Raw genomic sequence first — 288,136 nt, forward strand, 5'->3', positions numbered from 1 at the left:
ATCAGCTGCTTGGGGTGCAAGACAGCCAAAGGTGTGGCTGTGACTGTGTGGGCAGCTTGTAAATAGAAAGGCCAGTAATTTTTTTGCAAAGGAAAGGAGAATGTGTGTTTTCCATCCTGAAACTGCCTGACAGTGTTATTAGAGCAGAGTATGGATATGAAGAGCAGTGCATCATTCTGGTGGGGATTCAGTCTGTTGTTGTAATTCCCACAGTGTATTGTGCTGCCTCTGACATGCAGTTCCCTCTCTGTCAATAAAAATAAATATCTGCCTAAAGTTTGTTGCCAATAGAGATTTTTTAAAATTTGAATTTCTTATGAGTTTACCATAGCTGTGCTCATTTCTGTTTTGCTCTTTACTGAATTTTCTAAAAGACCTCGTTGACTCTCCACGAGTGTTTTCTGAGTGGCTTTTCCAGTTCAAGGTCGCTGTCAGGGGACTCTCAGAGAGATGTTCTGGCACTGGAATAGCAAACTCTTATCATGTCAGATGCATAAGAATTAGAATTACTTAAGTTGTTTTCTAATGGCAGATTTTCCATCAAGAAATATCATTTTGAAAACTAGATATCCTATGGGAATATGTCAATTTACACAAAATGCCAAGGTCTTTTTCAGTCTGAGAGAAAATCAAAATGAAGTATTTTGGCCTTACTATGATAAAGCAGTGCTATAATTTACTTCATTTGCAACTATACTATGGTATATTTTACTGTAAAGTTGACATGAAACACTTTAATTTTAATTCCTTTACACAGAAGCATTTGCTCCCCAGCTGTTTTCCTATATAAGATTTAATTTCAAGGAAACTTCAGATTTATTCTTGTTCATTCCAACACATGCATTGGAAACAAAAAGAAATCATGCAATTTCCTGCAAAGCAGAAATTCATAATATTGTTCAGATGCAGCACCTATTCTGTACCACAGTCATTTGAAAGACCAACTGATGCATGACTGGAGTACCACACAAAGCAAACAAGCAGAAAACCCCAAGGGCTGAAATCTGTTCCCAGTAAATATTTGAGTAATTTTGAAGTATTCATCAGCTGCATTCTGCCCATGAACTATTTGCAAACAGCCAACAAGTGCCAGATTTCACAAGCAATTTCTTCACTGCAAAGGGTTTGCCTCTTCACTGTGACAGAGTTGTGTGTTACTAAGAAGCCAACTTGTGCTTCTTATAAAAGCACAATTTTTAACCACAGCCATAGTAAAAGGACAATATTTTAACCACAGCCATAGTAAAAGCTGTATGTGTGAGAAGCAGGACAGTAGAGTTTTAGGGAAATCATATTTTGAAAACCTTGCTTAAATGTTTCTTCATAAAATTATTTACTACCTTTTATTCAAAGATTTCTAAACCTAGTGAGCATCATTACTTCCATTTTAGTAGCAGAATAAAAAGGCAAAAGGAGAAACTACAAAATTTATCTTAGATCCCATTGCAGATAAGATGAGGTGGGGATGGAATTAGCTCTTCAGATCCAGTTCACAAAACAGTGTATATGAGATGATAAACTGGCCTTTATTTATAATGGGTGTTAGTGTGTTGTTCATCAGAGAAGGTGTTCATCATTGTATAATTCAAATAAATCCATTTTAGCAGTTTCCATAGCAGATGTACAATAAAGCACATACTCTTTCTTTCCTAGATGTGGAAAACAAGGCATAGATTACAAATTGCTTTGCAGCATTTGGGGCTGGCAGTGGAAAAGTAGCGGGAGGATCACAGTGCTGCCTCAGCCTTTTCAGGCCTCATGTCTCTTAATTTGTCTCTCTTATCATCATCTCCAAATTCACCTTTAGAGCAACTGCCAAAACTACTTTGATTTCAAGACGTGCCCATGGATAAAACATTCCACACTTAGAGACTAAAAAAACCCCCAGAAACCAGCAAACCCCATCATGGAAGCAGCTCATGAAGGCAGCTGGTGATGATTCCTCCTTGATTATTGCTTAAGGACCACTATTTGCAAGCGCCTCATCCCAGGAGATTTTCTTGGGGGAAAGTCATGGGAGGAAGACTTCCCGAAGAAGTGTCATCTGTCAAGACAAGTTGCCTGTCCTGATGACCCTGGTGCTGAGATCGCATTATGATGACTGATGAGGCCGTCTGCAGCAGTTAACTCAGCCATCTGTAATCATTTCTCTTACAGGCCTTTTGGTAATCACTTTGGGAAATTCTTATTTGAACAACGCAGGTTCTGGGGGGAAGAAAAGCAAAGCTATTTCTCCTGTCGCAGGGAAGGATTTAGACAGACATAAACTTGAGGAGAAATGAATACCAGGATATCCACATGAAGTATCTGCCTGTCCTTCTAGATATTTCTACACCACTATTTTGTTTTATTTTTAGTCTGCCCCATCCACAGACTTGCTCTGTTCCAAATGCTCAGAATTCCCCTTTCACAAGATAGGATAAAGTCATTGGACAGAGACAAGGCTGGACCACCAGAAGCAGGGTCTTCTGGGAAGAAGGAAGCAGAAGAAGTTGTTTTCTTTTCTAAACTTTACTACTACTTTGCAGTGTGAATTTGAGCAGGTCATTTAATCCCACGGTTTCTTACTATCCTTACACATTAGAGGATATCCATTTTTTTCTGTGTAGTTCATGTCTTCTAATTTTTTTACAGCTCCTTATGGGCCAGCTTTTTAGCCCAGCCCACCTCACCAGTTTTTCTCCAAAAGGAAAGCTGTAGCAGGAATATGTAAGAGAGACACCAGAAAGCTCCTCCTCTGTGTGACAGGCAGATGATGTAATCTACCTCTTCCTACTTACCTTAGATTGTGTCTTGTTGGGTATTTGAACAGTTGTCTTTATACCAGACACCAAGTGAAAGCCTGAGTAAAACTTCACAGCAGCATAATTTGCATCAGCAGACAGAACCTGGGCCATCCTGCCCCATAAACAGGGTGGGTACCTTGAGCTGGAGCTCCTTCTCTTATGTCACATAATGGAGCTGCTCTGGTGCCATCCAGCAGGGGATAGCAGTGGCTGGTGACATCAGCTGCTTTACATCACTCACCTCTCCTTCGGGCATGCTGAGGATCAGTGAACAGTTAAGGTCTCTGGAAAGCAGCTACACAGAGCAAAATTGTGCCAAGGAACTCAAAACATCCTACAGAACTCGGGGTATCTTCAAAGATACTTATTTTAATTCAGCACCTGAAAAACAGAATGACAAGCAATTTCCCTTTTACAATCTTTACTCACAGTCAATTTAGGGATGTCTGTGTGAGTGAAGACAGGAGTTTCTGATGTCTCGCTCAGGTGCTTTATGGCCTTCATTTTGGCAGCACTTACAGAACTTCCTTGAGCAGTGCTTTCACATCTAAATACCCCACAGTTGTAGTCAGAGATGCTGTCCTTTACCTTAAGCAAAATTAAATGCTGCAGTGAAAATAGACAATATAAGCACATTGGCATTCTTCCCAGTAAAGGGAATATGAAATAGTTTTTATTGTTCCTGCCAAGACAGCTATGGTTTAGATTGAAATAGTCATCACACCCTTTTTCTATTTCTAGAAATAATGCAGCTTCCCTACCAATAACAAATGTCTTGTATTTTCTCTGGTACCAAAACGCCTTGCACTTTTGTTGCAACTCTGCAACACTATAGCTTAACAGAAGTGCCTAATGCAGCAAATAAATGGGTTTGGCCACGTAAATGACAGGAAATTCATAACTATCAAATCTTCAGAGTTTGTGTCTGTTGTGTACATGTAGGGCTTCATCTGATTCCTCTGAGCATTCATTTTATGTTTTGACATGGCAGGCATAATTTAAAAATTTCTGCTGTTAAAATGCCTTCTCTGGGTTCAAAGATTTCAGAACTCTTCCATGTACCAAAGCAGACAAGGCCTTTGCAGCTGTAGTGACCTTTCTACAGGTGTTCCCTCTGTCTTCATGATACAGCTGAGGCAAAGTTTCTATGAGAAACATCACTTCATGATTTCTGCCTCTATTGTACAGGAGATCTCCAGGTTTTAACTGAAGTTACTGCATTTTATTTTCTTTGTTTGTGGCCTATTTTAAATGTGAAAGGGTGGGGATATCTGATTTAAAAAAAAAAAAAAAAAAAAGCCCCAGATTTGTATTTCTATATGAAAAGCCATTATTGAGCCTTTTGCCAACATTAACTTGCACATGTACTTGTACATTAAGCATAGAATTCCCCTCCTTTCACAGAAGCAATAATAGTAATAATGATAATAACAAGGAAAAGTAAGGCTGACTTATGGCACTGCTATTGCTTTCTTCCAAATAACCAGTATTTACTGGCTGCCTTTTGCAGCTGGCATTATTGAATGGTTCCAGGCAGCAAAACACAGCCAGCTTGCACCTAAGGTGGGTTTATACCAGAGACTGTTCTGGACATAATCCCATGCTCTTTGAGGAAGAAGGATGGTGCACACCTTCAAAAAGCTGCCTTTTTTTTTTTTCCTTCTTTTTTTTTTTTTCCCCACAAAGAGGCATATGGAGCAGTATTATGGGCTACAGGGAATGAGGGTTCCCAGGCAAATCCAGACAAATCAGGTGGAGCAAAGTAAAGACACTTCCCAAATTAACTTGGGCTGAACTTGGACCTTCAAACTGCAATGAATAAAAGTTTGGGTTTCCCTTAATATGCAATAGATTTGTGAAACTGAACTGTGGTTCCTCTCTCCCTGCTCTCCAAGCTCAATGCTGCAGTGCAGTCAAAGAGAGGGTTGTAAATGCTCAGGTCATATGTGGCTGTGGATGGCTTTGATAGAGAATGGAGGCATTTAGATGCTGCATATGAAAGGAAAAATAAATGTTCCCTAAACTTTGTTATGAGTGTCTCCAGAGCCAGAGGCACTGACATGGTATGAAAGTGTGGGAGGAGAAGTGAATTATTACCTTTTTCATCCTGATCAAAGAAGGCTTTAAAAGGTGATGCAGGCTGTCTGCTCTGAGGGTGAAAGCTTTCTTGCAGACCAATGATTCAGATCTGCAGAACCTTCTTATACTCATTTCCCCAGCATTTAAGTGTTTGAGAAATTTTTTGCACGTGTTTTTTGTCCACTGACAAGAAATATAGAGATGAAAATAAGTGAGCACTGAATGCCACATGCATGAGACACAGATTCAAAATGCAGATGTTGAGAAAAATATGAGCTTGTATTAAAATTTGCAAGGGCTGTGAGCCACTGAATATCTAAGTATCTGCAGTTGTGTTAAAGCAATAACTGTTTAGTGGTGTAAGTTTGTGTGTGTTTTCTGATTTAGAATGCAGTCAGTGTAGCACAAAAAAAGGCTTTACATGTATAAAGAGCAGGGAGTTGTTTCTGAGTTTGTTTCTTACTATTTTTTAATCCCACTATTTAAAATTATATAGGAAGTGTGATGAGATTCCAACTGGGTGTCTGTGTACCTTTGCAGGAACCCACAGTGTAGGCACTAAATGGTTTGAAGTCAATGTGTGTAATGAATTATTAAAACACTGTCAAAACAACTATTTCTTTTGCTTGAAAGTCTGGCCACTGAGGTTTGAGAGGTTATGTTAGCTGGGTACAGAGTAGGGAAACGTACAGAGTGCAGAGGGGTAATACAAGACATGCAAAGAGATGAACATTGGCAATATGTGGGACCAGGACCCCAGGTCTGAAAAATGAGAACCATACTGGTATGGCAGATATAGCAGCATAGTGATCATTTTGGTATGGTCTGGTGTGTGTGTATAAATATATATATATAGATAGATAGATAATAGTCATACTGATGAGCAACTGCTCAAAAATCCTTTGGATGAAGAACACTTAAAGGAGGGGTCCACTGCAGCAGCCTCCCAACGACCATGAATGGAGCAACTCTCTAATGCTGGCACATGTACCAAATATTAATTCTGCCTCTCAGTTGTTCCTTTGGAAGTTTTTCTAAGCTACAGCACAGAAATACCCCAGACTACAGGGTTACTTTATTTCCACATGTACAGAAAAAATTCAGATATCTGCAACTTGAAGTACTTTAGTGTGGCTGAGTAGAAAGATTACCAATTCTGCAGATTTCTACCTTGCATTTTCCTACTGTTTGCAGGGTTTGGAGGTCTGTCTGTGCAGCAGGAAACAGCTAAACAGGATACCTTTATCACTCCATATCTGGTCAGTAATTCAGATGCATTTGTTATCAATCCAAAGACAAGGATTAGTATCACCCTGTGTTGAACCACAGCCCTACCAAATCACAACCCCAATACTCCTTTTTCAGTTGTGACCCTAAAATGTCTAAAAGCTGATACAAAGAACAAGCATCCAAAATGCAGAGGATGTTTTTGCACACGGATCTTTGCTGCTGCAGGGCTTTCCCCTCTCCTCTGTTTAGCTAAGCTGCAGGCTAGGGAAGCCAGAGAAGCCCATCCCTTGATGCAGTCCTACCAGCAGCCTCAGCTCTTGAAGCTCTGAACCAGAGTTAAGAGCAGTTCAATTACTAACACTCAGTCCTTTGTTTTCTCTGTTGCCCACAGAGGTGCTTAATTGTGCTGTAAAAGATTATTACAGCAAAACTCAGTCTGCAGTTGGATTTTTAAAGGTTTCTTGTGAGCACACAGATGAGTAACAAAGTTAAGCCATTCCTAGCCTGGCCTGTAATTGAGGCCCTGAGCTCTTTATCAGTGAATCATGGCTGTTTTGGGGTGTCTTACTGGACAGGTCTTCAGCAGCTGCAGAGCACCTGAGATCCAGGACTATGCTCTAGATGGCAGTACATTTTTAACCTGTACTAGTTACTAGCTTGGTCATCTTAATTGGTTTATTTTAATGCTCTTTGTATGGAAAATGTGGATTATTTATTTTCCTGTAGTGAGCAGCAGCACATTATACCTAGTTAATATTTCCCTATTGCAGTGTCTTGATCAAATTGCAATTTGGGTGTTTCATGTTCCTCTTCCTCCAGATCCAAGGTCCACTGATCAGGCCACATCTCCCAGACTAAGCACAGACTCTCCTTCCATCCATAAATGTTTATGGGTCGTGTTTGGCAAAGGAACTGCCTAGTCAGTAGAAAAAGAATGGAGCTGTGAAGTACCTACTTGCTGATTAATCAGTTATGATGCATTTGGGTTTTTTCAATAAAAAGTTAATATTACAGTTGAAAAGGAGATGGTAAAAAGTACATGGCTAACAGAAAGAGTTTAAAAGAACATTTTAAACAAGGCTTACAAAGGAAAAAAGAAAGTAGTCAGGGTCAGAAGGATAACCCAGTGATGGAGTTAAAACAGTTTTGTTAGAGACACATGCTTTATGTACAGGAAGTGTATGCTATTCCCAATTTTACTCATCAAGCACCTGCCAGTCAGCATTGTTGATCACTCCTGTGCCTCATGCAGACTGAATTCACTATCCAAAGGTCTGCTACAGCCCACTAAATGCAAATTCCCTCTCTGTAGCAATCCAGCACAGTTTCTGTGACACACACACAGTATACTTTATTTGCACTCATCAGGCTTTCAATATGACATAAAATCATTGCAACATAATGCATTATTGAATATATTTTCCAGCTGAAAAAGATAAACTTGACAGACTGTCAGTGAACATTTTCATACTGTAGAAAAGGTTAGTGAAAAAAAACCCCTGGAGTACATTCACCTATTAATGTAAAAAAGGCTCAGCAACTACTCAGAGTAAGAAACTGTATGCAAAGAGCTTGCCCTCTGCCTTGTTCTTCATCAGGACCATAAACAGAATTTGAATTTTACTGCTAAATTTCATTTAGACAATGATTTGCATAAGCATGGTTGAGTATATGGATTATTCACAAAGCATCTGTTTATTTGGTTTGGTGTTGCTTGGTCACCTCAATATAATGTGTTTTTTGCACTTTCATGGGTGACTGAGTATGTTTGTATATGGGAAAAGGGGAAAAAAGAAAGCTTCTAAGTCGTGTGAGTACTGTTAGTGTGATTGTGAGGATCAGTTGTGAATTTGAGAGGGAATCCTCAGGAGATCTTTTCTAGTCAGGGATGGAAGGATATCCTCCAAAAAACAGAAGCCAAAAACTTTTGTGGAGCTAGGAGCTCAGCAGTCCTTTATCAAGACCTCTGGAGTTTACACTTCCAGCTGAACAGAGGCAAGCCCAAATATCTGCTGGTCACAGCCAGCCAAGGCTTCCTAAAGGCAGCGTCCTGAGAGCTCTTTTGCAAGATCACAATGTTTGGCTTCAGGATCCTGCAGTGTTGGATCTGCCTCTTCCCAAGGATGCCTTTGGCCTGCCTCTGGTTCATAGGAGAAGTGTGCAGAGGTTTCCTTACCTGGGCCAGTCAGTTCCCTGTAAGATTTTTTATTTTAATTAAGTGAAGTTGCCTTGGTTTCGAGTAGTTTAATCCTTCTTTTTCTTAATAGTGGAAAGATAACTGCATATTATCCTTTCTGTGGAAAATTGCTACCTTTTGCTTAGAACCTGAATAACCTTTTCTGAAATGTCAGGCTTTCCCAGAGACTGGAAAATCCAGATTTTAATGTTGTAATATCCTTTCTGTGGAAAATCGCTACCTTTTTCTTGGAACTAGAATAACCTTTTCTGAAATGTCAGGCTTTCCCAGAGACTGGAAAGTCCAGATCATAATGGTGGCTGTTTCTAAATAAGTTATTGTAATAATTACTAGGAACTACTCTATTTATGGCTGTTACAAATTAGTGCAACAAATGCTACTAATGTTGACTTTTGATTTCCACACAAACAAACATGAGGGATTTTGAGATATTTTTTAGATGTAGCTGAAAGTACATGTTGATCTCAGTTATTATCTTACACATCTGTTGCCACCCTGAAATCTAGAAGACAGGTACATGCTGGTCTGTCACCTCAGATTTACCACTGAGAAACTGCAAATAATTCAAGTCAGCACAGTGAGAGAGCTGAGTAATCAAGCAATATCCAAGGGAAGCAAAAAGCAATATTTGCTTACATGGTTAAAAAAACCTTGAGTATTTTGGTGAAAATTCATTTACATTTCTCCACTAAATGAACCTTTAGAAAATTACATATATTAATTGCTGGAGTTATTCCTTCTTCCAGAGAAGACAAAAAAGGGAGGAAATCCTATTTGTTTTAAAATGAGCCACACAGAAAGCTTTTCTTGTTGTTCCATTTCTATGTGAACATGAAAGGTTGCTCTATTAAAGAGGTATTTTTAAATTAAAATAATACATAAATATTGCATTTAATGAATTTGTAGCCTTAAGGCTTGACTTCAGCACACATGAGCATTTTAAAAATTTTTTTCTCCTGAAACTCCTGGTAATCTGCCTGAATTTCACATCCCCTAAGGAGATACCTTTGCACAAGTTTAAAAAACAGAAATGTCAAATGTTCTCTTCAGGTACATGTTTCTTGCTGTGATGGTGCACCTAGGGCCAGGATTTGGTCCTGGATATGTCTCCAGGCAGGAATATCAAAGAAACCTCCCTTGTAACTCACCATACATCTGGATACAGAAATAGAGTTGTCAGCTTCCAGCTGTCAAGCCATTAATTTTTTTTAAAGGTTAGGGTTACTTTTGACAAGTGACAGAGTACCCTGATACAAACAACTGGAATTGGAGGTTACCATATCTAAAAACAAGTAGACAAATTTTCTCGGTGCCTTTTGGCTTAAATTGAATTATTTTGGTGAGGGAAAAAACCCTTTATTTCGTAAAAGGGCCAGAGTGTGGTCTACATCTGCATTACCCTTGCTGCACAAGAAGCTTTTATTTAGCTGAAATGGTCTCCTATTTTATCTCTCTCAGTGTAAAACACCCTGAAGGTGGAAGAGGAAAAGTCTCTCCTTTTCCTAGCCTAAAGCTGATGCTTAAATCAAATAATTTCTCACTGTGAAGAGTGGCCTCTTGGCTATACAAAAACCTTTTACCCAGCATCTTTCACAGAAGATAACTTAATTGGGAAAGATTCATAACTTCTGATACAATCTTCTTGTCTTCAAGTTCAGACCAATAGCCCAAGCAAATCATTTGAGATGAAGTTCCAAAATTAACCCCAAAGAATATGGGATAAAACAGTTCTAAGTTTTAAATGAATTGAACTGAATCCATTCAATTCTTTAAAAATAGAGGAAAAACTTTCAATTTTTTGTATTATCTCTTGTTGACCCCTTGCTCGTGAGGCGAGGTTGAGGTGCCTGGACTGCCTTGTCTTCTCTGCTCAGACATTCAACCTTATTTCTTATCTCACTGTGCTTCACTGTGTCTACTGGTTCCAGAGGGAACATTTCAACTTAGCTGAGGCTGAAGGTAGGCAGGATTTCCGAAGAATGCAATACGGAGAGGCATTTTTTGGAATGTGAGGAGTACCAGGGAATTTGGAGTACTGCAGCTGATTGCTGTGGTGCTGATTCCTGTGGCAGTGATTCCCAGGTAAAGCTGGTCAGGGTAGTTGAAGAGATTTAATTTTAAGTTCTGTGACTGAAGCATTAGGGAGAGAAATGCACTTCAGTGACTCTCTCTCAGATCATTTTGCCATGGGAATACAGGTGGGAAGCAGGTCAGTTTTTAAGGTTTTTGTGAAGTTTTCAAAGGATTGCAGCACAAGGTCTTGGCTCTCTGGTAGCACTAAATGAGTGACGTCTGCATGCAATTGGGTCGGTTTGGGGTAAAGGAACCCCAGAGTTCCTGTCTGGGGGAGAGCTATGATCTGGGATCAGGATATTAAATCATTCCCTCTTTTGGAGAGTCACTGGGTACAGATGTTATATAAGGGGGACATTGATATATGGTCAGACATCTCACATCAGGCAAAACACACATGGCTTTGAAAACCAGCATATTTAAGGGGCTCATTTTTTATTAATACTCTTCTTTTATTTTTTATTTTATAGTAGCATCAAAGTGAAGCACATTTGTAGGGAAAAAATATGCTTTGAGCAGCTATTATGACAGTTGTAATGAAACCTGACATTATTTTCCACAATCAGCTTTATCAGGGGCGACTGGAAGATGTGACTTGATGTTAGGGAGGAAAAGCCAATATAAAGATTATTCCATGGTTACCTATCACTTCATCAATGACAGCTGCAGGGAGGACACGAGGTTTGCTACCTCCCTTCACAAATCTCTGGTCCAATCTTCTGTGTAGCCACATTCTAGACAGCAATATGGGGTATTTAGTTACGGCACTTCAACTTAGCAGAGAGACCAGGCTGAATTGAGCCATTAGGAATATTCATTTTTTGCCACTCAAGAATGTCTTACAATAAAGTGTGAAGTCTTTTTATCTTAAAGATGATTGCTCTAAGCAAGGAATAAGAGTTACAGCTCTTACACAAGAGTAGTTATTTTTCTCTTGGTTGTGCTAGAGTTTTACTCAGTTACAAGAGTATGCTAAAAATGAGATAGCACTGAGAACGAGATAGGGCACAACTAACACCTGGTGTTTAAGGTTCTGACAAGTCCCTCTGAAATTTTCCAGTTTTTCTTTGGTGGAAGTGGGAAGTAGAATTTTTTACAAAATCAAAGCAGTGTTTTCCCCAAGACTTCCGACATTTACTTTGTTTACTATTATTCTCTTAAATGTGTCCTTTTTTATGACTTCTGTAGAGAAATTAGAAATCCAGAGGTTGGATTTTTTTCCCATCAAGCAAATCTCCCAAACACAAGATTTTCCTGTCTGTATTTCTACACATTTAAATCCTACCTTTCTTCTGAGGATCTCAAAAAATGAGAGCAAGATGCTGATATCTTCAGAATACCTAACTTAAAGATTCACAGGGAAAATTTGTACTTTAAAAGCTTGCAGAACTCCACTTTTCTCATTGATCTGGTGTGTTATTTCAGACGCTGTTCCTTTTTGCATCTCTAACATCATGGTCCTGCAGAGTTAGTGCAGGTTGGTACAGAACTCGCCTGTTCTGGGTAGCTGTGGTGTTGGGATCATGAAAAGCATCATTGAGATGCATTGGGTTGCTGAACACAAGTTAGGTACATGTTTGCCTGTTCCATGTACACAATCTTCTTATCTTAGCAGGACTTAATAAAACAAACAATTTGGGGGACTGAAAGGCCAAAGAGAGCTTAGTGTGAGATGAAACCTGACAAATTTTCCACATGGTTTTGCACGGTAAAGCAAAAACTCTCTTGTGTCCCTGTGCATGCACGTATCAGGAAAGAACCAACCAAGGAGTAGTTGGTGCTTATCACATATGTGTCAGTCAAGCTCTTCAAGTTCTTTGCACTTGATGTATAGCATGCAAACAGTTTCATCATACCTAATCGGCTTTTCTTTCTTGGCTTCCTTTTTTTTATGAAAGGTCTGAGCCCTTCGGATCACACAGCAAGGAGCCCTTCTCTTCCTCATGGTCACTATGCTTGGAACTTGACCTGGGTCATGAGAGATACATCTCCTTTCTTCTCTCACAGAGGACGACACAGTGAGTAGCATGAATATGTTATCCTCAAGAGGCTGCAACTCCCTGCCTAAGGTTTTGGTGTGATACTGGAGTAAAGCAACACAAGTCAAGTGTTTGATGGTAAAATATCTGTACCAGCAGCACCTGAGGGCACCAGTGAGCCTTAGTGCCCCTTACCAGCTGCCCCTGGGGCTTCCTCCACCATGCCCAAGGGCCCAGAAGTCCCATTTCAGGTCTTTGCCATCTCTGTGGAGGTGCCTGCTGACCTGGGCTGCCCCAGCCTGTCCTGCTCACTCCAAAACAAGGGCCCAGACTGTAATATTTGAGAGGTATGTTGAAATTCACCAGTATTACAAAGAGAGGAGCTGTGTGCTGAACTTTTTGCTTTCTATATCTTTTTCTAACACCCATCCCTTCCAAAATCTGGTAATGTGTTTTCATCTGTTCTCTGGTGTGACCTACCCATGGCCATTCCACTGTGAAGTACGATGGCCACAGTTAGGAGTGGACTGCACAAGGCAACAGCTAACGTGCAATCCAGAAAGTGACTGCAGTAGAATATATCTACTATATATCTACTACCAGTCTCTACACAGGGAGATAAGGTGCTGAGAGGCTAATAAGATTTACTCACCCCAAGCCTGTAATTATCTGCTTGAGGGAAAAGTTTGACCTACCTATATGAAGGAGCCCCATATTTCTTCAAATTTATGTTGCAGCCTTTTATGTGTGCAATATATATTCTTTCCACTGGCATACAATATCTGCTCCTAGCTGTTGTATCTGCTTGAGTGATGAGGACACACCAATTTCATTTTGGGAGCAACAGTAGTACAATCTTTTTTCCCTTACTTGGTTTTCTCAGAAGTTGCAAGAATGATTTTTAATTTATCCTTTATTACTTCTTTCTAAACTCTTTCAGTTTCTCAGTAATACTATTCTAAGGGAAGGCTTTGTTCTTAAAACATAAGAGCACTGATTCCATCTGACAGCATCACATAGAGATAAATGTACTGCATCTCAGCAGAAATGATTTATGATGATTTTAGCTGATTGCACAAGACCAAATCTTACCATATTCCAACCATCTGTTTTGCAAGGAAAGGCAGGAATTTGATGAGGTGTTACACAAAATACAATATTCACTCAGGACAAATCTAAAGTGTTTTCTCCCTCAGTAAGTGTAATTTAGGACATGCACCTTGAAATTTCTGGAGAATCTTGAGGAGAGCCAGGAATAATTTGCTTTTTCTAGCTTTGCAATTCAACATTTACAAAAATTTATATTAAAGGGTAATAGCCTTTCATTAAATTAAATTTAATTTAATTAAAGGGTAGTAGCCCTGGAAAACACACATTTCACCTGGAACATCCCATAGCATCACTGTGCAGACACTTCCTGCCACTTGAGATTTGCAGCCCACAGAGGACTGATGTGTGTATGTGCAGCAGAGCCTATAGGCATAGCCCAAGACTAAGAGGACACTTCTTAAAAACTTCTATTCCTCTACATAGCTTCAGCTTATATCCACTGGCATGTTTATTAGTAAACTTCTCAAGGAGCTGGATTTCTGTTCAGAGCTGCTCGGTCCATGACAGGGTGTATATAGCTCCTTTCAGTGGCTAACAACTGGCCCTGGCTCTGCATGGCTCTATGAAGGTCATGCAGGGACTCAGCAGAGTGAGGAAGAAGACAAAGTTAGACCATCCAAGCCCTAGGCGAGTATTTTGGTCCCAGGACCCAGCCTTCTGGTTAATATCACACAATAAATCATAAGCAGAAATAAAACTCAGCAGCCTTTTTCTAGAGTGATTTCTTCTTCTTTCAGCTTTCCTTACTGCTCCCAGCATGACTGATTATGGAGGGCTCAATAAAACTTCTATCAAAACTTTGTTTGCCTAATCATCTAATGGGACCTATCTAATTAACTGGTTGACATTTCTGGAGTGGGGCAATATTAGTTGTCTTAATTACACTTTCTCTGTGTTCTGCTGTTGGAGAAATTTCTGATTGAAAGAGTCAGTAAATTGATACATGGTGTCCTTCTTCCTCTGCCAAGCTAAGTCCTCTTCTCTTTTGCTCAGAATTAAAAATTCTGACAAACTCTCTCTGGTAGTTCTGGCAGAAACAGTGCCTGATGATATCTTTGAAACCATATGCAGCAATCCTGAAAGGTAATTGCTGGCACAAGAAGATACTCGAATGGTGCATTCACAAGATTTTCTTTCTGTTTTGTGTCAAGATATTTTTAGATTTGTCTCAATCCAAACATTGATTAATCATCAGTCATCTCAGAGATGCAAAATCCACCTGCCTTTCAGAAAATAAAGAGTAAAGTCACATGTGAAGTCAAAATTATCTGGGAATTCAACCTGTGAGGCAGGAAGAGACTTGAAATCTCCAAATTTTTTATATCCTGTTCTCATGAGGTACACTCAGACTGTTTCCTGTGGCTAGAACAAATTTTAATGCATTCTGCATATGTGGACTTATGGTAGCATATTAATCTCCCATTTGCAGATCTGATGGATCTCTGTCCTGAGGCTTACATGATTAACTGCACCCAGCCACATATTTCATTCCTTGTCCTGGCTGGTTGAATGTTAATTTTCTCTACAGGTATTCTATAAGAAATCAATTGTCCACTACATAAAATCTTATCAGCTTGTGTAATAGGGGTTCCAGATGACAGCTGCCCCTCCGGACCTTCATGAAGTTAACACAGCCCTCTCTACCCCATTCTCTCCATGTCCCTGGGCCAGCCAACAACCCTGCACCTGAAGCATGATCCTGACAGGCTGTGGTGGCAACTGTGCAAAGTGCTATTGATTGGAGCAAAAATCAAATGCAATTCAACCCACCTAAACTCTGCTTTGAAAGAAGAACACATTTCATGTGAATAATAGGCCTAAGGTTGCCATGCTGGACCATTAAAGTTGGCTTTTTCTTTTTAACTATTTTAACTGTTTTTATATTACTGTGCTGGCTTTGCGTCTCTTTGCCACATTGTCCAGTAGCATCTGAACTCCTTGGCTGCTTTGAACCAGCACTGGGCAAAGTACTGAAGTACCTCTCTCAGGTTATATAGTTCACACATTTTTTATTTTTTTTTCCTCCCAAAAGTTCAGGAAATAGTGGTGTTTAGATGGCAAAGCCAACTGGGACTAAAACTTGAGAGCAAATTTGGCTACCTAGTCACTATTGTGCTTAAAAACATCTAGAAGAGGTGAGTTCAGCAGAGGAGGAACACACCTACAAGAATGCATAATTATTCACAGCTTTGATTTAATAGGTACTAAAAGCCTAATCCACAGGATGGCCTCTATTAACAACTTATTAATAATTTCAATCAGCTCTATGTCTTCAGAAAGCTAATTTGACAGGGTTGTTGAGGTTTTTTTAACACTTTCTAATGGAATGTCGTCTGTGATGAGTTCCTAATTTCCTGAATTTGGTCTGCCTACTAAAAAAATAAAAATACGTTGGACTAATTTTACTGTGGGGTAATTTGGGGTCATTCTTGCTGCATATTTGATACTCAGTGGCATGACAGTTGCTCAGCAAGGTGTCAGATGATTAATTTTTTTCCCCTGGTAGGTCATATGCACCATTTCATTCATGTCAGCTGGGTACCAGATAGACACTGCTGCCACAAAACTCAGTGAGCCTGAACTTCAAAGGAAAGGGAAGATTGAGAGAAAGAGGGCACCAGCCAGATGAATTCATGTTACAGTTAGCATCCCATGACTACTTGTTTGATAATTCTGCTACAAATCAGACTACTACTGACATCTTCAGAATGATAAAGCTGTTGTGATTCTTGGCTCAGCGTGGCATTGTGAGATATATAGATACAAACTGGTTGTTACAGCAAGATCCTGTTCAGGGGTGAGATAAACTCAGGAGAGGAACAAGGAGAATGCTACTTCACTCCAGAGGAAAACTGAATCAATGCCTTGTTAGTAGAGATACTGGGAAAGTGATGCATCATCTTAATTCAAACACATCCTTTTTGCAATCTTACAAGTGTTCTAACATAGTTTGGAAATAGCATTATGAATGGAATAGGGCAAGGCTTCAATTAACAGCAGTTACTCACACTGCATTAATAGAATTGCTCCATATAAGATAGCAGATGCTATGACCCCATATACGTTTGCAGGAATTCTTGTTTAACGATTAGATGGTATTTTGGCTATGTGCAGGGGTGCTGAAATCCAAAAGGAGGAAAATCAGGTAGCACAGCATCTGCCTACCTAAACCAAAGCCTGTGTTAAGCAAGAAGGAAGAAAAAAATCTTATTAGGGGAAAAATTTTGCTTTCTTTCCTTATATCGTCTTTCATCTGCAGATAATATGTCTATGACAGCTCAACATTTTTCAATAACAAAATAACACACAGTAAGACAACAAATGTCTTTTCTCCCCATCTCTCATGTATTTATTTTCTCTAGAGATCTTTTGAAATTCATGCAAGAGGTTCCTTGTATAAATTGACAAAATATGACAGTTCATCCAACTACTGTTTTGTGCCAACTGGAGCATGTTTTCTAACAACTGCTGTTAGTCAGTACTTCATTTTTTTGCCAGAACTGGCAGTAGAAATGCACTTTCATGTATTGTTTTTTGCTACATGCATGGGAGACTTGGTGGACAAATATTTCTTGTGTGGAGAATGAGCTCTGACACTTCTTGGAGCAGGAGGAATGAAAACGAGGGCTGTTGCTAGTTGTTCTCCCAACACCCCTTCCTCACACCTCTCTCTGTAGCTGTCTTGAAAGACTGTGCTTATAATTGATTGATGAAGGAGTCCTGGCCCTTTCTTTGTAGTTTGATTTTCACTGAACAAAGCAGCTGTCAGAGATTTTGGTGATTCAGTCCCTGGTGCACGCTGAGGGGCTGGGTGGAAAGTAGAGGCTGTCATTTTTTACGATTCTCTTAACAAATAAATGAATAGCTGCATTATTGCTGTTTTCTCTAGGGAGTGGCCCATCCACCATGGCTCACTCCCCAGAGGATTAATTTAAATGCATCTGGCATGAGGAGAGTTCTGGGCTCCACAGGGAGGCAGGCAGTTTGCTCTGTGCTGGGCATCCAGGCCCGAGCATCCTTCCCAGGATGTTGCTGGGATATTCCCTGGGGTGTTGCTCCTCTAAAACTTTTTCTTCAGAATGCAGTCTAACCTTAAAGCCCCTTCCAAAGGAAACCTGAGTGATTTTCTTTAGAAGAAAGGAATACAGGTGACCTTGTCCCTCATAAGTAACAGCTGTGTTAGTTACCCAGTACAGCCTCACCCCAATGAGTCACAGCTGTAGCCAATAAAGGTAAGTGATAAAAGGGAGTGTGTTAGCTGTGGGGGGAGGATTCATGAAGGGTGAGGAACTTCAATGAAGAGGGAAGGAGAGGATAATGAAGAGGCAGACTCCTGGGGAGAGAGAATCGCTGCTGTGAGGGCAGTCTGGGTCTGCAGTTGGAGCCTGTTGTTGGAACCTGCAGTCACAGTCTAGCCAGGTAAAAGCCTGCATTTAAAGTCTGCAAACTAATATATGCAGTCATGGTTTAGCAGGAAGTAACCAGCAGTCAGGGGCTGCGAGGGAAACCTACAGTAGGAGCTTGCTGCAGCCAGAGTCAGTGAGTAGCTGCAGTTCAGGATGGCTGAGCTGTAATGAGGAATAAACCAGGACCCTTTTCATGCTGTGATAAACAAGGAGTCTGTGCCTTGCCTCATTTCTACCCTCTAACAACAGGGCTGCTGCAACAGTATTCCTTCAAGGTGGGCATTGAAGGGAGGAGCAGTGTTGGTGCTACCTGCCTTCTTTCTGCCCAACAGTCACCACTCCTCGGTGCTGGGGAGAAATTGGCCCCACTGAACTCTTTCTTGAAGGCAGCAAGCTCTGAGGAACCCTTGAAGCCCTGTGAGGGTACAGCAGCAGCCTTGTCAGTAATTTCAAGGTCAGAGTATTGTGATCAGAGACCTGCTGGTGCAGAGGAAGGATACAGAGAGTGATAAGCTAACTTGTGTTAAGCAGCTTGAAATTAAAAGGAGGTCCCTGGTGAGCACAGGCTGTGTCTCAGGGCAGGGAGAGGAGCTGGTGTGGTGTCCAGCTGATCTCACCGCTATGCTTGCGTGTGACTGAGGTTAATCAGATGGTAGGGACCCCAAATCTGTGCTGAACAGAGCAATGTTGGTGGGTTCCACAAGTGCCTTCTCAGGTCCCCACGTCCCCTTTCAGGCCATGCTGCTGCTCTCATGTTTGTCAGCTGCTGGAGCAGCAGGCAGTGATTGTTGGTGCAGGCATTTTACTAAGGGTAGTATGACCCAGGGTGCCTGGCAGGGATACATGTGACTTAAGCATCCCTTAAAATGTGAAGTCTGCCCTTTCTCAGGGCTAGGCAATGGAAGGAAATAGGTGAAATTGTCTCTTCAGACTTGCTTGCTCAGCAGGAACAAGGCAGTTAAACCCTGCAATTGTTTTTGATCCTGAATTTATGTGGCTGCCAACACCTTTTCCCTTTTCCTTTGGGCTTTTTTGCTCTGCCCTCCCATTTTAAATCACTGCCGTAACTCCAGTTACAAAGCTAAAATACAGCACCAGGAATTAGTTTGCAAGAAGTTTCACCTCTTCTTTGTGCCAGTAGGGCAGCGCTCACTTCCAGGAACCTGGCCCATATTTGGGTCCCCCTGGGTGTTCAGCAGGGGCATGAGCTGACAGCCGGAGAGCAGCACAGTGTCTCCTATTTGTGTTCTGTTTTCAGAGAGAAATACTTATTGCTGCAGGCTTCTTTGTGGCACCCCACATGTGCACCCTGGTTTGGTGAATAGAAATTCAGAAAGGCCTGATGAGGCAATTGAAAGCCTTAGATTGAGTGCCCTGTGCCCTTTTGTACTCAGAGGGAATGGGAAGGCTTTAGGAACTGGCTCTGTCACTAGGATTAATAACTGGAAAATCAATTTGTCATTTTCCTGTCATAAATTAAAAGCTTATAGGCCTTATAACATGAGTAAAATAGAGGTTAGTGGGTATTGATGGAGGTCTCAAAGCTCACTCAGCAGACCAGATCTCTACTACACAATTTAAATTATGTCTCCTCCACAAGGAATATCTGTCAATATTTGTATTGAAAAAAGACATCCTGTGCAAGCATATTTTATCTGTTTCTACACTGCTGCTGCGATTGTTGCTGCTGAAAGAGTTCTTGAGGGAGATTGTGGTCTTGACTTGATCGGTGTGAGTGACCTTTACATCGTGCATTTGTCTGTAGATGTAGTATAAATTAGTCATGTGCAAGCTGATGAGGTGCGAGCAAGGATGTACCTCACTAAGCTTGTCCTGCTGAGAACAGAAAACCTCTCTCTGCTCCCTTGGCTGTGGTAGTGCCGCAAGAAAGCAGCCACACCCTTCCAAAGGTGTGCCCAGCTGAGAGTAATTGAGTGGTTTGTAAGAGTCGTCAGACCAGGGCGGAAAAGGACTTTTTAAAGTCAGACATGTGTAGAACTAGAAAGGAGCAGTATAAGAGGAAACCACCTGCTGGTAAGATTTTTTGTGGTTGAAAGGAGAGGTGGTTTAGACCAAATAAACCTAATTTTAGTTGGGCACCTGAAGGAAGGATAATCAGAGCAGTTTCTTAACAAGAACAGTTTTTATCTAGCTCTCAATATTATTTTTTTTTTGTTCTAAATAAGTTATGTTTCTGTGATGTGTGGTTTCACAAATGATCCAAGATGACCCAAAAGTGAATGAGCCACAATTTGACCTGCTACGGTGTAAAAGAATACTTCCCACTGATTGCTGTGTTTTGGTGTATTACTTATGCTATTTTAAGACATTTATTTATTAGAAAACTCTAATCAGTTTAATTGAAACAGATGTGGTTGCCAGATACTTTAGTTATCTGTGTACAAATTGTTGTTGTTAGATACGTTGATAAAAAATAAATAAATTGAAACACTCACAAGATTCTAACATAATCAGACATACACAGATTCCAGTGTCTTATTAATTGAGGAGTAGCTTAATTGGCTTTTCAGTCTGTGGTTAATATTCTGTATCTTTTTGCATTCTGAAAGCTGAACTGATTTAGATCTACAGCCTTTTTAAAACAGGTTTTCTCTTATTTTGATTATAAGCATCACTTTTGTTTCTTCTTTAAAGGTGTAATGTGATGAAATAGACTTCTAATAAGTTATCTGTTCTGCCTCTTTCATGCCTAGCTGTTGCAGAAAAAAGATTGTTGGACAAAGAGTTTGTTTGTTCTGTTTTGGGGCTTTTTTTAATTGATTATTTAAGAAAAGACTTTGCTATTTTTTTCTATATGCGACAAGCTCCTATAGAGCATTTAAGAGCTGTAGTGTCAATATAGGTCTAACATAAATGCTTGTACTTGGTTTAAATCTCTGTGACATCTCTACTAGAAAATCATCAGAAATCACAAAAAATCACCCCACTTTACTGACTAGGCACAGTATTTAAGTCCAAAAGCTCTGTATCTAGTCAATTTATATTGATAGTGAGTTTAAAAATAACGACTAGATGTTGTGGTAATTTTAATTGCCTTTCCTGCAGTGTTAAGTTTTTCAGTTAAAAAAAGGTAGAATGGTCTTTATCCAGCTTCCAAGGGCACATGACTACTGTTTTCTGTGCTTAACTGGGCAAGAAAACAATAAACTTGGTATAGCCTTTAGATGTTAAGACAAAAGTGAAATAAGAAAGAGAAACACTATTTTTTTATGCAGAGGTCTAAAAAATGGCAGGTGATTTGTTGCAGCAATTCAAGTATTATGTGGGTTTTGTATTTGCAAGTGCAGCTTATATGGTCTTGTAATAGCTAACACACCAAGACCAGCTTCTTAGTGAAAAAAATGTATTGTATATAATTCTTTTTTTATGAGGTATATTACATTGTCGATAGTGAAGGACATTGTGAAAGAAGGAAAGCCTGAGGGTAGGTAGTTAATGTTGGCCTTGGAAGACTGGATGCTGTTTGCATAGATTTTTTTTCTGTGTTGCATCAGATATCATTTCTTTGTCATCATTTCTTTGTACTGAATAGGATAATAGCACTGAAATTTGTGTCTGACACAGGACTAATTTAAATAAGAGCTTATAAAAAGTACCAGTATTCTGGTGATGTGAGGCGACTATTGAATCACGTAAAAGTTGCAAGTGTGTTTCCACTGAGTCACAGACTGGGATGTGAGAGCCAAATAGTCTCCCTCTCCTCCAAGGAACAACCTGTTGTGAAGGACATTCAGTGTGCTTACAGCAGGCATGCTAGATCATGCCCACTCTCTATAGGCCATTCATTGCAAGGGAGGGAAGTGGCATTGCTGCTTGCCTTTTCTTTCTTTACTTTCCCTTCTTCAGACAGAGGCTTTAGCTGTGTGCAGGGGTCATAACACTGGGTATGATTAGTGACTGGTTTTTAATCACCAATTAAGTTGTACCAGTTGTAGGTCAGAGACCTGCTGTGTTAAGGGCTCCACAACTGATTGATGGCTCTTTTGAGATGGGGGTTCTGGAAAGTGAGACCCAAACGGGGAGCAGAGCTGGCTATTGAGTGCTTGTCACACCACAATCAGACAGTCAGGGGGACTGGAGGAGGAGAATGAGAGTGCCTTGTGGGTACCCATGAAGGGCTTCTCTGCTTGGGTCAAGAGGGTTAGAGAGCACAAAGGCTTCTGTTCCCAGCAGCTGGGCAGGAGAGATGGGGAAGTAAGCAGCAACTGCTGGAAAGCTGAAGAAAGTAAGAGATTGATTAGGAAGAGAAGTGCACAAAGAATGAAATAGTGGATTTGAAATGATTGTTCTTGCTGTGTGTGGTCCTTGGCATAGGCTTTCCCACTTGTCATCCAGTGAGTTCCATAAAAAAAAATCCTTCTATGAGCTGTGTTTCTCCCCTCCATATTTTTTTTGACAGAGCCTTAAAATACATACTGTTCAAGGTGTTCCTTGTGACTAGTAAAGGTAATATATGTTCTGTAACCTCTAGTTAAGTGTTTGGTTGCTCTGTTGTCCATCTGGGCTTAGGTATAAAGTTTAACAGACTCCTAACACTTCATAGAGTTTAAAGAAAATGTTTGGTTTTTTGCTTTTTGGGTTTGTTTTGGTTTTATTTTAAAGGCCATCCAAGGGACTACAACTATGTGGTTTGGATATGATATTGCAGTAGTAAACTGCATGGATATATCCACAGTTCCCCACTGCCTAAATTGAAGTGTGCTTCATGTATCATGAAATTTATATTGATAACTTAGAGGCTTGAAGAGAGATGGGGCTTGTGCATTTGGATTTAAGTAAATGTGTGTAATCCTTGTTGCTGCTGCTTGTGGTGTTAATGGACTCCTTATGTTATATGGTTTCCCGGGTGTTGTGAAGTATTTGAAATGCTGAGTGACTGATAAAGCATTTGATTAAGAAAATCAAATATAAACTGGAAAAAAGACTCTCTTCCTTCCAGCTTGCTATTAAAAAGGGAAATTAGCTGGGAAAAGTATAGCAAGAGGCCAGCAGTATTAACCTTCAGATTAGAAAATATTTTATCACCAGGAGAATAGGGTGAACTACATAAATCTGTGCTCACAAAGAAGAAATTAGATGTTTAACAGAGAATGTAATTGAAGCTTAAAAAATTCAGTTAATTTCACTAATGTCAGTTCAGATTATTTGTTTCACCTGGATAGTATGGCAAAACAGAAAGAAAGACGGTGCAGAATGCTCCAAGGAGGAGCTGTACTTTTTTCCTTGGGCTTTTTCAAATGATTATAGCTTGTTCAGAAACACTGAGTTAGTTCTAAACTAATTTTTCTTTTACTGAATATTGTGTTGGGTGCTCACTGTGGTGACAAAAGCAAATGTGTACTGGGCCTTCCAGAAACTTTAATGATCTTGGCAATTAAAAGTAAAGTCCTTGCAGGTTGTCACTGCATGTTGTGTCAAGCAACTTGAACTATGGTGCGATGGTTAACTAGAAACTGGAAAGTGAACCGTAGTTGTGCCAGCAGGGTAATGGGTTTCTCTAGAGAAACATCTCAGAGAGAGAAATCTCTGTTGGAGGTAGTTGCTGGCTGTGCTGCCTGGAGGCTGAAGTTCTGCAGCAGAAAGTCAGGTTTCTGCTGCTGCTGTTATCTCAGGAAGAAGTTTCAAACCCTGGGGTCAGAATGTCACCTCCTGAGATACAGTCCCTATGGCTTCCAGCACATTCCATATTTTGCCTAGGGATAAGTGACCCTCTTCGTAGGGATCTGTGCTCACTGAGGTGAAACGTGGGTGTGAATCATGTTAGGAGTCTTTGCACTCTCATGGTCCTGGTTGAATTTGAAGCAGCATCCCAGAAGAGACTGGCTTTCTGTCCCATTTCATCAATTGACTAAGCTATATTCCTTTCAATCCAGATGGTGCCTTTCCCCTCTTTAGCCTGAGCTGCCCTTTGACCTGTGCTGAAGGGGAATTACTGGCTCTTGGGAATCCCTTCTGGTTTGCTGCTGCCTCCCTAATGAACCTCCCTGTGCGGCCCATTTCAGACCCATTTTTGCCTATCTGTTTACAGAATCCCCTATTTCTTTTTACCTCATTATGGGGAAAAAAATTCAAGCCCTAACGTACTGAAGTATAAAATGAATGTGCATGCACATGTCTTCGAGCACAGAAGATACTGGATTTAATTAACATGGTGTATTTCATGTCCATTTTCTTTTTCCAGTATTTGACTGCAACTTTGAATCTCCTTGTGAGCTGGAATATTCCTTTACCTCAAAAGATCAAGAAACCTCCAAGAATGCCTGGGTCAGACTGAATGCAGAGGAAATCTCGCAGCTAAACCTCCCAGATGGGCCAGAGAGAGATCATTCTGAGAGCACACCCAAAGGTAAGATCAATACAGCTGTGTAATGCCGTCAGTAGTGGTTAGTTTTAAAACAAAACCACCCTTGCTTCCACCCCCTAAAATAACCATAACAGAAAACCCCAAACCCCTGCCCGAACAAACGTGTCATCCTGAAGTGCTAAAGACAGCTATAATCCCTTTGCTTCAGCTGACAATGAGTGACAACAAAGTGACAAACAAAAGGGGGTTGTTCTGCAAAGGAGAAATCCGTTTTCACCTAATCACAAGCTTCATCATGTATCTAGGAAGCAAAGTATTAAATACAATCTTATGTAAAATCTGAACTGGGCTGGCCCATGCCATACATGATATTTGGATGAAAACTGTACTGTGGTGCTGTGTTTAAGGTCATTCAGTGTTTAGAAGAGTCTGGCCTTATCTTTGCTCTAGGTCCTGTTAACCACTTGTGTGTTTGCAGTCCGTTTTCGGCAATATCTTTTTGCCCAGGGCTTAGGTTCTCTGTTTGGTAAGAAAACAAAGACGGGCTTTGTCCTTAATATAAGAAAAGAGATCCTGTCTCTAAAGAGCGCTGGGAGGTCTCAAAAGATGAGAGTGCAACAGACTTTTCTTTTCTAGGCAAAAAGTGTGGTTTGTTGGAATTACTTTTCCTGCTTATGATCATATCTGTGAACAGCAGCATATTTAATTAAGATTGTAAGTTCTGGAAAGATTTTTAGATATGTTTGTGCTCTTATAATCCTGGGAAAGCAGAATAATTCATAGCATCCCTTCAGCTGTTAGTGGCATCTGCTTGAAACTTCTTTCTGGAAGGTGATGTTGATGAGAATGCCCCTACAAAAATGAAAATGAGGGAGCTAGAGCTACAAACTTGTGAGAGGACAGAGATGGTGCTGAAGACAATCTTGCCCTTGCTATATTGCAGCTGTGCTAATTACCAAAGAGTGGGAACACCTTGCCCTCCCAGCCATGGGTGTGATAAAGAGTGAGTGAGCTGGTAGAGGGTCAGTTGGAGTCTGCTGGCCCTGCTGTGGGGAGGAAGGGACAGGAGGTTGTGTGAGGGACAGAAAGGGTGAGACGTTGTACAAGGGACAGACAGGGTTAGGTGGTTGTGCCAGGGACGGGAAGGAACAAGCTGGAACTGCAGAAGGAAGAGAGAAGGAGAGAAAGGGGCAGAGCTGTATGGAGCTGCCCTTTACATAGAAAAGGTATGAGAGACTTTTAGATAACAAGGTGCTGATACTTGAAGCCTTCTTCAGTGTTAGTCGTACCTCCTCCATCACAAACTTTAGCCAGGAAAACAAAGAGGTGTCAGGAAGGACAACAAAAATTTCAAGGGATATGGAACTGTTTCCATAGTAGGAAAAACTAACCAGACATTCTCTATTTAATCTCTAATGGGAGGTGTTAGAGGTCTTTAAAAAGCAAATTGAAGACCATTGGAAAGCAGCTGTGAAGCTGGTGGGTTATGGGTTTAGAAGAAGTAAGCTGAGACATTTTTCATGTAGTACCTGAATAAATGGTGCTAATAAAATACGTGAATTAATGTTTTGGGGCCAGAAGTGTGCATAAGTTTAAAGAAAGATCAGATGAATTCTTGCAGAATGCATTCATCACTGGATGTTTAATTCAATTGCCTGTTTAGAGTCAAGAAGCCTCTTACACAAAGGGCTGACAGTGAAAGGACTCTTTTCTTAGAAGCCAGCAGTGGAGGCAGAATTTGACTTTGCAGAGCTGCAGTCTGACAGCTTGTGACATTTCTTATATTCAGGCAAATATTGAGGAGATTTTCTGTGCTGCTTTCATTCATATTCTGTTTTCTCATCCATACCCATACTATAGTACTTTTCCCCAGATAGCCATTATAAATTAACTTTTAAGGCCCATTGATTCATCAGCAGACCAAGTCATTTTGGTGTGATCTGTGTCATGTGTAAAGCAGATGGACCCCATTTGTGCTGCATGCAAATATCTTCTAATTTCTGCATCAATGAGCATCCAGGCGCATACTGAATTTCTTCCTACAAAGGTACAGTTCAGGGAAAGTTTGAGGTAAATCAGAATTTGTTTTGGTCTTCTTTTTCTTAAATTCTAGTGCAAGATGTCTGCTCCTGAAACTTAGGAGTTAAAACCTTGTTTTGAATTGAGAAGAATAGCTGTCATTTCCCTGAAGTGGGGGAAAAATTGGGGAAAACCTATAAGGAGGTAAATGTATTGCTCCAGGTAAAGAGCCTGGCCAGGACCCTGTGGTGCTCTGTGTTGTCAATGTATGATTCTTTTGGAACCTTTTCCATGGAGTTACACCTTTGTCTAGCTCAGTTTTATTTATCTATCAAAGTGGAAGAAAGGGAGACAAAACCAAAGGTGGTACTGGTTGATGATTTCCAATTACCTATTGGGTTAAAATTCTATTTCTAAGCCCAGAGGTTGGGCATTCTCATCTGGAATATAGGCAATTTAGGCTGAAACTTGTGTTCTGCTGTTTCCTTCTATTCTGAGGGGCAGATAACTGGTGTCAAATTGATTGAGTGGATTTAGATTTGTAGAGTGTTAGGGTGGATTATTTTGTGTGGTTTACTTGCTTGTGTGTGTGTGTGTGCTTTTTTTTTTTAATTAGCAGGCGTGTTGGACATAGTGGTAATTTTTTCTCGGTAGAGCTGTAGGTCTGCAACTCATCGATGACTGTAACTCTTGCATGTATAAAGACTCATTTGGAAATCAACACTTGGAGCTAGCATCTCTCTATTTTAAATCACTTTAATTACAGCTGTTTGGCACAGATAGTTGTGTGGTCTGTTTCAATCTGAAATAATTAAGCACAGTAGTTCCAACCCCCACTGTTTCCTGCAAATTGTACTTGCAATTATCTCAATCTCATTTCATCTCCTTTGCAGACAGTAATGCACAGAGATAAACAGATAGCTTAACTAGATTTTGGGATGGTTTAGCTCATCCTTGTCACTTGGTTATCAAGTCATGGCAAGACATTGATAGAGACAAATGCCTCTGGTATGATTCATTAGGCTTCACATGAGTTTCTGTAAAACCTTCAGTAGAGAATCATAAGGAGATCTCCCGAAGAGACACATTGGAAGAATTTCTGTATTTTAGCTCCTGTCCCAGCAGCATGATACAGCTCAGTATCAAGAAATCAGAAGAAGTCAGCATGGAATAAGCCTCCTAGAGGAAGAGCTTACTCCTGGTGTCTCTGCATCTGGTTGCAGTCACAGCTGAGCAATCCACTCACTTGGCATGTTCAGCATGTAGTGTCACACAGATCATTGATCTTCTGGATAGGAATAGAAGGTGAGGTGGCAGAGTTTGATATTAAATTATTTAGAGTAAAAGATTGAAGGTCTGGTTTGTGAGGGATTGAAAAGGGATGCTTTACCAGCTAATAGTGGCAGGTGAAATTTAGTGCAGGTTATTTGACTTGAGATGGTGGGAGAGACAATCAGAGCTTGGCAAATATGCAGACAGATTTTGAGCTGGTTACTGTCACTTAAGCTGATTTAAGGGTAAGAATAGAGCTCTGAAAGCATCACCTCAGTAGCAGTCACAAAATAAATGTGATTTGGGGGCTTACTGGGAAGGGGGTAGAAAACAGGAACAGTACTCTATAGTATAAACGTGTGGGACAGCTGTATTTAGAACTCAGTCTTCTGTTCTAGATCCCATACATCAAAAATCTTTTTGTACAGCAGGGAAAGTTTTAAAATAATGGAAATAAGGATGATAAAGTATGTAATGGCTGTCTTCTAGGGACACTAAAATTGATTAGGGGTACCTCTCCTGCAAGAGGCATCTAAAGAAATCCATGCAGGGTTGTATAGAAATCAGATACTTAAAGTCTTTATAAAATATGTATAAAGGCTTATAAACTACCAAGGGTTTCTAAAGCACTGAAAGGATGAGTACAGAAGGAATATTTTATATTTCTTCTAATGCAGTATTAGACAGCATCAAGCAAAATTATTAGGTATCAGGTGAAACAAAAGGAAATCCCTCAGTATTTAACAAACTGTGAGACTTTCTTCCCAGAGTATTGTTGTTGCACACCAAACCTTCTCTGGGTGTGAAAACTGGCAGGGTAAGTGCAGGGAATAGAAACAGTTACAGCTACTAAATTCTCTGTAGAACCTTTTCTGGCTCAGAAGGTCCTTGTGTTGACTGGTCCCTGAAGGCCAGTGGTGGTGAGGGACAACTCTCCCTGTTGATACATTTTTTTTTTTTCATTTTCTATTTCCAGCTGTCTGTTCTCGGAGCTAAATGTTTAAAGTTAATGGATCTTTGGCCTGATAGGGCTGGTGTGGTGGTGTGTTCCTTGCTCACCTCCCAGGCCAGGCTTTGGTTCCTTTTGAAAAAGGATAGAAATGGATTAACACTTTTAGACTAATTTAGAGAGTCAGGGAAAAGTTGCTATTTAAACTTTTACTGTTATTTGCTCTGCTGTTAAAGCCTTGGGAATGCCATCAAACCATGCAAAAATATCGAGCATTTGGTAGGAAGAACTGCAGGACTGTTTGTCAATAGAAATGTAGATTAGGGAGGCTGTCAAGGTTTTGTGTTTTTTTTTTTTTTTAATTTGTGCTAAAATGGTTCACTCTCCTCTGTTCCCCCTCATCTTGTAAGCAGAGCAGTGAGTGAGAGATTCACTGGTGTATCTGCTAGGCCCCTGAAGATCTGCTGGACTTACTCACGTTTCCAATTCTAACTTATGTAACTTTCTGCAGGGTCAGAGATTTAAGGTTAAAGTTCCACTGATGTGCTAAAGACTGACAGGAAAACCTCCACTGTTGGGATCTGAATTGGGCCTGTACATGCTGTAATGAGTAGGCAATCCATTGTGTATTACTAGACTTCTTTTAATTCATGAATAAGCAAAGAGATGCTATAAAAAATTCAAGCATTCCTGCATCACTGACTGCATTTATTTATTTTGACAAGTGTGATTAATTTTTAATTATTTATGACCCTTCATAATATATTATACCAGCAAATGCATTGCAGTCCATTGCAATGAAACATGAGGAACTGGAGATCTTGCAACTATGGCAGTATTTCCTAGGGAGGCAGGTGAGACCATCCAGTGTGTGGTTAGAAGGAAGGAGCTTGTAGACCAAGGAAGCTGCACTTTGATCTGTGTGGATGTATATCTTTGTCATGCTCAAGGTAAAGAGAGTCATTTGCCTCTCTGAAAAACCTGAAATGGGTCAAACCAGCCATAAATTCTGTGCCTCTCAACTCTTGAGTCAAACCCAGGGGTTTTTGAGCTGTGGGGGTCTCTGGGATACAGCACTGAGTTTGATGTCCATCAGGGATGGTTTAAGAGCCATCAGCAAGTGCGACTTCTCAGAATTCAGCTCTCCTGCTACCTTATTGCAGTAATGGCATTTTCCTTCATTCAGAGAAACACTGGCTCAGCTTCCTGCAATGCTCTGCTGCCCAGGGATTTTGGCTGGCAGCATTTGTGGTCCCTGATCTGAGACAACAGCTGCGGCTTCATTCTGAGTCGAATTTACAAGGAAGAGAGAACCACTACCGCAAAGTTAATCCTTTGTATGTAGGGAGGCTGGACCCAAAACAACTGTGTGCACTGAGTCCAGGTCTTATCAAATGTCAGAGTGATCTGTTTCTGACCATAAATGCAGTTTTGAATGGGAAGGACTAGAGCCTTGACTGCTCCTGACTATGATTATGCAAGCAGGTTGCCTGCTCCTCTTTTAAATTTTGTGATTTTTAGTGCAAGTAAGTGAATTTCTGCTTCTGTGATTTGAAGATTTCAGCACCAGGAAAATATGCAGCTGCTTGATAAAAATTTCAGATGAAGAAAAAAGTTGTGGAGGTATGATCACCATTCCAAATAAAAATCAAAAAAGTAATAAGTCACCCTGGAAATGTGAACACCAGTTGAGACAACTTCTTAATGGAAAATGTAGATTAAACTTTCATGAAGGATGGCAGGGGAAGTAGGAGATGAATGAGGACAGTGCCCTAACCAGCCACTGATTAGTTGGAAAGCTCTTATGTAAGTTCTAAAACAAGAAGTATCTGCATATTGTGTTAATGTGGTTTTAATTTTTGTAATTATTACTAAAGAAATGGAGCAAGGCTAAGGCACTGAGCATATTAGCAAATGGGAGATAATGAACTGCAGGATTATAAAATGGCTGTTGACTTTAATTTATGATTCCTCAGACAAAGAAGAATGAGGTGGATAATAAAAGATAATAAATAATATTTTGTTCCAGATTATAATTTTATTAACAAAACAGAGTATAAACCACTGTGGACTTGCAAGAAATAAGTAGGTGATAAGTTGTTTTTCATGTAAAATGCAAGCAGAAAAAAAATACTTGTATGACTTAAAATTCCACCAAAAAAAAAACACAACTCTTAGCACAAGGTATCTACTTACCAGGGGAAAGAATAAAGAGTAAGGAGGGTAGTTGGTCTCACGATAGACAGACAGAAGTTTTCCCTTTACATTAATTCTTATATTGGTTTGAGGATATGTCTTGATCTCATAGAATTGATCCAGTTTGTGTCTTTTGAAAAAGGTATCAGAGGTATTTCTATTACATGGAGTTTGAGATCTTGACACCTTAGGCCTGGAGGAAGAAAACAACTCCTGGTTTGTTGTTTCTAAGGAGAATTTCTATTTAGAGAAAAAATGTTTTTGAACCTGTCACAAAAACTTGAAGGCCCAAATATTTATTGCACTCCTCTCTCTAATGCTGGAAGAGAATTTGGATCACCCTGGTTCAGTTCAGATGGCTGGATGTCCTTAAAAAGATGCTATGATAGGATGCCACCCCAGTCTTAATAATTATATGCCTTCAGATAAACTGCAGGTATCCCATGAAGATCTGTGAACTTTTGTACTTTCACTTAGTTCAAGTGGGATTCAGTTTCCTGTTAGTTATTTTACTCTTTAAGATTTAGACAGTGTCTCAGTGGAAATAGTTGCTGTGTGTGAATTGAAGGATCAGCTACATACCACAAGTGAAACAGTAGAAGAATTAAGTGAGGTCTGGAAGTAACACAGGCTGAAAATTATTCATCAATCCTACTGCAAATGAGAGATTTATGGATTTGTAGGGATGACTAGCAAGTTATTTGTATACAAAGAGGGGGTTTAGAATTAAAAATATTATTTACAGCGAATAGTTCTGGCTGTTGTAGATGAGATTTAGAGACTCAATTTGGCAACATAAATGTATCAAGTATTACAACACATACCCATAGGAATTTATGCAACATTAAGACACTAAATGCAAACCAAACTTGCTTCCAGAGTCCACTGGGCTGTGGAGAAGGAAAAATACAGCTTTTTCATAAGGATCAGATTCCAGTTCATGCTTTGTCAGTACAAGAAATGGGCCAGGTGTTCTAGCATTTTGTACCTTGCTCTTCTCATTAGGACTACACTTGTGCTTTGCCGTTGCAAAATTATTTCTCTTTAATGAGCCTGCTCTAAAGAGGCAAATTATTGTCTCACTGTAGGACAGTGTGTTTGTTTATAGAGTAGGTATGTATTTATACAGACTATGGAGAAGCACGTGGGCTTGTTGATTTTAGAAGTCTTGTTTGTTCATTCTTTAATTTAGTGAAGATTTGCATGCGACATCCAGCAGTCTATTTCCCAAGCTGAAGAAGAAAAATTAATTTCAGTGTGCATCAGCTGTTAGTATGCTCTAATGGCTTGCTGCATACCTGTGACTAATGTACTCCAACAAGTATATCCAGAAAAGGCAGAGACAATGAAGAATAAATGGGTTGTAAAACGGTCTCTTTCTCACTCCTAATGACAGTTTCTCCTTGGCAAGATGAGAGGCATATTAAAAGGACAGCTGGAGAGAAGTGTGTCCTGCTCTTGGCTGTGTTTGACCTTTTTATAGGAAAAGACTACTGGATTAACACACATATGTAAATTTTTTCCCTCTCTAGTGTAGGGACAGTGTCCTTTATCATGAAATGCTTGAGTATGTCCATGCAAATATTGTGTTCAGAGGGCTTTTTAAATTGAAGTTTTTAAGCATGGAATACTCAACATTTCCACAAAAAAATCTTCAATGGATTAGTAAGTTATTTGGTGGTTTTGATTTCTTTCTAGCCTACCTGCTGCTTCTATTTCATGTGCTTATTTTTTTTTTTTTTTTTTTTTTTTACTATGCCAATGGCAGCTCACACATATGGCTCTGTACACAAAAATACAATGTAAAGAAGTATTAGTAAGGCCCTGTGAGCCTGGCAGCCCCTTGGCTGCATCTTGGCTATCCTTACCAAGCATGGGCTAACTATATCTAGTCCCAAATATTACAATAACGTGCTGCTCCAGCATTTCACCTAGGAGATTCTGAGAATGCTGTACTAAATAAGGCACTTTGTACAGTTTTGAAGAGTTGGGAGAAGGGTTTTTCCTGTTGTCAGAGAGAAACTGAATCCCAGTGTGGTTAAATCAGTAGCCCAAGGTGAGTTGTGTTCCCTGCTGTGCCAAACTTGTGTCCCTTCCACCACAACCACTACTAACAATTGTTGGGGCCTGTTGGTCCCCAGTTTTTTCTTCATGAAGTTGTCTTGCTCCACTGGTAATGAATAGATGCTATCATGTGGGATTTTCTACACAACTCATGTGAGAGTATGTTAAAAACATTATCAAATTGACAAGAACTGAAGTATTTTTGCTTTTATTCTTCTCCTCAATGGTAGTCTGTTGTATTAGAGTACATCTCTTACACACCTATACTTGAGTTAATACATTAAAAGAGAGCCACAGAACTTAAAGAAAGAGGTTTTACTGCTGTGCCTCTTGCCAAGAACAATGTCCAGCTTGATGTCTTGATTTGGAAATCAGACATCATAAATTGTTAATTTCTAACTGTGGTAGAGAAAATATAATTCAGTCAGGATCTTGGCATGGATGAAGCTGAACTCAAGTACAGTTTAATCATTTTGGTAAACTTGGGTAAAGACAGGATTTTTTTTTTAAACATTTCTGTCCTTGATTTTCTGATTAATTTGAAATTGTTTAGATGTAATTCTGTAAGGGATGTGTTGATACCAATGCTTTTGTAATATCTTATTTTTCTCTCAATTACATGTACTAATTCAGAGGTGTATAAAGAAATATTCCCCTAGCTGTGCCTTCAGAAGTTAAATCTTACAGAAATTGTTAATATTAAGGTCCACCAAAGTAGTTTTGTTTACCTTTACCTTGAAGGGGGTGAGACTTCTGAACCTTGTTGTTTTCTAATATAGTAGCTTAAATTCAGCATGCTTATTTTATAGCACTCAAAATAACTAAAGAAGGTTGCAGAGTTAAAGACAAGATATTGAATGAGAATTCTGTTTCCTATCTTTAAAAAATAAATTTCATAATACCATGCAATGCCTGTTTTGGCAGCCCCAAGCAACTTGCCTAGATTCTAATGAATAATCATCCTTTCAATTATGAGCTAGAAGCTATCCCTGAAGTTTCATCTGTTTTCTTTGTTTGCTTATTTTGAGAGCACAGTGATTAAACAGATGGTATAATGCATGAAGATGAGAATGGCCATACTGGGAGAGCAGGAGAGGGAAGAACACTGATGACTGGACTTCCCCAGATGTTCTCTCACTCTTCACACAGGCTGTGCCAGAGATTGTGAGCTGAGGGGAGCACTATATAGAACATGGCCCCACTCCATGTTAAGCTGTAACTCTGCTGCAGAGCATACCACAGTATCTCCTTGTTGATTTGGGACCTCCAATCCTGGATCCTGTTCCTGATCCTGTGCAATAAATTAAATCATGTGTCCTGCTCGTGGTAAAGAAATTGCTTTCTCTAAGTCCCTGAGAGTCCCTTTAGTCTCAACAGCTCAGGCTTTCTCATCTATCATATGCAAGCAATTTGGAAATGTTTGGCTTTCATCTTTCACCTTCCCCAACTAAACAGGATTTTATGAAAGTTAAGTAAGAGTCACAGTCTTTTGTTAAAATGAAAAGATTGTGTTTTTAAAAAATCATTTATAATTTACATTAATGGTTCCTAATAGTGGTAAAGTCAAATGAAAGACAGCCTTGTTAGCTGAATGCTTCAGTGTCACAACAGATGAGAGAATGACCACTTACTTCTAAATGGCTTTTCCGTAAGAATTTAAGAAATATAATAGTGGGCTTTTAGTCATTGTTTTGGATTTTGTTTTTCCGTCCTATGGCTGTAAGCATATCTAACCACTCTTCTGGGAGAGATGTTTTTCTAAATTATCTCATGTAAACACAAGTAAAAAAGGTGGTGAGTAGATTTCTCCACATTTGAAAAGATGTTCAAACAGCAGAAGCAGAAGATTTGTTACTTGCCATTGCCTGTGTTAGAAGGATAAACCTGATGGAGGACTAAACTACAATAATTCACCTTGTGTGCTGCTTTCCTGTACTTCCAGTGGGGAAGTGGAAAGGTCAGGCACTGAAGGGAAGCATTTTGCTGTGTACCACAGATAGGCATCTCTGGCAGTAATTTAGAACTTTGTAAGGCACTTAAACAGCATAATGAAGGTTAGATCACAACTCCTTTTCACCTGTCGCAGTAGGTTTGTTTATCAGAGAAAAACCCAAGCTGCAGAGCTCCAGTATTGATTTTGAGCAGAAGGTTCAAGGATGTTCTGTTTTCAAGGTGTTTGTTCAGACCATGGAAGAAACAAGAAGCCCATGTTAAAGCAACATTAGGATGCAGGTTTAATTCCACTCTGTGTTTTACCTTAGTGTGGATGTATTGGAGGAGGAGAAAAAGGTTGTTTTATTTTTGACTGCTGTAAAAAATTACACCTCTTCAGACTACCAGATGTTGATAGGGCAGGCTCTTCTGCCTGAGTTGATCCTACATGTCAACAAAGTCACTTTATTAGAGGTGCAAGTTTGCTGTGACACACAGCTTGGAATTCCATGTACTGAGCTTTCTCAGACTGGGGGAGAAGAAATGATCTTATTGATGGCCTCAATGCCCCATAGGGCACAGGAGGGAAAGCTATTTTATTTCTGTAGTCATTAGTTTACCTAGCCAGTTGTCTCAGGCAATACATTCAGTGTTATCATGTTATTTGCAAATCAAGATTTCTGAGGAACTAATAGCTTGCATCATTAATCTTTGCTTTATCCTTAATTAAGGGTAAAAAGCAAGAACATGAGAAGGTATTACAAAACATGACTTAATTCAGAAGCTGTGTCTTACACCCATAATAACGACCTTCTCAATGACTAACCAAGGCAAAGCATATCTGTTAAGAAAGGACAGGTACTGAAATCAACTTCTTAAAGATGCCAGGCCATTTGCAATTGGTGGTAACAGCTGAATGAACAGCAACAATTAAAATTTTTAATAGCAAGTTTCTTTAAGGATGCTTATTTAAGTATGACTACCAGCGTAGCATATTTAGCTGGTTGTCTTATCTGTCAATGGAGAAAGGTGAATAAGATGTAAAAGGAGTTTTTATCTTTGAAGGATTTGAGAACCTAATTAGAAAACAGAAAATCTGGATCCCAGTTACACTGAAAAAAAAAATCCAGTGGTAATTGTAATGGCTTTGAAACAAGGGATGATTAAAATGTACTCCAGGCCTTTTCAGGGCTGGTGGTTGACTGGCTGCAGGCAGTTCTCTGTGGTCACTTTGCAGAATGGGTGGTTAATGGCAGATGTTTGCTGTCCAATAAGTGATTTTTTTGTTATATGTAAAGCTGAACTGAATATGGAGACTTCTGGAATATTTGGTGTGTTTGGATTCAACAGTGTTATTCCCAATTGCCTTAAAGAATACTCAAGAACTAGAAGTTAAAATGTTGACTATTTAGAAACTGAGTGTTGGCTTCCATTAGCACTATGCCTCCTGTTCTGTAGTACCATGGGCTTTTGGCAATAAGGGATGTTTTACTGCAGGTGAAATGCTGGGGATCAGTGTTCAGGTTTTCCTTGCAAAATCATGTAAGAGCTAATATGCTTTCAATAACATTGGTATTGTGCATTTGCTCATGCGCTTAGATGAATGTTTGTGTAATAGATGAGTGCTGTGTGAAGCTGAGCGCTTCCATTTCTTTCCACTGATTTACAGGGGAAGGTGTTTGTCTGGACAGGTAAGGGCAGCTGTAAGAATATGCTGGAGTAGGGTCAGTGTTTGAGTGATTGTTGAGCTGTATTGTCATTACAGAGTGAGTGACAAAGTGTAATTGAAATAACTGAGCTCCAAACAGCTGAGGGACCTCACCTGGGTGTAAAGCACTGCTTAGCTTGTGGGGAGAGCTTTCTGGCGTGGAGGAGTTTGGCTGAGATGTCTCTGAATTAAGAGACAGGAATTGTCTGTATGGAAACGAGGCGCGTTAGAGACAATGCCTTTAACCACTCTCTTCTATGTTTTGGAAGGTTTTATTTTGTCTGAATGAAAATATACATTTTAGAGTGCTTTGTGGGTGGGCAGGTGACATGTACTTCATGACAGCAACAAATTGGTTGCCCTCGGCCTCAGTCAATGTTATGTCCATTAACTCTTCCCGAGGGTGGGGCACCAAAACTGACCCTGAGTGCAAAGCTGGTAATGGGCATTGCATTGGGAATGACCTAAAAAACTGACAAAAATGTCCAGGTTTATTGTAAGTAGTACACTACTTACCAGCAAGCTAAACTTTCTAAAAGTGAGACTGAGATAGGGAACAATTCCTTGTTGGTAAAGCTATTGGTAATACAAACTGCAGAAACTTGAGTGAACTGCAGATTAGCCTCTTTCACTCCCAAATGTAATCAAAGCCCCTTGGTTTGTGTGTGTTGTGTTTTGCTGGGTGGTTTTTTTTTTCTGATCTTTTTTCTTAAAAACTATTTTCTAAAAGGCACCTTTCTGCTCTGTTCCCCTCCTCTGATTGTTATCAGGTATTGTCCTTTGAAACCATCATTGGGATTGCTGGATGAAGGGGTACAGACTTCACCAAGTGGCATTTTGCTGGCCCACGTTTTTAATAAGCCTGTTTGTGAAATTGCTGAAGATGTTCCCACTTTCTTGTTGTTGGGCTAAAGCCTGGGATGATTTTTAAAGCCTGACACTGTCACAAGGTGATACAAATGAACATTGTGTCACTGGAAGCCTTGCTGCAGGTATGAGAAAGCATAGCAGCAGCTGTTTCAGCTTGGTTTTTTATATTCTGCTGGGTTTTGCTGCAAAAAAAAAAAAATGCAAAGAACTTTTCTCTTTCTTATGACTGCCCAAATACTTAAAGAATTTGCTTCTAGTCTTGGTTAGATTGAAATGCAAGGCTTGTCTCTACAGGATTGGGTCTGTGTGGCCCCACTAAGGTAAAACACAGAGTGGAATTAAACCTGCATCCTAATGTTGTTTTAACATGGGCTTCTTGTTTCTTCCATGATCTGTTTCTTCCATTGGCTGTTTGTTCTTCTTTTCAGGAAAAGATAAGACTATAAGAATTTCTCTTCTGCACTAAATTTGTTCTACAAAGTGCTAGCACTGAGAAAAGGAGATAATTTATCACCTTTTCCATATTACCAGATGTCTCTTTAATTGATGGGAATCTTTTTACAACCACTTTAAAGAAAAATTGCTTTTGAGGAATTTTTCCCTCAATTGACAGCAACTTAATGAGGGGTTGTGACTTTGTAATCAATTTTAATTATTGTGTAGTTAATACTGCTAAAAATAACAACTTTAGCTTTGATACTGGATGATTGATTTGTGAAGCAACTTGTAAATAATTGATCTCTTGTTCCCTAATGGTTTTTCTGTTAAAGCTTTTTAAAGTAAAAAGGAAAGAAAATCAGGCAAACATTTCAGTAGCTAAAGCAGAGATAATGTAATGTCATAGTAACTAGTCCTACCATAACTGGAGTTATATATGCTGAGACCTGTGTGTTTTAATGGTTAAACCATGAAACAGAAAATTAGTATTTCTAGGTGTTTTTCCCATTCAATCACTGACTCCAGGAAAGTGATCACACACAGCAGCTATTTCATCTTCCAGTTTGCCAACTTTAAAATAGTGAGCAGACTCTGTCACACCTAATGCTAATTAGGATCAGTTCTGGTAAAATTATTCTACAAAAGACAGCAAAACCCTACATCATCCTGTTGTTTTCAGAATACACATGCTCAGTTTAGAGATGACAAGGTGGCTCTTTTTCTCCACTCGTAGCTGTCAATCCAAAAGACCAGTTTCTTTGGGGTTTTTCTGTGCTGTCAGCGCTAGAGGAACTCTGACTAGAACTTATGGCAGCCTTCTCTGTTACTATTGAGAATTTTAATATTGGAAGTGAAGGAGCACCATTCTTAATTTCCAGCAGTTTTCAGCCTTTTGGCATCGGAGATTTAACTGGCCTGTTAGAACAACCTGTTTGCATGCATGTATTTTAAATGAGGTGAGACACACCAGCCTATTTGGGTCCTTGTTTAGTCTAGGACTGTGTTCTGCATGTTTGCAAAGTACTCAGAGTTCCTTTAGAAAGAAGGTGCTATCAGTGAATATTGCTGTTCTGTGTGCGACCGTGGGCCATTGGCAGTAATGGGACAGTGAAAATGGATTATCATTAATGTCAGCAAATACAGTTTTAATCATGTTAAAACCATATCTTTGTGAAACTAAATGAGATTTCTCATAACACAGCTACTTATTTGTATTCACCATGCATTGCACAGACTACCTCACTATTCTTAAAGCAACTACCAATCACCACAAGGAGTCAAGCAGACGCTGCATTCTCCATAATTACAAGCAATTTTCCAATTGAATTATCCCATGATTTAATTCCTTACCTTGCATCTGGAGAGCATCAGCAATGTGCAGCTGTTTTGGCTTTGAGAATTAATTGTTGCTAAATGCATTAGGAGTGGTCTTGCTGCAATGATTTCAGAAAAGAGTTAAATTCAAACTTATTTCTGGATTAAAATTCTATTTCTTATTTCCTGTTCTCTTGACTCAAGATCATGATACAGGCCATGGGTTTACTAGCATTTGCCTTGGCAAGTTGTGAATCTTAATTCCAAATAAATATGTTTAGTCACTGAATTGAAATCATATTTCAATGAGACACAAAGTTTAATAGAACATGCCAGAGTCAGTAAAGACTGGAGGGCTGGGGATTAAAGATAAATTACGTTAGTGTATCTTGCTGGTAGGGCTTCTTAGCTACAGTGAGAAGAAGAGATGGTAACTTTGCAAAGTATGAAAATACCCTGTCAAATAGGTACGAGCTTTACATCTCAGGGTTTTTTTAGCCAGGCCAAGTGTTTCAAATATAGGAAGAGTGTCTTAATTATTTGTCCTTGAGAGAAAAATGGAAAGGTGTTTATAACTGGGAGTAGCATATGGTTTATTTCTGAAAGTAGAAAAAGAATTGGAAGAAATATTGAGTTTTGTGAGGTTGAGATTATGGTCAGGGATTTCCAGAGTCCATTAGATTCCACTAAGAATGGATTTTATTTTAATCTGGAGTATTTTTTTTTTTTTATTAACTACAAATACTGTAGCGAAGAGTCATAGGAATCTTAAAACACAGGTGTATTTTCATAACTCTTGCAGGTTAATGAGAATATTCTTCAACTTCGCCTAGTGAAATAATGATACAAAGATGCATTTACTGCTCAGCCGCCTTGTCTGCAGTGAAGTGTGTTATGTTGAATCCCACCTACAAAGAAATGGAGAGTCCAGGATTTTCTTTTGTGCCTTCCAATAGAAAAAGGGGGTGCTAAGCCCCCTCCTACAAACACTGTCCTTTTCAAACACCTTACAATGATGAGAACAAGTTGGTTCTGATTATATCTGAATGATATAAACATTATTGAGTTTGCCTAATGATTGTCTAGTTCATGATGACTCCTTCCAGTGAGAATCATATTGTGCAGGTTTCACATAACCAGGGCACTAAGGCAACAAGCAATTGAATTAGCTGCTTCTTGCAAAACTTCCCTCTGTTCTCACCCAGAAAGCAGCTCTTTTGAAGGGCTTGTCTGCTAAAGAACTTCACACTGTTATTTTTATTCCTTTAAGAAAAGTTTCGTTTAGGAACATAGGCAAGTAGCAAATTCCCTGGATTAGCTTCCTTCTCTTAAAAATGAGATTTTTATCGGTTCTGTTCTATGCCATGTTCTATGTCTTATCTTGTTCCTATACAAACAAATTATGGTTGCCTTTGGAAAGCTTGTGTGGGAAACTGAATTTCTCACAAGCTGAAGAGACAAACTCCTTAAGGAGGAGCAGTGAGAAAGGCATAGTTGGACCAACTGATACAAGAATTTGAGTCACTGCCTCTAGACAGTGGAGGAAAACACTGAAGCAGTGGAATAAATGTGATCACATGGGTTTGAAAGGCATTGCTAATATAATAGTGAAATAAAGTAAAGAAGAATGTGATGCCTTTAGGACTGGAATCCTGGAAGCAATAACCGTAGCAGAAAATGAAAAATCTTGTACTTGGAACAGAGTAAGAATTTGTGTTCCAAGCAGGGATTATTGGCTGTAAGTGGAAGCTGTAAGAGTTGAGAGTGTCTGTTAATTGCCACAGCAGTCAGTTACAAAGCTGGTGAAGATTTTTCTGGAAGAGAGAAGACTATTCTATTGCCATTGCATAAAACAGTAACAGTCTAATGCAGCGTGCTGCATACTAGTCTGTCTTGCTCTGTTTGTTAAAAAAGAAATGTAAAATGGTGTTGAAATGAGCCTCTAGAATGCATCTTGCCACAGCAGGTGAGATTATAAAATAGCCCTTTTCAGTCTACTGACTTGAGAAGTAGGTGCTGATGTTAATAAATATATTTGAAGAAAGAAAGGCGAGTGTTGGAAGCCTACCTGAAGAAGGGAGTGCTGACCAAGGAACAAATGAGCAGATAAATACAGGCCACAAATGCTTTTAGCATGGAAGAAAATGAACTCTCAGAGCTGTGGATTAGCCTTCCAGTGAAGGGGGCTGGTAATCTAGATAGTTTTGATGTAGTACTTTACATTGTCCATCAACAAATGGAAGAACTGGTGTTACTGTTATGTGTACCCCTTGCTGTAATGTACCAGCAGGGGTAACTTCTGAATTATCCATAACACAGATATTAGGGCAGGCTGATGCTGCACCCATCCATCTATAGTATGACATGCTGAAAATCTGTGCAGCTCAGACCATGCAGAACCTGTTCTGAGCTCCCAGCCTGCAGCAGCAGCCTGTGCCACACCACAGAGCTGTCAGTTTGGGCAGCAGTGCTGCCTCGTGCCAGTGTATGGGCTCTGACTTGCCATTGTTGACAGGATGCTGGGTTTCCTTTGCCTTTCAAAAGTCCTGGGTTTATGGTTTTATTTTCAAGTAGATTTGGATGTCCTGAAAGAGTGTCTTTGCTGAATTTGTTTTTACCCCTCGGAAGGGAAGGCCTCCCCACACCCCACAGGAGAACAGGGGCTCAGTAAGCCAGCTGTGCTGTTTGCTGTGCTCTGCTGTGAGGAAGGAAAAGCTGGCACTTGGCAGCTGCCTTGGCTCCCCCAAGTCCTCTGCCAGTCAAGCACTGTGAGCTGCACGGTTTACGTTTGGTAACTGAGCAATTAAGGATTTTGTATTCTAATTACCTGGCCAATTATGTGCAGTGCAAAATTCCCTGCTAGTACTGCTGTGATAGCCTGAACTGCAGACAGTCTTGTGATTAAACTGTCCCTCGATGATGAAGTCGATAATTAACAAGAAGGCATTTTGCTGAGTAGTGAACAAAGTCAAAGAGAGAACAAAATCGAGTTTTCAATGCTTTAATATGGTTTTAATGGTGCTCTTCTCAGGGACAAGAACTTCTCTGACCTCCCCTGAAGTTAGAAATGCATACCCACGTGCAAAAATGTAGACCTGATTTCTTTACAAAGAGTATAATATTGATGATTAAAGGGCTGGAGAACCTACAATATGAAGGAATACTGAAGAAGTTAGGTCTTTTCTCCCAGGAGATGAGAAGGTTCAGGGGAAACCTCAGTGCAGTATTCCAGTACTTACAGGCCAGCACACTCTCTTCACAAGGACCCACAGAAAAAGGGGCAGCAGGAACAAGTTGCCTTGGCAGAAGTTTCATAAAGATGCAAGCAAAATTATTTTTTTATGGTAGCAGTCATTGGCTAGAAGAACTTCTCCTCTGCTTGGTGTTTTCAAGGTGAGATAGGACAGGGGGTTAGATAATCTCCTGTAGGCTCGTGTTTCTGTGAAAAGTTGGACTAGATGATTTTCTGAGGCCTCTATCACTCTAGGCTGTTCTATGATTTGAATTTTAACTGGTTAAAGTACCTTAACAACATTTCTTCTGTGATACTTTCATCACAGCAAAAAACATGTACAGCCCATGACAGCTCTAATGGTGTTTGTAGTTGAGTGCCCTGTGTGGAGTTCTGCATTTTCAGCCCAGAAAGTTTGAGTGTCGTTTTCAAGTGACAACTGAAGATGTTTTTATTGTTCAGTCATCCTACAGTCCCAAAGTAATTAGGCATTTACTCCTCACAGTGTTAAGTGATGGATGAACATGCAGTAAACAGGACAGAAAGCCACATAGCTCATCAGTGTCAACCTAGCATGAGCTATGAGACAGACAGACAGAAAAAACTCTTCTATGTTATAGCATTTTACTTGAGCTGGTTTTTCTCTGAATGTCTGTCTGAGCAGAAACTCATTCAAATTCTCTTTGGAATGTATTAGCTTTTATTGAGGGCTATCCACTCAAAAAATTTAATCCCTGTGAAGATGTCAGCTGAGAAAAATTGAAATACTCTAGCAAATGTATTTTTGTCCCTTAAAAAAGTCAGAATGTTGACAGAAGTAATTATCCTGAGTGAACAAATCTTACAATTACAAGTTATCCCTAACATTGTGGGCATAATTAAATTATGGTAAGTGATTTATATGAAATAAACCTGGATTTTTTTATATTCTTCTTAAAAGTTGTATCCAGACAACTGAAAAATGTAAATGGGCTTGTATAAACATCCTTAGGTCTGATAAAACTAGTTTTGTACATAGAAGAAGATATTTTCCTTAACATAAGCTTCTGAAAAGGACCTTTTGAAGACAAGAACAAGTAAAATCAAGGGCTCTGCTCCTGGTAATATAGTTCATATACCCTGCAATCATCATTTGGTAAATTAGTTCCTGAAAATGAGTTGACAAACATAGGAACACCCACAGACCTCATGCAATTACTCCATTATGCTTTCCATGTCATACAGATTTTCAGCTAAATCAAATCTGAGTAGTTTTGTTTCGGTGGTGGTGGTTGGTTTTTTTTTTTAATTTTATGCTTAGATTCTCAAAGAGCTCCCCGTGGGTAATCATGGTACCATCTCCTGTAAAAGAGGAGTGTGTCTTCCTCTGGTGTGTTTTGAGCAATACGTCTCCTTAGAGCAAGTAGTTTGTGAGTTCTTGTGTGCAGAAGCTTCTACTTCGCAGGTCTTAATGGTGTAAAAGGTGCAGAAACTTGTGTGGGATCTCTCTAAGGCAAGTCTTACTATGTCATTTATCACCTTAACAAGATTAATGGAAATAGCAAAGCTAAAGAGAACTTCATCTGTTAATGCTGAAATACTGGCCAGCTCAATTTCCTGTTAACCAAAAGAAAATAGCAGCAGCTTCCTTTAAAATCTTTGGTGTTTGTTCATGTCAACCAACCATATTGTATGTGACATTGTAAATGAGCTGGACTTCCAAAAAGGAATACTCATCATTCAGTTTGCACTGTCAAAACTGACTGCAAGTCCTGAAGTGCGATAACATGGTCCTCTTAAATTTAATTTTCCTTTCCTGCCTTTAACTTAGGACAAGAACATGCAAATGTGAAATATATTAGCTCTATTTGATAGGATTTCATGCTTTTCTCTAGAAGTGTTAGGAAAATTTGGGGATCAGCACTTCTGAAATCATAGGAAATTTCTTTCATCTTTCAGAATTTCATTGACATGTGAAAAAATCTAAACTTGATTTTAGGTTTTGGTTGTTGTAATAATATGCTTAGGTATCTGATAGAGAAACTTTGTGAAATGAGTGAACTGCCCCTGTAAATTGTTAGGAATCAAACCAGAGTTCCCTACAGGTACTAATTTTTAAGAGGTTGTAGTTAATGATGACCTCCAGTGAACTAACCCTTGGGGAGGACCTAATTTGAGAATGGCAATGATAGAATTTCTAATTTTGTTTGAGACTGAAGGTGAGAGCTCCCATGTCATGAAAACAGAATTTCAGTGTGTCTGAGATGTTTTTGCAGACACTGGTACTGTATCATACCCTTGACTGGTGCAAGAGTACACTAATGTCTAGATATGGAATGAGCACCTAAACCTATTTCCAGCCTTGTCTGTGTTTATCTCTATAAAAAGATGCATCTTCCAGTTTTTACTTTTTTCTTTTTAATTGCCTTCAATACTTTATTGCAATGAGGGCTAGAAGCTAAGAGTGTGTTCTGTTAAACATTTAAATGGCTACCTTTCACTTCCTCCTAGTGTTAGTACTGATCAATTTAACATACAGAAAATTATCTTCTTGGTTTGAAAAAAAACCAAGAAGGAATACTGGATTTACTGAAGTATTTTTTCAGAATATTTCAAAACCTGTCTCTCCTTTATCTCCATGGGGTTGAGATACCTGGGCACTGTGACATACTTAACAGCCTGTAGAAAATCTGTCTATAGAAGATGTGTCCTATCTATTTATGGGATTTCTTTAAATTTCACCAGACTACAGTTAGAACGCTTGATACAAATAAAAATCTTTGATGCTTTTAATCTGGACAAGTCATTTTACTGATTTCATGGTCATCTTCCACAGTTTGCAAAATGATTTGTGCTTCCCTTTTGAATGAGACTTAGTGAATCTCCTAAAAGTTATTATGATAACTTAATGTGTAGGAATATACTTCAGATCTGTGGTTCTCAAGAAGCTTATTATTGAAGTAGTGTGGCTTCATGGGTAAAATTCACTTCCTGGGTAAAATACCATGGTACTCTTAGATCATCTTTATTCCCCAGGTTTCAAAGGATGCAGATAAAGACCATTAATTACTTTTTATCAACAATGTTGGTTTCACAGGTCATGCTGATTATGCAGCTGGTATATAATTTTATAATTGACTGTGTGTTTCTGACTGCTGCATGAAACTTGTTTGTAATTGGGAAAGATCAGAGACAAGTGTAAGAAGTTTTCAAGTTACAAAACTGCCTTGGGGAGCTGAGCTCTTAGAAAGTTAAACAAATGTCTTCCCATTATCCTGAACAAAATGCACTTGGAAGGCACTGACGAGGGGGGAGGGACAAGAAACTCTATGGCAAGGCTGCTGCTCCATAGCTGTAGACAGACTCCCACTGGTGCAGTAATTCTGGCTTCACAACTTGAGGGTTTCCTCCAAGGCTTTACAAAATAGGGAGATGGCAGGAAGGCTGACAAGATAAGTAATTATTTTGTTCTGATTATCTTATTTTCATCTTAGTGATTGGAAGATTATGCAAACATTCTGAGGGATATTCTAAAGCAGAAACCTATAGCTCTGGTGGCATCAAGGTAAAAGCAACTCCTGTACCCAGCACTTGGGGATATTCTTTTCAGAATGTCAGGACTCACAAAACTTGGCATTTGGTTGCTCTAATTTTACACTGGGACCACAGAGAGGAATGAATCAACAATGAGCCTTGTAAGTGACAAGTAACTAAGTTGCTGGGGAAACTGGGAATTGTTCCTAGTAATCTTGTTTACTAGTAAATGCTGTAGACTGTAAAAGCAGAAACGTTTTCCTCTGCCAATACAAATTCATTAGTTTGCAATTTACAGTCTAAGTTGATACAAAGCCAAATTCTACAGGAGCAAAGTTTTATCTGCAAAGAGACTGTGCTGTTGGTATAGTAGTCAATTGACTGGAAAATGTATTCTTGCTCTCCTTGAAATTTAGTTTAAAAGCATAAATGCGTGCTGATTTATCTAAATAAGTTTCATAAATGATAAAAACCAGAGAAGGTGGCAACAGATTTCTTCACTCTAATGTGAGACCAAGCTGTATTCCTCTAGAACTGCTCAAGGAAAGGAGGAAGCCTGGAGAGCCAGGGAGGGAGGCTGGCTGGAATCACCTGTGGACTGTTGTGTTTGCTGCTGCAGTGTGTAGCAACATTGTCAAGGGGCTGAGCAGCTATGGTGACAGGGAGATTTATTGCAGGGGAAATGGCCTTTAGCATAAGAGCTGTGGATTTGCAAAGGTCGGGGCAGTGAAAATGGAAAATGGGACAAGCCCTCTCCTTTCAGTGGCATAAAATGAGAGGAGTGACTGCAAATGAGCTCCTATCACAACTCTTTCTCGGGAACCTTCAGTGGTGTGCTTTAGGATATATACAAAGATGCACACAACCTTGGACCACTGTCCTTTTGTACTTAAAATGTCATAGAAAGTATGCTGTTTTTTCAATAAAACAATATGCCAGGGCTTGGAGTTAGGCTGAAGAGGTCCAGAAAACATTAGATTCTGAAATCTAAAGTAAAAAATGGCTGGATTTGAAGCATTGTCTTTTCAGAAAATCAGTATAAAAAGCAATTTGTATGAGTGATTGAAAGGGCTTAGAGTGTATACCTGGGACAGAAACTGTTCTGCTTGTTCTTACCTTATTCTGTCCTTAATTACCTCTTAAAGAAACCAGCATGTAACTTCTGCATGTAACTTCTAACATGGTGTATAAGCTTAAATGTTACAGCAAGAGAAGGTTTCTAAATTATTTTATATTAAATCAATATAAAATGTCAGAAACTTAACAAATTCTTTGTTGGAGATCAAAGAGAAGCTGTCAGTCACATTGAATTACTTTTGATGGTGATGAGACCGGTTTAGGCAGTGCAGTCTATATCCTGCAGACCAAATTGTTGGGGTTTTGTTTGCTTGTTGAATTCCACAAAGCATTCCTGTATTTTCCTTGTGGAAATATCGTTTAGGGGTTCACAGAAAAACCTTTTTCTCAGCATGGAGTTTCGAAGCAGTCACTGGTAGAAGTGCCATTGACTGGTACCTTTCACAGGGCTTAGATTGACTTGTAGTCTTTCTTCATTAAGGAGATGTGCGTGATTAAGCTATCCTAAAAGCAGATGGGGGGAAAAAACATTTCTTCCTTTTTTTTTGACTAGCAATCCCGTCCCTGGTAGAGAGGCCTTCTCAGTGAAACATTTGAGCATGGGAAGCATCCTGTTTTTCAGAAGATTGCATGTTTCTGTTGGCTTGAATAGTTTCATTGAAGGATCACTCCTACTTTGGACTGTTCTGGGGCATCGGGGGCACTTCCAAGCAGTCTCCTGCTCAGTCTGTGCAAATGGTTCTCTTTTTTCTGTAATGCATTCAACATTGTTCTTTTTTTGTGTTTATAATGGTAATTACCTCTTGAGTAGAACTGTATTTGCAACTGAATAAAAATTTACTGTAGTCTTCAATAGTTTAGATGACTGGATAGTTCCTGGAAGAAATTACATTAGAATACTTTAAAAACATCATTTTTCGAAAGGGAACTGGTCTTGGAGGATTCTGTATACTTTACTGAGGGAGTGCTATTAAAAGGAATGATCTGACACGTTTTTATTAATAATTCAGAAGGATACAATTCCACTTCTACTTGTAATCCTGCCAGTAAATCGTAGTGTCACACTTGTAACTCTGTATTTCAGCTCACTGTCCTCAGAGTAAGAATGTGTGTGTCCTGGCATGGTAGGGATATTACAAGACTAAACTTGGAAAAACAGCAAAATTATTTTCATCAGCATTGCTTTAAGAAGCAGAGAGCTCATGCAATATTAAATTTTAGGGGGAAAATAATTGTATTTTTCCTTAGTTTTTCTGTATTTTCTAATGGCTTCTTTTCTGTTTGGAAGTAGCACACTTCTCTGACTTGCATTCTTATAAATCTGGGCAGTATTGATTCAGTGTTCTTTTCCCAGATGTGGGGATTCTCTGGCAAGCTGCTGCCAGCCAGCACCCAGCCAGGCTTCATGGGGTTGGTGGGACTGTACAGAGCTTTAAATAAGTCTGAGCTGTGAGACTTCACTCCCATACTGTGCTGCTTACACATATGATCATGTAAAGAAATCAAGCCAGTGCTGTGGTTTAAAATCTTTTGGGATGATTGTTAGGGTTTTCTTAATGAGGAAGACGCTTGTCAAAGTTCCTTTTAGGAGTGAATGCTGTTTGTTGGGTTTCTGTGATGGTGAGTGTGTTGTTGGTTTTCTTTGGGGTTTTGTTTGTTAGTTTGTATTTCCTTTCCCACAGTACAGGTTTAACAATCACTTGCCTTAGTAGTCTCCCAGTCCTGCCTCCTTGGGATGGAAGGTCCATAAAGCCTGAGAGCTGAAGTAGCAGCCTTACTCATTGGTGGAGGAGCACTTTGCAGTGTGTTCAAGTCAGCCTCCAGAGAGATCGTGTTTGCAGGCTGTTGTTTTAAGCTTGGGAAAAGCCTTTGAGTGACATGATTATCTTGACATTTGATTTAGTGCATGAGGTTCTTAAAAATGCTACAAGTAAGTAAAGATGGTAAATAGGAGAAAACTAAACTGATCCCATCCTGTGCAGCAGCAGCAGTGCAGCACTTCCTCAATAAGGTGGCTTCCCCTGCCCTCTCCTTGTGTGTGGGGTGGTAGACTGAAGACTGTTTACCATGGAGTCATGTTTGGTCATCTGTGGAAAACAAATTAGTTAATGGATTTTAAGGCCAAAAGGAGATCATTAGATCATCTGACCTAGTAGTGGGTAGAAATTGATCTAGAAATCTTTGTATTGATTCCAGTAAGTTATTTATTAAAATACACCTTGATAAGAGATGGCTACCATTTGCTTTGCTTGCTGTGTTGGGTGGCAGTGTGTAAGACACACTAAACCTTTTCAAGATCTTTCATTGTTTCAATTGTTCGAAAAGAGAGGATGAAAAAATCAAGTTTCTGATAAAGACAATAGATTGCATTTGTGATTTATGTGGGACTCTCAAGAGACTGAAATATAGGAAAAGGATTTTGAGGGTAGAAAGGTCATGTACACTTTATCCTTTACACAGTAGTTATCCTGAAAATTAATTCATTACTTGACTAAAAATGTTTATTATTTACCATATGAAAGAACTGCTTTAAAAGATGCTAAGATTGAGGCTCTGTGTGAAAGGTCTACATGGTTGTAGTCAAACTTCTTTCAGGCTCTGTTCACAGCGTGACCCAAAGCCTCACTGGTCCTGAGAGCTGTAGCCAGGTGCCAGCTCCCTGAAATTTCTGCCTGTGCTGCAAGTCCAGTTCAGTTGTGGTGTCAGAGCAGCACAGGCTGGGCCTCCCACCACAGCTGCTGGCAGTGCCTGGTTCAGCTGACCATCTCGTGTTATGACTGCAGCCTTTTCCATGTCACTGCCAAAACAAGTGTCTTCACACAGCCACTATTGCCATAATTTTCTTCCTGCATGTCATTTGACACTGAGCTTTGTTTTGGTACAGATTGGTTATACTATCCTTTGTATTTATCAATGATTTGACCTTTTATTTATGGTCACCTTAACTTTGACAGCTGAAGTCTTTGTTGCCTACTGTATTCTTCTCAGTGTGTATTATATAGCAAAGCTCACTCTCCTCTTGCCTGTGAAATTATTTCTGTAGTATTCAGCTCCTCCCCATGTTGTAAGACCCATTTCTCAGTTCTGAAGCTATTTAACTTGTCCCATGTTGATTCTCTGGTGTTCAGAAAGTCAGGATCACCTCTTTAATCCTTTTAAAATATTGGTTTAATTCTGAGTTTCTCTTTGAAATTCTGTTATTCTAAGACTTATTAAACATAAAACTCCCAATACTTTAGATAATTCCTTTAGCCATGTCTTTCAGAATATGCTGGTGTTAGCCCAGAGGAGGTCAATTGTGTTCAAAAGAACACAAAAGGGACAAAAAAGGCATGTTCTGTGAACAGTGATGAGGTCCAAGATGTGCAAAGTCTCAAGTGTGGTCTGAATGTACAAATACAGTATCTATGGATAAGAAGTAGCCACTGGGGAAATGTTGAAACCAGTGCAAACAACTTTTTTTGTACCCCTTCCACCTGTTTTGTCCCCTTCAAAAACCCTGCTATTGTATAAGGAGTATATGTGCTTATGTCACGTCCAGCCCAATGGTGACATGATTGTAGTTGCTGCAGTTGTCTCCTGAATCAGCACTGAATATGTTGGTTTTCCAGTGGCTAAGAATCCAAAGGATGGGGTGTGTCTGAACAGGGCTTTTGGCCTGCCACCATTCCAGTCAGCTGAGCGCTGTCTTGGCAAGAGGCTTGCATTTTCAAAGTAGTCAAGACTATGATCAAGCAGCTCAGCTGCAACCAGGTAAAATGTGTTCTGAGCCTCTGACTGCTGTTTTGAATCAGAGAGCGCAGCTGCTCGTTTGAGTTAAATTTATTTTAATAATGTATTGTGCATTTAAAATGCATGACTGCAGTGGGTCAGTTTGAGCAGGAAAGGCATTTCTTCAGTGCTCAGCAGAACCTCGATTGCTCTCACACTGGAGTGTGTCTTCTGATAGCAGAAATTCAGTTTTGAGTGACTGTAGAATACTTGGATAGACATCAAGTGAGTGCGCTTTTTAATTTCAGTTTGAGAGTATGAATGATTTATAAACAATTTTAGAGTAAATTGTGAGCATGGAGTTTGGGTTTTTTTGGCCTGATGGGTTTTTTTAAACATATTGTGATTGTTTGTATGAGGTTTGTGTATTCTCCTAAAAGTAAATAACATTCGTTTAGACATCATTGAAGTTCTAAGAGCAGAATTTTAATATTTTCATTTACTTTATATCATTTCTGGCTTTAAGAAAACATCTGCTTCATAAAACATTAGTGTTAAATTCTTGTAATATTTGTCTAGGGGTTTTACACACCATACTCTAAAGGTATGTTGCTAAGCCAACAGATGTTCTTGTATTAATTATGATGCACTTCTTCCTTCTTGCTTTATTCTACTTCTTCCAGATCCATGGTGAAGGGTAGGATACTTCACTATTTCATCTGATGGAGTGAAATAAATGCTTCCTGAAAGCTTTCAGCATTTTAATTAAATATGCAGATAGCTGAGGAGCAGTATAGATTACATTTTTTTATTAAAAACATGGATAAGGTACAACGTTAATCAGTGAAAAAGATCTTGCCCTGGCTTTTCTTAATGGATTATATTAGTCATTAGATCATTAGAATGAGTTCAAAGCGCTCCCTCTTCGTCTCATACTGTCACTTTGCTAATACCACTCTCTTATGAGTCACCTTCCCTTTTAGGCAGTAATAAATTTTACCTCTCCTCCTCTCTTTGCTTCCCAGCACCCACTTATTTGATTTGATGTGCAACTTTCAAGGAAAGGCCATGTTACCTGGCTGAGGAGGTTGAGAAAGATGCAACTGAAATAAAACAGTGAGGCAGTGAATTAGCTCTGCTGGTTCATATTCTGCCTTGATTTATATGCTTTCAGACACTTTTGAAGCACAAACTATGTGCTGGTCTCTGGAAATGAACGCTTCATCTCCTTCCTCCCCTCCCCTCCAAGGCTGACACTAGCTACTTAGGCAAAATCCGATTTATGCCAAGGGCCAAGCATTCTGTTTGATGCCTCCATCACTTCCCAAGTGGGGAACTCGAAACCAAACGAAGTGCTTGGAGAAGTGCTCTTTGTCCCTCCTCCAGCACAGGTGTGCTTGGGAACAGCAGGCTGGTAGCTGAAGACAGACAGCATCTGTCTTCACAGCAACCAACAGTACCAGTAAGACAGGAGATCAGTGATGGGCTGCGGGACCTTTTCAGGATTGGCTCAAATTCAGCCAGTCACCAGGTGCTGGAAGTCATTGCTGTCTGCAGGGCACGAGATGGTCAGCAGGAATTGTGTTGGAGAACTGTCTTCCATCAAAGCACTGTCCACAGGAGCTGGTGCTAATTGGCTGCTCCCGTTGGTGGTTTCAGCTGCGAAACCAAAGATTGAGCTACCCTGTCAGGCAGTCCTTGGAGCAGATTCACACTGCCGTAGCAAGGTAATGTGTTGGGACACATTCTAAAATTTTGACCTATGTACTTGGTCCAAGAAAATCACTGATTTTTCATACTTCAAGCTGGGAAATTGGCAATGAATACTTGCGTTTATTCCAGTCTCTTCCCAAAAAATATAGGACAACAGTTTCCAAAAACTTTCTTCTCTTTGATGCGAGAGAAAAATGTGCAGACTCCCACCCACCCTGCTACCATGCCCAAGGAACTGTGAGAGTAACAAACTTGTAGCTCATAGCTGACTTGTGGGACCAAATCCATAAGCAGATCATGGAGAGCTTTGTAGGGCTGGTAAGGAGGATTTTTAAGGAAAGCCTGTTGTGCAGGATCAGGTAAGTGTTTTGCACCCTAACTCTGGTAAAGAAGAGGTCTCCAGTAATAAGATGGTCCATGATGTAATGAGAAGTGTCTTACCTGAAGAATGTAGATTTGAATGCTTTTACACTCACTTTATCTCTTAAGCATGTTGCTTGTTCATCCACATAGTTCTATTTGAAATAGCTTATTTGTATTATGGCTTAATTGTCTTCTGTTTGATGCTTCTTAGGAGTGAGCTGCATCTTTTATATCTCCTTGGTTAGCATAAAGTGCTGCAGTCAGTCCTAGGAAGGAGTGTTCTCTTATGAGTTAATGCTCATCCTGTCAGAGGGTATGTTTGCATTTCAGTGCAAACATAAAAGTTCAAACACTGGATTAAGAATGACTTCTCTAAAACACATACTTGGTAAGCAGTTGAAGAATGATCTATATTGCACACAAAGAACACTTCAAATAATTTCCAGGGGAAAAAAGTATTTGTAGAACTTTCCATCTGTTTGCAGATTATTCATGGTTAAATTAATAGATTATTCCTATGTTATTTGGTTATGGCAATGTGCACCTTAGAAATGCCTTGATAAGGTGTGCTACAAAGACCATCTGTATTTAAAATAGAACAGAATAGGACTTGTCTGATCTGGTGGTACATCAGAGAGCTATTTCATGATTCATATTATTTGTAGTGTAGTGGTTTCCTGGATCTGCATTTCTGGTAAAGGTAAGGTCGTTTGCAAAAACACTTCTATTGTAGAAGATTAAATGAAAAAGGTTATCTCAGAGTTTCCTGAAGTTAATGAGAAGACTACAAACACCATATGCTGAAATGGAAAATTTCAGTGCCTTTTGGATGAGCCCAAGTATGTATTTATTTTTATTACTGGATTGCATTTATTTATCAGGAAATACCTCTGATTGCCTTTCACTGTTTTCTTGTCTTATAAAGTTTTAAAAGAAAGCCTAGTTCTGATTTTTACAAATGAAATATGGGGGTGAAAAGAAAAATTTCACCAAAGACCACAAAGGGCTGGATGCATAGACCTGAGCTGTATGGTAGCTATACTTCCTCAAAGGTTGTGTGTGCTGCTGAGTCTTCTATGCTGGTAGCCAGATCTTGTTTGAGTTATAGCCTTGGTTTCTACACACTTTATTATGCTATTATGCACTTATTAGGCTTGTAGCATAGCTTAGTCCCAGAGGTAAGTTTGGGCAGTTATCTGATATTTCATGATGTTTTCTTCCCCCCCCCGCCCTCAGTTTCCCTGATTGCAAGCAATGTAACATGCAGCTGTGATAAATTTAATCTGATGACAAGGTGTATGTCCGGTATCTGATTCTTCTTTGATTTCATGGCTGAGCCCAAAAGAAGGGAGAGAGGGAGGAAATTGGGGCATCATGGTGGCAAGCAGGATTTAGGTGGCTGGTAGAGATGAGTATCAGCAAGACTTGCTCAAGCAGAGAAGTAGCTAAAGAGAAATCTTTAAGTAAGTAGCTAAAGTGTGCACAGGTGGAAAAATACTAAAACTGGAGACAAGAAAAATGCAAATTAAATATCAGTGATTTAAGAATGAGTGTGTAAGGCCATCAAGAAAGCTGCTGGGTGCTTGTCACTGGAGCAGAGACAGATACAGGAACTGACATTGATTGCAGGAATTCGCCCATCCAGTTCCATCAGCAAAGTTCATTCAGTCATCCCCTTTGCCTCTCCTAGACCACTTCACAGAATGCAGAGACCTTTGCTACTGCCACTGCTGAATGCAAAAAAAATAAGTTAATCCTCTAATAAAATTTAGGCATGAAATAAATAGGTCAATCCATTTATTCTCTAACGAGGGTTCAGAAGGATAATGAGGTTTGGCTGGAGGCAGCACAGTGCCCTAGAAGCATATTGCTGTTTAGCCTGCTAATGATTGTGGTATACTTAATCCTAATTCATTTCAAGGCATTCTTTTGTTTAGGCTTCTAAAAATTTAGCTTAACAAAACACTGAAAAACAATATTTTGAGAAACAAGCCCACCAACAAATGACTTCAATGTCTTGTGCTTCTGCTTAGAATAAATGCAGTTTTTTGTGATTTTGGTCCTGTCTTGTTCTGTAGGTACTTGTCTTGCATCCTCTCATTGCTGCTTTGCTGCCTCTGTAATTCAGCTGTGCAAAGTCCTCAGAGAGGTTACAGGTTCATGTCTGTGTGCCTGACACTGCCATGTCTGTTCAGCTGCTGGGTTGATTTTGCAGGTGGTTACATTTCTGAAGAACACCTCTGAGCAGTCCACAGTAGTGCTTTCTAAATGATCAGTGCAACAACATTTTATTTCATTTCCATCTTTCTCCCCAGAGCAAAATACGTCAGTCTGTAAACCAGGGCATGAGGTATTTGCCATAATGGGGGCATGATTCAATGAGCTGCAAGGGTATTCCCCCTTTCTGAGGATTTGTAGTCTAACTTTTATGAGAGTGCAAGAGAGTCTTGTTTCTTTTGCCTAAGCAGCAGACATATTCTGGTAAAAGATGGTTGTGGATACCAGCTGAGGTCTTGAAATGGGGCTATGTTCCTCTCTCTTTAGATGTGACTTGGTTGAATAAGAGCTGCTTCATTTCTTATCCTATTTCATATGGTTACCTGATACCATTAAAAGCTTGCTGGCTTTTTCTTAAAATGTGCTGCCTTTCTGGGCAAGTAAATTAAATCCCTATGTGAGATTTGCTTACGTGCGAATTAATCTGTTATGAATCACATTTTAAGGCTCAGATGAAAAGCGCTACAGAAATGCAAAATATTTGTTATGTCTTTTATGAACAATACTCCTGTCATGTATGCATATTCACTGCAAATTCATATTGGCATTTATTATCCAAGAATGTGCTGCCTTTTTTGCTGTTGTTGTTGTAGGATGGATTTCAGTACAGTCTAGTTTTCGAAAGGCTTTCTTTTTTGAACTGTAATATGCAAATCACAGCAGTAGCAGAATCTTCAACTTCTTTCCCCTTTAATTAAATTTAGCAATTACAGTGCCATGGCACCTATGTGAACCAGCATATGTTATTCATCTTTCTTATTGTTCTCAATTAGGGTGTTGTCTGGTATGGGGTTTTTTTTGTCTTCTGCAGTGATTAATATAATAGAGTTATAATCTCACTTATAATCAAACTTTCAGGAAAGGTTATTGGATTTGAGGTGACTTGTATGCAAGCAATTTCCCAACAGCCAAACTGAATGCTTGCAATTTATGGGTTGTCAAACCTTTATCATTTCATGGCCAGATTATTACTACATCTAATAGACAGGTTTCTGGGTTGTTGGGTTTTGTTTTTTTGGTTTTCTTCCCATTTGAGGGGCAGTATCTGTGCTTCATTAACTACAGTGTAATTTTATAGGAGGCTGTATTTTCAGATACTTTGTAATTGGCTTGTTATCAAGGCAGCGCAAAGCAGTCGCCTGTCACCATGAGTGCTCCATGCATGTAAGCAGAGCTGATTGGAAAATATTATTTTCTTTCATGAAAAAACACAGATTTCTTCTTTCAAACTACATATCCTCTTATGTATTAGGAAGATTAAATGTATAGATATATATTTAGAAACTACTTTTGCAAGAAACAGGAGAAGCACTCAGAACCAGTGCACACATGTTCTCTATGTGAGATTTTCTTGTTCTCTCCTTGCAGTAAGTGCCATGTGCATACAAGGAGTGATGTAGTCAGTAGGCCTGGTACTTTGTGAATGCTAAAACAGAGAGGAAGTGTGGAATAGTTCCTTTGCTTATAGAAGATAAAGATTGACTTTATTCATTGCTGAAGTAGGTAATTTTCTAGCCATATGAGAATAAATGTTAGGCTAGAAGTGTCTTTGTTTCCTCACTATATAAAGGCTTTAGTGTCTACTGGATCATCATACTAAGGAGCTGTGACAGACATTAGAGCATTTTCCCCAAAAAATGACAGTTCTTTTGTAATTGAGATCACCCTAAGTCTCAACTGATATGCTGAGTGCTAAGGCAGGACAGATCTTTCTAATCTATCTGAAATAATAACTGCAAAATTGAAGGAAGTGTCAGCACCCATGAGAGGGTACATCATTGACTAAATAGAAAGGCATATATGATTTGGTTGTGTGTGGGTTTTTTTTTTTTTTTCTTTTTAAGCAGCTGGCTAGGGAGGAATGGTACTACATTTAAAGTATCTGAATTAATGAAGGCAAACATTAAGCAGCTTTGAAGGTTTTGGGATGATCTTTGTGAAATAAATGGTAGCTGCAACTCTGTTTCTGACTGAGTGGGTATCCATGTGCCAGAAATCCTCTGTCATAAATTGATAGCCCTGCTGGAAGTCTAGAGGTTAAGGAACAAATTGCCACTATTATTTCTACAAAGCCAAGATTATTCTGTATGCTATAGTGTAGGTGGTGCTAGCTTTACCCAGTGCTTAACCCTCCTAGAAAATATAAAATATTTTGGTTCTTTTGAGTGCTGTTATATTTCAAAATTGTTTATGTTCCAATTGTTTATGAACCATAATTCTTGATCAACCTCCACCTACCCTACACAAAGTGTTAAAATCTGCAAATAGCAGGCTGTTATCAAACACTTGAACACTCTTTAATATTTCAAGAAATAGCATCAAGTTGTGTTTTCTGTATATTTTCAGTCTGCTCTTCTCAAGCATTGCAGACTGAACTGTATAGGACCATGGAGGTTGTTCTTTATGGCTTCATATATCATTTTTCACCATCCTATTTGGTGTGGTTTGGGTTTTGTACACTTCATTTACTACAAAGTAGATGCTTTTACCTTGATGTGAAGTGATATCTGATTTCCATCTAGCTGTACCGGGTTAGTATTTCCTCAAAAGAGCATTTTATTGGCTTTGCAAACTGTGCAGTTATATAAAATGGTTACCAAGCTCTAGTTGTCTGCTATTTCCAAATGAAGACCATCTTCCATTTAGAAGCATTCTGCAATTTGTATTTGAAACAGTCAGAAGTGGTAGAGCTTATACAGCATTTTAAAGGAGAAAAGTGCATGTACAGCATTATTCATTATTAGACTCTAGGAGATATTACAGTGGCCTCCCAGTCCTTAAAGGAGGCCTACAGAACAGATCGAGAGAGACTTTCTCAGGTAAGGTAGTGGTAGGATGAGTGGTTTGATAGAGGGCAGATGGAGATCATTTAGTAGGAAGAAATTGTTCCCTGTGAGGGCTACGAGGCACTGGCACAGGTTGCCCAGAGAAGCTGTGAATGCTTCATTCCTGGAGGTGTTCAAGTCCAGGTTGATTGGGATTTTGGGAACCCTGGTCTAAGATCTCTCCCATGGCAGGTGGATTTGAACTGGATGATCTTGAAGGTCCCTTCCAACCCAAACCATTCTGGTTCTATTAATTTGTTTCAGAATCACCCTTAAAGCATTTGTGCATTTGCATTAGTTTCTTTGCAAAATCAGTCAAATGTACCACATTTTTTCAAATAATGCCTCTTACACTCACTGGACAAGCAGTAATGAAAACTTTATCATCCACACTTGATATCAGCAACCATCCTTGGAGTATCCAGTGCACGTGAAAGCCTTTGCATTAGAAACAGTGGATATAGAAAGGGACCCCAGGTAAGGGTCACTGCAAAAAGAACTGGTAGGATTAGCAGGTCTTATTTAAACTTCTTAATTATGAGACCCAATGCTCATACTGACTTCAGTTCTATTTTCTATGCAAATTGAAAAATTATGTGCAAACACACTGACACGTTTGTAGGTATTCGTTTCGTAAGGGACCAGTGTACAGAGGATAGCAAAAGATGGTCACTTAGTCAGGCCTGTAATTTTTGGTTTTCATATCAGGGTATTTGGTTCCTGACAGAGGCTTGAACATCAAGTATCTCAAATCACAAAGGTTCAAAAATTCTAAATCTCGTTTGTGTGTGCGCTTGAATGCTGAATTATAGCTTTGGAGAGAGAATGCTAGTTTTGTGCACCTGACCAGCTTTCTTCTGTTCTCCATCTCCTGTCCAGAGTTCCAAATCAGTTAATTTTTCTACAAGAACACCGAAAGTTGAAAGTGGCTACTGTACTCCTCACAATGTGAGAGTCGTGTTGGTAGGTGTATGATTACATTAAATGGGAAAAACGGGATTCCTCTGAACAGTAAAATTCAGTAATTGTTCAGTGTTGAAGGCCACCAAAAGAATGCAGTTTTCCTGTTTCAGCAGTTTTGTTTGCTTCCTTTTATATGTTTCTCCTAAAGAAAAAAAAACTATCAACCATTGTCTAGAACGAGGGCTACAGCCATAGTGAGACTTAATTAAATCAAATACTCAGCTCATCTTCAAAGATGGAAATTGGTTTGAAAGATTTCTCAGTCTACAAGTCTCTGCCATGTTCCCTTCAGGATCAGTTCCATGTTTGTAATGAACAAAAAAGTCATGTTATTTTCCTTTTTTTTAACCCAACCAGTTTAATAGAAAAGCCATTAAAACCTTGCCAGTTGGGATGAAAAACGCTGCCTGCAGGAGTTGAGAGTCTGTGCTGTCAGATATGACATATATGCACAAACACCTATGGGCTTATTAAGAGCCTCCATAGTGACATGCTGTCAGCAGTGTATTTCTGTTGCATATGACCTTGCAATATTTATTTTTATGTAAAAGGCAAAGAGGGAGGGAGCATTATTCAGTGAAGCTTGGGTATCTCCTGTAACCTTTATGGAGTCTCTGCCAACCACTTCATAACAGTCAATAGCACATTCCTCTGTGTAGGACTTGGGTTATTGAAAAGCCATAGCGGTAAATCCTGTGTGGCTGGATGTCACTGGAAATAGAAGAATTCTCTGCTCTTCACTGTTGTATTACAGCTTACATGTCTGCTGCCTCCACTAGCTTATTCCCAGGGGAGTTTATTTCCTGCTCTTAAAAGAAGGCTGCCAGGCTGATTTAAGGCCAGAAGTGATGCTTTCAAAAAACATGGGTCTGTTGAACCTTGGATCATTTGACAGGTGGTCATAAGGTTCTGTTTAAAGTCAGAAAAGCTGAATCTTGTCTGGTTTTAAATAACATTCCTTGCCACAAGATCTGGCAGTCTTGTGCTAATGCCTCCAATTAGGAAAGGAAGGCAGCACAATCATGAAAAGAAAAGTGACCTGCAGGTGAAATGCAAAATGTAGGCAAATGACATGAGTGGTGTAAATGTAAAATAACAGGTAACATCTTGCCTCTTTATTAATATGGTCTTTCACAGTATGGGCTTTTAAAAGCAGCCTTATTAAAGCTGCCTAAGCATCTTTCCTTGCTGTCCTGTAGAACACCAGTGACCATTGTGAATTTATGGACAACGTGGGTAGTTTCCCCGAAGTACCCTAAATTCACTCAGCTTACTTTTGAATTCTATCTGTGCCACGTTGCATAAAATACTACACCAGTTATCATAATGCATCAGTGTGTGAAATCAAGGATTTCCACCAGTTTTTCACTAGCAGGAAAGTCATCTGTCACCTGAGTGGGAAGTGGAGCATGAGGATAGTTGTGTAAAGGCAAGCTGTCCCCACTCATATGCCAGATCTCTTTGGGCTCCTGTATCTCCTGCACATGCTGTCCAGAAGTAACATTCACTGAGGTTTTGTTCCACAGGGACAAACACTGAGGGGGCACTTGAGGCTTAGTGCAGATAGAATGAGACAGCACTGAGATAAAAATCCACTGTCTGCAGTACAGGAACCACAAAAGTTTCATTTACACTGGTTTACCACTGGGGTGTCTCACTATGGTACTGATAATGGTAATGTCTTTGTGGTAGGGACCCACTGAAACCATCAGCTGCAATCTGTTGGGCAGAGCCAGCTCCTTAACTCTTGGGTGTCATTCTGGGCTGTGTAAAAATCCATGTTTTGAGCTGCAATCCATTTCCAATTCATCCTGCCATCTACTCTTCGTTCAGTTATCTCCAGGATAAAACTAGAGTAGGGAGACATTCTTTTAATAAGACAATAGTTCCTTCGCTCTACAGCTAACAAAAACCAAATAAAATGGGATTTCTCATTTATGCTATATCTTATGGAAGTGAAAAGAGCATAGAATAATTGTAACCAAGATAAATACACAAGTCATAACATTTCTAGTATAACTATGCCTGTTTCTAGAAAATTAGAATGTCAATGAGCTAAAGGTAATTTGTTGGGGATGCCAACAGAATGATAAGTCTGGCTACTTGATTTTTTTTTATTTTTTTATTAGATAGTTTCAGTAAGGCTGAAAAGTACTACTGCTGAATGTAGTTGGTTGGAAGAGCTTTGTACATCTTTGCAGATACACCTCGACCTACCTTTCCCCTGACAATCTATATGGCAGTTTGTCTTTTGCGACAAATGCTTAGTTAGGGCTGTGGTGATATTTCAGAGATATATAAATATTCTTGTTGGAAGAAGAAAACTTGAATAATCTATCACGGTTAGTGCTGTTTAGTTGAATTTCATGTAACATTCCTCCATTATAGTTAGGCTTCGTCCTGTCAAAATTTGTTGTTTTTTAAGATAAATATTTCCCTCTTGAGATAAAGAATTGATTTGTAAGTCATGCTGAAGGTAGGATTGCAACATGTGAGATGATTGGCATGCCCTGTTCTGTGGGCATATCCCCTGTGGCTGTGCTTCTCATTTTTAGAGCAAAAGAGCTGTAGAGTCTTTCATCCATAATGTGCATTGAAGGCTTGAACTTCTACAATTTGTACTCATGTGAAACCCACATTGAAGCCCCATGGGTATTTGCTTGCATGAAGAGTGAGAGACTTTTCCCAGCTCTTTCACGGCTGGAAAAAGTAGTGTCCTTATTATTTCAGTCAGTTCACAGTATTCAGAGCCCGGAAGTGTGATAGACAGTTTGCAAAAAACAAGTTGAAGAAAAAAATGGCTGTTCCTCAGCAGAAATGTAATTTTCAACTGAATCACAATAAGAAAAGCTAACTGAAGAGGCAAGGCACAGAAATATGGCTTGGCATTGTAGGAAAAATATTTTGAGATACATGTGCTTTGGTCACTGTTGGCATGATTGAAGCTCCTCTTTGTTTCCGGCTGTGCTGCTGTCACTGCCTGTCTCTTTGTAGCTGCCAGCTGTCTTTTCCCTCATTCTCCTGGACTCTGGTCCAGGTGAATCTCTGAGGTACTCTCTGTAAAGAGGTCTGGCCCACAATGAGTCTCCTAGGCCCAGTGGGGAAATGAAGTGTTTTAAATAATCCATTCATCTTCCTTGGTACATGTTAAAGCAATTTTATCGACAGATGATACTGGGAACATGAACTTCAGTGAATGTCTTTACAGGCCAAGGCAATCCCCAGACCTCAGCATGTGACAGCCTGGGTTCAAGAAAAGGGCAGCAAGGATTGGGAGAATCAGAACTGGTAGTGCTCAGTATTCTCACTCATGACCTAGAAGATGAGAAACTGGTCAAACTTGTAGATGATCCCCAGCTGAAAGGAGAGGGGACTCTGCTGATGTTGTGATGGCAAAACTTTGCTCCAGAGGGGCCTTGGTAAACTTGAGGAATGGCTTAACAGGAGCCTTGTGGAGCCATCAGAAGTAATAAGCTCTGCTCTTGCACCAGGGTTTGCTGGTGCAGTATCCCATTCCCCAGGCTGAGAAGTGGTGACCTTGAGTAGTCTTGCTAAAGAGGACTTGTATGTTGTGGAGGACCCAACTCATAAAAAATAGGGCAGGCAGCCATCCAAACGAAGATAGGAGGAAGGCATCCAGGCCATGAGAAATTACTTATTCTGGACCAGTCAGTGGTGGTGAGGCCACACCTCGATTGCTGTGTCTGGCCTTGGTTTCCCTTTCCCAGGTCAGGGGGGATGTGGGGAAACTGGCAGGGCCCAGTGGGGCTGCTGTGTGTTCAGGAGGCTGCAGCATGTACCCTCTCAGAGAGCTGGGGGGAGCTGAGCTGGAGGTGGCCACAGCTGCCCAGCAGAGAGATAGAAAGAAGGCAAAGCCAAATACTTCTCCACCATAGCAGAGGATACAATGGGTGGTGGCAACAGCTTCTCATTTCCCAACAGCTTCCTGCAAGGTCTAGGTTGGATTTCAGATTGACCAGGAGCAGGGTGCAGTGCTGGAACAGGTTGCCCAGAGAGGCTGTCAAATGTCCATGCCTGGAGGCTTTTGAGACTTAGCTGAACAAAGTTGTGGCTTCCCTCATCTAGTGTTGGTGATGGTTCTCTCAGGGCAGGACATTGGATGGAGACTTATGGAAGGACCTTGCAGTTCCTGTGGTTCAGTGATCCCATTTTAAAATGGGGACAGCAGTGGACAGGCTGTTTGCATTTTTATGCTGGAAGGTCTTTGAGAGGCCAGAACTGAGAACAGACAGCTGGAGTCCAGTGAACTGAGATCTCATCCCACCAGGACATGTAGCCTTTATCTGAACCATAGTCCATCCTTCACCTGCACCACTGCCTCTACAATATAAAGGAGAATCTGTTTTATTTCACAGGAAAGGCAGATTAGGTAGAGCTGTAATTAAAGAGTTAACAGCAAGAAGCCGATGAAATTAGCTGTTTCAAATAAACGTTGCCATCATAAATCAGATTGTTGGCAATTGAGCAGTTTAGGCTACTAATTCTGATGCTTGATTTTTACCACATTGAGGCAAGCCCCTGACTTTCATATTGTTTTTTTCCAGTTTGGAAAATAGATTTTTAGCATCCTGAGGTTCAATCATTAAATGTTTCTGCAAGGTTTTGAATTTATAAAATGCTATCTAAGTGTGAAGGTTAACTGTGTTGTTGGGGAACACATAAGTAATCGAAGGCCTAGGGAACAGTAACTGTGTAAGTTGGTGGAATCCTCTCCTGTCATTGATTGCCTCAGCATTTTTCAGCATGTCTATCAACATACAGAGAAGCTCTCAGTGTCAGACCTAGGGGAAAGGGCATTGTCCCCTCACTTGGCTACTCATTGACAACTGGCATGTGAGTGAAGCTTGCTTTTTACTTACATGTGAATGTCAAGTGGGGCTTTTGAGTGAGCAGAAGGAAAACCAGCCAGGACAGCTTTCACAGTAGAGCAGAGCATCCTCAAAAGGTTTCTGCCATCTGCATTTCCTTCCATCCTCTGACTGGTGTGCCAAGGCACTTTCCTCCCTTTTCATCCTTGGAGTGATGACTTAGGAAAGCACAGAAAGTATGAGGAAGCTCTAGGGCTGACAGATGGGTGAGAAGGGGTCTGCCAAACAAAACTGACATGCAGAAGTGATACCTGAGTTACTGACAGCCAGGTGGATGGAAGTGGTATGGGCTAGAGATGGAGGAAGGATGGATCAACTTTAGGATGGGCAGGGATTTGGTGACAGATGCTTTATGCTATGAGGCGTTTAACAAGCTCTGGACAGGATCATCACATTTCCCACTACTTACAGTGACAGCTGGCCAGCTAATAGACTCCTGGCACTGTGTGCATGAATGTACATACATGTATGTGGAGAAGATGACAACAACAAATGGAAATGTATGAGACATTAAGATGCATCATCTGGTCTTGATTTGTCTTATTTATGTTATCTGTGTACAAATGTCATGGCTCTCCAATGTTCTGAGTTATGACTTTTGTGCACTTAGAAGCTGCCATTTTGCCAGCTTTGTGTGATGAGTTTAATCCCGACAGAGAATGCAAAAGGAGGAGTGCTACACTACAGAGATTTAATTAGGGGCTTTCTCCTGTGACTTTCTAGTTCTTCAGAGGACTAACTTGCAGTACTAACTACTTGTTTAACGTGGTCTGACATTACTGAAATGTGAGTGGCTGCAATTCTGTTCCAGGCACATTTCTATTCAGATACTTGTGCATCACAGTATTGTTGAACTTCTTAATTTTTAAGCTTCCAGCCTCCTGAGTGTAATCAAATAAGCACACTCGAGGGCAAAACAGCAACTAGAGGCACAGCACTAGGCTTCCTTTCACACCTTCCTGTTAACTACTGCACACACTGAGCTCCTGAACAGGCATTCTGCCTCTCTGTTTTTACTGACATGACCAGCTTCCTCGTAGCTTTGCCTTTAGGTCTGTCTTGCTCACAGTAACAGAAAATTCTCCCATCCTCTAGTCTCAGAACAGACATCTCAAAAGCAACTTGCCATTTGCCTCTGTCAGCAGCAAAAGAGAAGATGCATGTTGGTTAATCAGCTGTGCAAGGCTGAATTATTTAAAGACTCTTCTGTCATTCTGTAGGAAAGATTTTAATTTCAGCATTGAATTTTAAGTTTTTAATTAACTAACTACTTTTTTTCAGTTCAGTGCTTTTTAGCTCAGAGCAAACATTGCTGAGTCATTTAGGAATTGGGCTGTAGCAGCATCTGGCTCTAGCTCCTGTTACAGAAGGCAATACCTGGAGCTTTTAATTGTTTTCTTCTTCCATCTGACTTTGCTTTTAAAAAACTAGATCTAAACTGCTTTGTGAGAAAAACATCTTTTATTGTTGCCTATCTAAAGAGTACTGTGATGAGATCCAGCTTTTCCATATGACTATGCTAGGGATTATTGGAATTTAAACTGATAAATAGTAATAAATCTTGAAAGGGTGTTCATTTGGACTTCAGGGCATGCACTGCACCTGAGCATAGGGAAGTGACGGAAATCAGTGAAAGAATTGCATGAAGGTCACTGCTAGGAGACCCCTTCCTCTGTGTGTAAGGTTGCCTCCATGAGAATAGTTAAAATAATAGAGAAAATTTCTGGGACTGGAGTGTGAGAAAATGAATGACTCTTGTCTTTCCAAACTTCAAGCCACATTTCTGTAACACTGCTGCAGTTCCCAAGGGTGACAATGAACACTAGTTGTTTGAGGGACAAGGTTTTATATGAGTGAAGCCATTGAATTTAAGAGAAATCATATGGGGCAAATCAAATTTGCTTGATGCCTTAGTAACAGAACAAAATTTTACTTTATTTTGCTTTGATGGATTATTTGCCTTCCCTTTATAACTGGGAAATGAAAAATACTTGAAATAGAAGGTAATTTTTAGAGAGTCTTGACTTGCAGATCTCAGCTCCGATACCAATCTTGGCTGCATGCTGTTTGGAGTTGTTTAATGTCTGCCCTAACTTGTCCATTTGTAAAACGTATGACATGCCCACCAGAGTTAGCAAGAATTCATTAGTGCTTCTGAATTGCTCTTGCATCATCCAGAGAAACGTGCTTGCACTCCTGCTCAGTATTAGAAGTGAAATCCCTGTTCTATTTCAGCTGATGGCAGGAACTCTGATCGACTCCCGAAGAGGTAGGATATCATTCAATTACCATAATTAGATTGTTAAGAATTGTTCAGCTCCAAATTTTGTAATAATTCAAAGGCTGTTACCTTCATGAATTTTAAGTCAGATGCAAGTATAGCAGGTTGCAAATCTTCTGGTGCTTATGTAGTCACATTGCACTCAGCACTGGAGACCATTCACATTCCTCGCATTCAGCACATTTTGGAGTCTTGATGAGGCAATTAGAAAATCTGTATATATAAGCCCAGAAAAAGTATAACAGAATCTTTTCTTAAATGTTGTCACTCAGGTAGTGCCCAGTTCTTTCATGGCTTTTGCCAGCTATTGAGCTCCTGCGGCAAGAGTTTTGCTTGAATAGTTAATTTGAAAGTCAAGTGTGAAATGAAGAATGCAGAGACCAGCTCTGTGGGATGTTTTGCGATACTAGTGGAAATGTTCTCTAGTCAGCATCTCTAAAGACTATAAAACTTGATTTAAATAATTTTTCTCTACTGTACAGTCCCAACAGACGTTGACTGTTAATAGTTTTTACAGCTCTAATTTAATCTGGTAGAGTATTGAACTTGTACGTGAAAGGTAATAAAATCCTTTTAGTAGGAAGATGGAGTTTATGTTCAGAATAACAATCTATCAGTTTTGCGAAGATTGTTAAATTGCTGTTTTATAAGTGTGATCAGATTACGTCAGCCTAGCTGTATTTTGACTCTTCCTTTTCACGGAATCACAGAAATGTTAGGGTTGGAAGAGACCTCAGGAGAGCATACATTCCAACCCCCCTGCCAAGGCAGGATCACCTGGAGCAGGTAACACAGGAGCGTGTTCAGGTGGGGTCGGAATGTCACCAGGGAGGGACACTCCACAATGTCCCTGGGCAGCTGTGCCAGGGCTCCGCCACCCTCAATGTAAAATTCTTCCTTGTCCTGAGGTGGAACTCCTTGTGTTTTAGTTTAGACATTGCTCCTCAGCCTAACACTGGACACCACTGAGAAAAGTCTGGCACCATCCCCTTGGCACTTTGAGATATTTGCATGCATTGGTAAGATCCCTCTCAGTATTCTAGTCTCCACACTAAACAGGCCCGGATGCTGCAGTCTCTTCTTACAAGAGAGAGAAACCACTCATCATCTTTGTGGCCTCTGTTGGATCCTCTCCAGCAGCTCCATGTCTGTCTTGTGCCAAGGAGCCCAGAACTGGACACAGAACTCCAAATGTGGCCTTACCAGGGCCAAGTAGAGAGACAGGATCAGCTCCATTGCCCTGCTGGCCACACTCTTCCCCGTGTGTTCCAGGATGCTATTGTCCCTCCCTGCTGCAAGGGCACACTGCTGGCTCACAGCCAACTTGTCACCCATCAAGACTACCTGGTCCTTCTCAGAGCTGCTCTTTATTAAGTCAGCCCCATCATATGCTGGAAATCCTAGATCTCAGCTGCAAGCAGAGGAATTGCCTCAATGTATTTGTTGCAGAAGAGCGTTTGCTGTTTTCTGCAGTGGAAACTTTGCTGAGGATCCCTATTTCCCATTGTGACTTCTCAGGCTGCTGTCTTTTTGGGCTGCACCCATCTTTCCTGGGCTGCTGGCTCAGAAATGCCCAAGGATGCAGTGGGGTTGCACTGACCTCACTGAGCATCACAGGGTTGTTGAGCAGAAGAACCTGACCTAGCTCTGTCTGTGCTTTCCCCCTAGGACTGACCAGGAAGGATTTTGGATATGAGGTGTTAGCAGGGTGCATTCAAAGCTATTGGGTAGCTGTCAGATGACTAGCTTTTCAAAGGGCTTGCATAGGATTTCAAGTTTACCCAGTTCCAAGGGCCAAAGGAATAGCTCTGTGTTGAGAGCATGTCAGGGTTGCCTCAGCATTCACTGGCATGTGTTTCAGATGGTTTGTGCATCCACACTAGATAAGGATGTTGAGCCAGAGATGGTGGGAATGGGTTTTGTTGCTTATGTGGGTTTAAGTCCTAGGCTTACCAGTTTGTGTTTCTTCATTTGAAAACTTTTTTGGACAGGTGCTTTGTTCATGGTGTGTCTGTTCATGCATAGTACTTCAACATCAGTTTTCTTGTCTATAAATCATCTGTTAACTCATTAGTCCTGAGCAGTAGAACTTGAAGCTGTCTTCATCACCTCAAAAACATCTTGCTGCTAAGCTGATAAACCATCCTTTCCTTTGTGTGACATGAATGTTTAAATGTTGTAAACAAGGTTCCAAAGGATCAACAGCAATTTTTCATGCAGGATATATTAATTTGTTTTGTAATATTCCTTTTATGTCAACTGCAATAATCTACTGTGCTTAAAGCATAAATATCTTTTCATGTGTGTTTGTCTGAAGTGACAGCAAGTTGCCAGAGATGTTATCAGACACAACATATGAGGATGAGTAACACCATTGCCTTATGACTGCAGCTATTTAAAAGACAGGGAAAAATTATCATTAGAAGCTGAATATTATTGGTAGGTTTGTCACACAGTATGTGACTGTTTAGAGGGAATATGAAAAATAAAGTATTTGCATTTAGACCAGCACTTTCTGGAACACCACAGAGCAGTATCAGCTAGTAGGTTTTCTGTCATATAATGCAAACATTGGTGTGCTGGGGGCAAAATACTGGCTGCTGTTCCCTCTCCAAACCTTGAATTCTGTGTGGTGATGATGAATGAGCTCAGGAACCCAGAAGTGCTTAGTGCCCGGGTCTGTGGGTGTATATCTAGTTACCATTTCATTATTTTAACTCTGTCTCTTCAATATCAGCATTGCATTATGCAGCCAGGGTCCAAGTAAAAATCTGTAGCAAAAGACTCCTGCAATGACTCATTGGAGAAGATTTTTCCAGAGTCCAGAGGAGCAGAATGGGACACTGGCAGCATGAACCATGATGGAGCCTTTATCTCAGCTTATGCACCCTGGTACCTAAATAGGACAGAGGTTTGGTGGAAGCTACAGTGCTTTTTCTAGCTATTCACCCAGGGGGATCCCAAGAGTCTTATTAGAGCTGCAAACCAATAGGAGAAAATATGTGCAGAGAAGTTCCAGCTGGAACCTTAGAGTCTTACAGTCTACAGAATGATCTCAAAGCATGCCACGTGGATTCCGATTGTGAGGAAATACAGGTGAACATGTAGCTTCTGGTTTTGCTGAGAAAGTATTTTGCTGTGAAATAAAATATTCTTGTATCCCTTGGCATGGATGTGTAATGGATTTCCAGGTGATCCTTTAAGTAAGCAATCTCTAGGCTGATCCTGGAAATGGTGGTCATACTGATCCTGTGGGTGAGCATTGCAGGGAACAGTGTCAGGCAGTGTCTGAGAGATTGTGTTTATAAGAGAAGGGAGAAGCATAGGGATTTGTGTTCAAAATGTATGATTTCTCACATCAGATACATTAATTATTTCTTTGTGGGTGCCATGGCTTAATCCCAGAATCTTCACATTTGCTGTATAAGAAAATGTAGTGTTAAAGCAAGTACCCCCATTTCAACTTTGGAAACTGTTCCCATAACACCAGAGATAAATGATGCTCTGATAGTTCCTTGCTTGGCACTTACAAACTAAAAGACCAATAAGAGCAAAAAAGAGAACACTGCTGCAGACAAAGAAGTCACTCATGAGGTAGCTGAGCTTTCAAAACCAAAGTTGTGCTTATTCTCTCATCTTTTAAAATAAAATAAATGTGTATATATATAAAAAATACAACCTCTCACAGCTCTAGTATTTGCCCAGGTAGGTGATCTCCCCAAAAGGATGCACTGGGAGGACATTTCTAACAAGACTGTGTTGGTGGTGAGGCTGATGCAGTGTAATCCATTATGGAGTCTCTGTAATGATTTCCTGGGCACCAGTTCACAGCAGCTGGTGTGGGGTTGTTCCTCCTGGGAACAGCATCTGGGGAGAGTGTGCTGGGGTAACCCCCCCATGGCAAAATTGTACTGCTTTTAGCAATATAAATCTGTAGGTACAACTGGCCATGTGATGAGTAATAAGCTGCAATGGCACAGTGTGAGCCCTGCAGACAGAGAGTAGAAATAAAGTCAGAACAAAGAAGATTCATGACTGTCTCACAAATTTGTTGTAGCAACCACCTGGTTCTACTACTGGACTTCACTGCTGTTTCAAGCCTGACCTCAAGTCAGGGCATAAGAGGAACTATCCTTAGCAGCTCCCTTGATTTAGAACCACTGCAAGAAAAGAAGGGATGAGAGCTGCCTTTGTTTGTTATTTTTAAAATCTGACTCCCTGTTGCAAGGCAGTAAGATGTGCAAATGGCTCTTGCACCTGGCAAGTTACCATCAGCAATTATTGAGACACTTAGTGTCTTTCTGCCACTAGCAGAAATCTCTTTGCTCCCTTTCATGTCAGAGATTTCATTGTGCTTATGGGGATGGTAAAATTAAAGCCACAAGATTTACTGCTCTAATTCTCTTTTGTTTGCAACAAAAGGGAGACAGGGAAGGATGATGCATGTAGTTGGATTTTGTTTTGTTGGGGATTTTTCTCTTTTACTGACCAACAAAAATAACTGACAAAAACTGTTTAAACTCATCAAACAATTCTATTAGCAACTGTGTTAAAGACTATTATTCAGATAAAAGAATCTTGTTATTAAGGAAAAAAAAGCTGTGACTGCATTCCACTCTTCTGTTTGAAAACCTTGACATCTGAGCAAGCTGTACTTTATGTATTTCTTCATATTTCTTTTTCAGTATAGATGTTTTCTAGTTTTTGATATCTCATTTATGTGGTGTAAATGCCAAGAACACCTTTTTTGAGCAATATGTCAAAAATGCTCTCTATGATAAATGTGTGTATATGAGGGAAACAGCTTTTGATTGGAATCCAGTTTTCATTTGTAGCTCTTCCATTATTGCTGTTTGTGTGACCTGAGATGGTTAGCCAAATCAGTCTTTTTCAAAGGGGACATCTGTGAACACAAGTGCAATTCCTGTGTTCTAAACCAGTATCTGACAGTCAGCCATTAAAATCCAAGCTCTTGACTCTCGGTTCAGTCAAGAGAAATTAGAACAATCAAATAAAAGCAATTCACCAGATGCCTCGTGGAAGGAGGTGAACTGCAGCAGGAGCTCAGTGGTTGCTGTACACCTCCTGGTCCAGAGCTTACACACTGAGGTGAAAAAGAGAAGAATTCCTTTGTAGCTCCTCAACAGTTTTTCTTAGATACTCTGGATACTTTATGAGCCTTGCTCAGTAATGCTGGAGATTATTTCTCTGAAGCTGCAACTTGCCGTTTCAAAAACAAGCTTCTGCTCTGGCTAAAATTCATGCACATTTAAAAATAAGTTTCAACTACAGCCCTATTGAGCCTTAATTTCTCTCCCAATGAAATTAAACTCTATCACACTTGCATGTTTTCAGTATTAATGACAGGCTGTATTAATGGATGCTCCAGGTAATCAAGACAATGAGATTTCATTACCTGACCAGTCTTGCTAGAATTTGTGGAATATCATACTTTTTCTTGCTTTAAGAGTTGGTCCCTTTCATTTGCTGACTACAGGCCCCAGTGTGCTTGTTCTGTGGACAAATTGATAAATTAGTCAGCTGCCGAAAGGGAGTCATTTGACTCACCTGAAATGAGCAGCAATGGGATGAAAATACATTACCTCTGTCCCACTGGATAAGCCTCAGATTGTATTGAAATAGAATTAGGCCGAGGGAGTCAATGTAGTGGATAATAATGAAATGTTTAATGTGGATTAGCTGCATATAAAATTAATACATTAGAATGAATTGCTGAAGAAATGAAACTGTGTCAGACCTTTATCCTGCCTCTAATATTAGACTTAAAACTGCTGCAGTCTTCTGTTTATAGAAGAGCATGAGAAAAGCTATTGAATTTGTGTTACTTCTTTGGGTGAGAGGACTAGATACAGTATAAAGTATTATAAATAAATATGTATACGCCAGAGCTGTCAAATCAGGATCCAGCTGAGCCAATGCAAATATATTTGGGTCTGAACCGGACCCAAGCGCTTATAGAATCTAAACCTAAAATTCCTTAATCACCTGTATGGGCTTTTTTCTTTTGGGAGTTAAATTTAAGTGTAATATTTGTTCTGGACCATCCAGAGGTGCATTGAATTGTTGCTTTAATATTAATAGGTTCAATACAAAATGGGAAAACTTTCCAAACTAATTGGCAAATGTAATCCTTGACTGTAAGGTATGGAAGGGCTGCAGAATGAGCTGAGACCTAAAACTCAAAAGTATTCATCTGTAATCTAGGAGGCCTTGGGGATTTTCTAATTTTTAAAGCTTTCTTGTTGCATCCTCTTCTAGGTTCTTTCCTGTTTCTCAATGCATCAGAGAGGCCAAGCCCCACCATCCTGAGCCCTTGGCTGAGGAGCAACAGTGATCAATGTGTAGTTCAAGTGGCTGTGTACAAGCTTTACCAGCAGAGAGGAGAATATATTGCTCGTGTCCATCTCATTGATGAGAGCAGCAGTGAAATCCTGTCAGAGGAGGGTCCAGAGAAACATGGGTAAGTCTCATCCTCTTGCTTGACTCACAGCTTGAATTGAGAAAAATCACTCAACTGTGTAGCAATAGAGCCACAAAGTGCGTGCTGCACATCTGAGGGGAGCAGAACACCCCACTGAGGAGAAGCTTGTCTTGCATGGGTCTAAAATATCGTAGAAGGTGGAGATTGGTGCCGGTTTTATTATACAAGGCATTAGCAAACTTCTGCATCCATTGAGTCTCTAAGTCAACACCACATTGATTCTCAGTGCTTGCAGGTACAGATAGAGCATGGATACTCATCCTCAGGTTAAAGCTTTTCTGCCTAATTCTCTGTGTGATTGCTTTTTGCTGCTTCTTAACCCATGTATATTATTTGGCTTAGAATATCTACTGAGTCTTTGCAGTTTCGTGTGCCTGCATACATTTTTGGTTTTGTCTTCACTTCTTCATGTGGGTTTTTTTTGCCCATAAAGCTGTTCAGAACTACTGGTAGGGGAGGAAAGCTTTTGCTCTTTCAAGGGTGCAACTGTTTGAAATGTTTTATCCTCTCTGTGCAACTAATCTTGATGATGTTTTAATTTGTCAGACTTCCTGTGTATTCTTTTAAATTTTTGTTAGCAGCAAAACAGCAGGAGGTGAACACAGTAAATATTTCAAGATGCTGTAGGAGTACAGTAACTCGGAATTTAATTTGGATATATGTGAGGCTAATGTTCTACCTGCTCTATACAGTGACTATTTAAAATTTTTATTTCTTATCTTTGTTGTGAAATGTGTTAAGAAGCATAATTTTTACCAAACATCTCAAATGTTCTTTGTTTTGATGTGATAGATTAGAGAGTTTCTAATAGCAAATCCTGCTGGCTTGTGCTCGTAACAAGATGTGATTATCTGATTACTGTCTACAGCAAATTCTATATCTTCCAGTAGCAAAAGGAGAATGTGCAATAAAAAGCCTTGCAGGAGATAACCTAACTCATAGAAACAGTTTGAATAGTTGTAATTCTCATATAACACATGGCCTATAAAAGTGAGGAGGAGAGCCTGTGTGTGGATCTAGATCATACTTAGTTCCAGCAACATCATCCAAATTGTAAATTGCTGTTGATGTCTGGGGAGAGGTAATTAGAGGAGCCACAGCAGCTGTCTTCTTCCTTAGCTCTTTGCAAATGCTGTGTTCTGTGTCACAGCTAATAAACATGCTTTGTGCGAAGTGCCTCCTGTGCTGGCACTGCCACTGCTCCTTGGCACTCACAGGGAATATTGCTGTGTGTGAAACACTCTGCTCTGCTGCACGGAGGAGCTGCTGCTCCCATCTGTGGGTGGGCAGAACTCACCAGGAGCACAGGCAAGTGCCAAATGTAAGGAGCCTTGAAGGGAAGGGAAAGATGGCTTTAAGTACAGTAACAAATTCCTACTTTTGCCATCTGCTGGTGATAACGTGGATGACTCAGCTGTGTGTTGCAGATGGAGATCATCCCCACACTAAAGAGGGTTTGTGCTTCTACAGAAGGTGGCTTTGGTTATAGCTTGACTGTCCCATATGCTTGCCAGAAGTGCAGTTTGCTCCCCAACAGCATCTCTGTGGCATGTGGAGGGGTAAGGATGTGCCTGTGGCATTCATGGGTTTGTATGTCTGACTCCTTGGTACTCCATGTGCTGGAAAACTCCAGTTGGAGCAACGAGCTGGTTCATTTTCCCGTCTTCCTGCGGTCCTGTCCCTTCACTGCAAGAGGCAGTAACTCTTCTTTCAGTTTAGCAATGCAGAAAAACTCTGCTACTGTGCCCACATAAATGTCACTTGGGGATGGTTAAATAGCTTCTCACAGGCACAGATGAGAAGGTAGCAATTTGTCATCATTTGCCCTGAATCTTCATTCCAGAATTTGACTGCCCCTCCTTAGTTTGGAGGGATAATATTAGCTATTCCAGCTCTGATAACACAACATGTAAATATTACTTTTTAAAGTATCTTTTTTCCTTTAGATAGGAATCCAGTATAGCTGATCAAAAGTTAAGAATAATTCAATGGAGTTCTTAAATGAGCTAGCAATCCTAGAGTGGAAATCTGTTCTGTTCAATATTTTATTTTGTCTTGGAAATTGCAAAAAATTGTGTTATTTTATAATGAGTTCTTTGACCATGCTATAACTAAATAATTTCTAAAATTTTATAAGGATTTTAGCTCTAGGCACAAAGTAATTGAATTCCCCAATGATTAGTCTGTGCTAGAAATAAAAGCACTTTAAAGTTTCAAAGCTGACACTTCTTTGATTCTATATGCTTTATATATTGCTTTGCAAACAAGAGGTGTAAAGTGTGTGTAGCTGCCAGTGACTTTGTATGTGCATTAGGGAGTCCATGCCATTGCTTGAAATGAAGCTCCTAGCAGGAAGAATATGTTTTATTGAAAAAAATGCATCTGAAGGGTGATAAAGCAGTAAGTTAATTCTAGGGTAGATTTTCTCAGATCTTGAACTATGCACAGCACTAATATCATCTTTACTTTTTTTTTTCTTTTTAAATTATATAACTCAAATTATATATATTTAGATCTTACAAGGTCTTCACAGTTCACCTACATTTACAAGAGAAAAAAGCAGATTCTGTCAGGTATTACTATTTCATTCAGGGTGAAACCAGGAAAGGCAAGGTTCTGGCTGACAGCACTTGAGGCTGATTTTAAGTAGAATATACGTAAAACTATGAAATAGTATTAGGTCAAGACAGCATGGCACCCAAATATTTGTTACTAGAACTCACCCATGTTGTCTGTGTGAAAATTACCAGGTGTGATCATGCATAAAGACTCGAAGCAGGTAAGGGCATTCTGTTTGCTCCTCTGGTCTCATTCTTTAAGAAAAAAATGGCCCCAGCCTGTGGACTAGAGTTGTATGAGTTCCATAATGAGCCAGAGAGGTTACAGAAAACATTGTGGGGAAGACACCTGCTCGTTTTATTTTCTTACCTGACATATTTCACTGCAGTAGGGTGGGGCAGATGGAACATACACCAGAATGGCAGAAGTGATGGCTGGGAATGGCTCCTGAGTCGTGAACACCAGAGGTTGGTAAAGGGGTACTTGTTTTGTGGTACACAGAAACTCTGCCAAATACAGTCATAGCTTTTATGTATAACATTTACAAGAATGCTTACCACTCAGAAGGTAACTATGTTGTTGTTCAACAGAATTGTATACTTTTAAAGACCATTATTATTTCTAAAGAGGAGAAAGGTCTTGCTCCAATTTAATTTGTGGGGTTTGGAACACCCTTGGTTAGCCTTTTCCTAACTTAACTCCTAAACAATCAGTAGGACTCTTATATGGGGAACAATACATCGCAATAGAACAAAACATTCTATTAAAATTAGATTTGTTGCATGGAAGTGTTTCTGGGTGCTCTGAGTCTGAATGTTTTTGATGTGGTTAGTCTCTTCTGACATCTCTTGCAATTTTGTTGGGTTTTAGAAGCACCCGCAGATGGTACAGGGAGAGAACCAGTGCACTGCTATTGATCCTTTGTAATGGCAAGAGTTGTTATAATTCCTGCCATGAAGCACAGCACTCTGATTTATCTCAAATGACACCAGATGTGGGTACTATCTTTTGCTAGTTTTCTGTTCCCATGGTGCTGTATGCAATCCTTTCTTACTATTTTAATGGGGTCACCATTTTTTTGCTTCTGTAGGTGAGGAGACATCAAGTATGTTTATGTTGCACATTGGTAATTTAGCAAAGCAGAATTGCTGCCACAGTTTGAATGTTGATTTCTGGGTGCTTGTCAGACTGTCACTGTGGTCACTAATTTAATTTCACCTCTCATCTTTCTTTCCCATGTGTTAAGTTTGTAATTATAAAGCAAGTAAGATTGCAAGTGTGCTTAGTAGAGTGGAGAAAACACAAAGGTAATCAAGGAAATCTTGTCAGCAAGGTTAGAGTTTGTAATAAAGGATTGATTTTCATTTCTTTAGATCTGTGTATTTTGGATGAATTAGAAATTGGCAAGGAGAAAATTATCATGGTTCATTTTAATTGCCGTTATTACTTTATACCTCTACTTGCACTATTAATGGTAAGCTGCTGTATTACAATACTGTACAGCAAACCAAATGTCTTATAAGAATGTAACAAATGGCACCTAATTTCAATGTGGTCTTTTATTGTAGATCTCCCTCATGACCAAGCTTGAGATTGATCTGAAAACTTTTGTGTAAATATGTGAAGTTGAAAGTGTTTCTTACATAAAACATGAAATATGAGCATGTATGCACGAAAAAGGAACTAATAAAACACAAATACTTCACGTAGCCAGTACTTTAGTAGGTATATGAATACTGGTGCACGGAGCACTTCCAGCAGAAAGTTCACCTGGTTCTGAAGGTTGCTGCAAATCATGACAGGCTATTCCCTTTCTGGCATCTACAACTTCACTTAAGATTGATTGCATTGATAGATGTCAAGGAAAATATATGAAGGAATCAGTAGCATCTGTCACATTTGACCTTGAGGCTTGAAGTCTGAAGGTTATTTCTTGTGCTAGTTTTGTTCCTTTTCTTTCTTTCTTACCAGTAGCTTCAGTAGCCTGTCTTAGAGACCAGGGCCTTAATAGAAGGATGTTTGTTTTATATTATTTTTGTGAGGATGTGTACTTGTTTTCCCTTCTCCTTGAAAAACTCGACTAAATTCAAGCCTTTGTTCTGCAATTGCCAGGGCTAAGACCAAAGAATGAAGACCAAAATCTTTGTGTGTATTTGGGGCATTTAAACGTATTTTTAAGCATCAAAATATGTCTCAGAATTTACAGGACATTTTTACTCTTGGAGAATTCTAAATCAGGAGTTTAAGTGACTCAGTTCAAACTGTGTATTTGAGAAATTCAGGTAATCCAGGAAAATAATTTGGATTTATGGATTTGTTTGAAACTAAGCTCTCCCACCCTGATGGCCCGGCAACACTAATCCTTAATCTTAGAGAGAGAACTTGAATTGTTCTAGACAGAAAATTAGCACTTCAACTTTTTCTGTGCTATTACCCACTAGCCAACTTTTAGTCCCTTTCAGTCTGTGAAATTAAGTGCGAAGGAAGGGAAAAAAAGGGGAAAAACAAGTTGGTGTTGCTTTTCCCCCTTTCCTTTTCAAAAGATACTGTACTCGATACCTAGGAAGAATCAGTTGGATGTCTTTGATAGCAAATGCTTGCATGTGGAAAAATTATTTTCTCCACCTAATAAACCTTTGTTTCTTCCAGTACCTCAACTCTAGATATGAGGAAAGCTTTTACTCTCTTGGTTATGGCACCTTGAGGAGTTTTTTGCTATTTAGTTTTCAGTTTGTGCAACATCACAGAATCAATTAGGTTGGAAGAGACCTCTGAAATCATAGAATCCAACCTTTGTTCAAACATCACCATGTGTGTCAACTAGACCATGGCACCAAGTGCCACATCCAGTGCTTTCTTAAACACCTCCAGAGATGGTGACTCCACCACCTCCCTGGGTAACCCATTCCAATATCTAGTCATCCTTTCTATGAAGGAACTCCTCATAATGTCCAACCTTCACCTCTACTGGTGTAGCCTGAGACTGTGTCCTCTCATCTCATCACTGGTTACCTGGGAGAAGGGACTGATCCCCACCTGGCTCCCCCTCCTTTTGGGGACTTGTAGAGAGTGAGAAGGTCTCCCTTGAGCCTCCTTTTCTCTAGGCTAAGGAACAGCTCCCTCAGCTGTTCCTCATAGGACTTGTGCTCCAGACTCTTCACCATGTCAATATCTTTCTTGTAGTGAGGGGCCCAGAGCTGGACACAGCACTTGAGGTGTGGCCTCACCAGTGTCAGCAACAGGAGGACAATACTACCCTGTTCCTGCTGGCTGCACTCTTGCTTATCCAGGCCAGGTGCCCCTGACCACCTGGGCACACTCTGGCTTGTGCTCAGCACTGCCAACCAGCAGCCCCAGGTCCTTTTCAGCTGGGCAGTTTTGCAGCCACTCTGCCCCTGCCTGCAGTGATGAAGGCAAGGCCATTGTTGTGGTCAAAGTGCAGGCTCCAGCACTTAGTCCTGTTGAACTTCATACTGCTGGGGAGATTTAAATTAAAATCATTTGGGATCTGTGAGGTAAAATACAGCACTGCAAAGTTTTAGGCAGTAGTATGAACCTGCTATACAAATGTCTGCACATTTGTGGACCGTTTTCCCATTCCACTTGGGCACAAGATTATGTGGCTGAAGTTGTCGCTTTCACACTAGGGTGAAGTAAATGTCTGCACACTTCTGTTTTAAAAGTCTTAGTGGTTTTGCTGCTGCTGGAGTGCTCTGTTATTACTTGAGATAAACTTGGGTCCTTTTTGGAGATTTTTTTTTTTGCTTTAGAGAGTACTATATTTTTCCGTGTAGCCTTAAGACAACAAAACAGTGTCTTCAAAGAGCTCCAGAAAGGTTTGCTCTGTTACCAGTTGAGATTGCACTGTAGCACCTTATTAGATCTATATGGAAGTGAACAATTTAATACAATTAATGATATATTAATATTACCAGAAACTGAACCTTGAGTGCCATTCACTATTGTGGCAGATCATATTGTGAAGGAATGACATCCTATGACCCCTTGGACCAACCAAAGTCAACCAGCTTAACTTAGTACTGAGTAATTGCAATTACTTTTTTAGCAGTCAATCACTGTCCCAATCATACTGATGGAAAATCACTTTGGGGCAATGGAGAGGAAAGTGCTGTTTCTTGTAATATACGTTATCAGAGAGTTATTAGCTGCCAGTGCTGCCTTTTATTGATGTTTGCTAGATTCATGCAAATAGGAAACCAAAGTTGTGTAGTATACTTCCAATTACAATGATGAAACAGGATGGGGGATGTAATTTTAAAGTTGAAATTAAGTAGAAAATGAGAAGTGCGTGTCAAACGTGAAAATTTTGCTGGCACATTACTTACTATGTAGGGAATGAAAAAAAAAAAAGGAAGACGTAAAAGAGAAATGTATTTTTCTGGGTAAGGGCTCACTTTTTACCAAGTGGAACAGCCTTTTCTGGTGCTTTGAACATAGGGCTGAACACACTGTAGTGTAGAAGGACTGGGGTGGGGAGCTGGATTCCCAGTATGCCTTGGCACAAGGATCTTTGTGACTTCCCAGATAATCACAGGACCTGTTGGTGGCCTTTGACCCTGGGGAGCTACTTCTGTACAAGAAGCCTCAGAGTCTGGTACATCTGACTCTAAAAATGATGCCAAACTGACCACACTTCAGAGAGGTCAGCCACCCTTTGTTCGCCTGGTTTGGATATTTGTTCTTTGAAACCAAAGATTCCTTAATACAAATCATTTCTTACGGGGCCAAAACAATTTCTTCAGACTGCTCTGAGCTACCTAATCCAACTTTTATATTGTCCAAATCCTGGACACAAAGATGTGTCATCTTAAACTTTTGCACCTTGTATCCTTCAGAATCATTTTCAGGTTCCTCTTCTCTGGTTGTTAGGCTATTCTCACTTTCCAAATTATGGGTTGGCTTTTCCCCCCCATTCTCTCATTCTTGTTTCCTTGTTTTATAGATTGTGTAGAGAAGAAAACACACAAAGGCTTCTACTTCAATTTTTGAAAGTAATCCTAAACTAATCTTCACAACCTCATGTTGATGTTAGTCCATGCTGCACTTCCTATCAGTTTGAACATGTCAGGATAAATTCAGTTTTGATAAAACCTAAACAAGGAAACCACCTGCTACACATCCACATCCCACCCAGCCTTGTCTTCCCAAGCCTGCACAAACACTTCAGTTTGTCATCTTTTTCTTTGCTAGGTGTCTTTTCTGCTGTATGAAATTGCAACAGTCTTTTTGGATCCTTTGCTGTGTCCAAATATTTTTGCCCATAGCCAAATGCTTCTGACATTTGTTTCCAGACACAATGCAATTAATATTGCCAGTCTTGTTTCTAGTTATTTTTCACTCCCCTCCAGCTAAGCTCTCTGTCACTATGCTGTTGGCCAACTTTTATAACAAGCCTTTGGCATAATTGCTTTCTGTATCTCCTACTTACTTTTGACCTTAAAATCCTTCTGAGTTCTGTGCAACCTCCTCTGTGGCTGTCCCATTTTGGAGCATGGCTTTGTCATTGTGTGCAATTTCCTTGGGGCTTTCCCTGCTAATGCTTCAGAATCTCTTTCTTATCCAAGGCAAATCTACCCTGCTGTAGGAAATACTGTGGAAGATTTACAAGGTAATATTCCTGCCTTCAATTTCAGAGAAATTAACTAGGTGCTGATAACTTTGCAAGACTTGAAAATCACGTCCTTGACCCATCCACCTGCTCAAAGCATTCCTGTAGTGGGAATGCAGTTGATTCTGCATTCTGAGTCAGGTTCTTTGGCATTCTAAGTAAGGTTCTTGGCTGTCCCCCTGAAATTCTCAGTGGTGTTCCATGACTTGCAGCACAGGGTTGAAGTTTTGTGGGGCAGCTTTGCACCTTCACTTTAAAGAGCACTGTGTGTATTGCTGCTCACCAAAAATGTTGCAAATTATTCTCAAGTACGGGTAAATTGTGTGTTTTCCACACAAGAAAAAAGAGACCTCTGATGAACTTGACCTCTAACTTACAATTTGCTTCTACATATTAAAAAAATCAAAGGCTTATTCAACAGGAATTAAGAAGCTAATTCTCAATAAATTCCCACATGGGAAATTGAATGAAGGCTTAGAAATTATTTGATGCTGATGCGTGCTGCAGTGGCAGAGGCAGGAGCTTGAAATTCTTTCCAGTGATTGAGGAAAAGCACTGCATGACTTTCCACAGGGATGCAGTGAGGACTGAGCTGTATGACACCAGTGTGAAGCACTTTGCAGAGCTTTTAATTTAAAACTCATGTACTATACTTGTTAAATAGTATTTCTCCTGCCTGAAAGAATTTTTCTGTCAAATAGCTACCTTTGGTTTGTTTTGAATTTTATTGCTTTCTATAGCACATATCTAGTACAGTAAAAATTATATTCCTTTAATAAAATACTTTTTCAAGAGCTCTTTTCTGTACTAGCAGGGTAAACCATTACTGTGAGCAGCTATGGGGTTTGGTGTTGACGCCAACACCAAAGGCACAGGTTTCAGACAGCCTTGTCAGATCTATTTTAAATAGTGCTTGAATCAGGTTATTTCTTCATTTGTGCACTTTTGTAGAAGGGTTTCCCTGCACTGTGCTGATTGTTCTTCAGTATAGGAAAGCCATGAACATTCAGGGCTTGTACAGTAGCATTGTGGTATCTTGTCTAGAGAGAGGAACAGTGCTCCCTGCTGTGTTTGGAATTGGACTTTTCCTCTTTTTTTTTTTTCTCAGTGTTGTGTTCATGTGTTTTACTTTACAGACATTGAATTCTGAGTCATCGAGAACAGTTGCCAACTTTTTATAAGCATCAATCCATAACCTTATGGTATTTGTTGTGTCTTAGACCAGGCTGACTAAATAAGATTTTCTGTTGGGAATAGCAGCAATGAAGTTTGTCTGCTGAATGTAATTGGAGTTTTCCTGATCATCCTTGGCTTGGTGCGCCGCTTGTGCTGATGCATTGAGGCCACAAAGATGCATAATAAAGTTTCTTTGGACAAGGCAAAGATTCCTAGCTGGGACTTGAACCAGCAGCACGTCTGTCATCCTTGGTAAACTTCACATGAGGATAAGATTGCAGAAGACTGGCACAAGTCTAAATTTTTCATAAGGCAATGAAGTTTTTATGACTCTGCTTTATCTAGCAAGGAATACAAGCAGTAGAATAAATGAGACAAAGTCAACAGCCTCTTGTATTCAGATCAGTGACCCATTATTATGATGCTTTTATAACAGAACAAAATTACAGTAAAGGGGAAATTTTATCATCAAAGTATTTGCATTGAAATGCTTTTTAATAAGGAACCAAATAATCTGATTTTCTTCAACAGATGAAAATTCTGAAGTATAGAAGTTTCCCTGTGTAGTGTGCTTGCTCAGAGATGTTAAGATTGTTTTAGTTAGATAATTGTTGTTGGTACATTAAGTGCAATTGACAACCTGATTATTTTTAGGATGATAAAACATCCTAAGAGTGCCTAACTTAATTTACTGCCATACTAGAAAATAAAACCATTAGATGATCTGTCTGGATATTGTCTTAATTTGTGTTCCCAAATCTAGCAACTGGGGTTTTTTTGCACCTCTGCCCCTTACTTCTCTAAATGCCTGTCTTTCAGGAGGCTGTGGTTGGGGAAGTGTGGGCTAATGCTTTTGACATCTCAGATCCATATCAAAACCATGATGATTGCAATTTGTTGTTATTTCATGCCAGAAGAGCTGTTTAGAGGCTCATTTCTTAGTGGTTTCAAAATTCTGACACAACTTGATTTCCCTTTTTTTATAAAGTCTGTTGCCTGGGAACTTGGGCTCTTTTCATTCCTTTAGGCAATTTCTCCAGGTCAAGGCTGGGATATGTATGTGGTCTCTTGAAAGGGCATTGACTGCTCTTAGTTTCTGTTTTAGATGGGGCATTTTGGCTGCTGGTATCAAAGCAGTTACAGCTGTCAGTAAAACAGCTGCACTCAGACAATGAGAGATACAATCAACTTCAATGATTATCAACGATCAGACCGCTATCAATATAATATTTTTGTCAAGAACATCTTGCTTTCTTTTTCCTTATTGCCTTCCACAACTATTCTATTACAAAAGGGAGGGGGGAATATCCTATAGAATTTTACTGACCTCTTTCCTTAATAATTCACAATTTGAGAGATTGGTACTGGGTGACAGAATTTGTCTTCCCATCAGCTCTTTTACCTGTTCTCAGTATTCCCAGGGATCACTTCTCCCCTATTCCCTCTATCTCAGCACTCTTCCCTTCTAGTTTCATACTCCAGGCTTTTCTTCTAAACAGTCTTTCCGAAGCCTCAACAGGTTTTGTTTTCTTTCTCATTTCATGTTAACTCCCTCTCTCCTGTCCTGCTTGTTTTTAACTTGGATATATTTCTTGATCACAAATTCTGGCTCCAAAAGCTGGGTGAGTGTCATGGTTTAACTGTGTAGAAAATGAACTCTACCTCAGCCCAAACCAGCACAAGGAGGCACTGAGCAGCTGACTTTGCACACCCAGGTCTGGCTCTGCCCGTTGAGCCCAGGGTGTGCACTGGACGCCTTGCCTTGTGCAGTTCAGGTACTGCTTGCATTGGAACATCTCTGCCAGGAGGACACAAACACCAGCTTCTTAGAGGTTGCAAACTGGCCTCGGTGAGGCAAATTTTCACAGCAAGTGCCATATAAATAAAGCAAGTGATTCTATAGCTCTTCAGCAATGCTTTTGTCAAGTGGTCTGAAGGACTCTTAATAACACTAAGCTGAAGACCCAGCTGAAGGGGGTGGTGCTATACAGTGGACACAGTCAAGGATTAAAGAGGTGTTCTAGCAGATCATTAGGGAGCTTGGTATTCAATAGGTGTGTGACTGAGTGGCACTACATTTATGGTATTTTTTACTAAGAGTCCAGGTTTTGATGGAGAAGAGGTAGTGTTGATGTCTGGGTTTTCAGAGTCAAAGGAATTTATTCCAGTGGAGATTTTAATATTTATCTCCTCTTCCTCATCCGAGTGACCCAACACTGTTTGGAGAATGGGCATTAATTCACTGAATTTCAGCATGAGCACAAAATCTAGATTTTTGCATTTGTTGCAATAGAGAAACATTTGCTTGGGCAAAGTTAAGAGGAAGTAATAATTGTTCATAGGCAAGGACTATTCTAGCTCTGCATCTGTCCCCGAGTCCTCATCATGAGCAGCACTTGGCAGATACATTTCTACCCTCCATGGGACAGGCACTGCAAGTGCTCTTTCCATCTTCTCTGCCCTGCGCTCTTCTCAGCTCTCCTCAGTGCATTAATACTCCCCGTTCCTGAGATATGGATGCCCGATTTGTGTCCGTCTAACTAAATTGTGAATGTTTTTTCTGCAAATTAATCACTACCCTATCCCAATTTCCTGTGCCTTTGATGCCTGCTTTTAATTGCCTGAAAGTAGAAAGCTTCAATGAGCAGAAAAATTAAAATTGCAAAATCCTGATGGCTTTTTGTAGTTGAGTTATTTGCCTCCAACATCAACCTGAAGAGTATGTTTTTCCCTTGTTTTTTTTTTCTTTTCTTTTTCCTTAAGTGAGTGAATGTCTTATTAGTTTTCCATTTTGACAGAGCCTCAGGCTTAACTGCAATGGACAGACAACATTTTAGCTCCAGAACATGGAACAAGTTATGCATTCCTAGATTCTGAAAGAGATCTTGCAAGTCAGTGAAACAAGCTATCCCCTTCTTTTGAAGCAGGAACTGTCTTAGGAACAAAACTGCTATTTCAAAAGATTGAAACCCATAATATATAGCAGAGTTTCACGGATTTCATGAAGGGGATAAAAGTAGGAATGAAGCGCATTGTGTTCAGCTAAAAAACCAGAAATAATTTAGGACAATTGCATGATTTCTTTTATTCAGAAAATGTGTCTTCCATGAAATCAGGACTTTTCCCATGAACAGTGTTGGTGTTTTTCCCCATATTGGTTTCTTGGACTGACTCCAAATGCCTTCTTGGCTCTCTGTTCAGGATTACTGGCTGTCATTTTGCTGCCTGAGTTCACTCACAGCGGAGTCTGTCCTTCACAGGGATTGTTCTTTATTCTTGTGAGGCAGCATGCCTTTTCCAGCCACTTTGGGGCATGCCGTGGAAGAGACATGGCTTGCAGAGCATCATCAGAGCGCTGCTGGGAAAACTCTTTACACAAGGAATCATAGCACTGCAGTGTCTTTCTGTCAGTGGTGTACAGCAGCATGTCTTTGTGAGAGTGTGCAGTTGAATGATGAATCTACTCAGACAAATATTGCAGGTCACATATGTAAAGCATGCTGATAAATTAATATCTCTATTTTTGTTTGCTTTAAGGATGACAAAAACTTACTCCTACATTTCAAATTATTTGGGCTTATGGAACTTAATGAAGTGTAATAGTAGAGCCGAAGGGTCCCATGTTTTCTCAGACTGAAGAGTGAAGTTACTTTGTGAAGAAAAATCCCCCTGGTGTAGAACAAGTTAATTAATTATTGAGTGGAAAACAAGCTGTCTGTAACACTGCTAGATTTCAAACCTGAAATTTGTTGCCTTTTATCCACTTGGGTTTTTTTTTCTAGAACTGAAATAACTGCTTCTCCCTGTATTGACTTTTTCTTAATCACTTCTGCATGTAGTCTTCTGTAATAATTTATACCATGATCATGCTCAGCTATTATCTGCTGACTGATAATAGAGTTTGTTTTACAAACAGTATTCATTGTAATTTAACTGTTCAGTACTGGCACAGCAAGCTATGGTAATACATTCTGCAGGTTAATGTCATCCTTTACTCAGCTTTTCCTCAGTTATCCATCAGAAAGTATTTTATTTTCTGTTCCTTGCCTCTGACAGCCCCAGTGAGAGTTGTTTGGGTTAGTGAGATTTTTCAGCATTTAGGTGTAAAACTGATTTTGATGCCTTTTACCTCATAAATGTCTTTTAAACAACGTATTGGAAAGTTCAGGATGTTCTTGAGGGGCAAAGAAATAGCCTATATTGACTGTCTCTTTCTGTAGTTACCTCTTTTGACCATAATAGTTATTTAGAGTTGAAGATCCAAGGTTGCCCTTTGGAAGGAAGAAAAGCTGGCAGTGATACCAAAGGTTTGGATCATCCTGTTGAAAGTCTTGTGTTCTGAAAATGAGAGACATCAAACCCCACAAAAAACTGTGTTCACAGCTTGTGTGGGCCAGAAGGCTCATAGCCTTGTTTCTGGGCCACTCTCAGTTCTTACTGAGCTCTGTCTGATGTTTGCTCTTTTCTGAATATGGTATTCCAGGGTTTCTTCCTTGTTGTCTTTCTCTCATGTGTGCATTATACCGTATACAGGAATTATCCTTTTCTCTCCTAGTCCCTAAAAAATTACTTCTCTTTTTGCTTGACATTATGAAGAATTGAGGGGGGTTTGGTTTCTGCCCTGGGCATTGCTTGTGTAGGTTGTGTGTGAGAGAGAGACTTGCTGAGTGTGGAACTGTATATTCTTAATCCTTCATCCTGGAATGACTGCTGAAGGGTGGCTTTGTGGATCCTTATTCCCTCTTGGAAAAACCATCATTTTTATGCCAATGTCATCCATCTTTTAGGAAATGCAGATATAAAATTATTTGATGCATTAGCTCAATATGTTTTCTACCACAGAAGGAGATGGAAGGGAGGAGGGAGTGTTCCTCCAGCTCATTAATCAGAATGAGAATGAGAAATTGTAACAACTTCCTAGTCATTTGCTATTTGTTCCAAAGTAAATCTGTCTAAATATTAGGGCACTGGTGATATTGGAAAAAAAAAAAGGGGGGGGGGTGGGGAGAGGGATGTGGGCAGGAAAAGAACCTGGTCATTAGTTTGTCACATGCTGTACATGGTGGACCAAAGATATATGTGCTGTGGCATCTCTGTAATGAAAACTTGAGCAATAAAAATAGTTTCTGCCACGTTCTGGAACAGGAACTCTCTGAGGAGACACATTAACAGTATTTCACATTACAAATTATTATTGCATATTCAGCTATTGTTTCATATGAGAATTGTGTGTCTTACAGGGCAGGGGAAGAAAGACAGAGTGTTTCTTCTGTAAGCAGAATTAAGATTTTATGCATCTGGCTATTTCAGTTCTGGCCTATAAATTTAAGTTAATACTTTAACAGAATAGTGAGTTTCTTGTACCTAGGATGCTTGATGGACTTACACGTGTAGTTCAAGATACACTGGTAGTGGCTGAATAAGTGATTCTCTTCACTTTCACTGTGTTCAGACAGAAGAAATATTGTAGTGTGAAAATGAGACTTGTTGGATGTATCTAGGAGTCATCTCCCATGTTGAATGTAAAGACATTGTTGCAGAGGTTGAATATTACCAAAGAACAGTATTTTGTGCAAATAGTGGGTTTTCTGTCATGCCTAAATTTTTTGAATTAATTAAATGCTTTGCTCCATGCACTCCCCTCTCTCCACTCAGGAGGCTGTGTTTTTGGAAATCTGGTCATCTTCATTACCTGCTTACTTTCCAATTAATTGTATGACCTTGCGCAGGAGGTCACCATTTTCTTCACAACGATTTGGAAGAAATTTTAAAACATTGCTGAGGGTCTCTATGTTAACATGTTGCCAGCAGAAAGCTAGTGGTTAGAATGCTGATTTTTCTCCCCCTCCAGCCTCATTTCTAAAGGAAGAATGTTCCTACCTCTTCTACCCTTTATGGTGCCAGGAAACAGCCTCCAGCCTTCTCTCTGAGTTGTGTGGTTTTGGCTCTGACTGCATAGTTCAGCTTCCGTTTTCTGATTTGTGAATGGAGTGATTGATACATACTTGCACTTTGAAATATAGCTTCAAGCCTGTGTGAAAGTGAGAGGAAAAAAAAAATTTTTTATTGATATGTTAGTTTCTGAGTCTGTAAATCGAAAAGTGTTATACACAACAGTTGCTCCAGACATAGTTCTTTATTTGCCCTATTAAGCATCAGAAAACTGAATCCAGAGGGTGCTGGGTCCTATTTCCAATTTCTGCATTAGCTTATGTAAGAGGCAGGAGAAAGAATTGGTGTCTTATTTCATGATCCTTTAGTTTGCTGTGAAGCTGGCCTGAGATTAAACAGGGTGAAAGTAGCACCTGTACAATTTGATAAATAACTCTGAACTTAGAGAAGAGCCAAGCTGGTGTTGGCAGAAACCAAGAGAAGCAAACCAAAGTATGCAGAAAACATTGATTTTGTTCTACTGTTACAATTGCTACTTTGTGGAGACACAGCAGTGTCTTACCCTGCTCACCTTTGTTGTGGGGTGCTGGACGTAGCTGCCTTGGAGAAGGTCCCAGGGGGAGCATTGCATAAAGCTTACATTTTTAATCTTATGTACTGTTCATTTTGTGCCTTAATGATGCTGCATCAAGGCAGTAGGATGTCTAATCCATATCAGCAATGTATTTATATTTACATTAAACTCATGCTAACAGTATCATTAACTTCTTAGTGATATTGTAGCATAGACTTATGAGTGTATTTTCGAAATGCTTCTTGTTGAAAGAGATTTGTGAAGTATTTTATTGCTAGCCAGAAATGGTTCTAGCAAACCAGTGAAAGGCTTTCTAATTAAATGAAAGTAGTTAATTTTCCTTTCTCTTCCACTGAGATTCAAGCCACAGTGGCACTCACCAATATCCTGCTTCTGTACTCAAAATGACAGTGAGCTACTTTTCCTCTTTATGAGTGCCTGGCACAGGGTCTGAGCCGCTCAATTGACTTGCAGTCCCACGTGCTGTCAGGATACAAGCCTGAAAAGTTCTGGGAGGTGAGAATGAGGCACTGTTGGAGAATGAGTGACTGAAATGTTGATTTGCCATGAAGTTGCTCATCTGAGGCAGGTTAATCTTGCAGCTCAGGTGTAGATGAGGGCATCTTAATTAACACTGCACTGAAGACATACTGTAACAAAACTATGTGGTTTTGTAGAGGAAACATGACTGGCCAGTATATAATTTATAGTTTGTTACACAAGTGCTTATCAGTGTCCTGCTGACTAGAAATAAAGCAGCTCGACTCAGAAGATAATATGAAAGGCTTTTGTATTTCCTTCTTTATTTTCTTTTTTATTTCTAGTGTTTACAAGTTATGTTTTTCCTGTGGTGTTCATAATTCCTAAGAAACGAGAGATGAAAGTGGACTTGTTATGAATACTATGCTGTATCTTGGTACCTCTCTTCCATGACCATTTCTGGTAGTAAGTGTGTCTATAATGATATCTGCGGGAAACACACGTGGAGCAGGACCATCTGAATCAAACTGAACTGACTGCAAAAGATCAAATGCCTGCAGAAAACATCCTTGTTGCTTTCTTACATAAATAAAAACCTGTCATGTATGGATGCCATAATGCTGAATTCAGCCATGTGTGTAAAACAGAGCTGGCAAATGGAAGAGTGTCATCCTGTGGACATAGCAGCAATTAAGTCAAATATGAGGGTCTTAAAGTTTAGATAAATGGGTATCTTATGATGTGTGTCTTCAGCACAGTAACATCAAGATTTTCAGAGCCCATTTCAAGCCCTCTTGATCAGGAATCTCTCCACAGAGTTCACCAGTCTTTCAGTCGCATCCTAAATCAGCAGCCAGGAGTACAGCCGTGCTTTAGATGTGATTTGTGTTTCTAATATGCTTTGAAATATTTCTAATCAGGGGCTGCATCTATGGAGTATTTTTACATCATTCTGTTTTAATATATGTAATGTGTTGCACATAAGTTTGGTGAAAGAAATGTGGAAGTATCTCAGCAGGTAAATGTCACCACCCTTTTTTTTTTTTTAATTAAAGAAAGGGAAATTGTGCCCGTATCTCCCCTGCAATTTGTATCTTCTGACTGAAATTTCAGAAAGTAAATTTCAGCACATCAGTTTCAAGCAGCAATAATCGGACAAGTAAATTGTGGCTATAAATGTTGATTTTTAAGTACTTGGAATGCTGACTACTAACAGGCTTTATGTTGGATATTGGGGGTAGAGAGTGTGAGCAGTTCCCTAAGGCAGAAAGACAAGCTGCTAGAGGAACAAAGAAGATATGCTAATAATGCATTACATGGTTTAGCCATATATAATTTAACGCTTTGCCCTTCAGCAATACCTTTCAAGTAAAAATCTGCTAGACTTTATCAAATAATAAGTTTTTTATGACATCTTTTCTATTGTCCCACAGATAGCTGATTGGAAAAAATGTTAAGAGACTCATCACGGCTCTGTGTTCATAGCCCTGTAGTCTTGTGTCACAGTTGTGTGTGATGTTTTTAGAATTCTTAATTTTTGAGCCTCTGTCCTGCTGAATGCTCACTCTGAATCTTGAAGGAGTTTTGCTGTCGCACTGGTTATACTGATCCCTTTTTGGGAGTTGGCTTTTTTGTTGTTCTCTGAGCGCTGTTTCTCTATCACATAATTGGGATCATATCCCTCAGCTGTGTAAGTGCTAAAAGCAAAATTCTAGCAAGGGATTTTCATGGCTTTAGCTTGATAAAATAGAGTAATAGATGGAATCAATTCAGTGTTCAGGTTAGACTGTGGCCCAGAGCAGGTAAGATATCTTGAAATGCCTCCCAGAGTTCACTAGATATAGTAACAGAGACATTTGTCTGCATGAAATGAAACCTGCTCTAAATTGTACATGTTGGGCAAAGTGTGACATTTGGAGAGATGGCAAAATGTACTGTTCCTATAGGAGTGTAGTACTCTATACCACCACTGAGGCTGGAGATGTTTTCTGCCTTCATACAGGCTAGAAGAGGCTGGAAGACACACTATCCTGTCAACCAACTAACAGGGGTGGTGGTAGTGGTGGACTTTTACCAAGCCTAGCACCTCTTGCCAGCACCAGCTAGTATGTAACCTGGATAGAATATTTTCCTATTAGTTGGAAAGGTTCTGTTGACCTGCTGGAATAGGTGGAATGTGCCTGGCCTTGCATTGTTCATAACATTTTTTGTTGCCTTGTATCAGAAGAAGGTAATTGTCAGGTATCAATACCCTGTTGCTCCATTTTGTACTCCTCTTTCTCTTATCACAGGGAGTCTTTTTTTTTTTCCCCCTCAGAATAACAGAATAAATTAGTACCTAAGTTTAAGACCCCAATTCCAAAAACATTCTGAGAGTAGAATCTCCTACTATAAAGATTCTAAGATTAACCCAAATCTCTACTTATTATTACAGTTATCAACATGAATCTCTCACAGAAATTGTTAATATAATTGTGACATCAAACCAAGTTTCCTTGAGTATGACAGTGTCAGGAAGGCCCTGTTCTGGAAAGATAAGCAGTACCAGTGGTGCAGAGGCACAGTTGTAAAGAGTGAAATTTTGGAATCTGCTGAGCTCTCTTTTTATTCTTTAGCTTTTCACACACCATTATCCACTATCTAGTTCAGTGTGATACTCCAGCCTAAGTTGAATCTTTGCAGCACAGAGTGCTGATGTTGAAAACTTTGCTGTCCTTAAGTTACATAGTTTCATCAGATCTCAAGTGGTCTTTGAAATTTCTTTCATTCATTCCTTGCTCCTGACTGAATCACTGGTGATATGTTCACTTGGAATCTGCAAAATTAGGTATCCTTCCTTTTAACCATTTCCTTTGTCCTTTCTAGAGTACAGTTTACAGATCTCCCCCATGGCATTCCATCAGAAATGCACACAGCAGCTTGCAGGGCATTCAGCCTTCTGCTTCACACTCTGCAGGCTGCTAACATCTTGTGGTGGATCCAAGCACGAGGGTGGAGGGAGAGTGTTCATGTGTAAAATGGCTTGCCCTGTTTTTCCATGTGGGCTTTGTTGGCCAAACATGATAGTTGACCCAAATATATAAAGCTGACCTTTGGCTTTGAGAATTACTAAGAATACAGGTTAGATCAAACCTTTCTTAGACTAATATTCAGTTTCCACAAACAGAATAGGCTTTTCAGAAAACTTTATGTTGATGCTGAATTATCTGCTTTTCTACATCTTAGATTTTATCCTTTTTAAAAAAAAAATGTAGTATTTTCTGTAGCTGCATCAAGTTTTGAAATAATGGGTAATCAAAGAACATGTTAGGAAGTTTTTTGTCATTAGTTCTTTTTTTAACTTTAATTGTTTTATGTTGAAAGAAAGCAAACACATTTTCAAAGAGTGGGCATATGTTTCCTTGTCAGGCCCCTCTCTTCTGGTCCTGCAGAACAGCCTGGAATAAATCCTGCTGTGATGGTAGACCCACAGCTTGGACCACTCATTCCCCTATGAGTATCATCATTGTTCTGTCTGGGTCCTTGCTAGTATTTTTCCCCTGTAGTGGTGTTTTGGGTGAGGTGAGTATTGATTCCTCTTTCTGGGGAAACAGAATTTCCATCATGAAATTAAAATTTATTTGAAATAGAAATATAACTAAGGTTGGTATGGTTTTTTTCCATTACATTTTCATTTTCAGATGGAAATACCTTTAGTCAGAAATTATCAAAGAATTATAGAATTATAGTTTGTGTTGGAAGGGACCATCTAGTTCTAACCCCACTGCCATGGGCCGACACCTCCCACTACACCAGGTTTCTCCAAGTCCCATCCCACCTGGCCTTGAACACTTCCCGGGATGGGGCATGCACAACTTCTTTGGGCAGCCTTTCCCAGTGCCTCACCACCCTCACAGTAAAGAAGTTGTTCCTAATACCTAATCTAAATCTACCTTCTGTCAGTCTAAAGCCCTTCCCCTTGTCCTATCACTCCATATCTTCGTAAGTTTTCTTGTACTCCCCTCCAGGTACTGGAAGGTGCTATTAGGGTCTCCCCATAGCTTTCTCCTCCAGGCTGAGCATTTCCAACTCTCTCTGCCTTTACTCACAGAAGAGGGGCTTCAGCCCTTTGATCATCTTAGTGATCTCCTCTGGACTCATTTCAATAGGTCCATGTCCTTCTCATGTTGGGGTCCCAAAGGTGGGTGCAGCACTCGAAGTGGGGTCTCACAAGGATGGAGTAGAGGGGCAGGATGCCCCTTGCCCAGCTGCCCACACTGCTTTTGGTGCATCCCAGGATACAGCTGGATTCTAAGCTGCCAGTGCACATTGCCAAGTCATGTCGAGTTGCTTACAGGATTCCCAATAGTGTCTTGTTAACAAGTCCTTCCTAATAATTTTAACATTAGATGCTATTACAGAAATCTAATCTTTTTCTGACCAGGTAGTTTGAATGCCATGTGTTACAACTGACAGCTTGTTCATTAGCATTACTTGCCTTACAGCTTGTAGTGTTTGGAAGTATGAATAATCAGCATTATTGAGGAAGAACGCTTTGACAACTATTATAGCTGTGTGCTGACTTTATGAGGAGTGAGTCTGCAAATGAGTTAACAGCTTAATCTGCTCCCTTTCTCCCAACATGACTCACTAGAGCATTTCTGTATGCACTGCTGCCACTTCTTTCCCCAGTTGCTCCTTGACTGACAATAATCTGATCTCTCCATACATGTGTTACCCCCTCTGTGCCATACAACTTTTGTCACAGTGCTGATGCCACTGACTTTCAGATCCTCATGTGAGATTCCCCTGCAAGAGGCTCTGACTCATAGGCCCCTCCTGAGATCCATTTAACACACTGAATTAAATTCAAGTAGCTCTTGCTGCTTGTTAGCATGTTCTGACTGACTGGGATCTTACTCCTTAGTCTTGAAATTGTTTGTAATATTAGATGTGTACATGCTGTATCACAGATTTATGTCGCTCCAGGGTCCCAATTGCTTTTTATTTTGGGGTGGTTTTTGCTGACTGTGTCTCCATGAAGAGCTACAGAATACGTGGTCTCACTTTACAGCATGTCCTTAGTGTGCAAATATTTCTCCACTTGCTTTCTTAGCAATTCCTCTTTTTGTAATAATATATTGTGCCCTCCACTGCACATACAAACAATGAGTTCCAGTGTCATTAACTAAGCAGCAAAGAGAACAAAGGGCTGTGTCCAGCTCAGCTGTTGAGCAACTGGATGATTCTAAGCAAGCCTTTGTCTTGATTTTCTAAGCCTGGAGATCCATCAGGACCTTGTTAAAGAGGATTTGGATGTTGGACTATCCAAAGTATAAACATTTGGCCGCTGTGTCTTTTGGAAATGATCAAGTGTTCACGTGTAGTTTTGAAATAAGGCCTTAGTTAGGACTTTCTTTGTTTCACAGAATTTATTCTCTCATGGTGCTTTAAACTTTGTATCTGCTAAGTCAGCCTGAGTTTTTGTTCAGCCAGCCATCAATGCCACAGAGCATTTTCGCATCACTTCCACCGGCTCCAACCTCACTATTCATTGCCTGTTCCAAGGGCTTAAGCTCCTCGCAGAGATCCCCCAAGTTATATCCTAAGCTTGTGTCAGTTCTTACCTTCAGGTCAAGTTATAAACCCAAAATAGTGGGCATTTGTGAAAACGCTGAGTTAAGTAATTCTTGCTAAATCACATCAAAGCCCAACTGGAGGTGAATGAGTAGCAAAGATCAAGGCTAACAAGAAGGTTTTCCACTGGTACAAGGAAATTCTGCAGAAATGTTTGTCCATTCTGAATAGGAAAAGCCAAAAGTAAAGGATGCTCTTTCTAACTTGAGTCTTCATGAGCAAAGCCTAATCTGAGATCTGTCTGCATATTCTTATAGATTGAGAAGGAGAAGTGCAGCCAACATCAGAGCAGCAACAAGTCAGAGACTCTTTACAGAGGTGAATGTGATCAAATCCATGTCCTGGATGTGCCCAAGGGGGCTGAAAAAGTAGGCTGATGTGTTTGAGTTTGACATACAATGTTGGTGACAAAATATGGTGACTGGGAAGGAGCTGGCAAATTTCTGATGACTAAAGTGTGGTATCAGTTTTTTGGAAAGGCAAGAAAATGGGTTCCTTTTGAATCTCATCAACCTCATTCCCATCCCTGGAAAGGGCCTGGTGCACATCAGCTTAGAGTCAGTTGGATTTATTGACTTCCAACCAACATTTTTATGATGCTGTTTTCTGAAAATGGAACTCTGATCTCTGATTTTCATCTCTTCGTTCTAGCTAAAGTTCTGTTTCTCATCCCCAGCTGAGTTGTACTAAATGTTGTATACTCCAGATGGACCTCATATTGATGTTTTTCACAATCACAATTCCTGTGAGCTTTCAGGAAAGTTAAGGTCAGCTCTGAAGCTACACATTGCAGCTTAGGCAGCTTGTATTTGGTCTTTATTACCCTTACCAAATCAACATTCAAAAGTTAATTTCTCCTTTTCTGTGAGATCCTTGAATTTGGGTTCATCTAATGGCTGGGAAGAGAAGAAATGCAGGTAATGCCATGTCTTACAGAGATCAGGAAAGAATGACCTCTTTTCAGTTAATCGTGCTGTAACAATTATTTACTGTATTTAAGCATTGCTAGTTTTTTCTGTCTTTCCCAAGTATTGTGCAGTGGCTGTGTGATGGAGGCAGAGCTGGGGGATCAATGTTCTGGCACACCTAATGATCAGGTGATATGCAAGTAGAAAAACACATACTGTGCTTCCAGAGCACAGTGCAAGCTTGTGAAAACTTATTTGTTACTGCTTTAGGTATAAAAATACTAACTTTCATTTTTTTCCAATTACATGGTACAATTCTATCTTGTTAAAATGTTTTAAAATAGACTTAGGCATTAGTAGCTCTGAAATGAGGGAAACTTCTCAGTCTAATGAGAAGGACATTTTTATTGCTGTTTGTATGTTTTGATTAAATAGAAGATGCAGAAATTTAGGTCTGATTATATTTTCAGGGTAACTTAATTAACAATAATATGCTCTTTTCCTAATCCACTGAATGCATTTGAGGGATGGAATTTGTGAAATGTCAGCATTCTCAAGGAAATGAGGAGAGTGCCCAAAAGTGAACCTCACATTGCAGACCTGTTTGCATTGACACCAGAGTGCTGCCCCAGCACTGTGGTGCTGCACTTGCTGAGGCCCCTGTCTCTTACACGCATCTTTTACTGTCATGTGGAACATCAGGGCACAGAGCAAGGCTGGGGCTCCTGCCTGCAATGTCAGAGTGGCCCAACCCCAGACAAATGGACCTGCATGTGAAATGAAAGCAGTTAGTACTGGAAGGTAGAAATTAGCTGGCAAAGTCGGGGACAGTGCTGACTTCCATTCTTACACCTCCTGCTGCTCCTGTCCCCTGGTGAGTGCCTTCCCGGAGCTGTGTGTTAGTGCCCACCTCAGTGTGCTCAGGGCAGACAGACACACAGTCCGGGTCCTGCCCTGGCTGTGCCAGGGCTGCCACTGCTCTGGGCTCATGTGTGGGCACACCACCAGTCTCCCTAGAACACCCAGCTGAGGGGCAGAGCTCTGCACGAGGAGGGCTGGTGGCACCAAGGAGGAGTTTGCACGTGATGTGGCTGTGGCCCAGAGCAGATGAAGCCACATGTCCTGTGACAAGCCACCTCTGAATTATGGGTGTGCTTGTTCCCTGAGAGCATGACTGGGACAGGACTCTCATGGGAGTTACTGCACTGGATTTGTGCCACATCTTGACTGGGAATTACCCAGACTATCCAATTCCAGAAGCAAACCTGCTGCAGGAGAGGAACAATATTGTTTCCCTGCCTTCTGTGCAACCTCAGTGTGAGAGCGGATTTATTTTTTGGAAAATAAAAACCCCCAAGAAAACAAAAATGCTAGAAGTTCTGTGCTCTTATTGATCCGCTTCAGTGTGATACCACTGCTCCTGGCACTGTATTTATGTTCCCTCCTACCCCATATATTGCAATTCCATCAACAAGAGTGATCTGTGAGGATGGAGACGGAGAAAATACCCACAGGGTCAGCGTGTCACTGTGAAGGAGAAGGAATCATTGTGTTTTATCAAATCCTCAATAGCTTGATCTGCTGGGATAAATGTTTTTCCCTTACTGCTCTTTGGAATCCTGGTATTCTTCATCCAGCATGATTCCATGGTGTGCAATTGAATTGAGATTCATACTGTGTGGATTGCCATCACAAAGGCATATTTGAGGAGAATTGCCTGAACAACTTGCCATCTGAAGGGAGATGTTTACAGGATAAATGCGTTCTCCAGCATCAATTACCTTCAAAAGTAAGTCAAAGGTTGCCATATTGAATATACCAAACTCTGCTGGGGAAATGCCAGAATATCAGTGATCTCCTTGTCCCCACAGGCAGGACTGGTGGCACTGGCTGTGACTCAGGGAGGGCCTGCCTTGATTTAGTCATGCTTTTTCCTAAAGAGCCTTGGTGAAATGCTTTAACTACAGGTGCTCTAGGGCTGTAAATCAGTGCCCTTTGCACTGACTTCTGCTGCCAACATCTTTTTAAGGGTGATGGCAGAGTTTTGTTTTTCTATCTCGTGTCATTACAGAAGTGATCAGATTTGGAACATTAAATGAAAGCAAAGTGAATTCTCACACTGGCTTTTTAGGAAGTATATTATCTTTCACATGCTTCATTAGCACATTTCAATTTGCAGCTCTGGAATAAGCATGGGCAGGAGTTACCCCATTTGTATCTAATGCCTTCTTGTGTTGCAAGTTAATAATCAGATTGCCTTAAAATATCTCTTAATTTATAATTGCTAATGGGAGAGTAAGGCTCTGGTTTGGGTTCTTGTATATGATTATCTGCTCAAATTCTTTATTTTGTGTACCTAGTACCCTGAAGTAGACCATGAGCTTTATAAAGCATGCCTTTCGTATAAAATTTCATTTTTATTAGTCATATTTCCAGTCCTTCATATTCGTAAATCATGCATCTGGCATTAAATGAATACTACTGGCAAGTGCTGTTAATTTACGTCAAGCTTTTAAAACCTTACCTCACATTTTTAAATGTTTTTTCCCAAAGCGATGATGACCAGGAACTTTTAAAGGTAACTAGTTATTTGACATTGAGAAAGACATCAAACACAGAGAAACTTGTAATGAATTCATGGTGAGGCAGAGCACTTTGGAGATGTAGATGACTACACACCTATTACATCCACTTTCCTAAATGATTAGTAAGTAGCTGTGTACAGAAAGTGTCACTCAGTAGTTGCTCATTTTCATATTCTCACATCTGTCTTGGTCATAGCCCAAGGGGAGCGTTTTGGGTACAAATGAGCCTGGCTGAAATGGATCATGGAATCAAGCACAGTATTTCCTCCCTGTGACAGAAACCACTGTTACTCTGTGCCCACTCTCTTGCTGGTGCTTTGCTGCTGGAAAACCAAACACATTGAATCACCAGCAAAGCATTGTTGGTTCCTCCTCACTGCCGGGCTGGCTGCTCCTCTTGGACTGCTCACACCCTGTGCCACATGTCACTGCCACAGTGCAGCATTTCATCCCTGCTGCTGACACCTGGCCACATCTGCAGAGACCTGATGGGACGTTTTTACAGAGCATGCTTCATTCCTGTGCTAGTGCATAAAGCAGGTTCATGCAGAGAAACTCGATCAAAGTGATGATCCTTCTCCATCTCGAGCCCAGAAGTCTGGGATAATGGGGGAGGAGGAGTAGTGTCTTAATACAGTTGTGTTTCTTGAAGCTGCTGTGGCAATAGTAATACTACCAATTCAAATGTTTCACTGATAAAGCTGATGTTAACAGTTGTTTTGTGGGCTGTGTAAGGACTTAGGAATTGAAGGAAAACTTGTGCTTCTTTTTTTTTTTTTTTTTTTTTTCCCCCCAGCTATCCGTCCATTTACATGGTTCAAAGTTCAAGGAAATGTTGAAAAGCAATTAGCCTCTCAATGAGATGCAGCCTTTTTTTGATGCTCTGGGGTTTTTTTTTTTTTTTGTTGGGGTTTTTTAACAAAGGCATGATAAATGCCTTTATTCTTTGATCATGGCTGAGTTTAACTTGTTTTCAATTAACAGCAAAGGAAAACAAAGTCAGGCTTGTTCTCTTATTCTCTGCACTTTGCAGCACTTACACTGCTTATAGTTTCTAACTGTACAGTGTTTTACACTTTCTGTATGTAATTTTAACTTTTAAAATAACTGAACATCCAATATCCAGGAGAAAGAAAATTCCATGTAAACATCTGCAATCCAGGAGATGTACTAAAAGTGATACATGAAATACATCATTCTGATCTAAAAGTATTCTTTGTTTAGTGGCTTTAATATAGTATTAGGCTATGGCATCAGCAAAGCCTTTGCTTTTTCATTTAGTGTAGTATCTCCTGTCTCCCAATGCAGCCTTGGTTTAGGCTGTAATGCCTGAGCAAGCTATCTAAAAATCTGCTGACTCTGGTTATAAACACAAATGTGTGATTTAAAACTAACAGGAAGTGTTGGGCTTTCCATCCCTCCAAATGCCCATGAAATGGTAAGTTTTTGTCAAGGTACCACAACAGTATGTGGCTTAGAACCATCTTAACTGCCTTCTGCAGACACCGGAAACCAAGGCACAAAGAGCAGAAGCAATTTCCTTAGGCTTTACATGCCCGAAAGACAACACCAGATCTGACTGTATTTTTTTTTTAGGCTGGTTCTCCTTTCATAAGTCTCTGCTTATCTTTACCTAAGTTTTTTACTTAGTTGTGTCTTCAATAGCAAATATTTCTCCTTTAGAAATAGCTAGAGGTAGTGATCAGGTTTCAAAATCTTGGATCCAACCACTCAAACCTATCAGTATCAAGATATTGAATGGCTTAGAATTCCCCTTTAATGGCTCCAATCTGCACGATCAATGTGAACATCGCACATTCTTTGATTGTATTTTAATTTGCATTCTGATCAGATGGTTGGCCGTTTGAATCCATCTACAGTTAGAGCTGATTTGAAAGAAACATCAAGTACACATGTCCAATTAAACTGAAGGTATTGTGCAGCATATAAATTGCAATCTATCATTCTTTTCAGCCTTCCTAAAATTCACTGGCTGTATTTAATTCAGAGCAGCTATCTTTGTGTACAAAGGAATGTACAACAGTAGGGCAGAGGAGGAATGAGCACAAGCTCTGAGGTGCTTAGCCTTGGTGGTCTCAAAATGGGTCTCAACATATTTATGGCCAGCTTAGCAGTGATATATCCTTTCCCTGCTCTCCTTTCCTGCTGTGACCATGCCTAGTCAGCCTGGGGCTTCTTCCCCAGGCTCTGATGGACACGCCTGTTCTTACCTGCACTGCATTCTGCTAACTTTATAGGTAATATTTTGTGTACATCTGAGGACATAAAGACAAATCTGTACCTAATTTAAAATGTTATTTCAACACCTCCTTTGCACTGCTTGCTTATGGTCAGGAGTCTCAAGTGGCTTCTCTGATAAGCATTCCAAAAATAGACTTTGATTCTGTTTTTTTTAATAGATGTTTTCTTTAAAAAGAGGATGAAGGGGAGGTGGTGTGAATCAAGCTGTGTGAGCAGTATCTAGCTTGGATGGGAGAGCTGTGAACTGCTGTGGTCTGCTCACCTGTGATGGTGAGGGCGGAGGTTGATTCCACCACTTTCATATTCCATTTTTTTATGCATACCGCAGATGTCTTTGTCTTCCTGTTTCATTTAATATTACTATATTCCATTAATAATGCAGGAACATACAGATTTCTACAGAGATCCATCCTATCCAAATTGCTGGGTTGCATAGTCATGATAGAGTTTCACACAGTCACCTGTTGAGAGGGAGCTTAATCAGTACAAAAAAGCTAACTTTTTTCCTGCTGTCTCATTGCTAGTGTGTCCCTGGCACGTGGAGACTGAGTAGTGTGTAACACAATCCTCTAAAACACAAGGATTAGAGGGCTTGCTTTGAAGAGAAGTCTAACTAGAAACTACTCCCCAGTCTGTAAGTGAGAAGTTCTGGCTCCAGTGGCCTGATTCATTGTAATGTCTGTAAATAGTGCCTTAAGCAAAGTAAAAAAAAATAGGAATTTTAGCCATCCTAACATTTTTCACTAGAATGTTTAAGACAACAAACTGGGGCTAAGAAATATGTAAAATGCTTTCTAATTAAAGTAGCTCAATATACTAAAGCTTCCTGGTGCTGTAACTTTCAGGTACAATATGCATTTAATTATCCCCAAGGCAAAAATTACTTTCAGAGCGGTGTAGTTCTCCCCATACACAGAATAATATGGTTTACTGAACTGGACCAGGTTTTAGCAGGGCCTGCAACAGCAGTGATTTTTAGTGGCTCCTTAGAGATTACAGAGTAAACATTTTAAAATCTCATTTATAGGAAATGCTTTATTATGATTTTGGTCAAGCCTAATTTATTGTTAACTGGATTCTAAGTTATATATGCGGAGGGTTGTTCCTGCTGGGTATTCTGTACCCTCTGGTCCCTGTAAGGTTGACTAAAATTTAGCATTATTTCACTACCTTATGCAGATGCATAATATTCTCACAAAAATAACACTTATCTAGCTCTCCCACAAATGGAATATTTATCCCAAGCTAGCCCACCTCTTGTATGTTAGGTTTTCTAATTTTTTTTTTTATTTGCCTTGAATTAGAATTGCACAAGATGTGTAACATGTAAAACCGTCTAATAGCAGCCATTGTTTGGTTACAACTGCCCTTTAAAAGTCAATTGAATTTTTTCTCCATCAGCATTTAATAATCAAACATCTTAAGTGTTTTCAGGAAAGGGGTCTGAGCTTCTTTATGCACCTCAGAGGAAATTTTAGCTTTATTTTTTACTTAAACTGCCAAAATCCAGGCACAATATTTGCTATTTCAAATTCACTTTGTATTGTTGAAGCATGTCCTTTTTTAGACAACTAATCTGAATCTGGTTAAAAAGTTGGACTCCTGCTGTATATTTCTGGGCTTTGTCCTTGTGTAAAGTGACCTACAAACCATATTGACTGACAACGTGCAGAGCCTGGAGCAAAGGCTTTGATTTAAAATATCTTACTACTGCCTTAAAATGACCAGTAGATTCATTGAGGGACATCAAACCGTTCTGTATGCTGTATTTCTTATTTACTCTCCGCAATTTAATTAAGGAAGCGGGAAGAAGCAGGGGGAGAGATTTCTGCAGATGTGGTTCCCCAGAGCTTTGGGAAGTGGGGAGGTACAGCTGCTGCTGTAGTCACTGTCAGATTGGAGTGTTGGAATTCTGTCTGTCCAGGGGTCCTTTATGCCCCTGAGCCCTGCTAGGATTGGATTTGTTCTTGCCAGCTGATCATGAGAGATGATCAGTAACTTGCAGTTACTTTTGCTAGGGCAATATTAGTGTCTGGTAAAACGTACCTCGTGGTGCATTGGTTGTAGCTGTGACCTGCCATGGCTGAAGGGGGCCAGGTCAGGCCAGTGTAAGAAATTTTAGTGCAAACTCAAATTTGGCAGAAATTCAGGGTTTGTAGCTGCCCTCTTTTTAGAGAAAGTAGTTTTACTTTGTTTCTGTGACCAGGAATTGAAGCACCCTGAGATCAGATTTGGAAGTTTCTCCAGAAATTTCCATCTCCATTTTACAAGCAGAAATACTTGCACACATTTACACACTTCTCAGAAGTCTTTGCTTTAAACCTTGAAGCTGTGATGTATTTTAAGCTGCTGGTGTTATGGGAAATGTTTTGAAGATCAAGCCAAACTGTAGCAAGTTCTAAGCTGTGTGAATTGTTTTACCAAAGGTATTTTCTCAAAATGTTGTGCAGATATGAGCCCCTCTCTGACCATCCTTCGGAAGTTATCAGTAAGGAACAGGTTACACTCAGTAGTAGTAGTTTCTATTCTGTCTTGACTTCCTTCTGAAAGTATGTGTAGCTTTTAAACTTGTTTAAAAGGAAAAAATAGTAGGCATTGAGGTTAATCAAGCAATTTGCTACTTCTCTCTTCATTTGCACAAGCTATTATTTTATTACTTTTCCACATCAATAGAGTTAGCTTGTTTGAAGGAATTAGGGTTTGTTTGTGATGCTTTGGAATAGAGATAGCAGAAGTTCTTGGAAGTAAGTTTCTTTCTTCAGGATTTATCACTTGAATTCATATCAGATGTGTAAATAACCTGTAGAGGTCCCACCTGAGAGCTTGGTCAACCCTTCATTTCTTCACTCTTGCTTATAGAGAAGGTGCTCAGGAATTCAACTTTGATGCTTGAATTCTAGTCAGCTGTGGTATGTAAAAATCTTTTTTTTTTTTTTTCTCCTGGCAGGAGGAAAGGAAAACAGCAGCAAAACCCACTTGTGCTTATCCTGGCATAAAATAGATGATAAAATCCTGATACTAAACTGATGATTATTTCCAAATCTGTAGAACAGCTTAGTAAAGTACTTGCTCTTGTTTATGTTCATATTATAAATTTGAAAAAGATTAATTTTCCAACTCACTGTCTCTTAAATCAACTGATCATCAACTATGGAAAATTGTGCAGAGCTCTTTGACTGTGCCACTGATGTTGTTTCTCTATTTTGTGTGGAAAGTTCATCACCTTTTCTCTTGCATCAGGAAGAACTCCATGGCACACAAATACATACAAGTAAAAGTAAGAAGTGACTGTGACTTTTTTCTTTCTGTGAAATGTTCAGAATTACGAGCAGTGGCAGTACATCAAGGGAGGAAAAAAAAGCATATGACATCTTTTGTTCCCAAGTTCTCTGGGTACAAATACAAAAATGATGTATACAATTAACTAAAATCTCCCTGGGTTTGTATTGATGAACCTACGTTCTGCATATCTCAGATGAATTCTCTTGGTTTATGTGATGATTATTAGAACCTCAATGCAGTTGGTGATGTTGCTGGTCTAATGAAAATGGATAAAATGGCAACCCTGAGAATGCAACAAATGAACAGTTCAAACAAAAAGCAGATCTCCAGTTTCTCATTTCATTTATGCAGTGACATTTAATTTGAAGCCTGTCTTATGTATTCTGTTCTCTATGTGTGCCAAGTATTTACTGCTCTCTGAATTTGTCCCTTAATTAACTGCAGATATATCTCAAGTTTTCTCTTTTGAGTGCTCCTTAGCCTGTTACAAAGGAATAAAACAGCCTCTTGTATGCCAGTTTTAGGCTCTTGGTGCCAGCAGGGCTCTACAGAGAACTCCCTGAGCAGGTCATTGCATCAGATGCTCCCCTGAACTGAGGGCATTCTGTAGCCAAATGCCCAACCTTCAAACTTCTCAAAGGATGGACATAATCCTCAGCACACCAGTGAAGGTTTGGTCACCTGTGGCTTGACCACTCCTAAAGAAAGCAATAGGGAGTACCCAATGCACACAGAAATAGCCTGTGAGCAGGGTTTGTGAATGTGCCTAGCCTTTATGAAGCTGAGGAGGGTTTTGCCAGGCTTGGAAGCAAGACTGTGAACCTGATGGAGCTTAGTCCAGCACCTGGGAGTCGGTGCAAGGCTCAGCTCTGTCAGGCAGGGTGCTGCTCTGACCACTGCAGCAGCATTTCCCACAGCTGTCACTCATGAAAATGAGGGCAGAGCTGTCACTGCTTTGTCTTCCAGCAGTTCAAGGCCCTCCCTGTGTGAGACTGGCCTGCCTTTGTGAGTTGTGCCATGGTTAAGCTGCATCCTACTGGAGGGTCAGTTCTGTTTTGCAGGAGACAGGGTTTGGCTCACAAGATCTGAAGGCAACCTCTGCCTCATACTGCCAAGTACCTGAATGATCAGAAGAGCACAACATCCTCTTAAACTTTGTCTGCTGAAACAAAGGAATCACTGTGGAGGTTTCATCTCAGCGCACTGTTTCCAGAGGAAGCCACAAACATATTCTGGAGCTAAAAGTTGTAGATTTTTACTAGAGTTGCTCAGAAAATTTGATACCCTGAGGTTTTGTCAAATACTGGATTTTGACAGAAAAATAAAAAAGTTTGTGGAAGCTTTCAAAAAACTTGGACACCATTTTTTGACTACCTGCAGTTTGTGTTTAGACTAATACGATGCATCTTTATAAATTTGGGGCCTCTTCTGTAGCCCAAAGCATTTAGAGGCATTTAAAAAGACAATTTTAAAAGGATACCTAGCAGAAAGGAGTGTATTTAAAATCTTGTTAGAGCAAAAGTAGGTAAGTATGAGATCTGGCTGTATGAAAAAATAATTGACCTGTGAATATTTTGTGTATGTGCTTGGCCTTAGGCAACTATTTTTCATGGTAAAAACTGAGGCTGGGGGAGAATCTATCCCCAAACTTCGAAAATACTGACATTTCAAAATTGTTGGAAAGTAGTGTCTATACTCATAGTTATTGTAAGATTTTTATTGATAGATTCTGGTGAATACAGGCATTGCAGAAATGCCATGTCTTATCCAGTGACTCTGTCACTCCACAGTTTCATTTTACTGTGTTGTTGGTTAGGTTTTTTGTTGGGTTTTTTTTGTTGTTGGGTTTTTGGTGGGTTTTTTTGGGCGGGGGGGGTGTGTTTGGGGGGGTTTATGTGTGTGTGAGGGAATTTCTTCTTCAGAACAAATTCTGCTGGAATCTAAATTTTCCATCTGAACAGTAATGTTCATAGGAAAAACTCTTGCTTAAACAGAACAACATTTCTTGAAAATAAATTATTTCTTCTGAAGGTTTTGGCTGGCTGTATTGTAGACTTCATTTGAGCAGCACTTCAGTAGACAGGATTTGAGGGAGTATCAGGGACACCTCTTATACCTCTTTCATTTTCCTTTTATTTTTTTTTTTAATTGACTGATTGAGATCATATCTGTGAACTGTTCCACTCTAATTTTGGCATTGTAATTCCTGGTGTGATTTTATGAAAATGATTGCTTACCACTTCCTTCACATGAAATTGACTGCTGGTACAGTGAGTAGTTAATTCTTTGTCGTTATGAAAAAATGCACTGGCCTGATTGTGATCATTCTGCTTTAAACATAAGTGTGAAAGTCATTAAATATCTTGTAAGAGAGGAAAGTCATTAAATACATTGAAAGACAAGATATTCAGAACTACATGAGATTTTTCTCTGCGGTGATTCCTGATTTTTCTGGAGCTGTGTGGAAGGAGTTTCTGCTTATATGCTAAATGCTACAGCTTCTGCATAGGCAAAACACCCACCTAAACTACTTGGCATAAAACAGTTTTTATTTCTAAGATCTTATCTTAGCTTTCTTAAATGTGGAAAAACACGTCTCTTTTTAAAGGACAGGGAGAGCAAATCATGTTAATTTTTTATTCTGTTCCCATAGTGTGACTATTCAGTTTGGGGGTGCTATATTTTTAAGTACAGCTGTTCTGTCATTGCTCTGTATGTTGTCAACCAGCTCTAAACCCAGACTGAAATCGTTAGGGTTGTTGGCCTTTTTTTAACGTTAGCATGATTGAAAGCAGATTCTGTTATGTTTAATGCATGGTAAGACCAAACTAGAAGCTGGTATTTAATGTTTAAGATTTCAACAGTAGAAACAGATGACATGTTAGATTAGATTAGTTTAGAGTTTAGATTAGATTAAATCTCTCCCTGTACATTTAGGACAGCAAATTTGAATAATTTTGGAGGTATCTGTAATTTTTCTCAAGTTTTAAATTTTGTGCTGCTGCTATTCACTTGTATATTTCTAAAGCAGGATTTTCCACCATTTTGGCACTAAAATCCCAAACCCTGGTTTGTCTAAGGGCTGCTGAGGAAATTTTGCACGTCCTTTTTTACCCCAGATGAATACATGCTGATCCTATATTACTATGAGCTAATTTGTACTGCTGGAAGTTCTGCTTTATTTATATTCTCCCACTGAGAGTTTTTCTAGACAAACAAAGAAATGGAGAGTTTAAAAAACACTTGAAATAGATCAGCATTAACAATTCCTGCTTTGGCTTTCAAAACCAAGTGATAATTCTGACTACCCAAATGCTGTTCCAGATCTTATCCTGTAGGTCCTGATCCTTTCAGAACTCTTGGTGGGGTGAAACAGCTCTCGGCACCTTCCCATAATCCTTGTGCTCTGAGCAAGCTCACATGACTTCTAACAGCAGGAAAAGGCTGATATCAGAGATGGTGGAGTCCCTCCATATATATAACTGAGGATGAATTTTTTGTTTGTGTGTGCAAAGAGGAATTGATGGTGTCACCTGCATCAGAGGACCGATTACTCTGATCTATAAATATAGCTATCCCCTTTCCTATATTCCTTGCATTCTTCTTTTTGTCTTAACTTCCATTATCAGTTGGTAATGTTTGCTTCATTGGCAACTTCATGATGATACCAAAGAATCTGAGGGTGTTAAAGTAGAACACTCCATGTGGGGGAATCCAGCAATTTAGATTTTGTTAACATATTCAGGGAGACGGTCAAGTGGTGGTATAAATTGTACTGGCTTTGACAGCCTCTGGGCTTTCTTTGTCTTTAGATCAGTTCCTGAATTTCCCTTTGCTGCCCATGGAAATGATTCTTTCCTGGTACTCAAGTCTGTCATGCAAAAGGAGTTTAGTGATATCCTGAGAGAGACTGATCTATACCTTCTCTAAGTCTGTGTTTCCCAGACAACATGGTGCTGTAATCAAAGCAGCTGAAACATTTCACTTCTGTTTAGGCTGGATGCAGAATCATTTTCTCAGGAGTTGAAAAGTTCAGGAGAATGAATAAGATCATTTTCCCTCTGTACTTTACAAAATCCTACAAAGTAGGCTAGACCTCCGTGCTCTCACATCATTACATGTAGAGAAGTGTTAGGGGCTTTCATTGCAGACTTGCTCAAGGCACATTGTGTGAACTCCAGAACATATGCTTGAAATTGTCCAGCACAATTTTCAGAAGAGAATGGCAAGAACAGCAAGAAAGTAATACAAACTTGAGCCAATGCTGAAATAATGAGTGTTGCTCTGTGTTGTAAAAGCTCAGAAGAAGATTGAAATCATCACTCTCTGCTTCACAACCCCACTCCTTAGTGTCTCCTCATTTCACCTGCATCTCACAGTGATCTGTGGATCTTGAGGAAAGGACATGAGCAGAGAATGAATAACTCTGACAAAATACATGGGGCATACTCTTAGGCTGATCCTCTCCAGAGCTACAGAACTTGAACTGGATCCAAAAAGAGAGGAGAGGGAGCACTGGGTGTAATCTATGTCCCATGCAGATTTGGAGATGCTACAGGGACGGGTGGTGTGAAGAGAATTCAAAGGTCCCCTGAGAGCTGCTCTTCCTTCCCAGGGCTCCCCTGTGCTTGCCTACACCTCATGTTGCTGCTGGAGTCTCCCTTCCAATGACCAGTTTGGCATCAGGCTTTTTGTCACTGTCATGTTGACAGCAACTCCCCCCGGTCTCTTGAAGCTTTTCTGCCTTCATTGCATCACTTCAGCAGCACCCAGGGATCATGGCAGGCACAGAATTAGCTCAGCTTTTCAAAGGTGAGGAGTGCAGAAAAGGTGTTGCCTATATTCAGTATTTTAAAAGGCAATGTCAGCTGCCCACCCTTCCTTCCTGACACTTTATAAAGGAAGGGATAGGATTGTATTTCTCATAAAAACAAGTTTTTCTTTATCTTTTGCACTGGAGGAGTCTCCTTGTTACAGTTGCTACCACTGCAGCTTCTTCAGCCTCCAGATGAATAGCAAAACCATTTTTGCAAAGTGATTCTTTTCTAAAACTTGTTTCTCAGGAATTGAAAGCAAGTGTTGTGTCTTGCTGACTTAATATTCCCTCAGGGCTGCTTGTACAGAAAGGTTATGGCTTTTGTAGAGTGATAACCTACCATCTAATGAGTCTTCCAGCAGAAGGAAAGGTCTGATCTTCTTGTAATGAAAGACAGCCATGAGAGAAGAGAGAAACAAAGCAAAATCCTTGAATAAAAATCTCCTCTATTTTCTCTGTTCCTCACAGAGAGAGGAGTCAGTGACCAAATTTTTGCTTTCAACTTTTTGGCTGTTGGATGAAGAGCATGACAAAGGCCAAGTCATAATTATATTTTAATGAAAAGTGACAAAGTTGGAAGACTGTACCAGACTTGTTACCAGATTGTACCAAAGTGTTGATCCATTTCTCTTATTCATCACACCATCAACTCTGGGGAAAGAAATGAGCAGAAAAAAGCTGAACAAGAGAGGGACAGAAATAAGAGAACTGCTTCTGACAATCAGCAGCATTTTCATGAGTTACAGTCTGTGTGGCTTGATGGGGCAAAACTCAACTTGGATTTCAGAGCTCTTGCAGCCAATGCTGTGTGTGTCTTGCAACCAGCTCTGAGTAACCAATACTGAATGCTGGCTGAGCCTTCCTCAGGGAATGGGGAATTCCAGGTGAATTTCCCAGTCGACAGGGTCTGTCTCATCCTCTTGCTTGCTTTGTCCTTGCACATATTTTGTTATATAGAAGCATTTACCGCAGACAAGTGAATTTTGGAGTGAGATCATGCTGATGGTTGAGGTGAGATTTTGATTTGACTTTCAAAACAGACAAAAAAGGGGGTTCATCTCACGTGCACTTCTATTTAGCCAGACTGCTCTCAGCATTTGCCAGCACACTTTTGGGCAAGACAAATTTTTGAAAAACCTGTACTACCAGCACCTTTGAGATCTCAAACAGCCTGGGTGTAGTTGTATAGAATAGACTAATTGTGGACCAAAAACTAGCATAATTTCAGATCTGTGTTGAAAAGGATATGGATAAGACAGTTTTCAACTTCCCCCTCCTCAGTAAGAGCACTGATTCATGTTCACAGTCACTCAAATGGCAGAATGCGGTATTAGAGCTATCTATAATTCTTGACTTTTATTTCCAGTTCTCCTTAACACTAAGCTATTACATTCACAAACAGTGAGTCGAAATGCATCTGTTAACATGATTAATTTAAAGATTTACTTATAAACTAAGATCTTCTCTTCTACGGTAACCTCCCTTAGGTATTTAATTTGTACAGCATATTTCTCCAGCCTTCTTCTTAGAACATAAAATACCAATTGAGCATTTGGCTTTATGGCTGCTGGCAGAATTGGGAAAAGAAAGTAAGCATTCAGTCCCATCCTCTTGCTCCAAAAATCTAAAAATCCAGGCACAACCACTTTTATTTTAGTGTGTTATGTTCTTTCTGTACTGTGAGAGATCTTGCCCTTAAAACCACATCTTCTGCATTGGAATTTTCAGTACTTTCTTTTTCCTGTTTCACAATGAAACTAAAGGTAACAATACATTTTTACCAGAGGGAAAACTGTTTCCCTTGAAGGAAAGATTATTTTCAAGAATTCTTCAACATATGCTGTTTATTCTGAGGGGAGAAAAGATGTAAAAATTTCATGAAGTAATCAAAACTTGAAAAGAGCAGATAGGCATTGCCCGATCAATGGCTTCAAGGGCTGTGTTTGCCAGCACATTCACTCACTGAGTTTGACACTGAAAGCGTCACATTTCTGGTTTTAGTTCACTGCCCTGAGGTTTTAAGCAAGATGTGTTATAGAAAGACATGTTCTCGTGCTTGGTAAAGTGACAAAATTTGCTTCCATTCTGTCAAATTATGGTACTGTGAGCATTAACTAGCTGTTGTGATATTGGGGTGGATCCACGTGCATCAAACAGGATTACGCCAGGATTATTGGAGATCATGCCCTCTGCTGAAACTTTGTATGACTCCCAGAGCTGTGGTTTGCAGCATGAAACACCAATTACTGCCAGAGAGATTGGTAATCAGTGCTGATTAACCACAGAAGGGTTTTTGAACCCAGGACTGTGTGGGGAGAAACATGCCCAGCAGGTGCCCTCTCTGCTATTTAGTTATGAAGGAACCTGATGAAGAGAGATGTTTACAGGCCTGGCTCTGGTTTATCTGCAAGGGCTTTCTCACAGGAAAGGTTTAAAAGATACCACGCAGTGGTGTCAGGCACAGGTTGGGACACCAGCTCAATTAGAGCTAATTAATGTCCTGTGACCACTTTGCTGTTTCAGCCATGTTGCTTAACATCATGTGTAGTGCTTCAGCATGCAAGAGCTTTTTGCTGTGAGCTGGAAAAGTCTGATTCTTAAACATCTTAAAGAGCTCCAAGATGCTGCTATTGGAAATCCTAGTTTGCAAATGATCTTTGAGTGATTTATGTGTCAAGGCTATGACCAATGTTGGTTTTTTGATGTGTGGGTGGATGCTTAAGCGCCATATAGATACATGAGATACTGCAGTTAATGGGTTGACTTGGTTGATCATGGGAGTTTTGGTGAAATTCAGGATCAGCTTGTGTGCTGTGCCCTAGAAAACTAGGTTAGAGTAAGCAGAAGTTGAATAGAAAATTGAAATAATGTCTTCTTTGTGTGAAGAAAAACAAAATATTTTGAACATTTGGTCATTTGTTGCACAGGTCAAAAATTATTTTTGATCAAAGTCTCTTCAGTTTATTTTGAAATGAGTTGGTGAACTTGGCCTAACTTTTAATGGACCCAGGTGGTAGGAATTTTTGTCTGACTGTTGTCCCAGTGAAGCAGGTGTGCACTCATCCCTGATTTTGCCTGGAGTGAAGTTCAGTCACTTCTCAGTGCCTGTGTTTGGTGCCCAGATCTTAGCATTCTCCCTTACACCTGACAGAACTTGGTGGGCTTTTTTGCAGTGCTGGTGGATAGGCCAAGGAATAAAGAGATGCTGGATACCAGCATCTTGCTTTCTTTTTCTTAATAAAAAATTGCTGTAAAAGTCATGAGTAGGTCAGGCTGATGGGCATTGAGCAAACACTTGCAGTTCTGCCTCTAGCCCACAACTGCTCTGAAGATAACAGAGCAAGGCTCATGTCAGTCCAACACAGCAAAGGTAAAGGTAACTATGGTGGGCTGAGAAAATTGTACCAGCGCTTACACATAAAGCTTTCTCAAAGTCAAACTTTGCAAACTGCTTTCTTCTTTAAAAATAATAATAATAATAAAAAAAAAAAAAAAAAAAAAAAAAAAAAAAAAACCACCCAAAACCCAACAACAAAAACAACAAAACCCCCCAAAACCTAGGGAAATAGGAGCATCAGTTTGAATAGGTTTTCAAATTTGAACAGACTGCCTGATGAAAATGTGAGAAGTAGCAGTGCCACTACCTGCTTTCTGACACTAATGGATTGTGAGAGAATGGAGGTCTGCAGCCTTTCCTCAGCTCCTCCAAATATTACAAGTACTTTGGGGCAGGTGTATCCTCGCAGTGTCTCTACCAAGGCTTCCACACAGGACCCTCTGACTTGGTTAGAGCATTGAGGTATTACCATGCTGTTAATATAAATTAATTCTTTTCACTCTCTTTTTCTGTCTCTTCATTTTGAAGATCATTTAAGAGGTCTTTTGACGTAGCTGTGAAATCAGTACCATTTGCTTGTTGCATGTATTTGACTGGGGACAGAAAGTTCACTCTCTTAATCTTCAAAAAGATGTTGTGATAAATACAGATGAAATATTTTTCAATATTTTGTTCTGTCACTTTTTGCAATCTTTAACACTTTAAACAATTTAAGATGTCCATCATTCACTGAATGAGTCACCCAGAAGGATAGGACACATCCATTTAGTCTTGAATTAGTGAAATATTTGTGTGTGTGTATGCAGCAGTCTCAAGGCTTGCACATTTTAAGTACAGTGAGTACGATCTTGGCAACTTAGCAAATGCTACTGAGGCTTTCCACAGTAGTTTTTTGTTAAAGGAGAAGTCGGTGATCTGGAGCCTGAATTTATGCTCAGAAAATTGCTTTTCATCCTACAGCATGGGTTCTTGAGCAGAGGCAGGCTCAAACAATATGTTGAAAATTATCTTTTCACAGAACTTTGATCAAAGTACAAATGTCCTTGCCTCAGGAAGCAGTTTGTTTTCCCTTGAGAAGTGATGCTAGAAAAATCAAAGACAGCAAAGTCTACTTGCTGGCCAAAATTCATCTATGAATAAATTGCATCACAAAGCTACGAGCAACATAACATTTTCAAAGACCATATCATAGTGTTGCTATAAGAAATGTGATTTATAAAACTCATCATTGGATGGGAACTCCTGCCATAACAGTATTACTAGAAACTATTATTGTTTATAATGTAATAGAGTATACTCATCTAATGATACTTGTGATTTAGTGGAATCCAGATGTAAACCAGTTTTTGTCAGTTTCATGATTTGCCTGTTGGGAACTTTTTTTTCCAGGGGAATTATTCTGAAGCCTTTTTTGTAGGAACATACCTCTATTAGTCATCTGTTTTTCCAGTAAAAAAAAAAAAAAAAAAAATACTAGATATCATATGACTCCTAAAAGATCCAAAGGAACTATCTAAATAACACAAAATATCCACTGATGTATCATTTTACTTATATTAATTTTGCTTGTTTGTTCCAAAGCTGAGATTCAAGCTTCTTATTTCCTCCTTAATATAAATTTTTGGAACCCAGGAATTCTCATGCATCAGGAGTTTCTGAATAACTATTTGTGACATGCAATTTTGCTTTTCTTTTATATTTTCCCTTTTACTGAATATACCTGCTTCTTAGTCTCTTATATGCAGTGACATAGCTCTAAATAGAGAGATTCTAGTAAAAAATTACTCTGTTTACTACATCTTTTTTTGGTGTCCCAATATTATTATGTTCATGTGTTTTCACATGCTTTGGAAGATAAGAATTCCTTCTTCCATCCAGACTACATCTTTAAAGAGACATCTGTGCTGCCAGAAGAGTTTCAGCTCAACTTTCCTTTGTCATCCCCTGAAAAGAAGAATGCATCTGCAGCTGAGACTTTTAATGTGATTGATTGAAAGATAGAATTCTTTTGGTTAATGGTGAATTCACCTCTAATTTCACACCAGACTCTGAGGCTGAGTAAGTCCGTTGGAATCCTTTCCCCAGTAATTGGTCAGTGGAATCCCCAGTGGGTCAGGGGTGGGCTTGTTAAATGAAAACTTTTCAAACGTGTGTTAAGTTTTGCTGCTGGCAGTTTTTGCTGAAAGTTTCAAGTTGTAGTGTCTAGCACAGGCTGGACGCAGCTGCTGTACAATGTCAGCTTGTGCATACTTTTTTAGCAGCCTTGGCTGAAAGAACATCTCAAAGTGCTGTTTAGGCCACCTGTTGCTTTATGGATTATTCCCACACCTCTGTGGCATATAAATGATTCAGCTCCAGACCTCTGTTCTATGCAAGTGAAGAGAGATGAAGAAAATGTGCATAGGAAAAACAACCTTAGAGAAAACTGTGTCGTGGCACTCAAAGGCCCCATCAAGAAAATGTCTTTGCATGAGAGCTAAGGGTAGGTAAATCTATTCAGATGAAAAAGAATAATTTAGATGGGAATCTGAACCTTGATGGAAAACTTGTACAAATACTTGCTGAGTTTCTCATTATTCCACTCACGGTGTCTGGTGCAGTAGAGCATGGCTGGTGGTAACCCTAGATCTGATCAGGAGCAGAGTCCTGCCCATTTTCATTACTCCTCAGGCATGATTCCAAAGACTGCAGACATTTAGTATCCTTCTGGTGGTTTTTTTAGCTGGTTTAAATGCACTAAGTGGAACCAGCCTTTTTGGAGACTAAGTGTCCCATTTTTTCAGAGATGTCTCCCTGCAATGTCTTCCTGCCACTATGTTTAAACCATAAACTATGGGAAGAATTTTAGTGGCAAGAAAAGGATTTAGACTTCACAGTCTGCACAGACTCCCAGCAGAATGTTCAAGATAGCCTCACCCTGAAATGGGGAAGGAATAGCTAAAGGGTGAAAATATGAATCATCACTTTTGTACCTCAGCAGGCATCATGTAAATATGACTAGAGCATCCTCATCTATTGCAATTAGGTCTGTGTCCATCTCATGTTCCTGCCCCTAGAAGCTTTCCTTGTCTCTGTGCCTCAGCTGACTTCTTTTCACTTCAGTTGTCCTACATACCTTTCTGTGTTGACACCTTGGCTTCATCCTTGATGCATAATCCTCATATTGACATAATTTTTTCTTTAGGATAAGTTTAGAGATGCGTGATTATTGAACTCAAATGTAATTATTTGCATAAAAATAGAGGGAGAAGATAAGAATTCCTTCTTCCATCCAGATATTCCACATATTTACTGGATCTTTTAGTAGAATTTCGAGATGCTGCTGAAGCAATAGCCCAACATTGAATTTCAGTTTGTCCTCAGAGGCGATAACCTCTGAGATATCAGCGATGCTAATCCAGAGACTTGGCAGTTTCAGAGGGGAAAAAAAAGAAAAAGAAGAGGGGGGGATAAGGTTTTGACCCTGCTGAACTCTTTGAACCTAAAAGGCTGTTTACTTCTAATAGCTTTTGATCACCACCAGCTTTTGCCTGAGTAACACATATGACTTGAAGTTAGGAGCGTAAGACTGGTAAAAATCAGTAAGATTGTAAGAGCTGGGGCATTAGTCTGTCCCTTTCTGGTCTCTCTGCTGTAATGGAATTTTTTTTTCCTCTCTGCAAATGTACTAAAGTTCACTAGTCTCACCCATTTGTACAGAGATTGCTTATTTCAGGAGGCTGTGTCCTGTCTTTAATCTGCTGTCTTCACCCTGTTCCCATTCTTTCTTCTTTTCCTTTCTCATGAGTTCTCATCTTCGTCTCCTCATTTCCCAGTAAATTATGTTGAAAGTCACTCTCTTATAGTATTTTTTTCCCTCAGGCATTTTTAGATAGGCTTTCTGATTCACACCTTTAGGTTTCAGTTATATGTTCTTTCTGATATTACCAAATATTTCTGTGAGATTTGTAAGTACACGATTATTCATAAAGATTATACTGGGAAAAGAACAACAGCTGAGGTCTCCTCTGGACTGTAATTTGTGCAGCTCAGTTTATGACCCTAGAAAAATCACTCCACTCTTTTTTTCAGTGGCTTTCTTCCTGAAATGTTTCACGGATTGCATGGTGTCCTTTAGAGAATGCTGAATAGCACAGAGTGTTTCTTTGCTCTTGGCTCATGGCTGTACCCTGACATCCCAAGGGCTGAAGGAAAACAAAACAAGGCTGAGGCAGGAGTTTACCCAGTGAAAGAGTCAATCTGTGCTGGCATTTGAGTATTTAAATACTCTGGTTTGTTTGCCTCGCACTAGGCTGCTGTTTTGGACAGCTGAACAGGAGAGTTCAAAGAGCACCTGATTTCCCATCTCATGTAAACCACAAACTACAGCTCAGTGAGAATGTGGTCACACTCCTGGCTGCCTCTGAGACATTGTGCCAGCTGTCCAAGGGAGGGGATTTTCTCCTCTGCTCTGCACTGATGTGGCCTCACCTTGAGACCTGTGAGCAGTTTCGGGCACCACAGAATAAAAAAAGACATTGGACTATGATAGAGTACCCAGAGGATGGCCACAAAGATGAAGGGGTTGAGAAGAAGCTGTATGAGGTCACTTGGTCTGTTCAGTCTGGAGGAGAGGAAAGGAGACCTCATTGCAGTTAGAACTTCCTCGTGAGGGGAAGAGGAGGGTCAGACACTGATCTCTTCTCTGTGGTGACCAGTGACAGGACCCGAGGGAATGGCCTGAAGTTGTGTCAGGAGAGATTTACATTGAATGTTAGGAAAAGGCTCTTCAGCCAGAGGGTGGCTGGGCACTGGAACAGGCTCCCCAGGGAATGATCACAGTACCAAGGCTGACAGAGCTCAAGAAGCCTTTGGACAACAGTCTCAGGCATATAGTGTAATCTTTGGGGTGTTCTGTGCAGGGCTGGGAGTTGGACTCAGTGAACTTGGTGGGTCCCTTCCAACTCAATATTCTCTGATTCTGTGTCAGAGACAGCTAGTCCTGTTGCATGTATTTTGGCTGACTTTCTCTTATCCACCTGCTGCCTGTGCTCTGCCTCATTCCTTGCTTGCTACTGCTGCTCTTTTCCATCACTCCCACTACCCTTTTTTCCTGGCTCCTGCTCTTTGACTCACTTGCCAAGACATGAGTTTTCTAGACTGGATATTAACTGCCCATGTTCTCTTGTGCCCTGTTTACAAAGACATGTATACATTTCAGAGTTTTGAATGTTGCCCTTTGCTAGCACAAAGTATCAAGAAGAAATAACCTTTTCTCCTTTCTTCCTTCCTCTTCTGTTATAGAGAATTGTGATCAGGAAAAAAAAAAAACCACCAACAAAGGTAAACCAAGTACAGAGCAGAATGTCTAATAGGGTCTGAAGGGCTTCCCTCCAGGGAGCAGCTGCTTGAAGCTTACTAACTTCTGCACATTTTACAGGAAAATGACTCTTTCACTCTGAAATTGGTTTCAAAGGGGAAAAAGGTCTGAAACATTTGACAGAAGCTTCATTAATAGCTCTTGATGTTCTTCTAGCTCTTTGCATTTTCAAGCCCTCCGTTAACAGGAACAAAGCACAGATTACTTCAATAAGCTGATAATAATATGCATTTTCTTATTCACATATCCTGTTTCAGTGCACGTCAAGATCATTCAAGTGAAGCTCCGAATCTATAGCTGAAAAGGAAAAATTGGATATGTGGCCACTATTGACCCTCCAGCAGCATTGATCTAGGAGCACCAGTAATTCAGCATGCTTTGTTAAAGAAATCAATAGTGAAGACAAAGATCTTTAGCCAGTGGAACATCTTCTACCTGTGCAGGATCACAGAATGACTGAGTTGAAGGGCACCTCTGGATATCATTTAGTCCAGCCCCTTTGTTGAAGACAGAACCAAACCAGGGTATTAGTACATAATGATAAGAGCCTTCTCCAGGCTAAACAATCCCAAGTGTCCTGGCCTCTCCTTGTATATCAGCTGCTCCAGTCCATACTGGCCTTTGTCTGTGTTTTTCATCTAACACCCACTTATCAAAGTATCTGGAAGTATTCCTCCTTTAGGGTTGAGAAATCTCTCTTCCACAGGCCCGATTCATGTCTGAGTTACCTGAAGTGGGAATGTTTATGGAAACAGAGTTCAGAGTTTCTGGCAGAGGGGGGGCCTTGCCCCATCCATCCATCCTGGGAAGAGGATTGCTGCTCTCAGCAGGTTTCCACAGTCACTGCTTTGACCTCAGGCAGCAGTTTTTGGGAGCCTTTGGCAGAGTGGTGTGATGTGTTGCATCTTTGCTTCACCCCTTTCATGATAAGTGAACTTCTTGAAGCTTTATTTAGTGGTGTATTGAGGATTTCAGAATGTCTTTCCCTGACACTTCGTATTCAAGCTCAGGAGATTACCTTATGCAATAGTAACACTGGCAGGTCTTGTTCCAGAAGCAACTATAATATGTCCATATGTATCAGTATGGTCAGAGAAATAAACCTGATCTTTTTGTGTAGTAAGATTTTAGTAAAACTGAATTCACTTTGTTTATCCACTCAGTGGTGTGTGATTGACCAAAATTCCCCAGGGAAGAAATTCTGTGTGTGCTTTTGAGCCAATTCCATTATTTTCTGTATAATCATTGCTGTTGAGAGCTTAGTTATCTAACTAAGAAAAGTTGTAATGCAAGTTCTTGAATTTACACAGTTTGTATAAGCAGGCGTGAAATATAAAATACAGATTCATCATTTCTTTTATTGCAGTGGAGTGATGATTTACATGGGACATTACCTGCTTGGAAATGAATATTTTGCAGCCACTAAGGGCCTCAGGTTTTAAACTTGTCCATGTGAAAATAGAAGGGGAAAGGAGATACCCAAATTTCCCCACCACCACACCCCACCCCACAGTAGAATCTGCAAAACATATAAACAGCAGGATGGGATTGTTGGAGTTACTTGTACTTGGCATGCTCTGAAAGGGGTTTGTTCACATTTGCAAAGCAAAAAAAACCAAAAATCTGGGAAGCTGAAACAGAAAATGACCAACTGCAACCAAAGCATTTGCTGCCTGTTTGTTCTGAATGTGCAATTGGCCTTGGTCTTTTAATTATAATCCGTAGAGATGGCTCTGTTCCCTACCCACCCTTGGGCTTCCAGGAGCACTGAGTGCTTAGGGCTCACACTGCTAATGCTGTAATTGAAACAGCTGCTCTGCTTTCAAAGTACTTTATTCATTCACCTTCTAAAATGCTGATGGATCTTTGGTGTGTTCTGGGCCTTTTCTGTAGATGTGAATCTCAAACACAGCCACTTGCTAGATAGAAATACTGAATAGCATTTGCCACAGCTTTTAGTGTGCTGTCTCAGTTTTCAAAGAGGGAAGAAAATGGGAGGAGGTGACAAGAAGGCTGCTCTGAGGCCATACTGGTCTTTGGACTAAATTCACTTCACCTACAAGACCAGACGTCCTAATTCTCTATTAATCTCAATGACTTAAACTAAAGTGAATGTGAAATATTACTAGGCCAAAAGGTCATTATTTTTACATTCTGCACTGATTTTTAGATGAGCTCACAGAGAGAAATGCCTCTTGAAATTGTGCTGCAAATGAGCAGAGCATCTGGAGGGCCTGGCACTAATTCACCCCAGGCCAGGGGTTCCTTTGCAGCCCCTCCCTTCTCTCTGGCCTTGGGACAGCAGTGACCAGGCTGAGTTGCTGCTGAAGTCCTTGATCAAGCTTGAGAACTTCATGCAGCCAATAGATGCTGAAGTATACCTATGGTCTTTGTCTATACGCTTTTCTTTACCCTCTGTTTTTCCACTGTTCAGCTCAATTCCGAATTGTTGCCTAGTAATGGAGAGTTTAGTCACTATGTCAGATGAATTCCACTTAATTGGTGGAAAGTCATCCCAGTGTGGCAAAGCTGGTATAAGGCTGACAGTGGCTAACATGGATATATTCAGTTAGACCGTGGCAGAAATGGAGTTTCTGACTAAAACACAATCGCTTGACTGCTCTGATGGCACTTCAGCATAATTTCATCTTCCTTCAGCCCACTGCTCAGCACATCCTATGAACTGAGGCAACTTTACCCTCCTTGTGACCAGAATTCAGCATATCCTGAGGCAATTTACCCAAGCAAAAAGGATGCAGGAACATTTGGATTTGAACTCTTTAATTCCTCAGGAGTTGATTCACCCAAGAACAAGAACACCCTAGAACTGTATAAAATCTTTGAGTTACACAGAGATAGGGGCTGATCTGGCCCATAGCTTGGTTTTTATTGAACAGTATTGATTGTTCTTGGCTGATATGGAGCCTAGAGCTTTGTGGTTATGCCTGTTAGGGAAAATTAGAGGTCATTGTGGTACTTTGAGAGCCAATAAAACTAAATTTTGATGAAAAAGGCAAAATCCTACTTTGAAGTAGGCAACCCATATAGAAAAGCAGTGAGGAAGGAAAGAAAGAGTGGAAATTTTTATTGTATTTTGTATCAGCCTACAGAATTGGATTATGGGGTTTTTTCTGCTTAGGAGAGGAAGAACCCCAAGGAAATAGTTCCAGAAAAGATCACTTTGAAAAATCCTCTTGACGTGACATGAAATAGATAATTAATGTTAAGAAATGCAGTCTCAGTGTTGCTCCCTGGTTTTTGCTACCTGTAGGTGACCTGACAATATGCACTCTTGCATGTGGATATTTTGCATACCCACAGCCTTATTTGTCTGAAGTGCTCAAAGGTTGTTGCAGGTTCATATAGAAAACCTCATCATTGTTCAGAGTTTAATTTACGTGTCATATTGAAAATAGAGATTTAAGTCAGAATAGTGCCGGAATTTGTTTGGCCTTTTGCACTGAGCTGGGTATTAACTTAATCAAGCCTTACAACACCCTCAGGCTCCAAGTATACCTTTTAATACTGATGTTCATAGAAATGTCACAGTGTTTCTAAAGTCATACTGAAATATCATGCCAAGGACCTTTTCCCTCATTTTTTGCCTTGTGAGGGAGTTGTGGAATGGTTTTCTTTCCAGCCTTTGCCCAATACAAGAGAGCTTGTGAGGCTAGCTCTTTGAGGCTAAGCTCTTATTTCTGTGTTTCTGAGCTATCCATGATGCTGCAGTGCATGGTCTTCTTCCGAGAAAAGTGTCTAAAGGCAAGAGCTATCCCAGAAAATATTATTGAATTGCAATTTCTGATGTTGTTAGAAAGAAGACTACTTGAATTTGAAAAGCAACTTAATGTAATAAGGAGATGAACGGCATTGTCAGGACTGCTATTTTGGGAAGGCATGAAAAGGCCTAGGTATTTTCTTTATCAGAAAGTACTAAAGACAGTCATCATGTTTTCGTGTGCTTTTAAAATCACTGTTCAAAAGCACCTTCAATTTCATAATGAGCTTTTTGGTTTAGGAACCTTTTTATTTGATTGTGAGGAGCCAGTATGTTATACTGGAATATCTTGTGGAGTCTATTTTCTACGCATGTTTCTTGTCAAGACTTTTCCTATTTATGCTCAAAGGATAAGTGTGTGTGCCAAATGTTGAGAGTTACAGGCAAATGTATGCTGAGCTTAATAAAACATCTCCATGCTTCAGGTTCTGGGAAGTTGAGAAACCAGACAGTGTCTTAAACTCATATCTGCAGGCAGTGACAGATACAGTTGGCTACTCCTGACTTCCCCTCTGGATGTTCAGCATGGCTTGCTCTGATTCTCTTTCAAAAATACCTAATACTAAATGCAGGTGATTCGTATCAGTGGGACAGAAACGTGTGGAAAACCTAGTCTCAACATGTGTGGAAAAACGAGGCTTGATGTTGGTAGCGTTTTTGGACCTACCCAGCAGAGGTTACTGGTGTGTGTATATATTGCAAATGTGGTAAGATGGGGCAGAAGTTGTCAGTGCTGTACATTGCTGTCACTGCTGCCGTGTTGAAAGCTGTGCAAGCCTCACTTTGGTGGCATTTCTTTCTCTTTAAAGTTGACATTTCAGTTGTTAAGTGGTACGATCTGTCTGACTTCTGAAGTGTCATTTGCTCTGAAGAGCAGTCACTAGCCTCCCAAGTTCCTTGTCTTTGAGGACACTGACAAAGTGACTGTTTTAGTCACTCCTTTTTATTTTAATTTCCTTCTCCATTCAAAAGAGCAATCCTGTTGAGGGAAAGGGTCTTACAGTACCTGATACTAAGCAGTAATGGACAAAACCTTCCTGCATTCCAAGCCTCATATTTCCCAATTCACATCCTTCCTAATGAAGCATTTCTTTCAAATTACTGTGTTTGAAGGAAGTAAATTAGATTGGAAGGGAAAGTTTTTCATCAAGAAATGAATCCTTCATTATCACACCTGCAATTTCATTTTGTGTTACCTCTTGCATTGCTTGTGCATAGATATCCTCTGTATTGTACAGATATATGGGAAGCATTTCACTTCTCTTTGTTCTGCACCATGTTTTATTCTTATTTACTTACCTGTTTTGCATCTCATATGCACAGGTTCTGCCCAGTGCAATCACATGATACCTCTGTGCTGCAGGCAAAGACTGGAAACAGCTGAAATGATGGGAAACGTGGTATTTGCTGAGGATTATATGCCAGCCTTTTTTGTTTCTGGGAATCTCTAATACCCAGTCAGGCTTTTTTTTTCTTTCTAACCCTAAAGCTTTTTATGGGGTTTGACCTGATGAAATGGGTTTTAGGAGCCTCTTAGAGTGTCCTGTATTGGGCAGGAATGCCTGGAGTAGATGGTCTCTAAATCCTTCTGAGTCTAATGATTCAAATGCTTTTTCATCTAGTCTTTAGTCTTTCTTTAACTCTATTGAGATTTGATTTTCAAGTCCAGGTTATTATATCTGCTAGATAATTGCGACGTATTCATAAAGGATACGCAGTTCAGCACAGCTGTTCTCTTAAGTCTCTCTCACTCGCTCTTTGAACCTGACTTTGAACCTAAAATCTTTCATGGTTTTATTTCCACCAGATAGGTGGCGAGCAGATAGACTATTCCTACTTCCCTTTACCTGTGCCATGAAAAGCTGTTCCTGAGTGTGGAGGTAAAAATCCTGGTTTAATTGGTCCCCCAGACACAGCTGTTGAGAACTAAATAATTTCAGACTATTTTGCCACTCCTGTTCCTTTTGAAAAGACATTCTGTCTTTTTGAAGCCTTGACTGTATTTGGCTGTAATTAGGATTAGATTGTTTTACTTTCAATATTTAAAGAAAAAATGAAAACTACTCTTTGGCACACCTGAGCAGTGTTGTACATTGTGTTGAAAGGATGGAGTTCCCTTCTGATCCTCAAAGACAATTAAGTTACTCCCTGAAGCATGAAATTTAATTACCTTCATCAGAAGCAGCATGATGCAGTGGATTAGGACATAGGAATAAGAATGAGAAACTTTTATCTCTGATCCTAGTTCTATTTAGCTACTGATTAAATGAATCACATAACCTTGCTATGCCTCCTTTTCACCCACCTGAAAAACGGGGCGTTTGATTTCTTTGCTAAGGTGCTGTGAGGTCTGTATAACCACCTAAAGATGTCATGGTTTGTGTGAATGCTCAGTGCTCCTGGGATTGTCTGGGCTTACATGTTGCCAACAGTTATTGCAACTTGGCTTCATACAATGAAATTTCATTTTTGGGTACTGTTAGTTTTGTTAAAGTAGGTGTAATCAAACTGATATGCAAACAGGGAGAAGGCTACAAGAGGAAGTGACACTAAAGAGCCCTTGTGCACCAGAAAAGTCTGCTGAGCTATTCTTTTCACATCACTTTTGGCCCTACATTTTACATGTGTTAACTAATTCTAGCATCCCAGGGGTACCTCCAACTCAAGAGGCAGAAGACATTTCCATCCTGGGTGGTTTAACTGGGGAATGTAAAGGAAAGTTCAGGGCCAGATGAACACATTCCCCTGGGCAAGCTGTTGAGTGCTACTGTACTTGCATTTGCAGAAGTCTCTTACTGGAGTGATTAGCCATGTCATGTCCATGGGGACTTCACACAAAAAACATCAGAACTGTTTATTGGAGGTGATGAAGTAGCTAATTAAAATAATTGGCTTTGACATTTTAAAAACCAACAATGCTTTCTCATGTCGCAACCACTCTTGTCCGATAGTTTTTATTCTGTAAGTTTCTTAGCATGTCTGGAGCACTAAGTTTACATTTTGGAATGGTCAGTAATAAAAACGGTCCAATAAAAATCTGGATTACTAATTCCACAGATTTTTGCAAAGATTAGCTGAATTAATAGTAACCCTGCCATTTATTTGGTGGCTTGCCTTCCAGGGCAAAGTTGATTACTGTCTTTGCAAAGAGGTTTGCCTCCACTGTGCAGCATGAATTCTTCATCTGACTTTGAATCCCTCTGCAGTTCCTCTGCTCTTTATTCCAGGGCTGAGTCAGTATTAAATCCCATTAGAAGTTTCTCATTTGTAATCACAAGAATAAGATTTAATTGTGAGTGTGCAGTTCTTCAGTCAGTTACCTTTTCTGTTCTGCACACCACTCAATCGTAAGTCAGTTTCCGAGCAGGGAATTTTCTTTAAACAGATTAGGAAGACAAAATCTTTTGTGATGGTGATTTTTCTAAGAGACATGCAGGAAAGTGATTAAAAAATAATATTTTAACTCTGTAGAAGTTAACAAGGATAGTTTTTTTTTTCTGTAGGTTTTATCTTCTGCCATTTAAATAATTTTTCCCATGTAGAGTGTTTTCCTATGTGTGTAGCATACTCTCTGCACAGGAGGAGAGTCTGCTACCAAAGAAACTGTAGGGGCTTAATTACAGACTTCCATTGTTGGCCAGGAATAAGTAGAACATAGAAAAATATCCTTCATGGGCAACTTGTGTTTCACTGAAGCCTGAAGCAGTTTCTTCCATATTGCAATATCTTCCCAGCTGTACAGTTCTCAGTAGAGCAGCTCTACAAAGGAGGCCAGCATTGCAGTTCTAGAAAGAGGGTAGATTCAACTTCCTTCCCATCACTCGTGAGGGTGTATCATTTGATTTTGGAGTCAAAATCTTGTTGGACTGTTCTAGGCAAGGTAATTATTCAATGCCTGATTTACTGGTCAAACCAAGCACATTTACAGGAGATTTTCTTGGGGGAAGGTGGCAGTGGTTTTAGTTTCATCTTAAAAGCACTAAAAGAGTAACAGGAAAGAAAATATTTGGTTTTGTGGTTGGTTTTTTTTTTAAATGGCAAAACTTTTGTGAAAGCATCTTCTAAAGGCATTTTGAGGAAAGGGCAGGGAAGCATTCTTGGAACCACTCACAGGGATGTTAAAGGTCTGATCCAATGACACTAATAAAGGTCTCAACTGTATTTAACCTACCAGTTACAGTTGTGTCTTGCTTATGCAAAAGGCCAATGAAAAGGGTAGAAAGACAATTGGCATTAAATCAATAGAGGAAAAGTTACCATTTTTCTTTTCCTTAAAAAATAATGTTCCTATTTTTCTTGCTCTTATTAAGTAAAATTATCACTGAGCAGAGGAATTAACATTGCAAACTTTGTGTTGCACATCAGGAATCTCCTCTTTTTGTCTTAAATCTCTTGCATTATTATACGGTATTTTTATTTCTTGCCGTTTTTCAAGACTATATCATCATGCTTCAAACTCTGGACCTGGTGTCATTTAGTAGTCTGTTAAATTCCACAATTTTCATTCTGGGAAGGTGAAGGTGAGAGAGCAGAATACAGCTTGAATTCACAGAACTATTTTCTGAATGAGAGGAGGTAGTTGGAAGTTCTTGTGTTCTTCTAACCCAGCTATTAATTGTTGCTGGGAGCACATGAGCTGATTTATGAGCCTTGGAGGACCCACACAGCTCATCATTTCCCACAACACCATCCAAGTGCAGTTAGCCCTGATTCACTAGGATTTAAGCATTTGTTCTTTGGGGAATTTTGCTAATAATTTCTATATTTTTCTCATAAATTGAAGACTTTCACATTTTCTCTAAAAGTGAGAAACTGTGGCTCTGTCAAAGCTAGGACAGTATTTTGGGTGAAACTTTAATTCTGCCTTTGGGCCAGTGCAAACTGCACTCCACTGAAGACATAGGTGGTGACACAGGTGGCAGCACAGGTGTCAGGCTGGCTGACAGCACAGAAATTAATTCTGCCTTCCGGAATTAGTTGGAAGTCTGGGGGATGATCACAAAGATGAATGCTGTACATGGGTTGTCAAAACCAGAGTGCCACAGCTTGCTGCGATCAAACATTTTGAAAGCCCTCTTTAACAGGATGAAAGAGTATGTGAGTGTTAATTGGATTTGAAATCATTTAGCCATGAAGGCAGATAAATGCAGGATTGCAAGTATTCTGGCTTGAGACTTTACTTGAGAGTTCTAGCACTTTTTTTTTAATGCACTACCTCTAAGAGATCATCCTGATTTGCACTTGCTATTAATCAGTGCTGGCATTACCCACAGGAGCATGTAAAATGGCATCCAAAGTATTAGTATATCGATTAGAATTAATCAGGAAAGCGTTTCTTCTGAAGCTACATGCTGCATGAACAACCAGTGTCTAAACTACTGCTCCTAAGTTTCCATGACAACTGAATTGTGGCTTCTGAAACCTAGAGCCTGGCCAACTGGATGGATGCAGGGCTTAAGAAAGGTTACAGAAAAGTTCTTTGGCTTGTTCAGGATCTAGCACTTCACCCTTGCAGGGCTGGGAGAGGCCAGATGTTGTCTCCAGCACATCTTCATATTAAAGACTGAGTATGAAGAAACCATTTGAAAATTTAGCCCTTGCTCTCCTGTGTAAACATGGGCTCAGGTTCTGTCAGCAGCATTTTCTGCTTCTGAGGTGAGTCTTCTAAGAGAAACTCTGGGTGCTGCCCAACTACTCTTCAAGCAACTAATTTTTTCTAGGTGCCATATCCAGGTCTGAACTTCTCTAAAGTCTGAAAATATTTGTATCTAGGATTTTGGATTACTCTGTCACTGAAGACCACGGTGTTACTCGTTTCTGTCTAAACTGATGTATATTGCAGATTCTAGATATCTGAGCCAATTTCTTTCTTACTACAGCTTCAGTGAAAGACTTGATGGATCTGACTTGTAACAAGACACTGAGCCATGCCTAAACAATACAACAGTGCATTGCTTTGCAGCATATAGGTTCAAATTAAAATGTTAAACTGCAACATTTTTTCATTACTTGAGGCAACATCCACAGAGATCATCATGGTTATTATGGCCACTGTTGTGGTAGAAATAGGCCATCATGTTGAAGGCTATGTGATGATAGCTCTGGGTATAATAAGTGATGCCTTTGTCCTTGCAGTTGTCAGCTTACTTGGCTGATCGATCACTCTGTAGAGTGCTTGGAGGTCATGCAGAGGATAACAGGGGTAATCTGTTACCTGCTATTGTTTGCTTTTGGTCCTATGTTTCACAAATGCAGAATGGTTGAGGTTGGAATGAAGCCCTGAGACTGAGTAGTCCAACTTCCCTTCTTGATGCAGGGTGAGCTAAAGCAGGTTACCCAGAGCTGTACCCACTCCCATTTTAAATATCTGGAAATAGAGACTCCATAAGATTTCTGGGCAACTTGTTTCAGTTTTCAATCACCCTTAAAGAAAATAAGCTTTTTCTTGTGTTTTAATGGAATTTCTGGTCTTTCAGTCCAAGAAAAGTGCCTTGTGCTTGCCTGTTGTCCTTTTCATTGGCCACCCCTGTCCAAATCTGTCTCCTTTTCATTCACCCATAACATATCAACACTAATAAGATCCTTCCTGAGCCCCTTCTTCTCCAGGCTAAGCCATCCCAATAGTCTCAGCCTCCTCTTGTATGTCAGATACTCCAGTCCCTAAATCACATCTGTGGCTATTTGCTGGACTCACTTCTGCAACTTATGTCTGTCTTGTGCTGGAAAGTACTGTGCTGGACCCAGTTCTCCAGAAGTGTCTCTCCAGTCCTGAATAGTGAGGAAGAATTGCTCCTTTGATCTGTGGTTTCCATTGCTTCCTGGGGAACTATTAGCCTTTCTTGTCACTGGGGATATGTTTCTAGCTTAGGCTCATTTTTTTTTATGCCAGGACCCACAGGTTGTCTCCTGCAAAGCCACATTCTGGCCTGTGCTGAAGCACAAGGTTGTTCTCTGCAGAGGCAGTGCTTTGCATTTCTTTTTCTTGAACTTCATGGAGTTCCTGTTGACCCCAATTTCCAGCCTGTCAAGACCTCTCTCAAAAACTGTTCTGTGTTTTTAATTGCTTCTCCCAGTCTTGCTGGAAGGTTGTTGATAGTGCAGCCTGTCCCGTGGTCCAGGTCATTAATGAAGACAGAAAACACTACAAAAGCAGAGGTGTACCCTTAGTGACTTCCAGCTGGACTCAGTACACTGCTGAAGCCCTCTTAGCCAGTTCACCTCACCGCCCACTCACAGTTCGTGCTTCCATCCATCAGTGACGAGGGGACACAGTACTGGAAACCTTATCAAAGTCAAGATAAGCAACATCCACTGCTCTCCTCCTCGAGCAAGCCTGTCTCAGCACAGAAACCTGTCAGCCTGGTGAAGTGTGACTGTAGTATGAGGAGGTTCTGTATGTGGTGTTTCCCCATCTATCCCAAAAGATGACTGAAGTAGCTTTCTGTTACTTTGCTGAAATGCTTTCTAAAATTAGATTCATAATGTGTAGGCCACTGATAGAAATTTAATATAGCTACTAATAATTATCGCCTAATACATATTGGTTATGCTGAAGTAGATCTTGCTGATGGTGCTGCCAGGTAGTGAATATCTAGTACAAATATAGTACTACTGTATGGGTCTGTACTACTGAGTATGGGTCTGTTAATACAATGTGTTGAACAGGTCTGGAGATCAGAGTCCCAAATGTGCCAGAGAATGGTGGCAGAATTGATTCCTATCCAAATTTGCCCACAGGTGTCTCTGCTGACCCTGGAGCTATTTTTAGTATCCGCAATAAATCCACCAGTTAACCTCATCATTGTCTCCAAAGTAAAAGGCTGATACTTTGTATTTCCTTTCACATGAATCTCTGAATCTCAGGCAACCTATTGAAGGAATTTGTACCACGAAGTATGAATATATTTTGTAATGAATCTGAGCTTGAGTGAGTCTGCCTTTTCCAGTCTTGCCTTGTGGTGATATAAAACACCTGCTTGGCAACAGCTCTGGGAGTTAATAAAGTTTCTGTGGTAAACTATGAGAGGCCTGAGAATCTCAAACTAAAGTTATTGCACCAGTAACTCAAAAAAGCAATTCCTAAAACTCCTGGCACATTTATCCAGAGGGTTAGCAGTAGCACAGAAATGGAAATCATTGTTGAGAGCCACTGCATACTTGGAATTAAAATCCATCAGTCTTCTGAAGCGGAGGAAAACAATTTTCATGACATACAGATGCTTTTGTATTTCATAATCAAAAATAATCTAGAGTTGGTTTGGGCTCTATTTGTAGGGAAATTCGTATCCTCTAATCCTTATATTATACCTAAGTTGAGGTGACATCAGAAGAAATAACTGACACAGAAGCTAGGCATTTAAAATACTCTTAATGCTTTATTCTATTTAATTACAGCTAAAGCAGCTTTATCTCTTGGAGGAGTGGGACAGAAAAAGAGTGAGGATGCCAACATCCTTCTCTCAAGTGGGAGCCTAGAGCACCGAAGGTGGAAGATGAGCTGTGGAAATGAAAATAACTGTAAAAAAATTAAATTTAGCAGTCTATTTTCACTCTTCTCAATGGAAGAAGAGGGAGGAGGACACCTAGTAAATCATTAAAAAGCTGTGTTTGCTTTTCTGAGTTGCACATTAAACTGCAATAGCTGCCAGCAGGGTCCTTCTGCAGCCCTTGCTTAGGACTTGTCTTTAGGTCCTACACATACCTGTCGGCAGCTCCCTTGACTGCTGGGAACTTTGTTCAGTTCAGTGGAGCAAAATGACACCACTGTGTCCCTGAGGAAACAAACAACATTTCTGCCTCTGGAACCAAGAGAAGTCTCCTAGCTTTAGTCACAGTGTAGGATCTGCAATTTGATCCATGCTCATAGCAGGCACAAATGATGGTCGGTGCAAATGTCATACACACACGTTGTATTTCCTTTCAGAGGGGTATCTTAACTTCACAACATCCAAATTTTGGCACACTTCTGGAGAAAGAGATGCCAGGTAGATTATGTAGCTCCTTGTGCTCAGATCCCTTCCCCCCAAAAATATGTCCTTTTTCACAGCTCATGGAAAAGTACAAACACACATACAGGAAGGTGATGGGGTACTTGACAAGGAAATCTTTTTATAAGAGCAATACAAAATGAGGGGTTTTGTCAAAGGGCAATGAAAAATTTCTGACAACTAGAAATAGTCTTCCCCTAGCATGCTTAATATTGGTGTTTTAAAAAAAAACTTAAGGAAACACAGCAAGATTTTTTTCTCATCTTTTAAAGGTTGCAGCTGGAGCTGCATTTCCTAACAGGTTTTGTTAGGCCCTGTTGGTTTGTTAGACTCCACCACTTACAGTATACTACAAAGAGTCTTTTTCCTTGGTGCTGGCTTCTTCCTGTAACAGAATGTGAAAAAATGAATTAGTAGTGGCTGAGTGACTTTACAGAATGCCTTGTCTCTGATCATGTTTATGGTTAGTGAGCAGGCCCTGATAAACTGGAGTGAAACAGGGGATGGGATCCATATCACTGCCTCTTGGGAGCAGCCCTTCACAAATGGTGTCAAGTGGTTTTACTGGCAGCCTGTGCCCAAGGATGAAAAGGGAGATAGGCTGGACCATTTTATTGTACGAGTATTCAATTCTTTAATGTGTTCCTTGCAGGATTCCAGTGTATCTGCAAAAAGACAGATACTTGTGTTTTTACTGTCTGGCTTCAGACAAATCTTGCAGGATACAGAATTGGAATCAGGGGTCTAGGAATAGTTCTTGTCCTCTCTGGCTGGAAGTTATTTCAGGTAAAGCAGCAGACCCAGCTGATCAGAGGGCAAGAGGTGGGTGTTACAGATAGCCAGGCATCGGTATCTTCTAGCATCTCAGGGAATAAATTAAGTTCATACAGGCTTTTTGTTCTTGTTTACTCTCGGCAACAAGCAGACTGAGTTGAAGCACTCTTGGAGTGTGGATGTTATCTCCAGGGCTGCTAATTCATTTCCTTGATTTACTTACTGGGAATTTTTGTTATTTGGGAGGGAGGTAAGTAGGAAAAGAGGGACAGGAAGTGGAGGAGGAAAAATAGCGTGTTTTAGATGTGGTGCTTTGTGCACAGGTAGATGTTCCAGCCAACTGCTTTAGAAGCCAAGCATGTGATCTCAACCAGTGATGCAGTGCTGGGAATTACAGCTATTGTACAGCCCTGGAGACTGCCTTGTTTCCTGAGTGACTAAGAGACTTTTTGGTGAGACTCAGGAACAATATTTAAAGGGCGTGTGCATGTGTGCTACAGATTTCATGGCTTGCTTTGCAGAGAGTTAAGCTTCTTTTAAACAGCAGGCAGACATCTGAGGGCACAGAAGTGTGACAGAAGAGAGCAATAAGCTACTGTTTAGTTGGGTTTCCACATCTTAGCTGGGTGGAAACCTTGGTGCTTAGAATCCTGATTTCAACAAAATCCATGGGAGGGAAAGGCCCTGACCATGGGGCACTGTGAGGGACATGAGGACTGTGGTAGGGGGCACAGTGTGACCAGCCATAAGTACAGCTGCTCCTTTGGGGGATTTGGTATTTGTAAAGTAGCCTTTCTTACAGCTCTTCTCCTTTGTTCTTTCCTCTTGCTTTATGATGAGACCAGATGGGTGCTGCTTCAAAGGAGAGTTGGACACCTGGAGAAACCATTTCGGATCTCACTGGAGTATCTTCCTGATGGGAACAAGAGCGTGGCAGCCGTGGATTCCTTCGCCATGAAGAACTGCAGTTCAGGTAACAGACTATTTTATCATTTTTAGCTCACAGAACTTTGATGCCTTTTTGGAAAGAAGCACAACTTCTGACTGCTGCAGGCACCACAGAAGGAAAGGCTCTTGTCAAGTAAATAATTTAAATGTAAAAAAAACCAAATAGGTTGGTTTTTTCCCCTCTCAGGGAAGGGTCTTTTTCAATGTTGCCTTAAAACTTTCGTACAAGAAGTTAAAAACAAATTTGTTGGTTTGGGTTGGGTTCCTTCCCCCCTTCCCCTCCTCCCATTTGGAAAGAGTAGTAATGAAAATTTAATTTTGGAAGAAAAGAAGCAGTATTCATCCTGGCTTGCCAGATGCTTATCCTGACAACTTCACTTTCCTGCAACAGAAAGTAGAACAGATGAAGGGCTCCTAGACAGACATCTTGCAAGCCATCTTTTTTTTAATGTTTGTGGTTACAAATTTCAGGGTCATTTTTTAAACAACTGTGGAAAACTTGATTCCAATAAAGTGTGCCTTTCTTTGGCAATGTTCCAAAGTGGTTATTGTGAGCAGCCCCTAATAGCTCCATGTAATGTGTGGAATTTTAATAATGGGCAACCTAAATGGGGGTTACTTTTTTAAATACAAGCTATGTAATCAATCCAAGTATGTAAATTCAATGCTCTATGCCAGAAGCAGCTGCATATTAGTTCTACCAGTTTTATGGACTCTGTGAATCATACTGAAATCTTTAGGTGGCGTGTCAGTGAAGAATATTACTACTTATAGCTCTTAACACATTACTTTTTGTCCATTTTATTTATTTGGCGTAGTGCTGAGTTGAGCTGCATGTCCTTCTTTTCAGCCTCTCTAGGACAGGGAAATGTGCTGCAGAACATACATTATTTTGGTCATTTGCCTTGCTCTCCACAAAGGCCAGTTGTATTAAAGGATTTATTGCACTGTTTGTACATAAAGGTACTCTCTAAGCTCCAACAGGGAGCAGCCTGACATTGTGCTGGAAGCAAAGGCATGTTCAGACAGAAGGTGCCTGTTCTGCTGCTGGTGTAAGGACACAAATGCTTTGGGAATTCGTTGCCCAGACTGTGGGCACAGGAACTTCTCTCTTGGGAGCACTCAAGGGCTAGCCAGAGGTGCTGGAGTGCGAGTTCTTACCAATAACCGGCACTGGTGTGACGGATGTCAAGGGCTGGGGCCATTAAGATACATTCTGAGCAAAAGAAGGAACAAATCTCCCATTTTGCCTGCAGATTTGTAGGAAACAGCTACTCCTCTGCCCTGCTTCTAGGACACTGTGTAAGGACAATACCACCAGAGAACAAAACCACTTGTTCTCTTATTTTCGTTTGGTTTACGTCACTAAGCCTTTTGTGCACAGCTGAAGATGTGGCACTGTGTTTTTATGAGGAAAGAGGTGGTGATGAGCAGCTGAGGAGACACCTTAAGCTTGGAGAAAATAGGGAAAGCAATAAGAAAAGATTAATCTAAATCTAATTTTTCTGCAGCTGTTAGAAGCCTTTGGGCAGCTTAGCTACTTGGATAACTTAATGCCGCTGAAGCACATAAAGCATGGGTGAATTTGAGAAAGAAACATCTGAGAAATAGAAACATGCCTTCAGCCTGATTTTTATAAGCCTTTTGAAGACCATAAACACAATTTAAAAATAAATTAAGGTGTACATACAATCTCAGGAAGTTAGGCTACTATTTCCTTAGGTGCAGATATAGAGAGAATCCCAGATTCACAGAATATGTTGAGTTGGAAGGGCCTGTCAGGATCATTGAGTTCAAATCCCAGCCCTGCACTGGACACAATAAGAGCCACACCTTGTGCCCAAAAGTGTTGTCCAAACTCTTCTTGTGGTCTGTCATCCTTGATGCTGTGACCACTTCTCTGGGGAGCCTGTTCCAGTGCCCAACCACCCTCTGGGTGGAAAACAACAAGGGCTTGAAAAAGGTCAGAGTTTGAGGTTGGAATTTTGTTTTGCATGTTGATGATTTCATTTTTTTGAGTCCCTTAATCAAAGAAAAGATTTTACATAGAAAAAAATATTGCATCTAATCTGAAAAATTAACAGTTAATATGAGATTGAATGGGAAATTAAAATTAAGAACTTAAGTAGATTCTGATGCTGATAAAATTCTGCAGTTTTAAAAACCTCAAAATTAAAAAATTCTCATTAATTGTCACTCGAATATCTTCACATTTCCCAATTCCCATAAGAGAAGGAAATCTTTTATAATGTTTTCTCAACCTTAGGATTTGAATCTGATCAGAGAGCTCCTACAGTCAATACAAAGACTGCTTGTACTTCTATAGGTTTTTGTCTCAGGACAACTAACAGGTAGCATTGCCTGGACTGCTACAACCAATTGACTTTCAATTACTGACTTAAATGTGAAGCAAATTGTGTTTGTCAGTGTGTAAAACCTAAGCTATTGATTGCCTAATTCTCTTTCTCACAACTTACGATTTAAATAAGGGCAGTAGCCGAAGCAAAAGAAAATTACGAATTGCAGAGAAGTAATATATTAATTTAATAACATCAGTTAAGAAATTTGTTACTTATACAAGTAAAGTAATTGTGTATAATTGCTTATACAGTGGCATTTTATAGTTGATGGTAATTTCTAGTAATAAAAATAGAGTTCATTTCCTAAGTAATGTATTGACTTATTTATGATATTTAATGGGTTTCTTACTGATTTTTATTGCAGTTGTAAATTAATTAATTTGCTAACTTATTTCCAAAAGTCTTAATTAAACTACTTATTAGTAGGCACAAGTAAATGACAAGACATTGTTTTACTTAGCAATGTTCGATTTGCCAATTCTAAGTAAATTTTTACCTAAGGGGCGTGGAGACCAAATGCTTCTGAAATGTCTTAAAGGTTTAATGATGCTCCAGGGCTGTTAAAAGCCTCTATTTCAGCCACTCAGCCTGTCCAAGAAGGAAGCACTTAGCTTTCAAGTTTTCAAGCTCAGTAAGCAACATAAAAACCATTTATTTTGGAGAGGGGAGAGACCGTGTGTTGTTGATTAAGTTAATGCTTCTGTCCACTCAGCAATAGCCTTTCATCAGTAGGTACTGAAAGCACACAGAAACACACATTACCTTTGGAGCTGGTAGGCAGTTAGTTCCGTAATGATCTGATGGCTGTAATACAGATGCAAATTTCTGAAAGTTGGAGTTAAGGTTGTACTAAAGGCAAAATCTTTGATCTAAAGCACAGGACCTCTCAGGAAAGGAAGAATTTTGAAGATCAGGAGGTGATTTTACTGAAAGGAGAGATAGCAAAGGATGAGTAAAAATACAGACTTTCAGTGTGTCTGAAGAAATATGACCAACTGCCAGATAGAATTTGTCGTGATGCCACTTGATAAATATTCTAGCAACAGATTTATGAATCAGCTGCAGGAGATCAATAAGGGCTTTCTCCAGACAGGATTGCTTATGCATGTGAATCATTACTAAAATGATGTTTCTGTGCATTCAGACAAAACCTGGATATGTATCATTTCAGTTTTCCCACTTGCTCTCTTTTTGCAGTTTGTCTAATAAATTAATTTGATGACAGGATGTTGTGGTTTACTGAACTTAATGAAATACCAGTGAGCCCCTTTTCAAAATGAGTTCTTGATGCTTCCTATTGGAAAATTGCCTAAGAAAAGTTAACCTCTTCCGAACAGAAAACTGAGATGATATCAGTGTATGAGAAAGAATCACAGAACAGGCCAGGTTGGAAGGAATCTCAAAAGACAATCTTTTGAGTGAAAGGGAGTCTAGGTGAGATTATCTAGAACCCTGACCAGCTGCATCTTGAAAACCTCCAGTGATGTGGACTCTACTACATCCCTGGGGAGTTGCTCTAGCAACTGTGTCTTCTCACTGTAAAAAAATTAAACATACATTTCGAACTGAAGCCCTATGTGACACACAGCTCATTTAGACGTTAATAATTAATTGAAAAAAATTTGTATAACATTTGAGTAATTTTCATTCAGGTGAAATTGCAAGATATTTACAGAAGTTTTATTAAACCACTAGATTAATTGTGACAATAGTTTGTGTTTCGTTATTTGCTTGGCTATATTTATGGGATGGAGGAGAGAAGGTACAAACCTTTAGTAGAATCAAACATGTCATCATATATGGTCTGGAGATCCACCTCAGTCCAGAAATTTAGGGGAACAGGTGAACAGAACAATGAACAGTCAGTATTTTGTCATTGTTATAAAACTGAAAAATAAACATGATTTAAACAAGAAAAGTAATCATAATTTCAGAAGTAGCTGTCTCTATCTGATGTTTAGGATTAATATTTACCATAATAGTACTTGGCCTATCCAGGTAGTTTTTGTGTAGAAGAATCTGGATAGTTTCCTTTGGCATTAATGCCATAGTTACAAACCTTACCAAGCCAGAGAAAAGGTCCAGAGCTAATTGAAACCAGGAGGATTATTCAGTATGTTGGTATTATGTTTCTTCATTTAAAAAATAAAATTAGCCAGATTGGCTGCATTTTCTATCCAGTGGCCTGTGCTATTTATACAGTTCAGCTGGTGTGGTTTTCCCGTGAGTCTAATTTCACTAAATAGACTTTTGGAAAAGCCTTACTATTTTAAGAATATTTGTTTCCAAACGCTTTGGCGACCATCTTCTTCCCTATTCACCTCTGCTCCCTCATGAGCAACGACTGACTATTCTGACTTCAGCTTGTGTGCCAAAAACTGTCTCTAACCTGCTTGTGTTTTAATCCTGTAGAGATCTCGTGTTGGAGAAAATACTGCTTTGCAGATAAGGGTGGTGGCTGTAGTGAAGTTAAATCATTTTAAAGTCATTCTAAAGTGAAAGTTATTTCACTTGTGGTTTGTGCCTATTTAAGTAAAATAAATTTAATGAACTTGTTATGGGGCTTATCTTTGTTTTTACTTTCATCTTTTTAAAATGAAGTTATTGTAACGCTAGGAATAAAAAAAATTAGGCAAATTTGGTTTTAATACTGCTTCCAGAAGAGGCACAGTAACTCAATTAGTGGTCGAGTAGCTTCTTGCAATAATGAATTAGTGATTATGCGTTTCTGTTACTGGCTGTGAACACCTACTTCTTGCAGAGCCAGATGTAGACAGTGGTGGTGATGTTGAATAATTTAATCTATTTAGAACCTTCATGCACTCATCAAAGGAGCAGCATGGGGGAAGCAAACCTGAACATCTAGAGAATCTGGGTTTTGTAGGTCTGCCATGCCAGTTTGGTGATGAATGGGACAGAATGTCCTATTGTTTTATTTAGTAATCAACTAGCCATAGTTTTGGGGTTGTAAGATCTGGAGGAGGGGAGATATAAAGAAATGTTTTAGGTGGTGTAATAGTGCACTTAAACTCATCTTTAAAATAGACATTTTGATGTGGAAGGCAGAAGGGCTTGAATCTGCCACAGCAGCTCCAAATGCGTGTGCCTTACCAGAGTGAGCAGGTTTATCCTCTCTAACACAGGAAAGGTTAGGTGACTTGGATTAAGAAACACAACTGAGAAATCTCAGCCTTTAAAATCCAAAGCCTTAACAGTCTGAAGAGAAAGACCTGCTCATAAGAAGTACTGGGAACTGCTCAGGAGACTTTGCAAATATTGGCACTTGTGGGTCTTAAGTACTTTTTAACACCTTGAAGAATTGGCCAATACATTATATTTTTAATGCTGTATATGATTTTTATCCTGACCTTCTCCTTTAATTAAGGCTTATTTCAACAGGGGAGCCATTGATTCAGTGAAAGAAAATGAACTCTGTAATCTGCTTTCCCCAAATTGAACTTATTTTTATTACTATTAATTGCTGCCACTTACTACTTGTGATGTTTTAACTGCTTGGATTTATTGAAACAATCATAGGATTTGCTATTATCACATGAGAAATGGTAAGGACAATGATGATTTACAGATGACCCGATGATTTTAAACCAGTATTACTCCAGATTCAAAGATTTATGCAATCTGACTCTACTATGTAAGTAGATGACAATCTCACTCTCCTTTTTCTCTCTGTAATAAACCCCAAAAGGCTGCTAGCCTGTAACAGTGGGCATGGAGATCCTTGATTTTGCAAAAGAAAGAGTCAGGGATAGTTTTGCTCTGAGTTTTGGTTTATATCCATAAAGTTCCCTGTTGGCTGTAGGAAAGTTTTGCTGGGTCAAATAGGACTGGTGTTTGGAGTTGTTAAGACATGACTATGCAACTTGCCTCATGTTTGTGAAGAATTGCAGTGGTCTTTGTGAAGAACTGAGAGACAGGGGGGAAGCTTAGAGAGTCAGAACAGAAGAGGGAGATGATCGGGCAGAAAGGAAATGAGTCAGATAGACTGAGTCAGCAAAAGGAGAGAAACAGAATCCCAGAATTGTTCAGGTTGGAAGGGACCTTAAAGATCATCTAATTCCAACCCCTCTGCCATGGATAGGGACACTTCCCACTAGACCAGGGTACTCAAGGCCAACTTGGTCCTAAATACTTCCAGGAATGGGGCAACCACAGCTTCTCTGAGCAACCTGTTCCAGTGCATCACCACAGTGGAGAATTTCTTCCTAATACCAGGCCTGAACATTCTCTCTCTCAGTTTGAAGCCGTTCCCACTTGTCCTGTCACTACATACTCCTGTGAAAAGTGTCTGTCCACCTTTCTTGTAGAATCTGTTCAGGTAATAGAGAGAGGGAGAGATGGTGATAAACCACTAACGCTGAAAAGAAACGACAGGATATCAGGCAGGAATTAATTGGTCTAGATGGTGGAAATGATTAAAAAGTTTGACCAGTTAGAAAGTGATTGGAAGAAACATTTACAATCCAATTAATTAACTGGAGCAATCAAGCTTAATCAGATAGTCACTCAATCAACCAGAATGAACTAACTGGTGGATAATCTGTTGAACCGGCAAAGAAACCAAGTGAGGGAAATGCAGTGAATTGTCAAAATTTAATGAAGTGCACAAGAATTAATCCATTAACTTTTAAAATTATCAAAAGCAAAGATAAATATGTAGGATCTGTATGTTCACATGGAAACTAGTCCCTTTTTGTGGCACATCTCACCAGAGCCTCAGCAGCATCAATGAGCAGAATAGGCTTTGGAAGATGAAGAACAAGAACGAGGAGAAGACTGCACAATAAGGAAAGAAGATATTCTGTGCTTGCTTGAAAATGAAATAATGCCAACAGCAAGAATCTTATTTTTTTGAAAGCCTGCTTAAGTGTCACACAAATATAAATGGTGGCTACTGAGGTGGTTACCAGTTCTCTGTAGTAGTACAATGCATATGAGATTGGAAAAAAAAGGTGTAATTCCTCCTCTTTCTTCACAGGGCAGAGTCCTTTAGATTTTGGCTCAGGGCACTGCTATAGCTCAGGGTTTATCCTCTGAAATGTTCAAATCCAGATTGGTTTTTGTGCCTGAGGGGTCTCACTGTTACTCTGCCCCAGTTGTGCTATAAAACCCTGTTCAGCTCTTCCCTCTTTTTGTCCAAAGCCTTCCCTTTTCTGGCTCAGGAGCCCTGCTTGCTTTGTCCTGCTGTTCTGTTTCTGCCAGGTCTACTGCAGACAGCTTTCTGAACAAACCAGTTACTAAATCAACCCAGGGGCATGTTTTGTTACAATCCTTCTGTGTCCAGTGTGGGAGAGGTGTGGCACCTTGGTGCCAACTCTGATGGATACAGTGACACTCTGCCCTAGAACAACTGAAACCGAAAAGCCTCGACCTTGTAATTCCAAATTAGATCTATAAGCCCTAAATAGAAATGACAACTGAATAAAACTACTGCATTGGGGGTTTTGTCCCCTGAAAAGTTAAAGAATCTGTAAAGGGGGACTGAAGTTTTCTTGAAAAGCACTCTTTCAACAAGTGAAAGTCCTTTATGCTGTATTTGGAAACTCACAACCAGTGGCTCCCCATCAGTTGCAATCAGTATCATTAAACCTGTATGTTGCAACTCATTTGCTCTGGAGTTGTGAAAAACGTGGGGAGAGGGAGGAATGTTTAAAAGCTGCCAAGTGACTTGGGAGCACAAATTAATGGGAACCACACTCCTTAGTCCCCTAGGAGTTCTCAAAAATGCCATCATTACTGCCTGGCACTGAGGCATGCCTTCCATCATGAGGATGAGAAGGGAGGCAGCTTTACCAAGTGCCTCCATAAATGAGGTGTACAGGGCTTTTATGAATTGAGCCTTTGAAAGCCCTGCTAGCAAGGCTTATTGATCCAGAAGTCACACATGGATGGCAAGATCTTAAATTGCAGTCAGTTTTTATTACATGAAAGAAATTCTGAGAATATACCTTTTCACCTCCCTCTCTTTTTAAAATTACTGCCTGCTGAAGTTTTCTATAACTGGGAGGTTGCAAGCAATTAAATGAGTCAGCTGGATCCTGGGTCCAATTCGAGACTGAAGTGTACTGCTCTTGGAACATGATTGATGGAGTATCAGTGAATTCATAAGCATAGGAAGAGGTTTGGAAGTGTTTTTCAGATCTACAAGGAAATATAATTTAGTCAACTCTGTAAGAAACATTTATCATGTTCCAAAAATATCATCAGTGGTAGATCTTTCATTTGGCGTGAATACAGATCGACAATGCAGCTATTTGGACCTAAAAACTTTGAGAGCTAAGAAGCAATCTGTCTGGTTCTGTGAGATGATGAGTTGTGCCATACTGGGATCTTTTTGGTTATTTTGGTGGAATTGTGTGCACCATAATCCAGAGTAAGCAATTACTTCGACTATAGAATATTCACTGCACTTAAGCCCAAATTATGGACTAGATTTTTAAAACATCCTTTAGAGCTGTAAGCAACAACTGCATAAATCCAGCATCAGGTTACGTGGTTAAAAAAAAACAAAATTCAATATTTCAGTAATGTTATCAGTGTTGCTATTGATTTCTAAAAGGACACAAAGACACTGTTGTCTCTTTAGGTGCTGCATGGAATAACAATGTATGTAGACATGTTTGTGAACATCAGTTAATGAAACCATAACAAAAAGAAAGCAGTTGAAAAGTGCAGAAACATTAGGTGCAAAGTTTTGGCAACAGTGTTAACTCAGCCCTCTTGTGTACTCTTATTGTACACATCAGTAACAAAACAGTAGCAAAATGACTCACCTGTCTGCAAAAATTGCCAAGGGGCTTAGACGGCCGAGTAAAGGAAGTATTTCTTGCATGGGAGCTATTTTCCAAAGCAAAGGAAGTGAGTAACTATACAGTTACTTGTGAGGAGTTGCTGCCAGTGAAATTACTAAAGTACATTGCACGTCATCCCAATAATTGTTGGCTCCTCGGCTGTTTGCATCAGCTGAAGATCTGCCCCTATATATTTATCAAAGCTTTTGAAAAAGGAGAAGCCTTACAAGAGGTTTGATAGCAACAGTGCTGATTTGGACTTGAGTTTCTTCGTCATTGCTTGTGTCTTCAAGTCAAGAGAAGAGTTAGGCTTTAGTTACAGCTGTTCTTTTACTGCTTTTACTTTTTTACTGTTGTTTTACTTGTAGAGGAGGCTGAAGCTGACACAGGATTTGCAATTATACATATTACAGTACCATTATATCAATTTCTTTAAATTAATGACTGGTTAAGACAACTGAGAAATACAAATAATTTGTTCTGTGTTGGGAAAGTTCTACTCCAAGAGATGTTTGTGCTGCTCATGTTTGCAGAGTGCTTTCCATGGTCTTCCGTGTTTGTGTTGTCTTTTGTTTTCTTCTGACTTCATCTTTGGTTCACCTTTAGCTTTCTCTGTTCCCAAGTGAAATCAGACAATTCCTCTCATTTGGACAAGCGTAATTCTCTTTAGTCATAAAACATTCCTGCCTATGTAATCTAATCACAAAACCTTTAGGGCAATTTTTATTCCATTATAAGTTTATATTGTAGCAAGTAGTCTTTATCTTAATTGTTGATTCATAGAATGTGGACTAATTTGTGGCTTCGTGTAGCTCCCCTCAAATTATAATAAATGTGCTTCTTCTTGCTGCTTCTGTTCCTAGCAGTACTAGGCACCAGTAGTAATGCATTACAGTTGTCTTTCTCAGAACATTTCTCCCTGCTTCATATTACTTTTTTTGTTTTCAAGTAAAGAGTGCCTTCCTTTCCTGGACGATTAGAGTAATTGCTGAAATGAAACTGAAGTGTCATGAAAAGGCAGATGCCACCGAATGTTAATCAATCATGCAAAATACCTCTTCCTGTAGTGCAAGCCCACCATGATACTGTTCTGTAAAGACTGCAGGAGAATTTTTATTATGGTTTCCACTTATTCATATTGCTATACCATCTCAAAACAGTAGTCTCAGATGAAATGACAAGTTTCTTTTCCAGTTTACAGAGCAAGCAATGGACTTGTCCCTTTCTCCGTATTTCTTTATCTTAATATCATATAGGTGACCTTTTTTTAGTACCTCTACGTTCTGCTGATGCTGCCTGCTTTTTTCAGTGTTTGAACAAAGGCCAGAAAATATTTTCTGTGGATAAAAGAAAAAAAGAAATTCTTCCTCTAAACTCCAACTTGCAAAGCTAATTCAGTTTGTAATTCTAAGTCTAGACCTCAACTGAGGTGTCAGGGAATAAAATCTGTATAATAAACCAGTCATCTAATTCACAATATCACAAAATTCAATCTCCCTAGGCAAGATTTAGTTCAGACATTCAGGTGCTTTGTTGTATGAAGGTAGACAAGATGGTATTCATCTTTTGTGACTTCAGCTATCTGAAAGTTAGGCATCATGTCAAAGCTGGTCTCTAGGGTCCCTCTGTAGTCAACAGAGAGAAAAAGAGGTACTTCTGAGGGCAATTCATTCCACCTTTAACATCATCACATCATCAGAGTGTCAGAAAGGGGACAATGCTTTGGTTGAAGAATTGTTGTCTGGGATTTCTAACAGCACTATCCTTTTAAAGCCACTGGGTGCTTTAATACCTGTAATCTATAAAGTCTGCCCACCACTTCCTCTCTTGTGAATGAATAGGGTCAGGCAAGGAATCTTTAACAAACACATTCTCTATTGAACATTCTCAACACTCGCTGGTTACCATGCCAGATCAATCATTTTAGAGTAATTATTTTGCAGGAGTTTATTCAGAGTCTCTTAGAATAAACCCTGAAAAAAATTAAATTACTGTTGAGTGCAAGATTTATGGGGCTATCCAGGCATACTTTACAAAACCAGCATTACCAAAACAAGCTTCATTCATGCAGCTTTTACAGGCTGCTTCCAGTCAGACCTAGAAGCTTCTCTGCACTGGGAAACCTGCGTGAATTATAAACCAGAAATCAGCCCTGTCTTCTTCAGGCTTTCTGGATATTTTATGAATGGGCTAGAAAAGAAAACATATTTCAAAAAAAACCCAACAGACACAGTTCTTTCACAGGGAAGAACATTCAGATGCAGAAGTGGTTAGTGAACAGTAAAGTGGTTGTTGGTAGCAGCAGAGCTAGAACCTAGAGCTTTCTTAAGGAGTCCTGTGTAGATCATATTTGAGGCCTCAATGAAGGCTTTTTGAAAAATCTACATAAATTGAGTTGCAATTGGAGATTGGCTCCCATGCTGCTTTCCAAAGAGTGGTAATAGAAGATCCACATGAATTTTTCACTTACTTCCTTACCAGGAGGTGCAATTTCTTCTATTGCATTATCTTGTTTATTTTTATTACCCTTGTGAATGACTCTGTCGCTTCTGTTTAAGCAGAAGCAGTAACTCAATCCCTTAATACAGCCTTAAACAACATTGCTTCTAAATGAGGTTAAGATCTATATTATATGCAGCATTTGTCTTCAACCTTAATTCAGCCTGCTTCTGAAAGGATATCTTGTTACATACAGGAGTAGGTAATTTCAGGTCCAGTTCCTGGTAATCATTGAGTTCTAGACCAAATTTCAACTGACAGGACTTCTTAGGCATGATGCACTGTTAAGATGCATGTCAGAGAATTTCTGTTCCATTATATTAATGTAATCAATGTTTCTTCTTTACCAGAAAAATTTAAACCAAAGTTTTCTACTGAAGAGAAAACTGCACCAAGTGTGGTGTTCTTCGGGGCTTTTTGTTACATGACCATTCTGTTTTAATAATATTAAATACTATTTTTAAAAAAGCTTTACTAATTTCCTGTTCATAACCCTTTTATTTCCATCTTTGATTTAAAGAGAAGTCCCTCTTGTGCAGTTCTAAATTGAGACATAGTTTCCTTGGAGCTTGACCATACTTGCAGTTTCTTTTTTCCCCATTCCCCTAGGTTTAGAAGGAGACTTGATCTGAATATCTCAGACAAAGACCAAACTGTGTTTGAGTTTTCCCAAAGCTGCAAAGGTAATGGGAGTTAGCAGCCTGATGTTCCACAGTATGCCCACTTCAGAAAAGGGAAAGGGAAATAGTCCCTCTTCCACAAAGTGCTTTGCATGGGCTAGTAAGAACATGATCACATACCAGAATTCTCTCTCATATTAGAATGATGGTTTTTGAAAGGGACTAGAGAACAGCCTTTCAGTGGGTCACATGAGTCTGGGAGATGCTTCAACGCAGCCCAGAGAGCAGCTGTCACTTGGAAATGAGAGAGGGTCACATAAAATCCTTGAGTAGGTAAGAATTGTACTGGTGTCACCTGTCTGACTTTGCCTGAAATAAATTAGGGTGTACTTGCACATGCTGCTTGATCAGCGGATCAGGAGGGAGAGCAGTGGTGAACAGATGGAGGCAATAACCTCTCCTGCCAATGCAGCTGGGGAAGGATGCCTACCTGCAACCAGAGGGACTTACCTGTACCACAGCTACAAATAACTCCAGGATCTCACCATGGTCTGCTTTAAGTCATTAGTGCTGACAGCTGTGAGCTGAAGTGTTGTTGCTAAGGCTGGAGCCTTGCAGTGCCAGGGATTTGTGGAGGGGGGGTACCCTCACCTTGTGAATTTGAGACAGTGTAGTCGAAACTACTTGGATCTGTTGACTCACAGTGAGTAACATCCATAGAAAAGCATAAGAGACAGACTCTGCCTTGTTTGCAGCACTTGGGCCAAATACTCAGATCTCAGCACCTTCTGTAGCATTTCTTGCTGCAATTTCTTCAAGGAGCTCTGTATTTTATCAAGTATCTATAAGACTCAGAGAGAGGTCTTTCATGAGAGCACCACTTTTGAGAAATAAATTGTGTTTGTATAGCATCTCTTTACCTTCAAACGTGTCCATTTAAAAGATGTTTGGGTCCACACTTGGTGCTGTTAAGTTTGTTTTGCTGTTTTTCACTATAATGAAAAGCAATTTCCACTTGGATTTTGGAAATCTGAGCAGTTCTAATAGTATGAAGTAACTTTGATCAGGAATTGAAAGTGTATTTTCATAATCTCATCCTAAAACTGTAACAGATATTCAGTGCTTCATCTACAGAAAATTTAATAACTTAGCCGGCATCAAAAATTGTTTGACACCACATATACATTGCTGAGTGAAGGTAGTGATTTATAACATTGCATGAGAGATGTTAGTATCTAATTTACTGCATTAATCAGTGAATGCCAAATCAGTTTGCAGATTGCATGTAGATCAGTTTAATCTGTCATCTTAATTGTCAGTGAAATTTTTAATGTTGAGTTTACTTTAACTGTTTTCCATGCTGCCTCTCACTGAGATGGAAATAGCAGTATAATAACTCTACAGTGCCCGCATGAGACTGTGCAGGCCTCCTGGCTGGTTTTTTGCTACTTTCCACATCTGAGGTTCCCTCAGCTAAACCTGAGTTTTGCTAATATTTGCATGGTTTGATGTGTGCCAGATGGAGAGAACACTGTCAGCCCTGTCAGTGCAAATACGGTAAAAAGTTGTCTCTTTGGTGCTCTGAGTGAGGAGATTTCAGGGGATAGGACCCAGCTGAAATGACCCAGAGCTTTCTCAGACAGATGCTGCATTAGCATGTGGCAATGACTCCAGTGATTCTGTCACCCTCCTGCTTGCGATTAGCATTTGGTGACACACTCAGTGTCACCTTCCACTTGAGAGCCTCCATGGTGTCACACAGGGTAAGCAGCAGGTTCATTTTTATTCTAGCTCGTTAAAAAAGCAACATGGTGGCATGTTGGGAAAGATGGGACAGGAAGGGCTTGTGGATATGATTGTCTGGTAAGAAATACTGGAGATGTAAAATCTGTGAGTGAAATAGAAATGAAATAGCTTTGAGATGTAGGCATGGCAGGCAGGAAGATGGAGATAACTGGAGATTGGTTGAAGGACAAAAAACAAAAGGACCCAAGAATGCAGCCCCTCTCCACTCTGCCAAGGCATCAAGGAAAAAGTAGATCAGAAGAGTAGACTTTAGAGTTTAGAATATAGGATGATAGGGTAATTTAGGAGTTCTCAGAGGTTGCATGCAAAGTTTGTAGGTTTTGTATCTTGTGCTGGTTGGTCACTGTAAATTAGAACATTCAACACAAAAGGAAATACAGTGTGTTGGAACGAGGTCCTTATTCTCTTCCTCTTCTTGCTCTTTTTTCTTCTTGCCTCTTGGCCCCTTCTCTTGCCTGCTCTCTCCCTCTGCTTCTTCTACCTCCCTCTCTCCTCCCGCCCTGACCCCGGCACTCTTCTTACCTCTCTTATCCCTCTTGGCTTTTTTACCTCCCTTACCTCACACCCCTTTCTCTCTCCCTCTCTCTTTGGGGCTTCCCTTCAGCCGAGGCTGGTGGCTGACAGCAGCCCTCTTTACCCACAACCCTTGCAATAAAACCACGTGTTTCTAGAATATCTCAGGTCAGCAGAGTTCCTTGTCCCTGCCGTCCTCGGATGCCCCTACAGTGGCACAAAACTATGCAAAGTGCAAACTTAATATGTGTTTTGGCAAAACAAAACAAAAAAATTAATGGAAGAAACCGAGTTTTCACACCTTTTCCCTGGACTCCAGGAGGTTTTTTTATTGGAAAATATGTTAAAAGGCATAAAGAAAGCATGAAATAGATGAACTGAGAAAAAAAATTTGAACAATAGCAAGTTTCCTGAAGCTAACCAATGTTTTATTTCAGGTCAAATAAAATCTTCTGAAGTACTGCTGAGCAAACAGTTTCCTCTACAGGGGATATTTTCATTTTAGATAGCTCTTAAAAATGAGAATTTTTTTTCTGTGGAAAAAAAATTATGCTATTCTACAAAGTAGCAAGGCCATATATTCCCCACAAAATGGGTTTTTAGGCTTTTTTTTTTTTTTCTGTCACAGCAAAAAGAGACTTATTCAAGGCCTTTGTCAAGCAAAGAGGCTCAACCAAGGTCACAGCAGAAGAACTATTTTGGAAATCCTGACCACCAGATTCCTAGTTTGGTAGGCAGCATTTTTGGAGGTAGCAGTGCAAGGCCCCTGCACACACAGATGGAGTCTGGTTTAAGGACCTCAACAAATGATGCTGGGCTGCTGTGTTTGGGTTGTTTGTGCTTGGTCCTTGATTTTTTAAATTCTTTTTTCGTTTCATTGAGTACCAGGAATAGGATAGCAGGCTTTTTATTTCCAAGAGTACCCTGGATGACTGATACCTTGGATTTGGCACCCTCTCTTTGCCAGGTCTCAGTTCCCTTAGCTGACCTACTACTCTGCTGAACAGAGAATGCAGCTGCTCCTGTGGGCCCAGAGGCCTCTGAGCTTTCTGACTCTGTCACCACCCATGGGACCTTGGATCATTGATTTTATCCACATTAGATGCCAGGGCAAGGCACTTTTATCATCTTTGTGACACCTCATTGACAGACTGTTTAAAATTATATTGCTCACTAAAAAGCAGCAGTAATGACCTGTGAGATGGGAGGGAAGGAAGGGCATGGTCCAAGTGGAGTTGAGGGCTTTTGTTGTAACTGCAGCTGCACAAGAGTCCTACTGCTGCCTCTCAAGAGATCCTGGAAAAGGAGGCAAGGCATTTTTTGTGGTGTAAAGAGTAGGGCAGTTGATTTTGTTGCTGGTATTTTAGTAAACTTTCTGTATGAAGATTCCCAGTGTCCTACGGGTTGCCTTTCTGGCTTTGAGATACTGCAATGATGTAAGCCATAGACAATCTTTATGGCTGGTGAACTGCATCCACATCCCATTAAGTTAAAGCCCTGGGAGAGCTGGAAGTCAGGTATTTTAACTATTCTATTTGTAAAAAATATATAGTGGACATATAAAACCTTTGCACTCGGTATAACTTTACTGTGGCTCAGAGAGGACCATGGGCAGCTTAAGGTGAATGGAAGTACAGATACAGTGACAAATGGGGCAGAGTAAAAAACAGGAAGAGTGTCTGTCCCCTGCAGTGGTTGCCCTTGTCCAGATAGCCACTGCCAGAGAGAATTCCTAATGAAATGTCTACGGAAGTTAATGGTTACTTGGTCTTTTAAATTGGTACTACAACATCAAATGTAGACACATATAAAGTAGCTTCTAGGTCTCCCCTAGCCTAGTTTATGGCCAAAAGAAAGTTTGGTGGTTCTTTTTTTCCTTATTCAGTGCATTTGTGCACTTTGTACTGTCAAATGAGTCCTGTCCAGTACAGCTTTCTTACTGTAACCCTCTCCTAAACTGTCTTTTTTGCCAATACCTTCTTTGAAACTGCACCATGACCCAGTGGATGTTTGGTGAAGTGTATACATAATTTCGTTGCTTCCTGTAGCTAGTAAATTGGTTTATATTTCTCTTTTTTTAGTTCCTGGCACACCTAATTATTTTTTGATTGCCAGTCATTTGGAATACTGTGTATGGCCGGGTATTCAAGGGTGTTCTACTACCCCTGCCTGCCACAAGACCAGATTAAGCCCATTTATTCCAGTGGGGCTAGCATTTTGTATTCTTTCTTTCTTTCTTTTTTTTTTTTTTTTTTTTTTTTTTTTTTCTGAAGTGTTTATGTTTGCTAGGACTTGATGAAGAGCTGCATGTCCTCCTAATTCTTTGTTTTGTATAACGAATTGTTGAGCAGTTGGAAAGGATTTGCCCGCCAGGAAGAGGTACATTTGCATTTTATAAATAGATTTATCTAAAGTCAACAAGGTGTTATGCTTTGCTGAAACCCACCCAGCTGGGAGGAGCATTTTACATAATAACGGCAGTAGCAAGTTTGGGAGAATTTAATACTACTGCTGACAGTAATTAAGTGATTAATTAATGTCCAACTGAATCAGTTAGTGAAGTGGGGGGAAAACAAGTTGGAAAAATCTTGAAGGGGAGCTTGCACTCAATAGAAAGCTTATTGACAAAGAGGATATAAAGGGATATTTTGGGTAAACATACTCTTTGTGGTGCCAAATTTAAAGATGACAACTGCTAAGAAAATGACTGTTCATCCTGAGTAATTGTATAAAATCTCCTGAGAGTTGTTTGCACAATCTATTCATTGAAGGGTAAAGGTCTTAGAAAAAACCTGGAGTCAGAGAGAGAGGGAGAAGTCATAGTTTGTCTCCTTGATCTGTCTTTACTCATGGCAGCAGTCTGTTAAAATTCTTATCCCTGTATTTAAAATCAATTTAAAAGCCATTTTAATATTATTTAACTACCCCACTCTTGGTCTAACTGCTCTACTGGAACTGGCTGTCCACAGGCAACTCAGCCTCAGGGCATGATTTGTCTCTGTACCGATTATGGTCAACTCTTGCTATCCTCTCTGCATCTCCTTAAACTTTTGGCAAGTTATCTCAGGTGGAAAGCATTAACCAAAGAGTCTTTGAGCATGCCACAAAAGAGTAGGGAGTCTGCCTGAAACCAGGGTGGTGATGTTGGAATTGTAGAGTTGTCCCTTCTTCCATTTTTCCCTGATATCTTCAGTATGTACCTTGGCTTACACAAAGATAATCATTTTGTTATTCACTGACATCTAGTTTTTGTAGTAAGCTTTCCAAATTTCCCTAAGTTTCGTGCATGTTCATAAGTTTTGTGCATGTTCAGACATTAATGGAGGTCCTTGGGCAGAGATGTGAACTTCCAGATGGAGTCCTTCTCCAGGCTCTTTTTTGATGTTGAGGGCCACTGACCTTCAGCAGCTTTGCTGCTGGGATAATGTCGTTGAAGCATAGCAAGGCCTTGAAGCACAGCCTGGAACACAAGTGCACAGAGCCGTGCTGCCCCTCCGTCCCTCTGGACTGGCTTCAGAGCACTGAGATGTTGGCAGTTGTTGGTGCATCCAGCTGGAAGAGTCACCCGGGAGTCACTGCATCCATAACTTCCTGCTGTTCAGCCATGTGTGGAGGTAGGGTGACACCAAGTTTCCTTTTGCTTTCCCAGAACTAAACGCTGGAAGCATCAATGCACATTTAGTCCCACCCCGTGGCAAACCTGTTGTGTGTAGCTACTGCTCTCCCTCACAGCAAGAGTTCAAGTGCAGTTTCACTTTGCTTATCGTTTGTGGGTTTGAGGTATCATTGCTCACTTTTCAAACAAAGTGGAAATCAGCTGCTTGATGACAATTTGTTGTCTTCACACAACTGCAGAAGCTGGCACAGTGGAAGTATCTCCACAGGAAACTTCCTTCCCCAGGCAAGCTTCTGCTTCTACCTGAAACAACAATTGATCTTCCAGTGTGGGGCCACTGTTTTGCACAGTAAGGGATTGGTTGTGGTCTGAGGATGAGTCCCTGCACTCTGCTGAGAGGGACCACAAGTGTATGCTGAGGGTTGTGCTGATTTGTGGTATTCCACCCACCACCCCCAGCAACCCATCTATAGTAAGGAAAAAAAAAACCTTAATACTGCTGACAGCTAAAGCAGAGAGACTGCTTAAAACATTTAGAGAAAGAGAATTGCATATTAGAAATGAAAAATCTCATTCCTATCTAAAATGCTGTTTGAATACAGTTAAGTGTCATACCTTTATTCGTATTTTTCATGACCAGGCATATGAATATACCTTTGTTGTTAACTGGATTGGCAATACTAAAAGAGAGCTTGCTGAGATGCTGCTATTGCAGGGTTGAGAGAGAGGTTATATCTGACCTGTGTGGAGTCAGCTCTTGATGAGCCATGAAAATATTATCCAATCTCTTCTTTTTCCTTGAATCTGGACATCTTCAGCCCAGTTGGTACAGGAAGCAGCAGGAGTCCAAGAGAGAGTCTGGTTTGGGCAATTTACAAGCTCATTTATGTGATTGAAATTGATTGACAAGTACCTCAGTTTCCTCATCTTTAAAAAGTTATTGATGTTGTTGGTTTTCTTGCTGTGCTGCTTTTAAGAACCAAGAATTGAAAAAAATCTGTGTAATGTGGTAGTGTTTGTTGTGCTTGGAACTGCAGAACTGGAAGAAGCAAAGATAATACTTACTTTAATAATTGAAAATGGATTTGAACTAAGCCTCCTAAGAAGCAAAAGGTGGAAAATTACATGTATTTCCTATCTAATCAGCTCTTACAGTTTCCCTGAGAGGCACACATGAGGTTTGGAAGTGTAATTTTCATGTCTTTTCTCCAGCAGCCTTGTTTTATTTCCCATTCAGTTCCATGTCTGATGCTGAGGTAGGGCCTGTGCTAAATCTGCTCCTGTTGTCTGTAAATAAGCTTAGAGTTCTTAACCACCTCATGATTTTGTCAGCGCCTGCTGCATGTGGCAAGCAGCATTTGTCTTTCAGTGAGCCAGCAATCAGTCTGATGGTGTTTCCCATGGAAAAGATTGCTCCCTGATAGGAACTGGTCTCCCAGCCTATTCAGACCCAGAAAACTCTGATGGGAATAGCAGAGCTAATAATAGAAGTTGGACCTTTTTATTTTCCCTCTGCAAGGTATGAGTTTTGGAATTTTCACAGGAAGTCACAGAGAAGAGCTTTTTGGCCGTAGTTTTTGTGGGGATTTTTTGTGAGGTTTTTTTTTTAACCAGTAGCTTACTGTTACAAATATGGAGTATTCATTTGTTTTAGGAGAAACATGTAACCTAAGGGAGAGGGTTTTCCATTGATTTTTTTTTTTTTTTACTCTCACGAAGATGCAAAGGTACCTTGAAAGATGCAGTTGTAGCCAAGAGAAAAGGGCAACAAACAACAAATGCAGCCTGATATTGAAACAAGGGCAATGAAAAGCAACCAAGAGAAATGAGATTTGAGATTTTAATAAAATTACTCTATCCCACTGGATTATTCTAAGTCAGAATGTTCATATTTACGGATGAAAGCCTTAAAGATCTACTGTGTTAGATGAAATTTTAAAAAGGTCCAATTACTATGTACGCACAGTATTTCATACAATAAGTATTCTCTGTCTCTTTTGGCCCTTTTCAATTTAGTAGATGCCACAGAATATGTAGGTATCACTGTATGATGGAAAATCACAGTCTCATTATCAAGTTCATTGATGCTGTTCACTTGTTTACTGTTAATTTTCGGATGTGCAGTTGGAGCTGCTGTTGATTGGTAGCATGTGTTACTGTGATTCCTAACAAAAAAAAAAAAAAAAAAAAAAAAAAAAAACCACCCATCAAACAAAAAAACCCCACCACCCCCCAAAAAAGACAGGCAGATTTTGTGCAAGATTAATAGGGGAAAACATTATCATGTCATTTACTGCACTCAACAATTTTTTGTTGTCTCAGGAAGAACTATGAAGGCCCTCAGCCAACTTTCCTAATTGAAAATTGAGAAAGTGTGAAATCTATCTAACTTTCTCTTTCCACATACTTAAAAAACTGTAATGAAATAAGGAAGCTGTTTTTCCTCTGTAAATTCAGGGAAGATACATCACACCAAGACTATTGTTGAAAAGTCATTCAGTCAAAAGGTAGGAAAAGCAACTAGACTGGTCAAAAACTTTTCTGAGAGAACACTGGGGGCCTGGATAGTCTGCTGCACAACTCTGGAGAGAGCTCTTGCTACTGCAATGTGGCAGTGAGCAAGTGCCAGCTCCTCAGGTGTGCTGAGAGCTCTCTTCTGTGTAAGCAATCCTGCTGGCATTAGGCAATGCTGAAGGAGCAGATGTTTAAAATTTGTATACTAAACACAGCATCCCTACTTTGAAGCAGCAGAAAGGGAAAGCACATTAGAACTGAGCTGACTGAACTACTGGCATGAATGTGTTCCAAGGCAGTAAGTTCCCTCTTGAGTTTCCTGCCCAGCGTTTTATTTTTGTCTTAATTCAGGTGTTTTCAAATTCCTGGGGTTTATGACAGTATTACTCATGTGTTGAAACCTCTAAAGTCAGTTTTCTAACCTAGAATTGGTTTGAATCTTTTGTTCTGTGAGAACTTTGGGCATTTTTATTTTCTGGTTAGATCCATTTTGAAATGTTGACATTGTCTTTGAGATGAAAATTCTGTCTCTGCGTTGCTCTAATGAGCAAGTTTTCTCTTCTTGAAGCAGCTCACTGTGGGAATGCTGCACCCCTAGTGTGCAGGACAGGGGGTGCTCTCTCAATGGGGAGCTTTTTGCTGCCCTCTGTCCTGCCTTCATCAAAGATATGTTATTTTATACTGTGAATTATTCAAGCTGCACTGTGAAGGCACAGTAAATAATTTCCTTACACGTTTTTTCATGCCTGTTATCACAGCATCTTAGTTCCTTACAGATGTTAATGAAATGAACATCACAGAACTCTTGTGATGAGTTTATTCCCATTTATGTTTAGGAAGTGAAGAAAGAAGATTAAAAGCTGTTTATGTAACTGAAAAAATGGGTGAGCTTTGAGGCATTTACAAACATGGGCTGTTCTTTCTGCCTATAGCAGGCAGTCTAATAAAAAAGAGAACACTTCCTCCTGCAATTGACAAGTAACAGTTACAATGCTGTTACAAATATTAAAGTCAGAAATTATGAAGTGTTGACCAATTTTGACCAGCCTTTTTTTTTTTTTTTTTTTTTTTTTTTAAATAGCATTTTTTGAGGACCATGTGGTTTCCAAGTATTTCTCTCACTGGTCTCATTTGCAGCTGCAACTACTTGGGTTCCTTGCTGATCTGGATACAGGTGTCCTGGGGTGGGTGGCTGGAAAATGAGAGCAGTGTAACTTGCTGTGAGAGTTCTGATTTATGTGATCTGCTCTGCATCATGTGGAGTTCAATGGCCATTTGCCAAAGATGGCTTTGCTCCCCTCAAACACGAACTTACCTTTCACTTCTCTCGCGTTCCTCCTTCTTTTCATACCTTCCAACTTCTCTAATTGTCAAAGCATGGATATTAGTGACTTGCATCAACAGTAAATTTACTTTGTCCTGGAATATGGCTATCCTCAGCACAAAGTGAGCAGCAGCCTTTGAATGGAGATAAAGAGTCAGGAAATACGTAGCCATCAGAAATAGCAAGTAATGGAAAAAATCAAAAATCAATAATCCCCCAAATTCTCACTTATCCTGTTAAAGCTAGACAGCAGCTTTTCTGTTTTCTCACAACCTTTCAATCCCCCAAGTAACATTGTTGTAAATACCTGAGTCAAAGCTTTGAACTCAAGCAAAAGGAGAGGCTGGTGAAATTGAAAAGTTAATGACAAATACTTGTGGCAGACACATCATCAACAAGGTTGTGCAATCCCAGATTTTTAGTGACGTTTAGTGGCGGCATATTAAGCTGAAGCGCTAGCCCATTGGAAAATGTTTTTTAAGAGTTGTAATCAAATAGGAGGAAACATTCTATCTTTTGAGAGGTGACACATATGGTTAGATAAACCGGGAGGACTTCCATGGGTAGGTATATTTGCTACATATATGCAATTAAAAATGGAAATTTTTCATATTGTGGTCATTTAGGCTCTTGCCTTGAGAGTCACTGAAATAAACTCGACTCTGTACAATGGGGCTCCTCAAGGATAGCCCAGAGAGAAGCTGCTTGATGGTAAAATGTGACAAGGCTGTACCTTTATCCCAGGTCTTTGGAATTTTTGCAGAGTACAAATGAGACAATATTTAAATAGCAACCAAGTACTGTCCTATTAAGCTCTTCTGTTTTAATGTGTGCTCAGCAGGAGTGCTTCACCTGACTGTGTTTGTCCCAAAAGCTTTTGGTAGAATTAAAAATTATGGTCTAAGAAGTAGAATGTAGCATGTGAAGGTATAATTATGTTCAGCTTCATTAAACCCTGCATGATAATTAGCAGCGTAGTTGGTTTGCCAGATAAGAGATATTTTTGTGGATGCCTGCAGGAATTTCTTCCATCCCACCTGGCCAAGTGTGGTGGCAGGAAGGCAGTTTCTTGTTTTACAGTGATCAAACACCACAATCCTCAGAGGTTTCTCAGAGACAGACTCACCAGAGCTTGTCAGCACACTGTGATTTCTCTCCTGGTCAAGGGACAGGGAATGAGAGAAGAGGAAACCCAAGTCAGAGAAAATCTGTTGAGAACTGAAATACATCCCCTTGAGTCCCACAGTGTGAGCACTAGGTTGCTGATCCTGCATAAGCTAAACCACATGATTTTCCTTTTTTCATCCTGATATACGGAAACCAAGTCCAAAAGCACGGGCAGTAAGGATCCCAGGCTGTCATTTGTGTCCAGAGTCTGGTACTGCATTTGAACACTGCCAGGGCTGAACTGTGTTGAGAAGCAGGACCTGTGAGGTACAAAGTCAGAACTTGTTCCCCAAGGAGTTGTTTCTACTTTCAATTTAGAGCCTGAAATGCCATTTATTTAGTGTTGCTGTTTAAATAATGATTTATAAGCCTCCAAGCCAGCCGTGGTACAGCTTAATTACTGCTGTAATTTATGGATGCCACTGGCTACATAAACACTGCTGTAAATATAAAGGATGTCTCCCACAAATTTTGCTCTGATACTTATTTGATACCATTCATTTTCCTTTCCTAACACATCTTCTGTGTGAGTTGAGGCCGCTTCACTCAGCAATCCAGGTCATTCTCGTTCACTTTGCCAGGAGTAATTTGGTCTGGGAACTGAAAAGATCAAAGGCCTGTTTTTCTTGCAAAGTATTTTAATTAAAATTTGAGTTTCCTTGAGCTTGGATGCAAACATCTGCATTAAGTGGCCCATTAAAAGGATTATTTGTATTTGGGCTTTTTTTGGTTATCTGTTTGTTTTACTAGTTAATCATCTCCTTTCTCCAATTCATTTTGCCTTTGTGCTCACAGTAAGCAAGCAAACAAGATGGGAATAAATCATGCACTGTAACAGAGCCCAGCCATTCCCCAGGCTGCAGCTTCGCTATTTGTGTTCTCTAACCTATACAAGGAGCACGTATATATTGGTCTAATGCAAATCTGAGCTAATTCAAGCCCCGTCTCCACAGAGATGAATGAGCATGCAAATCTGCTGCTTTGTTTTGGAGGAATAGCTCCTGGAATTGCCTGATTCCCAGTTGCAACTGACATATTTCAAAATCTACAGTCGGTTGGCTTTGGGAGATTTGTACCCCTAGGCTGCAGCAAAAAAACACCTGGGAAGATAAGTAGGTTCTCTTGAATGCCTTGGTTCCGTTATAATTAGTGTTAATGCAGTTGTGTGCTTGGAAAAGTGAGTGCCTTTAAAAAGTTGTAATGAATTGAGTAAACAGAACAACCCCATTGCCTACAATAACCACTCCACTGAATCTCTGTGTATCTCTGCAGCTGCTGAAATAAAACACGGACATTGCTGAAAAGATGGGAGATAAACTGAGTGGGACATGAAAGCTGGTACTAAACATGAGGTTCAAAACCATCTGTGGGGTAATTCTGAGAGACAAGGGTACTTCTAAATTTCAGTAGAACTTCACAATCTCTTAAGAGTGTCATGATGTTGCTAACTCATGGAAGTGCTCTGGGAGATGTCTCCTAACTTTTCCTCAGGTGGTACTTCCAGCAACAGGGTGCTGTTCAGGCTCATTACCTGCCCCTAGGAGAAGGGATCTACTCCTGAGTTACCAGAGTCCCTTCTTACAGTTTTGTAGTGCCCCTTTGCACACTGACCTGAGCCCCATGTGTCTGAATTGTGGCTTATGAAAAGCTTTGCACCTGACATAGGGAAGGCTCTCAGCAGTGTCTCTGAGAGTGCATTTTTTGTAGGAAGTTCAGCAAAGTCAAGGGAGATAACCATCTCACTGCCTCAAACCATTAACAAGCAGCCTACAGAAATTGTCAGCAGCCAGCTCCAAGTTACTTGGTCTGTTTTTCCTGCAAAGCTTCTCCTCTGTAGTCATGCCTTGACCTGGCCTGGAATACAAGGGCATTGTACAGCCTGTATGTGGCAAGCCAGAATTGCTCTAAGGAAGGGGAAAAATCGACCTGACAATAACCAAGAGCACCCTTTTCAGGATCCATCATCCTTTATTAATAAACTTTGGCATGTATTCCCCCTACTCCTGAATGATTTGCACCATAAAATAAGCTGGAAGAGAAATAGTGGTTGTTTTCCTACATGCTTCATTAATTTTTAGTTTTGGCAGGCAATATAAATAAAAATATCAAGTGCACATCTAATTGGATCGCCAGTGATTTCCAACTCCCTGGAGTACCAGAGAACATGATGTCGCTGCACTGTTTAGTGAGCACAGATGAGTTAGGCAAACAATGGCTCTCTCTGCCCAGAGGCTTTGGTTTAATCTGGAGCATTTACCCATTTAATATGAGACAGGGCAGTTAATGCTGCAATGGGGAATTCCTAGCACAGATCTCTCTGTTCTTCCAGCAGTGACTGGAAGCATGTCTTGGCAGATTCAGGAAGGTGTCAGGGAACTACATCCACGCTCAGATTTTTGTGGAAGGAGCCCTGGCATTTCTGAAGCTTAGATTCCTCCATACACACTGACTTCAGGATGTTACTGAAGTACTCCCTGCCTCCTTCACATGTCTGATCTAGACCATGGGCCTCTTAAAAAAAAAAAAAAAAAAAAAAAAAAAAGCCTTATCCTAAGTATCATCACAAAGGACTTGGGATGAGAGAATTCTTACAGTAAGGAAAATGATACCTGTCAGGCTACTTGATATCTGACTTCTCAGCTGTCAAGGGAATCAGGTGCCTCCAGAAAAGGATGGTTCTTAGGGAATATTACTCAGGATCATTTCTGAGTGGATGATACTGACCTCTAATTGTAATATTTGATGACCTCATTTCACAAGAGATAACTCCTTTGCACCTTGCTGGATGTCTTTTGCTGCTTCACACAGGTAAAATGAACTGGTGACTTCTGTCTCATGGTGGATGTAGTCTGCTGTGGGCTCTCTGACTCAAGGGAGTGCAGAATGCTGGAGCAGAAGTAGGCAGAGAAGAGAAAGAAAATTACAAGTAGAGATTGAACTGTTTTCTCTCCTGCAGAGAATATGACAACACAATACCCCCAAAGCAAAGGTATTGCATGTTGCCAGGAGAGCATGATGAAAGCTTGTGCTCTAACTCCTGTAGGCATGCTACTCCTGAACTGTCAGTCCTTCTGGACTGTCAGTGCAGCAGTAAATTCACACACAATTAAAAACCTATCATGTGTATTGTGTTGTTCTTGAGAAGTACCAGAGCAGGCTGCAGGATTTAAACCCTCCAGAGATCAAAGCTGCCTTCCATATTATAGCACCAGAAAGGCCTGGGGAAATGAAATTCTCTTTTAGGTGGACCATTATACGTTTGACAAGATTAAATAAGTTTTAAAAAAATAATCAAGTAAGCATTGAATTGAGAAGATTTCACAAGGTGTTCATCTCTTCAGTGTTATGCAGGATTCTATGGAAAGCAATTTGGTTGTCTGAAGTGTTTTTGTTGTTTTTTTTCTTTTGCTCTAGGATCTGCTTCTCTCTCAAAAATGGCTCTGGAGGGTTCCTTCAGCTGCTGGAATGGAACAGTGATCAGGCTGGGGCAGGCATGTGACTTCATTCAGGACTGCGCTGAGGGAGAAGATGAGGGAGATATGTGCAGTGAGTAAATCCTAACACCCAGGTTGTACCATCCTTTTCCAGAAGCATTGATTGGTTTGAACTTCAATGTTTGAGACTTTAGCACTAACAGACTCATTTGGTTCTATCAAAAGACCTGTATTCCCCCCTAACACATGCTATTTCTCTGGGTGTCTGCCTGGAGTACACGTTTTGATATTTCTGGGCTCACCTACATCAGTTCTGCAGCAGCTTCTTAACATGCTCTTGGTGCTTCATCTCTTCCAGTGTCCTGATCAAAAATGCAAAGAAAGTATAGCCTGAATAGCTAGATGCCTTACAGAATTATGAAATGTGTTGGAGCCTTTAATCAAAATGTAGTGCAGCATGTCGCAGAGGGAGAGGAAGGAGAAAACTTGTAAGATGAAAAATGAGTAGAGCCAGTAGCTTGTCTTTGACCAACTCCTGTGTCTTTGTAATTCCTCTGGTTTTCTACCTTCTCTTCAGGAGTCAATAGTCCAATAACATACAGCAGAAGACAGATAGCCTGAGTTTTCTAAGAACTTGCTGTGCCTGAGTACTTTCAAAAATGTGCTGTGGAACTCAGATACTTTAGGACCTTCCTTTAACTATCTTGAAGGTGCCTTATCACTTTTTCTATACCTCTGCACATTCTACCTCCAGCATCCTTCCATCTGCCAGCCTACAAAGAGTTAGGAGTGGTGGATTGTCGGCTCTATGGCTGTCCACAGGGCAAATATATAAAAAAAAATAAAAATATTGAGAGTTCATTATTCAAAGTGTATGTGCCACAGCTGATCTAGCCTGTGGGCTGTTACAATAGAATTGTGTTGATTTCATATGTAAAAAACATGTTTGCTGTTTCATGTTAAGCAAGAGCTTAACATGAGTGATATACAACTTCTAGCAGATTTCACTTCTTTTCTGCTAATAAAGAAATAAAGTTACAGACTTTACTGATGTGGAGAACATTGGTTTAACCTAGGATCACCTAGGAAACTAGTTAAAAGCTTGAAATTATATGCTTCTCCATCATTTTAGACATTGTTACAATTTGAAGTGATATTCTTTAATGACACACTCAGTGGACATTAAATTCACGGGAACAGTGTTAGCACTGTGGACTGGAAGCTTCTTAGACCCAATAATGCTTCATATTAGTAATATTGAAATATTATTTCCATCTAAGACCTTTAAAATGGAACTTTAAAACCTCAAAATGACAATTCTGTTGTGCTCTACTCTATAATTAAAAAGAAGGTTGAATGCATTTTCATTTCATTGGAAGTAGAGAACCATTATTTACCCTCAGCTGTATATTCAGACACACTTTGGTGCCTGTGTGCCATAAATGACTCTGCCTTGTGGGAGTAATCCTGTCTGTACTGGGGGGAAGAGCAGAGTTCAGAAGGTGGAGTTGTACCAGTGGTGGATGCAGGCTAAATGCCACCATGGGATGGGGCAGGCCTAGAGGAACATGCTTGCCTGTTAACTTCAGACACTGGGTGTGGTTGTGGTGAGTCTCTTGTTCATATTCACGTATCAGGAAGGTGACTCTGGTTTTCCCCCTTGCTGCCACCCTGTACCCCATGGTGAGCCCAGTGGAAAAGCAGCCAATGCCTCTCTGGCATATGTTATCCACAGGGCTTGGTTTGGTTGTCTTTTCTCCCTCCATTCATCTGTAGCTGCTTCCACGAGGCAATATGGCACTTGCAGCTGTGCTGGCATAAGAATGTGCTGAGAATGTCGGTGAGAAGATGTAAAAAGCAGAAAATATTTAGCCAGCTGTTCACCAGAGCATCACTCTCAGCTTGAGACCACAATGGCTTGCATTCACCCATAGGTACTGGAAATGAGAATTCTTACTTCCAGCCAAAAGGGCCAAAAACACTGTCTTCCACTCAAGGAACACAAAAGCATGGCTTGAGAGCCCAGGCTCTCTGAGCAAGAGCCCAGGCTATGGATATGCCTGTTTATCCACCTATAAGCCTGCTCAGTTCTATGGCTGGTCCTTCTTCTTTTGCTTGTTTTTGGAGCTGAATATTGTTGGCATAAGGTTTCTCACACAAAACAGAGAAGTGATCTAATGTTTGAAGCATCAGAAATATCTGCATGGCAGCCTAACACAAAACATATGTCATCTTTCAGCATTTTAGTTGTCATTTTACTCCTGAGCAACATGGATATTTTCATCTGCTTTTTGAAAGTGTGGTAGAAAGTAATTCAGATTTATCAGGCAGAGAAAAGGGTTTCCCAAATGGTTCTGCTTACACAAAAGAGCTGTCAGAAAAATATGAGCTATACTCAAAACTGAGGCAAAATGTTTTGAAAGTGCTATTATCAAAGGCTTCTGTCTTTGAGCTTCAAGGAGGTGTTGGAGTTTTTTGCCTTCCAAAGTCTTTTAGCTTTACAGGTACTAATTGGCTTTATTGTGATTTTAATTCTTTATTCCTAATAATTTGAATTTTGTTTCTGTCTTAGCTGAGAAAGGTCTCTCTACAGCCTGCTGTTTGCTAATATCTCTTTATTTATTAATGGCCAATGAAATGTCATGGTTCTCGTTCTGCTTTGCAACCAGCTAGTCTGTGTAGAAATTGCAAAATCAGAGAGGGATGACCCCTAGAGAAAAGCATGTTGCTGTTTGAGTCATAATCAGATATCCCTGCAGGAGTAAAAGACAGCTTCAAAGAGGCAGACGTGGGATGAGGTGCTGAGCTGCGCGTGTGTGCAGACATACAGATTCACCAGCCTGATGGGAGCGTCATGCTGGAAATTACTTTGCAGAGCGTACATTGCAGGCACACATTAATACTTCAGATAGCACTGGTGGTGTGTCACCGCTAGTAAAATCATGCCTTTCCAGAAACTACATGTGCCAGCCACCAATGGCAGGCTTTGAGTCTTGGTTTCTGCTGAAGTCATAAATTGAAAGATAGATTCTTCTATAAAAGTGCCTTTTAAAATGGTGTAATAGCTGGAGCTGGGTGCCTCCAAAGAGGGACCTTGAACAAAGAAGTTCCTGGTGGATTATACTCAAGCAGTCTGAATTCCCTAGCCTTCATGTGACTGTTGGAATCAGTTGTCCCCTATATGAGGCTCTGGGAGCTCTTCCCATTCTTCATTGTGTCCCTTGCTTGCCTCTAGGTAGGATGTTTCTTATTTCTAAGGTTGCAGCTTCTGTTAATGAATTCCTTATCTTCTGTCTTGAACCAGCTCTAGGGTTTTCTCATGTTTGACTGAGTGGAAAGTTCAGCATATCTGGTGAAAGTTCACAGCTTGTGCCTTAGGCTTCAGCAAATTTATCTATTAATGCTAAAGAACAAATTCTATATGAATAGTTTACCAAATCACTCAAAATATAGCGATAGAACTTACTGCAAAAAACTCCAACATATTTTCTCTTAATGTAGTAATCACATGGAATACACTTTGTGTGGTACAAGACAGACAGGAAAACTCAAATTATTTACTAACAAAGACAGGGCTCTGTTTTACAGAAAGGGTGAATTTGTTTTAGCAGTTTTGTACTTCTCTTTTTAGTTACCAGTATCTGGAGTTTTGGTTCAATAATCTTTCATTGCCAGGCAGCAAATCAGGGCAAAGGTTAAAACTTTACTGAAAAGGGATGCATAAAATTTTGGCTAGTCCAAAACTATTTTACTTTCTGTAACAAATTTAACAAAAAAAAAAAAAAAAAGTTGTCCTTGGAAAATATTGGTTAATCAGTCCAAGCATGTTAGGTAAGTAATGGATAGATTTTAAAAACTGTAACATTTTAAAAAATGGAGGTGCCAGTAGTATATTTGTTATCTAGACACCCAGAACTTAACAGGGTTCACTCAAGATACAATTAACCCAGGACTGGTTGTTCTGTGAATTTGAGCCCATATTTTCTATTTCCATAAAGAGTTTCCAAGTTTCTGGTCCAGTTCAGAAGAAACTGGATACCTAAATCTTTCCTGAGGTTGCACTTCCGCATTTTATGAATTTTGGCTGGAACAGGAAGTAATGTCCTCTTTATCTTTGAAATAAATCTCATAATCCCTGGGTTATAGGCTAATTTTCACTCTGCTTCGTTGAATATTTAAGGACGTTCAGCACCTTAGCAAGTGAGATCAGGAAGACAAGTGTCTGATTCCTGAGAGGAGGGACTCGTGCTGTGCCAGATGCTTGGAGGACTGCATGCACACAGCGGTCAAAAGACCAGATGGCAGCTAGAATAGGAACCTATAAAGTTTGATTTTCTGATAAGGTGGATGAGTGACCATAAAAGCATTGATAATCAATGCACAGGGGCCAGTTTCCTTTCCAGGCAAAAATAAGAGAAGAAACTGTGGGATTCATTTTTATCCAGGTACAGCCCAGCAGAGTCTTCCTGTAGGCAAAATGATGAAGTAGCAACCTGTTGCCATGCCATGCTATGCTTTTCAAACTCCTGTCTTGCATACACTAATCTTTCTGCTTCTTTCTTTATCAAAAGCTGTACTTATAGAAACAAATTCTAACCTCTGGCAGTTTTGAGTGCAGCAAAGCCATCTGCCTTTAAAGGATAACTCTGCTGACTGTTGAAAAATATTTTCCCTTTTTTGCTTCATTTCTGGTAGAATTTGGCTGGCCAAATTTGCTACCATAGAAGCAATCATTGAAGCAAATTCATGTTTAAGATTCATGTGGTTCTTTAAATTGGATAGCTGATCTGTTTGGCTTCTGAGATTCCTTCCTAAACTTGTTAAATGTCCATATATACAGAGTATTTAATGTGTGCTTTTTTTTTTTTTTTTAATAATAATAATACCTGTTTGGAATTTTACCCAAAAGTTTAAGCTATAGTATCTAGTTGATTTACACCTAGTTTTGAAGAAAGAGATTACCCCATCTGCTTCATAAATTATATCATTTACTAATTCTCTTGCTATTAATGGACAAAAAAACCTGAGTTAAAGAAAAATAACTAATTTAGATTTGTCTTGAAAGGGATTTAATTCTGAAGGCTTGAAAATACTTGGTTTAGAACAAGTTTAACATCAAACAGCTTTTTCCTACTTCTTTACTCACATAGAAGGAGAGACTCTTACATTATCAGAGTGCTTCAGTTTCACTGGACTACTCTGTTCTCCATCTAATATCTACAAGTTGTATCTTAATCTTACTAAGGACTAAACCTTCTGAGATTTCTGTCACTGGAATTAATATCGAAAACGGCAGGTTTCAGTAGAAGGAACCCCTGCCCCCTTATTTCCTTAATTTTCTATAAAGTCAGAGCAGCTTCCCCTCATCAGTCCAGTGTCTGTGCTAATGGCAAACACATGAAATGGAGCAGTACCGGTTGGAGAGAAGCAGTAGCCAAAGAGGTCTCTGTGGAGTGCCAGCACATGGAATCACAGGTGCTGAACATGTTCAAGGTAAGAAAGAGCAGGAAAGAAAATGCGTCCAGGGCATGAGACATCTGAAAACTCATAAAATATTAATTTGGGAAAAGGGAATGAAATATTCTGTGAAAGTAATAGCTTCTTATTTATGCCCTTACTTGTTCATCGACAGGGAGCTTTTCCTGGCCTTCAGGCAGGGATTGCTACTTAGATGACTCCTCCTGCTGCTCTGACTTGTTTACATCATCCTAGATAGCAAATGGCCATGACATGAATTCAGTTGGACACCAAGCCAAGCTGTTTCTGTGGGAATTCAGGGCACATTATAATTTGTCATTTTCTTTGTATCCCAGCCTCAGGCTGAGCAATGAAATATAATCAAGTTCTGCAGAGGGGTGAAACACAGAGAAGTAACTCTCTGCCTAACAGCTTCACATTTAAAGACCAGGCTGAATTAATTTAGAGACTTTTAAAAGGAAAAACTTGAAAAAGTCCTAACTTCAGTACAGGTTGTGATTTTTCTTGTAACAGGTTTAGATGCTTGCACAAAATACTACCAAAATGTGGCTCTTGTTCCAGGTCCAAAACTAGCCCTACTAAAAAGCTGCAGATAGAGGATTTGTTTCTCTTTCCTCTGGCAAGTGAGTTGTGATTCAGGGTCCCAGAAAATCAAATGTGTGTGGTCTAGATGCTGCAGTTGTGTTCCACAGCTGTTCTCTCTGGGTACACCGAGGAACACGTACATGTGCCAATGACAGTCAATTGCCTTTTGAGATGTGTCAGTCAAAGCTGAGACCCTGTGAGCAGGTATTTTATTAATCTGAAATCTCAGCCAAGGGGATCTGCTGGTACTGAAACGTTTTGAATGATCTGGAGATTGAATACTGGCGCCTCGCTGTCTGACAGCCACTATAGATACATCATTTCAGGGGAAAAGAAATTAACAATCACAATAAAATATCTTTTCAAGAGCCTCCTTTTCTTATATAGGAGCTAATGAAATTACTGGTATCACTTGATCAGAAGATTCTCATGCTTTAGAAGTTTGTGGTCTATCCTACTTCTTGTAAGTGAAGAAATTTTAATTCTGATTTTATCAAGCAGCTAAAAGTAAAAAGAAAAAAATCCTAGATATGTGTTTGCACATGAAATTTCATTTTTATCTTGTAGTTTTAAACCGATTTCATGTATCATTCTTGGTGCAAAAGGAGCAATACTTTGCACCCTTTTAAGAAGAACTTGCCTTTGTAGGTAAAGAAGTACATGGAAGGCATGAGATTACCTTCTGCTTTGAACAAGATGAGTGTTGCCTTAAAACTGGCAAATTTCAAGGCGAAAAGCTAATGGAGTTCTATTGTTTGGTGCTGGAAACTGAAATCCTAACCTAGTGACAGAATGGGCTTCAAAGTATGGATTAAAATAAACTATCATCTTGTCAGCCATTCATCTCATTGAAGAGAATTAGAGGTGAAAAAACTGAGGCACAAAAGGTTTCACTGCTTTACCTGAGGCTGCATCTGAGGCAACAGAAGAAATCATGTTCTGAGCTGGGCTGAACAGAAACCTGGACTGTAAGGGAGGGAGTCTTGTAGGGACCATATCGCTCTCCAAGATTTCCCTCTGTGGGGCTGCAGAAGCAGTGCTTACGAAAGTCATTTCCTGGGTGTAACCTTGTGTGAGCTGATAGCTGCAGAGTTGAGAGCCCAGGTATTTCGGAGATCCCTCGGTATGTAGTGAGATGTGTCCTCTCTCTTGGGTTTGTCAAAGTGTGTGGGGAGTCACTTAGCCGTAGCCTGGGGATTGTTTCTCTGTGCTCCTCTGTCCCCATGGTCAGGCACGTACACAATTCCACACAAAAGTAGCTGGGAGTGCCCACATGACCTGGGCAAACCATGTTGGAATAGTCGCTGCAGCTCCTGTGTAAGCCCAGGAGCTGCCTCCTCAGCTCACCTGCCTTCTGTCTGTGTGTCTTTCCCTCTTGCAGGAAAGCTTCCCTCTGGCTTTTACTGCTCGTTTGAAGCAGGGGATTGTGGCTGGATGCCGGGCTCCTCTGTGTCCCATCCTTCTCCATGGCGGATTGGAAGCCCGGAACACAACCGCTTCCCTTCGATAGAAGGTGTGTGAGTGTCAACAGTAAGCGTAGAGCATAAACTGCAGAGAGCAAAAATGATACACACGTGGTGTGGAGAGGGAATGAAACACAGGGCGAGTTTTCCTGTGTACTTACATATTCAGCCTCCAGTGAAACAGATCCCAACCTTCTACTCTCAAATGCCGTCTTTCCACTCTGAGTGCTTTGAGCAAAAGACTGTCCTTCTCCATTTTTTCTTGAGGCAACGAAGTGGTACCTCAGTCTCCACCACTGATACCAGATACAGATCTTGGCCCCTTCTAAAAAACTTGATACCAAATGTTTATCTGCCTGACCCTTTACCATACTGATCAGGTTTTTTTTTCTTTCTGATTTTTTGTTGTTTATTTTTTGTCTATTTTTCTGTACTGCTGCTTTTTTCCCCTGCTCACATCATAATTTTTCTTCTCTTTGCTTCATGATCCCTTGAGTTGCACTTTTATGTACAATTACTGTGTACTTGGTTCTCCTACCTAAATGCCAGTCATTTCTAATCCTTCTCATACAAACAGCTGAAGTTATTTTTTTTTCAATTCTCTTTTGAGAGAAAACCCACTACTGCCCTTTTCCTCTTGTTTACAGCACAAATTACTCAAGTGGCAAAGAGCTATAGCTGTATTTTTATTTGGTTTTGGTCAAGATAAATTCTTTTCTTCCAAGTTACTTTTTGTTCATAAAAAAATACACTTTATTATTTGCCTTGCAAGGAGGATGAATTTGAAGACATGGAGCAACAGAGGCTAGTGGGGGAAGGCAGGCAGACTCCTTAAGTGTGGTTACTGAGTATGCTTGTTAGGTAGGTGAAGCTACATCCTCAAGACATGGAAAAAGCCACCTGCTCCCTGGAATTTTGCCATGGTAGAAGCCAGCTAACAAAGGCTTGGGGCAGGTTTCACAAATCCCTGAAACCCAGAGGTGAGTGCTGCAGTTTTACCTTCTTCCTTCTCTTTCATCTAGGTTCTGCACTCCTCCTTAACACCAGCAAGACACCAGCAGTAACAAAGACTGTCATGACCAGCACAGCATTTCCAGCTCCTTTGAGGAACTCACCCTGTGAGGCAAGTCTTAATGTTTTCTTGTGCAATTTTCAGAGCTTTTTTTGTGTGTTTGACTCAGGTTTTCAAATACAGGTACTAGGTCAGCAGCAAGGCAGCCACTATCTCTGATTTTGTGTTTTATAAAATATATATATATTTATGCCCACTGTGCAGGGGAAAGATGTGGTTATCTGTTTGAATGCCACAAAATGTGCTTTGAAAAACCTCTCATATCCTGTCCTCATTGCATCACATGATGTATTTGGGATCTTCATAATTAGGTGTGTGTGTTGTAAGAGTAGGGCAGGCAGCATTACATAAACATAGAGAGGAAGACTCTTACTGCACGAGCAAGCATTATATTTACAACATCCAAGACAGAATAGGCTTCGGGACTGCCCCTGAGCCATTCAGAAAAGGCAGTACGTGTTTTCTCTAGCACAGCTGGGATTTGGGCTGGCAGCACTTCCTGCTGCTGCATTTCAAACCTACCAGTCCTTGTGTAGGCCTCATTCATAGGACTGCTGAAGTTAGCCACAGCAGAGAGAAATTCACCCAGAGAGGAGCCAGGTTCATATTCCAGCAGAAGAGCAATTGACAGTCATAAGACATCAGCTTAAGCAAGTACATCAAGGCTTGGCAGACAACCTTGCTAATGGTTGTCATTTCTGAGCCATTTGTAGTTAACCCTCAAAGTGCACTTTCAGAAAGACAACCTGTCTTCATCTTCTTGTTCTGTACCTTCACAGATTGTAGCATCACTGATACGATTTATTTCTGACATCCCTTTAAACCATGCCTAGTGAGTTAAAGCATTTCACATCTTCACGGTCACTCAGCAATCTCACATAAGCTTCTGGATCCTGGAGCAGAGGGATTTAGGAAAACTGATACTAACAAAGTGCAGCTGTTTGTTGGTTGAGCACTGAACAGACAAAAGAATCTGTTCCAGCGATCTTAAAATACTGAAAGTACAAGAGGGGGATGTGTTAGAAAGTTCTGCAGAATGAAACTGCACGGAAGAAGGTGTTTCTTTGCCCTAAAGTTTGTTTTGGTTCACTTCCGTTGGATGTCTCAGTTCACACAGCAAAGCGCCTCTGGTTTTGCTCTCTTGATGTATTCATGTTCTCCATCTTTGAAATATATTCTACCTTGTTTTTCCTTCCATCTGTGACAAAGGCATATGCAGGTTCTGAATATTTTAAGACCTCGTTCTGCCATGGACCAGCAAGAGTGAGTGTTTTTCATAATCCACCTGACACAGGAATCACAGTGAATGATTTCCCAATATCTGTGTATTTTTTTCTTGTGTATACAACACTGCAAATAATTAAACTTGCCGTCGGGGGAGAAGCTGCCATGTATTTCATCTGCTCACATGCCATCCCACCTCCGTCACTCCCCTTGGCGCTTCAGAGGCATCCGGACGCATCCAGCAGTGCAGCTGTCGGTAATAAAGAGTGAAGGAGTTTTGGCAAGGGTTTTGTCTTTTGCCTTTTCATATAGTGTAAAAGCTGCTCTTCTCAGTGGGTCCCTGATGGCTTCAAATTCTATTTTACTGGAACAATCTGTCTGTGCGCAGAATAATTTAATTCCACTTCTCAACACAATAGAAGAGGAGAAAGGAGATATGCCTCCCTACGCACTTATTCCTCCAATAGGTGCCAACAAACTTCCTAATAGTGAAATTATAGTCAGAAAAGAGGTTGTAAAAATACTATAATCTTGTCTTGTATTTATTCACCCTCAACAACTTCTTGATTGAACTAGCTCAAGTTCAGGCACTAAAAGATGAGTTTTCTTTTACCTGTCACTGCTGACAGCTTTACCTGGCATGTCACAACTGGGGCAGATTCTCTGACAGCTGAAATCTCACAGAAAAGGCATGTTGCAAAAGGATCTCAGCAAGTGTGTGTGTGAATTAGACCCATTTATTCTTCCATCATCGGATCCAGCCATAAATCTGCCCTTCTTGCATTTGATCTAGCTCTCATGATCCTTTAGATATCTGCTCGCTCTCCTGAGAGCAACAAGGAGCTCAGGAAACAATCCCAGTTTGATAATTTTGACTCCCCTCTCTTCTTCCCTGCTACGTGGAAGCTCTGGGGTACCTGTTGTTCAACCAAGTTATTATTTTTCCCCTTATCCCTTAATTTTCTTTCATCCAGTCATATTAGACCAATCACATCCACCACAGCAGAAGCTGACAACCTAATTTTTAGCCTGAGGTGTTCATAGAAATTAATTACTTCAGCCTCAGCATGAGGAACATTACCTGCCACAGTGCTGTTTACCAAGCTGGAGGATTCTGGGGTTTGGCCAGGATGTCCATGAAACCAGGACACAAAGCTGATAAGGAAATAGCCAAGCAGTCCACAGTGGGTGCCAGACACTAAGAGTTTCTAATGCTTCAAGATTGTTTTTCCCCCCTGAGCCTGGCTGTTTAATCTTCCATTGTGGCAGACTGGAAAAGGAGGTGACTGACCAGCCTGGTCCAAAGACCTTCCCTGCTGAGGCTCTGAGCAGCTGTCTGCAGTGGTGTTGGTGTTAGCACTTAGAGACACCACAGCAAGGATGAGCTTGGCATATGAACTGTCACTGAGTGCAGGACTAGTGTGACACTCCATCTCTGTGCTCTCTGTGGCCTGGGTTCAGTCACCAGGAGCCTGCAGGGCTGCCTGCCCTTTCCACACTCTGCAGGAGACTCCTTTTTAACTCAGGAAGGGAAACGTCAGCCTCCCCTACTCTGCACTGCCCCACATGCATCAAAAGATGGGAAAAGGATAAAAATGCACACAGAAGATACTGTAATAAACACAGCCTGTACTTTCCCACGCTTTTGGGATTGGCCCTAATGTGCCTTCCACCTTCTCTATAGCTTTGTATTGCACTTCACTCCTGTTTGTTTTGAGCAGCCTTATATTTTCATTTTCTTTGTTCTTCAGTGCCTTTGGCAGGTCAGAGCAGTCAGTTTGTGATGCTGCCCTTTATTCTGGGTTCACTTAGTTTTTCTCTTTCCTTTTGTTGTTTTATTAAATCTTGGCTGGAGTATCTCAGCTTCAAAGAATCTCTCTTGTTTGCAGTCCAGACAGCCTTTGTTATGTTTTTTATGTTGCGCTTTCCATAGAGCCCTTTGCTTGTTGACCCCTTCTAGTCTGCGTTTAAAACCCACTCCGTATGGAAGAGGGAAACTGTGGCACTTCTACTAAATCTTGGGTGAATGCAGGAAGTGGTTCACGTAGTCCATGAAGTGATGCTCCATTACCCTGAAGTAGCCAAAGAGGGGAGATGCAACAAAAAGCTCAGGAAATGTTTCTGGAACCAGTCACAGTAATCAAGAGTGAAAACCTTTTAACCCATGTGTAAAAGTTTACTGGAAGCAAAGCACGTGTAATTGAGCATAGGAATGCACGTGAAGTGCAAAGAATTAAGTGAAATAGTGGCCTGATTTAAAGGCAGGGTTTTTAGAGCTCAAGCAGTAAAGCACAGCATTATTTGCCCCTTCTGTGACATTGAGATTCCTCTCCTCTGAGTGGGAATCAGCTGGCATGTACAAGGCTGACAGGGCAAAGAGGGGCATGAGATGGATAGCGTTTCCTCATTTTGAAGAAGAAATCCATATGCATGTCATTAGAAGCTGTACTAGTGTTTGGGAACCTAGAAAACCACATTGCAATTAAATCCAAGGGAAGTGCTGTCATCTCAGACACCACCCATGGCAAAACTAATTGCTTCGCCACAGGTGATAGCCCCTAGGTGTGCACAGTGTCCAAAACGTCATGGCCACCACCTTCTCAGTGCTTCACAAAGTCAGAGAGCTGACAGAAGTGTTGCAGATGCCCAGGGATTACTCACCTTTGTGTGGAAGCTAGAGACTTGGTTCTGACCCTCCATGTCTGGACAAGGCAATCCCGTCTCCCTCGGTCCAGCATTATTGCTGTAAGGTACAGTCCTATGTGCTGATTTGCTTTTCCTTCCATTTTTTAGAGATGTTCCCTGATGTCTGCATCCACAGCTTTGAAGGATGTTTTGCTACCTGTAGATCATAAGAAACATGCCTATTTCTTCCCAAGGTGCATGGATTTTTCTCATAAAGACATGCAAGAGGCTGGTACACTTGTACCTGCCTGGGCTGTAGTCTAGCAAGTGTGCTGCAACATTTCATTTTGTGGTGGGTTGTTACTACCCCTTCTGCTTGGAAGTCACTCCAGAAACACGAGAAGTCTGGAGAATGATTTTTAGAAAGGCTGTGCTTTGCTCAGCTCAAGGGGAATCTGTGAGACAATCTCAATACCACACCTGATAAGCACAAGTCGAGCCTGTAGCTTTCTTGTGGGCTCTCATAGAGAAGGAGAGTAACAGGAGAGCTGCTGCTGCCTGTGTGGGGGTGAACTTGAAATTAGCCTTAAATGTTATTGCATGCACCTCCACAGAGTAAGTGAACTCTGCAAGAGAGACTGCTTTGTGATTAGGAACCAGATTATTTCATTTTCCTGGTAGGCCCTGGGTCAAACTTTTTAAAGTGTATAGTTGTGCTGGGAAAAAATGAAAACAGATTCCTGTGATAGTAAATGTGCTTTGTGCTTTTGGCTGTGTTTAAAATAATGAAAATATTTTTCTCATGCTATTTTGACATTTTAACTAGCTGTTTCTTGAAAGCCAGCATTATGATATGTAAGTTTAGTACTAAACTGGGCCAGATTTCTTTATCACCTGAAATTATTTTTTGAAAGTAAATGTCCTCTCCCTTGAAAATAAATATAACATGTTGATGTAGATCAGTACAGTTGAAATTTGCCTTCTCAGTCAGGTTTACAGATATAAAGATGTTTTCATCCTCTCTTTTATTAATTCAGTTCTCTTTTCTATGCAGAAGTGTTGCATTTTTTCAAGGCATGTAAGTCAATAATATAAATCATTCCTTGAGTGTTTTCTGAGCCCTATGCTTACACCTGCAGAGTGTGTCTCCTGTTCTCTACTTGCTGAGCTTTAAATAACTTAGAAGTATACATGGTAATAACATCAGCACTGAAAATTTACAAGCATGAAAAATGCAACATAGATATGCCTCTAGCTCAGCCTTTCATGTGCTTTACTTGGCAGAATATTCTTAGCATACTTTTTTATTTTAAATTGTTGGTTTTAAAATCTGTACGGCTTCTTCACTGTCATCTGTCTTCTCTTGTTCTCTTTCCCACCTGGCTTTTGTGTCATTGGATCAGAGGATCAATAGCATCTGAAATCTCTTGAATGCTGGTCATTCCACAGTACTCTGACATCAGAATTCTGAACGCTTTCTCTTTTGTTGATGCTTTTATTTTTCTCTTTGTCTGTTTTCTGAAATAAAGTAAGAAATAATGGGAGAACAAATAGTAGGAGAATCTGCTCATATAAAACATGAGCTTCTCTTGCCTGTCTAGGTATTTTAAAGGTACATAATTAGATCGGTTAATTATAATTCTATCATTTACAAAAGGTTTTTTTTGCTTGCACACCTGGGTTCTCATCTGAAGCAGAAGTGTTTGCAGACTACAAGAGAGTCTGATCATGCATTGTTGTAGATCTGGCCAAAAACCAGGAACAAGACCTTTTGATCCTCTTTATTATTCATGAGAGTCCAAGTCTGAATTGCTGAACAGTAGTAATAGATGTCTTTGCTTGTACTCTTGTGTGCAACCATTTCTCATTTCTAGTAAGAAAAAAAATATCGTCAGTATGATAAACTTTACATGTCAAAGGTAGCTCATATTCATGTACAAAGCTTACTGAGACTTGGCAAAGGTGTCTGCAGTTATTGCCTAATTCTGTGCAAATCATATTCTAACATGCAGCTTCAGTTTCTCCTCAACAGAGATGTTTTCCAAGCTTCTTTAATACCTGAGCTGCATTTACTGGGTCACTGCATTCACAGCTGAAAACAATTTCTACTGTTTCCCTTCCACTGAAGAAGACCCAAGGAAACAGTAATGTATTTCAGGAGACTAAGTGTCTACATTTCAAGAATCCACTGTTCTTTGTCAGGCAAATTTTGAGCAATTCCTTTGAGCAGGCATCATGGAATGGGGGGAGCAAGGACTTAGGGGCACCAGAGGTAAGTAATGTGCTGTCTCACAAGAGGAAAACCTGTGGTCTAGAGTTAAGGTGTTGCTGGCCAGAGAGCCACCAAGTGAGGCCCAACTACACTAGTTCCTTGGGACCAAAATGCCTGTAGACTCCTCTCTGTCTTCCTAAAAATATTTTACTCTAAGCCCTGTTTGAAGTATGTTTTTCTTTTCCAATTTCTTTTTCCACTTGTGTTGAAGATGGCCAAGTATTTATTCCTGCCAGGTAGGAACATAATGCTAATAGTCAGCATCATTGCCATGCAGAAAGGGAGGAAAAAGAAACAGCAGCTCTCCAGGGTGTCACTGCAGAATGTTTTATTTATGCTGCTGCAAGTGTGTGTCATTGGTCCTCGGTCAGGCATCTCAGAGATGGTTTATGCTAGAAGGTTTCTAGCCATTAAAGTAGATTCACAGGTGTCAGCAAATTCAAACTTCACCCAGAAGGTTCTTGGTATTTTCTTTTTCTTTTTTTTTTTTTTTTTTTTTTTTTTTTTTTTTTTTTTTTTTTGCATTAGGAAGTAAAATTGAAGTCTCAGTTCTAAAGCAGTCCTCAAATTATGCAGCTTGTGCTGGAAAATCTACCTTTCCTGTTTTTCTTCACGTGCCAAGCCCTGTTGATATTGATGAAGGTTATTTTGGGTGTTTTGGGTTGTTTTTTTTTTTCTTTCTGGGATGTGTTGAGTCTCCTGTTTGTCAGTTCAGAAACTCCACCAGCTCCGAGGCTAAGGGGATTCTCAGAATGCATCCTTCCAGATGGTGTTCACAGTATAGTGCGTGTAGCAATCTGACCTGAGTTTTCCTCAATATGCTGTGTATTTACCATGGGCTCTACCTCCCATTAATTTTCCCCAGATCAGTTTAGACCATTTTATTTACTGAGTCGGTGGGTTTGCATATGAACAGCTGACCACCAGCTCTGGTGGGTTCTAAAGCCAGAAAGCAAGGTGCCATTGAGCCACTGCCTACCTTCACTGCTTAATTAATTTCTCAGTGATGTTTCTAGCATCTGAATGTTTTGCTGCTGGTTTAACACAGAGGGAAATGTTTGATGCATAATGTTAGGGTATTCCACCAACAGCCCAGATTTAGATTTTTTTTCCAAATGGGCCACTGCTCTGCTTGCAGGGCACACTGTGTATGTAGTGCCATCTGCCATCATTGATGCTGTATTCTACAGAATGAATGCCAGCCCCATTCAGAAGCCTTTACTATGATATCCAGCTCATCATCTGCTCTGGTTCACTTCAGCAGGTGTGAAAAGACCTGGACTGCCCTGCTGTGAAGCTTAGAAACCATGGAAATCACAGCCAAAAATGCCCATTTGGACACAGTGCCAGTCGATTCACTCAGAGCCAGTTCATTAGAGTTTGCATATTGCACTTTGCCAATGAGCTGATCTCCCACATCTATTGCCAGCTACTTCTTTCCTTCAAACAGCTGACATGTGTGCAAAGGCATTCATTCCAATTCATCAATTGCTTCAGCTTTTGCTCTAGTGTTACATTAACAGCTATCAAAGGCTTGCTCTCCCCTCACTTCTGACCATGTAGATGTTGCCTCTTACCTTCTGGCAGCTCTCCAGAAGAGACAGAGGTCTGAAAGCTTCTGTCCAGCAAGAGCTTTACCTCTCAAAATTTAAACTACCTAAACAGTACAGTGAAGTTGTACTCACCTGTATTAAAAATGTCACATACTGTGTCAGACAGGGAGTTGGCACTTGGGTCCTAAAAGTGGACATGTGGAGTCTCAGTAAGAGGTGTTGCTTTCCCTGGTATAAAAAGAGGGGTTTAAGTGTCCACTGGTATTCCAAACTTATTAAAACTTGTAGTTAACTCCTGATCAGTTTTCTCAAGGGAAATTATTTGATCTGAAAGGTATAAATTTTCACTTTAAATTCATACTAATTAAATGCCTCACTTTGTAGGCATTTGAAAATATAGAATACCCAACAAGTTCTTTCATCTTGGTTGTCACCTGTTAAGAGCAGCCATGCAGACACCAAGTTTGAAGGCATTAGGCTCCTATACCATGAACATTTGTTGTCAGCCTCTCTCACCAGTGTTGGTTCTGGTTGCTGGGTATGAACTCAGCCCTCCTCAGCTGCCTCCATGGCTCTCATGTTGTGAATCTGAAATAGTTCCTGGCCATCCTGCTCAACTCTGTTTTTTCTCTCTGGTGTCAGGGAGGTGAAAATCCTCACACTTGATGCTGTGGTTTCCACTGTCTGACACTGGAAATAGCCTTGGGACTCCATGAATCCTTTCCCAGGACTGGGGTGGGAGTGAGCTGAAAGTTGGACTTGAACAGTGTCCAGGCTTGACCAGCTTGTCCCCAGAAGTGCTGTGGGCACCTGTGATGGTTTGCTGGACCACTCAAAATCTTACACATCAATTTTGGATGTATGGCCAAAATGATGTAACAAAATGGTTTCACAGAGAAAAACTGGCATATCTGGTTGTACATTCATCAATCCTTGGGCCATAGAGTAAAATGGATTCTAGGCAAGTCCAGTGATTTTTAGACTGGAGAGAGAAAAGAGCCCCGTTTAGATTATTCAGTCTCTGTCACAGTTCTACAGTATAAAACCATTTCCTTCTTTGTAGCTTTGGAGACAGGCAGATGAACTGAAGTGTTTGCCCACTGATTAAAAATCAGAACTGATAATTAATACAATGGATGTCCAGAATTTTGTTCCACCCACTCCAAAATTGTGATCATAAACTAGGAATAATAAACTCGCAACACTTCTGTCATTTTGATGCCTACATCTGATGTGGCTGCCAGAACAAACTTAGACCATGACACAGGAACAGCAAGCAAAATTTAGCAGTTTTGTTTTATGCTGAGAAATTCATACGTGTTCTATGGCATCAAATCAATGAAGTAACATTATCAGGTGTTCCTTTGTAAAATACAAACTTAATTCCAAGCCTCCTGACTTTGGTGGTGGCTTTGATGTTCTAAAAAATAGAGTGCTTTTTTAAATATGTATGGATACTAGATACTGTGCTGAACACTTTCTTGTGTCCAAAACATCCATCGTTAATGTAGCTTTAATAAACTGATTCCTTCAACATTCTCACCTCTACTGTTATTGAGATGAAACCCAGCTCCAAAATACAACATATATGGGTATTTTACTTTTACTTTACTTTTATCAGCAAAGGGCTGGCTCCTCTTCTTTTTGCAAGAAAATAAGAAGACTGTGTTCATATACTATGGATTGTGAAACTAGCCTGATGTGGAAGGAATTATTTTTCTTTTTATACAGTGAGAGAGAGAAAGTCATAAAATGAGAAAGCTAAATGAAATAATTTGACATACAGGGCTAAATGCATAGAAATGGATTCAATTATATTATCATAACAAAAATGTTAGAAAAATGGTTCCCTGAAGTATTTTAATTAATAAAAAACCCACCAAATTATTGCTGAATTTTAATTGAAAAATCTGTAGAAACTTGGATGGAAAGTAAAAACTGATTTTGAAAAGGGTATCTGGGGGATGAGGGTGTGATTACAAGTGATGCCTACTTATTGCAGTCTTCTCCTTGTGTTTTTTGCTACTACTGCCGCAGGAATATAAAAATTTATTACTGAATAAGTTGTTAGTCTTAACTTGAATCTCTTAGGTGGCATCTTAGGGGAATATAGTCTTTGCACTGCTCAAAATAGAGTTATAATCTTATCCCTGTAAAATTGGCCATGTATGTGAAAACTAAAGCAGACTTTTGACTCAACTTTACAAATAATTTTTTTAAAAAGGGACAGTAGTTTCAGTGTTTATTAGCATATACCAAGTATTTCTGGCTTCCGCATCTGTGGACTTTCCTAAAGGGATGACATGAGTATAAATATGGGAGAATCAACTTTTTGGTGACTGGAAAGCAAGGAAAGAAGAATCGAGAACTTTGTTAACTTTTGAATAATGCTTGTGATGTTTAATCTCATATGTTCTATTTCTTCTAGCTACGAATGTCATGGCTTGTCCATGGTGTCTTGCTGGGAAATGTATCCCTGGTGCTGGTGGAGAACAAGACGGGAAAGGAGCAGAGCTGGACGTTCTGGCATTCAGAGAACGGCGAAGGTTTGGGAATATGGCAGTGGATGATCTTACCTCTCCCAGAGATCCTGGATAGGTATGAGTCCTCTCCTCATTCTCCTGCGTGATGATCAGTCCTGTCAGCACTAGCTACCTGGCGATGAAAATGGCCAGCATTGCTCCTGGAAGCTGCTCCCTTGGGTAGAAGTGTTCTGTCCTCTGTGAGGCAGAGGCTTTGTCCTTCTGTTAGAAGCAGACAGTGAGAATAACAGTATTTTGGGCAAAGCACACAATTTTGCAACTCCCAAGTCAAAGTTTTAGTTAAAAAAACTGATTCCATGGGTAGTCTACAGAAAGGTGCTTAAACTTCTGTGTCTTTGTTTCATTGACTGGGAACCACTCTCTCTGCACACTGTTCTGTGTTGTGTGTTTGGTGCTCTCCCATGGTTTGCTAGAGTTGGATGTGAGCTCCATAGCTGATATTTTTTCTGGTACCAAAGCCCCTGGTGTTCAGTGTGTCTAGATCTGAGGATGAAGAGGTGGGAAAAGAAGCTGCTGCAAAATCAGACAAGGATCCATCCAAACACCTTTGTGTTAGCTGTAACAGAAGCTCATCTTGATAAAGGGCTGTGCCAGTCATGACTCTCTTCTGGCTTTAAGCATAGAAAGTTTATCTGGTAGCATATGCTTATTTGGAGTGTTGTTTTAGCTGTTTCTTGCCAGTTGTCTTTAAGGGAATACTCTTGTTCATTGTTTACTTTTAACATGTGATGTTTCCAGAGAAGGCACAGACACACTTCACCTCCTGCTGCCCTGGCCCTTAGGCTGCAAGATGCACGTACCATCTGTGTCATGAGCACTGCTGTCCTTTGTCTTTTTGGAATCTTGAGCCCTAGAAACAATGGATTTCATTAAGGGATAGTTTGCCATCTAAGAACTTTGAACAAACATTGTATGAATATGTCTTTTATCTTCCTGGCACTTGGGGATGCACACAGGCTGAAAATACAACAAGGACACTGCCGATGCTTTGGTCCTGAATGTATAATTAATATATGTGTGTCAAAGATTTAAAAAATGCCAGCATTAAGCTTATTGTGCAGTCACTGGTGAAGCCCCATTTGTAAAAATACCTGGTTGCTTCATTCCCTTCAGCTGTGTTTCCTTTGAAGAATGGTATCTTTTGCCATTATTATTTACATGATTTATTTCCTAATGTTGCCAGGGGAATGTTTTGTACCTGAATTATTCTGTACCCTTGTACTATTGCTTTCCTTTAAATCCTCTCTGGTTGCACAGTCAGGCAGAGAACACTTTGATCTTAGGAGTCGGGCTAGCAGTGGTTCATGAGAAATCATGGATTCAGCTGATAACACGGTGCTGACTATTACATCTAAGGTGCTGACACACTTACTTCCCTATTGCTCACAGAGAAAGACAAATGGGTTCCCTGAAGGAAGGGAGTTTGTTGAAGGTTAACACATGAGCAAGGAAAACTTTGAAGTTTTGGTTCTCTTGAAAAGTTTTGTCCTTACTTATTCACAGAAACTGCACTGTGATAATGGATTTTCCTTCTAAGATTGATTTTGTTGAAGCCAATCCTTCCTGGGAAGAAAGAAGTCTCTTGTGAGTCTGGGAAATACTGCAAGCATCTTTTTTACCATCTCAAAACCTGTTTCTTAGGAAATCTGGACTTCTATATAGATTGGGAAGGAATTCTATGGAAGTATACACTGAAATGGTACTGGTGAGACTCCAGTATATAAATGGAGATAAATGGCCATTTTATTGAGCTGTAAGAAGTAGTTAATTGATGTGAACACAGTGCTGGTGCTGCTGAAAGCTTGCTGCATCTGTCTTTTTCTAATTGGCTCCTGTGTCAGAAGCTGTGAGGGTCTGTGTTAGAACCATGATATTGCAGATATTTCTACAGGAGGAGCTGAAAGTTTAAATCACCTCACAGAAGTAAAGCTCTTGAGTAAAAGCACACCAGTGTACCAGTTTCACACAACATTAGAGCACATTCCATTGTGACCAGGAAACTGAATGGAAAGTGTTATTAATAACAAGATAATATGCTCTCAATCTGCTCAAAAGCATGCTTGTTTAAAAGCTGCTTAGCCATAATATCCATGTTTGGCTTACAGCACTTCAAAGAATCATTAGGAAGACTTCCAAGAAATTAGATCAGCTCTATCTTTAGAAACAGACATTTCTTAAATGTTTGATATCCCTCAGGCTGTTGGGAGAAATTATACTTTGGCAGAAAATCACAGCTAGAACATTTCAGGTGAATTTGCAATAACAGAAAAGAGGGAGGAGTAAGACAAAGAAATTAAATTGTGACTGAGGGATGGTAGATTTCTAGCTCTGTGTTAGTCTGGGCAACCTTGGACACGTGCAATCACAATTTCGCCCTCTGTGAGGTCTTACCTCTTCTGCATGGAAGAAGCTGAAGTGCTAGCACTTTACATCTTCCTGAAGTTCTCTACCAGCTCTTGTTCTGGAAGATGTTAGCAGAACAATCCTGAGAGCTCATGTGTTTTGTGGATAACAGAGTTGATGACCAGAGCTGTAACCCAATTCCAGAGGCTCGGTATCCTCCGCGTATGGCAGACAAAGGGCCAAGGGGCTGGTCAAGGATGTGTCATCAAAGCAGCTACAATTAAAGGACACAGTTGTGGGCAAAAGCTCCTTAAGTTGTTGGATGAACAGGTTGTGCCTACCAGAGGCAAAAAGCAGCACCTCCAGAGGTGTGCTGCATTTTAAGTTGCCAGTGAGATACACTCAACACGAGCAAACAATCCTTGCTGTGATTTGTTATCCTCTGTAGAGCCACTTACCCATCTCTAAAGGATACATTATCTGCAAATCAAATAATCTTCACAGATTAGTGAAAGCTAGAGAAATGGTTATTTTTACTTCCCAGAATTTACACATTAGTGCAATACTACAACATTTGGATTGAGAGTAGAGAACCACCTTATTGTAAGATTGTTGTAATTGATTGAAAATTACTATTTGTTTCCTAGTGAAAAGTGATGAGCCTTTATTCACTTCACAGAAATGCAAGTAGGAAACAGTCTCAAAAGCTATGTTGTAGCTGGTAGATTGGGCTTGCTTTTTTTATATATTTGCTTTTAGTTAGTACATGTGAATTTAAATTTCAGTAATGATAATGCTGTGGGAAGGTGACAGCAAGAGCAAGCAGAAGCCTGATGGAATTGAAGATGAGTGATTTGTGTAGCTAATAATGAGACATTCTGTTAGTTAAACAGTGTGGTCAAGGTACAGCACATAGATAAAATACAATCACATGTAACTAAGTGATTCTCTGGAGCTTGCTGTAGGCTTAGCAACTGTTTGCAACGCAGTGTGAGAGGTGGCAAAGGATTAACTCTAATAGGCTGAAGCCTGACTGGAAAACTAATGCTTTAAGAAACCAATTCTAAATCTTCGATTCTTGCTCCCTTGATGAAGCTGAGGCCAGCCATGTGGAGCAGCACAGACTAAAAGTTCTCTGGGTCTCTCTACTACCTGGCTGAAGTTGCTTGGAAGTGGATTCCATATGAGCCAGCCCAACCCAGCTCTGGACTTTTAAGGCCTATATTCTCTACTAACCCTGTCCTTTTCTTTAAAAAGATTTCACTGTAACCTCTGTAAGGGGAATCTGGTAGAATTGGCTAATATTAATAGCAACCTGTCCCACCTCAGTGCAGTCTCACAGCAGAACAAGACTGTATAGAAATATAAAAGGAATTTAAATGTGTTTACTGCTTAGAAAGGTTTCTTAGTTTCCTTTCTTCTTAAGTTCAATTTTTTCGCATCACAACATCTAAATTTTTAGCCAGTCTCTATTAGTAATGGCCAAATGGAGGAAGGAATGAGAGGAGTTTACTTGAGGTCCCTAGAAATTAAATTTTCATCATGCAGAGCAGCATCATTTGCCTTGGCACTGACAGCAAGGCCAGGACATGTCCTTCTGGCAGAGAAGCATGTTCAGAAAGGGAAAAACCAATTTTCTTTTGGTCTCATAGTGCTTGGAGAGCTTCAAAATTATTTTCTTGCTGGTGACCTTCTCCTCAACAGACTGAGAATTTTATTATGTTGGAAGGCATCAGTATGGTGACTTACATGGAAGGCTGGGTAAGAGTGAGAGCATCCCGAGGAAGAAAGCAGCAAGGCCCACGGACAGCAGTTACCTCAGAGGGTGATATTCTGTTGCAGCAAGTCAGAATTCATGTCCCAGCAACTGCACTATTTTGTTTTAACTAGCCTCATTACCTATTCCGATTTTGCTGTCTTGTTGGGTTTTTACAAACTACACTGACTCTCATTAGGTTTTGGTTTTCATGTCCATGTGGGATTCCCTTGCAGTCTGTGGGAGTGAGATTGTCTGTTCTGTGGCTCCCTCAGCAGCTACAGTCTCAATGGCAGCCACAGCACCTGGGGACCCTCTCATTCATTGCAGCAAAAAGAAATTGTCCCATCTCATACCCCTGTATCTCATACCTCATACCAGCTGTGGATAAGCACTCTTCTTGTCCAGTAATTTTTATTGCATTGCTCTGTCTTTCCCTCTCACTCCTTTCAGAAATTATCTTAAGTTTCTGGGTGTCAGGTTTCTCATTTGGAAAGAAAAGGAAAAGGAAGGTTCTTGGCAATATTTTTGACCCAGGGGCCTGTTTATCTCATGTTATTCCTAAATTTTCTTCCCATTCTCCAAGAAGAAACAAGGACCCTCCATACAAGCTAGTCCTATGTCTGTCAATACATTACCATGTATATATATATATAAATTGGTCACATCTGCACCCAGATCTCTTCAGTCTGTCTTACATTCACCCAACAAGCCCAGGCTGTGCTGCCCTGAGGTGGCCACACATTACCTTGTTAAAAGCAGTGAGACCTTAACAACCAGATCACTGCCCTTCTGCTCTCTAGCTTTAATTACATCTGTCTGCGACTGTCCTCCTTCTGAAAGAGTTATTCTGAAAATCTTGTTCTGTGCATCTGAAAGGGGAATTTGGTGACAGTGTGTGCACAGAACCTGTGACAGATTTTGTACATGCATGCTTGCCTTTAATAACACCTTTGAATCTCAATCTTTATTACTAGCTATTAAGTAACTTCCTGCATGGCAATTCTGTCACTGTAACTGGGTTTGGTTAACATGCTTATAGATCTCCAAATAATCTTATTTCATCTAAATGTGTCTTTTATCCCAAATAGTAAGTATTCCTTTGTGAAGTGAGCTAACAATGCATCATTTGTAACACAGAAGTTAATGGGAACCCGAATGTAATAAGGGTTAGTGACCTGAAATTTCTCCATTCTGTGAATACCTCGGTCTCAAGCAGCTTCAGCCATAATTATTTTAGCTAGGTAGAGAGAGAAATCAGTTCCATCAGAGGCAAAACATTACCAGTTATGAAATGAGATCGGTACGTACAGACATGCTGTGTTTGTGTCACTGCATGGGGGATTGAGTAGAGAGGAGATTAATGTTCAATCTTGGTTAATAATCCCTGTCTTTTATGATAAAAAGAAAAAAAAAATAATGATTATGAGGCTTTCTAAAATAATGGCATGAAGGCAGCTGCCTGAATCTGGGTAATGAAAACCTCAACTGTCTGAGCCAGGGACAATATTTAGGTGAAATTCAGACTAGTTACTGAAGGGAGGGAGCTGCAGAATTTACACAAAATCAGTTTGCAGAGGTCTTCAATGCAATGAGAATGGGAGGTTTCTTCCCCTTTGACCAGAAGATAGAATACATGCAAAACCTAACATTTCTGTACAATGAAGATCTAGGGATAGATGATGTGAGCTGAGTTTGTCCTCATGGAGGCTATACCAACATAGCTATAAATATACTTTGCATTTCAGTTCTGCATTTCCCTCTCTAATAAGCCACAAATATTTTGGGGAGAACCCTTTTTCTACTAGAATCAAGAAAAAAATAAGTAACGAGAACACCCAGGGTGATATGACAAAGCTCAAACACTGATCACACTGAAATAAAACCCAAGATTCAGAAAATCCAAGGAATGGGAAAGGTTACAGATCAGAAGCTTTGATATTGTCCTGTTTTGGTCACATTTAGCTGAGTTAAAATACATTTTCAAAGAACTGTTCATCTGGATTGATATTTCACAGATGGGGCCAAAGATACAAACCAAAAAAAGCTCATTTTGTGCCATTTCTTATCTGTGACAGAAATATTTTGAGCAGTGGTCACCCTTGAGTGGTTTTTGAATTTATGTAGAATTTGTATCCTTCAAACAGAGGAGCTGATGATCCCCAGAGAGGAGATTGAAACAAAGGGGGGAGGATGTCCCCCCAGTACAGCATTTCCTATTTGCCTCAAACAGAATTTCTTTTTAAAAGGCCTTTGTATGCATTTGCTTTCACATTTCAGCTAACACTCAGCTCTGCAGGGTGTAACTTGTACTTCCTAATTGTCATACAGCTAAGGAATCCTCTTTCTAGCTGTGCTCCAGGTTGAGTAAGGCAAAAGGAGACAGTCAAGAAATAATTTCCATCAGTTCTCAAGTCATGATTTTCTAATATCCAAGTCATTAGTGTTTCATAGCTACCATACTTTGATTTCTATGAAGAAATCTAGCTTACAGACACAAACTTATCTGATGAGGATCTGGCTTGCATGTGAAGAAGTTGGTGGGATTTATTAAGCAACAAAGTCATGACAAACTTGCCAGCAGTAATTTGGGTGCTGCTGTATAATTGCCTTCAGGAATATTCTCTCCTGGCCATTTGCTGCAGCATCTGTGTCTGTGCATGGCTGTGGAGCAGTATCTGTGCTGTGCTGGGGCCAGGGGAGGTGCTGGGAGTGCAGTCAGCATCACCCCCCTTTGATCTGTGCAGGAACACCAGTGAGACATTGTCACCTCCAGAGTTGTTCTGAGTCACTGCAGCAACATGTGCCCTGCTGCTGCTTCAGCATCAGCTCCCACCCAAGTCAGAGCGAGTTATTTCATTGATTTCAGGGATCAAACAGAAAGAGAAAGGAAAAAAAAAAAAAAAAAAGAGGGAGCAAGGGAATGAGATTGTCTGTGGGGTTTTTTCCATCTCATTGATGTATGACATTTCCATCTTCAGTTTTGATTAAATTTCCCTTAATTAGCCCATTAAGCTAAAGCCACCAAAACTAATGATTGAAATGCTGGTTAACTGATGATCTTGTTTCAATGGAACTTGAAAGACATCGTATTTCTAAATTAATAGTGGCATTAAACTAGAGAAGATAAAATGATGAACTATTTGTTGCAGAAATGCTGGTCTCAAGAGAAGGTTTGTACTGAAACTGCTTTCGTGTTAGGAAATCATAAGATTAATAGGCAACCAAAGCAGCACTGATGATCCTAATAGTGTTTAACACTCACAGAAATTTTATATTTTGGAGGCATTTCTGTTAGTTTATTTCATCCTTGGCAAACTTGTGGAAATTTCTGAAGAGTGCTGGTTCTGGTGTTCCTGCAGGTGAAATCAGCAAGGATGTCTCTTAACTAAATGAACTGTAAATAAAAGTAAGAAGCAACCTATTCTGTTCTGATATGGGCATGTTACCTGGCACTCCTTTCAACAACAGAAATACTGGTTTGTATCATGCCTTCAAGGTCTTAGGAGCTGAACAATTGATAATTCTCATAAGAACAACCCTTAACTGACTGAAGAGGCACGACATGAAAAGTGCATCAAAGCATAACACCTTGGGGCATGAACCTTAGGAAATTGCCTGAAGATATTTTTAGAAGTGCTTCATTGCCTGGAGGCAGAAAGAACGTGCATCATAGTCTTTGCAGAAGTATCTGGCTCTTATGCTCCCTTAGCTGAAGTCTGCAGTACTGTGGGGGGGAAAGCTGACAGAGAGGAATTGCTTGTTTGTCTTTGTAATTAATTTCGCAGCCTCCTTTTAACACCTTACAAACATAAATTCACATCAAAGTGTCCCTGTCTCCAAGTAGCATTTAGTGTGCACTCTGAGGAAACAGACTGAGGCTCAAGTGCACCAGCTTTGGTCCCTTCAGTGCAGCACCAATGGCCACTGTGTGCAGGGCACCGATTTTCACACAGAGCTATCTGAAACACATGCAGCTGAACCAGGTTCCACCCTGCCCCTTCCTGGGCATTTCAGCAGCACACAACAGGGAAGGAGAAGCTTCTGCTGAGCTACACCCTGTATTTTACAGCCTGAGGTAGGTGCTGGTTCTCCAGAATGCTCCAGAATGTGACCTGTGATGCTTTAGGACCTGTTTCACACACATTTCAATCATCTCTGCTGCTTGGCACTGTGACTTGCTGGGAAAAGTAGATCAGAGCCCACTATGTCTGTCCAACAGCTTTTGTTGAAGTCTCGTATGGTGTTTCTCAAACTGAACAGCTTATGTTTATGCTAGAGCTTGTAATTTCATTTGAAGTGTTGTGGGATGTCAGCTGTAGAGCAAATGAGGGAGGGAGGCAGGGGGAGGGCAGCCAATTCAGTCAGAAGCCAATTTAATATCCAAGGATTTTATGTTCCCTTCTGTTCTCCTCCTAGACATACTCACAAGGGGTTTCAGGTATCCCAGCTAAGAACTGTGAGGCTGCTGGCAGCATCAGACTGCAGTTGCACTTTTTATGGATTTGGGAGGGCTAAAAATATGCTTTTGTGATCTTCAGACTTGTATGGATGGAGCTGCCACCTTTTGAGCTGATAAAGATGGATCATTTAGCAAGGAAAATTGTGTCTTGCAATTTGGAGTTTCCTTTGATGTTAGGGTTACTCTTCCTTCACCATAGCCACTATTATACCTGTCAGTCACCTGCTCTTTTATGGCAGCTGCTCATGTCTTTAGAACATAAAATATCGGTTTTAGAGAAGTCTCTCCATATGTGCAATGCATATCTCCAGGGAGTGAGAAATTTCAGTGTTGGAACATCATTGCTTTTCCTTACCAGAAATAAAGAAGGAGGAACATAGTAACTATATAAATCTTTTCTGTTGTGAATGGATTGTGGTCTGTTCTAAACCCTTTGTACCTTTTGGAGGCTGACAGGAGGTTTTTTCTGGTTTGAATTTTTGCTTTGTTTGTGTCAGCTTTTCTGATTGTCCCCAGCTGTAGCTTAGCAAGAACACCAGTTGCAGAAGACAATGTCACTCCAATCTTATCCTCAAAGTAACAAATATCGCTGGGGTCTATTTTAGCTTTTGCCAAACCTCACTGTCACCTCTGGAAAGCTGCCCTGTGTTTGAGAATAAAGTGGAAGTTGGTTACATTTGCTGACTTTGTCGGTTATGTTTGTTGGTTACATTTGAGTCAGGAGGCTCAGTCAAAACCCACATTCAAAACACCAGAATGTGCTGTCCCACAGTAAATATGCACATGACCAGGGTAACTTCACTGGAGTTTTGGATTTGAGATTGGCTTGCTGATAAAGGAGAGGTAGTATTTAAAAACCGTAGGAATTGCCAAGACTAATTAAAAATGCTGATAACATACACAAAGCTGAGAGAAAATATTTTAGACCCAGTGCCATGCAGAAAGGACTAGAGTCTGCTAGAAGAAAAAAAAATCTGCCAGTGTTTAGATCCCTACTGCAAGGAAGAAACAGGATTTCTAAAGCCTTTCGAAGTAAATAGGGCTGCTCTTCAAAAATACCTTGTTCTATCATAATTTTCTTGTCTAAACTGAAACACCTGCAAGAATTCACATTCTGACTGAACATTTATCTCTAAAAAATAGAGCAGGAAGCACCAGCAATAGCTATACATTGAAGAGACCCACAAAGGGTTTAACTTCTGCTGGGATAAAACGTCAAGATACAACAGAGTTAGGTTTAAATAAATACTTTTATTTACTTGTATTTGCTTGCAGCTTGTTCTACATCATGTGATAGTTTCATGTGTTTTATAGTCTTGATGCAACCTCTGAGCATTGTATCTGACTGCTGAGCTATGGTTGGCTGCTTTCAGAAATTGTTCTCTTTCCTAAGCAGAGTATTATGATTTTATGTGGCAGATAGGCATTGAGAGAACAAGAACTTGCTAAGCTAAGAGAAAAACCTAAATCCGTGAGTACACAAAATTAACACACGGTCAATATACCGTCAGATTTGAAGTATTTGGTTGTGGGTAGGTTTTGCTCTTCCTGTTGACCTGTAATATCACTGAGGGTGTATTTACAGTGATCTTTCTTCTGGAAATGTAAGAGTGGCATAACTTCCTGGCAAAAGCCAGCTTTCCTTAAATCAGGAAGTGATTTAAGGCAAACCTCCTCAGCTTCTATAAGGACATAATGAGTTCTGCTCTTCCTGTGGAGTACCCAGTGTCAGTTCCTCTCTTTTGTGACTGCCAGGGCTGTTAGATACCCTTTGCTTCCTAGAGAGTGCATCAACACCAAATACTTTCTAAATGGTTTCAGCCTTTGATTGCCAGTTCCTTTTAGGAACTCCAAATTACTTCAAGAGCCCTGCCTACTTACTTTTCTTAGCACTTGAGGGTGTAAATCTCTTGTGATTTTCTTAGGAGTCTGTTTGTTGGATCGGTTTTTTTATTTGTGCCAAAATCCAGGGGACTTTGTTTTCTGACCAATACACACACTTCTGCTTCCTTCAGGTTGTGTGTCTGGAGGGAAGAGGGGCAATGTTCTCTTATTCTGTCCACTTACATTACTGTATAGCTGCCCTCCTCAGGTCATCTTTCATTTTTACAAATGAGGATACTTTCTCTATCAATTTAATATTTTTATATGTGAAAAGGTTTTCTCCCCCATTCAAAAACTGCTTTAATTGTGAAGAGCTCTGAATTCCATGTTCTCTTGCAGAATTTAATCCCATTTTTTCCAATCTGTGCAGGTTTTGGTTTCAGATCACTGCTTCATGGGAAGAAGGCTCTGATGCCATTATTGCTTTTGACAATGTCTCCCTTAGTCTGGACTGTTATTTAACAAGTAAGTTTTCCTTTTATCTGCAAGCGACTTGTCTTTTATTCGCCATATAATTGACATTTGGAAACCATGGGGAATGGGCTGGGTGTCATTATTTTCAAAAGACCCTTGAAAGCTGAAGGTTTATGTCCAAAATCATTGTGCTTAGGCAGAAGTGCACTCCTTACTGGTGGAGCCGAGCAGGGAATGTGTTCCCAGTTTGGCCTAAGTGAGTAGTGAGACACAGAGTGTGGGAGATCAGCTTCCAGCTGAGGCAGAACCATCACCTATCCAGCTAGGCTGGTGCAAAACCCAGTCTGTGATTATAGATTTCCACATGACCTGGTTTGCTGTGTGACAGTTATCAAAATGAATGACAGTTGGACACTGGCTGGGAAAAGACAGGCATCCTGTGATTGACACTAACTTTGCAATAACATTGGGCACAATACTCCAGTTAAATTAGAACAAGGTTATTTTATTTAGACTGACATGCGTTTAAGTCTGAATCAGAAACTAGGATCTTCACACTCCACTGCTCTGGGGAAAAATTTGGATTCTGATCCTGGTTTTGTGATTGACTGGCCTCTAGAATATGCCCAGTCTATACCTCTGATGCCACATGTAAATTTTTATTAAACATTTGTGTCTGACTCATCTTTTGTAATCTCTTGCATAGTGAATTGCTTAATTTGTAAATGTGTTCAATGATCTGTCGCTCTGTACCTCAGACCAACAACTTACATGAGGGCTGGAGAATTGCTGCTCTGAACAAATTAAACTTCTGCTTTGGGCTGAGCAACAGAACTAAAGTGCATCCTTTCTTCTCCTATGCTTGAAGCTGCAACCTCTGTAGCCCTGTTCAGACTGAAAATCTCCAAACCATTTCTGCAGTCAGAATGTTTCATCTGCTTTGTGTTATGTTAATTTGCATTGCCTGGGGCATCAGTCTCTCCATTTATACAGTAATAGCTCTTGGTTTCTGTGCATAAGTACAATATATCTCAAATTCTAATATTCAAAGAGATCTTAAAATTAGGATAGAATTAAAGAAAATTCCTTATACTTTTACTGGCTAAAAGAATTTTTTAACAGTTGCTAAAGATTATATTCTTTATTTCTTCTTTGTGTCTTCATTCACTTAATGTTTTGCCTACCACTCATTTCTGTTTATTTTCCTTTTGTCTCAGTTCCATAACAACAACGGAAAGTAAATCTTCCTATTTCTTTTAATAATGTTTTATCCTGTGACTGCAGGCTCTTATTCTCAGCATAGAAGTCTGCAGCCCTTATTTTAGCTTCAATTTTGGATTACATACTGACTCAGTCCCCCTCAGCTATAAAACAATCTGTGATTTCTTGTTTTCTAGTCAGTGGAGAGAAGACACCTCGAGGTACTGCTCCAGACTCAAGCAATTTGCTCACCAGTAAAGGTGGCCAGAAGAAGTTTGGATGGGAACAAAAGCTCCTGGGAAATCTCCAGCTCAGCAGTGCCCCCTTTTCTGATCCAGCAGGTAACTGTTGAGTCTGAGAAGCATCATCAGATAGGAGAGATTTCCAACAAGCACAGATTTCATTTAGATGTGGCTAAATGCAATTTTTCCCCCCAAAGCCTTTGTTTAGAGCTTTTCCCAAGTCCCTTACAAATAAAATAAAACATGCTCTAGAAAGAAATTACCTTTGCTTGCTAACTGTAACTTGGATTTAACTGTAACAGACTGTAAGATGCTGAAAGAGCCAGAAGGGCTGCTTGAATTAAAAGGTGGGTTTAAAGTGTAGGATAAGTGTGTTTGATGTCATGGTCATCTAAAAATTGGCAGGAATCAAAGTGAAGTGTTCAATTTGACTGAGTTTAGCATTTGTTAACCTGAACACCCAACTCTAGTTAATACAGACTTCATTTGAACTACCATAGCCTCACTTTTCCAGTAAATAACACTGTCCATTTGAAACAGTACAGCACTGGACTTAGCTAGAAATGTCAGTCTTGTATGTTCATGTTACTTTATTCTCTCCTACTTTTCAGCTCCTCTTTCCAACCTAACTGTAATGGTGTGGGCCAAATAGATGGAAGAGTTCCCTTCCCTGCCTTCACCCTGCCATTGCTCTCTCCCAGATGTTTCCCTCTCTCCTCTCCCAGACTTTCCCACATATTCCCAATACCTGTTTTGGGCCTTAAAGTTGCATTTCTGTTTGAATCTGCTGCTTTCCCTCCTCCTTGCCAGCCACTCTTCCTGGACTGGTTCAAGTAGTCACAACCTGCAGCCTACCTGTGGCAGCAGGGCTGACCATGGAAGTGAGGGGTAGCTACAGGAGAAACAAGCACTTGTTACAGCTGCAACCCTCAGCACAGTGTGCAGCTGTTTCTCCTCACTTAGGGCCAGCTACTTACCTGCCAGTTTGAAATACCACCCCTCTTAAGTTAGAGAGCAGGGTTGATATATGCCTCCTTTGCTCTGTCAGTAAGCCTAGGGATTTGTTCCTGCTGCCTCCTTCTCTCCCACTCTTATGCTAAGAAAAGTTCCTTGCATCTGTTCTTTTCTAGGCTGTATTTCACTTTGCTACCTGCAGTGTTCTGTTGAGGGGCACAAACTAATGGTGTTAGCTCTGATGCTGACTGCAGTCTGGTCAGTGTGGCCAAAAGCCCCACACGGCCTTCAAAGCTTCTAAGCCTCCCTGAAAATTTGGATCCATGAGCCCACTCCGTGCTGCCACAGCAGGGCAGCTGCTGCTGCCTGAGCTCTCTTGTGATGCTAGCTCTGGCAGCAGAGGCTGAGGGGACAGCCTGCAGGGTCAGCTGAGTTGCCATCACATGGAATTTACTGATATTTTACGTCCTGAGCATCACATAGCAAGAAAAGTGCAGAAGCGCTGTCAGGAGCCTTAAGGGAGCGAGACAGAGGCAATGAGCCCGTGCGAGAGGATGCTGGGCTGAGGGAAGCTGCACTTCAGTGATAAAGGTTGTGTTTAGCCCTATTACAGATGTTGTGTGTGAGCTTGGGCTGTCACAAAGGTATAATTTACAAAAGTATCTTTATATGTTCTCTTTGAAGATCCTTTGAAGTCCTCCGTTCAATATCTGTATCTCTGTTTCCTGCCTGTGAGTGGAGTTGTCTTTTAAGTGCTCTCAGTATTGCCCTTGGGTCAGTGATCTCATGGTAGGATCTGAAGGCAGATTATGGAATTCTGGCTGACTTTCTGTAGGTGGTGATGTCGTTTCCTAAGGCAGCTGTACATTTCCTTCCAGGGTGCCTGTTGTTTCAGCAACAGTAAAAAACATATTTTAGATGCAAAGTTAAAGTGTGCGTTGGCTAGAAATCCTGTGGCTATACGTTTTTTTTGAGAATTTTGTTACTTCCTACTTCTCACTAGACCTGACATCATCTAGCTCTTCTGCTCCCTGTCCTATCTGAGGAATTCAATTTAAAGAAAGGCTTGGATAGTAAAAATAAAGAGAATCAGATTGCATGAGGGTAGAAGAGAAGGTCACTGAGGTACTTTGAGCAATTAAAATAATTTGTGATGACCTTGGGGTGAAAATTCAAGGCAATTCTAATCTAAAACAGCTTGCCTATTTTCTGGGCTTTATCCTTGGTCTTGTTCATATTCTGGCTAAAATTGTCTCTAGCCCTTGGGGTTTGAAATTACTCCTACAGCAATTTTCTCCCCTTGTGCCCTCAGAGTAGATAGGGCAGAAACAGAGAAGCTGAGTGGCAGCTTCTTGCAGTGAAAGTCATTGCATTTCTGAGAGTCTCTGCAGCACCAAATCCCCTTTCTCCTTTGTGTTGCTGAGTGCCTGCTTGCTGTCAGGAAACACTGCAGATGCTTGTTTGGTCCCTGGGCTATGCATTTTACCCAGCTTTAATCTTATTTCTTTCTGCATCCCGTAATGCATTTAAGAAACCTCGGGCTGAATCTGTCAAGGCCTTTCCTTTGATGGCCATGTATTAACTGTTGTGTGAGTGAACCAACAGCATCAGCAGCACCCTGAAGTCCCAAAGACTGCACTCACCAATGTGAGGTCAGCTAAAAGTAATTACCATTAATAGGATCTTCAACTTGTGTGATGGATCACATACTATAATATTTCCTTCTTAAGAAATCTTACTGAAACAAAGAATTGTGCTCCTAAAGCTGATGAGACAACAGGATAATAAAATGTTCTCCCTAAGTCCCCAAGCCCGCTCAGCCTTCGCAGCAGGAGCCACAGTCTGAAAGACAGGTAGCACTTTGTTTACACAACAGTAAATCCAAAGCAGCTCAGTTTTTTTCAAGGGCATGGGCCCTCCACTTGCTCCTTTGTATCTGAGCAGAACCTCTTATACACACCTGCTGCTTTTGCCTGTGCTTGGAAATCCATTTCCAGCAGAAGTGATGGTTGGCACCACCAGCTCCCCTGTCCTCTCACCTGTACCTACTGACTTGCTTCTTCAGCCTTGGCGTTGTTGGCCATGGGCTCAGAGTGCCTCCAGGTGACGCATGCTGGAGATTCAAAACACACAGTACAGCCACACTGTCAAGCATCCTAAAGCCTCCAGAAATGTGTTACCCACTGTAGAGTGGGATCATACCTGGGATAATGAACACACGGAGTTGAATAAGACCTGAAATGTTTACAGCTAATGTGGTGTTGTTACTCTCTCAAGTTTCTTGATGACCAACATAGAAAAATTCCTATGGTTTTCAAATCTCACAATTACTTGCAGCGCAAAGTGGCCATTAGATATATGTTCACAGGACAGTGCAAATGCTCTCCTTTTCAATTAACTAATGATGTGTTATTTGCTGGAATACCAGTTTATTGCTGAAAGGTTGCAGGTGAAACTTGATTCTAGAAGCAGCCAGGAAAAACAGTTGTAACAAGGTCTGCATATGCTAGAAGATTGAAACAGCTTTAATGGAACCAGGATTTTTCATTGAGATGCTTAAATCTGTAAAAAAGTCTTAGTGCTGTTTATTCTGTTGTAAACCCAGGCTTACTTTGGCTTTGGTTTTAAATTGGTTAGTATTAGTTTAAGTAAAACTGAAAGCTTCTCACACCATACTATCATTCAACTACCAATTAAAAAGTCCATTTATATCAAGCCAATGCAATTTCTTTTTATACACAAGGCTAGAATATGGGAAATTCAGGCATATAAAGATACAGTGAGCAATAATGAGGAGCTCGAGGTAAACAAATTACTATCACAGAAGCTGAAGGAGACAAAATAGGATTCTCAGTAGGCGAAAGGAGATAACAAGACACAGAGCAATCAAGCTTTAATTAAAGATTTCTGGTGCTTCTGAATAGGCTTTAAATACCATGAGGATAGCCTCTCTTTTGATGTTTCAGCTTCTCTTCTGTCCCACTGACAACTTACTTGTGTCAGGGCACACAGTACAAAAATGGCATGTTGTGCAATGTGCAAAAATATTAACCTTTTTTCCCCTCTTGCATTGTTTTATCCCTTCTATTCTGCATAACCAGCAGCCATTGTGCACTCCTGGTTTCTTGCATGGAAACTGCCATCAAATCATTTTCTCACTCAGACTGGGTTACCGTTTTCCTCCAGTCTCTCCCCCACAGCATTTAGTGGTTGCATAGATTTTGTGCTTTCCATCAGGGAGAGTCCTGTTTTGAGCGCTTCCATGGCTGTTTCTCGGAAGAAGTCTCAGTCACATTAGTTAATCAGATGAAGGAGCTGAAAGGGACAGCGGAGCAAGTATTAAGTAAAAGAAAATTACATTTGGTTGCTCTTTGTGTGCAATTATACTAACTGAACTGTTGGTATAATGCAATAAAGGTATCTGCAGAATTGTATTTTTGTATTATGCATCAATTAACACAGTGAATAATAGCCAAATGCCCTCCCCCCAACAAAAGTAACATTCTGAACAGGAAATGTTTGGACACAACAGTGGGATCTCACAATATGTAGGTATGAATTTCTTTATTGCAGTGTTTACACTTGCTTTCTCTGTAGGATTGAAAACAGCAACAGTGCAATACTGGAAATCAGCATGCAACCAGATACAACCTAGCAAAGTTGAATTGGCATAATTGCTCTCTAGAGTTAATCATGCACTTGAAATAAACAGGGCAATTCACAGGTTTCAGACCTACATTTCAGAGCTGCTCACTCTTAAGAATAGCAGTTCAAATTGCACAGAAACTGCTGTAAATCTCAGAAAATGTTTTTAAATAATTTTTCCACCTCCACCCAACTTGGTCTTTGTTATCTAACATGCGTTGCTGCTATCCTTTGTAATTATGAACAAAAAGAAATTCCAAAAAGTTGGTAGCATGTACCACTTAACACCCTTTATGGAAGACTCCTTGTGAAACATAAAAGGGAAAGAAAATTAGTTTTCTTCATGCTGCTTTGTTAATGCCTGGTTTCAGAAGGTGGAAACAAACAAGGTGTTCTCGTTGCTGTCCAAAGTCAGTAGTGCTCTTACCCTCTTACACTGACCACAATTTCCTGCAAGAATGCCTTGATAGTGTTCCCTATTTATAAACACTTCAGAAAAATCTAAAGCATGAATCAAGCTTTTGAGTATTTCTTTGAAATGATACTCAGGATCGATTTGGCATGTGTTTGTCATCACTGCGGATGCTCTTCCTGTTGACCCGAAAGACATATCCGAGTCTTCTACTGCTGCCCTCATTTAGAAAATAAAGACAGAACTAGTACCTCCAGAAAGAGTGGAAAAGACAACCTCTCTTAGTCTAGCCATACTTCAGTGACTAATTCTCGTATTGCTGGCAAGACTCACTAATTTCTTTGATCATTTTATATCCCCTTAATACCATTTTGTAGACACACTTAACAGGTATGGGACTGTGATTGTGAGCATAACCTAGTTCTGCCATTTACCATCATCTTTCAGCCCCCTGCCCCATTAATCTCTAGCAAATTCAATCCTGGGAAAGGTAATAATCTCCAATTACTGCTCACAGAACACTGTTAAATGGCAGAACCTAAAGCAAAATTGAAATCCTTACCTCACTGAGTATGTTTCTTACATATGCTTGTAGTGTATTCTGCCTGCAGGCTTCTAGCATGGACCATCCCTGAAATTATTGGTAATGCATAACTGAGATTGCTCATGCACTGAGTTAAAATCTGCAGCTTACCATATAACTCATGGTGCCAGTGGTAGCCAAGTGTTAGTCAACATTATAGTGGGCAGTTTCCTGTAAGCCTTGGATTTCCCATATTGGCCGTATTCCCATATTGTCAGGTGAGGGGAAATTATGGAAATTTTTACAAATAGATGAAGCAAACATTCCACTCGTCAATGGCATCAAGCTTGATGACATCTGCCTGAGAAGAAGAGGTAAAATGAACTCTCTGAGGAAAAATTGATTGCATTCGGAAGTTTAGCCACTGGGATTCTTACTCCTCTGAAACATGAGAATTTACAGGCCTTGTTAATGTCGATTTTTACCCTATTGGAAGTAAGAATAGCCTTTTGGTGTGAACAGAGGTTGTCACAGCAAGTTATGCAAACTTTTTACTCATTGCTTTAAGGCACTGATGCATTTCACTAACATGTTACTCTAGGTTCCAAAATAAGCCAAGTGCCATGGTTCTTGGTTGGCAGTTTGCTCAAATCACTAAAGTTTTGGTCAGCAATGAGCTTAAACTAGGTTTGAACCAGCTTGATTTGACAGAGGCAAGTTGATACGCTTAGGTCTTTGAGGTATAGCCAAAATGCCTCTGTCTGTTTTGTGGCATGGAGTTTGTGTGCTGTACATGTGCCAATGAAATTGCTTTCTATGTCAGAAATACAAATGTGCCTTAGGGTTTGCTCCACAGTTTTCTCTTCGGTGTTGCTGCTTGTTATTTGCAACAGTGCCTGCAGCAGCATTGCCTCGGGCTGCAAGTAGTATCAGAGCTTCAAACAAATTAGTCATTTTAAGTCTTCTGGGATATCGTTCATTTTGTTTTTCAAGAGCAGGACCTCCTTCCCCTTTTGCTGTGGCTGAAATCCAGCACCTTGATTGCTGTGCATTTCATGTATCTAGACAAACTGTGTGAAACCTGGAATTTCTGCTGTACAAAAGGATGAGAGGCTGTGTGTGCAAATATATCCATCAGTGAATTCATCATGGAAAGAAATGTAATGAAGGAAGACATTTTTTTCAATCATTTTAATAGAGGCAAAAAGACTTCTTTTTTTTTTTGCAAAATGTTGCTTCTGGGACCTTGCCAGTGTATTGGGGAACTTGCAAGGGAGCAGGAGTGCAGGTGAGTGAGTAAACAGGCAGAAACTTAATGTTTCCTCTTCTGTGTTTCTTTTAAAAGGGAGGATTCTATGAAATTGAACTGATGTATAAATTATTCACTGAAATGTAGTACAGCAGTCTGAATCTCACTGTGATCTCTACTTCTTTTTTTTTTTTTATTCTTTCTTTCTTTCCCCATCCCAAACAGAGGTTTCCATTTCTTAAACCTGGGTAGCATCTTGCAGCTGCCAATGACAGAATATGTGGGGACCCTACATTAAACTACCTGTTGTTTTTTGTCATGGGAATCCTCAGCTGGTTTTGGACACTGGGTATATATAGCTTGTGTTAAATTGGGCAGAATTCCACAATCTGCTAGTTTTTGGGGGAGGTTTAGCCTGGAGAGTCCTGCTCTTCTTCCCCCAGTATGTGAGGTGCTGGCAGTGTTATCCTGCCACACACTGCAGAAGGAAGGAGGGATGTGCTGTGCACTATGCAACAGACCACAGTTATTCACAGATGGAAAAAAATCTATGCTTCCCACCAAACTACTTACGGATTTTCGATTCAGTGCTGCTGCTTTAGTCTTTGGAGATCAAAATTATGTTTCAAGCTGAATTACTGTAAACTGCTGTGGCATGCAACAACCTGTAGAAATGCTCTCTCCAAGCTCATATGACATGCTGCAGTCATTTCTAGAATCAAGAGAAAATCAATACTTTGCAGGGAGTGAAATCTTACTTTTTAAAAAGCAGTGGTGGGTTATTAAGGCAGGCAGTACTTTGTTTTGCTGCTGGGTTAGTGGTTGTAGATCGTGGGCTGCAGTTACATCTGTGCACTGAGGGCTGGCTTTGTGAAATGTGTAAGAGAAGGGGTGGGGGAAACTGTGGGAGTTTTAGTCTGTATCCAGAATTGTAACTAAAATCCAGCTGTCCTAATTATATTGAAATGAGGGGCAAATTCTTCCTGTGTCATATTATGTCCCATTTAATTCACTGGTAAAACTGTTCCATGTTGGACTAGCTTCCAGTATTTATAAACAGGAGTAGGGCTGTTTGCACATCGGTGCAGCAATGAAAAATGAGGAGATTGTGCAACACCTGGCTGGAGGTATTACAAAATCCCTGCTGGATTAAATCAGGTGCAGTCTCTCTATGGACTTCACCTGGGCCAGACTTCCTCCTGCAGTGTTGGCAAGGATCACTATCAGTTCTGCTAGTTCTAAAGCACATCTTTTCCTGTTCTTGTCTACTATCTACCTGAATAATGCAAGTAAATATTTTTGCTAGCACTGGCTGCAGCCGCTGCAGAATGTGGGAGGCTTTACAGGCAATCTTGTATACACCACTGTATCCATTACATCAGGACCATTTTAGAAATCCACAGTGTCACCTCCTGTGCTCAGTCATCTCCAAGTTCCTTACATCATACTCCCTGGCATAACGTATCTGTTGTTTTTCATTCCCCATCCTCTCAAGATCTGAAAAACCAGGTTCTAGGATTTTAGTGCAGATTAACTAATCTCAGATTGCCGCCAGGGTTTGCCCTTACTGTGATACTGCCTCTGCACTGGAAGTGAGCCCCCTCTATTCTGCCCTAAAGGCAGAAAATACAAAAACTGTTCTAGTTGCTTTAGTTCAGAGTCTGAAAGCATAAGGTCTGTGACAGAGAGACATTCTCCTTCTGTTCCACCAGGTCTTTTAGGGAACCAGAGGGCCATTTCAAACTTTTTTGGAATAAGATTTAGTTCATTGATCCCCAGTCCCTGGACCCCGGTGGGAGCCAAGAGCAGTCAGTTTCAGGTCCAGCTGTGCTGTGTATTACATGTAGAATTGTCTAGAGATAAGTTTTCCAAGGTCAGGTAGGCAGATACTAAGGAACGAGTTTTATTTCAAGGGACTAAATCTGAAATGTAAAGCTTTACTATAGCATCAGTCTGCGCATGCTGTGATCTGTCCTAGGTTTTATCACTTCCAGTTTTCCATTTTGATTCTCATGTTTTGGGCTTATTGTCCCCTTGAAGGTCACCTGCATCTACCTTTGGGAACATGTTTGATATTTCACTGGAGACATACAAGTGGTTTCTTATTGTTCCAGTTACCTGCTTGCTTTACTAAACATATGTTTCGGTGCAGGTGGCTAAGCCCACTGGGGTATTGCAATGTTAAATCACTGTGATAGCTGACAGAATGAGTCTCTCATCTTCCAGTTAGTGTGAGATTTTCCTTTGGGCTTGGAGTGGGTTTTGCAAGGATAAACACAAGTAACTTCTGGTGCCAGACTGTTCAGAGCTACTGAAGCATTTCGCTTTCGTAACTTCTAGACTTTCTTCCTTAGGTGCCTTTACCCTCTTACCTGTTGTTTTGAGGGCTTTTGGAGGGTATATCAGAAGCAAAAGAGAAGAGGGAAATGCTTCCATTTGCTGTCTAATAATTTTAGATGTTGTACTGCCACCCATTGCAGAAGGCCTGGAGAAATAAGTGAAATTAGTATGTAATTGAAACAAGTAACAGTGACCAAATCTGTAGAGGACCCTTGCAGGGGAGTTTTGAGGAGGGGTCATGTAGATTTTTCAGTAAAATGAGATTATTCTTTCAGCAGTACTTAGATTGGGAAATCTTCTTACAGAGTGGTAGTTTTGCTCAACACTGTTTTACCAATGTTTTTCAGAAATGGCAGTCTTTTTATTTCTTAAAGTTCTGTCAAATTCTTTGATCCATTTCAGTCACTGAACTTTTTTTGTAAGAAGGAATTTAACTCATCCTTGGGATTAGTTTGTGACAGGGTAATCCAGAAACTCTTTTCTGGGTAAGCTAATGTGTTTTTTTGTGTTTCTGGAGTATGAACCACTCTCCAGTAACAGTAATGGTAGAACTTCTGGCCTTGCTCCTCCAGACACATGCAGACCATCATTTCTAGACCACACCAGCTTAGACAATAGCTCTGAATTCCAAGAAACAGGTCAAGCTAATCACAGAACATCCTAAGTTGGGAAGGATCTGCACAGATCATTGAGTCCTACTCCTGGACATCGAGTCCAATTAACGCCCTGTCTGAACTAATTAGTATCACTGCTTAAGAATCTGCATGTGTGGCATTGCTTTTGTGAAAGCTGATAGAGAAATGTTGCTCTTTGAGAAGACCATGTGGAAGGCTAACTAGACCAACATAATTTGTAGAAAAAACTTCAGATGTATTCCAAATCTTTCGTCCTTAATGGCAGTAGAACTACCTGATGGAGTCTATTAGATTGTGTATATTAGTTATGAATAAGTATGTTTGATGAATCATATCATGTTCACAAAAAATGCTTTCTCTGCTTATTTACCATCTAGATCTTAGTTTTGATTATATATGAAGTATTTCCTGATATACTAGAAAATAGGACAAGGTGGGTTTTACAAAAGCATTGTGGTCTTGGGACTGTGATGCCCCTAAAATTAATCTTTAAGGAAAACAATGTAATTGTCACTGACATGCATTCAAATTTTAAAAATTAGGGGGTTTTGAGACACAAATAAACACAATCTCATTCTAGAAATCTATTTGTACAGGATTAGTACTTCCAATTGATGGAAATGGTTGTAATAGGAAAGCATTGATTTACACCCACAGATCTGGCCTAGAATGCAGAGCTGGATACTTGTTTTACAGGCCTCAGTCAGGTATTTTGCTTTCTGAAGCTTAATTTGAGCCTCCTGTGAGCAAATAATTACTCAAAATGCAATTAATCTGTTGTTTTAATTGCTGTGATGATGTTGTATTTACAGTTTTTTATCTAATTAACAGTTACTTTCCCATTTAAAGTAAATTCAATAACCAAATGTCTCTAGAAACTGAAAAGGCTAGAATGGACCAGCTTTGAGATTTTGAATGAGCACTTAACAGCCCAGAGAGCAGAGCCTGAAACTAGGAGGACTCTGTTGGATATTTCTCTACTCTGTTCTCTTTGCCTTTTTGAGCCTTAGGAAAAATAGAGCTATGTTTATTGTTGTGATAGATTTCTGGAGATGTTGATGAAAAGCTGTCAAATACTGAGATACAGAAAATTATGGGACTTGTAAAATAATTCTGTGGGTATTTGTTTGGGTTAAAACCTCAGGGCCAGGTTCTGCTCTTGGTCCAAGAAGCAGAGCAGCTAAAGAGCAGAACCACTTGGTCTTTGGATGTTGGGGTCATGCTTTGCACGTGTCCGCCTTTCAGATCAGTGGCTGTTCACAACCTGTGGTGCCAGTGGACCCTATGGCCCCACACAGAGCCAGTGCAATGATGCCTACAGGAACTCCAAGCTCAGAGTGGTGGTGGGAGCTGAAGGGATTCTCCAAGGCATTCAGATCTGGAGAGTACCAGCAACCAACACGTACAGGTAAGGGAACTGTCTCTGACTGTCGTGATGTATCTGTGCTCCAAATTATCCAAGCTGCAGAAACACGCTGGGCATTTTTGAAGTATTACATTCAGAAGTTTGGCCACATCTGTTGGGGTTTTATTTATCACTGAGCCTCTGATTTCCTGTCTTTCTCATCTCAGATTTGTTCCCTGGAAGATGCAACCTTTTTAGTGAAAGAGAATAAACTTTCCGAGGCGTGGAAATCTTTAGCCTAAATGGTTACAGGTTGGGAAAGCTCTATCAGTAGCTGAAAATGAAGTATTTTCACCTCCTCAGACCAAGAGGAATACATATCCCATTTGTCATTCATTGAGCCCTGGGATCAGAATGAAGTTTTCCCACCCTTCACTTGGTGTGGAGGGCACAATCATGTGTCAGCGTTTCTTATAGGACAGCTTGCATCAACCTCTGCTCAGCATCTTCACATTTTTGAATCTAGACACAGCAAGTTGAGCTTGTAAGCCTGGCTTACCACAGTAGAATTGATTTTGGAAGCCAGCCACCTAAATGGTAGGCTCTGTGATACTGAGGGTTCTAACACTTAAATCCCCCTGTGGAGTTGTTTTCAAAGAGAGATGATCAGATACGGTTCAGTACTACTTAATCAGATTTTTACCAATCATTTTTTCTTTTTGCTCTTGCTGGGCAAAGAAGTAAATTGAAGTAGTTCACTGTCTCTGAATGGTAACAGGAAGCCATTACATGCCTCATTTTATAAGCAGAACTGTAAGTTCAAACCAGTGACTGTCTAGTGGTGGTTCTTTATGCAACATTCCATATTGAAACCAATTATGGTGTCTTGGATTTTAAAGCAAAACATTCCATTGAAGGCTTTGAACAAATTTCAGTTACAATTTTCTGATCCCCTTTTTTTTCCCCCTTTATATTGAAAAAGAATGTTAATGTTGAGACTAGATGTTGTCTCTAGTAGAGGTCTAGGGCAAGGCAGTTTTGAGAAACTGGCTAGGTTAGGCACAAGTTCTGCCTGAGTGCCTATTCCTGCAAGGATTGATGGTAATGCAAAATGCATTAATGATATTTTACCCAGCTATCAACAAGGAGTTGCCTGAGGTGAACAGAATTTTTCAGAACCAGCATCCAGTAAATATGGATATAAAGTTCAGCCTGAAAATGAACAGGCAAAACAGTCCCAAAAGCTTACAGCACTGTCATTTCTTTAATATTAGAGTCCAAGAAGAGCCAGAATTCCTATGCAACTGCAGGCTGACTTTTTGCTGCCCAATACAAGCCCTGGGCCCTGCAGGGATGACCTGTCTATTTAAGTCCTATAAATGACCTAACAGACTTTTAGGTTCTGTATAGATAATAGATGTATGATGTCGTGCATAACATATATATATAAAGGGATGACATTCTCTTCTGCACCTCTTAAGGCTATAGTAGAAAATTCACGGCCTGGGGAAAGCAGGAGGCAATTGTGGCCTTAAATTAACTTGACATCTTCCTGATTCTGGTCTGCTGAAGGGGCAGCGGAGTACGCCAGCATAGCATAGCCCTAGGAAAATGTCAAGTTGCAATATCAATTCCAGGGCTTCCCAGAGTCTGGACTTACTGCCTGTGTTTAGCTCTGCCCTGCAGTCCTGCTGCAGTGTGGATCCTGTAAGTTTTCCTGATGGGCACTGCTGAAACACCTCACCCAGGGAGAAAACCCTCCTGCTGGCTGCTGGGCTCTCAAGAAAGCTGATGTTCTGCCATGTCAGTGTGTTTTACACTTTGTAATGTACACTCCTGGTAATTGCTCAAGAAAGATATCGATTTTGTGAACATGAGGCAGAATATGCATTATTAAAATACAGACAGCTCAGTTTTGCACAAAACTGCCAGCAAAAACCAACCACACCCAGAAAACCTCATCATCTGTGAAGGTCTGAGTAGGCTGCCATACACTGTAATGCCCACGTTTGAAAACTGGAGTTTAACATGCTCTGGTTCACTCCCATGGGACTTCGCATTGTTTAACAATGAAGTTAAACTTTGTAAAAGAATATTTTTTGCTTCAGATTTCCTTCTAAGCATTCAGAAGGTCTGGTCATCTATATCTTATGGCCAAATATGAGAGAAGTGGACTGTAATGAATTACATATTAGCATCCGTTATCTGACTTCTTTCCATTTTTAAAGAGGTTTAGGTCCATTTTGCTAAGTGCCCCATTTGTCGTCACTTCCACTGTCCTCTCTTCTCTACAGTCCCTTCATATAAGGTAGCACAAGAACACAGCCCAGTGGTGTGCAAAAAAATGTCATTCTGAGTCAGCCAGCCTAGGCACAACATTTTCTAATACTCTCAAGACTAGCTCCAGTGTTTCCCATAACCTGGATGTTACAGTGCATGTTTTTCTCCAGCCCTGGTTTGCACAGCCTGGTTTGTGCTCTGCACATCCTGGCCCTTCCTGAAGGTGTGGACATCTTTTTCAGATCCCACAAGTGTCATAGTAAAAGAAAAGAAGGACAGCAGTGGAAGGTATTCTGTGTTCTTGCTTGGGATGGGCTAAACCTTTCTTCAGGGCCAATATGGTTAAAAGGCTTCCTTCCTCCTGTAAAAGACAGGTGCTGATGAAAGGAATCCTCTTAAAGTCTGAAGTCAAGAAGAACTGTTAAATAGTGACACCCATTTTGAGTAGGGAATGACTGTCACGTGAACATACTGGGTTTTATTTGTCTTCAGCCTTTGAATGAGGCCAGACTGGGTTTCCTGAACTTTCTGACATCACTGCTTGTATGCAAAATCTGTTCTTACATGGAGAAGTATGGCCCCTACTGGCAGCCAATTAGCCCTGCCAGCTTGCTGTGCCTGGTAGTGCACTTCATTAGCCATTGCAAAATTCCACAGCAAATCAACTCAGTCTTCAGATTCATGCAGCATCTGTTCAGGGTGGCCCAGTGCTGTGTCCATCACTTTTTCTGCTGGCTCTGGTACAGCCCAACTGAGGACTGATTGCTTTGGTTATCAGCAGTGGCATGAACATAATCATGTCACATTGCCAGGATCTAATATGTTTAATGAGACGCTGCCTGTTTGCAGGCAGGACTGTGCTGGGCAGAGAGCAGCCAGGTGCTGGAGGAAAGGAGGTGTTAAAGCAGAGCACCTAAGCTGTGCCTGGTAGGAAGCCGAGAGCAATTTTTGAGTTCTGAGTCCTGCAGTCTCTGGTTACATGTTCCAGGTGGAATTTTGCTCTCGCAGAAATAGATGGAAAGCTGCTAATGTCAGTGGAGAATTACCTGCTTATTTCAGATCTAAATTGAGTTGCCATACTGTCATTCATCTGCTCGGAAAGTTGAGTAAATATGTTTTGTTACAGCAGACATGTATGTTTTATCATGATATCTAAAAAGTGCTTTGAAATCCTTTGCCAAAAGCTGCTTTAAGTATGTCCATTGTTAGAAAGGGAGAGGGAGGAGCTGAGAAACAGTGTTACAGCCACATCTTTGGGTACACCAGCAACAGTAAGCACCTGGGAATCTTGACTGTTTGAAATAAAAATCCCAGAGCCTTAACTGAGACTGCAGCAGCCTGTGTGTAGCCCACCCACTCCTGGCTGGAGACAGTGAGATGTTCCTGATCACCATGAGTTTGGCCCGGGGGCTTTTGCCTTCCTTGATTACTGCAGGTAGTGTCATCTCCATCTACTTTTCTTTCTGTATTCCTCTGGTCCTGGGAATAAGAGAGCTGTTTTCCATCTGGTCCATGCTACCAGGACCAGTTATGCTGTCTGCTTTCTCAAATCTCCCTCTGTCAATCTCACGCTTAATGTTCTCTTTAGCCATATGTCCTGTTTTTACCAGTTCTCCTGCTTCTGTTCTTTCTCTTTCTTGCTGCAAACTTCTCAAGGATGTGCCTTCTGGGAAACAAGATGTGTTTCATATAGTGAAGCTGGAAACTATAGGGACTTGCTCACTCTGTTCTTAGCAGTGTTTGCCTAATAATCAATGTGAAAGAATCTGTTTTGTAGCTACCCAAGCTCACAGATTGAAACAGAGCAGAAAATCAGTCTTCAGGCTTTGGGTTTAGATTTATTTAGAATGTCAGGTCTTCAGAGCACAGCTTTGTGATACCGTGTTCAGGTGTGCAAAATACTCAGTGCTCAGAAGTGGTTTGTGCTTCCTTCCACCTGCCTGGGAGAACTCAGGTGGAAGCCTCTTGTTTTCTTTTTTTCTGCAGCATCTCAGGCTATGGAGCTGCAGGTGGGAAAGGAGGGAAGAACACCATGGTGAGGTCCCACGGAGTGTCTGTGCTGGGAATTTTTGACCTCCAGAAGGACGATACACTGTATATCTTGGTGGGACAGCAAGGAGAAGATGCATGTCCTAGTGTAAGTGATTGCCTTTCTTTTTTTGCCTTAACCCCTTCTAGCAATCCACGGAGTTTTGTCTTTTCACACAGAAAAACGTTGTCCTCAAGGGGTTTGGGGCTATAGGAGTCCAGGAATAGATATGGTTTTACTGGGAAAGCATGAGAACGTGAAGCACCATGTCCCTGTGCTCACTTCTTTTCAGTATTTGGTCCCCATTGATAATATACAACAGGTTCCTGACTGATCTGAGTATCTCAGTGCACCTGTGGGGGGGGCCTTGGAGACAAAAGACGACCTTGCCTTCCATTCCTCTGGAGATCAGTCTTCAAGGCTGGCTTTGCAGGGTTTTGCCCTTGTTCCACCACTGGGCCCAGAGGTGCCATTATCATACATGCTGCACCTCCAGAGATACCCACATCACTGGGCCTGCTTGGTTGTTCCCATATGGGAACTGGAAAGAGAAATCAGTCGTTGAGGCAGTCCTGATTTTTGTGTTACTAATCAACCCTTGCTGCAAATGTCTTGACAGAGAGATGGGCACTATTTGCATGCACAGTAGTTTATTAATTATTTAGTATTCTTTGGAGGAGGATGTGGGAACAGGGCACTCTCATAGAGCAAACTAAGCATTATCTGATGAAATTTCACCTACAGATTTGAGCTGGACATTTACATGATGTGCATTTCTCAGCTGATAATGGCTGACATCCAAGAGATGAAAGCTTACCAGTCTGTTAGAGCAGAGAAAGGTTGAAGGATATAGACAAGTAAGAGAGGTTCTCAAGGCTGGCTGCTGAAGTAAATAATGTTAAAACTAGAATTATGCATATCTACAAACAAACCATTAATAAAAAGCCTTTTTGAAATGAGAAATGGCCTAACTCAAACGTCCATCCAACGTCTTTAACTAGGACATTCCAGCTGAGGGTAATATATGGACTCATTAAATTGCAGGCCACTGTAATCTTAGTGAGAATTTATTGAGTGCTAATGTAATTCTTTCATTGAGGCAAAGAGATTGCATTGACTTGTAGAGGGGACTTTTACTAGATTGGATTGTAATCAGTTATGTCTTTGCCAAGAAGGATTATATTTTTTTGTAATCTAGTGGTTCCTTTGGGTCATTGACTTTGTCATTTTATTAATCATTCCCACCCAACTCCAAATCAATTAAGGAGAGGGAAAAAACAGGGGAAGGAGGACTATTAGTTCTTTAGGCAAGTGTGCACACACAAAATGGATGCCACTCATTCTCTGGCACAACTGAGAAAATATTTTGTGGTCAGCAGAATGATTTGGAATTTGAACATGCTTTTATCAGGTTCTTCTTGCAGAAGAAAACACTTACATGAAAATAGAAGGAAGCAGAAGGTGAATCCTATTATAACAAATGTTTGTGCATTTTCCCCTGAAAGCATTGTTGGTTAAGTAGGTTCAGTGGGCAATATATGTGCAATATAACAAAATAGTGTTACTGAGACAAAACCTGTAAAGTAAAATAAGCTAGAATCAAAATTTGGAACTTGAAAACACTCACAGAAGGGTCCTGCTTGTCATGCATTTTAGTGTTCCAATTTTAAACCAAAAAATACTTGGGTCACAGTCCTGAGGTAGTATAAATGGTGCTTTAATGTTATGATTGAAATCAGTTAGCCAATTCAGGGGTTTGCCTTATGCAGAAAGTTCACTATGTTCAGTGATAATTGATGGAAGGGAAAAATGCTAAGTAGGAAATGCAGAGGAGTTTTAGTGAGGTGTTTTTATTAACATCAGGTGAATATTGCAATTGAAGGTGGGATTGCTGCTGTTTTGGTAGGTACTGGTAGTTGCAGTTTAATTGCTACTAAAATCAACGGCACATTGGCTGCTTGGCCACAACCAATGGGGCACTGGAAATGAGGTAAACAAACTTGGGTTCCCTCTATCTCTTGCCACATGGGACAAGGCACATCCTCACCGATTTACTCCCTTCCTCCACTTGTGAAATACAGACTGCTAATGCTGGGGAAAAATTTGCAGTAAATTCTGCTACGTTTTGTACATTAGAAGCTTATGGAGCTGTTTTTATGTGATAATAGGTATCAGCACTGAGCTTGCTTCAAAATAATTCAGTTAAAAATGACAACAAATTATTCTGATGAAGGTTGAGACAAAAGGCCAGACTATTCTAGAAGAGCATTCACTTGGTTCTGCTTGTGTAGTTTCACTGGAGGACAGTTTCTCGCTTCAAGATGGTGAAAGGTTCACGAGGCTTCGGTGTGTACAAGGGAATGGAGATTTCTCACCTGAATTCAGACCTGGTTTTCTGTTTGCAGACTAATGATGTTATCCAGAAAGTCTGCATTGGAGAGAACAATGTGATTGAAGAAGAGATTCGTGTGAACAGAAGTGTCAATGAATGGGCAGGAGGAGGTGGAGGCGGGGGTGGTGCCACTTACATATTTAAGGTATGGAAACACAGTCCCCATGCACCTTCAGCATCAACACATCCTGCACCTGCCTCTGAAAATCCTTTATACACCTCAGGGAGAGGGTCCACAGAGTGACCTCAGGGCATCCTTAATTTCCACTTGAGAGATGTAGGGATTTGGGTTGGCCCTTCACACTTCTTTGAACTGCTGTGCAGTATGGCCACATGCGCTTCAGTGGCTTGGAGTATCCTTTACAAACAAACATAATAGGTTGAACTGGGTTGGTGTTTTTCAATAAAAACTGAGATGCTGAATGACAGGTCTACAGCAAAGGGCAAATTCTGCCTTCAAGACTTCATTCAACTTAGTCTTTGTAGAATGTGAGACTTCAGCTATACATATGGCGTGACAAAGTTGAGGATAGCCTGCACGATTCTGTTGGCAGTCCTGTAGCTGTGGAGCACTGATGTTTCCTGTCCTGTGCCAGCTGAGCCAGTACTCACTCCAAACACTGGTTTAAGGCAGTTCTTTGCACTGTGCAGAGCACAGCCATATCTTAATGAGAGTTATCACATGGAACATTACAAGCTTTCTAAGAGCCATCACCGTGGTAGATACAAATCATAGAGCTACTGACACTGCTGTTTCCTGTAGCAGAACTTAGTATGACTGTTTTTACATTTCCATTCGTTAATTTTCTGGGTGTGGGTGCATACATGATACAATGACACTGTGCAGTGCTGAGCAGCCTTAGATGCCTGCTTGGTGCAACATGCAGTAACTATCATGTGACTGAACTTCCATTTACATGTCTGCCTCAGTTTGAACATTGCCTTTATTTCTGAATTCTTTAAGATGGAGAATGGAGAACCAGTCCCCTTGATAATTGCAGCAGGGGGTGGTGGCAGGGCCTACAGGGCCAAAACGGACACATTTCATCCAGAAAGACTGGAGAATGATTCCTCTATTCCAGGGTTGAATGGAAATTCAGGAGCTGCAGGTAAGGAAAGCTTATTCCTTTTAAGAAAACCTTTGTGAATATGTGGTACTCCCAGATTCCTCCTCCTCACAAGAAGGTGAGGCACAACTCATGAAAACACAGTTCAGGGAGAACAGAGGATAATAACAGATGCAAAGAGAAGCTACTTAGAGTGCTGGATACTTGGTATAAATAAGGATATCAGAGATGGTACAGCCATAGCAATGGCAACAGTCTCCCAAAATGATGCAGTACCTCTCATAAACAAAGTTGTTTGGTTTTTGATGTGGGAGTTTGCAGTGGCTGTCCTGCTCCCTGCACTGTTTTGTGCTGTGTGGACATACTCAGAGTTTCTCTGGCTTATGCAGAAAGAGCACAATTGCACCATGTCTAGAAGTCTCTGTGAAGAGACCTTGGACTGAGAAACCAGCAGAGCTGAAAGTGAGTCACTGGTAAGTCTGTTGTGTGGAGAGCAGGAGTGGGTCATGTTTTCACACCCCTCTCAATAAATAGTTTTTTCTACTTTAGAACTGATGCTGTTTTTTTTCAAGTGTTTTAGTCAGAGAAGGGGAAGGCTCTCTAAACCAGATAGAAGTGGTTGGAGAGTAGGTAGGGATATCTTTTTACATTTTCTGTAGAAAATACTCATCTTTCTATGGTAGGTGAAAAGAGGTGCAGATGATGACTTTCAGCTGAGATGTTTTGAATGGGTGCTTCTCCCTGCAGTGTTTTTTACACAAAAAGTAATCCTCGGCTGTTCCTTTTCTCTTCCCTCAACTGCAGGTGGTGGAGGTGGCTGGAATGATAACACTTCCTTCCTGTGGTCAGGAAAATCCTTGCTGGAAGGTGCTACTGGAGGAAGATCCTGCCCCCAGGCCATGAAGAAGTGGGGGTGGGAGACAAGAGGGGGTTTCGGAGGGGGTGGAGGGGGGTGCTCCTCAGGTGGAGGAGGCGGAGGATATATAGGTAAAGTGGCTTCGTGTTCAAGGTGTCCCTTCCCCTCCTTTAGTGCTAATGATCAGCAAAATGCTGATGATAACTCTCCTGTAGCTAGCATATTTGACTGTTATGTACTAGTATGTCTGTGTGTTGCCTTTTTAGCACTAGATGAACTTATGGCATTTAGTCTTTGAGCAAAGAGCCAGATGCCAGTCCTTCAGCTGCATCCCTGGCTTTGCGCTCTGCGAAATATGACATTAAGATCCTGCTGTGATTCCTGAGCCTTTCATGATGGGGTGACAGTGCTGGAGAAGGAGGAGCCGCAGCTATATGGGCTCCCACTGCCAGCACTTGTGTTTGGAGGACTTTGGTCCTGGAGGCTGGCAGCCAGGCTTTATGCCAAGAGCTTCTCCCATGCCCTGCTGTGGGTGTCCCCTGGTCCTGCACAGGTGCTCTCTGGGGACAGAGGCTCAGGCTGCCAGCCAGCACCCCTCTTAATATGACTTCAGTCAACAAGGAGCTAATTTCATGTGCCTGTGTCTCAGGGCAGCTGTCAGATGGCATTATGTTGATTACTCCTGTTGTGGGCCAGATTCAAGATCTCTACTAACCTATAGTCTCCTGGGCCACACAGTTTCTGTAGCCATCTGCACTGTGGTGGACTCTTTAACCCCTGGTTCTCCACAGCATAAATTAAGTCTATGGTAGACTAGAAATCTTGAGAGGAAGTAATGAGTTTAAATGATTAAGTGCATGTTTTGTACCAATGTTCCTGTGTAATCCTTCTTTTTCCAACAGAATGACTCACATAACATTTTTTTTTTTTATTTCACTGGAGACAATTAAAGGGGAAAAGCTATTTTTGGGTGGGGTGGGGGAATCATTGCATGCCTGAAGTACAAAATATATGCCCTATACTGTGAATCTAATATTTGTTATATATTGCCCATACTTTGCTTCTGGTATGTTCTATATGCTCAAGCACAAATGAGCAATTCATAAATTCCTTCAGTCCCCACCTCTGGTGGACCACCCTGCTTTTAGGGTGCAAAGGAGAGGAAGGATATCAGGTTATTCATTCCCTCTGCTGACACAACATAGCTTGATCAGCAAGGGTACAAACTTAGCCCTGGAGTACTGGTGCTTTCCAGTCTCTTGACTACATGAATTTTAAGAAGGGCTTGTATGTTTCACAGCATCCAAATGGTTAAAGATGAAGTTTGTGCCTTAGTTTGCAACAGTCTACCTAAACAGAGCTAATTAATTGATTGTCACAAGCTTCTGTTATTAAAATTGAAGTTCTAGAGAAAAAGTCCAGTAGTTCATGCCACAAGTTGCTAAATATTCCCTGTATATCAAATGCTTTAATTTTTTTTTTCTTTTTTCATTTGGATGCCTCCCTAAATATGCTGAATTCATGCATGTTGCCATGTATATCTGTGTTTTATTGTTTTGTGAGCCTCAATCTGTTAAGGTGACTTCTGGTTTGACATAGGTGGCAATGCTGCAGTGGACAATGACCCAGAGATGGATGGGGAGGATGGTGTGTCCTTTATTAATCCAATTGGTACTTTATACACTCCAGCACTTAAAGGTATTCATGTTGGTCAGAAGTCTTCTCATGGGGTTATTTAATTTTAAAAACAGTAGGACCCCTTACAACCTTTTGGGGTACGGCTCAGTGTCATGAACATGAGGAGGCAGAAAGTATATGAAGTACAGCGGGGAATAGAGAGAAGTAGCAGGAAAAAAACAGGGAGAGGAAACGTCAAGCCTATTAGGAAACACTCCCAGCAGTACAGTCTACCAGCCTAAGAATAATTTTGGACAAGGAAAGTGATAACAGAACCTCATAGCTTAGATATTCTAGAAAAGAAACAGACAAAACACCTGACTATTGACTAACAGGCAAGTTGCTTAGAGCATCCCTTGGTAAAATATCTGGGTGCTCCCAGCAGTGCATGGGAGTGAGAAACACTTCCCCTCCAACCTGTGTTTGCCCAGAACTCAGTGTCTTTAATATGTTTGCAATGTGTTAAGAAAACAACAAAAAAATCTACTTGTTAAAAAAAAAAAAAAGTTTGCTTCAGAACAGCCAGAAGTATTTTCAAACACAGATGCACTCTGGCCTGGTAGGTTCAGCCAGAAAGTATTGAAGATATTGCAGTGATTGATCTTGGAGAGAGTAAAGGCCAGGAAAGAAAAGGGTCAACCCAAAGGAAATTATAAGAATGATCTTTACAGTAATTAACTCAGCTTCTTCATCCACTCCCTAGTGACAGAGGGGCACGGAGAGGTGGAGATTAGGCTGCACCTTAATTGCAGTCACTGTGAGATGGACGAGTGCCATGTTGATCTTGAGACTCAAAAAGTCATTTGCTTTTGTGAGCCAGGCACAGAGTTGGCTGAGGATGGTGTGTCTTGCACAGGTAAGTAGGTGTGGGGGGGGTACTGCAAACACGTGGTGCAGAAATGTGTGGCCAAAGGCTGTAGTTTGGACTGTGAGACATCCTGAAAGTTCTGTCTAATCTTTCTTAAACCTGGCTTCAGCTGAATATTGCTTTCCTTCCTGCTGGTGTATGCTGCAGAGCTATTTTGCCAGGATATATCCTCATCAATGCTGAGGGCTGGGGCACTGAGCAGCACTCCTGCTTTGCTCAAACAAACTGGGTATGTTTGGCATCCTGAGCAGAGTCAAGTTTTGTGCCTGCCTGTGCTGGTGGTCAGAGTCTGCTCTGAAATCCTGAAAGTTTGCTCACTGAATTTTCCAGCTGAATTTACTTAAATTTCAACACAGTTCTCTAAAGAATACAACAAATAAGCAAACAAACAAAAAATGTGCAAGGTGAAGGAAAATATGATTCCTGTAGATTTGGACATTTAAGGTAAAAGTTCAGAAACTGTAAGAAATTCTGTGCAAGATTTCTCCAAGAAAAACTAAATACAGTGTCTATCCTTGCCTTTCTTTCAAAATCAGGCGCCCAGAGCTCCATTACTAGGTTTGCTTCATGTCCTTTTGCAGCATTTACAGCAGGTAGCCCCAAGGGTTTGGGATCCTGCTTTCAGCTTTGTCACTGGCATGGGAAAACTGTTGTGTTTTTACCATTCCTACCTGTAAGATGGGTAAAAAGCGTGGTTATTTTGTCAAGGTGAAGTAAAACTTAATGCTATGATCCCACATGAGGATGCAGCTTCACTACACTGTTATCAGGTTTTTCTGCCTGGATTACGTGCATTTAGGAGATGAAATATTGCAGTCCTCCTCCTGCTTTTGCTGTGATTTGGCATTGATAGCAGCACTTTTACCCTCACAATATGTCCTTTCCACCCCCTCAACCTTCTGCCCCTGTTTTTTTATGGTCTTGTTTTCACACCCAGGGAGTTCACACGTTAATTCATTGATAGTGAACCATCTGTTTTAATGGCTTGATATTAATTGAGGAAAGTGAAACAATGAGGTATGAGAAGTCATAGATCCTGAGAACTGGTCATGCCAGAGGTTGCTCCCACACTATTGGAGCAGCAGTGAGTAAATGGAAGAAAGAGCAGAACAAAAATTGATGGCAAAAAAGTGGCTCCTGGAAGATAATTTCAAACATGTAATTCCTTCTTCTCCTTTCTGATACAGCTGAGCCAGTGGTTCGTCTCCCTTTCTCCTTGGTCTTGTCTGTAGTGACTTCGGCATTGGTGGCCGCTTTAATTTTGGCTTTTTCGGGAATCATGATAGGTGAGTGTTTCTCTGCAAAAGATATTTTCATATGAGGGCTGGATATGAGCCAGGGATAATTGGGCCCTGAGAGGCAAAAAGATTCAGGTTTTCAGCTACCGCTGTATTTAATGACACCTTCCCACACACATCTTAACTTCAGATTTCTGTACCACGTTCTAACCACAATGACCAATTCGAGGAGGCTTCAGTTACTGACTGCATCTCAAAGAGACATTACTGTTTGTGTTGTACTGTGTAGCTGCCAGAACACAGCTGCTTCTGGTTTTGTGAGATCTGGTGCTGTTTAATGCCTAAAAGCTGCTTTATCTGTGCCTATGTACAGATTTCACCTCTTAAAGCATGACATTTAAGCTTAAACTCTCACATAGGTTCCCTTTTCTCAAACTGCTACTTAGTAGGATGTGGGTATTCTTGGCATTTTTATTTGAAATTCTAAAAGGCATTTTTCACCTTTTCATGTTCTTATTTCAAACAATCACTCACCTGCATTTGGTGGAAGCAGAATAGATTTGAATCAATGAAAAGCAGTCAGGGATTCAAACCATGGCTTTGCCACCTTTCTTTGTCCATTCTGTGTATGGTCTGAGGGAGGAGAGGGATGAACCTAGAGCAGGAAATTAGATTTTCCCAGCTGTTTCAGTTTTAAGAATTTCAAGAGTTATCAGTTGCACACACATGGTCCTACATCTATGATTTCTGTCCTGACAGTACCTTTTTACAATGACTAAATACTTCTCAGGTGGAAGAGTAATCCTCTTTCCATCCTCTATCATTTCCATCTCAGGAAAGGGCAACGATTTTAAAAAGTCAAAGCAAAGGCAATGAGGAGGAAAATGGAGGACAGGAAGGGTTTGTGGATAGGTCATTACATCCATCTGCCTTTGTCAGTGCATGTTTACCCCTTAAATTTTTCCCCTGAGCAACATCTGCTTGAGAAGATGCAATAACTATTACCGTCACAGTCTTTGGGCTCAATCCAGCTCCCACAGAAATCAATAGTGATTTAACCTGCTCATGATTGTCATCTTCTTTTGGAAAAAATCCTGCACTATCAGTTACTATTTCAAGAAATATCCTCAGGATGTCTTCTTTCAACGTGTGGTTTTTAATGGCGTTGCAGAAGTGTCAGTGAAGCGATGCAAGGAATATAGCACTACCATAAAGTGACTTCAAATGTAGTCCTACTCTGCTGTTTAGAAACAGAGGAAGTTCGGGAAAATTAGCTATTTTTTTATGTACAGTGTGTTATTCTGAGGAAACAGCTTCGGCTATCCATTTTGAACAATATGATGCAAAAATTCATTTCAGACTTTAGTCACTTCTGTGTCATTTAGGAAAGTTGGTTATACCCCAGCTCCCTCAAGTTTCAAACTGGACTTGTATTTGGAAAGTCTGGTTAAAATAAATAGAGCAGAACAAAAACATCAGAACTCTGAGATCTCTCCAAGTGAAATTCATTTCACTTTTTTCAGACAGTCCATGAAGAAGCCTTTTTCTTCATAAGATGTGTAAATCAAAGGTTCCTGGATATCTTCAGATCCCATTTTCTATCTGTAATTATTTGACATACAGAAATACACCGGTGTCACTGGCTGGTTTGATTTCCTGAAGTCTGGGCACACCGCAGCACATCCCAGTGGGAAGTGCTGTCCCAAATGCAGTCTGTAGGTGGCTGACTGTGTTCTCTGTGTTTAGTGTATCGCCGCAAGCACCAGGAGCTGCAAGCCATGCAGATGGAGCTGCAGAGCCCAGAGTACAAACTGAGCAAGCTGCGTACCTCCACCATCATGACAGACTACAACCCCAACTACTGCTTTGCAGGGAAGACCACCTCCATTAGTGACCTTAAAGAGGTGCCTCGAAAAAACATCTCCCTCATCCGGTAAATTCATCTTTGCCTTCCCCATCCTTCACACTGTGCACCCACATATCCTGGCTCTCCTAGAGGGGAGTGAAGGCACAGCTTTGCGCAGGCATGTGCAAATTCTTGCACACTTTTAGGTTCACACCCCTTTTCACAGAATGTGCAGCTGCAGTAGTTAGGATCGTGTGGAGGGGACTAGATTTTGGCATTCACCTCGACCTTCTACAGGCGCAGTGTTCATTTCCTGGGATTGTGAGGAGAACTGAACAGCCATCAGCAGTAATTCGGTTACATCTTTTACAGGCTATGCAGTGAATGGCCCATTGCCATGAGCTGATGAAATTCTGGGATGGCTGAAGCTCGTAGGAGGCTCTTCTAAATCTTTGATGGGATCTTTGGTAAAGACAATTACATCTTTAAATGCAATAGCAAGGAAAGCAGTGGATTTGAAAATGCCAGACAGTATTAAAAAGACAGGGATATAAAGCCAGCAAGATAATCACAACTAGATGAGAGCTTCTGGAAAGCTTAAAAGTGTCTCCTAAGAAAAACTTGAAAATGTGGAGTTCTTGCACACTTTGCTCTACTGCAGAATACTTGTGAATGTGACAGTGTCCTGGTGCCATACAGTGTTATACAAAAAAAGTGGAAGCAGGAGTCCTTGGAAAACTGGGAAGCTTAAAGTGCTGAAAAAATGATACCCAGAGCAGTCTGTGCAGTCTGCAATGTTTTGCTGCCCCTTATCTCACTCCCCTTTATCTGCACATCTTGCTGGACTGTGCCTGGAGGCTTCCAGTGTACCCTGTGCTGCTGCTTCCTTTTTCACTTGGACTTCGGAAGGATTTTTGAAGTGTAGCAAGCAGATAGCAGAGGATACAGCTGGGAATTGACAAGGGAAAGTGGACTTTTTGGAAGGAGGGTGAATTATGAGCTGTAAAGATCTGGTTTATTACAAACCTCAGTTTGTAATAGGTTGGTGAGGCAGAGCCAAGAATCAGCCTCTAGCTGATACCTACAAAATGTTATTACACAAAGTGATTGAGTCACAGGCAACAGAAGTCCTCAGTGTAGTTTCACTGCCCAGACTGGTTCTATCCTGGCAAAACTACGGGCAGAACTTATGGAACAGCAGAGCAGATTGTTCTTCCTTGTTCATATGGACAGGAGAGCAACAGCCCATGTAAAGCAGTCCACTGATACAGCAGAGAACAGAACCAATGCAGCTCTCAGCCCAGACCTGGCTCTAACAGGAGAGTGCATGCTGTAGCAGAAAGCTTTACTGAGAGTCTTTTCCCCAGACTGAGATGCAGGAATGCCTCTTAGAGGCTGGAAATACTACTGCCCAATGTGCAGCCCATGCAGGGTTAAGAAGGTCTCAGGATCTGGGGTACAACCTTGTCCTCTGCAATATTTCACCATGCTCTTATGACAGGCCTCTGATGTGAAATAGCTATTTTGTACCAGCTGACTTAGCATTAAGAGGAATGAGGACTGAATAGACAGGTATGCAAAATTTGTATCACAAGGACATGGGACATGATCTATTGTATGATTACTCTAATTCCTTTCCCTTTTTCTTGTAATCTTATTCAAAATAAAACTATAAGTTTCTTAATATGATCACTGCCAGAAACTATTCTCAGCACAAATTCCTAGAGCTGAGGGCTTTACAAAGCACTGTCATCACCATTTACTGGCTAAGGTACTTGCCCAGAATCACACAATAAATCAGGAAAAGTTACTTGGTTTAGAATTCAGGTCTTTTGAGAATCATTGTGCCTCCTAGTTTCTTGCTCAATGTTTTGTTTAATGGTGATGCAGAAATATCAGGGGAATTGTTAATGTGTTTAGGGTGTGTAAACACCAAGACTAAAGTCCTGTCTTTATTGATCTGTTTTGGAGCACCCATCACTGAGCACTGATACCAAACCATGGATGAGTGCTCTCTGTTACGTGCTGCAATGCCAGCAGCTGAATTTCACTGGGGAACGTTCACTTCCATGGATTGCTTTTCCTTCCAATTAAATAAAATATAGGTCCATGAAAGACCTCACCAAGGTCTGGTGAGATTATATTGTCAATATCCAGTTCTCCCTGTTACACTGCCATGAAAACTGTGAGCCCGTTCTGTGAGCTGTGTCCACAGTGTTATAATGTGTGTTCTCTGTAGTAAAACCTTCTTGTCTTCTCTGGTCTGTCCAGGGGTTTGGGCCACGGAGCCTTTGGTGAGGTATATGAAGGTCAGGTGACAGGGATCCCCAGCGACCCCACTCCCTTGCAGGTGGCTGTGAAAGTAAGTGACAGTGTATGAGTTATCATGATGGTTTCATGCACCTTTCACCCAAGAGTCCCAATGCATTTTAACAATGAAGATGAATGAGGCATTGCTGCAAGTCCTGAAGGATGTGGCTAGAAATGTTGCTTCTCTGTTGCAGCACTTTAATTCATCACAGCAATGGTACAGCTTGTAGCATATGGGTATGTGAGACTACTGAAAGAGATCTGAGAATAGTAAATAGGCGAAGATTTCCCACAGAGCCACAGTAGACTGCAGGAGTGAGAACTAAATCCACCCTCTGTCTGTCCTCCCATGCTACACCTGGTTGGTTTTCTGTCCAAAGCCTTGTAAGTTGGAGGCCAAAAGTCTTCACGGGGCCAAAAGCTGCTGGCACATACATCAAAGACCCTGCAAGTAGGAGATGTCTGGTTTTCCAGGGATATCACCACTTCCTTACAGGATGGATATGCATTGGATGTGAAGCTAACTCTTAAGAGACCCTGGTAGAGTTCTCCGGGCCTTCAGCAGTCTAGCTGGCTTGTTTTCTCTTAGAGATTACATAGCAGCAAAGTTCTGCTGCTGGTTACAGATTCCAGTCTTGCTGGAAGATCACTGAACTGCAGAGAACTCAGGAACTGTGATCTCATCCTCTATACAGCATAGTCCCAACATTCCCTCTGCACTCTGGGCTATTTCCTTTGCTGGGAGGAGGATGACGTGATGGTCCAAGAGTTCTGATAATGACCTTTCAACAGGCTTCACAGTCTAGTTTAGCAATGCTCTGATGGTTGTCTTAGAATGATCCTTCTTTTGAGAAAGAAGAGTTGCTGCAGACAATGTTAGTGCCAGGTGTTCTGTAAGGTGCTGAAAAAAATGAATGCTCAGAGCAGTCTATGCAGCCTGCAATGCTGAAGTATCTGTAAATTGAGGTATCTTCTCCTTGTCAACCTGTTTTTTCTTTTCCAGACATTGCCAGAAGTGTGTTCAGAGCAAGATGAGCTTGACTTTCTCATGGAAGCTCTCATTATTAGGTGGGTATGAATCACATGAATGCCACTTGTGTAGTCTTGCAAAGCCCAACAAAATAAAGAAAAAAGGTTCTTCATAGGTGGTGTCCTCTTAGCACATCTATACAGCAATTTTAGCACAAAGAGAATAGACATTACCATCCTTTTCTGTTCGTCTTACAAATGAAGAGGCACCAAATGATTAAAGGCTAAATTTTCAAAAGTATCCACATTGGTTTTCATTACCCAAACTGAAAAATTTAAAGCCCAGATTCTAGAATTGATAATAGGATTTTTTTAAATTATTATTTCTCTTAGAAAGGAGAAATCCCTTACGAATTTGGGGTTGACTAGTCAAAACTAGCAGATGGCACTGACTTTATGCTGCTGCCATGTCATGTGTCCAGTGTCTGAATCCCAGAATCCGTGGAACTACCTTCCCATCGCATTTGAAAGGTGGGAGAATAAGGAAGTATTAGAGACTAGACCTCAAAAAATATCCCCCACAGGCAGATCCCCATGTCAGTGTGTTACTTAGAACAACATTACTCTAGCCCAATTTCTGCCTCTTGGATGGGGAAAATTGAAAGCAGATTTTCTCTGTTATCAGATATGTTCTGCTTCCTATGCCCCACAGATGTTGCTGTAGCCCAAAAAGAATGCAGAAAATAGGGAGAGGAAAAGCAGCCAAAAGCTACTGCTTACTCACCTCTGTCCCTGCACTATCCAGGCAGACACAGAATGCAGGGGTAGTGCTTTAGCTTCATCCAGTTGCCCTACCTTTGAGACTTGTTGTTTTCTGGGGGGAGAAAAAAAAATTCCTGCAGCAAAAAGATTTGAATGTCTTCTGCTACTGTGCTTTTTGGGTCAAAGTTGTTCCACAACTAGGTGTGCCTGTCTCCACAGCAAGTTCAATCACCAGAACATCGTGCGCTGCATTGGGGTGAGTTTGCAGGCCCTGCCCCGCTTCATCCTGCTGGAGCTCATGGCTGGAGGAGACCTGAAGTCCTTCCTGAGGGAGACACGGCCTAGACCGGTGAGGAAAGAGTCAATTGTATTTTGTTTAGAGAGCTGCTGCCACAAGGCAAACACTTTGCTGTAGAAGAGCTGATCTATGAGGATAGCGTTTCCCAGAATTTTAGATGGTCACAAAATTTCTGTTGCTATAAGAACACTGTGGAGGCATGAGTCAAGAGGATAGGGAAAAGATGCTGCTGAGGCTACACAGGGGTGCCTCATCCCTGGACTTTGCTAGATAATATTGCAGATACTACCTAAAGGAAAAACAAAAGCCATGTCTAAAAAAACCCCGTTAAGCTCAGCTCTTACCTTCCTCTCACCAGTTGGGGGCATGCTGAGGGAAAATGTTGAGCTAGTAATATTTAAAAAATAAATCCATTATTTAAACTGCTAATCAGATGCATTTCTGTGGATATCTGTCAGTTCAGATTTGGCATAGGCATGGAGACGATCTGGACTGGAGCTGTCAACTTAATAGAAAATATCTTTAGTTCGGAATTTTAAAGATTTTTCCCCACTTTTTTAAAGATCCACATCAATAGGAAGAGACAGACAGCTAGAAATGTGGAAGAAATAAATTATAACTTCTAGAGAGAATTCAGGACTTTGAAAGAATATAGTTTTCTCTGAGTCTCTGGATCAGAAAATCACACAGATATTGCCAAAGTTGAAGACCAGGGCCCAGCTTCACACTTTTGTCTCCAAGCTTGACAGAGGACAAAATGCTGCATTTTGTCAGTACAAGAGAGACACAAATTCACTCTAACAGATATCAATAAGAGTTTTCCTTGAGGCATCTGGAAACAGATCAACCTTTTTTTTTTTTCCATGCAGTGTGGTTTTCAGACATATAAAATGGTCTGTGAGACTTAAAAGCACTGCAGTCTTGAATAGGTTTCAATAAAGTGGCTCCTTCCTGGATAAGGAGGCTAAGCACCCAGAAAGGAAAGTCTGAGATCTGAGCAAGCAGACTTTATAAATACAGGTTGTTTTTCTGAAGTGCCAAGAGATGCTCCTACAAATGGGCTGCACTTGGTGATAGGTGAATGGGGAAATTCATGTTCTGCAACATGGTCTCCACTCTTACCCAGCACAGCATAAAATGGCACAGGCAAGAGATGCTGCCAGGTAAGTGCTTTGTTCAAAACTGCCAGGCCAAGCTGTGCAAAATGTGTGAAGGGGCAGGTGAAACAGGGTGGGCTTTGGCTGCTTAAATTAGAGAAGCCAGCTCAGTGATGATGCAGATCTTGTATGGAACTACCAAGAGCACTAGTCCTGCACAGCAGGAATTTTTACCTACTTGCAGTAAAATGAGCCAGCTGCTTTTGTAGACGAAACAGCCCTTAATCTTGATAGGATGAAGCTGTGGGAGCCTTCTGATCTGGAAGCTTTTTTCTGTTTGGCCCTACCTCAGTCACAAGTTCTTCCTTACCACGACTTCTGTTCCTGTCAGCAGTAGCTCCATGAAACCCCTGTGAAAGCCCAGGTCAGAAGAGGCTGATGGCTCACTCCATTGCTTCCATAGTGTTTCTCTTTCTGCCTTCCCAGTACTCCTTCTATTCCTCTTCTTTCCTTGTCTTTCCTGACCTGTTCAAGGTTACCTGAGACTAACCATAACAATTACCAGGCACAAGGCCTGTTCCCTCAGCTTGAAGATTGTCCCTGGTTTCTGTATTTAACTTGCTCCCAGGAGTGAGGCAGACCTTGGATTGATACCTCAGTTTTCTGCTTGTCCCATGTCTTCCACACTTGGGAAAGCAGAGCTTCAAATGCAGATGGGTAGTTGCAAGCTGGAACTGATTCAGAAAAGCAGTTTTCCGTTCCCTCTTTAACAGCTGGATGAACATGGACAGCCTGACTTTGTGCACAGATCCACACAAATTTGCTCCATTCTAATACCTTCTTTCCCCTTGCCTTGCCCTGCTTCTGCAACCATCCCATGTGGTGTGTGCCTGGCAAGAATGACAGGGTAATTCATTATCTGGCTGCTGGGGCAGCTTCTGAGGGGCCAATGGCACCTGTGAGTGCTGAGAAATCAGCCTCTGGTGCATTTTTTGACTGCTGGCTCACAAACTACAAGGCAAGGAGACTGTGACTGATGAGAAATGAGATGTGTGCAGGGCACTGTGCTCTGTGAAGTATGGGATGCGGCCCTGGAAGTGGATTTACCCTCTGCATACACTCGAGGTGTGACAGAGTTTCTGTACAGAAAGCCGGTGGCTCAGTGCTAGTGAATGTATCTTTGCACTGCTCTTAATGAACCCTGAGCTGCTTTGTTCTTCCTATTGCTCATTCAGGGAAGACAGGCAGAAGGTAGGTATAGCAGGCTGGATGTCTAGCTTTTCAGGGCCATTAAAGGAAAGGAAAGACTAGGAACAGTGTAAAGAGGCTTGGATAAGCTTTGCTTCCAGAAGGAATTAATTGAACACACAAGCCCTATCTGACTGAATGGATGGCAGAGGTGTACTTCTCACTTTGCAGTAAGCACCATATGAATTACTGCCTTTACCCTTCTTTTCTATCCAATTTTGTATTTTTCAGCTAATTTCTTTTACTTCCTTATCTTTCCCACCTTTTGCTTTCAACCTAATTACAGAAAAGATATTTATGTGTTCAGTCTCTACCTTCATCCTCCAGTTGCTCTTTGCACTGCCTTGCCAGTAACATTAAATTCATTCAGTTTTGGATAGACTCAATAGAGGTGTGAAAGAGACATTAACTTGGCACTAATTCCAAGGCTTATGGAAAAAGAAAGCACCATGCTGGGGAGACCACTACTTGCCATTGACCAGCTACGACCAGTGTGGCTGGCTTGGAACAAGATACACCTGCAGCATGCTGCCATGCACTTGGACACTGAAAAGCAGGAAAGGGAGCAGAGGGAATGGTGAAGGAGAAGGTGAATCAAGGAAAAGGGGGACTTAAGGCATGAGAGAGAAAGCTAAAACAACTGCAGGAGGTATCAGAACACAGGGTCCAACTTAATGATGGAGATGCTGCCAGCACTGTTGCATGTTGTTCTTCTGTGTTCTTCATGTAAAAAATGAAGTTTCAGTTCAGCCAACGTGTAACAATTTTTCTGGACTCTGAGCAAGAATGATCTCCATCTAACATCACTGATAGAACACCAGTGGTTCTTGTGGAATATGTCAGTTATGCCAGCTAGGTCCACTCCATAGGGTTCAGGTTCATAATTCCCTGTGAGTCCATGGTTGACAGCCCTGAAGGCTTTACCTGTTCCATTTCTAAGAGCTGCACATCTATTACAGGATTACCTCTTCCCCCCCATTTGCAGAGAGGCATCCTGGTAGATTCAGAGACGCCGGGGATCGGAGCCTTAGCTCAGTGAGCATTGCAGAATTGTCCATTCTGGGAGGTTCAGGGCTGATCTCTCACACACAGCACAGCAATCAAAGCCCAGCTCTGGGAGAAATCATATATGGATAAATGATTCCTCTCCTTTGTGCTGTGCAGCCTGTTGCACAGAGCAGTGATTACACTGAACAATACACAGAATTTCATTCACCTTTAGCAAGATTCAGCCTCACCTGGGAGGTGTCACACCAGTGCTTCCAGCATGCCCACTGCCCTGAGCAGCAGAGCATTGCAGCTGGCATCATTCATTCATCTGGAGAGCAAAAAGCTGTGAAGCGGATCCTTTGGTGTGTCTCAAGGCTGCCCCCTTGCAAAATGAATCCCAAACCTCCATTTTTCAAACAAATTACATGGCTAAATTGTCCTTGGCTGGGCAGTCACATCTGTTTTAGGATTGTATTTAGCCAAATAAAAGGTGGAAGGAATTCATTCAAGGAGGGAAAGGAAAGCAAAGAAAGGAAAAAGAGAAGAAAGCTATACAGTTCAAATCAGCTTGTGGCTCTAGCCTGCCGACTGCTTTGCAGTATAGCTTGAGTCTGAAATCGATTGCAGAGTAAAGAATTGGGCTTTTTACTCAGTTTTCACTTCAGGTTTCTGACCCTTGCTCGAAAGAGCAGGGAGTGGGTAGATTGAAATATTAATTTCCCCTTGGTTATGCCCTGCAAGGGAAAAAGAAGACATGCATTCTTTCTTACTGTAGCCATCTTGTGTAGCTGGTGAGTCACTTTAATTCACAGAGGTAAAAGAGATTATTCCCCCTTCCTCACAAAATGGCAGGGAAAGAGCTGCTTTATGCTTGCAGAAAATAGTTATTCTGTAAAGAAGAAAGTTTAAGGGGAGATGCAGTCCAGCATTTAAAAAAAAAAAATCAGTAAAGATGCATATGCAATGAACTATACTGTGTAAATAATAAAATATAGACAAGTGGAATAAGATCACGTTTTGGTTTATGGCCCTGCATTGAAGAAAACAGGCTTTGTTCACACAGAGATGCATCATTTTTCAATTATTTCATTAGTCAAGCATTGAGGCCAGGGTTATTTTTTCCCCTAATATCTTCAGAGGACATTAAGATGTTTTGGAGGTGGGGAGTTGTTTGTTTGGGGGGGTTTGGGTTGTTTAGTTTGGTTTGGATTTTGAGGGGATTTTTGGTGGTAGTGGTGGTGTTTTGGTTTTTTGTTTTACCAGCCAATGACTGCTGTTTAACTACTGGCTGTTGCAGAGCCTGGACTTATTTCCAGTCCCAGTTTGCATTGGTTTAGATCGGGTGGGATGGCCAGCACAGCATTGCATCCATCTGGAGACATGTTTCATTACAACAGATGGGTTGAGATCCACCAGTCCCTGTCACTGGAGAAGCTGTGCTGATTTGTGTGCTGGTGTGAGAGTCCCAAGGGCAGGTGTGCCTTTTGTGGACTAGGCTGACTGGTCGGTGTCCTAAGAGAGACCTAAGGAGTGTGATAAGCTTGTTTGGTGCAATAATCGAGGCTGATAAACACTTAGCTATGAAGTGGTTGTTGTGGCACAAGCAGTCACTGCCACCCGGCTGGCAGCAGCACTTTCCACCCCTCCCCTCCAGGACTGGCCACAGGGATCACTGAATTCCACCACAGGAATCACTGATTCACACCTCAGGCATCACTGATTCACATCTCAGGGCAGCAGCTGATGGTTAGGCTTCAGGGGCTGAGAAGTGCCATGTGAATCCTGCCTTTTCCACTAAAGCATCTGGCTCCTCCTGGCAAGGGCTGTGGGCTTCATCAGAGGGGCAGGAACAAGGACTTGGCAGCCTTAGTCTTCCATAGCCATTGGCTACACAGAACTGTGTCAGTGCTCTAAGGGGCAAGATAAAACCTACACAGATGTGGAGGAGGGAAAGAGCAAATGTGACTCATGCCATTATACAAAATGTCATTCCCGTGGTTCAAGGTGACTTTAGAGAGGAGCTGGCAATTACACAAAGAAATTCAGTGAAGAACAGTTCAGGCTACCCATCTCAACAATCGTGCTGAAAATTCAGAAGAATCTGCCATGACAGCTAGGGGAAATTCTTACAGGGGCTTCCCAATGGAGCTGGAAAGTCAGGTCTGGCTGATTCTGTCTGTTCTGATTCTGTCTCTGGGGTCTGTATAACGTTGTGTCTGCACATCCTTTCATAGTTCATGGATATGAATTCTCTCCTGTGCATTTTCCTAATCCTTTCGTGTATTAACATCAGAGGTACGTCACTTGCTGGGGAGCTCCCAGTGCTGTATCAGCGACAGCTCACACCGTGTTTATGCTTTTAACCCGTGTGTGTCCTTTGGCAGAACCAGCCCTCCTCCCTTTCCATGCTGGACTTGCTCCACGTGGCCCGTGACATTGCCTGTGGGTGTCAGTACCTGGAGGAAAACCACTTCATTCACAGGTAGGTGAGCACAGCCTGGGCAGGGCTGGCAGAGAGGCCAGCACGGGCTCCTAATGCCCTGCTCCATATGTTTATGTCCTGCTGCACTCTAGTGGCTGGATACCTTTAAATGAAGTAGACAAAATCAGAATCATAGAAGCAATAAAGAGAAGAGCTGCTATAAATCAGGCTGGCAAAGGTCTGTAGTTTTGCCAAAGATCCTGAGCCCTGTCTCAGGACCTGCACTTGTGCAGCCTATTTGACTACTCTGCAGATGGACACAATCTTGTGACAGATGTCTTTAAGGCTCTTCCTGTAATGAATTTTATTTAGTGCCTGTCTGCTCATTTTGGAAGCCTTTTCTTCTCCCTCTCAAAGAACACTGGTACAAGCATAGCCAGAAGGGCAACATCAGGTGACCACTGCTCCTGCTAAACCGGGTGTTTGGCAAGCATCTAAAATCTGCCTGTCGAGTAGAGATGAGCAGAGAGGTGGCAGTTCACGGTTCTGAAAGTCACCCACAAGTTGTGCCACTGTGTTATTCAGACCTCAAGGTTTACTCCAGCCCAGCAGAGGTGCAGCTTGGAGCTTTACCTGCATACACAGATTCAGTATTCAGAGCAACACCTGCACATTGTTGTTCCCCCTTGTCTCTGGCAGTACAACAGCCTTTGAAAACAAGCACAGTAAGAACAGATCAGTGGATCATTCCCCAGATAGCTTGATGTTGGGACTAGTATATTGCTGAAATCAGCTCCTCTCCTTGTACTCCTTAGAGACATAAAAATAGCTCCTCCTCAAAGGATGCCCATCCTTTCAATTGGAAAACGTTGTGTCAAGTTTGAAAAGAAAATGTTAAAGAACAAAACTGTTTCTGCAGTGGGGATAATTGGAATTGGGCATATTGTAGTTATCCATAAACACTGACTTCTCTGGCTGTCCTAGGTTCTCTGCAGCTCAGGAAAGTAGGTACTACGTTTTGTTTTCTTTTTGACTTGCAAAACTGTCAAATGATTAAGTGGTTCCTCTCTTTCTGTTTCTTTTATTCCCTTTCCTTTTAGGGATATTGCTGCCAGAAACTGTCTCCTTACCTGTCGAGGGCCTGGGAGAGTGGCTAAGATTGGAGACTTTGGAATGGCCCGGGATATATACAGGTAGCAAAGCCAAGCCCAGGGTACCTGCAAGTGGGAGGTCACTGAAATGAGGGAGGAGCAGTGTTTGTGCAGGCTCTTGTGGTGCTCCGTGTAACCCTGGTGAACCAGAGTGGGGAGATCCCAGCCAAATGAATCCCAGCTGATGGCTTCCTGGTGTTTGCCTTAAACTGTCCTGGAGACTTTTCCCACTCCTGACAGTGAAGCAGGGCTCCTCCTGAGCTGTGAAGTCTAATTGTCATCGAAGGTGTTTTTCCTCCCTCTTAGACTCTGTTCTCAGTTTCCTTTCTTTATGTTCTCCATGTTATATGGCACTGATGTGCCCTTTTGTTTTGTGATCCCAAATCATTCTGAATTTAATCTTTCTCCTCGATGCAACCCCTGCACCTTTGGTTTGGTGTCATCAGTAAATCTCCTCAATTTACTGCAGCTAAAGGAGGAAGGTGTAGAAGAGGATCAGGAAAATGTAATCACCCAAACTGGAATTCAGCCAGGACACGGGGTTAACTACCTCTGCTCTTGCAAGGAGTGCCAGAAAATCTTTAATGACCATAAGCAGTCAGGGCTGCAGTTTGATGTCTCATCTTCCATAGAGCACCTCTAGAAGTGCAGCTCCATATCCTGCTGTGCTGAGGAATTGATTTGCCCTGACTTGGAAGAAGGGATGCCTTGTGCTCAGTCACCCGCACTGTTTATTCCAGTGACTTGCATTAGTTTTTTCCTGCTTGGGGATTCTCCTGTGCAATTACTAAGCCAGGCTTGGCTCTGCTTAGCTTGAGCTCTGACAGTAACACAGCCTGAGGTGATGCAAATAGAGGGCTACCTTCAAAAACCCAAGTGTATCAGAGCTGCTTGGGTTTTTTCCCCTCCAAAAAGAGCCCCCATGCCTCCCCACTCACTGCTGGGACAAAGTAGCATCTGTCACCCTCACAGTATCAGCAGAGCCAACTGCCAAGATGAACATTTTGATGCTGAGCTTTCAAAGGTGCCTTTGAAGCCTGCATACGTTTCTTTGTCCAGGAATATCCTTTGGATGCTCGGGCTGTGCAGTTATGATCAGTGACACCAGCTTCATGAGCAGCCTCCTGCAACTACCAGGATGGCATTTGGGGCTTGCAGGTTTGATTTTAAATGACAGTGACTCTAAAGGACTAGTGTAACTCTTGTCTCAGGAACATTTTTGTGCTAGTGTCCCAGCTCTAATGGCCTGGCATCCTCCTCAACAAGCTCCTTGTTCCTACAGAGGGGTTTGGATTTTACTCACAGTGCTTTAGACTGGGTATATATGGGATAGGTTTGGCTTATTCTTGCTGGGTGTGCCCAAGATGACTATGTGTGAGATGAGGTGAGAAGATCTTGCCATGGTTAAAAAGGGTAAGAGGAGACTCTGCCAGCAGCAGTTACAGTGCATGTTCCAGGAGGATGAGGGTAACTGGTTTACCAGATCAGGTCTGAAGTGATGTAGATTAAACAGTTCTTCCATGGTTTGCTCTTCTCCACTACTTTTATGAGAAGAAACAAGTCATTTCAGCACTTAGATTGTTCCACCTAAATTAGTCTCTCCTCTGGCTCATAATTTTAATATTTGTAATTACAAAAATCCCATGTTAATGGCATTTTCTGCATTCTTGGCTGACTTTGTTTTGTTTGTTCTTTGCAGAGCCAGCTACTATCGTAAGGGTGGATGTGCAATGTTGCCTGTCAAATGGATGCCTCCTGAGGCTTTCATGGAAGGGATATTTACATCAAAAACTGACACATGGTGCGCGTCTTTTCCTCCGCTGTCCCATCTGTCTGTGTTGTAACCCCTTTCGTAAACTGTGAATATTTTGTAAAAAGCACACGTTCTTGTTCACTTCTCACATGGTAAAAAGACAAGCTGGGTCTTTCAGAGCCAGCAGTGTTTGAGGAGACAAGGGAGCAGAAAGGTCAGACCTGTGCAGAGGTGAGTGCTGCAGGGCAGGTGAGTGGGCAGGGAAGGGAGAGCAAAGCGAATGTAGGTGCTGCTCCAGGGAGGACAGCGTTAGTCCCACACTGAGGAAAGCAGCATGGGAGGCTGCAGGCATGATCCATCCTGCCAGTCGCAGAGAAGGGTATACATTGTGGGCTTTGCCTTTCTCCTGGCCTACAGCAGCACTTGGAGCTCCTGAGTGGCCAGAGGTGGGGTGGAAAATTGGGTGAGCAGGAGGCAAGAGCTCAGGGAGTGTGTGGAGGGGGAAGGGGCTGGGGAACAGGACACAGCTCCTGAGCAAGGCCCAGCAGAGGGGCAAGTTCCACACTCTTGTACAGCTGAACTCTGCCTGTCTCAGCACAAAGCAGAGGAATTTCCCATTGCTGCACATCTCTGTACAACTTTAACCACCAAGGCTGTGGTTTCCAAGCTGCTGACCAGGTGAATGCTTTGGAGGGCGTCCTGTCCCAGCCACTGTCCCCACGGCTTTGCAGGCCACAGCACCCAGACCCAGAGCTGTGTTTGCTAGGGAAGGTTTCCATTGTACTCTGAGTGACAGGGGCCTCAGAGTATCAGTGGGGACTCACTAGGATGATATTTCATGCAGGGTAGCTATTCCAGAGGAAAAGTTTGCCACAACTCCTGTCTCCAGCAGTGGTCAGTGTCTCAGAAAAGAATAACCTGGCTTTCATTTTTGTTACCTCCAGCTGAACAGTGATGAGTACAAGGGCAAAGTGACCATATTTCCCTATCTATATCAGAGGCTTCACTCTTTTAACAGTCAACTACTGGTATTTGTTAAAACTTCTAAAGTGTGCTGTTACAACTGTGCAGCTTATTTATGTCTGAATCTTAGAGCAGGATTTCCACTAGCTGCCTGATCAAAGGTTGCAAAGAGCAATGCTGATGGTACTGAGCCTAAGGGCATTGCCCACTGGTGATGGTCCAGTATCCCTCACTTAATTTTCCTTTGCTTCTGTTCTCAGGTCCTTTGGCGTATTGCTGTGGGAGATATTTTCTTTGGGATACATGCCCTACCCCAGCAAAAGCAACCAGGAGGTTCTGGAGTTTGTCACCAATGGAGGAAGGATGGATCCACCTAAAAACTGCCCTGGCCCTGTGTATGAGACTGTAATTTTGATATATTTATGCAACTAAGTTTCTGTTTCAAATGCTTTTTCTCTAATCAAAAGTTAATGACTTTTAAGATTGTCCTAATCATGGCTAATCTGCCTTATTAAACTTTAGTGTCAGTGATTTCTCTATATTTAATTTTTCTGTTGTTTTGGAGAATAATTCAGGGCCCATTTGAGAAGTCCAGGCCGCTGCTTGTTTGGTCAAAGATGACATAATATTTCTCTATCTTAGGTTAGCTGTGAAACTTCAATGCATGAGACTGTTCACAGGCAGGGAAAACTGGGCTCCTTTCTCTGTAGCCCTGTCTACCTTTAGTGCATTGTCCAAGGAATTTCAGGTGGATGAGTAATTTCTCTGAAAGACTGTGGATTTCAGCCCAATGGTGGTCACATTCCAGTGGTTACCAGTACGTGAGTTGCCCGACTCCAGGGAAAGCAGAGAACTCTTATTTGTTAGAAACAAGAATGGTGATGAATGTTTATGATTCCTAAACTGCCATGAGTAGTCACATCCCACAGGATCTGCCTTTCACGAGTGTCTCCTGTTCTGCCCTTCCAGCTACCGCATTATGACCCAGTGTTGGCAGCACCAGCCTGAAGATCGGCCAAACTTTGCCATAATCCTGGAGAGGATTGAGTACTGCACTCAGGTACCAGTGTTCCTTCACCTTGGAGGAGAGGGGTGGAGAGGGTTCTTCTTGAGGAGCTGTCTAGACAAGCCAGGACACGAGATAAGGAGGCAGCACTGCACTGCTGCAGTCAGCAGTCCAGGGAGACTGATGTCAGCCTGGGACCTCTGGCTGGGATATTCAGCTCATCAGGTGCTTGATCCCTCTTGTCTTTTGCTGCTGAAAGGCACAGGCTGACACAGGCTTACAAAGAGCACACCTGCAGCTCTGCTTCTGCTGATAGAGGAGCAGATTCCAACAAGCAAAAGAGCAAACAAAGGCCAGCACCTGCAATGCTTTCACGTGCCTCATCCCAGCCACTGCATCCCCGTGGTTACCCTTAAGGCATAGTCAGCACTGAACAGAAATGGTCCCAGCTCAGAGCACCCTTTGCAGGTGGTTTCAGCAGCTGTTGGCAATTTTTTGAATCTGACAGTGCTGGAGAAAGCAGGTGGAGATGGTCGGGCTACAGGAGTGAGTATTCTTAGGCTGAGCAACAGGGAAAAGTTGACTGGCTTTCCAGGCCAAAATCTGATTTACTTATTTTTTACCACCTGTTTAGCTTGTGAGGAGTAGAGCAGTTTGGAAAATGTTCTCCTGCCTGCATCAGGCTCCTTGTATGATCTCACTGTCGTTCACTTCAGTCAGTTTGCTTTCCCTTGCTATTTGGGAAGTTTGATCTGTTTTTTATGTGGTGGTTTTTTTTTGTTTTTTTTTTTTTGGTTGGTTTTTTTTTTTTTTTTGGATCCTGGGATTGGGAGGCATTTTTTTCTCCAATCTGTAGCTTGCCATGGCATATAGCAATAAGTAAAGGTTGCCAGGATCACTGCATTTTCTCTCAGTTTAATTTTCAAAGCTGCTTAACTAGCTTGGAACTGCAGTCCCTATGGATTCAGGCTTCAAGGGGTCTGCCAGTATTGTCTTCACTCGGTGTTCCCATTCCTCCCTTGTTGTGTGGAGGCAATACTTACACGGCTCAAACTTTCTCAATATTATCTGAGAGTGTTATGAACTCTGAGATGATATAAATTCCAAAAAACATTCCCACAGGAAATTTTGCTGAACATAAAAAATGCTTTTCATTGGTTTTGTGCCTCTGCTGTTCTATGGTGAGTTTAAGTGTTGCTTTCTTTTAAAGAGTTGGATTTTCAGGATATCTGTTGCACCTCACACCTAACTGCACTTTGTTTGCATTCCACATGGAATGTGGGGTCTGGGTGGTGGGATGTGTTGAGATCATAGCATGACAGCTGCTAGATGTATCATTCAATGTGTGATGGCTGCAGACTTTGGGAAATTCCCACTGTTCCCTTCGGCAGGATCCCGATGTCATCAACACTGCCTTGCCAGTAGAGTACGGCCCATCGGCTGAGGAGGAGGAAAAGGTGGCGATGCGCCCCGACAATCCAGAAGGAATTCCTCCTCTCTTGGTCTCAACACACCAAGACAGAAAGGATGATAAGCAAACCCTGCCTTCCCCACCGCCCCTGCCATCAGCCGTCGCTGCCGGAAAATCTCTAGGGAAAATGGGAGCACTGGAACAGCCAGCACTGGGGAAAGTGCATTCAGCCACAGCGGGGGGACACATCAACATGGCCTATGCCCAGTCCAATCCCCCTTCTGAGCTTCACAAAAGCCGGGGCTCCAGAAACAAGCCCACCAACCTTTGGAATCCAACCTACGGTTCCTGGTTTGCGGAGAAGCAGGCCAGCAAGAACAGTTCTCTGCTGGAGAAGGAGAGGCCCGAGAGGGAGAATTTGGGACAGGAAGGAAACTGTACTGTGGGGCCCAACATTGTGACTGGCAGGCTGCCAGGCTCCTCCCTGCTCTTAGAGCCATCTTCCCTAACTGCAAGTGTTAAAGAAGTGCCTCTCTTTAGGCTCCGCCACTTCCCCTGTGGGAATGTCAACTATGGATACCAACAGCAGGGCTTACCCTTGGAAAACTCCACACCACCTTGCGCTAGCAGTTACGAGGACCCTGTCCTTAGAAACAAGAGCCACATAACCCATCAGGGGCCCTGAGAGCCCTCAACCCTCTCTTGACTTTTCCCCCGTGTGGCTCCTGAGCCTTGAAGAGATGTCCTGTTACCCAACACACCACGAGCAAGGCATCTGACAGCATCACCTCCTATTTTGTGCAAACTTGCTCCAAAAGTGCCACCGTTGACGCTGTAATTTCTAATAACTCAAGAGGCTTCAAACCACCGGAGCCCCAGTAGAGTCAAAGGAACAAGGGGGAGGGAGGATGCAGGGAACTCTTGTTAACTGCAAGGCCCAGCTGCTGTTGCATCAACTCATCCGCATGGTTGTCGTCATGCCCTTCCTGTGAGCTTTTCCCAGTTGTGCGTCCTCTGCTTCCGTGTCAAGCTGCAGCTCACTGCCATGAGTGTTTCATGTCTGGGCTTTTCTGTGCCAAACTTGTCGTTGCTGTGGAAGACTTGGAGGTCTCCTGCTGCTGGCAGAGCTTGTACTGGGTTTGGGAAGAGCGTCCTCTTTCCAAACCAAAAAAAAAAATTATGACAGTGTTGAATGGTGACGCGATGGCACGTTCCCAAGTCTTGTTCCAGCTACAATCCAGTCTTCGAAAGTCCTTGAATGCACAGTGTTGTGGGGGTACTGGCAGGGCAATGGAAAAACCCTGGTCACACTGCATCATTTGAAGGGGAGAGGAGAGGAAGCAGAGGATGGGTGTAGATGCCATGAGGCATTCAGGGGGTGGGCATTGTTTTGCTGGGGCTTTCTTTGGTTTTTTTTTTTTACCTATGTGTGAGCACCAGAACCGAGCAAAGCCCTTTAAAATTCCTTCTGTCCTACAAAAGTAGGAAGGCCCTTCATCAGGAGTCTGTGAGTTGTCAAGTGGAATCAAGGTGAAGCTTTAAAGGACCATGGTCTTCAGAGAGACTTTCACCATGCCCTGAAAATGGACAGCCACCTGTATACCTCAAAGGTTTGAAATAGCCTTTGACATACCCTGTACAAACAACACCATAAAGGCAGAAGACTACATTGTGCCACTGTCTGGAAGCCAGATACTGTATTGAAGGGTTTAGAGCCTATTTTCCTTCAACAAAATACATGTATGATAGTGGTTTAAGAACAAACACTCCATTGACTCACTTTGTACACCCCGTGCATGAAAAATATTCCAGTTAAGTGTATTGTCAAAACATAGATGTAGAAAATAATTCATGTGTAAAGATGTGCATTAGTAACTTCAGCTTAGGGTTGGGAGGAGCTGTTTTAGCATGAATGCTATCCAAAAAAGGGGTGCTTATTTCCATGGAGCATCAGCAAAGGAGTGGGAAGGTGTTCTTCCGTCTGAGACTCCTCGTTTCAGTGAAGTGACCTTGAGTCTGGCCCTGGATCCAAACGTTGAGGTAAGCTTCCTGTCTTTATAAGGGAACAAACCAGAATCCCTGTATATCCTAAACTTTGGGATGGGCAGATTGAAATTGGAGGACTTGGCTTGGGCCCACCCCTTGTAAAAAAAAACATCGTGGGGGGAGCACTAGTGTGCTCTCCTGGTGTGCCCTTCTGATGTCTCTGATACACAGAATTAAATCCTTTTTATAGACCAAAGCCAAAAGCAGATGTGATGACTGGTTAACAGGCTGTGCTCGTGTGTTGGAAATCTTGGGTCAGGGGCTGCTCTGAATTTCATGTTCATCTGCTAGAGATCCATCCCACTTCTGCTGCATGGGTTAGGGGGGATAACCAGGGTTATACTTACAGGCTTCTCTAGGTTGAGCTAAGAGGGTATTTGTCATCTCCAAGGTTATTAGGCTCGCAGCTCTTGCTGTGAAATAGCCACTGGGGAAGGATTCTGTCTAGCTTCGGACTGTGTTAGTGGCACACCAGTCTCTCTCTCTAGCTCAGTAAACTCAGTGGGGTAGTTTGTCGAGTCTCAGGAAAGCTGATTAATTCAGGAGGCAAGCACTATCTGAACAATTTATTACACTAGTACATTATTCACATATAATAGCAATTTTCGTTCAAGTATTCCAGCTTTCTCATTTTCAGAAGAGCTGATGCTCCTCATTGTTTTCTTTAGCTTTTCTTTGCAAAGGAGCACACTCTGAGTTTTTGCAGTCTTACAAAGTTACTGAGGGCAGAAGCTGACCTGTTTACTAATGAGTGTTTTCAAAAGAATGCACAAGAACAAAAAGTTGCTAAGTTAATGATCTTTGACTAGCTGAAATTATTAATTCTTGGATCTGGGGCAGCAGCTTCAATGCTGCACAAATGCAGATGAACTGCCAGGTTGTGATGTTAAAGGTGGAATTTCTAAAGAAACTTAAAAAGCACAAGCAGCTAGAGATGACTTTAAGTCTGTAGGTGGGAAAGGCAGGCTCTCCCAGACATGGTGAGAGTGTGGTTACTCCTCTGGGCTCGTGCTGGGCAGTTATTTTATTGTAGAATTTCTACCAAAATACTCTTACAAAATGGGAGTTGTAAAAAAATTAAGGAGCTAAACACCTTCCTGCTTCTTACCTATGGAATATGTCAAGAGATAATTCTGATCAGGGGAAATGGTGAATTAATGGTTGAAATTCTCCTGTCTGCTGAGTACAGTGCATTGAGACAAATACTGCTCAGCACTGGCAGCTGCTTTTAAGTGAGCATTCCTCTAATGTCTCCAGTGCAAAATGCTTTGTTGTGGATTCTTTAATGGTTTGGATTTTCTCAGTTGGAGTTTTGGGGTTTATTTGTATGATTTGGTTTGGTTTTTTTCTAAGCTCTTGGAATTCAGAAATCCAGTTTGGGCTTATTTTTAATGTTAAAACCATACCATTTCTGAGCTCCACAGGAAGCATTTAGTTTGTTATCCCAGTGTGCTGTCAAAGCACAGTACCCCAGGTTGCAAAAACTGTTCTGTAAATATTTGTGTTAATCAAATCTTCTCACTTAGAAACAAGAGCTGGAGCATTTGCCTGTCCTCATTCTTAGAAAAGAAAAACTACCATTAATTCTTTGGACCAAAGGCTGCTGTGTTACTTGAGTTCAGGCTGCAGTTCCCATGAGCATGAACCAGAAATTTTTAATTTCTGTGTCTAGGACGATTCACCTGTTTAGAACTCAGAACTGCAGGGACAAGAAGGGATTTAAGTCACCATGGGCTCACCAGACCAAAGCACTCTGTAAATCCCAAATTTCTCTATCAAACCCCTCCATGCTAGGAGAAAAACTAATTCAAGTTGTTTTAACCCTCTTACCCATTTTTGTCTATGACTCATTTTTTTAGATTACAGTTTGTTGACACACTGTTTTTAAGGAACTTGGTTTAAGACTGTTAATCTTTTGTGTTAGTTATAAGGATGTTCTGATGTATGTCTTTCTCATTCTACAGTGGAAAAGCGGGAAGCAATATGATCTACAGGATGTAAAGCACAACTGGGAAAAACCCTGTGCTACCCCTCTTATGCTTTGAAAATGGCTAATTTCCATGTGGATGTTACCTGGTTTCCTCTAGAAGATAAGTAGGTTTCTGATTCCATGAGCTGCTGGAGGTAAACTAGTTTCGGATGCCTGTCTCTCTGCCTTTCCAGCTGTCCCATCATCTTCCCTTTTGCCACTGAACCTTGTTTCTCCACCATGTGCCTGGGAATGGGGTGAGGGCAGGAGCAGGGTGGGAGAGGGGACTGACCACAGCGGGAGGAGGTGGGAAGCCCCAGGGCTGCAGTAACTTGGCCAGCTCTCAGAGAGCAGAGTTGGACTGTGGCTGCTCCAGCTTCCCTGCACAGGCTCCACGGGAGCAGCACAGCAGACGAGGGCTGCAACAGGGAATGATAGGTGCCACTTTGCATGTCTGGTCCTGGTCCTGCACCTGGCTTCTGGGGGCTGAGAACCTTGACATGGGAATAGCATAAAACAGCCTTCCACAGCAGCAAAGACATGTTCGTCTGTCCCAGAGTTAAACCCATCACAGGGAAATGTCCAAGTGTCCACATCTGGCTTCTTTAAGTACCGAGCTTCATTATAGGAGTGTGTCTCATGTACAGCCGTTTATGCAACATTGTTTATAAAGGAAGGGCCTGTGCACTTCAGGGATACTACAAAGAAAAATACTAATATATGGTCATTGAGTATTTTGTATTGAATAGTGTATTTGTATTGTAAACAAGTGTAGTGAACCACAAGGCATGAAGACAAATAAAGTGACAGTAGCTGGATTTCTCTGCGTTGGGCTGTGCAGTGATTGGATCAATGTCAGAGGGAAGTCTCTGGACATGCATCTTTACTTTGCAAAGTTGCAGAAATGTTAAGGTGAGGAACACCCTAAGGAGCAGTTTGGTTTGGTGGCTCAGAGACACCTTTTGGGCTCTCAGGAGCCATTCCAGGCTTTGCATTGCAAATGTTACACACCACATTTCTTACAGGTATCCCTCCCTATGTCACAAGGAGGGCTGGCTTTTACCCACAGCAAAATGGCCAGTATAAAAAGAGAACAAAGAATATGGCTGAAGATAGCATTTGGGTGTTTTCCTGAATGTATACATCTAAGACAGCCTTTGAGTCTGGACTGGGGGTAGGTCTACATATAAGGTGTATTTTAATACATTTTCAGTATTGAAAATGACAGTATTGAATCTTGTGACAATTCTAGGAAGAGGTAGCTCCTGCCCTGAAGCACTCTTTATCCCATCCCAAATCACTCCTATGGCCCAGGTAGCTGCATTCTCAAGAAATGCTCCTTGAAATGAGGACTGACTTACTATATAAACTTTGTCCTTCACGTGCTCATTCTACTGCAGGGTAGTGCTGTTGTCTGGTAACAAGACTTTTCCACTAGGCACCTCTCCCCTCTCATTTGTTTTCTTCCCTTTCTTAACTCAAAAAGGAGCTCTCCTAATGCCCTCCCAGGAACAGGGCTGGTCAGCAGCCAGCCACACAAGCTAGAAGTGGCTGGAAATCTCTGCTCTAATTTCCCTTTCTTCCAGTCTGTCTGCAGCCAGGCAGGGAAAAGGATGCAGGTGGGTACTCTGCTCTGTGGCTTTCATGGACAGTTTCAGTTTCCACCTGGTCCTTGAGAAGGCTTCGGCAAACTCTGAACTCTGAAAAACCCATGACAGAAAAGCTGGATTTGGCACCCCTCACAGGTAACAGAGTTAACTTGTCAGAGGAGCTATGCTATGTCTTGCAGATCTGCAGAACCAGCCTTGGATCCATGTGCCTCAGATGTTGCTGACCAGCAGCACTCTGAAAGATCAGGCTCCCTGCCCAGAAAACCATTACTGTGACCATCTGCAAATCAGTCACTGAGTCCAGCAGAGCTGAACTCCCTAGAACTTAATTCCCCATCCTCAGGCACCTCAAGAAAATTCTCATCCTCCTGTCACATCTGTGGTCTCTGCAGCCAGTGTTCAAGAAAACTTGAAAGATCTAATTGCTAAGAGTACTGAGGAAGGACATTTTCTTTATTGGGACCTGAGACATGCTGTGAGACAAGGACTGGCCTCAAGAGTCTGCACTGAGAGCAAGAATTGCTGGGGACCATCTGTTTATTTATTTATAAATTACAGATAATGCTTTATTTATGTAGTTTATCAGGACTTTGAGGATCATTTGGCTTTTTTTCTAACCAGTCAGGGGCTGTGATAGTACAGTCCTCTGCACAGCACCTAATTTCAAACTTCACTGCCACTTATTTTCAGAATTTTTTTTATGACACAGTGTCCTCCTACAAGAGTTGGAGTAAAGGATTATGGCAACTTACCTTGGATTTAGGGAGGCACAAATCCCTTCCCATCATCACCTTGAAGAGAGCCATCAGTAATCCTTTCTGGAATGGACTGATTTATTTCTGTTTCAGACAGCATAAATTTACAGTGCTTCTTGCTTCCTGGCAGAAGATTCTGAGCTACCAGAACAGCTCCATCCTGATAACAGTGAGACTTGTTCCTCTAAGCTACAGTGCTCAAGCCAATTACAGCTGGAGCTTCCAGGAGAGATGTGCTGCTGCCTGAAGCTGAAATGGAAGGTAGAGCACAATATCCCAGCACCAGATGGTATCTGTACCCTCTCCTGCACCCCGTCAGCCAGCTTCAGTGAGGCCCCGGCCAAGACCCTGCTTCCAGCTGAATGCATGGAGCTACAGAGCTGTGGAAGGTGCAGCCTGACACCCCTGCACAGCTTAGTTAGTGGCAGCTTGTTTTTGCTGCAAGACAGACCACACAGAAGGGGTGTGACTCTAACAAGCTGCCCCAGCTTGCTGCCTCACCCACACACTTCTTCCCACACCTACCTCCTGGAGAACTCCAGCTACTCCTCAGATAAAGCAGCTCTGCCCATTCCATCTGGTCAGGCAGGAAAAGTGCATTCCTGATGATGCGTGTCTCCCCACAGAAACTCCACTGCTCCCCCAGGAGCACCAGGCTGTGACAGAATGTGTTTTGCAAAGGCTTTGTTTGGAACTGGCAGTTCTGTGCTCAACAGCCAGGAGAGAGAAAAGCTTCTGGTTCACAGTTGGCAGTTGCTGTTCCACAGTGAACCCCACACACCTACTTTGTACAGAAGTAAGAGATGTCCTACTGAAAGAACCCAGAGAAAATTCTGTGTGCAATTCTATTTAACAGGGTTTCATTTTATTAATACCAGCAGGAAACAGATATTAGACAAAGTAAAGTTCAGTTCGTCACTGAATATCTGCATCTCTAAATATAAAGCATTACCTTTTTTTTAACATTTAAAATTTACAGCTTCTATATTCAATTAAAAATTCCCGTAAGTTAGAATACAATATGCATTATTTTAAATACAGATCAGGAAAAATAGCTACAGCAACATTTAAAAGAAGGTTACAGCAGCAGGATTCTGTCTAAAAATAGGATATTACGATTTAAAGTGTCACTTCTTCAAGTAGGCAAGAGCAAGCAAATCATTTAAGAGTAAATGTGTAAATGAACACAAACTCATCCAGTTAAGATAATGTTTACATAGGCTGAGCAATTAAAATACATTCTATGTTTAAAACTTAGACAAAAAATTAGCTGTTCTAAAAGGCTGATACACAAATGATGTCACATAAAGGCCCACTACAGTATTGTACCTAAAATTATCCTTAATTCATCCTAAAATCTCACAAAAAAATTTATACCGGAAGCTGTTCCAAAGCAAACAAAAAGAAACATGTATCACAAACTAATCAAATAATGGCAACAGCTTGCTTGAAAACCCTGTATCTGTTCCATACCATTGGCAGGAATTACCTTGCTGTATTTATACAGACTTAATATTTATGAGAAGGGTATTATATTCCACTCTGGCCTTATTTGTATTTTACAACTGTAATACTCATTGCTTGCAGCACCCAAAACAAAAAAATACTCTCTAAAAATGAGGGAAAGCTCTTGAGGAGAGTGCAAAGTGCATTATTTTAAAGAGTGCATCTTAAATGTAAAATCTTAACAGTAGCTCCTTCTACAAATGCAGAACAAAAAGTGCTTGTTACTGTACAGACTGACATGCAGCATATTTGTGCTTTTTAAAGGCTTTTTATTTAATTGCTGCTCTTCACTAGAGAGGGGCAAATCCTTGTATTTTTGAGCCCTTTTGCATTATGCAGAGGAGGGGGCAAGAAGAGGAGAGATCCAAACAATAAAATGCAAAAATACTCTACAACTGTTTGAAAAAGGGGGAGGTTTGGCTTTTTTTTTTTTTTTCTCCTTTCTTATTGCTAGCAGCTGGTATTGGAATTGACAAAGTGCCCAGGAACCAGGCTAATGTCACCCATCAACCACCTCTACTGTCAAAAGCAAGCAATGCACAAACAGTTCATTATTACATGGAGAAAAACCCTCTAAATACTGCATGAACCACAGAGGAACTTTAGAGAATGCTGCAGACACTCTGTTCTCCAACAGGAAGGGTTTTCAAATGATGCAGTATCTTAAACCCGAGATGTTCTAACAACCTTCTAGGCAAGGGTCATTAAAGTAAGAGAAACTCAACAGTGGTTTTACTTCTTAGCATGACTAAACTCCTTTGTTATGTCTCTATTTTTTATATATATATATATATATTTATATAATATATATATATACTATATACACACACATACATACATACCTATATACATAAAACGCAAACGCAGATTTAAAGACTCCAGAGCAGGTTTGCATTCTAGGCAGGGTTCCTTTGTGCTTTAAGCTGCTCCCTCCCCACACTGTGAGCAGAGGGTGCTCAGCAGATGTCATCCACCAGCCTGGCGCCGTTGATCCCGCGGTAGGTGACCCTGCTGGGCCGCACCAGCACGCCGTGGTTCAGCCTGCAGCTGAAGTAGCGCTTCTCCCCCACGGAGCCGTCGTTCTTCCCCTTGGCACTGCGGAGCTCCAGCCCCAGCCAGATCCCCGGGGCAAAGTCTGTGGGGCCGATGTACCTGATGGTGCCCATTTCATTGGAGCTGGTCAGCAGAACCTGGGAGCCTTCATGCAGCTTCACGGGCCCCTCGGAGGGAGCTGCAGTGCTGCTGCTCCAGCTGCGCCGCAACACAGAGCTCTTGGATCTGGGGAGGAAAGAAAGGGAACAAAAGATGTCCTTTATTTTAATCATAAAACAGCCAGGGCAAATCAGTAATTCAAGGGAGTGCATGGGGGAAAAACACACCCTCAAATCCTCTTTTAGAAAAACTGGGTTCGATCTCGTGTCCCTAACAAACCATGAAATAACAGTGACAGGCTGCTACACTCGGCAGTCTGCAGTATTGGAAAAGCAATTTCCTTCACCCAGCGCTAGGAACTACAGTATTTATAGCAGGTGATAGTATTGGTAAATTAAGCCATACAAAACATTTTATTTGGGGCTTAAAACAGTTTAACCAAAACAACTTTTAACATACAAGTGTCAGTCAGGAGCACCAGAACAAAGTGATGTCTTTCACCTCAAGAGCCTCTGAACTTCACCCAACTGTGTGAAAATACAAGAGTTTGGAGAATATGCAGTGATGAATGATTGGGAAACAACTTTAGTGCCAACGTGAATTCTAGGCTTGTACTCTTGGATGCTCATGGAAAAACAGTATACTACTGGTTCATTTTGGAAAGAAAAAATGAACATGTAAAGGTCTAGATATCCTATATGCATGAAGGGAGGTTGTTTTTTTTTTTGAGCAAAGCTAACCCAAGCACTTGAAACTCATAACACTCACCTAACAAAGGCATTTCTTCTGTTTATCTCCTTTTGTGAAGATGCAGAAGTGGTGCTTAGACTGCGTCTAAAACCTGAGTAGAAAGATTAATAAGCTGTGTAGGACCTCTTAAGGGGAAAAAAAACGCTTTATGAATACATATTCTTTGTGTTTTCTTTTATACTGCTTCCACTACATTTGCTGCACATTCTCCCCTCTCATTTGGAAATTAAACAATGAAACTGCTCATGAACGTATATGCCAATAATATGTTTGGATTTTCAGAGGGAACACAAATTAAATTAAACAAACCAAACAAGGGTAATTTGAAGGTCTTTTCACAAAAAGCTTAAATAGAGGAAAAGAAAATCAACTACTTCAAGTACCTCACACAAGTTTTAGTAATTTCATAGGGACATCCCTCTACCGATCCCTTCATCAATCTCAATTTGTATTAAGGAGCAGGTTCCATTTCCCTTTCTCTCTGATTAGAATGCAATATTAGCAATAAGGGAAGACTGCCAACAACCACATCTGACATAATTCTTTCTGCCGGTAGAGTGGTAAGAACAATATAGTACTCCACAGTTCCTTCTGTAGGCCACATTTTAAGAAAGGGAGCAGCCAGACTACAGGCTGGCATCTGGGGTCCCTGAAAATCTCTTGTGCTTTTGGAGAAGTTGGCTTTGTGCAGACGGTTCTGGCTGCAGAGCAGGGCCTGCAGGGGCTGCCTCACCCAAATTCTACTGTCTCTCACTCCTACCTGGAAAAGTATGAGTTGCTTTACTCCACGAAGTCTCTGTGAGAGAATCCAGAGAACCTGTTAGTCTGAAAAGCAGTAACACAATAAAGAGGTCATTTCAACTCAAGTCTGAACAAACCTACTGGCTTCTTGTCAAATATTGATGAGGCTTTGATTCTTTCCTTCTCCATCTGCCCCCAAGAGACACCAACATTGCTGCTGCACTCAGGCTGCTATGCAAGAAGTGCCTGGAGCAAGTCAGTGTATTTGAGTTACTTGCCTCTCCCTCACTGAGACAGCAGGAATGATTCTGTGGCAAGTTCATAACAGTTTGCCTGAGCCGGCTTATTCACAGAAATAAAGGCAAGAACGTGTCTGGCAGAGTAACTACATAAAAATACAGAGGAAAGAGTACAGAACTCCTTGGACGCTCTTCCTGGAACCTAAGGAAGAGACTACAAGCAAGTAGTGAATTCTTTGCTGGATCCTCTGTGCAGTTAGCTGGGATAAAAACAGCATTTCCAGTCATGTCCATGGGCAATTCCCTTTTATAATTGAATTTATAAGAACACCTCAGGATTGGGTCGTGAAAGTAAGGTTTAATGAACACAGACTATCAGAGGCCCTGGAATAAAAATACTTCAGGTAGCTGCAAGAAAAACAGGGGGAGATGCATTTCCAGTTTTACACCCTGCTTTCAAGACGCTGATCTAAAACCACCAAGTTTTTAATGGAGGTTACAAACTTCCATTTGCAGAAGTTTCAAATATCCAGTTATATCTTCTGCATCTGTTCAAAATTTTGTTTCACACTGGAAATGTATTAAGAAATGATTTGGCAACCCAAACATGGCAAGAGCTTCAGTGCTCACCTCTGTACACGAGATGGGGGTGCAAATATGCCATATCTGGGAAGGCAACTGAAGTACTGTACTCCTCCCACAGAGCCATCATTCTTCCCGTGGGGCTTGTCCAATTCAATTCCGCACCAGAATCCTACATAGCAAAACAGTAAAATCAGGGAATTTTGAACAAAACACTACAGGCTTTTCTTCATCTAGACCAATGACATAGTTGGCATTCACCCCATCAAGGAAAACAGTTTCCAGTGAGAAAACGCCGAGATGCTAATAGTAAATATGTGTATCATAAAATAGCTATCTGTGCAATTTTGGGAAAATTATACCCTAATAAATCTGAAGATAATTATCTCATCATTTTTATATGTTTTCAATAAAATTACTGACATTTTAATTAAAACAAAAAACAGGTTAAGTATTTGAGGAATATATATCCATATATATACATACTAAAATCAAATAGAATTTTACTGAAGATAACTAGCTGTTGGACAAGTAGACGGGAAAGAGCAGCACTGCTGTTTCATGTCTCCCTCTTCAGTCCTCTGACCACATGGTTTATGCCTCATCTGAGATCATCAACAGTAAAATTAAAGTTTTGATATTAATTCATTCTCTCTCTCTCCATCTAGCAAGTTATAATTAATACAAATTGCAAGGCTGGTTGTGTGATATCAAGAGAAGGGTGCAAGAATTGGAACTGGCCATCAATTAATCTCGTACAGAACACTGAATAGGCAGCAAGATGTTAATGAGCTTGATCATTCATAACCTGTGATAAATGTGAGCTAATTACATAAAGGTGCTAAATTTCATACTCCATTAGTAGTCCTTATGCTATCCATCCCCAGAAGATTCAGAATTTAATTCAAGTCACTTGGTACTAAGGCACTGGATAAAACCATAATTGTAATTATCAGCTCAAGAAACTCAGGAATGACAGCTTATGAATTAGAAGGGCTCCATGTATCAGAAGTTCTCCCCTTCCCATTTTTAGAATTAAATAAAGATCTGCATTGCAGCAAAAGGAACAAACCTTGGATTACTTCCAGAGCTTTGATACACATTAGAACTGAAATCCTTAAACATGCATCTGTTACATTTTCTATAAATTACTGAGTTAGCAAATGGTGATGATTTGTCATCTTTCCAACCTCACTTCTTACAATAGCATGTTTTTCTCCAAAAAATTATGTTCCTGATTTAAAGCAGAGAGGGAGGAGACTTAACACTGTCAAACAGCTTTCTGATTTCACAGTTGTCAGTGTATGTGGGAACAGTCCTTTTCTCACTGATCACTTTGTCAGCAGTAACACAAAGAGTGATGACATTGAAGAGTCCCTCAGGTAACTGCAGTACCTGGGCAAGGGCTGCCTACAGTGACACTGGGGAACAGGGCAGGGCTGAAACAAGTACAGAGCTTGTACCACGACCTTGCATCCTGACGGGGTTTTTTAAATGCTGATGCCACCCAGTGTCACAACAGAGTATTGCCAATCACACAGCCTTCACCCAGACCAGGTACTCACACCAACACTTACCAACTGCCTCTGCATTACACTTGCAGTAGGATTATAGATAGGGCCACAGAGAAAATAAATTTGATTACAATATTGGATCTGGAAATTAATTTCCACAATGTAGAACAACTGGTTGCCTTTGACAGCACTTGGTTTCACTGCAAAGCAAGGGGATGGGAGAAGCTGAATGGGAGAAGGAGGAGGAAATGGTGGTAGGGGTAGGGGCTTTTGGAGATACTTGTGACTTTATTCATCTTGTGACTTGAAGGTTTGTTAGTTAAAATTTTAATGTTCACAATTACCCTCTTAAAGATGCCAGTAAGTTAAGAAATGAGACTAGTACATGACATAAGAGTGCCACTATTACAACAGACAAGCTGTGTCAAAAAGCCTTAATACAAAAAGTGAGAAGTAAATGCATGTGATCTCAATAAACTATATACCCCTCTGGAGACTAAACTGAGGATTTTCAGAAAGCTTTGTTAAAAGGTTGGACTCTGTGATCCTTGTGGGTCCCTTCCAGCTCAGAATATTCTGTGATTCTGTATTGCCTACAACTTCAACATCAAAGTATCTCTCTTACTTAAGTCATGATAGTGGACAAGTGGAAGTCACATTTTAAACCATTATTTTTTCCTGACAGTTGCATTAAATAAAAAATATACAGTGAAACATAAGAGGGAGAGGAAGGGTGAGAGAGAGAGAAAGAGAGAAACAAAGAACTTGGAAACAAACCAATTTAAATTTAGAATATTATTGGAAGGAGAGAGGGAAAAGATGGATTTCTGTTCATGTGCTCACATGTAAGCTATTCCATACTGATTTAACATACACAGAGCATTGCACATACCTGGTGCAAATTTTGTTGTCCCACAAAATCTAACAGTGCCTGTTCTCTGTCCCACCACCAGTACTCTGTCTCCAACTTGGATTTCTCCATCAAGAGCATTTTTCCTCGTGGTTGGGGAACTATACAGCCCTGGTGAAGAGAAGAACAAGATCTGAAATTAGTGAGATTAAATCTTTAAGAAAGTTTTCAATAGCAAGCCAACTGATCAGTGAACAGAGTATTTATCTCTAACACAGTGTACCTTCAACACATGGCAACACAAATTTTGCTTAGACAAAACTTGCTTTGTGCCAGCATAAAAACTGGACTACAGCCCTTTCTCTGCTCTGAAAAGGTACAGTGACCAACTATAAAAACACTCTGCATCTTGAAGATGTTACAGGAATCTCTCTAAAAGTTGCCAGGCTTAGGTTAATGGTTAAACTACTTCACAAGTGTCTTTCTCCAACTATCTCAGATTCTGAAACAACACAATAGTTCTACATAAGTACTTCATGCAGCAGTGAACTCCCCCCTGTGAAAATCCACCTCAACACAACAGACCATACCAGGACTAATCTTAGATGAAGCAGAAGACACTCTAGTCAGGGTCTTCTTACTGCTGCTCATTGAGTTCCTCTTCTTGGAGTAATTCCGTTTGCCTTCCAAGGAGCCAGTAGAAGAGGAAGAGCTGCTGTACCCAGGAAAACCTAAAGACATAAATGATAGTTGCCCTTGAGTGATTACATTTTGGTAAAGAACAGATTAAACAGAAAGGAAAGCTTTTGTAATATGGAGGTTATCTGCTCTCCACGGAGGGCAGAATACAAAGTAAAGAGCCAAAGTTAGAACTTGTTACGCAGCATCTCCACAAACACCTTTAAGGAATGACACTGGTGCACATGATCCTGCCTCAGGAATATTGTGGATAGCTGAGTGCTAAAAGAGCTCTCCAAAAGCCCATATTTATTATTCTATGAAAGTTCATCTAAACAGTCCCAAGCATATTTATTAACATACATGAGCTTTAGTAATAAGAAATCACACCACCAGCCTTTCAGCATCCAGCCTAGTAAAGATTTGATGAGAAGTGGAAGGAAGGTAATATTATGTGAGTGAATTATTGCATGGGTTAAAGCCTACTATATTCCATTACATACTGTATTAATATTAAAATCTGTATTATAAAACAAGAATGGGAAATAAATCACTTTTATCTCCATTTGCAAACCCTAAAGTCTAAACTGCACAATAAGACTTATGTTCATCTTTCCTGCTTCCTTTTCAAGGCTCTTTCTTTTTTCCCCTTTCTCAACCCCTTCTGCCCAAAATGAGGAAGAGTACAGCAAGACTCATCTATGTCTCAAGTTATCAATGTGAAAAATTAATATAATATTGCTTATCAAACTTTCCAGACTTTTGAGAAGTTTAATCCATTAGTTTTTTGCAAACAGCTTGATATCAATGCAAGGTTGGTTTGGTCAATGTAACTAAATTCTCCAATTTTGCAAAACAGTAAAGAACTGAGGAAAGGCAAAGGCAGTGGGTCAAAACAAAAGCTGAGGGACAGAAATCTGAAGACTCGGAGATACTCACTGCCGATATGCTACAATAAGGAAAATGCAAAATACTGACTAAATAGTGACTAAACAGACAAATTTCAGCTCCATATCTGAGGTACAAACACACATCTGCATTTGCAAACACATGCTACAAGCCTTTTTTTAGAAGCCAGTCCAGGGATGGATTCACTGCAGGTCAGACCACCATTTTTACAGGGATGCAACAAAAGCTGCTCTAACCAAACTTATCGTCAAGATACTTCATTTTGTGGGTAATCACAGGGTGGGAGAAGAAAGAGCAGAAAGGCTGTATAATGATTCCTTTTCCTTCAGGGAAAACAATTATTTGTTATAACACTCCTGACAGGTGAGTATTTGGCCTGCTCTTAAAAACTTCCCAAGATCTCAAGAGTTCCTCAGCAGTGTATTTCACATAATTATCTCTAGTGTTACAGGGTTTTCCCTCCTAATATAAAACCTCAACCACCACCAGCTTACATCAAGATTTTTTATTCCCACTACACATGCAGAGTGAGTTATATTTGTATTCCAAAGCTTCCAGTTTTATGCCTTTCATCTTCTGTCTTTTTAATCACACCATCACAAATTTCAAGTCTTTACTTCTAAGTCATGTCTTATAAATCCAGTTGTTGTCTTTTCTGAATTCACAACTGTTCACTCACAGAAGATATAAAAAGATGCTTTCCTTCACAGACCTCCTGGAACAAGTCCAAAGGAGGCCATGAAGATGCTTAGAGGGAGGGAGCACCTCTTCTGTGTGGAAAGGCTGAGAGAGCTGGGGTTGGTGAGCCCCAGAGATGCCTCAGTGCCTGAGGGGGGCCTCCAAGAAAGATGGGCAGACTTTTCTCGAGGAGAAGCAGTGACAGGACAAGGGGCACAGGCTTCAGACTGACAGAAAGGAGGCTTAGGTCAGTCATTAGGAAGAAATCTTTACTGTGAGGGTGGGAGACACTGGAAGAGGTTACCCACAGAAGCTGTGGATGCCCCTCGATGATCTTTAAGGTCCCTTCCAAGTCAAACTATTCTGTGATTCTGTGACTTAAAGCAGGCATATTCAAATTCACACTTCAAATTATTCCAAAGAAACGCTGCTTTTACCAACACTTATACTATGACTTTACAGACAAAACCTTGAAGGAGACTCAACTTCTAGGGTTTGTTCAAGACAGCTGAAAGTGAGGTCCCTTTGTATCTCAAGTTCAGCAAATACTGCTGGGGTAGAAGTTGTTATCCAATTGTGAAACTAGATAATTGCAGAGAATGATTCACATGCAAAAGGCACTCTAAAAGCTAGTTTCATTTTTCTTATTTGGAGCCTGTTATTGTGAGTCTGCCATGATACAATGCCAAGATTTTTATGCACTGCTAGATGGTATCACCTTATTACAGAAGCATGAACACACAGATAAAGGAGAGAAAAAAATGCCAACAGAATATAAAATTTAGGCAGTAACAATACAGAGCAAAAGGTCTCTCTCAGATACCTCAGCTGGTAATTCTGCAGATCCTCTGCAAAATCATTTACTAAGAGCCAGCTTTAAGGGCTTTTCTATGTTCCTGCCCAAGTATTTAGACGAAAGTGGTTACCAAACTAACACTTGGAAATGTGTGAGGAGTTTCCCCAAAAAAATTCTGGTTTGAAACTCCCCAAATTCCCCAAAACTGCCCAAAAATTCACCCCAAAATCGCTTGGAAATTTGTGAGGAGTTCCAAAAAAAAAAACATCTGGTTTGCAGCTCCTCAAATTGCCCCAAAACTGCCCAAAAATTCACCCCAAACATCCACACAAGTTATTTTGCCCCTGGAAAACTAAATACCTACAGTCTGCTTCGGACTTGAATACAAACAAGCAAGGGAACTTTTTTCTGTAGTGTAGATACAGGGTTCTTACAGAGGTAGGGCAGCAATAATACCACCTCTACCATACACAGAAATTTTTCTTAAGATGTTAAAAAAAATTAAAAATTATTTCATTACCATCTTTTGCAGGTACAGTTTTTCCCCTGTTAGCAGTCAGGAAGTTTTCAGCAGCACTGTCTCTTTTTGCCATATTTAGGCCTACAAAAAGAATACATACAATTAAATATACACATCTCAACAAGAAATAGTAATTTTACAGGAAAGTCATGTACAAAATCAATGTGTCAGATTTGCAGATTACTGAATACATGGAAAAATGATTAAAATGGAACGATTCCTTAGACACTGCATAAATGGGTAAAATGAGAACTGCAGAATAGTTTTGATGGATAAGCACTGATATTAAACCCCTTAACACATCAAACCAGTCCAAACTATCTTGCCAAACAATAAACAAATGGTCTATAAAATATTAATTTTTATTTTGAAGGAGTTTTATTTAAATCTTTCAAACATTCATATCTATTGCATTCAGCAGTACTTAAGGTCTACTATTCACCAGCATTAATATCACAATTTCTGCTTTAAAGACTACACATCAAGGTTTTGAGAGAGATTTGAGATCAAATCTTCATTCAGACTACAAATAATTATGTAAGCATGCCAATATGATTTTTAGGAGCCTAACTCTCAGAGCAGAAATGTTGTGATATGTGTAAGAACTCATACTCTCACCTGAGTTATAATTTGCAAAGAGTCATTTTGTATTTCTGACGGTTTCCTACCCTAACTCAATGAAGAACAAGCTTATCTATGATATATCCTCTCCATGCGATAAAAGAAAAATCACATCTTTTTTATTTAACTACATCTCTCACCTTAATTCAGCCACAGGGACTGAACTAGTTTGCGAGTGTAGTGCATTTCCCAAAATTTGATGGCTTAGCCATTAAGGCATCAGATCAAAAAACTCGTGGTTTGTGACTGATAACACATTTCTAAATTTTTTCTCAGTAATCCTTTTCCTAGGAACTTGAAAAAGATCCTTTCTCATCTATCTGAGAAATTATTCAAATCTAGTAGAACCAAATAAAATTTCAAAATTCCTGTACAGTATTGTAAGTATACTTTACTTTGCAGCTTATAACCTTAGCTACAAAAAGCATATTGGTTTTTCTTGAATTATTACAAACAAATGTATTGCAATGAGGCAGTTTAAAGGAAAGAAGTGTGACCTGCTGATGCACATAAACGCTGCAAACCCAAGTGGTGCCTCAGCAGCTTTGTTATTCTCCCACTCCAGCCAGCCAATGAGCCAGGCACATTAATTCCAGTGGAATTCTGTGCAAGACTCCCTGCACACTGCAGCTTCCAGACACTCACATCCAATGGATGTAAGCTCTCCTGGGTAGATGATGCTTAACCCACTTCGACTTCTACCTTAAGGCAAGGTGTCAAATGTTTAAATTTCACAAAGAGACAGCTGCACCTTTGGTACAGAAAAGGTGATTATGACTAAACTGTCTGGAATGAAGGTGTCTGGGACAAAGGAAAAGTCTCACCCATTACAGTATAATGGGTGACAAACAGTTCACAGCAAAGTGAATCGAACACCAGAAAATATTTAACAAAAGAAGTCAGTTTGGATCTGTTCTTGAGCAATACTCCTAATAAACTGCTTACCCCAAGAACCTTTTTATGCAAGATGCCCATTTATAAATAGCTCGAGTCTTGTGCTAATTGTAAATACAGACACCTAAAACTTACTCCCTCCTCAATCTATGCAGAGAAAAGTTACGTAAGTCATACAAAAATGCATCTTTTCCTGGCACCAGCCCACTGCAGTGTTTCTATACCCTGCATATTACAGGCAAAGTGTTTTTAGGGTGCTTGAGTAAATTCGATGAAAATGTGTGTTATCTTCAATCCCTTAAGCTGTGCTGCCTTAGTGTGAGTCACCTAAACAGGGCTCAAAAGGCAGAAGAAACGGTAATGGAATATCTACTGACATTATTACATAGACAGCCAAACACAGGGGGCCAGATTATGCATGGCCAGCACTGCACACAGCAGGGAAGAGCCTGTTCTCCCAACAACTTGGAACCTGAACAGACAGAAAACATGGATCATTCACTCCACAGGGAGGGAACTTACACAGAAGGATTAAGTAATTTGAGCAAATTACTAAGAAACTAAACCAGAGCCAGAGACTGAGCCCATAACTCCAGTCAGTAGACTGAGGCCTTATTACAAGGACAACCTGTCTCTTCTAATCTGGCACTGGTTTTACCCAGATAATTTAATTAGCAGCTAAAACACAATGAGTTAAATAGTTTCTTTATCATGTTGCCAGAAAATAAATCTCTTCGATTTCTAGGCCTAAAGGTATATAGATTATTTATCAGATTTTCATTCCTTGCAAATTCTCCAGAAATATCCTAGTAAATGAAAACTCATTAAGCTGAGACACTTAATTGGTATCACAGGCAATTAGAAATTACTTTAATGGCTCAAGAAAATTGTTGTGGTGAGGGGTTTTCTTTACAGAGTATTAAAGAGTAGAAACTGTAACAGTACATCAGACCACTGTAATCACTCCACAGCTACACACAACATCCTTCCAGTAAGTACCCTTCACAGGCCATTGAACTTCCAACCACGACAACATGGAGTTAATAAATACCTTATCACCTCATCCCAGGTTATGAACTGATTCCAAACAAGAACTTTAATACCAAGATTTACTAATTCTTGAAGATTAGTATCTCCCCATCCTGTGTCAACATGCCAGAAAATACTCACCAGAATTCACTTTGGAAGTTATGTGTGTCACATCTACTTTCTTGGATTTGACCGAAGGCGAAGACCGCACGGAAGAGCTTCGTGCAGAGGTTTTTTTGTGATCAGAAGCCTTGCTTATTTTGGAAAGGGGTGCAAAGATACCTGCAGAGAAAATTGTATGTGCCAACAAAGAACCATGGATAATTTTACAGTGATAAAACTTTGCAGCTACTCTCTCTCACATCAATTAATTCAGAGGGTTTTTTAGCCACCATCATAACTTGCAATGCTGACAAAGCACTTGCAGGGTAGAAAGGACAAGCTCAAATGAACAGTGAAACCAAAATCCTTATCAAGCAACTTGAACAGATTAAGTTAGAAACACTCAGTAAGACTATTAAATAGAATCTCCTTTTAGGCCTAACAGTAACATTCTGTCTCCACTGCTATAAAACCCAGCACCTTTTTATGTCCTCTGTGGCTATGGCACTTCAATTAAAATACCTCAAGCTCAAAGTTAGAAAACAACAAGCATGAATGTCTTACCACAGAAGACAAAGCAGGTAAAGAAATGTGGCTGTTATTGTTACAGTACATACAAGTAGTTTCAGCAGTATAGATGAAAAACCAGGAAATCTCTCAGTTTCAAGGAAATAACCAAAATTTTGACTGGTTGGTTGTTTTAGTCATTTTGCAAATAGTTGCAGCCAAAACTTTAGGACCAGCTAAACAACTAAATCAAACAAAGCACTACAAAGAAAAGCAACAGAATCTGCTACCTGTTTTTATCCTCCTAAATGGTTCATATCTTCCAGCACTCTTTAAAATTTGGGGGTTTAAAAAACCGAAGACAGAAGAAAATAAAGACTATACCACGTTTTGGTGCACACTTGAAGTACTGGACTCTTCCAACACTTCCATTGTTCTTTCCTTCTGGTTCATCCAGCTCTACACCAGCCCACTGGCCACTGGCAAATTCAGTTGTGCCACAAAATCTTAAGGTACCAACCTAAGAGGAAAAGCATCAACATAGAATGAACTTGTTAAACAAATACTGCTCACGAGAAAATAGTATCAGTTATGAAAGAAACAGCAAGTCTTCTCCAAGCTTTTCCATCACAAAAATGTAAACATCATTTCTCTCACTTATTCCCATTCCTACCTTTCAACCCCAGATATTTTCCAGAAGGTCTTAGTCCTTCTGTGTATATTTTGCATTAAACAGCAGCCATGGTTATGGACAGATGTCACAACAGAAAAGAACTGGACAGTAAGAACCACTGTAAACACAGCTCAAGGTCAGCAAGGTACAGGAGCACATACTCAATGAGAGGTTTTACTTTCACTGTTTATACAACAAAAATTCCAGGATGAGGACTAGGTATCTTCCTGAACTGAAAGTTCCATAGAAACATTTGATTAGACAAATCAGTGTGTGTACATAAATACATACATACATATATATAAAAATATATATATATATAGCAAAGGTTCAAAGGTAAACTTCAGAACATAATTAATTTTTTCTTTGGAAAAGATTCTTAAGTCTTCTATTCCCACCTTATGAATTAACAAAATTTTAAAAGCCAGCAGATGTTTTAAACATTTGCTGTTGCTCCAGTGTATACTATAAACTCCAAACAGATAAGCATGTGAAGAGTATCAAGACAGACCAATCTTGCTGGTGGACCTCATTCTCTGCAAATATACATTATAAGCTCACACACTTCAACCAAACGGGAGGAATAACTACAAGAGATGCATTTAACATTGATTTAAATTCCTTTTTATATTTGATTTTTAAATTAGTTTTAGTAACAAAAAAACTTCAATCTTTCAGTTCCTTAGTTTTCTTCATCTCATGTGACCCTAATATTTATTAGTTCATTTTACACTATGACTCCACTGTTAAATTGAATCCTCAGAGAGTAAACAGACAGAAGCTTTTTTTTAACTATCAAACCTTCCAGCTACTCTTTCCTAGTGTCTATAAAGAAATAAGCATGACCCAGAGCCTCTTCTCTTACGCTGAAGATCTCCTTTAAATTTGATTGTTATAGGCAGGTAGGTGACACTACTCTAGACTGAGACCTTTTAGCTACCAACACAAAGATCAAATTCAGCCAGGCGAAGTTCGGCCAAGCAGCCCCACAGATTCCTACAACTCCTCCACTCACTTTCCAGGCACCAGCTAGGGACACTCAGTGAGCAGAGAGATCAGCCACTAAACCAGAGGTGGGAGACGGCAAAACTGGCACTCCAATTCTGCCCTAGGACCTGTGCAAGCTATGAGCAGCAGATCTCTCACATCAGACAGGGCAGGAGGGTTTTTCTCCCAGCTGCTGATTTCCCTGCAGTCCCATTTCATCAGATGTGATCCAAATGAACACTCAGTCTAGCAAAGCAGGAGCTGGTGGAGCTGTGGGGCTCCAAATCACATACATAAACACCTGCTTACATAGCTTCCTACTCTGTAAGACAACCGGAATGACAGCAGTAGGAGTCGAGAGAGGAATCCATTCTCCCTCTGGCATCTATGCTTGTGCTTGGCTTTCAAGCTTCATTAAAGCTGACACTAGGAGACTGCAGAAGCAGGAAAGACAACAGGAACCTGTAAATATAGCTCAAAAAATGCTGCTGTTCCAAGTGCCCTCATCCCAGCTTCCATATTCCACAGTGAGAACTGATCCAGCAGAAGGCTAAAAATGGGGCACCATTTTCATCATCCTGTTTTCACTTTTGCTCCACCCTGCAGGAATTCAGGAGTATCGAGGGGGAGGGGAAGGCAGGGCTGAGAACAACTTCTCCCTTCAGGCAGATGGAGAAGAGGGTGGGAAGCAATGTGGGAGTACTGCACAACAGCTCCTCGCACACAAAGGAAGGAAGGGAGGAAAGCTGCTGTGGAAACGGAAGTTCAAAAAGCACAATGATATTCCTTCTTCCCACCTGCTTTAAAACAGATTTGGCTCCCTTAAAGAAAAACAAGCTCCCTGCAAAGCCCTGCTGGCCTTGGGCAGCGCAAAAACAGCTTCCAACAACTTCTTAAGAAGCACTGCGACAGCACAACCAATTAGAAGAATAACAGTAACCAAATGCAGGCAGCTCTATCCATGCACAGTGAGCACATCACAGCACAAACCATTCTGTGGGCCTCACTTAGAGGAAAGATACACAAGCACACCAATTTCATCACTTTCTTGCTCTAAAGCCTCCATTAACTTGCACTTACATTATCTTCCCTTGCTGCCACTGTGATTTCTGATAAACTTCTGTCCTTAAAGAATAAGTGGCTTTCTGTACATACTTTAGTTAAAATGCCTTCTGCATAGCTAGTGATTCCTTCACTTTCCCTGACCCAATTTCAAGAATACACCAATTAAAATACACAATGGAAGCTGCTTCACACTCTTGCTTTAAACATTTAAAACATTTCAGTTGTGACAGTTACAAATCGGAAGTTATATTAGGAAAGCTATTAAAGTGAAAGCTCTTCAAATATCTAATTTTGCTCACAAATGCTTTCAATATTTACCAGGAAAAAAGTACTTCTTTAAAAGAGTTCTAGCACTTAGATGCCCTGCTATCAGAGCAAATAAAAAGCCTGAATACTGAATGCAATATTAATGTTACAGTTTTCAAATATATTTTTAGAAAGGTGGCGATCATGGTAGCTTCTAAAAAGCCATTCACATTTGAGCTGGACCTCTATTAGCTACATCCTTGTACTTCCACAGAACCATGAAACAACTCTGTTGGCACAGCACTGCTTCAAGGATTTTAGCTGCATTGCACCATTGAAATTGGGTTACTGTAGGCTAAGCAGAACTGAAGGTTTTTCCCTGCCTTCTGGAAACTATCAGGAGTACTTCACAAATGCACACTCCTAACAAAGCTGGACAACTCACAAAGTAATTTGTGAATTTTACCATCACTTTAATGTGACACCAAAAATGTTAATAAAAGCTGAGCCACGCTGATGTATTATAGGAGACAGTTAAAAATAATTTAAAGACAGAAAATGCAGCTTATGCCTGTCAAAACTGCTTTTCATAATAATGACTTTATCACACAACTCTTCAGCTTATTACTTTCTGTAACCCATTCCTTGCTGCCATCCAGAGATCACACCTTCCAGAAAGCATTTCAGACCTTTAATTTGAGGTGTCTCCGAAGTGGTAAATAAATGGACTCTTCAGGAATTATGAGAGTAGTACCAGGTTGGTGGCCATACCTTCTGTCCTGCAATAACAACACGATCTCCCAGCTTCAGGCCAAGTGATAAAAGCATGGCCCTGCCTGTGACGTGGTCGTAGGTTGGAATCATGGCTTTGGAGATGTCACACGAGAGAGGCACTGCATCCAGCAGGATCTGCTTGATTTCCTTTGCACTGGCTGCTGCATCTGCCATTTCCAGTGGCATATCTACTGGATCAGGAACCACATCTGCTGGAATCTGCCCTTTGTCATTCTGTAGAAATGTAAAACAGCACAGGATTTAATATTGTTACAAGATAAATCTGAGCATTTTACGAAGTCTTTAATCCTCCTTATTAGACATTTTTCCTAGAACATAATAGAATAATATATTAAATATATTTATGAAATATATACTAAAATATATGAAAAAAAAATCCACATTTTCAAATAAGAATGCCAAAACATCCATAGATGGATCAGGTAGAATGTACAGCATTTCATTTTTGAAACTGAAAAGAAACTAACATTTTCAAATTTAAGAACATTCTTACTACTCAGAAGACCTGAAACAAAACACTTGTGTGTGTATCTGTGTACCTGAACAGCGTCAGGAAAGCAACAGACTTCTGGTCTGTACTGCCAATACCAAAATGCCAACTCCTCCCAAAGAATCTATCTTTACCCAGCATGTATCTATCTCCTTGGTGAGGCTTATTCCAAATGCAAGAGGGAATTTAATTAATGTACGTTGCATGTATAGAATAGGCAAATGTGATGGCTCACAAAAGCACCTGAATAAATCTGTTCAGCTTTATCTAGGCACAAGATCTGTATCTATCCTACAAGAGATGGATGAAGGACAGAGTCCTTTCCAAACACATCCCATTCCCAGAGAGCTGTGACTGTGATTCCCTGCATGTCCTATGTGACAGGGCAAGTTGTTGGAGTGCCAGCTCCCCTGGAGTTAACTCCAGGCCAGTTGCCCAGACAGCAGGTACTGTCAGGCTGCTGCAGGGACAGCTCTACCTACAGTCTTCAGCAAAGCCATTGGTGTGGAGCTTTGGCTGTCTGCCCATTTTCACAACGTTTGCAGGAAAATAACCACCTCGCTCTTCCAAATTTGTCTCAACTGGGCCCCTAGACTCAGGCATTACCAGAAGGAATGAGGCAGTGTAAGACTGTATTTGTTTGGGTCCCTTCAAAATAGACTAGAAATTCAACGTTTCCTGAGCCCCCTCTCAATCTATCTCAAAGCTAGGAAAGTGTAAACCCTACTCTGAATTTACACTCCTGTTCCCAAATAATCAAACTCTACACACTGTCTCTAGTCAAAACTTTATTGCAGGTTTGAGCAATTCAACACCCACCATTCCTTAAAAATCTCCAATCACTCTAAGTAAAAGTCACACTACCTTAAAAACAGGATACAGCTGGGTTAAAGTCGAGTGTGGAGTTTGAGTTTGTAGTCACCACATTAGAGATTATTTTGGTCACAGTCCCAGAATTCTGCCCACCAGGTGCCCTGCAAAGCTTTGTGCCAACAAAAAGCAGGGGCAGAACAGTGGCAAGAAAGCAAAGTGGAAGCTCAGGGAAAGCCCAGGACTTCCCTTCTCAAGGGCACAGCCACCTCTGCCAGCTCAGAATGCTTGTGCAACTACAAAGCAGCATTCCCTGTGACAACACAATCCTAAACATACAGCTGCCAGAGAACTTGAGACACGTTCATGCACACTGCATAAAGAGACAAAGAAGAAACCCACTATTTTTAAAGAGATCTAGACTGAATATCATTAACTATATGGACAATAATATTCCAGAAGATTTCACACCAACAGTGCTACATAAAATAATAATTTTGAGTACCCTTAAAACAACTATGACTTCTCATTTCAAATAACCCCCTGCATTTAAAAATGGAGAACTGAGATACTGGTTTTGCTAAAATAAGAAAACCTTCCAAGTCCTTCCCCCCCAAAAAACAACAAAAAGACCCCCACACAAAACAATGAACACCCAAATCAAACACAAAACTCAGTCAAAACCCAAGACTGTGGCTAGATACATACAGCAACACTTTGCACTATAACCTATGCCTATTATTAGGTTACTAAGCAGAGCAGGTGATGTGTATGCATTCTCAGTTACTCATGCTAACACCAGGCTCACTGCTAAGCACAACACTGCATTTCTGGAGGGCAAAAATTACACTCCTCCATTTCTGAAAAGATCCCCCACTGCCATGGGGAGTCAGCTGCTGTAAGACACCCAGGAATATTAATAAATGAAAGCTTGGACAACAAACAGAAAAACCTCTTGAAAGTTATTTGAACTAATGAACTAGACCATGACATAAAAATATAAACTTCCAACACTTGAGCAGACTTAACAATAAAGCACACAGAATCATCCACTATGAGTTGCACAGATCTTTTTCTGAGGCACTCTCACTCCACGTAGCACACTTTTAGCTAATCAAAATCCTGTTTGGTTTTTCCAGGTACCTTTTTCACCTTCTAGTGTATCTACAACCTAACTCCTTACCCTAAAGGCAGGATTTGCTCCATGTTCCAGTAAACACTTGACAGCTCCTGTGCATAGGTTAAATGCAGCAATATGCAAAGCTGTTCCAAAATCAAAATCACTACAGGTGGCATCCACATCTGCAATTAAACAGCACATGTGAGGTATGCAAGTCTGTTACATGAACATTTTCCCCTACAGATTCCTTGTGAGGACATTCATTTTTACAGTTTATGTCAGCATTTACACAGACACACCATCATTTATGCACCAAATGCATACGAGAAGTAATTCTACACAGAATATCAAACTTATTTACATCTGTTTATTCATACCATGAACCAAACTAAAAGATGAGCACATACTGTCACTCATTTTTTAATACTGATGGCTTAACTGCAAAGTTGCTGCCATTCAGGATGCCAAATCTACTGCGCCAAGATTAACAAGTGAGTAACTTCAGGTTTGCAAGTGAATTAATGTTTTAATGTTTCAGAAACAGTTATATTTTATTGCTTCTAGGTGTCAAACATTAAAATGAGATGCAACTTTAACCAGTTGTTCTCCTTTGTGAGCAGGCATTATGGCAAGGGAAAACTGATTATACAGCTGCTTTAAACTGACTTAATTACTAATGGCCAAGAATAAAGCAAGAGCTGGTGACTGTTATAATTTCTTTGTTTTCGAAGAATTGCACTCTGAAGGGTCTCACACTGGTAGTTTGGAAAATGGAGTACTGCATTTGACTGGAAATGATTTAGCACAATATATATTTCTATCAGTTGTTCCCAATATATCTTTGAATCTGCTATGAAGTTATTACTGCTCTAGAAGATTGGAGTTTAAATGTCTGTCTAGTCAGAGGCTCCTCTCTTAAATTACACAAGAGAGATGTCATTTTGAGTCAATTAGGTATAAGATTGTTAATTAAAAATGCCAGCTGATTTAATACACAAAGCAAAAGACCACAAGTATTAGCAATCATATTCCAATTTGAAATACCAGTGAGGAAGATAAAACTTTCCACCTCAGGGCTGGAAGAGTCTGCTTGTATTTTCCAGCAGCAGTCTCCATCCCAAAAAACACTAGCCCTTCTCACAATGCCTTAAACAAAGTATATCCCAACTGCATCAACATCCTTATATAGTTACACTAAATGAACAACGACAACATCAACATATATAGAAGATACACAGTTATATATGTCTATATAGACATTCTAAGTTCATACATACTAATAAAATTGACTCGATTTTATAAAGATCAAAGGTAACAAGTTTACAATCAGAATTTAACAGTTTTACAATTGCACTGATTGAACGCAAACATGAAAAAAGGCATTCATATGCCTCAGTCATAATGAGAACTACAAATGCAGATGTACCCTTTATATACCAAAGGTCAGAAAACATTACCAGTTTAAAACCAGCTAGAAGCTGAGGAGCTATATACAGCCATTGAAACTTCCATGGAATAGAGCCAAAATTTTCTACACACACAGGAACCAATTTGCAGAAATACTGGTCAGCAGCATCAGCTACTGAGCCAGAAACAGTTGCATATATTCTTATTTTGAAAAACAACTGATGTGTGGTTTTGTTTTTTGAGTTAGACTGTGTGACTTCCTCAGATTTGCAATCTTCATGCTTAAATTTTCTGAACAGTTCTCTGACAGTTTTGATCTAAGTGGGCATGGTAAAGGTGACAGAAAGGCAAGTGTCCAATGTTACCTAGTAACTACCCCCAAACTATCTAGAGGAAAATAATATACAATTTTTGTGTTTAAAACCTTCAAAAATCCAGGATCAAACTAGCTCTCTCCTGTAACAGCTGAGGAGTAAATCTGTATGAAGAATTTAACTAGAGAGCATCATGAGGAAGGCAGTTTAGCAGTAAATCAAAAGGAAACACCTGTGCTTCACAATGAGTGTCTCAGAGTCAGCACACCACTGTCTTGAAGTTATTTATATATTAACAACCATTTTTTCTCCAGTTCAGTATGGATCCATCCAAGCATGTTTGCCTTCTACGTATGTTCTTCCTTCTCTGCAAACTGCCTGATGAAGTATGGACCTAAAATTATTCTATTGAGTCAGACTATCCATTGTTCCCATGTCACAGGGCAAAAAATTTTATGTATTTCCTGAGATAAAAAACATCAGCTGCTTATCCAAGAACTGCCAAATGCCAAGACATTTAACCAGAGTGGTTTCCTTGGAAATCTGAGCAAAGTCTCACCCCTTCTGCAGGAACTGCACAGGAGGAGAACACCAAATGGAAATAAGGTCTGAAAGGAGACTTTAACTGCTGATGCAAATTATGGAGACCAGGCTACTGAAATGTGATGTGGATTTAACTACTGTGCAGTCTGATTTTGTCTTTTGTTTCCAACCCACACTTGCCACCTCCCAAGCAAGTCACACCACAACAGCACTGCTTAACAACTACCTCCACTGGGATTCAAGATGTGGTAAGCAAGCCTTGGGTACTCCAAAAGCCTACCAGCGTTTCAAATTGCTAAGACACAGTCCCTAGATTAAAAAATCCTTCTGCAAATTGGCATAATCAGAAGGATATTCAGTAGAACAAATTCACATTTGTACAATTTTAGTGATAAAGTTGCTTACTGGTTTTCCTGCCCTGACCAAATTAGAAACAAACAGTTCTGGTTCAGAACCACGTTTATATTTCCATCTGCATTAGTATAAATAGGGCTGCAATTATCAGTCCTTCACAGTATCATTCCAAAAGGTATTACCTATTTATGCTAAACACTAAAGTCAAATTGTTCCTTAAACAGGACCTTCTACATAGCTGAGAAATGAGAAAAACCAACATGTCAAAATTGCCTCAGTCACAGGTTTGCCACATGCAACTGCCAAATCCCCACTACTCCTTTAACCTTCTCCCTGCATTTCAGAGATACTTCTCAATGTTTAGGTTAACCTTAAAAACCACAAGATTTACTAGAATACATCTATCTTTGGTTTTCTGCAAACATTCTCTTAGTTCTCAACAACCTGTTTGCATTCCAGTCTATTTGAAACTTCTATTGTCTTGTACAAAGATCAAGTTTAAAAACAACCACTAAAAAATAAGTTAAGAGAAAAATGAACCAATGAGGCTGAATAAAAAAATTATTGATGCCTATTGATGCATAATAGACAAATGAACACCATAGACCTCTATACATCAGCTTAGGATCTACAAAATATGGACAACTACATGAAACAAAGGTCACAATGCCTACCTTTGGGCTTTGCATTTTTCAAAATAACACTGATCAGCTCTGGAACATCAAAGTAGGCAGCATAATGCAAGGCATTCATATTGGTCCAGCGGCTGCGTAAGCTGCTGTCAGCACCCAAATCAATCAGCTGTGTTGCAAATTTCACAGCAGTTTCAACATCACCTGCAGGTTAATTTTTGTAAAGTATGCATTAGTGATTGATTTATTTATTTGACCTGAAAAAACACACGTTTACATATAACACAAAATGTACATTAAGCCCTTCAAGCTCACAGCAGAACTATTACTATGCCTTTCTTTTTAGGATTGGATACAGAAATCTTTGCCCTTCACCACAAAGGGCTGAAATCTCTAGTGTATAATAACACTATCTGTTTTCCTCTAATATAAGTGCTGTGCCAGCCATCAAACCCAAGACTTTCAGTATCTGATAGAAGGAAAAGAATTGCACATCAGAATGCTGAAGTTTTATGTTGACAGATCTGCCAACACCAGGTAAGACAACCTATGCCAGACTTCCCTCAGACTCAGAGCACAAGTGAGCTCAGGTCAACAAAAAAGTAACACAACACAGAAAAGTTAATAGGGGTGTTCAAACAGATTTAAATGTGCTCTCATTTCCAGTGTTTATGACAACAATAATGCAAAAATTGCTCTCTTCTGACACGAACAAGGTGAAAGAAGCAAAATAAGAACAGCCAGTTGCCTAAATGTCCTGGTGTAAGAAACCTACAGCAAAAGCAACAGCAAACTTGCAGCCTGCACCTAAGTCTGAAACAACCTTTGCTACATGAAGTATCTGTTAAAGCTGGTACTACTCTGTGTAATACCTATACCACTAACTCAGCCTGCTCCCCATGGCTACGGCTGCATTTCTGTACCTTCCTTGCTCATGGACACTAGAAGAGAGAAAACCAAACACTAAAAAAAACCCCATATATATTGCAAGGAAAAACTTTGTAAGAGTCAGTGGGATAAGCTTATGTGAGTCAATTAGGGTTTTACTTCTATAATGAGGTTTTTTCTACTCACCAATGCCATGAGCCCCTGATTTGCAAGTGTAATGCAGAAGGGTCATATCAGTCAGTCCATCTCTGTCATTCACATTGCAACCCCTTTTAATTATCTGACAGACAAGTGGAAAATAAGCACATTTTAGCTCTGGTACATCTCTGACATCACTACCACTTCCTAAGTTATTTCAGGTATATTTACTCCTGGATTCATTGCAAGAGCTAGTAACAAAGAAGTCAGCCAGAAAAAACTAACTGCAAAACTGAGCAACATACACTAATGTAATAAATAGCATCATAATTAACCTTCATTATTTACACATTTTAAAAATTCTTTATATTGCTCCTTCTAATATATACTTCACATGCTAAATAGTTAAGCAGTTAACTGCATGGGAACATAATTTATGAAGCTCTCCCCTTGTTCTCTGATCTCTCACCCATTCCCACACCCCCAGAAAGAAGCCCCCAGTTATAATATGGTAGGGTTAATCTTCACTATACTTCCCCACATGTCCAGAAAAACCTGTAATCCAGAAGAAAAAAAAAATAAAGTAGGATGGAAATACTAGAAACTAGAATACTAAAAACACATTTTGTGCCTAGGAAAGATTGCCCTTAAGGTCAGGCTTCAACTTTATAACTGGAGTTTGGCATTATTGCTAAGTAGGAAACTGAAACACCAAGGTGAAGGGTCTCAACACAAGTGCCTTGGGAGAAACATTGTTTATTGCAAATACACTGAATTTTATCCATCATCTTTCTTTTTCCAAATAAAACCTGACAACATGTGGAATACAAGGCATGATCGGTCACTACTTGTTAAAAGGCAGAAACTATCTGCATTTATTTATTCTGCTTCTGATGGAGCTGGTTTTATTCACTGTCAACACAGTATTTAACACTGAGAGCACTCAAGGATCTTCATTTGTATCTCACCTCATTCCCAATAATATCAATATTCTGCTGGACCTGTGGAACCCATTGCCTTAAGATAGCAAACAATTCAGAAACTGATGTTTTGGGGTCAAAGAGTATTTCTTGGCATGCTGCATCGTTGGGATCGAAGAAGGAAAACTCTGTTAAAAAAGAAAAGAGTCCTTATATAAAATCTTGACATTTAACATGCAACTAGTTTTTTAAACTCAGAGGCAAAGAATAGCAGAGAGAGTCACTCATTACACTGGAAAAATCAGAATGCTGAATTAATTCGGAAATTTTTTCTCTAACATCTGCTCCATTTTTCCTTTAGTACTTACATCTTGCTTTTACTTCTGAAAAAGCTTTGAATCAGTAACCAATACAATGGGACTGCAAGAGTGATTTTAAATTTAGGCAAGGAGTAACAGAGATGTACAGTGATTCTGCTAATAAGGGTTTACTGTTGTTCAAGCCAGGCAAAGGCTGCAGGTTCAAAGCTGCTCCCAAGCACAGACAAGCATATTGATCTCTCAGGGATCAAATGCATAAATTTCTCTCCATGATACAAAACATATCTTTTCCTTCTTCTTCTCCCATCACAATTTACATAAACACACACTCTAATCAGGAAGGCATTCTATGACCTCTGCTATTTTCAGTATTTCATGAATGCATCAATCCCAGCTGGAGGCAGCTGCAGGAAACAAACACCTTCAAAAATTAAGGCAACAAACCAAGAACAGAAAAACAAACAAACAACTTTTAAAAAGATTTTTAAGCCTCATGTTCTTTCAGGCAACCCAAACTCTAAGTGCATAAAACACCTTATTATGAAAGCATACATCACTTTACTCAGAGGTGTGTGTGTATGTCAATATACATTCTCTATTTTAGATCTGTGGAATTGCTTCTAACTCTGGAAAACTGTATGATAGAATCTGGATAGCAATGGCTAGGAGGAGAAGGAATGGAAGCGGAGTCTACATGGCAAACACTGAACTTTTACCCCTGCTGCAGCTATCAGGGAGTTGCCTTTTAAACAGGTTTTGGATAAATGTACAGCTCAGCTCACATCCAGATTCAGGGCTCTCAGACAGGACAGACAGGTTAAACAACAAAAACCATCAGCCATCTGGGTGTGTGACATGGCATAAACCAGCCCTGGATGAATCATCCCCACCTTTCCCCAAAAACAGCATACCTGACTCCTAGATTGGACCAACAGATAAAAGCATGCAGAGAGTTCACTTCCTGACTATTTAGAATTCCTCAAACTACATCACCTTGATTCAACAAGAATGAAAAACAAGGACAACTTCACTGATATTTAAAATTAATTTTTATTTGCACCTAGCTACACAAATTGTGCTTCTTCCCTACATCCCATTCATCAACACACATGTATTGATTTATCCACCAGTATTTACCTTCCTCATAAACCACAGCTGATCTACAGCTGAAAGCTATGAACAGACAACTAGGCAACAAGATTAGTGACCTTGCATGATATTGACAGTTCTAATTTAATCAGGAAGATTTCTAGCCACAAACCTGATCCAAATTATCTATCAGAAATCAACTCTTAAAATCAGCATGGTAGGGTAAAAATCTGAGACTGAATCAAGTATTAATAACAACCACCCTAAGTGCTTAACAGGTGATCAGCTGAAGTCTTTGCAAACCAAAGCAATGCTACAGAAAATCTGTTAAAGAAATGAATCCCATGAAGGATAGCAATGGCATCCAGATACTTTAAAATATTACTTTTCCCCCCTCTATGTTTCCCAACTATTGACTACAGTGCTCAACTGCATTAAGGAAAAATAAATGCACTGAATGTAAAAACTGAGGATCTCTCTTTGTCCTGGTTTAACCTCCTTTACCCAGATTCACCAATGTTACTGTTACACAGCTGACAGTAATCTCCTAAAAAAGGGTTTTTTTAAATTTAATGACTAGGCAGAGACCAGGTAGAACAAATAGCAATGAGATCATAGAGTTAATTAGAAGATACCACAACAAAACAATGTTTAAAGAAGGCAAATGGAAAGTTTATCTGAGAGATGAGAAAGCAGAATGGAATTAATCAAGGCAGTACTTAAGAGTAGGTTAGGAGAGACAAGTGATGAGAACAGGGCTAAACCAGGTAAAGACAAAGGTTCATGTACTGAAATACATCATATGGAACACTTACATCCCCAACCTGAGCTAACTTACGAAATGGGTTCAAGAATGCTGAGTCTGTCAAAGACAGAACATTACACGTATTTATTCTTCCTGAATACATCTGATTATCCAAATCAATGCATGGGAAACACAGAGGTGGAGGGAGTAATTTTTAAGGTATATAGATGCTACTGACATATCTGCAACATTCAAAGGCACTGTAATTATAGCTATCAGTCAAGCTCCTCACCTATGGTGATATTTTAACATATTATATTACTGTTAGAAACTTTATTATAATTTATACATGTGTAGACACTTACTGAAGATAAACATTATTCTGAACACTGATCACTAATACTTGGCATAATTTTCTACCACTCATTTTACAGTCCTTACCATCACAAATACATACACTTCCAACAGAATTATCCCCTTCTAGTACGTCATTTACATACTGAAAGCACAAGAAAAAGTGTAACTAGAGGTTTTAAATGTGATGTCCCTTACTTACTCCCATTTTACATTTTAACACAATATCCAATTCTGTGCTGAAAAGTGAAAAATACAAACATGTATTTTTATAAAATACACATGCACAGAACTGTGACAAATGAAAATATATAACTTATAGTGTATGCAATAAGAAAAATGGAAAAAGCATGGGTCTTCATCTTTCATTTAAATTTACAGGGAATCCATTTAATAAGAAGAAAGCTTTTTCTGGAAATAATTTACAGTTGACAGCTTTTCTTAAAATTTATCACAAATTCATTTTCTGTTTAAAGTACATACCACAGTCTGAAGGCATTGGTGCAGCAGCAACAGAAAAAGTAACAGATGTTTCAGAGTTTGGGAATAAGAATCGTTCTCTTTCAATGAGGCAATCTCCTTCGAAGGAAGGTTCTGGGAGATCCTCTATGGTCATCTTCTAGAAAGCCACTTTAGGAGGAAAAAAAATCCATCAATAACCTCATTGGAAATACTTTGGATTGGTTCTACCATAGCAAGATATAATGTGCAATGAGACTAAAATTTGCAACAAACTATTAGTGCCTTTACATTCTCACAAACTAATAAATTAACCCAGGCCTTAGAGTATGGTGGCAAGGTTAGCCAACTACTAGTTCTGACTTCCACCACTATACTTGCACATAATTAATGGAAAACATCATATTTCTCCCCAATTTCCCACTTAAGAAGTAAAGAAAATATTAATGCTCTAATTAGCAAACACACAATGAGGAATAAATGGATTAGTGTTTCACAGCATTAACGTGAAGCACCAAGTACCTGCCCTCATACTCTGCATGCACATTCCCTCCCTTCACCGTGAGCAAGAACATGTTGCCAGCCACTGCTGCCTCCTCTTTTTAAATCCTCAGCTCTTTCATCTTCCCACACACAGCTGCAGACAATTCATCACCGAGTGATTCACTCCTGGACTCACGATTCCATATCAGCTCCTCTCCCAGCTCTTCTCCTCAATGTTTTAAAATAGCACACTTACCACAGTGTTGTAACCTTCTCCCTCTGCTGTTTCCAGTCAACTTCCCAGGCCTTACAGCAATCTAGGAGAGAGAATCAAGACTAAATGGTTGTAGAGTTATAGTGACAAAATCTAACAACCAGCCCAAGTCACATCCTACTTATGGTTCACAGGGTAAGATCGGAGAAAAGCTGGCTACCGTTTGTAAGACATTTTATCAGGTGAATTCATTAACAAATAACAGAAAAATCATTATTCTTAATAGAAACAGACATGATTGCACCATCAGAGGCTACATCTCACAGGTGAAAAATTGAAATCCTGCATCTTGAATGATCATTATTAAACACTTGGGTAAAAGCAACATTTCTACTAAACAACCTACATTTTTATTCTGGAGATTGGTATACAGTGCTCTTTTCTCAGGAACTTGTTCAGCCAGCCTGCTTGACAACAAGAAGTCATGGAGCTTCAAGGAAAGTTTGTTTTTATTACATTTGATTTATACCCAACTAAAACTGAAAAACTAAAAGACTTATTTTGGGTTTTGTATCTAACACACAACAAGCTATATGAGTAGATTTAGTCTGGTATTTCAGCAAATAAATCCGTCACACTACTTGGGACCTCACAATTTACATGCTAATATAAAAGGCATTCTAGCAGTGGATTACAGATGCTCATCTTGAAGTAAATAAATTAAAGCCTCCTTTTCTTGCCCATCATACACAGTTCACCTTGTGCTCAAGCTGGAAATAAAGGTCCACGTGAAAAATTCTCATTTTTATCCCAACTAGTTTATTTCCTTAGTCTTATACAGCTGTACAAATTCAAGTTCTGGCATGAAGATCAAAGAGGCGGCCACTGGAAGGACAAGACTATTTTTTCCCCCAGCATTATCAAATTGCATTGGCTTATGTGTTCTTTTATTCAACAAGGCCAAAAATATCTCTAATTATTTCAATTAATATTTTCTTGCAGCCAGGAAAAGTTAAGATTTTACATTTCAATGGCTTAATAGTCATCATAAAGATGACAGCAACAGCTTTCTTGTGTGAGGGACTATAAAGTCCCTTAAACTGCAAATACTTAATTAAATTCCTTTTGAAGGGCAACAGTGAAATAAATCTGCGGCAATCTGATATTTCTTCAGAGGCTATGGCAAAACAAAACTAAGCTTTGTAAGACACATGAATCCACAAGTTTCTCACAGGCAGCACCTCAGAGCTCTCACGAAATGCACAAAGAAACAATTAATATGCATGAGTATAGAAGACATATTAGCTGAGCCTCTTAAGCTGGAAAAAGACACAAAAGAAATTAAAAGCTTTTTGCACACCCTACACTGAGTGAACAAAAGAAACACAGTGAAAAGCAGCCAGAACTTATCTGATTGAGCAGATGGTAACAGGAAAAGGTGAGACTTCGTGAAGTAGGACAACGTAAATTGTTAAAACATAAAATCAACAGAGACATTTCAAAATTAATACGAGAACGAGTGTTTGTGGCACACAGGAAAGCAGACCAAACAGAACACAACCTGTCCAAGTAGCCAGGGCATTTCTTATTCAGCAGGGCCAGAGTCAAGAACACCATCTGTATTATGCCAAAGCAAAGCAGGCAAGGAAACAAATCATGCTGTCAGCAGGGTGGCACAAAGACCCAAGGGCCACAATGCAGATGCTGACCCAACTCCACAAAGAACGAATTTACATGTCCACAGGAGTGCCAACACCTCCAACGGAAGCGTGCACACCCTCACACTGCAGAGATGCTCTAGAAATGTAGCACATGTCACGACCAGCACTGAGCCAGGCAATGTGAAGACAACACGTTCTGCACCCACAGCCACCTCCAGAGGCTGCCAGCTCAGGTGTAAGAGCTCCCCAGCAAGCTAACACCACACACACACAGCTGGAGAGGCAAAGAGAAAGGAAAACTGAAAACCATTTCAAAGGAAGTGAAAAGACATCCCCATGCCATCCTCATGATGATTTCTGTTGTAAGCAAAACCAAAACTGCCTGAGGTATTAACAATACCCAAGACATACTTTCAACCAAGGCTCAGCTGGAAAGTCCTGCAATGGAATAGGAGGCCTTCCAAAACAGCAGTGACTTTCCTGCATTAGTAAAAGAGTCAAGAGCAGAAACTGTTAGAGAAATTATATGAAAGAAAGGACAGATTTTTTTCTGTTCACAGCATTGTCAAACTACCACTGAGCATAGTTTAGCAGAGCAGAGTATCATACTTACTATTTGCCAGCCATACGTTCTTCCAACTGAATTAAATCTGCAAATGAAAAAAACAGAAATATCATAAGAAGAATCTTCAAAAGGTCATCAGATGCACATGCCCTTTCATTGACAAAATTGAACAGCACCTACAGGTATCCTGATATCACACACACATACACAGGAATGCGTGGTAGCTCTGCATATACATACAAAAAAAAAGTTCTATAATAGAGGCTCCAACTTTTTCATGTACTCAGGTTTGTCGTTTGTGTTAAAGCACAAAGCTTTCCTGCAAGTGCTGCAAGAACTAAAGCATTTCAAGCAACAACATACAGCTGTGCTGGGCTTTGATAGCTGAACCGGTCACAAATGTGATGCTATTTTTGATAACTATGTATAATAGACTCCTTATCATGTACTTAGATGTGCTCACGAAAAATTAGGTTCAGAGAACAAGTTTCTTGCACATACACCACCTTCCACTACAGAACATTTACAGCACGAATGGTAGACATGAGACTTGGGTGGTGTGCAGGACCCTCCTGCAAAATAGCAACGTTTTCACACAATCACAGATTCACTGAATTGTCAGGGCTGGAAGGGACCTCTGGAAATCATCCAGACCAACCCCCCGCCAAGGCAGGGTCACCTGGAGCAGGTGACACAGGAGCGTGTTCAGGTGGGGTCGGAATGTCACCAGGGAGGGACACTCCACAATGTCCCTGGGCAGCTGTGCCAGGGCTCTGCCACCCTCAATGTAAAATTCTTCCTGAGGTGGAACTCCTTGTGTTTTAGTTTAGACATTGCTCCTCGGCCTAACACTGGGCACCACTGAGAAAAGTCTGGCACCATCCCCTTGGCACCTGCCCTCGAGATATTTATATGCATTAATGAGAACTCGTCTGTTTTCTCCAGACTACGGAGGCCCAGCTCCCGCAGTGTCTCCTCACGACAAAGATGCTCCAGACCCGCACCTTCGTGCCCCGCACCGGACAGGCGCTGTGAGAAGCTGGAGGCTGCAGGGAGCTCAGGTCCGGGCAGTCTCCGCTCGCCCAGAGCTCCCCCGAACACCTCCCCGGCACACGGGCGAACCCCGCTCCCACGGAGCGCTACCGGAGCGGACCCTCCCAGAGCCGGGGGGCTCCGGGCCGCGGCGCGGACACACGGTGACACCGCCCCGGGCCGCGCTGTCCCCCCGGCCGTGTGCCGCAGCCGGGAGCGGGGAGTCCAGGCCCGCCCGCTGCGGCGGCCCCTGCACCGCCACCCCGCCCCCCACCGCGCGCCGAGGGAGAATGGGAAGCGCCGGGAGAGCGCAGGGGGAACGCAGGGAAAGCGCCGGGAACGCACCCGGAGAGCGCCGGGCAGCGCCAGCCGCCCCAGCCCTACCTGCTCCACGGGCCTCCCGCGCCCGCCCGCAGCGCACGCAGCCCGGCGAGGCCCAGGCCCCGCCCACGCGGGAAAGCCACGCCCCTTCCTATCACTCCGGCCAATGGGCGGTCAGCATGCTCCCGCTCCGCCCCGCCGACCACGCCCCCGGCCGCGGCCGGGCGGGACCGGGAATGCGCGGCGGGAGCGGGATGCGGGAGCGGGATGCGGGAGCGGGAGCGGGATGCGGGATGCGGGAGCGGGATGCGGGCGGCCGGGGAAAGCGGGCGGCGATGGCGGCGGGTGCCACAGGCTGGAGGCCGCGCCGCACCACGGGCACGTTTCAGCACTCGGCTCAGGCGTCGGGGCTCTCCGACTCCCTCAGTAGCCAGGGGGAGGAACGAAAGGAGCAGCTCTTAAGAGGGATTTTCAAAGGGTGCTCGTCCCGTGCTGTAAAATCTAACGAGGATCTAAATCCAGAGTTTGGCACTCTCCGGGAAACGGCTGCGGTGGTAAACCCAGCTTCGTACTGGATCCCCGGCCGCAGGAAGGGAATTTGACCTGGATAAAACCTCAGCCGAGTTCTGCTATATTTTTATGCTCTACGTGGGGCACTTAAATAAACATAAGTGATGTTTCCAATCATGTTTTTGGTGTTGTTTTTCCAGTGATGGTATTAAAAGGGATGGGGGCAGAGCAAATCATAGGAGTGGCAAGTGGAAATTTCCTCAAGTGAAGTGCTGGAAAGGTCAAGAGTTCCAAATTCTGTCGGCTCCCAAAGACTCCAAAACTGAACGAAGGAGAGCATTGAATTGCAGTTGTGAGAGTAAAGCAGATGGCTTCCAAAGAAGTTAGCAAATCCTTCCACTTCTTAGAATGTTCTATACCTTGCAAAAGGGAAAGAAAAAAATGTATTCTAGGAAAATGCAGACCTGCTACTTTCACCTCAAGGCTAGGTTCCAACTGTTTTTCTAAAGTATATAAGCAAGATCAAATATGAACTTTGTATTGGCAGTCAGTGTTTGCCTTTTTTGAGATGCTTGGTGCTGTGGGCAAAGGAAATGTTTTACTGCTGATACTGAATGACAGACTTTAGTGAACAGCCTGGAATTGAAATTATTATCAGTTCTGGAGAAGACTAGAATTTAGGAGAACTTCAGCAGAGGTAAAGAATAAGCACAGAGGGAAACTAATGTGTTAGTAGTGTTAAGTAGTGTTAAATGCAAAGTACTGAGCTGAAGGAGAATACTGATTATATCTTAGGGTATTACTCTCGGAGCTAATCTTTGTTGCATATTTTCCTTTAATTTTCCAGGGGAAAAAATCCCCAGCAAACTGATGAGATAAGAAAGCAAAAAAGGAAAGGATTGCTGCCAGAAAGGAATGAACTGATATAAGACTGAGGTATGGGATCACTGTATAGAAGTGACTGAGGTACCAAACGATGCAAGACAGCTACACAAAGAGCACCATCATTAGCGATACGAAGCAATGGCACAAAAATCAAACACTTAACTTAGGATGTGTAACTAGAGAGTTGTGGCAGGGAAGTGAAGCTTTTGTGCCAGCAGGTCTGGCCATCTCCTTGAGGAATCACATATGAGTGTGAGCACCCTTCTCCAGCAAGCTAATCCAGTGTGTCTAGAGAGGGTTTGTCAGCACAAGGAAAAGAACAGTCTATTTTAGGAGGTTACCAGAGCACAGCTTGTTTGATGCAGCAGAATGAAAGCTGAGACAGAGGGATATAGTTGCCATCTGCCATAAACCATGGAAAATGGGGTGTGAATTCAAAGGTGGTGTTGAATATGAGGACAAAACTGTGTGTGATTATTTTTAATGCTAGAAAGTGAAAGCAAGGACCTAACACAGCATCTCAGGTTCTAGAATATCCTTATGATCAGGCCAGCAATGGCAGAAACCAACAGCTTATCTCAAAGTGAGTCCTCAGTTCTGCAGCTACAGAGGAGACTCTGGATGTCATTGCCTGACAAAACCCGTGCCTGTCTGGACTTCCACCTCTGGGCCCTGCAATGGAAATTTTAAAAGAATATATATTTAAACCACTTTCTGTACCTTAGCACATTGTCTTTTTCAGACACTCCTACAAGCCAGGACATGAATGAAAATATAAAACCTGTTCAGCCTATCCTGTCTGACTCATTTGGTGCTGCCATGGGCAGCAAGGCTGCTGAGCACCTGGGCAGCTCAAAACAATGGGCAGCACCAGCTCTGACCACCTCGGGAGGAAGACAGGGAAACAATGCTTGTGAGCAAGCAAGCTTGTTTCAACTGAAATATTATTTCATTTCTTGTTTCTTCTTTGAGCAGAAATAGGGCATTACTAACCAGTTCATCTCCACAGATTTACGTATCAGAGGAGAGCAATCATTAAAATGGCTTAGGAAGTCATTGCAGCTTCAAGTAGAGCCACTCTGGAGCAAAGCTTAGGGCAGCAGAGAGGTTCTGACTGAAAGTGTGCACACACACTGTGGTTAGAGACACTCTCTGAGAGAAAGCCAAGAAGAATCCTGTGTTTACCTCAGTTTTCAGGGAAAGCCTGAGATGCTTTAGGTAAGGGAACCCACTGGGAACTGGAAAAGGCATAAGGCTCAAGAGCTGCACTCTTTTCTGTAGCATCCTGGGGTATTTTTCAGGAATACAAATTCCTAGACCTCACTTCTAGATCCAAAATCAATACTACCACCTTCCATTAGAAAGTGCTGAAGCCCTTGCCAGCCAGTTAAATAGCCAGTCCCTCACCTGAAAGGAACTCGCTTGCCTTGAAACTGCTCCACAAACCACAAACCTGCTTTCACTCAGGCAAACTAATGTAACTGTTGCCAAGGCCAGTGGAACCCTGTCATTTTAATTTTCTAGATTTGCATAACTGGAAATCTATGTTTAAAACTTCATGCTGTTTCACACAGTTCCATGTCCTAACTCTTGGCAGTCACTATCTTACTCCCTGAAACCAGCAGTAAATGCATTGGTTGAGAGACAGCAAGCCCCTAAAATATCAATGGAATGCCTAGCAAAGAGAAACTGTGATTAACTGACCAGAACACACTTTCCAAAAACAACAGACAAATGTAAATATATCTCACAAAACTACTGCTGACAGTAGTCATACAATTTTTCTTGACTCATTTTGGTCACCTGAGTGTACCAACAGCTCTGTGCAGGCAAACCCCCCAAAATTACTCTCTTTAGATTTCTATTTATATTTCTTCCTTCATTAATTCATTTATAAAGTATTTTTCCTGGAGAGAGAAACTAGTTTCCTAGCTGTTTTCAACAATGTCTTTTTTACTTGTCCTTCTGCTGTTTAAAAAAATCCAGATGTTTTTGCAAAACAGGTTTTTGAAAGCATTGGGGTCACATCTGCTGTTTCGTGCAATCAGACTGAACCACTTTGGTTAAAAGTTAGAATAAAAAAAAAATAGCCGATTCTGAGAAGTTTATCACTGGCCCAGAGTCAAGATGAATTTTGTCTTTCATTTGCATCATCACCACTAGTAAGGGCTCTGTATAGACTCACTGGTTCTGTTCAATTCTTTGCAACTACATTTCCTTCAAACCATGATACTCCTACTCTTTACTATTGTCAACAAATTTCCGCAGGGGAAACAAAATGGAGCTTCATATGTATCTCTGCTAGCGCTCACAGAAAAGAGAGAACCTACTCTATATCCCAAATTAGTGTCAGCTCTGCAGGAGAAGCTGAAATAAAAAGAAACTATTTTTTATTTACTTAGTTGCTATCTAGGCCAACAATATGAACAGCTCCCTGGTTATGTTCAATTTGCTCACACAAAAGAAGAAAAAAGGGCATTTCTTTGAGAGTAAAATAGCTCTTTAAATTTGTTGTTATCACTCAAGTTCTCCATAATTCCTCAGTGAGCTCTTTTCCAAAAATACAAACCTTAGATTTTTAAGACTTGGCATAATCATTTATGTGCATTACCTATTTTATCCTCTCTTTTGTTGTATGATCATGAAATAAAGTATTTTCCTTATAATTTTTCATGAGGTGAAGCACTGGGATTTTTCTGAAGTGCCTCAGAAGTACAAAGGAATACATATGTACTTGGTAATAAGACTATTGGTAGGAAAAATGCAGCTGCATAAGTGTTTGGAAATAGGCACATCAGAGACCTCACAGAAGCTAATAAATCTGGTGCAACATTGAATAGTCATACTGCATATACATGCAGACAGCAATGAAAGCTAGGATAAAACATATTCCTCGTTGAAACATATTTTCTATGAGCCTGGATCTTGCTTTAGTAATAAAATAATAATAAAATGTGTATTGGTTTACTATTCATATTAAAAATAATAAATGACTGCATAATTCAAAATCATAATCCAGGATTTTGCATTTTTAACCATACAATTATTTCCTGTAAGATGTTAATGCCTGGTGTGAAAATAAGTGGGATAGAAATTGAAACAAAAGTGGCATGACTAATCACAGGCAAAGGGAAGAAAAAGAACTTCCTAAATACAACCACCAACTCACCTAGAGTTAATTGTCAAAATTCCCAGTGTGAACAATGGAGCTGGTGGAGCTGCTTTTTGAAAAAAAGACCCAGAGACTTCATAGCACAAATATCAAGTAGCTACATAGAGATGTCTCTCAAGTCACACTGTAAGCAGAAGAGGGGCATCAAGGCTATTTTCTTGTTCTGCATTTTCCTAGACTAACTGTGGAGGGCTACAGCATCCTGACCATTACCATCACCAGGATGAAGCAGCTGCCTAAATCTGTTCCACTTCTCCACTTTGAACACATTAGATACGTGCCCAAAAGGGAATGCAGAAAGTATTGAGATGGTTCTGTAGAAAACACGTTGTGGTGAGACACAGAAACAGCCAGAGCCTGAGCTAAATGACTGGCCAGAAGCAGAGTCAGGAGGTTATTACCTGATGCTTCCCAGAAAAGCCTTCTGGGAAATGGCTGTGTCATCATGAATATTAAGTGCAATGTTTGTGATCCTGAAAAATTACTTTGGAGAAAGCACATAGAGATTTAAAATCTTCCTGGCAATAGTGTCTTCTTCCCTGTAAAACCTGGTAATTTTGCTGCCTCTGCTGAAAAGATAAAAAGATTTGAACAATAGGACTACAGAGAATAACAACTTCCCACGCAGATTGCAGACCAGCCCTGAGGAACCAATCATGTAAGCAGTTACTTAAAATTCGAGAATGTTTCATAGGCTTGGCAGCATGTAAAGGTTTTTGGGAATTGGGCAAGATACATTTGACTACACAGGTGGAAATTGCTAGAGAGAAGCTGCAGACTTCTAGTCAGCGTTCGAGTTGGCCACTGCTGTCTGTAATGCCTGCAAACACTGAGGAAGGGCCACCTTCAGTACAAAAGCTTTGTCTGGAAATTAAAAAACAAATCCATTTATACCAGTCTGAGTAGTGAAGAGGGAAGTTGGGGGTGGTTGCTGTTATGGCCCTCATCCACATGCCACCCTTCACAACTAAATACTTGGGAAAGACAAGTATCTTCTGCCTCATCCAATTCCTACTTTGGCTTCCCTAGTTTCTCTTTCAGAGTAGTATCATACCATCCTGACCTAAGAAGTGATTCGAACAATAGGCTTTTATTTCTCTTCCCTTCCTTTTTTCAGATATGGGTCAATATTTTTTTAATTTACTGGGGTTTTTTTTTTCTTTCTTAGAGTTTTAGCCCATAAAGCCTTGCATTTAAAAGAACCAAGCCCTGGCAAATGAAAAAGAAATAAAGGTAAGCAAGTCACCTTTTCTGAGTTCAAGTTTTATCCCAAGCTGCTAAGACAAAGGAAAAAAAAAAAAGTTTTCATTTAGTTTTTAATTTTAATTTGAAAATAAACAGTTTGTATCTACTACTTTCAGATGCTGTCTTAACAAGATATGCAAAACTTATTTTACTGAATTATTTAATTCAAATACTGTTGTTATGCAATCAGGATTTTCAGGTTGGGAAACTATCTAGAAGGAAAAAAAAAAAATTCAAGAATGATCACCTGAGAGGAAGGATAAAAACCCCAAAATCTTGTTTAGAAATCTTAGAAGGAAAAAGTAAACCATTTGTCACTTGCAAGTAGGGGAAAATCTTGAAGGTTCTCAGGGCAGAAATCTTAACAGGCATTTCTGACCCATTTGATTTCCTGTCTTTTACTCTCCATGGTCAAGGTCACCTTCCTCTTAGTTAAGGAGTTTCTAATGATGCTTACATGCAATGTTCAAATAGTTTCCCTTCAAAAAGGCTTCAAAATACAGCCTTTTCCTTTGGATCTCTGCATTCAATTGCATGTTATGTTTTTGCAACAAGGGAAAAATGCAGGGACAGGTACCAACTCCTTCTGCCCCCAAATACACAGAAAAAAAAATATCTGCCTTTATAAATACAACACTGGTGCTGACTGGCTGGAGCCTGCTTACCCTAATGAGCTTAAAATCTTATTTGCAGAGGACATCTGTCAAGGCAGAAGTGAGGTACGCAAGTGCTCCTAATCCATTAGCTCTAAATCCAGCCGAGCTCTCACTCCTTTTTTTTGGAATCAAGGAAAAAAACCAAGTGGGAACTTACAATGGAACAGGGCACAACTTCAAGAGCAGATCCTATGCAATAAGCACATGGGATTTTAAGGTGAACAACAAAGGAAACTGACAATGAAACTGGGATCATGATGGAAAACTCCTGAGAAACAGGCCAGTCTGCAGCTCAGGATGACACGGTGAGTTTGATTTTTACTTGTGTTTTCCCTAGTTCTTCTGGATTTTTGATCAAAAATAAAGACGAAGAAAAGATGGGCTGCACACCTTCTCACAGTGAGATTGCTAGTACTGCTGCAAGAAGTGGTCTTAAGGCTTTGAATAAACCCAAAAGTATTTTGCCAATTGATTCAAGAGATAAAGGAATCCCTCTGCTGGTTAAAGGCTCATCTTGCTACAATATTGATGAATATGGGATTCAGAGGAAGGACTACCTGGAAGAAGAGGAGGAGGATAGACTGTCAGGTCTGAACAAAAATGATAATTTACAGTTATCTTCCAAGACTCATTCAGATTCCCAGACTTCTATGGAAGACAAGAAAATTGAGAGGACAGCCACAGATGCTGAAGTTGCTATGTCTGAACTGATTGAATCTCAAAAGCACATCACTGAGTCCATAGAGATCAGAAAGCAGACCTCCTGCGAATCAGAAGCATCAGCTTTCATCTGGGATGACAAGAATGAAAGCAATGCAAAGCAAATGCCAAAGAAAGGAAAGAAGAAAAAAACCCATAAGCTGGCAAAGCAAGGTCTGCCCAACAAAGGTAAAGAAAAGTCCATTCTGGCCCCATGTGAGACAGAGAAGAAGGTAGACTTCCCAGAACTGCTCGTCAAGGCTCACCAGAGTGCATACGCCTACTTACATCCCAACCTCTCCAAGTATGAAGCTATTCTGCACATGGCCAACCAGGCCACCCAAACTCAGCTCTTCCTGCAGCAGATGATCAGCTTCCTCGTGCTTCGCTTTGATGAAATCAACCAGCTCTTGGAAGAAATTGCCAATGATGGGGAAAATCTTCTCAAAGATGTAGGTGGGAATCTGGCATGGCCAGCAGAGAAGGACGATTTGAAGGAGCACCCTGATCTTCTGCAACAGCTACTGCAGTACACGGTAAACAAAATGCAGTTGGTGAGTGGGATGCTGGCCTCCCTCACGTCCAATGCCCTGCAGGAGACCTGCAGCTACCTGCAGTCTGCTGCAAGCAACTTGGAAGGCAAACTGAAAGCAAAGCAAAGCTTTGATGAGCACCTGCTACGGACAGTAAAGCTGCTCGAAGCCTCAACTGTGGGACCCTCTCAGTCCCACGGTGATGACAGGACTCTCTGTTCTGAGGACAGTGGCATTGGTGTGGACAGTGAATCCCTCAAAGAGTTCAGTGCTCTCAGCCAGCAAGGAGGACAGCCAAGTGACTCCTGTGCACACGGACATCCATCCCGAAAGCATGCCAGAACAGCGGAGCGTGCAAATGGTGGGACAGCGCCAGTGGGCACAGCTGCATCCCATGGCTGTGCTCTGGAGAGGCATTTTAGGCATGTGTTTCATTCATCCACGCAACCTAGGGAAGTGACTTCTTGTCAGGGTGGAGTAGCAGAAGGCATTTCTACCATGCCCCAATATGCAAGCTTGAGCAAAAGCCGTTCCTACAACTCCTTGCAGTCTGATTCTACTCAGGAAGGTGAACATTTCAAAAGTGATTTTCTTTCTGATGAGGATGAGGATGATGATGATGATGAAGAAGACGAGAGCACACTGGGAGAGGATGATGACAACACAAGTTTATCAGAAATCGGGAAGGATGCTCTGCCGAGGTCCCTGTCTTCACCTGCACTCACTGAGAACATTCAAAGGCAGTCCATCAAAAGGACAGAGAATGCAGATACAGAAGAAATCATTTTGAAGATGAAAGATGCCATCAGTGAAAAAATCAAGTTTGTCCCAGCTAAATCCAGGCATAAAGAATGGACAGAGGATGAGAGCGGAAGAGCAATCCTTGCAAAAAGGCCCAGTACAGCAACAGGCAGACACAGAAGGGTTGGGAAACAACGACGATCCAGGTCAGAGGAGTCTCTCAGAAGTCAGGCAGAGGACCCAACTCTCCTAGAGCTTCAGAGGACTCAAAAGGAGCTCAGCAAAAGGCTGGAAATGTTGTACGGAAAGGATATAGCTAACAATCTGGAGCTTTGGAAATCAAGAGCAGCACCTTATTTGCAGGATGAGCAAATTACATCAAGGTCCTCCCGCAAGCTGAAGGCAGGCCTCTCAAAAAATTTCAGCATCCTGCCTAACCAGGATAAAGTCCCTTTGTTCACATCTGATCAAAATCCTGCCCCTCCGCCGAATGAAAAGAGAGTTAGGAAGCCTGTAAGAGCTCCTGTGCCTACCCAGGAGACATCAGGAGGCAAAGAAAATGAGCCTCCTGGAGCACAAATGTTGAGTGGCAGCAGCTGTACCCCCCGACAGTCTGTCAAGAAACTGATTGAAACCTTCAGTCCTACTGATGATCTTACAAAAGCCGCACCTCTAAGATCCTTAGGACCAATAAAGTGCATCAGAAAATTTGGACTTCCAGTCATCCCACCCACCACTCCCTTTCAGAGAGGCCTGGCACCTTTAAATCTTAAGCATCGCATTTCACCAGTAGAAGACACAAACACCAATGATGTTTCTTCTAGCTTTCCAAATGCCTTTCTTCCTGCACCACCTGCAGAATTAAGCAGGAAGGACACAAAGGAAGAGACTGATGAAGACACTGAGAACCTGCCACCACCACCACCTGAAATGTTAATGGACACTTCTTCTGAAAATTTATCTGAGCCTGAAGAAACTGCAAGAATAGAAGGAAACTCTTCAGAAGATGCCAAAAAGACCACCAAACCAGAATTGCATGCTGCTAAGAGATCACAAGTTTCCCCAAAAATGAAAGCCTCCCTTCAGTCCATCGACTTACTGCCAAGTAAAAATATCAGCGGCCCCAGTGCAGTGACTAATAAAGGTCTAAGGAATACCAAGTCTGGGGAGGAGAGAGGGCACAGGTATTCTCTGGAACTGAACCCCACCAACGTGCGCATCCCTAGCCAGGAGGAGATATTAGCAACCCAGAGGAAAGAGGCTGCGGATTTATACAAGCAAACCCATAAAATTATTCCTCTTCAAAATCCCAGTGGGGTCAGCAACAGCTCAGAGAGCAAGGGGCCCAACCCACCTTCGCCTTCAGCGCCGTGCCAGAAGCTCGGCTCTCCCGATCCACTCCGGAGCAATGAGAAAGGCTCACTGTTCACCAGGAGGGTCTCCCCAGTGAGAACTGCTCCTTCTTCACCAACTGAGAAACGGCTTTTCAGCCCCCCAGCACATCACAGACATTCTCTGCAGGCTTTTAGCAACATGCAGCCGAGCTCCCCCACCATGCAGAGGAAACCCAGTCCCCCCTCTAGCCCCAGGATGCCCAGCCCACCTTCGCAGAAGAAGCTGCCCTCTCCACCACCACAGCGAAAACCACTCAGCCCTCCTGTGGGACAAAAGCAAAGCTCACCAGCAGCCCAGCGGCTGGCAGGCTCCCCTGCTCCATTCCCCACCACCCCCTCCCCACCAGCCTCCCCATCTCGTTCCTACAAGGGGCCAAGAGCTGGGATGGATGCCGGGGACGAGCACCAGCTCTCCTCCTCCAAGAGGGGCAGCAATGTCCGTTCCATATTTTGCCCTGCCACCTCTTCCTTATTCGAAGCCAGACCTCCAGTGGTGCCCAGCAAGAGCCCTGCCGAGGTGACCAGCCAGCCTGAAGCTGCATCACATTCCCAAAAGAGCAGCCTGCTGTTCCAGCAGCCTGGGGACCGGACCAGGAAGCTGTCCCTCAGCACCACCAATCCTCAGCCGTTCGTAAGGAGAAGTTTCTCTGACCGCCGACCAGGGGTCCAGCCTCATCTTCCAGCTCCTCTAACAGCTGGCAGTGAACCTGCACTTAACCAAGCAAGGTAAGGAACTTCATGCCACAAAAGTGGACCTATAGCACCATGTTGGCTTTCTAAACTTCTGATGGGAAATTAATGTTGTTAAGAGGTTTCCCGGAAAAGTGTCCTGTTCATGTGCAGAAAAGATGGCTGGGCAAAGATAGCACTGTAGCTGGACTGGGTGATCGTTGTCAGTCCCTTCCAATTGAAATAATCTGTTCTATTTTCTTGCCTCAGATTTCAGTAGACTACCAGCCTGAATGAAGGGAAGAGTTAAGTTCCCATGGCATGCTCAAGCTTTACCCTTACACAAAAGCTGTGACAGGCACCCCAGAGAAAATTCAGTGTTGGTTGCATGACACAGAACTCCCCTTATTTGTGTGGGGGCTAAGGGCATCTACATTCAGTCCTAAAAAGCTCTGAAATAGCCCTCAGGTTAAAGACATAAATATTTATGAGAAGATAGGCTTGAGCCAAGAGGAGGGCAGTTGTTCTATCAGCTTCTCATCCAGCATAAATTGTTCATCTGAAAGGTGTGGGAGAATGTTTCAAGTCAGACGGCAACAACGAAAGACAGATAATATGTAGGCAAGGATCTGTGTGAACATAATTAAAGGCTGGAATTTTGAGCTTTTTGTGCACAGTGTCAGACCTACGTAATGATGTCAAGTCTGCTGGGTCCACAGCCCAAGCCCAGTTTTCAAAGTAGAAAAGCATCCCATGCCTACTGGAAATTCATTGATCTGAAAAAGAAATCAAAACATCAACACATACCAGTCCCATGTTTGCAACAAGTGTGTCATCTTATTTAAAAATGGGCTTAGATTTAAATTTGGTTTATCACCTAAGGAAAAAAAAATCATAAAACCAGCCAGGAAATAGAAGTGAGTATTTGGGAATACTCAACGATGTGTAACAGCCTGGAAGTACAGTGTTGTTATTCTAGTTTCTTAACATCTTAGGATATGTAAGTCAATTAAGCTTTAAGCTTCTCTGGTAACCTTTCCACACATGAGCAGTATTTTTTGCTCTTGTCCCAGAAAAGCTGCACTTACATGACTCATTCCTTTGAGGACAGATAGGGATTGCAAGATCAACCCCAGCAAGATGAAATTGCATTTGTAGGTGCACAAGCACTCAGGGCACTGTGAGCACAGGGACAGTCGTGGGCACTGAAGACATGTCTAGGCATTCCCACCCCAAAGACAGAGCAAGGACTGAGTATCCCATGCTGGCAGTAGAAGAATGTGCTGAACCAAACATGTAAAAAACCCTGGGAAATGCAAACCATTTTGCATTCCCAGTTCTAGTACTGCATTGTAGTCTGACATTTGAATATTTCCTAAAATTGCTCTACAGTGTTGCTGGGTTTTCTCTTACTGTTTTTATGTATTGTGTGAAGTCAGCTTTGTCTACTCCAGTGCCTGCCAGCAGAAATAAATGTTTTCAAAAGAGGTTTTATGTAAAACCTTGCAAGACAAAATCCCCAGCAGTTTTACGGATGCATATTAAAATCATTATAAATTGCTAGCTAATTTATACTTCAGTGGGGTGTATTGTCTTTCTATCATAGTCTGTCAGAGTATAGTGAGTAATATAAAACCCTCACTGTAAATAAAATCATCCCTTGCACGAAAAAAAGTCATATATCCTAGTGCTATGATCTACAAGTATTTTGGAAGAACGAAATATATCCTGGGTCAAATTCAGCTTATCATTTATCCCAATGAACATCAACAGTAGTACTAGTCAGTTATACCAAATTTATATCAACATAAGAAAAAGGAAAATTTAGGCCATCAATTACCACACACACTGATTTAAGATGCAATACGCAACTGCATGTTTTCTTACACCCAAAATAATCTGCCTGGAGTAAATTTTATGGACCTTGCATTGAATGGCCTAAAATGAATATCACAGCCAATGTGCTGATAGGCAGAGAAGGGCCAGTTTAAGAATTAACACAAGAAAAAAGCTCTGAGAGCTCTTCACACCACTGCAGGTCCTCTCCTCCTGCTCAGGACTGGGGTGGTTGCCGCAGCTGTGAGCACCACATCACTCTGTGCAGATGCTGAGCCCTGCTCGTTTCACAGGTGCCTTAAGAGACAAAGCACCACACTCTGATCCATCTTTCTCTTACAAGTTCATCAAACAGCACAGACTTTCTTTGCTTTGTAATTCATCCAGCTGACAGAGGAAAGTCTCAAAATGTCTAAACTTAAACCTTCTCATTCTAGCAATATTTGCATCTGGCATCAAATTCACAAGCCATTACCACACAGCTATCAGTCTCCTTTCCTTCATTTCTTCCCTTGCTTTACATCTTCTTTCCAAATATATATATGTATATATATATATATTTTTTTTGTCTGTGTGGTGTTTTCCTGAGTTATTTTTCTGTTATTAGCAGCTTCATTAGTAGAAGGGAGAGGACACAGAGTCAAACCTGAGACACTATCAATCTTTTATAGGTAGAACATTCTGAAGATCAGTGAGTTATCCAGTTTCTCTCATGCTCACAAACTCAGGGATATAAGATATATATCTCCCCACTTTCCCCATACCAAATTAAAACATCCGTTTGCTGAGAAGTAGGTTGCCAAAGATAATCTGGCAGAGCTTGTACAAGCAAAGAGAGGCAGCTGAGTTGCCTCTCCCACACACCCCCTTTTAGCAGAAACACACACAAAAAAGAGGCAACTTCCATCTTATTTTGCAAGCTGGCATTGATGGGGATTAAATGTCAGGATTGTGCACAGATTCATGTATCTCCTGCACACTCATTGCTCTCCTAGAAGGCAAAACCCACTCTTTTTCCAAGCAGGTCTTCTTCCCATCCCATGTTGTAAGGAATATCAGGACTTAAAATATTATTAGCCCCAACAAAAGCTGGAGCTGGAGCTTTTGCATCTAGTCTTAGGGCACCTGACAAGAATTTCAGTTTTCAAGTCAGTACAACTGGTTCCTATTTGAACAGCCTGCAGCTGGATAGACTGAGATAACTTTGCTGGTTTCTAAGCTTGGTCATTTGACAGCAATCAGCAATTACTGGCATCTCAGTAAGGCACAACATGTACAATTGCTCTGCTCATAGAAATTCTGTTAATCTGTAACACAGTTTCTGTATTAACACAGTTTCTGTATATGCACCTTAACAAAACAGTATTTCATTGAGACTGCTCCTCTCCCAAGTGGTAGAGAGAAAAGATAAAATGCTATTGTCTTTAACATACTGTTCAATGGGAGCTTGAGAATGGATTGGGTTGGCTGAATCAGGCTCAAAGCAAGTAGCCCAAATGAGCCTGTCTGCAACTGGGAGATATTTGAGTCTGGATTAGTTTCATGACTGAACATGTATCACAAATCTCTTCAGTTAGCAGTTCAAATCTTTAAAAGTCCTAGCAGTTAAGAGTAGGAATATAACAGCTTGTCTGTAGTTGAAAGCTCATTCAGTTTAGCAGTTTATATACTTAAAACACAGTAATGATTCCCAGATAGCTCTGAAACATTTGCCCATGTTGAGCTTAAACCATGTTAATTAGCTGTAGCAACACAGGGCACACTTCACACACTTCAGGAGGGAGGCACAAGGCGTGAGATACTCGTGACTAGATCCACTGCTGTGATCAGCCCTGATACATGAAGTCCCTGTACCCCTAGGGAGTGCCAGAGCAACCTCAAGAACATCATTTACACTTCCTGTGTCTCAGTGCTCCTGTCACCAGAGTGAGAGTAGCAGATTCATAATAGCAGAATTCCCCTCCCACGGTCATGCTGACATGCTCTCAGGAATCACAGTAACCAGGCTAAGCAGATGCACATCAGAGGTAAGACCTTTCCTTCCCTTCAGCAGTCTGAAACAAGACTTTTCATTCAAATCTACCCCTATCTGCAGGAAAACCCGGTCTCACACTGTTCCCTGTTAAACATACAAAATGTTTTCTTCCCAAGAGAGATCTGGGAGGGAAGAGTACAGTGCATTTGGCATGACAAGAGTAAAACCTGGACGGTACACATAAAGACCATGTGTCAGGAGCAGACCGGGAGTGACAGGGTGTCGTGCAGCATTTGTGCCTTGTGGGTTAACGTGGTCTAATCAGTGCAGTTTTAAAAAGTCACGCTTCATTAGCCTCTTAAGCATCTTTCCTTCTGCAGCTTGGAGAAGAGCCCTAGAAAAGCAGGTGACTCTTGGAACAGCTCTGGCGTTCCAGAAACCAAGGAGTCCAACAGATCTGCCTCCCACCCCGAGCTCTACGTCGTGGGCCAGGGGCTGCAGAGGGACTGAGAGCAGAAGCATCCCCAGAGGCAGAGGCACGAGCAAGGCCAGAGGCCCCAGAGGGAGGAAACACCCTCACCCAAGCCTCCAAAACGCAGCTTCATCTTCTCTTGCAAGGAAACTATATGATGGCATTGCATCAAAAACCCCAGACTGGGCTCAACAATCCACTGAAATACCAGCCAGCTGCTTCGCTTGTCATTCCGTGGTTTTGCTCAGAGATCTACATGGAGCAAAAGAAACACTTTGTAGCTGGGTGAGTCTGAGGCGAATATGGTGGATGAAGACAGGACCTATAGCCAAAACCTTTTTTTCCCCAGTTTAGACAAAAGAGTTAAAAAAACAAATACAAATTATTATTATGCAGCATGTTATTTATTCAGTAGGCATCACAGTCTCTGTAAAAAGGGCTGCTGTGACTTTTCCAGGAGCGAGGTAAGACCCTGAACCCATTAAGCGTTACTGCAATTAAACATCCGTGGCTTCAAAAAATTCCACATTTTTACCCTAGGTGTTTATGAACATGCAGGTAGAGAATAATGTCATACACAAGTTAAAACAAAGCAACCACAACCCCTTTTGAAGGGAAAAAATTAGGGATCTTACTCCCTCAAAAAAGCCTTTGATCTTCTAAATCACCTTTGATTACCAGATAATCTTATCGCCTCTAGTTTCCAGGGTACAAGGCTTAATCCTGATTAGAGTAGTTTTGCAATAGCCTGATCAAACAACATTATAAATCACAAGGCATATAAGGACACATTTGGAGGTTTTGTTTGAGTTTGTTTTCCTTTTTATTTGTAAAAGAAAAAAATGCCACCACAAATAATCCTATTCTCCCTGAAAAAGTTTTTGGTGTTTTTTTTTTATGATTTATGCAGTTTGGGGGTATTTATTGTAATTTCAGTGGATAGTCTAGACAGATTCTTGTTAATAAAAACACAATTTACTCACAGTCAATTAATCCTAAGCTTTTACAGCATTCACTGGAATACAGTCTCAAAAATTACTAGATTTTCCTCACCTACGTAATATATGATCATTGTTTAAAATGCAGATTTTAATTAATGTAGTTTTAGTTTCATTTGACATGTTTTCATTGACAACTTTAGTACAGAATAAGATCTGGTTAAAAAAAAAAAAAAAAAAAAGCCTTTTGTATCATACTTGGTTAGGAATAGTTTAATTTTTTTCCAACAGTTTTCACTTGTATTTCAAGATGGTGTCTGGGAACTTCACCTTCATATGGCATTTTTACCCTTCCTGCCCACCTTCATGATGGGGGAACAGAGATTCACTTTCTCTAGTACAAGGACTGCTCTCTGCATACTGAACTCCTGAGTTTTAGTCCTGTGCCTTAACCACAAGCATCTTTCACCAAGTACAGTGCCATTTTGCACCATGTGCACAAAGAAACCTTAATTATTATGTTTAAAGTGGGGCTTTGAATATAGAGAAGCAACTCGCAGTGAGCAGACACTTTGGCCAGGGGTTTGTGAGCTTAAAGAGGCCAAGCAGCCATACCCATACAGAGATCAAGCAATCCACTGTGTGATCACACAGGCAGATGCACTATCCCCTGTCAAGCTGGAAAATCACCAGGGAGATACTGCAAAGCTGCAAAGCAGTGTAAACTCTGCAAATTAGTCCTCCCCATCACCAGAAGTGCAGTTCTCTCCCTCCTGGGTAAGAATACAAATCCATTTTTGCATGCATTCTCGGTTGGTTTTTTTCTGCTGGCAGTAACCCTTTCAAGAACAGAAGCAAACCAGAAACGTGACAGCAGGAAACTGGCACTTTGCAGGCCTAAATGGAGCTTCGCAGAGGAGAACAGAGCAGAGTGGGAGGACAGCTTCTCCTCAGCTACTACAGTCAGTTCATCTCTGTGTGGCTTCATGCTGAAACTTCCCAGCACCTCTGATGGAGAATAAGAGAAAGTATTTCTTTACATCCCTCAAGCAGAAGATTCTGCTACAGCAGCACATGGGGCAACACTTCAGCAGTCAAGCTGGAAACCTCCTCCCACATGTGCTCTCTGGACATGGAGTCAGCCAAAGTATCTTTTCCCAAAACCAGGCTCCCTCGAAGAGGTGTGCATGAGCTGGCACCCTCAGACTTCATCCCTCCCGGCTCTGACTGAGGCTGTGGTCATCAGGAGGCTCCTTGCAAACACAGTCCCACCTAAAGACTGCAGCTGCTGAAGGATTCTGATGCTGCCCAAAGGATGCTGCAGCAAAGACACAGCTTCTGGGGGAGAGATCTGCAAGTTTGTAATGTGAACTCATGATTACATGTAGTTAAGAGATTCTCTTTAGTTCGGTAATGTACATGACTTTTGCAAAAAATGTGTTTACCTTTGACTTGTATTACAAGCATGAAATTGAGAGTAACTCTAGTGTTGGAACCCTGGAGGAAATGATAGTTTGCCTCACCACATTTTTTAAAAAAATTAATTTTTAAACAAGTTTTTTGGTCAACAGTTAAATTTTTCACAAGTACATTTCTGGAATACAGTTGTTTTATAAGACCAGGCTCGATTTTAACATTTATTTTTTATTGATGTAAATAAAACAGTTTTTATATACAAGGTATGAGTTTTATCTCCCATATTCTGTTTGCAACCAGTTTCAATCTTAGCCCAATGTTATACAATTGATGCATTCCTTAGTGCACTAACTAGTGCCTTGAACTACAAAAAGTCCATTTGCTTTCTCTTCCCCCATCCCAGCACAAGCTTGTCTTGTTTTGTGTTTTGCTGGTGCATCAATTAACTTAGATTGCATTTCCATTCAGCAAATATATTGTTTTTTAGGCTACAAGATCCAGCCTGGGCACTGACAGACCAGAGCCTAGGTCAGCTGTGTTTCCATCCCTGATTTAAGCCTGAGCTACCTGGCAGTCTTGTACTCAGTTCAGTAGAGCTGCTGTGTAAAATCACAGCTAACTCAGGGGGCAGTGGCTGGGTTCTAAGGGTTAAAAGTGCCCTTGCTGCAGTGGAGTAAGATTGCAGAGGGATTGAGCATGGAGCCAAGCAAGATCATGTTTCCAGTCAGGGCTTCTTCATAGCTGTGAAAAGAGCAGCCAACAGCTCTGTGCTGCACTTTATCTGCAGGCCTTTAAAAAGTTGGCAGCTGCCCATGTTTCCAGTGACACTGCTCAAATCTCAGACCTTTAAGGGGGTTGTAATTTCATTCCCTTGGCATCTGAAGATGACTAGAACACTAAGGCACCACACACGCTCCAGTTGTGGTTTTTTCTGACTTCAAGAACTACCTCTGATAGCCTGGAGGAGACTGAGGGGAGACCTCATCACAGTCTACGACTTCCTTGTGAGGGGAAGCAGAGGGGCAGGACCCAAGGGAATGGCCTGAAATTGTGTCAGGGGAGGTATAGGTTGGGTATTAGGAGGAGTTTTTCCACCCAGAGGGTGACTGGGCATTGGGACAGGCGTCCCAGGTCACAGCACCAGGCTGACAGA

General features: G+C 40.8%; 3 protein-coding genes across 5 annotated transcripts; 2 read left to right on the forward strand and 1 right to left on the reverse strand.

Annotated features, from left to right (window-relative positions):
- Positions 1-11,819: 11,819 nt before the first annotated feature.
- ALK (ALK receptor tyrosine kinase) lies at positions 11,820-232,710 on the forward strand. The gene is made up of 29 exons (XM_066314448.1): positions 11,820-11,832; positions 12,264-12,383; positions 24,063-24,227; positions 72,071-72,272; positions 131,153-131,280; positions 157,898-158,029; positions 165,362-165,493; positions 166,466-166,566; positions 176,618-176,787; positions 187,548-187,642; positions 188,989-189,132; positions 200,037-200,199; positions 204,403-204,553; positions 206,851-206,982; positions 207,802-207,946; positions 208,709-208,891; positions 210,360-210,458; positions 211,141-211,293; positions 212,493-212,591; positions 214,290-214,476; positions 216,661-216,751; positions 217,703-217,767; positions 218,650-218,779; positions 224,448-224,545; positions 225,586-225,678; positions 227,336-227,437; positions 228,613-228,747; positions 229,322-229,412; positions 230,750-232,710. The coding sequence occupies exons 1-29, from the start codon at positions 11,820-11,822 to the stop codon at positions 231,452-231,454; spliced, it is 4,224 nt and encodes a 1,407-aa protein (XP_066170545.1). The 3' UTR covers positions 231,455-232,710.
- A 6,756-nt stretch (positions 232,711-239,466) lies between these two features.
- CLIP4 (CAP-Gly domain containing linker protein family member 4) lies at positions 239,467-268,583 on the reverse strand. Of its 3 annotated transcripts, none has more exons than XM_066316336.1 (17): positions 268,538-268,583; positions 266,306-266,366; positions 265,591-265,737; positions 262,648-262,787; positions 261,728-261,821; positions 260,696-260,857; positions 257,467-257,585; positions 254,960-255,196; positions 251,602-251,737; positions 250,750-250,890; positions 248,065-248,145; positions 245,074-245,214; positions 244,526-244,654; positions 242,168-242,291; positions 241,318-241,382; positions 240,576-240,648; positions 239,467-239,933 (listed from the first exon to the last, which is right to left on the reverse strand). In XM_066316336.1, exons 3-17 carry the CDS (start codon positions 265,721-265,723, stop codon positions 239,612-239,614), a joined length of 2,097 nt encoding a protein of 698 aa, XP_066172433.1. In that variant the 5' UTR covers positions 265,724-265,737; positions 266,306-266,366; positions 268,538-268,583; the 3' UTR covers positions 239,467-239,611. The 3 variants fall into 3 exon arrangements, with proteins under 3 accessions (XP_066172433.1, XP_066172430.1, XP_066172431.1); XM_066316333.1 differs by having other exon boundaries at positions 266,246-266,366; XM_066316334.1 differs by lacking the exon at positions 268,538-268,583 and adding an exon at positions 268,336-268,350 and having other exon boundaries at positions 266,246-266,366.
- An 8,104-nt stretch (positions 268,584-276,687) lies between these two features.
- Positions 276,688-284,667, forward strand: PCARE (photoreceptor cilium actin regulator). The gene is made up of 2 exons (XM_066314381.1): positions 276,688-280,403; positions 284,538-284,667. The coding sequence occupies exons 1-2, from the start codon at positions 276,688-276,690 to the stop codon at positions 284,665-284,667; spliced, it is 3,846 nt and encodes a 1,281-aa protein (XP_066170478.1).
- Positions 284,668-288,136: the final 3,469 nt, after the last annotated feature.

The sequence above is a fragment of the Sylvia atricapilla genome, chromosome 3 (genome assembly GCF_009819655.1).
Source record: "Sylvia atricapilla isolate bSylAtr1 chromosome 3, bSylAtr1.pri, whole genome shotgun sequence".
NCBI lineage: Eukaryota > Metazoa > Chordata > Aves > Passeriformes > Sylviidae > Sylvia > Sylvia atricapilla.

Coding starts and splice junctions, on each gene's coding strand:
- PCARE (XM_066314381.1), top strand. CDS start 276,688: ATGGGCTGCACACCTTCTCACAGTGAGATTGCTAGTACTGCTGCAAGA. Junction 280,404..284,537: donor CCTGCACTTAACCAAGCAAG/GTAAGGAACTTC, acceptor TTCCTTCTGCAG/CTTGGAGAAGAGCCCTAGAA.
- CLIP4 (XM_066316336.1), bottom strand. CDS start 265,723: ATGACCATAGAGGATCTCCCAGAACCTTCCTTCGAAGGAGATTGCCTC. Junction 251,738..254,959: donor TTGTTATTGCAGGACAGAAG/GTATGGCCACCA, acceptor TTTTCCTCTTAG/GTTGGTACCTTAAGATTTTG. Junction 248,146..250,749: donor AACTTCCAAAGTGAATTCTG/GTGAGTATTTTC, acceptor TTCTTTTTGTAG/GCCTAAATATGGCAAAAAGA.
- ALK (XM_066314448.1), top strand. Junction 189,133..200,036: donor CCCCTTTTCTGATCCAGCAG/GTAACTGTTGAG, acceptor TCCGCCTTTCAG/ATCAGTGGCTGTTCACAACC. Junction 206,983..207,801: donor GTGCCACTTACATATTTAAG/GTATGGAAACAC, acceptor GAATTCTTTAAG/ATGGAGAATGGAGAACCAGT.